Below are 253,253 nucleotides of genomic sequence, written 5' to 3'. Positions count from 1 at the left end.
CACACACACACACACACACACACACACACACACACACACAGATATACACACATCCTTCAGTCTTCAACCTGAAGCCACCCAAACCCACACATTGTTCTACTCTGACTTCCTGAGCAGGAAATTTTGACTTTCCCACTAAACCTTTCCAGTACCTAAGATACTGTTGTGCAAGGGAGAGCCTTAGTGTACCTAGGTGCTTAATAATCTGTTCATTTACTCTTTGCTTGGTACAAAGACACCTTCAAGCCTCTGAAGGGGTGGGGGCAGGAAGCCCCCAGCATATTCCAAAATCCAAAGGTGGTCTTGACTCCTCCTTTCCTCTTGTTCCCTCCTCCCTCAACCCCATCCCACCTAGGTAGTATTGAGTCTTTCAAGTCCTGGCAGCCAGGGGACCCTGGAAGAGCTTTGCAGTTGGATAGCTTTGTGAGGTCATCAAACAACACCCTGAATGGTGGGCAGGTTTTTACAACTCTTCCCAGATTGCTACAAACAGAGGCTGTTTAATTGCTTTTATCAACAAGGCTTACTCAGGGTTAGATTCTGTGAGCTGTTGATCTGGGCAACCCCATTTCTATCTCAGTGAAGACAGGTGGCCTGGGGTATAGGCAGGCGGCCCCTCCACCAACCTCCTCAGGCCCTCCCAAAGGAGTCTCCTGGAATCAGTCCAGACACCCTTCAGGACTTTTGATGTAAAATACTGGCAATGAATTCCATATCCTCTAAGCAGTAAATCTGAGTCTACAGCTGCCAGACAGAGTGAAAAGTCAGACTCCAGTAATTATAGAGCATTGACTAATATTCTGCTGCTTGTTATTAATTAGCAGTGAGTGCAACTCGGACAAACCTCATAGGCTACAATACAGCCACTGGCCAAAGCTAGCAATTGTATCTATTTTACTCCTGGTTATGGTTAACTTACTGTGCCCAGTTAATGTTAAATGTTATCACGCCTGTGTGTCGAGGGGAAAAAACAATGTTTTACAGGCTTTGGTAATACCTATGGAGTTGAATATCTGGTTGGACTTTTAAAAGATCTCTCATGGGTAAGGGGGTGTTATCAGCAAATATTGGCATCCAGTGGGTACCTGCTGGAATTCCCAGATTCTTGTAATGTGGAATAAGAATTGCATAGTGTCTTAGTTACTTTTTTATTGTTATTACAAAAATACCATGATCAAGGAAACTTATAAAAGAAAACATTTAATTTTGGGTTCCAGGGAGCTAGAGTCCAAGGCCACTACGCTGATGAACATGGCAGCAGGCAGGCATGACACTGGAGAAAAAACAGAGCTTACATCTTAAGACACAGCCATAAGGCAGAGAGCAAAGGAACTGCAATGGCATGGGCTTTTGAAACCTCAAAGCCCACCCCCAGTGACATGCCTCTAACAGTAAGACCATACATCTTACCGCTTCCCAAATACTTCTACCAAATGGGGGCAAAGCATTCAGATATATGAGCCTATGGGGGCCATTCTCATTCAAACCACCACAAACAAACAGAGAGAGACGTGAACAGTAGCAGAAGCAGAAACAGGTTATTTATTTATTTATTTATTTTTGGTTTTTCAAGACAGGGTTTCTCTGTGTAGCTTTGCGCCTCTCCTGGAACTCACTTGGTAGCCCAGGCTGGCCTCGAACTCACAGAGATCCGCCTGGCTCTGCCTCCCAAGTGCTAGGATTAAAGGCGTGCGCCACCACCGCCCGGCAGAAACAGGTTATTAAGAGGGAATATACAGGCTGGAAAATGGATCAGTGGTAAGAATGTGATAGCACAAGCAAGATGACTTGAGTTCATATCCTCAGCACTCATGTTAAAACAACAACATCAAAAATAGGTGTGAATATACTTGTAACTCCAGCACAGTGGAACATGGAGGCAGGAGAAGCACTGGGGCATACTGGCTGCCAGCACAGGTCTCTGAGAGACCCCATCTCAAAGGAAGAAGGCCATCAGTGGTATAAGAAGATACTTAACATTCTTTTCTGGCCTATGCACTGCACTCATACATACATGTGTACATGCATCAGATTCACACACAGTAAAAGAAATGAAGGAAAGGAGGAAGGAAAGAACAGAGGGAGGAAGAGAGAAAGGGAGGGTGGAGGGAGAAAGGGAGGATGGGAGGAGACACAGATAAAACTTCCAAGAGAGAAAGTGTGCTGTAGTTGAGAGAAAGGTCAGAAGCTCAATGGCAAATGCTGTACCAAGGACTGAGACTTTTATATCCCAGTGTCTACACATGAACCATTATATGTTGGCCATGGAGGTAGCAGTTCTGTTCCAGTATTCCTCCCCACCAAGAGGTTTCTTATGTACCCTACTTATGACCTAACACTTCATGCTACTCTCCTGCCGTAGAGACAGCCGAGAAGACATAGCTGTGCCTGGGGCATCCAGGCATTATTCCATGTTGTTTCTGCTGTTATAAGGATGGATCTGTGTCCTAAGGCATCTGAAGTACACAGGTTCTCATCTCCCAGAACAAAGAATTAGACCAAGGACACAGAAATAGAGATGGTTTATTAAGAAAGGTAAAAGCACTTCCAGGAACTGGAGTGGACTGGAGATCTGAAGAAAAAGCATGTGCTCAAGAGTTCTGGGCAATGAGGCTCCTGACCCTTTATAGATCATTTGCAAAACACCTGCCTCTTCTACACTGGTATAGCATGAGCTTTGGGGAGCATGCTCTGTGTGTTATATGGAGCCCAGGTAGAGAAACACTTTTAGCCTGGGAGCTTCCAGATGAGTCTCTTTGCCTCCACCCCCTATCTTACCTAGGAGTGTAGGGTTGCAGATTATACCCGAAAAACAAAACAAAACAAAACAAAACAAATATTCCTGCTGGAATTGGGCATGCTAGCAAGGGGAAACTTCACAAGCCATGACTATATGATGTTAATTATACAATATTAAGGGGTCAATAGGAAGAAAAGAGTGGAGAGTCATGGGTACAGGACTGCAGTGGGGAGAGGTGACTTCAATAAAGTAGGGTTGTGGAGAAGCAAGATGTTGTAATCAACTACACTAATTCATCTCATCTTAGTTAAGCTTTGTTGACATACTTAGGTAGACAGGTGTATTTTCTAATCATTTGTGTTTTAATCTTGGAAAAAACTGAGGTTCAGTGAAGTGAGCTGAGGCAGAACCAGGAAGGAATTCAGAGTTTCAGGACCTGCATTCCTGCCAATTTGGGTGAATGAATGTGAAAGGCTGTGACTGTCTTAGTCATTTTCTGAGTCTGTGAATGTCTATTAGTATTGTGGCACCGTGTGTCCATGGGTATGTATGAACATGCAATAGGAAGTATACTATGTGTGTATTTGAGTGTATGAATGTTTGACTGAGACTACATATGTGTGGATATCAGTGTGTGAGAGACTGTGGTGTGTATGCATATGAGTGTGACAGTATTTGTGTGCTTAAGTGAAAGTATGTAGTATACATAAGTTTCTGTCAGCATATCCCTGAGAGTTTATGTCTGTGCATGTGAGTACTGTCCATGTTTGTATTAGTGACTGCATGAATGTTGTTAGAAGTATAGATCTGAGTCTGTGCTGAAGTGTCCAGGTTCTTATGTTCCATGGCAAAGAATTGGGCCCTAGACACGTAATGAGAACTAGCAATAGACACAGTTTATTAAGAAGGGAAAGCACCCCCAGAACACAAGTGGGTTAGGGAGTTAAGGAAAGGGCCCGAAGCACTAGGCCATGACTCTCATGGCCTTCTAAAGGACATTTACGTAGCAACTGTCTCTCCCATGTTTGTATATCCTGGGCTTTTCTTGAGCATGCTCATTTGTTGTATGAAGGCCAGGTAGATTAGGGCTTCCAGTTTTTCTCTGCCAATTGACTTCCTTTATCTGTTGCTTTATCGTATAGCTTTCTTCAGTCTCTATTCTCCCACAGCAGTGTGGGTGTGTATATATAATGAGGTCCTTTCCTTCCCTGGAAATTCCATTTTTCAGTCCTGGTAGAATACCTTCACTTTGCTCAAGTAGGGAGTCAGTCCTTAACCCTCTCCTTCCAGAGCAGGGAGCAGCACAAGGAGCTACTTTTACCTAGATCTCCAAGACCCCAGCCATCTTTGATTTGAGGATGAGCAAGAAAGATAGAAGACTGGTCAGGAACAGTAGTTCTACCTATTGTCTTCAGGAGGCAGGATCAGTTAGCAATTTTAAGACTCCCTGAGCCCCTCCTCATCCCTGCCTGGAGGCTGCCCAGACTGGTCCGACCTCATACTTCTGTGGCTCTGGACTTTCTACTGTGAAGAGACAAACCCTGTGATGTGGCAGGAAGGTGGGGTGGATGGGACTGGCTGTTGGTTGTCCCTGCCCTCCTAGTCTTTCTTCCCATCCTCGTGAGTTTCAGCTGCTTTCATTTATCTGTTCCTGAGATCTGGTCTGCGTTTTTGTCTCTGATGTTTGCTGTTCTCGCCCCCTACCCCACTCCTAAAACACACTCCTTCCCACAGCTGTCAGCTTTCCTCTGTGTCCACAGGGAAATGTGTCCAGGATGCTCTGGGACACCAAAGTCCCAGAATGGCAAAGTCAGTTTTATAAAATGCTGTAGCTTTAGCATAGACTACCCACAGCCTCCCATATATCTTAAATCCTCTCTAGACTACTTATAATGTCTATTGTAATTCATTTGTATCTGTAAGTGATCTGTACATAGTTATTACAACTTTTTGTTTAGGGCCTAATAAGGACAAAAGCCTGTACAGTTTTGATAAAAATACTTCTCTTTTAAAATAGTTCATCCTATAGTTGGTTGAATGCAAAGGGAAGGGGAGGGGTACATGTGAAAAAGTCATAGATAAAGAAAGAAATGTTGCATGCTTTCTCTCATATGCAGATTTTTTAATTTAAATACAAATATGTAAGTGTCTATGCATGAATATGCACTGTTGAGTATACTGTGTATGCAAAAATATGCATAGATAACAGTAGTTCCAGCATATATAGATATACTATATGCATAATATAATATATATTATATGTAAGAGCAAGGACTACTACTGGGGACCACAGGAAGAGGGAGAGTAAAAGAAAGAGAGGACAATGTGGGGTGAATAGGAGCAAAGCACAATAATATACATGTATGCAACAAAAGCATTATTAAGAAAAAAAGCAACAAAAAACACCCCTCAAAGACAAAGATACAAATGATTTCTGAAGGGAAAGTGTATTCTGATTCTAGCTCTCCCTCCTATATCTCTGACCCCCTCCTTATTGAAGATTCTCCTTTCCAAGCTATAAAAAAGAACAGCTCTGTTCTATGATGGCACTATACTAAACGGAGTCAGGATGATGATAACAGACATTGGAGAGGGTGGTTAAGAATGCTTGCTGCTTTTTCAGAGGACTCAAGTTTGGTTCCCAGTATCCACATCAAGCAGTTCAGAATTTCTAGTAACTCAAGCTTGAAAGGGAACCAACACCCTCTTCTGGCCTTATGTGCACATACCCTCACCCTGACATGCACATATACCCATAATTATATATAAAATAAAATCTTTTTTAAAGATGGTGAACAGAAAATATACTCTTCAATCTACACTTCTTGAACATAGCATTTCAAATGCCATAGTATTTGTATGTCACCTATATAAATTTTTCTGATCATTTATTTTCAGCTGCTTATAAAAACTAAATCAATATAAATTGTTGTTAGACTATATTAAACCTTAATAAAAAAAACTTATTACTTCCATTTTGGTGAAAAGGCACAATCTATTATGACAATTACCCCAATGTGGGCAGCTGATGTGTGATATAGCTATACTTTGAATTCAAGCAAAATAGCTCAAAGACTCCCAGAGACAGAGATTCTGACTCAAGACACCTTGTGATGGTCTCCCAGTGATAATATCATACTGGGGATAAGCAAAGAGATGGATTGTAGGAGATGGCTAGCAGAGAATGAACTGTGATAACAAATTCAATAAAGTACAACAGCTTGTGAAGACTGAGACCCTTAGTAAGAAGTGTATTGAATTTTTTGACAAATTTTGCCCATGTGCATAGTACAATTGAAAGCATTTTTAAATTGTGCAAAGACAGGTTATATATACAACCAGTCTCCATGTCCTTGGGCTCTCCCCCATTAGATTCAATCAACAATGCATAGAAAGTTTTAGGGGAAAATGCATCTATTGTAAATGAATATAGAGGCTATTTCTCTTGTCATTACAGCCTAATCAACACAGTATAGCAATTGTTTACATTGCATTTATATTTTAGGTTCTTTAAATAATATAGAAGTAAAATGTACAAAAGAATATCTGTGGATTCTATGCAAAAAACTATAGCATTTTAAAAACTTTATTTCTATTACTTGTGTGTATGTGTGTGTGTGTGTGTGTGTGTGTGTGTGTGTGTATGCACATATAAGTGCAATGCCCACAAAGGCTGGGAAAGTGGGTGAGGTTCCCTGGAACTAGAGTCACAGGAGGTTGTGAGCCATCTAAAGTTGGTGGCAGGAACTGAACTCAGGTCCTTTGCAAGAGCAGTAAGCCTCCCTAACCACTGACCTATCTACTATCTAACCAGCCCCCAACTTCTGCATTCTATACAAAGAACTTGAGGATCTGTGGATGTTAATATCTGTAGGAGACCCTGCAATGTGATATCTTAATGTGTGTACATAGATATGTATACATAATCATGAATCAGGTATTTAGTCAATGTCTCTGTCATCGAACCTATATTTCACTTTAAAGTGGCATGAACATTTAAAATTACCCTCTTATCAATTTTAAAATATACAAGACATTATTAACTATAGTCACTATATTGTACAGTGGTTCTGTTTTTGATTTGTGAGAGAGGATCTTGATATACATTTCTCAATGCCCTGAGAGTCACTCTATAGCCCAGATTGTCTTCAAATTCAGGGAAATCATCCTGCCTTAACTTTCTGAGTGCTGGGATTGTATGTGTGAGTCACTGTCTTACTTACTTTTCTATTGCTTTCATTTGAAACCATGACCAGGCAATGTATAAGAATGTATTCAGAAGGTTAGAATCCATGATGGTGGAATAAAGGCATGGCAGCAGGAAAAGCTGAGAGCTTACATCTTGATCTGCAAGTATTGGGCAGAGAGAGGCACATTGGAAATGGCATAAGTTTTTGGAAACATTAAAGCTAGCCCCAGTGACACACCTCCTCCAATAACAACATAATTCCTAATCCTTCCCAAATAGTTTCACTAATTAGGGACTAAATATTCAAACACAAACCTATCAGTGTCATATTCATTCAAACAATCACATTTCCCTCCATGGCTCTCAGAGACTCATGGGCATATCATAATGTAAATTGCATTTAATCCAACTTCAAAAGTCCCTGTAGTCTTTCACAGTCTCAACACAGTTTAAAATTCCAAAGTTTAAAGTCTCTTCTAAGATTCAAGGCATCTGGGCAGTGTTGGCACATGCCTTTAATCCCAGCACTTGGGAGACAGAGCCAGGCAGAGCTCCGTGAGTTTGAGGCCAGCCTGGGCTACAGAGTGAGTTCCAGGAAAGGCTCAAAGCTACACAGAGAAACCCTGTCTCAAAAAAAAAAAAAAAAAAAAAAAAAAAAAAAAAATTCAAGGCAATCTCTTAATTGTGACCTCCTGTAAAATCAAAAGCAAAATATATACTTCCGATAACAATGGCATAGAGCATACATTACCATGACTAAAAGACTCTGGCTTGTCAAACATTTGGGATCCTACACATAACCCAGGCTTCACTTTCACAGCTTCATGCAATGGTCTCTCAGTAGCTCTCTGCAAGGACTTCCTCACCACAGGCCTCAGCAGCTGTCCTTAACCATAGAAGAAGATTCTATAATCCTGTAACTCATATACCTTCATGACTATAAAGCCAGAGCCATATGGACAGCATAGCCAAATTCAACTGCCTGCTTGGCATGGAGTTTGTCCTCATTAAATCACATTTGCAGAAGAATTCCTTTCTTGCTGCGAAGAGCAGAAAATTCCCCAGGCCTTTCTTTTTTACAATGTGGAAGCCTAGGTGAATGGGGTCTTGTCCTCAGTGCATCCTTCCCTTTATCCCATTTTGGAACAGATCTTTCTTTAATCTTCTCATCTCTTACCGTACAGGCATATACTCCAGCATTCGATTTCCTGGAACTGTTGTTCATTTCAAATTGCACACTCTTTTGGGGGATCCCATTTGTTCTTTTTCATGGTAAGAATGATTACTAATAACGACACAACTGGGTAACTAATTGTGAGGGAGCAGAGCAGAGCAGGGAACAGAGAGAGAGCAGAGAGAGAGCATGGTCTGCATCCACATTTTTAAGGTGTATACGTAGTCGCCAGTGCCTTCTGATGACATAGGATGCAAGATTCAGAGCTGCACATGTATAGGAGTGAAGGCAGAATCCCAACACTATTATGAAGATAAGCAACAAAAAAATCTTTTTATTACTTCAGAGAGTCCTAAAACTAATCTAATCCTTAGCTTCCCTGAGATTTCGAGAGAAATGTCCACATTTCTCACCTCTCCAGTTGCAACTTTCTCTGTAACCTTAACTGCCTATAGATACCAAAGAGGGTGTGGCCTCATGGGCCTCTCATAGCTTCACAGAGGCCCTGGCTATTTCTTTTTCCCAGGCAACGACAGCTGCTGTGAGTTTATGTATGCCAGTTTTGTCATGTCCAGAAGACACTGCTTCACCTTGATCCTTTCCAATCTCTGGTTCTTACATTCTTTCTTTCTCTTCTTTTGCAACATTCCTGGAGTCCTCAAGTGACGGTGTTTCAGGTAGAAGTTCCAATTATGGTTGAGAACTCTACAGAAACTTATTTTCTACAGTTTTACCAGTTTTCAATCTCTATATTAATTATCATCCACTGCACAAAGAAGCTTCCCCATTGAGGACTGAGAGCTGCACTAAATACATATTTGGAAAGAATGATACTATATTTATTTAGCAAATCAATAGTAACAGGTTCTGCCCTAAGAACTATAAGCTTCTGGCTATGGGTTCTTAACTAGATTTAAAGAACTAGGCACGAGTTTCCCTTTGTGGAGTGGGCCACAAATCCAATTTTAAAAAAAGGTTGGTTATTCCCATAACATTTATGCTGCTATGGCATACATTAATTTATCTTGCCAAACCAATTGTTCTTGTAGCCTACAGGTTTCATGGCTGGATAATATTGTTGATAGCTTTTCTCCCCTATCAGCCTACAGAGCTACCAGGGAGAGAACTTCTTTCAGTACCGACATGTTTTCTCCATGTCCTGTGACCAAAGTGTGTGTTTTCTCAGATAGTTTTGGTCTCTTATCACATAGGTATGTATCCATCAACCCTGTTGTTCCTAGAATCTAAGGTGGCATCAGGTTTTGACACCCTTTGGGGATTCAGAATAAAACATAAAATTGACAGTAATATTTCCACAGAGATGGATAGAAAATAAAAGCAAAAAATGTAAGATTTTGGTTTTTAATTAGGTTTGTTCTTTTGACAACTTCATACATGTATAAAGTACATTCTGATTTCTCTTTCTCCCAACCTCTCTTATCCCTCTCCCATCCTTATGAACCTGTCCTTCCCTTTCTCATATTCATGACTTTAGGTTCTGTCATGTAACACACTGAGCTTAGAATTACCCATCGGAGCCTGGTGTGTGTCACCAGTGGACACATAACTGATGGCAATGGCTCTCCTTTTCCCTGAATCTATTTGCAGGAAATAGTTTAGCAATGAGGGGTGGTTTCCCTGGGCCCCTCCTCCTTCTATGCCCAACTGTTGATAGATCCATTCTTGTATACAGCCAGAGAGAATCATGATACATTTTATTCTGCAGTTTATAGTTATATTACCACTCAAAAATGCAAAACTTGCAGAAACAAACCCAAATATTTACTTTGAATATGTCACCATAATTAAAATAAAAATAGCAGTAAGCTTTACATGGTAAAATGCTCTGGAGCTTCCAGTGCCTAGATTCTAATGGTGCTTTATTTGTATTTGAGTGCTTGGCTTACTGCTTCTTGGACATGTGAGGAATGTACGAATTTCAGGAATACATGGAGTGGTACTCTTCCTCATCAATGCAGGTTTAGAGACAGGGACATCATTGACTCATAAACTGTGCAAAAAAATTGCCTTCTTACGATAGGACAGACAGCCCCAGACAAATCACAACAGGACCAGATATAGACAATCATTCCAGAGCCCATCTATAAGTTTCCATTGAGCATAACTTCACATCCAGAACCATAGCCAAATCTCTGCTAATATTTGACTAAGAAAAGAAGGGAGCTTTTATGCTTTATCTTCCTTCCTTCCTTCCTTTCTTTCGTTCTTTCTTGTTTTCTTTCTCTTTCTTTATCTCTCTCTTTTTCGTGAGAGAGTTAACTATATAAAAACTATATAAACACATCCTAGCAAAGTCTAATAAAAATTTCAGGCATTCATGTGCCATACTATGAATTTCTTCTATTGTATGTTCAACCTGTTACAAATTGATAACTTCTTCAAACTGGCTCATTTTTTAAAGTGTATGTACTACTTGAGAATTTCATGCATGTATGTAATATATTTTTATCATATTCATCCTTCACTTCTGCCTCCACCTCCTCCCAGACTTGTCCATCATGTCCCCCTCCCAACTTCATGTCCTTTCCTTCTGTAAATAATGATTTTGTATTACATTTTTATTTATTTATTTATTTATTTATTTATTTATTTATTTATTTATTTATTTATTTATGTGTGTGCGTGTGTGTCCCAATATACATGTGGTAGTCAATGGACAATTTTCAGGAGTCATTTCTTCCATCTACCATGTGGATCCTGGGAATCAAACTCAGTTTGTCAGACATGGCAGCAGGTACTTTTACCTGTTGAGCCATCTCTCCAGTCCCTCTCCTCCTCCTCCTCCTCCTCCTCCTCCTCCTCCTCTTCCTCCTCGTGCTTCTTCTTCGTTTTTGAATAAGAAATTGAGTCTCACTAATGATGGCTATATGTGTAAGGTTGCAGGGCCAACCATCCACTGGAGCACTGGCAGTCTACCAGGAGCCACATCCCTGTAGAAAACTAATTGTCTCTTATCGATCAACTGTCAGTAACTTTTCATCTCCCCCACCCCATGCTGCAATGCTAATTGAGTTAATCTTGTGCAGGTCTTGTATAGACCATTAGAATGAGTTCATGAGAGCAATGGTCCTGTCATGTTCAGAAGACATTTTTTTCTAGATCTGGTTCTTCCAGTCTTTTGACTTCCTTTTCTAAGAGATACTCTGAGCATTATAGAAAGGGAGTATGATTTAGGGCTGAACACTCAATAGTCATTTATTCTCCACATTTTGACCTAACCTGACTTATTTTGTAGTTGCAAGGCTGTAGGTTTTATTTATAAGCTATATTTTTATACAACTTCTCCTAAGAAACAATACAATTTATGTAATGATTATTTTAATACATGTTTATACAGACATAAGAGTACTAAGTGAGAAATGTTTTATCCCAAAACAACATAAATATAGTCCAGGATAAAATTTATCCCACTAGATAAATGTAAAAAGATATGATTAATGCAGCTATCAACCATAGTGTGATTCTAATCACTTTTATAGGTGTGTAAGAACGTATATAAGACCGTTTCTGAGGGTATTATTAGATTACCCTTCTATAGTTATCTATTATTTGTCAAGAGCTTACTGTGTCAAGTAAACCCAAACCAACCTTGCCTTCTCATGTAGCATCAACATTTCAAGAACCACACAGTTCTACTGGATCTGTGGCTTCAGTGCTCACAGCAACACCCGAGACAAGCACAAGGATGTTGGACACAAGCACAGCAACACGGACCACTTCAGCTTTACCCTGGAGAAGCAGCATGCCTTCACTCTTGGCCACTCTAAAAGGCGCAAGAAACTCAAAGGAAGCAGTGACCATCAGGGAAGCTGCCAGCTCTGCTCCCCACATATCTGAATCAGTTTTGTCTAAAACCACACTGTCCACCTTGATCCCCGAAACCACAGAGAAGAGCAATGTTTCTGCTTCAGTGAATACATCGAACTCTGCAAGGACTGACACACGCAATGGGGCTGAATTGAGTAATACCCTTCTGTCAGACACACCCATGACTGTTACTGTGGTAGAAACTAACATGCCTGAGATGAGTTCAACCACAGAGCTTACTGAAGTGTCCTTTACAAATTCTGTCCTTGTATCCAGAACAGAACCTACTAACAGCACCTCCTATTCAAGCCCTCATCAGCCAGTCAAGCCAGAAGAAACCTCCAGTGAAATGTCCACTGGGCCCCCAAACTCTATCACTAGCACAGAGATTACCACTAGTCAGACAGGACATTTTGTGGTGACCCCAAACATGGTCTCCCAAGGCACACTGGAAACTTCCTCAATGGCTAAAATGCTTTCTAATGTCTCTCAGAGTTATCCATTGTTAGTGACATCCACTATTCTCAGCACAAGTTATGTTGCCCCAACCCAGACAAAATCCTCATCACTGGAAGGAATCATCTCTGAACTTCCCTGGGGATCTACAGTCAGAACAAACTCTTCATCACCAGTTAATTCCACATCACAAAGGCATAGTAACTCTCTGCCTATTACCTATAATAGTACTGAGCAAGGTTGGAACACAGCTTGGATACAATCTAGCACACTTGAAAACATGGATTTAACCACAGAGTATGGTCCTAACCATACTGAATTGCCCATAAACATTTCTCTTCTTAAATCCTGGACAAGGGACATGTCTACTGGGAACACATCCCTTACAAAGCTACATGAACCAACATCAGAAGAAACATCCAGAGTAATCACCATCAGAACCCCTGGTTCAAGCATCAATCCAAAATCACAAGGGTTGACAAATAGTCACAATGGACATTCTGTGGTGACATCAAACAGGGTAACTTCTGAAAACATATCAACCTCTGCCTCAATCAAGGACACTAACTCCAGTGGAATACATACATTTCCACATTCAGAAGCCATGGCTCCTACCAATAATATTGCTTCAGAAACATTAACACCTATTTCTTGGGAAGTATCAATGTCTGTAGATTCCATAACAATGCCACATGAGTCACATTCACCTTCTGCTATTTCTTCCACGATAGACAAACACAACAGATTATCTACTAATTCTCTGGATTCTATCATCACAATTTCTAAGGCCCTAATCCCAACAGACTTGTCCACAAGCTCAGGACCTGTGGTTGACTCAATTCTAAGCTTAAGTAGCAGTCCTCAGACAAGTCTCAACACTGCACAAACATCCAGTATCTCACAGATGACCATGGCTTCCTCCGTCACAAAAGGAAACCATGTGGAAGATGGGAGTTCAACACCCCAACTCAAACACACTATTACAACTACACCAGTCTCCTCTGAAAATGAATATTTCACAATAGTTTCAACCAACTCAGGAGGCACCACACTTTCATCTTCACAATCAATCTCATTTGCAACTGCAGAGATGGGAAAACAGACAGCTTCCACCTTGAACATAGCATGGAAAAATAACAGTAAATCTGAAGTAGCACATGCAACAAAAGGAATGAATACTAGACAGACTGATGTGTCCACCATCCCTTCTCTTCAAGTGTCTCAGAAAGCAGCCATGTTTGAGCACAGCACATCCTTCTCAATGCCACATCAGTCAGCATCAGAAGATACTTCCACTGGAATCTCCACCAAGCTCCCTAGATCTACAACCACTCCAGAATCACAAGAAGTCAGCCACAGGGGACATTCTGTGGTGACATCAAACATGGTGACTTCCCAAGACACATCAACCACTGCTTCAAACACAGAGACCCAGCACAGTGGGACACAAACATCTCTACTTTCAGAATCTGTGGGTCATTCTATCAATTCACCATCCTCATCTTGGACTCATTCAACTTGGGAAGGGTCCATGTCTGCAGGTTCAACAAGGCCTACACCTGATACACCCTCACATTCTCCAGTTCCTGCCAATGCAGAGAGATACAGCACCAGCTCTCCCATTTCTGTCACCTCTATCTTCACAGTTGCTCAGGATCCAATCCCTTCCAGACTATTTACAGCCTCAGGATCAGTGACTCATTCAATACCAAGCTCCAGCAGTGCTCAACTGTCCACAATCTCACAGAAAACCTCTGTTTCCTCACTCACACCAGAGAACGGCATGGAAGATGGGACTTACACACCCCATGCCAAACACACAATCACATCTACATCAGCCTCACCAGAAAAGAAATCTTTCACAACCATTATGCCCATCATGGAACATACTAGACCTTCACCTTCACAGCCAGTCTCGTCTGAAAGCACAGAGACTGAGACAGGCACAGCTTCCTCCCTGAGGACAGTATGGGCAGATTTCAGTACATCTGAAGACATAAATTCAACCACAGAATACAGTCCTAGCCAGAGTGGACTGCCCACTAGCCCTTCCCTTTTTGAGTCTAGGACAGGAGCCATGTCGGATGACAGCACATCTCTTCCAACCCCTCATCAGTCAACATCAGAAGATACTTCCACTGTAATCTCCACCAGTCTCCCTACCTCAGCCATCAGTACAGAATCAGAAGAGATGACAAGCAGACCCATGGGACACTCTCTAGTTATGACAGACATTTTTACGTACCCAGACACATCCAACACTACCTCAGTCAAGGACACGCACTCCAGTGGAATGCATACATATCCACATTCAGAATCCACAGTTCCTTTCAACAGTCCTGCTTCAGCATCATGGACACTTACTTCTGGGGAAGGTTCTGTGTCTACAGATTCCACAGCAACATCAGGGTTACTTTCACTGATCCCTGGTGCTTCCTTGCCAGACAGACACAGTAGTCACTCTCCTGATTCTGTGGCCTCTGTTTTCACAGTTACCAAGGATCTATTCCCAACAGATTCACATATAAATTCAGATCCTGTGACTACTTACATTCCAAGCTGGAGCACCATTTCTCAGCAAAGCTCAAACACTGCACATGCTTCCCAAAACTCAAAGATGAGTAAATTTTCCTCAGTCACACCAGGGTCCAACGTAAAAGCCAGCAGTTCTGTACCCCAATTAAAACACACCGTCACACCTACATCAGTGTCATCTGAAAATAAAGCTTTCCCCACTACCCTTCCCATCACCCAAATATCTACTCTTTCACCTACACAGCCAACATCATTTGAACATGAAAAGACTGGGACAGAGACATTTACCCTCCTGACAACATTGACACAAGCTAATATACCTGAGAAGCTGCACTTGAGCACAGATTTCATTAGTAGCCATTCTGAAGTGCCTTACAGTTCCTCTCTTCCTGCATCCAGAACAGTATCCATGTCTCCTGATAACACAATATTTCCAATGCTTCAGCAGTTTACTTCAGAAGATACCAAGTTTACAGCAGAAGATATGTCTAGTGGAGTTATCACCAAGCTTTATGGCTCCAACATCACAGAATCAGAAGAAATATCTACCATCCAGATTGGGGATTCTGAAGTGACATCAAACATGGTCCTCTCCCTGGAAACATCACCTGTGTCTTCAGTGTCCTACAATCTCACTAGTTTCACTCCAATTCCCCTAGTCACAGAAACATCCACTTTTCTAAGCCAAAGTTATGAAGTCCCATCAATTGCAACTTTTCCAACTCTGAAAGAAAGCCAGCCTGCCAATTCTCCAGGATATCTTGATGGCTCTAACTTAACTTCCCCTGGTACTTCCACAGTAGAACACAGCACCCCATCTCCTAGTTCTGTGGTCTCTGTCTTCACCTCTTCTAGGGAGGTAATCACAACTGGGTTGGATATTCATGATTTGTCTACTTCACTTCCAAATTGGAGCAGTAGTACACATTCAAGCCAAGAGACTTCACAGGTCACCAAATTCTCACAGACAGGCTCTGCTTCCTCTCTTAAAGCAGAGACAATAATGGAAGCCAGCAATTCCATACCCCAATCCAAATCTTCTACCACTCCTACATCAGTTTCATCTAAAACTGCATTTTCAACCATGTTTCAGCATCCATTGGTGGATACTACAGTTTCTATTTCACAGGCAACATTTTCTGATGCCTCTGGAATTATGCCTCACACAGCTTCTTCCCTGAGCCAATCACTTCCACAAACTACCATTCTTGAAGAGACCACCATTGGAACAACACACGATACTGTTTTTTCTCAGTTACCCCCTAGCATGTCTACTGGCCTCTCCATTTCAGAGTCCATTACAGCTGGCAGAGTCTCCACAAAAAGCCCTTTTTATTTCTCAGCATCAGAAGACATCACCACTGGAAGCATTCCCAGCCACATTACCTACCCTAGCACAAAAGAACACATAGAGTTAACCTCCATCTTTGAGGCAGGTAATTCTGGGTCTTTATTATATGATACCCTATCCAGGGACACTGCAACCACTGTTTCTATGGCAGAGTTTTCTTCACCTGAGCCTCAAACATCTCCACATTTAGCATTGATATCTCAATCCAAGAGTTCTGAGGAACAGTCACATGTAAGTTCCTTACCCAAGAAAAAACACACTTCTTCAGATTCAGCATCAACTGTGATTGAGAAAACCACACCTTCGCCTGTTATTTCTACATCACAAGTACAAAATGTCTCTTCCCTTGATTTTGTGACGGCACTTGTAACTTCTATTCAAGAGACAACCTCAAATGGAAAAGACAAAAGTGTAGCTTCTGGGAGTACCTCAATCCAAGGCCTGGATACCACAGAGATTTCAACTCTAGGTCCTTCAAATAACATAAGGAACTTGAAGACAAGTCACATTTCCTCTAAAAACCCAACAACTAGAGTAAAAACCAATAGTCCAGGAGTGCATTCCCAAAGCACTGTCCTAGTTAATTCAATTCCATCAAGAATAACAACTGTAATTATGACCTCACAAAGTAATTGGGACACAAAACTTTCTACATTAATGCCCTTATCTAAACCTGCTCATACAGAAACTCAGAAAGATTTCCTGCTAACTTCAGTAGAACAGGAAATGACCATGTCTGAAGATACTAACTTGATGACAAAATCCAATTCTGATCTTTTCATAGTACCCACTAGGACTTCTACAGGGTTTACAAGAACAGAAGCTAACTCAACTGAGAGACTATCTATTGCAAGCTCTGGATCCTTCACAAAGACAACAGACATCTCAGTGGGAAGTACTTCCAGTATCTCTACACTTCCCTTCCCAGATATTGGTATCAGTCAAGTAATTAATGCTGCAGAATCATCCAAAATCACCACTCTTTGGAACACATCAGGTACCAGTACTGATACTGGGGCCCTCTCTGCAGCAACTCAGACATTTCTACACCCAGACTCCGTGACTTATCTCAGCAGTTCTGAGTCACTGTCATGGACAGGTCCCCCATCCCATGAAGCAACTCCCTCTGTGAATTCTGCAGAAATACCTGGGACAACATCATCTTTTCCTGCTACTTCCACATCAGAAGGACAAAGTCTCTCCTCTCCTACTTCTATGCCCCCCACATTCTCTTTTGGGCAAACAACCACAAAGGAATTGGACACAAACTTACCTTCCTTTACAACTTTATTTCCAAGCTGGAGAAACAGTGAGTTAGCCACTTCAAAGGACACCAGAACCTCTCAAACATCTTACTCTTTCACCAGAACTGAAGTATCCAGTGTGGACATAACCACTCCGGGACCCCAGTTCCAAAACACTGTACCATTTGATGCTGCTTCACCAGATGGTTCTGCCTCTTCCTTGTTGACATTACCAACAAAGACATCACCTTCTTCTGCTTTCTCTCTATCATCACATAGTTCAAACCCCACTTCTTTTCCTGAGACTTCATTCTCCACCTCTGAGTCTTTTAAGACAACAGATACATTGAGCAGAAGCTTGGAAACTGGAACAAGTTCACTTCCAAATTTGAGCAGCACCTCACGTGAAATATTGGGCTTATCTGAAGTTACTACTGATACAGAAAATTTTTATTCTTCCTCAAAATTCAAAGTAACCAACATGAAGACCATCAGTACGGGACATGAGCTAAGTTCCTCTGTACCAATACCCCCTGAATCATCCAGGGACGCCTATAAAATGGGTCCTTCTTCCTCCATATGGGTGACTTCTATGTCCACACCATTGCCTGCTTATTTAGAGACTACGAGATCTGATACTGAGCAATTTTCCCATTTGACTTCTGGATTGAGGGACACTAGCATGTCCCTCCAAACAAAGATACCTTCAGCTCCTGTGTCCACTCTCATTTTACCAAGTTCTGAGAGTGCTGTCATCACTTCTGCTATGAACATATCAACTCCACGTCAGACTCCATCTTCACAGTTTACTGAAGCTCCGGTAGAAACGATCACTATCTTAAATCCTTCTTCATCTATTGTAGAGTCTACTGGGGTAACATCCTTCCCAGAATCCAATTTTACTATGCCTTCACCGGAAAGTACTCATGTTCCAAGAACTGATATGTTACCTTCAGATGAGACCACTTTTATTGAAACAACAACCCTTTCTCCAACAGAAGAGATGGCTTCATTTGCCACAACTAGCATTCCAAAAGGCAGCTCAGCTGTGACTTCTAGCAGTCCTCTTTCTATTACAAAATCAAGTCGTGGAGATGTTTTGGTTTCCACCATTGTAGAAAAGCTACCTTCTTCAGCTTCTACACCACTGCCCTTTCCTGCTTCCACTGGCACTGACTTTACAAGCAGCCCAGCCCTCCACAGGATTACTCCTTCAGGTAATTTACAAACAGAAGATAACAGTGTTGTTGGAGTGAGTGGCCGCTCTCAAGATTCCATGATTATATTTAGAACTTTTAAGCCTATAGAACGCATCCCATCAAGACATCTCTATCACCCTTCTTGAAAAACACAATGACTGAAAGTTCTGACTTGGGAAGGGTGATAAATGCTTTTCAGGTTCCTACACATCTAACCAGGTTGATAAGTAAGAACCCACTGTCCCTATACTTCCATTTACAGACGTGGGAGGATCGTAGGCAATATCCCCTTCCTAAGAGGTAGAAAGAAAATTAGGAGTTCATTATTGTATTCATATTTATTTATGATTACTACAGTTAGCATTATTAAATCATACAAATTGTACAAATTAGTGACTTTCATTCTGATATTGTCATACATGCTCAAACAATGCTCTCATCATCCCCACTTCCTACTACGAACTCTTCTCACTTTCTTCTCTACCTTCTAGATTCCTTCCTCTTCCTCTGTAGTCAGTTTTCTGCTCTTAGGGCTTTTGTATGTTTGTTTCCACATGACATAAAATCTATGATATTTATTTATCTGTCTGCCCAATATTGTTTAACATGACCATATCTAGTTCCTACAAATTATGGCTGAGTAAAACTCTATTGTATATACTTTACATTTTTAAATTCATCCAACTGTTTAAAAGCATAAATCCTGTTTTGTGTGTTACTGGACATTGGACCTAGGACCTTGCACATGTGAGTCAAATGCTATACAGATGACCTATACCCTCTAACCCCATTCTATAAGTTTCTTTAGCAAACATTGGTTGAACTAGTAACACCAATCACTTCTAATAACTGAGCTAGCCATGGGCAAAACAGAAAAAAAAAAAAGCAAGTCAATGAGTAATCACAATGTTATAGATGTTCTACTATGATTATTAATGCTAATTAACAGTGTTGATAATGACAATTCAGCTTATACAGTACTTATTTCTATGTCAACACTGTTTCACAAAGGTTTTAATTGTAATATTAAATTGTAATATTATTTTGTGGGTAATGAAGTTGCGATACATAGAAGATGTGAAATAATTTTCTCACTATCATAAAGCTTATAAGTGACAGAACTAAGCTAAGAACTTAGGTGTGCTTGGTGCATGCCTGTCACCCTAGCATGTGGGAAGCTGAGGCCAAAAGAGCCTGTGTTCAAAGAAAACCAAAGTTATACAGTGAGGCCCTGTCTGAAAAACCAACGAGACAGGGGTATAGCTTAGTGCTAGAATACTCCCCCTAGGGTGCATAATGCCATAGGTTTGAACCACAGCATGCCCCCCCCCAAAAAAAAAACAAAAAAATTCAAACTATTCTGGAGTAGGAATTTATGTTCTTAATCATTAATTTAAAAGGGGTAGTTAAAAAGCTAGCAGAAAACACAAGAGATTCTGGCATGGCAGTAGCCATAGGAAGACAAGATTTTAGAGAGAAATTGTAAACTCTGTCAAATACTACAGAAATGCTAAGCTGCCATAAAGTGAGAGGTATTGTGACAACATGGGGATCCTCAGGGGATAGATTAGTGAAGCATAGAGAACTAGACTTCAACCACAGTAACATGTAGATAAAAGGAAGAGATTTTTCTTTGGTTTGTTTTGGAAGGTTATTCCATATGGATTGACACATGTGCTTTATTCTTAAGCAGCAAATGCAGCCCTTGTTTTATGTATATGTGTGGCATATGGAGGCACAAGCTAACCTGAAATTCATTCTGTAAACTCATACTGACCTTGAATTTGAAATAGTCCTGCCCTAGCCGCCCACACAGCAGAGATTATAGACATTATAGTACCACTAGACCTGACTCAAAGAAGAGTTTCTGCCTTGGTGGTGAACATGCTACTAGAATCACAACAGAGTCAAAAGATAAGAAGGAAAAACATATGATCCTGAAAGCTGAAGGAATAAGGTACCTGATGATGTGGGAGGGACCCAGAAGCCAGTAAATACAGGAGAAGACCTTTTAGGGATACTATCACAGTGAGAGAATTAAATTTGACACCAGATTTTATTTGTGACACAAATCCAAAAAATGCCCTGCAACAACATTAATACCTTCATTAGGAAATCTCCAGAGGAAGTATGTTTGAGTCCCTATTCAGATAGTTTGAACACTTCACAAGAAAGGCAGATATTTGAAATCATTGATTCGCTTTCTCTGTACATTGCCTTTATATATCACCAAGCAGGCCTCAAACTTACGATTCTTCTGCCTCAGCATAAGTGTTTGGATTTCAGGTCTATAACACCATACTTTACTTTGATTCTTGTTGTAGTTCGTTCATTCTCTGAAGTGAAACCAAATCAAATAAGAAGATAAGAACACATTTAAGTAAAGAGGGAGAAAAGGAGGACAGACAGAAAGTGAAAGTGGGATGTGATTTATTTGGTAGAGTGCTGCTTAGCATGCTCAAGGTTCTTGGTTCCACCCCAGCATTGCATCATGTAGGTATGGTGGTACTCACCTGTCTTCCAAGTGCTCAAAAGCTTGGGGACAGGAGGAGTTGAAATTCAAGGTAATCCTCAGCTATGTATCAAATTTGAAGCTTGCTTGGGCTGTATGAGACACTGCATTGAAAAAAATAGGAAGAAAGAAAGGAAGGAAATAAGGAAATGAGGATGGGAGGGAAGGAAGGAGGGGGATTGAGAGAGAGAGAGAGAGAGAGAGAGAGAGAGAGAGAGAGAGAGAGAGAGAGAGAGATGAAATAAAAACTGACAGTAGAAAGCAAAGGGGAAAAGAAAGGAAAGGCCATCAGATCTGCACATAGACATATGGGCAAACTGATAAATTTATAGGAAGGTGACGGATATAGGGACTGGTTATTCATCCTGTGTAGCTGTGGCTCAAAGTCACGGTCATGGATTCTAGAAAAGAGTGGCATGTACTCAATGAGGTGATCTATGTAGACAGTACAGTCTTTCTGGGAGAGATACTTACCTGTTTTCTTCCTCACTCACACCTGCAGAAACAGAAGACGACACACAGTCCCACACAGAGATACCTGATGGAGCTGCCCATGGAGACACTGCTGGCCTGGGAAAGGGCCCTCTGGCTTCTACATCACCTACTAGCCCTAAAGGTAAGTCCCACTGTGCTTACTCCCTAGAAAGTAGAAATAATACCCCTTGCTTTATTTCCTGTTCCAGAGCACCAAACCTCTTGATTTCCTTAAAGAGAATACTATATGGTTTTCATGAATGCTTGTCTAAGCTGGATCTTTGTTTAATGGTTACTGTGTAGAAGGCAGTGTATAATAGTATTCTCATAACATGCTGAGCAAGGTTTACTCTAGATCTCAAACTTTAATCTCTCTCTCCCCATTCTTTCTCTTAAAGCCTTTCTATGTAACCCAAGCTAGCCTTAGACTCACAATTGTGCTGTCATAATCTTCTACATGCTAAGATGTCAGATAAGTACCTCCATGTCCACCCTGATATGCTAATTTAATAAAATACATATCTTGGAGACTAAGTTGTAAACTGAGAATGCATAGAAAGACATTCAAGGAACAAAATAATTATAATGCAACTTTGTGCGGGGGAGCATGCTGGTGGTAAGCCATGGCAGCTTTTACATGCTAGGCAAGTACACTATTGCTGAAGCCTGCTCAGCTCCTCATTAGCATACTTTAAGTCAAGAACTCTGCTTCTGAGCCGCATCTGCAGGTTCCTCACTGGAAGATTCTAGGTAGAGGCTCTACCACAGACCATGCCCCTGGCTCCACACTGAGGGATTCTAGGCATGTCTGGTGCTTGTGAAAGTAAAAGGGGGGCATGAGATCCCTGGGACTGGAGTTATGGGTTGTTATATGTCACTAAGTGGATACTTTGTCTTCCAGACAAAAAAGATTATGTAATCAAACAGTGCTAGGAAACCTTGGTTTGAACAAAGTCAAGCAATTTCCTTTACAGCCACATCTCTAGTAAAAAGACAAAATCAGCACAGGACTATAACATTATGGAACCCAAACTTTCAAACAAATGACACATGTCACCTCTTTCAAGTCAAAGGAGGTGCATTCTGATGTACCATTCTTTCATGCCCTCATTTGTTTATTCACTCAAGACTTTGAGTTGAACACCACACCTACCACATGTGAAACAGTCAAACATTAATAGTTGTTAAGAGCCAGGACTGCTGGAGATTAAAATTCAATTCAGACATTGTGGCAAAAAAATATGGAGAAAATTAAATATAATGAATTCTCAGTGAAGGTGGATTTAAGCTTGCCCATGAAAATGATCAGAATTTATGGGGTCTGATGAGGGATAGGTAGGTCAGGAGGAAGGAAGAGCTCAACATTGAGTCATACAGAAAATAGAGAGGAACAAGGATTGAATAAGTGTGGACACAAATTTATCGAGCAGTTACAGCTCAAAAGGATACAAGAGGGTTAAAGTTGTAGCTCAGTTGGTAGAGGGCTTGCCTAGAATTCACAGAGTCCTGAGTTTCTGTCCTTGGCACCATATATACTAAATGTGATGATGCAGATCTATAATCTCAGTACGTAGGAGGCAGTCAGATCAAAAGTTTAAGAAGGCCCTCAGCTGTGTAGTGAGTTTAAGGCTGGCCTAGGAAACAGGAAACCCTGTCTCTCTGCTCTCTGTCTCTCTCTCATACACTCCACACACACATACACACACACACACACACACACACACACACACACGCATACATGCACGCACATGCATACACACACAAGCACATGCACATGTGTGCGTGCACACACACATGTGCACACATACACACACACACACACACACACGCATGCATGCACATGCACACACACAAGCACATGCACATGTGTGCGCGCACACGCACACACACACACACACACACACACACCAGAAAATTTTTAAAAAAAGCATGAGTGGAAAAAACAGATGAGCCATATAGCAAAACTCACCTTTTCCCTGCCCAGATCATGCTACCCACATCCCAGGAAAGCAGCACTTTCATAAGATATTTCTCTCCCTTTCATCATGTAGAGAAAAAAAATTTAATTGCCTATCTAGAAAGTGTAAACATTTTTACAATTTGTGTTGCATGTCTCAACTTACAGAGCTAACCACAAAAGGGACAGTAAAAGTGGAGACCCCTGCCACAGCTCTGAAGGCTACTTCCACTGCCACTTCAACCACCAAAATCCCTACTACAACTTCAAGACCCTTGACTCACCTCAAGACACCAGAGAAAATAGGCAACATAAACACAACAGAGATGATTATCACAGCCTCAGATGCTTCCCATGATGTCCTAGGGATAGCAGCATCATTTCCTACAGGCTCTGAAGAAAACACTAGCATGGTCCTCAGGACAAGACCATCATCTTACAGTAAAGAACCAGAGAGCACAGCCCTATTGATCCCCAGTCTTAGGACAGAGACCAGCCCAGATGTTCATACTTTGAACATCTCCTCTGGTGAGTCTGATACAGTCTCATGGGTCACCCATCCTTTAGAGATAACTTCACCTGTTGCCAAGATAACCATGAATATTTCTCAAGGTGAATCCGATTCCATAGTGTCCACAGCCACCACTCCCAGAGGAGAAGTCAGTTCAACTTTTCCAGCATTAACTGTTTTATCTACTATACCAGATTTGGCAACCTCACTGATTAGCAGACCTGAAGAAAACACTAGTATGTTTATTTCAACTCTTACTGACTCCCTCAGTGAACCAAAGCCAACAGCCTCTGGGGTCACCCATCCTGGGATGGAGGTGGATTATTCTATTGCCAGCACTTTTTCTACTGACACATCAGGAATGGCAACCTCACTGGATATTAATTCTGGAGCAGAGACCAAGCCAGCTCTCCAAAGTCTGACCGTTGTCCCTGGTGAGTCAGATACAACAGCCTCAGCAGTCATGCACCTTTCACAGAGCAGAATCCCTGATTCTGAAAATATTCTTGACATTTCCAATGGTGAAACTGCTACTACCACACTCTCAATGGATACTACCCATGGGACAGAAGTCATGCCAACCCTTCCAACCACTACTACATCACCTACTATAACAGGATTGAGGACCTCACTGGTCATTAGTTCTCAGACCAGACAGAAAAATACTAGTGCATCAACTATGACTCCTGCTGGTGAACAAGAGTCCACTGAAACACTTGCCACTGATCTTGAAGCATGGGAAACTACAGCTATTCCAAATACAACTACTTTGGCTACTGTATCAGGAAAGGTAATGGAGTCAACTACCTCAACTTTGATTGCTTTTCCAGATCAATTGTTTAATACAACCTCTGGGATCACCCAGACTGGGACAGAAGTCACCTCAACCATTTCCACTGTGAGTATTTCCTCTGGTGAGCCAAATACAGCAGTACCGGGGATTACCCATCCTACAGAGACAAGCTTTACTGTTCCTAAGACAGCCCTAACGTTTTCACATGGTGGATCATATTTGACACTGTCAACAACCACAAGTACTGGGGAAGAAGCCAGCTCTGCCCTGCCAACTACAGTGACTGCACCTGGTGTACCAAATACAGTGACCTCACTGCTCACTACTTCTAGAGCAGTGACCAGTACAAGTACTCCATCTTTGACTGTTCCTTTTTCTAAACCAGAAACAACAGCCTCATTTGCTACCCATGCTGGATCCCAGATAAGTTCAGCTATTACAATTCCATCTAATTCTCCTACTTTACCAGGAATGTTGACCTCACTCATAACTAGTTCTGGAACAAAAAGAAGTCTGTCTCCAACTTCGACTGTTTCCACAGGTCAACCAGAGACCACCATCCCGTGGACCATTCATCTTGAGGCAAAGTCCAGTTCAGCTGTCCCAACTTTGTCTGTTTTTCCTGGTGAGCCAGATACAACAATTTCATTAGTCACTCCTCATGAAGTGATCAGCCCTACAGTTCTGAAGACAGCCCCAGGTTTTTCTCACCATGGATTAAATGTTACACCCTCAGTGGCTTCCAGTCTTGGGACAGAAACAAATTTAGCTGGCTCATCTTCTGTTTTTTCACCTGAGGTGTCAGAGGTTCTGACCTCACTGACTACTAGTTTTTCAACAGTAACTAGTGAAAGTACTCCATCTCAGTCTATTTCTGATGATGAGTCAGATACCACAGTATCATTGGTCAGCCACCATAGGCCACAGATGAATTTAACCATTGCTACTCTGACTGTCTCCCCCAATGTTCCAGAGATGATGTCACATGAAACTAGTAGTGAAATAAAAACAAATCTTTTTCCAACTCAGATTTCTTTCCCAAGTCAACCAGAGACCACTGCTTCAGAAGTCGGCCATCCTGGAGATGAAACTAGTTCTGAGGTTCCAACAGGGACTGGAACCCCTAGTGAGCCAGATGAAACAGGGTCTTTAGTCAACTATCATTCAAAGGATATCCCAACTCTTCCCAATATAAGGCCAACTTTTTCTTATATGGATTTAGACACTACACCTCCCATATCCACAATTATTGGTCCAGAAGCCAGTTCAGCTGTTCTAACCACAACTATCTTACCTGTTACTCCAGATATGGTGACTTCACAGGTCTCTAGTTCTGGTACAGATCCAAGAACAGCTAAATCAATTCCAATTCTTTCTTCTGAACCACAGACTATAGTTTCCCTGGCAACCAATGCAGGGGAAGAAACAAGTTCAGCCATTTCTACTTCAGGTGTCGCTCTAGGTGTAACAGAAGTGAAGACATCACTGGTCTCTAGTTCTGGGGCAGAGACACATGCAACCACTCCAGTTCCAGTTTTTTCCCCAAGTGAACCAGACACCATAGCCTCCTGGGTCACTCATTCTGGCAGAGAAGGAACTTCAGATATTTTAACTCTATCTACTTTACCTGATGGGACAGATGAAACAGAATCATGGGATACTCATTCTTCAGAGACTAACCTAACAGTCCTCCTGATAACTCCAGATGTTTCCAATACTGTATCAGATAGTTTACCCTCAATGGCCACCAGTTCTGAGACAGAAGCCAAATCAGATTCTTCAACTTCTACTTTGTCACGTACTGTATCAGAAGTATTGACTTCACTTGTCCCTACTTTTAGGACAGTCACCAGCACCACTATTCCAACTTTGACTCTTTCTTCTGATAAACCAGAGACAGGAGTCTCAATGATCACTCATGCTGGGCAACAGAAAACTTCATCCCTTCCAATTACAACCACTTCCTCTAATTTACTTGGGATAATGACTTCACTAGTTCCTAGTTCTGAGATATACACCAGTACAATTTCCCCAACAATAACAAGTTATTCACAAGAACTGGAGAAAACAACATCACAAGTAACCCTTTCTGCCATATCAGAAGATAGTTCTGTTACAACTCTTACTGCTATACCAGGTGAAGCAGGTACATCAGCCTCATTTGTTCCCAATCCTGAAGAGATCAGCTCCAGAGTTCCAAGGACAAGCACAAGTTTTCCCCATGTTGAATTTCATTCCATACCCCCAACAACTACCACTAATGAACAGAAAACCAGATCATCTGCTCCAACTATAGATATCTCATCTAGCATTCCAGATATGATAACCTCAGAAGGCCACACTTCTGAGGAAGGTTCAAGAACATCCAAACCAATTCTGATGCCTCAACCTTCTGAGCCACATACCAAAATTTCTCTGATCTCTCATTCTGGGGGAAAAACTAGTTCACCCATGTCTACTGTTGCTGTCTCTCCAGGTGCATCTAGCTCTGAGACAGGAATCCATACCAGAAATTGGACTATTTCCCCAGGTCAACCAAAGACCACAAACTCATGGACCATGAATCCTGGAACAGAAGTGAATTCAAGGATGCTAACTACAACAATCTCACCTAGTGTTCTAGACATGGTGACCTCAAAATCTGTGAACCAAACTCCTAAACTACAGACCACAATTTCATTGATAACCGATGCTGGAGAAGATCTCAGTTCAGCCATGTCTACTCTGGCTGTCTCTCCAGGTATAACAGAAGTGACCACATCACTGCTCACTAACTTAAGTACAGAAAGCCATGCAACAACTTCAACTCTAACTTCTTCCCCAAGACTACGAGAGAAAACAACATCTTGGATCAACAACCCTGAAATAGAAGCAGCCATTTCAGGGATTCAAACTACAAACTCAGTATCTAGTGTTCCAGACATGATGACCTCAACCATCCTGAACCACACTCCTGCTGAACCACAGAAGACAGCATCATTGGCCACTCACGCTGGGAAACAACACAGTTCAGCCATGAATAGCATGGCAGTCTCACAGGGTATAACAGAAGTGATATCGTGGGTCAAGAGCTTGGGCACAGAAAGCCACAGAGTGACTTCAAATACAACTTTATCCCCCATACAACCAGAGGTTACAACACCAGGGGTAACTCATCCTGGAAGAGAAGGTACGTCAGGGGTTCTATCTACAACTATCAAATCTAGTGTGCCAGAAATGATGACCTCACCAACTCTTATTCCTCCTGATCCATATACTAGGGTTACATTGGTCACCAACTTTGTGGAACAGTCCAGTTCAGCCATGTCTACAAGGCCTGAACCTCCACATACAACAGAAACGATACCATTACTTGTCACTACCTCAGGCACAGAAAGCCATTCAGTGATTTCAACTTTAGCTGTTTCCCAAGATCAACCAGGGACCAAAGTCCAATGGGTTACACACCCTGGAAAAGAAGATACTTCAGGGGTTCTAAGTACAATGAACTTACCTACGGTTCCAGGCATGATGACCTCAACAATTCTGACCCAGACTCCTTCTGAAGCACAGACAATAACATCATTGGTCACCCATCCCGATGGACACCTCAGTTCATCCATGTCTACTCAGGCTATCTCTTCAGGGATAACAGAAATGATGACATCACAGGACACTACTTCTAAGACAGAGACACATGGAACCAGCACAGTTCTACTTGTTTCCCCAGGACAAACAGAAACCACAGCCTCATGGGCAACTCACACTGAAAGAAAAGGCACTTCAGGTGTTCCAAATAGCACCATTTCAACTGGTGTTCCAGATCTTGTTACTTCCACAACTCCTATTCCTTCTGAACCACATTCCACAGTTTCATTTGTCACCCACATTGGTGAACAGCCCAATTCAGCCATGTCTACTCAGGCTGTCTCTTCAGGGATAACAGAAATGATGACATCACCAACCACTACTTCTTGGACAGAGGCACATGAAACCAGTCAAGCTCTACATATATCCTCAGGACAAACAGAAACCACAGCCTCAAAGGTGACTTCTGCTAAATGGGAAGATACTTCAGGTGTTCTAACTACTACCATTTCACCTAGTGTTCCAGACCTTGTTACTTCCACAACTCTTATTCCTTCTGAACCACATTCCACAATTTCATTTGTCACCCACATTGGTGAACAACCCAATTCAGCCACGTCTACTCTGGCTGTCTCTTCAGGTACAACAGAAATTATACCATCACTGTCCACTAGCTCTGGCACAAAAACCAATTCAACAGCTACAACTCTGGCACTGTCCACAGATCAAACAGGGACCAGAGGTACATGGGTCACCCATTCTGTAAAGGCAGCCACTTCAGATGTTATAACTACAACCCTCTCATCTAGTGCTCCAGAGAACTTAACTTCAACAATTCTGACCCACACTCCTTCTGGAACACAGACCACAATATCAGTGGTTACCCATGCTGAGGCACAACCCAGTTTATCCATGTCTACTGAGGCTGTCTCTTCAGGGATAACAGAAATGATGGCATCACAGGACACTACTTCTGGGACAGAGGCACATGGAACCAGTCCAGCTCTACTTGTTTCCCAGGGTCAAACAGAGTCCACAGCCTCATGGACAACACATGCAGAAAGACAAGACACTTCAGGTGTTCTACCTAACTCCATTCCAACTGGTGTTCCAGATCTTGTTACTTCCACAACTCCTACTCCTTCTGAACCACATTCCACAGTTTCATTTGTCACCCACATTGGTGAACAGCCCAATTCAGCCATGCCTACTATGGCTGTCTCTTCAGGTATAACAGAAATGATACCATCACTGGCCACTAGCTCTGGCACAAAAACCAATTCAACAGCTACAACTCTGGCAGTGTCCACAGATCAAACAGGCACCACAGGTTCATGGGTCACCCATTCTGTAAAGGCAGCCACTTCAGATGTTATAACTACAACCCTCTCACCTAGTGCTCCAGAGAACTTAACCTCAACAATTCTGACCCACACTCCTTCTGAAACACAGACCACAATATCAGTGGTTACCCATGCTGAGGCACAACCCAGTTTATTCATGTCTACTGGCGCTGTCTCTTCAGGTGTAACAGAAAGGATACCATCACTGGCCACTAGCTCAGGCACAAAAATCTATTCAACAGCTACAACTCTGGAAGTTTCCACAGATCAACCAGGGACCACAGCCCTATCGGTCACCCATCCTGGAAAAGAAGGCACTTCAGAGGATCTATCTACAACTGTCTCACCTAGTGTTCCAGACATGATGACCTCAACAACTGTGATCCACACTCCTTCTGAACCACAAACTGTAACATCAGTCACCCATGCTGGAGGACACCCCAGTTTATCTATGTCTACTCAGGCTGTCTCTTCAGGTGTAACAGAAATGCCATCATCACCAGTAACTAGCTTGGGCACAGGAAGCTATGTAATTACTTCAACTCTGGATGTTTCCAAAGGTCAGCATGAGACTACAGCCCCATTGGTCACCCATCCTGAAAGCGAAGCCACATCGGTGGCCCTATCTTCAACCATCTCACCTAGTGTACCAGAAATGATGACATCACCTAGTCTTATTTCTGCTGAACAACACAGCACAGTGTTATTGGTCACCCAATTTGAGGGACAGCCCAGTTCAGCCATGTCTGTAAGCCCTGTCTCTCCAGGTGTAACAGAAAGGATACCATTACTTGTCACTACCTCAAACGTGGAAGGTCATTCAGTGCCTTCAACTCTGTCTGTTTCCCCAGATCAACATACAGCCACAGGTTCATGGGTCACCCAACCTTGGAATGAAGGCACTTCAGAGATTCTAAGTACAACTCTCTCAAATACTGTTCCAGATATAATGACCTCAACAGTTCTGACCCAGACTCCTTCTGAAGCACAGACAATAACATCATTGGTCACCCATCCTGGTGGACACTTCAGTTCATCCATGTCTACTCAGGCTTTCTCTTCAGGTGTAACGGAAATGATGACATCACAGGCCACTACTTCTGGGACAGAGGCACATGGAACCAGTCCAGCTCTACTTGTTTCCCAGGGTCAAACAGAGTCCACAGCCTCATGGACAACACATGCAGAAAGACAAGACACTTCAGGTGTTCTACCTAACTCCATTTCAACTGGTGTTCCAGATCTTGTTACTTCCACAACTCCTATTCCTTCTGAACCACATTCCACAGTTTCATTTGTCACCCACATTGGTGAACAGCCCAATTCAGCCATGCCTACTATGGCTGTCTCTTCAGGTGTAACAGAAATGATACCATCACTGGTCACTAGCTCTGGCATGAAAAACTATTCAACTCTGGCAGTTTCCACAGATCAACCAGGGTCCACAGCCCCATTGATCACCAATCCTGGAAAAGAAGACACTTCAGGAGTTCTAACTTCAACCATCTCACCCAGTGTTCCAGACATGATGACCTCAACAATTCTGACCCACACTCCTTCTGAAGCACAGACAATATCATCGTTGGTCACCCATACTAGTGGACATCCCAATTCATCCATGTCTACTCATGCTGTCTCTTCAGGTGTAACAGAAATGCTACAATCACTAGTCACTAGCTTGGGCACAGAGAGTTATGTAATTACTTCAACTCTGGATGTTTCCATAGGTCAGCCTGATACCACAGCCCAATTGGTCACCCATGCTGAAAGAGAAGCCACATCACAGGTTCCACCTACTACCATTTCAACTGGTGTTTCAGAAATGATGTCCACAACAACTCTTATTTCAGCTGAACCACAGAGTGCAGTGTCATTAGTCATCCATATTGAGGGGCAGTCCAGTTCAACCTTGTCTACAAGTCCTGTCTCTCCAGATATTACAGAAATGATACCATCACCAGTCACTAGCTCAAGCACAGAAAGCCATTCAATGACTCCAAATCTGGTTGTTTCCCCAGATCAACCAGGGTCCACAGCCCCATGGGTCACCAATCCTGGAACAGAAGACTTTTCAGGAAATTTATCTACAACTTTCTCACCTAGTGTTCCAGACATGACCTCAACAACTATGATCCATACTCCTTCTAAACTACAGACCATAACATCATTGGTCACCCATGCTGGAGGATATCCCAGTTCATCCCTGTCAACTCAGGCTGTCTTTTCAGGTGTAACAGAAATGCCACCATCACTAGTCACTAGCTTGGGCACAGGAAGCTATGTAATTACTTCAACTCTGGATGTTTCCAAAGATCAGCCTGAGACCACAGCCCCATTGGTCACCCATCCTGAAAGAGACACAACATCAGGGGTTCTACCTACAACAATTTCAACTAGTGTTCCAGAAATGATGTCCACAACTACTCTTATTCCTTCTGAACCATATAACACCATGTCAATCATCACTCACAATGAAGGACAGCCTAGTTCAATCTTGTCTACAAGTCCTGTCTCTGTGGGTATTACCGATGTGATACCATCACTGGGCATTAGCTTAAGCACAGAGAGCCATTCCATGACTTCAACTCTGGGTGCATCTCCAGATCAACTAGGGACCACAGCCCCATTGGTCATGCATCCTGGAGAAGAAGGCTCCTCAGGGGATCTATCTATAATCATTTCACCTAGTGTTCCAGACATGATGACCTCAATAACTCTGATCCACACTCCTTCTAAACCACAGACAATAACATCATTGGTCAATCATGCTAGTGGACACCTCAGTTCATCCATGTCTACTCAGGCTGTCTCTTCAGGGATAACAGAAATGATGACATCACCAACCACTGCTTCTTGGACAGAGGCACATGAAACCAGTCCAGCTCTACTTGTATCCTCAGGACAAACAGAAACCACAGCCTCAAAGGTGACTTCTGCTAAATGGGAAGATACTTCAGGTGTTCTAACTACTACCATTTCACCTAGAGTTCCAGACCATGTTACTTTCACAACTCTTACTCCTTCTGAACCACATTCCACAATTTCATTTGTCACCCACATTGGTGAACAACCCAATTCAGCCACGTCTACTCTGGCTGTCTCTTCAGGTACAACAGAAATTATACCATCACTGTCCACTAGCTCTGGCACAAAAAACTATTCAACAGCTACAACTCTGGAAGTTTCCACAGATCAACCAGGGACCACAGCCCTATCGGTCACCCATCCTGGAAAAGAAGGCACTTCAGAGGATCTATCTACAACTGTCTCACCTAGTGTTCCAGACATGATGACCTCAACAACTGTGATCCACACTCTTTCTGAACCACAAACCGTAACATCAGTCACCCATGCTGGAGGACACCCCAGTTTATCTATGTCTACTCAGGCTGTCTCTTCAGGTGTAACAGAAATGCCATCATCACCAGTAACTAGCTTGGGCACAGGAAGCTATGTAATTACTTCAACTCTGGATGTTTCCAAAGGTCAGCATGAGACTACAGCCCCATTGGTCACCCATCCTGAAAGCGAAGCCACATCGGTGGCCCTATCTTCAACCATCTCACCTAGTGTACCAGAAATGATGACATCACCTAGTCTTATTTCTGCTGAACAACACAGCACAGTGTTATTGGTCACCCATGTTGAGGGACAGCCCAGTTCAGCCATGTCTGTAAGCCCTGTCTCTCCAGGTGTAACAGAAAGGATACCATTACTTGTCACTACCTCAAACGTGGAAGGTCATTCAGTGCCTTCAACTCTGTCTGTTTCCCAAGATCAACATACAGCCACAGGTTCATGGGTCACCCAACCTTGGAATGAAGGCACTTCAGAGATTCTAAGTACAACTCTCTCAAATACTGTTCCAGATATAATGACCTCAACAATTCTGACCCAGACTCCTTCTGAAGCACAGACAATAACATCATTGGTCACCCATCCTGGTGGACACCTCAGTTCATCCATGTCTACTCAGGCTGTCTCTTCAGGGATAACAAAAATGATGACACCACAGGCCACTACTTCTGGGACAGAGGCACATGGAACCAGTCCAGCTCTACTTGTTTCCCAGGGTCAAACAGAGTCCACAACCTCATGGACAACACATGCAGAAAGACAAGACACTTCAGGTGTTCTACCTAACTCCATTTCAACTGGTGTTCCAGATCTTGTTACTTCCACAACTCCTATTCCTTCTGAACCACATTCCACAGTTTCATTTGTCACCCACATTGGTGAACAGCCCAATTCAGCCATGCCTACTATGGTTGTCTCTTCAGGTATAACAGAAATGATACCATCACTGGCCACTAGCTCTGGCACAAAAACCAATTCAACAGCTACAACTCTGGCAGTGTCCACAGATCAAACAGGGACCACAGGTTCATGGGTCACCCATTCTGTAAAGGCAGACACTTCAGATGTTATAACTACAACCCTCTCATCTAGTGCTCCAGAGAACTTAACCTCAACAATTCTGACCCACACTCCTTCTGAAACACAGACCACAATATCAGTGGTTACCCATGCTGAGGCACAACCCAGTTTATCCATGTCTACTGGCGCTGTCTCTTCAGGGATAACAGAAATGATGACATCACAGGCCACTGCTTCTGGGACAGAGGCACATGGAACCAGTCCAGCTCTACTTGTTTCCCAGGGTCAAACAGAGTCCACAGCCTCATGGACAACACATGCAGAAAGACAAGACACTTCAGGTGTTCTACCTAACTCCATTTCAACTGGTGTTCCAGAACTTGTTACTTCCACAATTCCTACTCCTTCTGAACCACATTCCACAGTTTCATTTGTCACCCACATTGGTGAACAACCCAATTCAGCCATGCCTACTATGACTGTCTCTTCAGGTGTAACAGAAATGATACCATCACTGGCCACTAGCTCAGGCACAAAAATCTATTCAACAGCTACAACTCTGGAAGTTTCCACAGATCAACCAGGGACCACAGCCCTATCGGTCACCCATCCTGGAAAAGAAGGCACTTCAGAGGATCTATCTACAACTGTCTCACCTAGTGTTCCAGACATGATGACCTCAACAACTGTGATCCACACTCCTTCTGAACCACAAACTGTAACATCAGTCACCCATGCTAGAGGACACCCCAGTTTATCTATGTCTACTCAGGCTGTTTCTTCAGGTGTAACAGAAATGCCATCATCACCAGTAACTAGCTTGGGCACAGGAAGCTATGTAATTACTTCAACTCTGGATGTTTCCAAAAATCAGCCTGAGACCACAGCCCCATTGGTCACCCATCCTGAAAGAGACACAACATCAGGGGTTCTACCTACAACAATTTCAACTAGTGTTCCAGAAATGATGTCCACAACTACTCTTATTCCTTCTGAACCATATAACACCATGTCAATCATCACTCACAATGAAGGACAGCCTAGTTCAATCTTGTCTACAAGTCCTGTCTCTGTGGGTATTACCGATGTGATACCATCACTGGGCATTAGCTTAAGCACAGAGAGCCATTCCATGACTTCAACTCTGGGTGCATCTCCAGATCAACTAGGGACCACAGCCCCATTGGTCATGCATCCTGGAGAAGAAGGCTCCTCAGGGGATCTATCTATAATCATTTCACCTAGTGTTCCAGACATGATGACCTCAATAACTCTGATCCACACTCCTTCTAAACCACAGACAATAACATCATTGGTCAATCATGCTAGTGGACACCTCAGTTCATCCATGTCTACTCAGGCTGTCTCTTCAGGGATAACAGAAATGATGACATCACCAACCACTACTTCTTGGACAGAGGCACATGAAACCAGTCCAGCTCTACTTGCATCCTCAGGACAAACAGAAACCACAGCCTCAAAGGTGACTTCTGCTAAATGGGAAGATACTTCAGGTGTTCTAACTACTACCATTTCACCTAGAGTTCCAGACCATGTTACTTTCACAACTCTTACTCCTTCTGAACCACATTCCACAATTTCATTTGTCACCCACATTGGTGAACAACCCAATTCAGCCACGTCTACTCTGGCTGTCTCTTCAGGTACAACAGAAATTATACCATCACTGTCCACTAGCTCTGGCACAAAAAACTATTCAACAGCTACAACTCTGGAAGTTTCCACAGATCAACCAGGGACCACAGCCCTATCGGTCACCCATCCTGGAAAAGAAGGCACTTCAGAGGATCTATCTACAACTGTCTCACCTAGTGTTCCAGACATGATGACCTCAACAACTGCGATCCACACTCCTTCTGAACCACAAACCGTAACATCAGTCACCCATGCTGGAGGACACCCCAGTTTATCTATGTCTACTCAGGCTGTCTCTTCAGGTGTAACAGAAATGCCATCATCACCAGTAACTAGCTTGGGCACAGGAAGCTATGTAATTACTTCAACTCTGGATGTTTCCAAAGGTCAGCATGAGACTACAGCCCCATTGGTCACCCATCCTGAAAGCGAAGCCACATCGGTGGCCCTATCTTCAACCATCTCACCTAGTGTACCAGAAATGATGACATCACCTAGTCTTATTTCTGCTGAACAACACAGCACAGTGTTATTGGTCACCCAATTTGAGGGACAGCCCAGTTCAGCCATGTCTGTAAGCCCTGTCTCTCCAGGTGTAACAGAAAGGATACCATTACTTGTCACTACCTCAAACGTGGAAGGTCATTCAGTGCCTTCAACTCTGTCTGTTTCCCAAGATCAACATACAGCCACAGGTTCATGGGTCACCCAACCTTGGAATGAAGGCACTTCAGAGATTCTAAGTACAACTCTCTCAAATACTGTTCCAGATATAATGACCTCAACAATTCTGACCCAGACTCCTTCTGAAGTACAGACAATAACATCATTGGTCACCCATCCTGGTGGACACCTCAGTTCATCCATGTCTACTCAGGCTGTCTCTTCAGGGATAACAAAAATGATGACACCACAGGCCACTACTTCTGGGACAGAGGCACATGGAACCAGTCCAGCTCTACTTGTTTCCCAGGGTCAAACAGAGTCCACAGCCTCATGGACAACACATGCAGAAAGACAAGACACTTCAGGTGTTCTACCTAACTCCATTTCAACTGGTGTTCCAGATCTTGTTACTTCCACAACTCCTATTCCTTCTGAACCACATTCCACAGTTTCATTTGTCACCCACATTGGTGAACAGCCCAATTCAGCCATGCCTACTATGGTTGTCTCTTCAGGTATAACAGAAATGATACCATCACTGGCCACTAGCTCTGGCACAAAAACCAATTCAACAGCTACATCTCTGGCAGTGTCCACAGATCAAACAGGGACCACAGGTTCATGGGTCACCCATTCTGTAAAGGCAGACACTTCAGATGTTATAACTACAACCCTCTCATCTAGTGCTCCAGAGAATATAACCTCAACAATTCTGACCCACACTCCTTCTGAAACACAGACCACAATATCAGTGGTTACCCATGCTGAAGCACAACCTAGTTTATCCATGTCTACTGAGGCTGTCTCTTCAGGTGTAACAGAAATGATGACATCAGTGGTCCCTAGCTCTGACACAAAAAACCATTTAACAACTACAACTCTTGAAATTTCCACAGATCAACTAGGCACCACAGCCCTATGGGTTACCCATCCTGGAAAGGAAGATACTTTAGAGATTCTATCTACAACTGTCTCACCTAGTGTTCCACACATGATGACCTCAACAACTCTGATCCATGCTCCTTCTGAACCACAGACCGTAACATCATTAGTCACACATCCTAGTGGACACTTCAGTTCATCCATGTCTACTCAGGCTGTCTCTTCAGGTATAACAGAAATGCCACCATCACTAGTCACTAGCTTGGGCACAGAAAGCTATGCAATGACTACAACTCTGGCTGTTTCGCCAGGTCAAACTGAGACCGCAATCAAATGGGTCACCCATCCTGGAAGAGAAGGCACTTCAGAGGTTCTATTTACAACCAGCTCACCTACTGTACCAGAAATGAAGACCTCACCAACTCTTATTCCTTCTGAACCACATACCACAGTTTCATTTGTCACCAACACTGGGGAACAGCCCAATTCAGCCATGTCTACAAGGCCTGTCTCTTCAGGTATAACAGAAAGAATACCGTCACTTGTCACTAGTTCTGGCACAGAAATCCATCCAATGACTTCAACTCTGGCTGTTTCCTCAGGTCAAACAGAGTCCACTGCCCCATGGGTCACCCATCCTGAAAAAGAAGACACTTCAGGAGTTCTAACGTCAACCCTCTCACCAAGTGTTCCAGACACGATGGCCTCAACATCTCTGAACCACATTACTTCTGAACCACAGACCATAACATTGGTCACCCATGCTGGGGGACAGACCAGTTTATCCATGTCTCCTCAGGCTGTCTCTCCCCATGTAACAGAAATGATACCATCACTAGTCACTAGAACTGGCATGCCAGAAATGACCTCACCAAATCATATTTCTTCTGAAGCACATGCCACAATTTCTTTTGTCACCCACGTTGAGGGACAGCCCAGTTCAGCTGTATCTACAAGGCCTGTCTCTTTCCATGTAACAGAAACAATACCATCACTAGTCACTAGCTCTCACATAGAAAGGGATTCAGTGTCTTCCACTCTGACTGCTTCTCCAGGTCAACCAGAGACCACAGCCTCGTGGGTCACCCATTCTGTAACAGAAGCCACTTTGAGTATTCTAAGGACATCCATCTCTCCTAGTGTTCCAGACATGATGTCCTCACCAACTCTTTTTTCTTCTGAGCCACATACCATGATATCCTTGGTCTCCCATGTTGAGGGACAGCCCAGTTCAGCCATGTCTACAAGCCCTGTCTCTCCAGCTATAACAGAAATGATGACATCACCAGTCACTACTTCTGAGACAGAGACACATACAGCTACTCCAACTCTGACTGTTTCCTCAAGTCAAACAGAGACCACAGCCTCCTGGGTCACCCATCCTAGAAAAGAAGCAACTTCAACAATTTCTACTTTGTCTGCTTTACCTAAAGAGCCAAAAAGTACTGAAGCATGGCTCATTCCTTCTGCCAAGCCCAGCACACCACTCTCCACAACACCTCCCACATTTTCTTATAGTGGATCAGACATCACTTCCTCAGCTTCTGGGGCAGAGACCACTCCAGCCATTCCAACAACTCTTTCATCTGGTGTACCATATATGACCACTCGACTGGATACCACTTCTCCAACAGACAATAGTATGACTTTTCTTACATTGAGTACATCAATGCATGAACCAATATCAACAGTCTCCTTAGTTACTCATCCTGCCTCAACCCAACAAGCTTCCAGTTTTTCTGATAGTGGTTTAGACGTAACACCCTCAGTTGGCAAGCATCCTGGAACAGAAACCAGTTCATCTGTGCCAACAGTGACTGTCTTTCCTGGGGCACCAGGTGTAATGACCTCACAATTCACTAATTCCGGGCCATCAACCAGTACATTTCCAACTACAGTTGTGTCTCCTAGTGAACCAAAAAGCACAACTTCATTAACCACCCACCTTGGTGCAGAAACTAATACAACATTTCCTGTCTCAACTGGTTTTCTTCCTTTATTGGAAACCACAGCCTCAGTGCCCATTACACATGGGGTAGATGTTAGTACAACTCTCTTGACTCAGACTGTCTCCCCTGGAGGACCAGAGACGACAAATTTTCCCTTGAACTCCTTTGTGACTGAGGGTAGCAGAAGTGACCTGAGTACAACCTTTTCATCTGGTGCTTCTGAAGGAACAGCCTCTCTCCCAGTCCTCTCTGGGACCGAGACCAGCACCACCATTCTAACTGTAACCCCTGCCCCTGCTTTAGCAGGCACCACAGGCTTAGGGGCTTCCATCTCTTCAGCAGAATCCACTCTGACTATGTCCCCTAGTGTCCCTGGGTTTCCTGGTGCTCCTACAACCAGTAAATCTGGCAATGCAACTTCACAGAGCCTAGAAACCTCAGCATCTGTCACTACAGTTAGACTTCCCAATTTTGTCAGTGGTGTAGTGACCTTGACACCATCAGAGTCCTCAGCAAGCCCACTCACTGACCTGGAAACCACAAGTGAGACTTCTCATTTAGCTATCACAAGTTTAAGACCCACTGGCTCTAAGACCACAACTACACTACATGCAAGTCCTTATGCCCCTCTGACCACATCTAAAATGTCCACATGGTCCTCTGAGAATGTGACTTCAAGACCAGGTAAGCAGAAGTTTTATTATTGTAGTAATATATAATATATGTATATAATATAAATATTTCCTCTTTGTGTGTTTTGGGTATACAGTTCAGTATTGTTAAATGTATAGTGTTATGTAACTATCATTTTTAGTTTCTAGACAGTTTTTAGGTTCCTGTTCATTACTGGCTTTGTGGGGCTTGAATCCAGGACCTCACTTACTTTGCAAATACTGTGCCACTAAGCCATATCCAAAACCCTCCAAACAATTTTAATCACCCAAAACTGAAATTTTGTACCCATTAAGCAACAATTCCTCATTCTACATTCCTCCCAACCATTAGTAACTGTATTCGTTTCCTTGTGTGCTCTATCTGTTATGCAGCTATTGTACACACAGCTGCAGTGGGTTCAAGACTGCAATAGCCATGGCATACCTGGAAGACAGACTTTCATAACACACTACTGCTTCCTTTGACTCTTATATTCTGTCTGTACCCTCTTTCACAATGCTTCCTGAGCCTTAGAATTGATTACTCATTGACTTTTTACTTTATTCATACATTTGTCTTCATTAATAGTATATGTGCATGTGTATGCGTGCATGTGTATGTGTGCATGTGTGTGTTTGGTGTATATACTCAGAGATAAGAAGAGGACATCAGGTACTCTCCTCTGTTACTCTTCACTTTATTCCATTGAGGTAAGATCTTTCACTGAACTTGGAACTAGACTGATAATGAGGAATCCCCAAAGATCCTCCTGTCTCAACTTATATCACAGCTCTGTCTGGTGCTGCAGGTACACACTTGGCCAAGCCCAATTTTTTACATGAGTGCAAGGGATTCGAACTCAGGCTCTCATACTTGCACAGCAAACACTCTCACCCACAGATCCCTCTTCATAGACCCAAGAGCTGGGAGCTTTTTATTAAAATTTTAATTGAGCTTTTTTTCTTCTATTTTTGAGATTATAATATCATTATGTAATTTTCTTTTTTTCTATCCTCCCTCTAAACCCTCCCATAGACCCCTACCTTGCTCTTTTTCAAAGGTATGGATCTTATTTCATTAATTGGTGTCACATGCACACACACACACACACACACACACATATATATTGCTAAATATGATCTACTGAGTCTGTGTAGTATATGTATACTTTCAGGGCTGATCTTTTGGTTTTTACAACCAATAGTGTGCTCTTCCCTGTTTCACTCTCAGTTTTCCTTAGTTACCTGTTGTTCTTTGTGTAGGACTGAGGATTTGTGATCTTTCTCCATCCACTTTAGCATGTCTACCATTGTCCTGGTTCAGCTCATGTTTAGGCAGTGATGTTAGTAAGATATTTTTAGTGTAGCTTCTGACATTACTAACAAACACAGTCTTACAGCCAACTCCCTGATCTTCTGGCTCTTTAAATTCTTCTGCCCCCTCTTCCTCAATGTTCCCAAGCCTTAGGTGCTAGAGTGTTTTGTAGATGTATCCGTTGGAACTGGGCTCCATAACTCTGCATTTTGATTGGTTATTTTTCTTGGAAATTATCTATGTCTGTTGCAAATAGAAGTTTCCTTGATGAGGGGTGAAGACTACACTTATGTGTAGGCATAAGAACAAATGTTTAGATTGTTGTTTAGGATTATGCTGATCTAGTAAATTGGTTGTTGGATGTTTTCCACGGTAGTGGTTTTTTGTATTAGGTTTCCATTACCAAGCATGATTTACCTTTTTGTGCAGGTTCTAAGTCTAAACAGGGAACTGTTGGTTACTACCAAAATATGAATGCCACTACTTGCCCCATCAGGCTATAGTGCAATGTTGGTAGTTGCTGCCATAGGTATTATAGCTGGGTAGGACTGTCTGTTGCATTCCTCCTTTGACATCTTTCCCAGTGCCTTCTGGTACCAAGAAAACTAGTCTTCAATGAGGAGACATTCAAGTCAGTTCAAGCTCAGGATCTTCTGGGCCCTGTGACTGAAGTCCATGGTATCTTCAGCAAATAGGGACATAATTCCACCTCTGGGAGGGAGGGAGTCAACCAAAGAAAATGGCAGTAGTTTGCAATGGAAAATTCTGACCATCAACTCAAAAGGGGGCTTCTATGTATAAAGCTTTTCTTTGATCTATTTAAATTGTTGACCTCTTCTTTATACATAGAATGAATCAAGCAAAAGATAAAATATCAGGATTCAAAAATGAAGACCATCTGAACAAAATAAGCAAGGGGTAGAAAAACAAACAAACAAGGAGTAGAAAAACAAACAAACAAATAAATAATAGAAAAAGGACAGAAAAGGGAATAAGGGATACCATGAAAACACTAAACCTTTGAATTATTGGGGGAAGAATCCCAAGTCAATGTCATAGAACTCTCCAACAAGATCATAGAGGGAAAAAAAAAAAGCTTTTCTTTGAGTTTTCTAATTGAATCATTGGGTTTTTCAACTCCATCTTCATTTCAGTTTGAGTCTTCTTCAATGTTTCTATCTTCTTATTGAATTCTATTTCCATGTACTGGATTGTCTTCTTCATGTCTTGGGCATTAGTCAGGTGTTTAATCTCCTAATTACTTTTTCCTTAATTTAATTAAAATGCTTCTTTGTGTCTTTTTAAAACTCTTTGAATTCTTTGATGAACTTTATGAGTCTTCTTTTGAGTATCCTGGAGTTCTTCTGGGTAATTTTCATTGGCAAACATTTGTACAAGACTATTTTAGGGAGGGAGAGAATATACTGGCTTGTTCTTTTATATTGTTTGTATTTTTGTCATGAGCTCTAGGCATGTGTACTTCTTTTGTTAGTTCTAAGTATTGTATGGATAGAGAAGGCTAGAACAGAAAGGAGGATAAGAAGGTAGGTTAGGCCTAGAAGGTGGAAGTGGCTTTGGTGTAATGAAGTTAGGTGGACAAAGTGGACTGGGCTAATGTCTAGGATGAACCTGGTGGTTTAAGATTTGATTGTGAAGTTAGATCTGGCTGCCAAGAAAGGTTGGATATGGTGTGGGATGATCCTGTGGTTTGGGCGTGGGTAGGTAGAGTTCTAACAGAAGTCTAGAGATTGACCTTGGTTCAGGCAAGGCTGGCCAGACTAGACCAGGGAACTGTATGCAGGTTGCATGCTAGGTCTGGCAGGTTAGGGAGGGTTCATGAATGAGGAAGGTCGTGGAGACTCAGACACTGGAGAAGGATGTGGAAGATCTGGCTGGTTAACATCTTGGTCACTGTTCTGTTGCTGTGAAGAGAGGTCATGACCATGGAAACTCTGATAAAACAGAGCATCTAGTTGGGGCTTGTTTAGAGTTTCAAAGATTTAGTCCCTAATCATTGTGGTGGGGATCATAGAGATCATGTTGATGCAGACAGTCGCTGGAGCAGCAGCGGAAAGCTACATCATAATCTGCAGATAGAGAGACTCTGGGCTTGGCATGGGCTTTTAAAACCTCAAAATTCACCTCCAGTAACATGCTTACTTCAACAATACCATACCTCCTAAACCCTTTTCAAATAGTGTTATTCCCTGTAACTAAGAATTCAAATATATAGCCTGGGAAGATCATTCTTATTGAAACCACCACATTCTACTCCCTGACGCCAATTAGCTTGTAGGAATATCAAAATGCAAAAATTCAGTCCAACTTCAAAAAGTTGGACAACTTCAAGAATCCCCACACTCTATCAGAGTCTCAACATTATTTAAAAGTCCAAAGTTCAAAGTCTCTTCTGATATTCATGTCAATCTCTGAACTGTAACCCCTTGTAAAATCAAAATCAAGAGGTAGATCACTTACTACCAAACTACAGTAGCACAGGATGTATGTTACCATTCCAAAAGGGAGAAAGGGAAAGATAGTGAGGAAATACTAGACTGAATCAAAACCAAAAACCAGCTGGGCAAAGTCTAAACTCTGGAAATCCGTGGCTGATGTCAAAGCACTCTTCAGATGATCAATCCTTTCAGATTTGCTGACTGCATCACACTTCTCTCTCTTGGACTTGTTCCATACCCAGTCTTCAGCTTTCATTGGCATAGTATCCCATGATTGGCATCTCCCACATCTTGGGGTCTCCAACATAACCCAGGCTTCACCTTTACAGCTTCACACAATAGCCTCCCTGAGCTTCCATGAAGGGATACTTCTGACACATGCCTGGCCTTGGTGGCTTTCCTTAGCCCCAGAAGTAGGTTCTATACCCCATTTCCTATATCCTTGACCCTAAAACCAGAACCTTATGGCTGAAAATGCCAAATTCTGCTATTTGCTGGGCCTGGAACGTGGCTCCCTCATTCAATTGCATTTGTATCTGCTTTCTGTTGTTGATGGTTTCCTTCACTTTTTAAGCTTTCCTTTCATTCTTTCTCACAAGTTGTAAACTTACCTGGGCAGGGTCTTGCCTTGAGGTCACCACTCCCTTTATTCCATTTAGCATCAGGCTTCTCTTTAAATATTTATCTTCTTGAACACAGGACTTAGTTCCATTGCATTTTCTGGTGCTCCTTTTCTCCTCAAACTGAATACATTTTGTAGTTTTCCTTGTTCAGTATGCTCCTGTTATTGTAGATCTGCATAAGAGTGACCACTCAATACTAGGTTACCTTGAAATCTCCTCTACCAACACCATTAATCCAAAACTCTTCAATTTAGCCTTAGGCATATGTTTTGGACAAGGGCAGAAAGCAGCCACATTATTCACCAAAATATCACAGGAACAGTCTCTAGGCCACTTACTAATATTCTTCTCCTCTGAAAATTCTTGAGTGGGACACTCACATTCCACATTGCCCTGAGCACCACACTGTCTTCCATGCTTCTACTAGGATGCTTCATTAAGCCCTGCTTAAAGTGTCCAACCAATTTTCTAGTCCAAAGTCCCAAAGTCTTCCATGTCCTATACAAACAGCATTGTCATACCAATCATACTCCACTCTCTGGCACCAACTTCTGTCTTGATCCTTTTCCTTTTCAAGGAGTTCCTTATTTCTTTTCAAGTAGTTCCACTCCCTGGTGAATAAGCATACAAATGTATGATACTATGGGGGTCATTCTTTTTCAAATCACCACAGGTAGAGAGGTTGGATGTGGTGCAAAAGGGACCTATTGTGGAAGTTAGGGTGGGTCCTGGTGGAATCCTAGAGGTAGTTTGCAGTGCAGGCATGGTTGACCAGACTAGGCTGGAGAACTGCGTGAACCTGGGCTAGAGCCTGCAGAAGGTGAGAATAGAGGATGTCAGGGATATTCACTGGACTAAACCGTGAAGAAGACAATGAGAGATCTTGAGCTGTGAGTTCTTGCATCAGTTGGATGTGATGTCTACAAGCCTCAGCCTTTTCCGTTCTGTACATTGCATCCATGTGTCTGGCCATACCAGCCTTATATCCATTTTGCCATAGTCCACATCCTCCTTCCTTCAGGGATACTGCATGTACTGTTCTTGGAATTCTGGGGTTTTGTTTTAGTTTTTGTAATTTTCTTTTTCTCAAAAGTCTGTGATTTTTCATAGACCATAAATTTCTTCCATGAATAAATTTTATATGCAGCCAATCTGTATTCTATTTGCTCATATCTTCCTTTTGCATTTTGATTTTTTTATAAGTTTTTATCATTTCTCTAAGGAAATTTCCTAACCATAGGATTAATTTTTTCTCTCTTGTGTTTTTCTTTCCATCTCTTCATTTTTTCCCCCTTTTTTAACTGATGAGTTTATTATGAGTACAAGTGGGGGCTTATTTATAAGATCATAAACAACTTATAAGTTTTTATAAAGCTGAAGAAAATGTCTCCTCCAGCAAATATTAACTGCCTATTAATCCTCATAGAGGGATGGGGCCTCATGAACTCCCCACATCCAAACAACCATTCCTCAAGTAGAAACAGGGCATTGAGAGAATACACCTGACCTCCTGCAAATCTACCATGGGTCATTGACAGACCTCACCTCTTACAATAATCCCATCTTCTGTGAGCACAAGACTACAAAAGCCTCATCATGTCTTGAATATAGCATTTCTCAATGCTCCATATTCTTTCTAAACCTTCCACAATTTTCAGTGAGTTTTGGAGGGCATAATTCAGATATCCAATTTGGGGCTGAATATTCGATCATCACTTATTCTCATCATTTTGACCAGTTCTGAGTCTTTACTGTTACCACTGTCCATTGAAACCCTTATGTGATATTGCCCAGATCTGAAAATAAAAAGTCTTAGTCCTTTCTCAAGTCAATGAAATGTCAATGACTTATCACCTTTAGACATTCTGGGCTGAAAATTCAGGATCCCTCTTTAAAGGAAATCATACATCCACTGTGAAGTTCCACCCTCTCCCTCTAGTTAGGCAAAAAGATTCTGGGTAAGATATTGTAGACTTTATCTACTGAACACTGTGGCTATGAAACAGTATTAATCTTCCCCTCACATCCAGCAGCTCAGTACTAAAACAGAAATTTGATTTTCTTTATCTCTCTCTCTCATACAACACACACATACACACACACACACACACACACACACACAGAGAGAGAGAGAGAGAGAGAGAGAGAGAGAGAGAGAGAGAGAGAGAGAGAGAGAGAGAGAGAGAGAGACTGACTCATGGTTATATTCACTTTCCCTCTCTCTCCTCTCCAGCTACAAGTACCCATCCAGAATTGGTGCCATTCACTTTCAACTTGACAATCACCAACCTGCCTTATACTACAGAAATGGGGTACCCAGGCTCCATACATGTCAACAAAACAGAGAAGGCCTTGAACTACCTGGTAATGTGAAACATGCATACTATGGCTTTCTTTTTCTTCACCCCAATCTCATGGATCTCTCACTCATCCTTTTGGCTTACCCCCAGCTCCGATCATTGTTCAAGAATACCAGCATTGGTTCTGGCTACTCTGGCTGCAGACTGACCTTGATAAGGTGAGCCTTCCTGCCTTTATATCACAGAGGACTTCTCTGTCATGGTCAAATTCATCTGGGGTTAAGATGGGAATATCACATGCAGAAGGTAAGGAACATAAAGGAATGAAGCCCTCCAGGAATTCAGACATGGGAGACGCTGTCTTTAATTTAGTGCATGAGAGACAGGACTTCCTGAAAGAAGAGGCTTCCATGGAACTTATTTGTATGAAAAAAAATTATGTAGAGCATTGAGGCTCACTGATCAGAAAAAGTGATACTGAATCACTTAGCAATCACAGAATTCTTCATTTCATGCTACACTCTGTGACTTAGCAACCATAACTTTCTTCCTGCAAAAGTTCCACTATATAGAGAGGGCAGTGGTTACACAAACATGAAACCATAAACCAGGGCAAAGAGACCATTAATTCTACACAGAGGCTAAAAAAACCTAGTAATGGAGTTTTAGCTTGACCCTGAGCTGGGTGGAGGCTTTCTACAGATGATGTTGCTTGAGTCATACTTTGACAGTGCATGTACAGTAAGCAGAGGAAGCAGAGGAAAATAAACTATTTCATGGTTGGTTCATCATAAGTAATACAGGGCGTAAGAGTTGGAAATACATTTCTTGGTCCTCTTCTTCCTCCTCCTCATTTTATTTGTTTTCTTTTTCTTCCTCCTTTACATCTGTTCTATCTCTTGTTCCTCCTTCTTTTCTAGCCCCTCCCCTCCATAGAAAAATCTCTATGCTATTAAAGAATAGGGTGTAGCAGAGTGAATGAAGAATGAAGGAATGAAAAAAATGAAGAAAGGAAAAGAGAAGAGGGAAGTATGTTAGAAAGGAGAAGAAAGAGGAAATGATAAAGAATAATAGAGAAAATAGAAAAAAAGAAAGAAAAGAAGTAGAAAGGAAGAGAGGGAAATAAAAGGAAGGAAAAGGGAAGAGAGAAATGTAGATGATGGAAAGAAAGATGTTCCAAGAAGTCTTGGAGTAACTTTTAACATAATAGGAAGTGCTGATAGTTGTCATGATAGATGTGAACCAAATAACTGAAGGAAAAAAATGAGAGCAAGAGAAAAAAATTTGAACCAACTTTTCTAGATCTAACCCACTTTATAAAGTAGGAGACCTAGAGAAAGAGGACTTAAAAAAAATGTGACTGAGAAAGTAGACATAGTCCATTAAAAAGACATGCATAAAGCCAGGAGGGACTCAACTTGAGGAGGATATGCACAATTTTCTCATATCTCTAGATGACCCATTCCCATATGCTCATCACCCTAGGTCAGAAAAGAATGGAGCAGCCACTGGAGTGGATACTATTTGTACCTACTATCATGACCCCATGAGTCCTCCCCTGGACAGGAAGCAGTTGTATCAAGAAGTGGCCCAGCTGACGAATGGTATCTCCAAGCTGGGTCCCTACATCCTGGACAGAGACAGTCTCTATGTCAACGGTGAGTATCTTTGTTAGAATGGGGGTCTCCTTTAGTGTTAGTTTTCATTGCTCTAAAAAAGTAACAGACTCAGTTTAAACAAGAAAAGGGTTTTATGGCCCATAGTTTCAGAAGTTTCAGCCCTGGCTAATTAGTTCCTATATTATTTATTAACTTTCCTCATCAGTGTGACAAAATACCTGATGAATGCAGCTTACTGGAGAAAAGGCATCTGTAGCTCACAGTTCTAGAGTACCATCAATCATGGCAGTGACATCATGTCAGCAGCTTGAAGCTGCTGGTCACATCATATCTGCAGTCAGAAAGCAGAGTGAGATGAATCCTGGCGCTGAGTTCATATCTTCTCTGTTTTTGTTCAGTCTGAGACTCCTGCTCACTAGATGGTGCCATCCACATTCAGTGTGTGTTTTCCCACCTCAAAGTGGGAAATCTTTCTGGAAACGCCTTCATGGACACACATATCTGTTTCCATATGATTCTAAATCTAGTCCAATTAATAAAGATTATTCATTGTAGTTTCATTACTTGTAGGCCTGTGGCAAGGTAGAAATATGGTGGAAGGCATAAAATGGGTAATCTGCTCTTTTATTGGATCCAGGAAGCAAGAGATTTGGGGAATGCAATATACCCTTCCATGCCATGAAACAAGTGACCTAGTTTCTCCAGTGAGCCCCCACCTCTGCTAATAATTCACTCAGTTATTAGCTGATCCATTGATTACTAAGGGCTGTGGAAGTATACAGCAGGTAGCAACTAGTGTTTGACAAGTCGACCCACCAGAAGTATTAACTCCCTAATGGGGATCCCCATCTGGCAAAGCCATGTGGTCACTGGCTGTGGAAACCGGTTGTTTTCTGTCTGTAACTGTCTCAGGTGCCACTGCTATACCTCCCTATAAGAACAGTTGTGGGGTGCTTGCCACTGCTCTTTGGTAGTGTGTTTTACATATCTGGGCACACACTTTGCTGTAGATTTCTGTTTAAGCTTTATAATTCTGATGAACAGAAATCTTACCAGAATATTCTTCTTTACTGACACAGGGAGGTAACAGTGTTCTTAAGTCTCAAAGACAGCCTTTTACACATTTTGCAAAGATGTTAGAACAAGTCCAAAACAGACTAAGGTGCCCCTACAGAGAATACGCAAAGACTAAATCCCAGGTGTTGTTTGCTGAGAAATCAAGGCCAGGCTGTTTACATTGAGACATAGTCCTTGCAGTAGTTCTCTTTCTGCATGTACCCTGACCACTCAAGGTTCAGCCAATTGTTTAACATCTGGGATCCCTCACCAACTTAGAGTTATGTGCATGGGTCAATGTGACATTGCTTGCTTAAGAGAAACTATGTGACTTATCTTGTGTTTTGAGAATGGGTAGAGCCCTGAAAATGTAACTTCTAATTGTCCAGAGTTTGGTTGTGAGGGAGCAGCAGCGGCAGTGTGGAGACAGACAGCTGTGTAGAGCTATGTGAGAGCTGCTCCAGAATGTGAGTGGTGGTGGTGGTGGTGGTGGTGGTGGTGGTGGTGGTGGTGTGTGTGTGTGTGTGTGTGTGTGTGTGTGTGTGAGAGAGAGAGAGAGAGAGAGAGAGAGAGAGCTGTGTGAAGGAGATACTGCTGCATAGAGCGGCTGTGCCTAGGAAGTGTGTAAAGTGCTGTATGGTGAGAGAGCTATGTAAATGAGATGTTTAACTGTGGCTGGGTGGAGATTTGTAACTGTGGAGGCAAGGAAGATGAAACTGTATAGAAAAGAGATGTAGAAGAGAAATGTTCTTAAAAGAAAGATGTGTAGCCATGTGAAAATGTATTTATGTAAAGATACGTACCTGTATGCAGTAGTTTGGAGATATGTAGCTGTGTGGAGACAGAGTCAGAGACCATTCTTAAGATAGTAAAAGAGAAAGTTAACATCAGAAAGCATGTGTGTGCCCTTACTTCACCAGTCATAGATAGATTGAAACTTATTCTTAATTACCCTCAGATAAAAAAGTTTCTTATCCCTCACTACTCTAAGGCATCCCTTTTATTACCCTGAGCTGATCATGGGAGCTGATCTCTCATGGTCCGTGTTATTTGATGAAGTTAGCACTCTTGCAATCCAATCACCTTTCTACAGTTTCACCAATTGGGGACCAAGCCTTCAACACATGAGCTTTCTGGAGGACACTTCAGATCCTAAACATCATTTAGTTAGTGACTTTTTTATGCCAATAGCTCATTAGAGGGGATGATTTTGGAATGTCTATGTCTGGAGACATATCTATGTCACTACTCAAAGGGTGTTAATATTTTTTGTTAGGTATAGGTAAGTGGATGCTGGTAAGTATCCCAAAGGTACAGTATAGTCACCTAATATTTATTAAATTATGTTAATAGTCTCAACCTTGAGAAATTATTGTACATAAACTTTCCATTTTCATCTTTTATTGTTTGAGAATTTGTTGTAACTCTGGTAGAAGCCTAATATTTCTTAGATGGCTCATTTTGTAATGTTTAACCCACCAAAGAAATCCAAGTCCTTTTCTACTTCATCTCTTTGGATTAAATATTTCCTGCTGTTTCTCCTTCTCTTCATCTTCCTCCTGTTCTTCCTTTTTGTACCCCTCCTCCTCTTCCTTTTTCTACTATTCACGTCCTTCTCCTCCTCCTCCTGTTTATTGTCTTCTCTTTCTCCTCTTTCCCATTCTTGCTATCGTCTCCTCCTCCTATACCTCTCCCTTCTCTTCTACCCCTTTCTCCTCTTTTTCCCCTTCTCCTACTCTTTTTGATCCTCTTGTTTCTCCATTGTGTTCTCCCAGTTCATTTCTTTCTCCTGTTCCTCTTCCTTCCCTTATTGCCTTTCTTCCCCCCCACATTCTCCTTCTTTTCTCCTTAATATAAGATCTCAATTAGAGTAGCAGATGATGGGGAAGTTGGGAGTGATGGATGATGCTGTGGTTAAGTGCTTCCTATTTGCCTGACAGTGACTTCATTCTCCTTCCCTTCATCATATGAGCCTAGTTCTCAGGCTCTGTGGAGCATCTCAAGCAACTGCAACTCCCAGAAACATTGCCACCCTTAGTAAAATATATACTGAATCATGACTAGATATCAACAGAAAAATTGTCACAGGAAGGCTCTGTCAAGAACAAAAAATTAATAGCGGCTCATGTTTTTCAAAAGGATCCTGTGTGGTGAGAATTTTGTAATCATATTAATCTTATCAAAACTTTTTGAGTTGTTACCCTCATTTTTTTTTTTACCAAGAACCATTGTACATTCATTTGACTAAGATAATGACTATAAAGCATGCCAGAATGAGGATTTCACCAACATACACTCTTGAAAACCACAGACAAAGCGATGAACCATCCAAACAGAGCAAGCCCCAAACATCTGGACAGGTAGTCTCTAGCCTAATAATCCAGCCTAATTCATGGTTAGTTATTTACTCCCTTATATCCACTTGGAGATTACCTTCATATATAATATGAAATACATATTTCACTGTATTATTTAGAGTAATACTGTATTGTGTCCAGAAGATAGTTTTCTGTTACTGCGACAAAATACCCCGATCCAGAGGCAGTAGACATCTGCAGCAAAACAGTATTTTTCAGATATTACAGGAATGTTGCACATATGAACTCACAGTTATTGTGACTACATGCATAAGATCACAACAGCTGAAATACCATCATGGATGGGGAAGTCAAATTTGTGTTGTCCATGCACATGGGTGTGGGGCCATCAGCTGGGGTTTGGTTGACTTAAAGTTCATGTCCCTAAAGAAAATTGACTCTTTCTTCCTTAACATCAACTGTCAATAGTGTCTCAAGTAGGATTTGGAGCTCATGCCCTTAGAAGGAAGGATTGATTTTGTCTTACACTTCAAGATACAGCCCATCATGGCAGGGAAGTCAATGCACAGAAGTTTGAAGCAACTAGTTGAATCATATCTACAGTCATTAGAGAGAGGAGAGAAAAAAATGGTACTCAGCTAGCTTTTTACTTTCTATATACTTCAGAATATCTGCCCAGGAAATGGAATCACTCACATTTAGAGTGGGTCTTCCCATCTCAATTAATCTAATCAAATAATCCTTTAAGGGCATGCCCATAGGCTAACCTAGGCTACATAAACCCGCACAGGTATGCCACCAGGCTGGCCTCCTATGACAATATATCCTGTCAAGTTGACAGTGTAAAAAATCATAGAAAGTTTACTTCAAAATTTGGGCTAACAAAAAGCATTTTTTCACAGTATGAATACTGTGTAGTATCAGGTTATTTGTGTGTGTGTGTGTGTGTGTGTGTGTGTGTGTGTGTGTGTGTGTGTGTGTGACGACTGACAAGCCAGGGAATCTCTCCAGGCTTTATTGTTTATTTACAAAAATTAGTGAAAATATAGATGTAAGATTACTTTGAAAGTCAAATGAGGTAATACAGGAAAAAACTGGAAATTTTCAGAGCTTTGTGTAGATCTGATCTATGTTTAGATAGAATATCTAACTTTTAGATAGAATATCAGAAATGGAATCAATGATCCAGAAAAGTAGTCATGGGAAGTTCTTTTCTTGGCCTTCTCCTCCTTTTTTCCTCCTGTTCCTCTTCCTTATCCTCCCCCCTCCTTCCCCTCCTTATCTTCTTTATCCTCCAGGGAAATAGTAATGAGAAGCTCTTTTCTTGGCTTTCTCTTTCCCTTCATTTTCTTCCTAGGGTGTAGCTCAGAGGTGGGTCACTTGCCTAGTATGCACAAAGCTCTAGGTTCAATCTTCAATATGCACACACACCAAAAAACCCTTCTCCAGTTTCTGTCAAATCCAATGTTAGCAATTACATTTGAGGCCCCATTTTTTCACCTTTAAAGCATCTTATTCCTTTCATCAAAATTTCCCCAGTTTCTCAAGCCATATCTCTCCTCTCTTTCTCTATCTGCATGTATTTGTGTGTGTGTATTCCACAGTACATGTGTAGAAGTCAGAAGACAACATCAGGTGCTAATCCTGCCTTGTTTGAGACATGATGTCTTTTTTATTCATCACTATATACTTCAGGATAGCTGACCCATGAACTACTTGAGATTCTCCTCTCTCTACTTCCCATATCACTGTAGGATACCAAGTTTAGAGACATTTAGGCTACATGCTGAGCTTTTATGTGGGATCTAAGCATATAATTTTAGGTCATCACACTTGAATGATCTAGTTTCATTTCTGTAATTGTTGAATACCTTAACCAAAAGCAATTTTAGAGAAGAAAGGGTCTGTGTTACAGTTCCACATCATATTCCATCCCTGAGAGAAATCAAGGTAGAAATTGAAGTCAGGCCTCCTCCTTCTATTCTTCCTGTTTCTCTTTCCTTCTCTCATTCCCACTCCTTCTCCTTCCCCACCCTTTCCCCTTCTTATCTCCTTTATCCTCCTTCTCCATAAAAACATTTGCAGAAAGTTTTTTTTTTTTTTTTTTTTTTTTTTTTTTTTTTTTTTTTTTTTGGCCTCCTCCTCCTTTTCCTCCTGGAGTGAAGCTCAGAGGCAGGTAACTTGCATAGTTTGCACAAGGATCTAGGTTTGTCTTTATATCAAGAGATATCCCTGTTTGGAATATTCCTGTGGGTATCCTATCTCTAACCAGAAAGCATACATTATAGCCAATGAAATGAGGTAGAAAATGTGGAGGATGCTTCTTGCTGGCTGGCAGGTAGGCTTCCTCTTAACTAGGTTTCTTACACAGCCCAGGACTACCACTTGCCTAGGAATGGGGCTGCCCACAGTGGGATGCATCTTCCTGCATAAATTAATCAAGACAATCCCCAGGAGACATACCCACAGGTCAATCTGACCTAGGTAATTCCCCAGTTGTTATTCACTTCCTAGATAATTCTAGACTGTATCAAGTTGACAGTGAAAGCCATCCAGGACTTACAGTAACACTTTTACTACTGAGCCATCTTTACAAATCTCCATTTCTCTATTTTTATTCCCACATATCTCTCCCACAATATACCATAATTTTATCAATTCTATGTTATGAGTAATATACATACACTAAGGTAGTATCATAAAATTTTGTTAAGAAAAAAGAAACTAAGTGAGCAAAGATAGATTTAAATTATCTTCCCAGACAGAGAAAAAATAAATATGCTTAGAGCACACACTCATTCATAAATATGTTTTTATCTTTGTAACATATGAAATATTATTGCTGTGATATAGTATCACCCCATCAAAACACAGATAATTGTTATTATTGTATATTTTTTTAATTTTGAAATTATTTTTCATTTTATTTTTATTTGTTTTTTTTTTTGGACAGTTTCAGACATATATGATGTCTTCTGTTTACTTTAACCCTGTACTCTCTCTTACCTCCCTCCACTCTTTTTCTTCCTTCCTCCCCCTTACAGGTCCCTTTCCCACATTCATGTCTTTTTTTGTTTTATTTTGTGATCCACTGATTTTAAACAGGACTATATGTGCAGCCCCACATTTGGGACTCTGCATTGGTGATGGGTGGGCTTACCATCTAGTACATAACTGAAAGCAATGACTATTCTTCTCCCAGACTTTATCAGTTGCCAAAAATTCATTGAGGAGAGAAAGGGCTCCATGAGAGTTTCCTTGATTCATGTTTGATGTTGACAGGCCCGGTGCAGACAGCCACACTGCTGTAAGATTATATTTGAAACAATTATATCATGCCCTAAATTTTTTATTTTCTTTTTTTCTTTAAGAAATGTTTTATTCATTTTACATACCAACCAGATCCCCATCTCATCCCTCCTCCTGCTCCTCCTCCAGATTTACCCCCCAACCCATCCCCCATCCTCTCCTCCAAAAAGGTAAGGCCTCCCGTGGGGAGTCAGCAGAGCCTGGTACATTCAGTTGAGGCAGGTCCAAGCCCCTCCCCACTGCATCATGGCTGTGCAAGGTGTCCTGCCTTAGGTAATGGACTCAAAATAGCCAGCTCACGCACCAGGGATAGATCCTCATCTCACTGCTAGGGGGCCCCTTAAACACACAAAGCTATATAATTGTCTCGCTTGTGCAGAGGGCCTAGTCCAGTCCCATTCCCCTACTCCAGTAATCAGATTGGTGAATACCCTAACTGTCACCATAGATCCTTCATCCAGTAACCAACTGATAGAAGCAGAAGCAGAGATCCACAGCCAAGCACCAGGCTAAGTCCCAGAAATCCAGTCAAAGAGAGGGAAGAGGGATTCTATGACCTAGGGGCATCAAGATCATGATGGGAAAATCTATACAGACAACCAAACCAAGATAGTGGGAACTCATAAACTTTAGACCAACAACTGTGGTGCCCTGAGTATTTAAATAAAAGTTTTATTTATTTATTTGTTTGTTTGTTTGTTTGTGTTTGTGTGGACATGCATGTCCTCATATACATGTTGAAATTAAAGTAATACTGTGGGAGTCAGTTCTCTCCTTCTACCATGTGGGTCCAAAGTATTGAACTCAAAAGGCCAGGCTTGGTGGAAAGTACTTTTAGTCAATGAACCATCTTTCCAGCTATATTATTATGTATTGTTTTAGTAAAATTATTGGTGATGATAGTTATCATGACTATTATCACAGGACAAGGCACATAATAAGGGCCAAGTAAGATGCAGTCATTACTCCTTATATATGTAAGTCTCAGAATGTTTCATAATGACTTTGACTTCCAGGTCTACCCTCTTTTCATCTCTTGTGCTTACATAACAGTCCCTTATCATTAATCTTTCTTTCCTATTTGCAGGTTATAACCATCAGTACTGGACCCCTACCACAAGCAGTGAGTACTCAAAACTGTGATGTCCCAATATCTCTAGGACCCCCTTCCCTAGAATCAACTCCATAAAAGAAAAATGTACAATATCATTCCCATAAGTTCTCCAGAGCAGCTCCATCAACCCTTCCTTTCTGCATCGCCTACTCCAAACTCTACAGCTAAGAACAATGACTCTAGAGTTTTTGATACTGCCACACTGCTTTGTATGGTATCTGCTCTTCACTCAGCCTATTCTGCACAGTCTATGGTTGGGCCACCCCAGACATTAGTTTGTTCTTTTAGTACCCTAACCTTGGTCCAACCACAGTACTTTACACTAGCTACTTATGCAGGCCGACTATCTCTGATTTCTCAATTTCCAAATCTCACCTCAAGGATCTGAAAGACTTTTCCAGACTACCTTCTATTACTAACCCTTTCTTTACATTCACATCTGGCCCTTTTTTTCTTTTCCTCTCATCATGATGACTAATTGTTTGCTTGTTTCTTCTATGGAATTTACTTCTACTTTATTCACTCCTCATGTATTTATCACCTACTTCATACTCACTTTTTATTTATAGATTGAATGATTGAATTCATGAATAATCAATCTGCATATGTTCATGTATGAATTATATTTGAATATTAGAAAACTATTCTGGATCATAGTCATGATTGTGATTATTGTCCTATCTCTTTATTTTTCCCAAACATGGGCATAGGGTCTACTAAGACTCCAGGCATCTGCCACAGAGATAAATTCTGTCAAACTGAAGCCCTTGGGCAGGCTTGGGGCACACAATCCAACCTTATGCTATAGGGGCTACAAAAATATAGTACAGTGACTGTATCACTTTAGCTTCAGAAATAAATATCTTTGTCTGGGGAAATGGATCAGTGGGTAAAAGCACTTACTGTGAAAAGTCAGGTGTGACCCCAGCACTATGGGAGGCAGGAATGGGAAGATCCCTGGGGCTTACTGGTTGCAAGCCTACCTCCAAAATCAGTGAGACCCTGTCACAAAGAAATCAGAAAGACACAGAACAAAACACTGCAGGGCTTTTCTGGCCTCCATGCATGCCTAGGTACGCGCACCTGCACACACACACACCTTGCACATACATCACACACATACAACACACTTGCACACCAGTAAGTAAATAAATGAATAAATAACTCATACCCACATGCATTGTCTGGTCAAAATACATAAATAGCCCAAGTATATGTGAGCATGTTAATTGATAAAAATAAATACAGTATATCTATGCAGTCAGATATTATTAGGCCTAAAAAGAAGGAAATTCTCACATTTAACATAGATAATATTGAGAATATCCTCACAAAAAGAGAAATGCTATATGATTTTTCTCATGAGAGGTATAGAATAGTAAAATTCATATAAACCAAGAGTACCAATAGTGGTTGCTACAGGTTAGAGAAGGACAAATGGGAGCTGTTTAATTACTTAGAGTTTTAGTTTTGTAAGATGAGAAGATTCTGAAGACTGGTTACACAGCAGCTAAGTTCAACCATTCCTTTGACTATAGCCATCTGGGTTACGATGCATATTAAACTTCCCACTTCCTCTTTTCTGCTACAGGTACAACCCCATCTCTGGGACACTTCACCCTCAACTTCACTATAACCAACCTGCGCCATAGAGAGGGCATGGGATCCCAAGGATCTGAAATATTCAACAGCACAGAGAGAATCTTGAATCGATTGGTCAGAACTCTCTCACACTCACCCTGTCCAATCTCAGTCTTGTACCTCTTGGCCCCTTAGATCATCTTCTCTTTTGTCCATAGCTCAAGCCCATGTTCGAGAATACCAGTATCGGGCACCTTTATTCTGGTTGTAGACTGATCTCGCTGAGGTAAGAACTTCATAGTTGTTATGCAGGGCATGTAGAAAATCACCATGAGATAACTCCTAACTCCTTGCTCCTAGTGTTCTAGGAGAAGGTGACCTCCAACTTTTCTCCAGTCCTTTCTCTTTCAGACTGAAAAGTGTAGACTCCATTTCCTTTCACAAGACAATGATGTTTCATTTTATTAAGCACTTCCTGCTATGTTTTGTTATAATTTCATTTATGTTGCTGTGGTAAAATACTCTGACCAAAAAAAAAAAAAGAAATACACATAAGGAAATGTTTACTTGGTTACAGTTCTAGACTACAGTCCATCGAGTGGAGAAGTTATAGTGGAAAGGGCTTGAGACAACTGATCACATCATACCCACAGTCAAGAGTAGAGAAAAATTAATGCACCCATCTGCCTGCTGGCTGTTTGCTAGCCTTCTTCAGTTCTACAGGCTCAAGACTGATGCTACCCATGATGATCTGGGTCTTTCTACATCAAATAACAAACAAGACCATTTCTCACAGGCTTGGTGACAAACTGACCTAATATCATTAATTCTTCATTAAGACTTTTCCCAGGCAGTTCGAGCTTGTGATAGGTTGACATTTAAAATTAACCATCACAGGTCTGAAACTGTTGATTCATTTTACACACAAAAATAAATCATAGAAACAGAGAAGTGGAGAAACATCTGGCATCATTCAGTGGTTGAATAGGAGTTACACCAATTGAAATTGTTTGTTTGTTTGTTTGTTTACCTTATTTGCAAACTTCTTTTCCCACCCCCATTGTCACATTTCTTAGTACGGCATGTTAAGTCATGTTATAGCTATCACGTTAAAGGATAGCACAGATACTGGCATGTTTAGATGCTGTCCTTTTTGCAAGGTCCTTGGCTCTGTTATTGTTTTCTTCTGCCACAAAGGTCATTAATTGTTCATCAGTTGCCCCACTTCTCTTCTCCCTCAGTGAAACTTTTGTGAGCCCCAAAAGTTTCCATCTCCCCATCTCTGTCTCATTTCCTTGCCCAGGCCTGAGAAAGATGGAACAGCCACCGGAGTGGATGCTGTCTGCACTCACCATTCTGATCCCATGGGCCTTACACTGGACAGAGAGAAGCTGTACTGGGAATTTAGTCATAATACCCAAGGTGTCACCAAGCTAGGATCCTTCGCTTTAGAAAAGGACAGTCTGTACATCAATGGTAAGCATCCTCTTAGGAACCATAAGCTGAAGATGAGAATGTTACCCTAAGATAAGTGGGCTCTCTAATTGGTCACAAGACCCTTCCTGTTGCTACCTGCTGCTGACACATAAGCTTTGAGTCTTCAAGTCATTCTCTTTTCTCTGTATTGCTGCATTACAAAGGCATTATTTAAATATGTATCTAACCTACGAAAGCTCTCCTCTATCCACATCTACAACCATCTCTGGTTGAAGCCAATGGCGGTTCAGTAGTGGTTCAAGTCTAGGGTTGTTTGTTGTTTTGTATTACTTTGAGGTAAGTCTTGCTATGTGACTGAGGCTGTCTTAGAACTAACAGCATAACCCAGTCTATCTTCAAACTGATGATTCCCATTTCAGCCTCATCTGAGTGCTGGGGTTAGAGGTATATACCCAATATCTGCCTATATCATATCTATATGGAGCTAAAATGTCTCTATCATGCTTGCTATGCATCAGGCCATATTCTCTGAGCCCTACTTCTATCAGAAGCTTTCATTAGAAACTTCATACTTAACTTGGAGTGATGGCTCATGCCTGTAATCCTTGAGTGTGCCTGGTACGTTCAGGGGTCATGATTTGATCTCTAGTACTATAAGGAAGAAGAGGAGAAGGGGAGGAATAAGGGAGTAAAATGAAGGAGAAGAAGCAGAAGCAGAAACAAGAAGCATTTACCAGGTGAGGCAGCCCCTGTTTGCAATCAAAGTACTTAAAAGGCGAGATGGAAGGTTTTCTGCAAGTTTGTGCTCAGCCTGGGTTACATAGAGAGTTCAAGACCTGCCTGGGCTACAGACTATGATTCTAACTCAAATAAAATAAGGATTCAATCTCAAACAAAACAAAAAGTTGAATCTTTCATCTTCCTCCCTATGTACTTTGAAAAGTAACAGTTTACAAATATATATGGTAGAATTGGGTTGTGTTTAAATTGTAAGTCCACGAGAATAGAGATAGTTCTTTTGATGACACTTTTTTTTGGTGTTTTGGTTTCTTTGGGACAAGGTTTGTCATTTCTCTGTAGCCCTGGATATCTTGGAACTCACTCTATAGACCAAGCTGGCCTGGAACTCAGAGAGATCCTCCTCACTATTTCTCTGCCTCTGCCTCTGTAGTGCTGCGATTAAAGGTATGCGCCACCACTGCTCAGCCAATGACATCTGGGTTCTAAGTGTTCCACTGTATAGACTTGAAGTCTCAGCTAGAGATGGTGATGATGGGTCTCAGCTATACCATAAACATTTCTGTCCATGTATCCCTATTCTTTCCTTTTCTCGTTGCAGATTTTACTCATCGAACCTCTGCTTCCACTCCCAACAGTGAGTACTTAAATGTCTGATGATTGCGTTCACCACACCCTGTGGGAGCAGTAGCTGATTCATACCCTACTGAATCCAAGGTCATGGAGAAGAAAAAAATAGATTAAAAGCTGGACTGTCACAACCACCGCCATATATATTTATGGCCTGATTTGGAGAGCAAAGATACTCTCTTGGACATTCATGCACTACTTCAAATACCATGTTTTTACTCTAATCCATTTCTTCTCAGCGCCTGTGACCTCTTCTCTGTTTTTCACAGGGACCTCCACCGAACACCCTAACCTCTCTACAGGTAGGTGACTTCTCTCTATAACTCCTTCTAGGAAGCCAACTTTCCCAGTTTCATAGATAGGACTTTGGAGATAGTTGAAGGAACCGAGAATGTTCATGGGTACTTCCTGTTCTATGCATTTCTCAAGAGCAGGAGATATGCCACCCTCAAATTTTCATCCATATCAATCTTGGACAACTTGTTTATCTTCTCAGTGCCTCAGTTTCTTCAACTACCAAATGATACATTTATTTAAAACTTCACACTAAGACCTTTTAAGGTCACTTCCTTAATCCCACCACTTGTAGCTCAGTAGTAGAATGCTTGAATAACAGGCCCAATCAGGGTTTGGATTTATTTTAATTTTATTTTTTGTGAATATGTATGTATCTATGTGAGTTTATGCAGGTGGCCACAGAGGCCAGAAGAGAGTGTTAGATCCCCTGTGGTTAGAATTGTAAGAATTTGTGAGCCACCAGATATGGGTGCTGTGAACTAATTCTGAGTCCTCTGACAGAGCAGGAAGTGATCTTAATTGCTGAGCCATTTTTTGCAACCCTACATCCTGGGTTTAATCGGGAAATATTTACTTAGCACCTCTTTTGTATTATATATAGGGGATAAAATGTTGAATAAATCACATATAGTTCATCACAGGTTCAGTGCATTAGGTAAAGAAGTAAGATATGTAATTATAATTAATAATAAAAAAACACTAAGAGAGGCACTAGTGATGTTCCTCAGTTAATAGACTACTCCCCCACCATACATAAAGCCCTATGTTCAATCCACAGCACCCCATAAAATTAGGTGTGGGGTCACACACCTGTTATTCTAGAATTCAAGTGGTAGAGACAAGAAGATCAGAAGATCAAGGACGTCTGTGGCTACATAGAGAGCTTGAGACCAGCACGGGATACATGAGAACCTGTCTACAAAAGATAGACTTTTATGAAGTTTCACCCTTCCCATGTGTCATACCATATGCTGTGTGGTTTTATATTTTTATTTTTTTTGTTTTGAATTAATAATAATACATTCAAGAGCTATTGGAAATTAGTATGAACTTCCTTTATATCATTCACTTATTTTCCATCCATACCTAGACCTTATGGTACCCTGGTATATATAAAAATAAAGGAAACGACACTATCAAAGTCTAAAGACTTCAGTCAGATCTTACTAGTTGTTCTAATTTACTTCTCTTTGATATGATAAAACACTCTGAACAAAAGCAACTTCAGGAAGTGCCTTTACTTCTCATTTTGGCTTATGCTTCCAGGTTACAGTCCATCACTGAGGAAAATAAATGTAGGAACTCATGGCAAGAACTTGGAGACAGGAACCATGGAGGAATTATGCTTGCTGGCTTGTTTTAGCCACAAACCTAGCTAAGTTTCTTAGACAGCCCAGGACCACCTGCTGTGGGAATGGAGCCACCCACAGTGGGATGGGCCCTCCTATATCAACTAATAAGACAACCATCTGTAGACGTACCCACAGGCTAATCTGATCGAGGTAATTCTCAAAGGGGACTTTTCCTCTCAGTTGTTTCTAGGGCAGTAGTTCTCAACCAACATCCCTTTGGCAAATCTCTAGCTGTAAAAATATTTACATCTTTACAATTCATAACAGTTGCAAAATTACAGTTAGGAAGTAGCAATGAAAATCATTTTATGGTTGGGGGATCACCACAATATGAGGAACTCTGGAAAGGGTCTCAGCATTAGAAAGGTTGAGAACCACTGTTCTAGGGTTGCCAAGTTGACAAGTAGCTTATTGGGTGACAGTTACATAAGCACCTGTCCATATATGTGTTTCTATAGCAGTTATCTCATGAACAGATTCCTGAGGCCACTACCACAGTCAAGGTCTAGAACTGCTCAATCCCCACAAAATCTTCCTCCTGTCAATCCAACCACCAGCAATCACTAATGTTTTCCTTCTCTGTAGTAATATTATTTTAAGGGCATTACATAGATGGGAAAATACAAGGTATGACTTTTGGGATCAGCTTTTTTTTCCTACTCATTCCAATGTCCTTGAGGGATTTTAGTCTTTCTCTTTTTTTCTTTTCTTCTTCCTTTTCTCTTTTTCAGTGCTAGGGATCAAACTCAGGGTCATGCTAGGCAAGTATTTTACCACTTATTTGTACACATAGTCCCCCTCCTTTTCTATTTTGATACATGACCTTGCTATGCAGCCCAGACTGGCTTCTAACTTGCAGTGTTTCTATCTTACCTCTTGGTTGCAACCTCCTTTGTGATTTACACCATTATATAGCGTTCATAATTTCCCTACACACTTTGCTTCTCCTTATTTACAGTGGATGGAAGTGAGGGACTACATCCACATGTATCCGATTAGTGATAAGGTCAGGGATGTTTTGAAATGAAATCTAGCTCAACATTGTCCTATAACCATGATAACAAAGCCTCTACAGGGTGCTGTATTCATTAAAGGACAAGTTTTGAGAAAGATGGGGTTGAATTGGTGAGAGAAGGCTCCTCTAAGGGATGTAGTTAGGTTCATGTTCAAAACGTTTGTTAAATGTTGAATAGGCTTGAATTAACATTTTTTTCTCTTCCTTTCCTCCAAACCATAAAACTTTTTTTTAAAAACCTTTGATAGGAGCTTTTAAGGGTTGTACCTCAATTCCTAGCCAGTTGGCCTGGTTTACATACCCACACTAGTACTTTATGTCTGTGGCACGCTTCTGCCATAGTTCAGTAGCTCTGTTCATACATATACATTTGTAAGTTCATTTTAACACTGTGCTTTCACCATCTCAAATCCTTCCTTTACATCAGCGTTTGGCGCTCTTGAGAACTCTGCACCTGAATCTCTACCTATTTGGAAGTGAAAAGGTATCATAGTTGCTAATACATAAACAATGTGTGCACTGTTTCTTCTGAGGCTTTTGGTCTTCCTGTCCTAAGCACCATGATCTGATTTCTTGTTTCAAACTTCCTGTCTTGGTCCTCAGAAGTTGTCTTAGAGGTAAGACCAAGTGTGACATAGACATGACCTTCTTTTTTCCCCTCTGATTGCAGTGGTCACGCCTGTCATTGCCCAGTTCACCCTCAACTTCACCATCACTAACCTGGAGTTCAAGGAATACATGCTGTACCACAGCTCCAGGAAATTCAGCACTCTGGAGCGAGTCCTCCAGCACCTGGTGAGAGGCCTGCCCATTGCATCCAAGCTTCACCTTTCTCTGGTCTTGCTCCTGTTACCCGGGTCACAGCTCCTCCGGGCTTTGCTCAGTGGTTCGTTCTTATTTTCCCTCTCCTTTCTCACAGCTCAAACCCCTGTTCAAGACCAGCAGTCTGGGATCCCTCTATTCAGGCTGTGCACTGGTGGCACTCAGGTGAGTCTATCCCAACACAAACTCAGCCAAACAGGTGGATGGAACTGAGCAATGGGCTCCCCAACTGTTCAACTGTTTGTATTTACAATCACTTAAGTCTGACTATGAAGCACCAACAATACCAGCAGCTAAATGTTATTAAGCACCAAACCCCTGAACTATTTTATAATTAATAGTTCATAGTATTTTATATTTAATAGTTCATTCAGTTCTAGCAAACGCTTCATGAAGCAGGAACAGAAAGCGAAACTGAGGTGCAGATAAATAAATGCTTTATGTCAGGTGTCACAGAATAATTGCAACATTTCAGGTACCAGATCCAAACACACATATATAGTGTACACATGGATAAACTTTTATAAATACCACATGCATTACTATGAACTACATATTACATACTAACTAATCATGGTAATTAATTATATAAGTAAGCTATAAAATACTTATATAAAATATTTATGTAGGGGATAAAGATATAGTTCACTGGTAGAGTGGGTTTTTTTGCATAGCATCCACAAGGCCCTAGAAATCAAGAAATAGTTATATGTAGGGCTAGGCTATGACTCAGTGTTAGAGTGCTTGCCTATATTGTGGAGAGCCTGAGGTTTCTTCTCCATCAGCACATAATAGGCATAATAACATAGCATATAATATAATTATATATTTTATGTTGCAGTAACACTTAAATATCTAATATATTTATATATTGAATTATATGTATTTATATATCTATATTTCATATTTTAAATTTTATGTAATTGTGCTGTATTACATATATCACATTGATAATCACTATGGGAACTGAGCAATATCAACCCATTAGGATTGCTCTGAGGATGAATGATGTATTTGTTATAGAAATAAAATGCCTTCCTAGTGAAAAATCACTCTGCAAAGTTAGAGATTAATAAAGAAAAATGCTCTTTAATAATAGCACATGACTAGTTCCATCTAATGCACAAAAGTGAACCAGCCTCAAACAGAAATTTTACCAATTTATATAGACCTTGGACTTGTATATTCCACATATGACACCATCCTTAAATCTCATTTAGGTCCTGACCTCAGTTTATACTTTGAGCAATTTAAACAGGAACAGGAGACTACAAGCCTGGCTACTTAGGCAGATGGGAGATTTACACAACAAGACATTGTGAGAATTATTTTTTAAGTATACCTGTGTGGTTCTTTTCAAATACTTGTTACCCAGGATCATCTTGCCCATCTGGTAGAACTGTATTTTCCTTATAAGAGTACAAGGGAGTTAGGGGCTGACCAGGACTTAATGGTAGTTATGAGCCTGAGCTGCCCCCTTGAGATGCTATTAGAGGTATATTCTTGGACATGGAGAAGGGCCTAATGGCTAATTATAAGTCAGGGTTGTCTCCTTTTGTCATGGGAATGGAACCTATTTGGAGATCAGTCTAGGTAAGCAAGCAGTGGCATTAGCAGTGACATTTTCTCAGCAACCCTCAATTTCGATTATGGTACAAAATTTTCTTTCCAACAGTTCCTAGAAACTTTGATTAGTATACTATTTATTATCCAGTGATACAGAGGCAGCTTTCATTTAACTAAATTCTATATTATGCGTCAATATTTTCTAAGCAAGTTTATTAGTAAATCTTTTATAACATCAATTTTATTACTTTAAGTTTCTCCTGCATCACAGTTATGAATACAAAGGGCTGGGCCCCTGCCTGGGGAAAGTTGAGTAAATGATTATTACACTTGAAAAAAATTGAAGTCACAGCCATAGGGCATGAGGGCACTTCATCCCATGGCTGGTTAGCTGGATCAATACTCTGCAGCTAATGCTGATGGGGCAGATCTGTCATCTTGCTACCCAAGAGGTTACTTATGAAGCTGCACAGGAAACAGTTTCAGAGATAGCAAGTTCAAGGCCAGCCTAGAAAAATTACTGAAATCTTGTCTCAGAAATAAAATAATTTTTTTTTTAAATTTAAAAAGGGAGTGCTGGAGATGTTGCTCAGCAACAGAATGCCTGCCTAGAATTCACTAGTGAGGGGCTGCAATATACATGAAACATAGAGCACATGCTTGGAATCTGCGAGTGTGAGGTTGAGTTCCTTCTCTAATAGCACGCATGAATGCACGCATCCCCCCCCACACACACACACGATAGTAAGGCCTTCATATGTCAAAATGAATCAGCAATTGTTTCAAAGAGACCCCCAAATAGACATTTCTCAACAATATAAGAGCTGTGATTATTCCTAGAAATTCCAAGACCTAGTGTTCCATAGGACCTGAGGTAACTAACATTACCCTTCTGAATGCAAGCTCTCCGAAGTACAATGTTAAGATCATCTCTTCTGAGACCACTTCTGCCCTTGGCTCTCAGAACCTTATGTCCATCAGAATCAGTGACAAGACTATCCTGGCATCATGTGAATTCCTAGCCCTCTCAATACTACCCTCTCTCTGTCACAGGTTTGAAGAGGCTTCTTCCACAACATACAAAGGTGGCTGTCCTTGTGATCCTAACTATTGGTTATGGTGTTTGTTTCTTCACAAGGCAACTTCTTTGTTAGAATATCTTAGTTTTTTTAGTTAGGGGCTGGCAGAAGAGAGAGGAAAGAAGAAACAGTGGGAGGCAGAGCTACCTCAACTATGTTCTATACTTACCCAGGTCTAAGAAGGACGGAACAGCCACCAGAGTGGATGCCATCTGCACGTATCACCCTGACCCCAAAGGCCACAGATTGGACAGGGAGCAGCTATACTGGGAGCTGAGTAGGTTGACTCATAGTGTCACCAGATTGGATCCCTACACCCTGGACAGGGACAGCCTCTATGTCAATGGTAAGCATCTGGATGTGGCTGAAGTTTCTTCTTAGATTGGCAGCATCTACTCTCTGGCTTTGGTCACACACACACCCCTGCCTGGCTCTTAAGAGACTAGCCATGTGCTCAATAGGTGCTGACTCAAATTGGGATCTCATCTGTTCCTCAGTTTGAACTGAACTGACCCTTGTCTATAGAGAGTCCCTGATAGGCCTGACTTCATGAACCCCAATCCATTATATATCTTTAAGTCTCTCTAGTATTTTTTTTTCGAGAATTTTTTTAAAGATTTATTTATTTATTATGTATACAGTATTCTGCCTACATACCAGAAGAGGGCACCAGATCTCATTACAGATGGTTGTGAGCCACCATGTGGTTGCTGGGAATTGAACTCAGGACCTCAGGAAGAGCGGCCAGTGCTCTTAATCTCTGAGCCATCTCTCCAGCCCCTCTCTAGTATTTCTATCAGTTACTTTTCCCATTATAGATACCCAAGAGAAGCAACTTAAGTAGAGATGTGTTTATTTGTGCTCGTAGCTTTATAAGGGACAATCTACCATGGAGGGAAGATAGTTGAAACAGTTCCTCCCATAGCAGTGCCAGCTCATGACTCTGCTTATTGCAGATCAGAAAGCACAGATTCTAAACTGAACCCAGGGCAGTATGTCTTTAAGAGCCCACCACTGATGGTTTATGACTAGGTCCCATGTCCCTGAGATTTCACAGCCTCCCAAAACTGTGCCATCAGATTGGGAATAATTATTTGAACACTAGGGCCTGTGAATGCCATTTTGCGATCAAACCACAACAGTACATTTCTCTCTCTCAACCCTGACACTATTTTATCCTCTGTTGTTGCTGCAGGTTTCACCCATCAGAGCTCTGCGCTTATCACCAGCACTGAGTATTCAACAGATGTTCCAGTGACTCCCCATCTCACACCAAGTAAAGCAGGAGCTGACCCCTCCTAATGCCTCTCATGTTCTTTAACTGGAGCAAGGGATCTGAGAGGGCAGTTATTTACCTCCTTCTCTGTCTGCACTTCCAAGACAGTCCCAATTCAAGCTTTCTGTGCAAAAAGTTACATTAATCTTTTCTGGTATTTCTGCTGTGAGAGTGCCTTGCTTTTTTACTAATGATGGTTTCTTTTTAGCTCCTAGGACTACCACAGTAAACCTGGGAACCTCTGAGGCTCACTCCTTCCCCGGAACCACAGGTAAGTACCAGTTTGTGGCATCTATTTTAGAAGGAGCATTAAAAGTGTCAATGCCTCTAATATAATGTACTGAAAGATAAGTTGTCATAGTAAATATAGTGATTTCATCAACCAACAACCTTCATTAAGCACCTAATCTGTGCCAGATAGTTGGGAGACACAGCAGGAAACACACAAAAAAAGTATCTGCCCTTAGAATTTATATTTTTATGGGACTTCTAATGGTGTTGATGTTGGTGTTCATAGTGTTAATAGAAATGGTGTTATTCACAGTGTTGATGGAAATAATCATGTTGATAATATTAATAATTATGGTGGTAGTAACGGTGGTGGTAAAAGTTTTATAATTGTGACAGTGATGATAAACTGATTATTATTAAGCTAGTGTTGATAATGATGATGATATCTTTGATGATGCTGATGATAGCTGCAATGGTGATATTGGTGATGCTGATGATAGTGAAGATAGTGTTGGATGACAGTGATATGATGATGTTGGTGGTGGTAGTGTTAATGATGATGGTAATGATCCTATTAATGCTGATGATGTTGATGATGATGATAGTAATGAAGATGATGGTGTTGGTAGTGATAATGTTAATAATGGTGGTGGTAGTGATGCTAAAGACGGTGATATTAAAGACAGAGTTAATGGTGTTGGTAGTAATGGTGTTAATGATAATATTGATGAAGATAGTAATGTTTGGTTATAGTAGGATGACCATGTTTAGTGGTGGTAGAGGTGATGAAAATGATGATAATGGTGATTGTATTGGTGGTATTGATAATAGTGTTAGTGCTGACAGGGTTAAGGGTAATGGTGGTGGTAGTTTTGATGATGGCATTGATTATGGTTATGTTATTGATTATAATAATGGTGTTGATGATGCTATAGCAATGATGACAATGTTGATTATGGTGATGTGTGATGATAATGATGGAAGTGATGTCTGTAAAAACAGTGATGGCAAAAACAATGATGATGAAGATAAGGATGATGCTGACAACAAAGTTGAAAGATAATATCTGACCTAAATACTAAATGCTATTCATTTTTATACTATGAACCTCACTAGTTGTATCTTATATCCCCTTTAAACAAGCTTTACAGGCAAGAGAGGTATAGAAACACTTTCATCACTCATTTTCTAAAGTTGGCATATATTAGTTATATAAGATATTTGGTTTCATTACGACATTTTCATACATATATATATAATGTACTTTTCTCATACTCACCTTTCATTACTTCTCTTGTCCTCTGCTATCTTCTCCATGGTCTCCTTACTCTCCCAAAATAGTCTTTCCAATTTTACAAATTTTAAACTTTATTTTTAAATCTAGATTCTGCATATAAGATAAAATGCATGACATTTGTCTTTTTGAACGGCTTGCTTTACTTAACATGATGCTCTACAGTTCCACCCATTTTTTGCAAATGTCTATTTCATTCTTCTTTATAGTAGATAACATTCCATTGTGTCTATATACCAGATTTTCTTTTTCCATTCATCTGTTGAAGGGTACAGGGGCTAATTCTTTTTCCTGGATTTTATGAATAGTTCTGGAATAAACAAAGACATGTAGGTATCTCTGTTGTATGTGACTTAGCTTCACTCAGGCAAATCAAGCAGTATTCACTTTTAATTTCTGGGTTGACTTTGAGAAATAAATCTAGCATAAACTCATATTTTCTCTACTTTTGAATAATATCTTTACTACAGTTAACTCTGATATCGAGCAAATCTGTTTTGCTTTTGGTAACACAATGCCTTATGCATGATATGCTACAAGAAATGTACTCATTCCTTCAAGAAAAGAAGGAATGAAGTATGTTTCTAGAAAAGTAAGGAAACATCCCTTCCTTTTACTGATTCAAATCTGCAGTAATTCTCAGATTTCCTCTGTACAGCTATGTAGCACCTACACCAACCCTTCTTCCACAGTAAATGTCACCAGTTGACAATGGCATTCATTTGCATCCGAAACAAGTCCTCTTCCATGATAGACATCACCAGTTGATAGTAGCAGCCATTCCACCTGTAACAAGCCCTCTTTTGTGGTAGATATCACCAGCTGGTAATATTATCCCTTTCTACCTGTAATAAGCCCTCTTCCTGGTAGAAAATACTAATTGATAATAGTATCCACTTATTCTATATTTAAAGTAGCCCCAGAATCCTCACCACCCAAATACGTCAGGAAGTTACTTCTAATCCATTTTGATTGTAAGATAGTCTAGGATTCTCTGACATGTAAGGAATTTTGTAATTTTTCTGTGAGATATCTGTGATATTCAAGGCTTAGCATAAGCTCATCTGGGTCATGAGATGTGATTTCAGCCAGTTCCCTGCTTTCTCTGGCCAACAGCCAAAGAACAACATACATTATTTCTACTCAATGCCTTTGTAATTCTGTACTACAGTGACCTATAGATCAAAATGTCACAACCTTGGTCTTGGATCCTATAAGAACCTATCCTCAATATATATAAAGGAAAAGCTCAGGGGTATTGAAATTAATAGTGCAATCTCTACATTTATCTGGCTTATGAGTTGAGTTCACCGAACTAGGCCCTCTGAATGTGGGTGAAAGTTGCATGACTTGATGTGTTTGTGGGTCCCTTGGCAATGGGAACAGGACTTACCCCGGATACACGAACTGGCTTTTTAGAGCTCATTCCCTATGGTGCAATGCCTTACTCAGCCTTGATGCTGGGGGGAGTGGCTAGGTCCAGCCTCAACTTGGTATGCCAGCCTGTGTTGTACCACACACAGTAGGCTGGGCCCTCCTACATCAAGCATTAATCAAGAAAATGTCCCACAGACATGGCCACAGGCTAAGCAGATGGAAGCTGTGGTAGCTTGAATGTAATTGGCCTCCATAAGCTCATAGGAAGTGCCATTATTAGGAGGTGTGGCTTTTTTGGAGTAGGTATGGCCTTGTTGAAGGAAGTGTGTCACTGTGGAGGAGGGCTTTGAGGTCACATATATGTTCAAGCCATGCCCAGTGTCTTAGTTCACTTCCTGTTGCCTGCCTATGAAGATGTAGAACTCTCAGCACAAGCCCCATGCCTGCCTGCATGCTGCCAGGTCCTACCATGATGATAATGGACAGAACCTCTGAACTGTAAGCCACTCCATTAAATGATTTCCTTTATAAGAGTTGCCATGGTCATAGTGTCCCTTCACAGCAATAGAAACCCTAAGACAGAGGCAATTTCTCAACTGAGATTTCCTCTTCCAAAGTGGCACTATTTTTGTTAAGTTGACAAAAACTAGACAGTACAGTATTCTTTATGAGGATGTAAAACTGCTTATAGGACCACTTCAATGGTGATATTTTTATTATTAAGAAAGGAATGATTATAGATACAAAAGAGATGGAAATTGATATAATAGACACTTGTCGTACAGAAGGCCATTTGATGGCTTTGTTGAGTACCAGGCAATAACTTGAGGGATAGCAGTGAGGAAAACAGTGAAAGTCATTGTCATAGAGTTGGTGGGATTACAATCTAAGAAAAGGAATTAATTACTAAAATAAGACATCTTAAGAGCATCCTGGCCTCTTTCCTTCTGTCACTCCACTTTCCACCCATCAGAACGCTTGGTCTAGAACATATCAATTTGGGTCCATTGCTTTCTTCACCCTCACTCCACCTGTCATCCAGGCCACTAATACCTCTTACTCAGATACCAGATATGGTTTTCCTGGGGTTTCTCTGCTTCTATTTTTCCCTCTGTAATCTGTTTACCACATACCAACCACAGGAAGATTTTTAAATGTGTATCAGATACCTGGGTATAGTGTCCCACACCTGAAATCCCAGCACTTGGAAGGCTGAGACAGGAGGATCTGAGTTCAAGGCCACTATGGACTATATAATAAGATTCTGGCTCAAGAAAGTTCATTAATTTAAAACATAATGTCAGAGTATATTACTTTTCTAGATGAAATATTTCTGTAATTTCTCGTTATTATTGCAAGATTCACATTTGGGGCTGGGGAGATGGCTCAGCATTTAAGAGCACTAAGGGCTCTTGCAGAGCGGGTTCAGTTCCCATCACCCACATGCCAGCTTCCCACCATCTGTAACTCCAGTCCCAGGGCTTCTGGTGCCCTCTTCTGACCTCTACAGGCACTACATGCATGTGGTCCACAGACCTACACAGGCAAAACATCCATACATACAAAATTAAAATAAATGTGATAAAACAAAACACATTACTCACTACACATACCTCTCAATGACCATTCCTTTCTTTTTTCTTCCCTCTCTCTCCCTCTTTCTCCATTCCTTCTTCCTAACCTCACTCGTTCTCCCTCCCTCCCTTTCCTTTTGCTTCCTTCCTCTCTCCTCCTTTCCTTTTCCTTTTCTACCCTCTTTCTTTTCCCCTCCCATACTTCATTTTTCTTTCTTCCTCCATTCTTCCCTTCCTGACTTCATCCTTTTCCTTCTTCCTTTCTTTCTTTCTTTCTTTCTTTCTTTCTTTCTTTCTTTCTTTCTCCCTTTCCTTTCTTTCCTCCCTTCCTTATTCATAGCTTCCGATTAGTTTCACCAAGAGAAGGCATTGGTAGAACAGTGGTGGAGAGGTCAGCAAGGGTCTCTCTCACCAGCTCTCTCTCTCTCTCTCCTTCACGCATTGTGGACAGTGAGGGCTGTGTTTCCTCCATGGGTTGCTGATACTCTCTGACATGACAATGCTTTGCCCCTTTGTCTTCCAGATATTTGGGATTGATTTCCTAATATTTGCATCCCTCCTTCAGGGGGTTGGTTTTATTGTTATTGTTGGGATTCTTTCATAATTAAATATCTGACATTTATTCTATTTTACTAACCAGAAATATTTGCTATGTTATTCCTTGTAGGGAATACATATTTACTGAAGAAAGGAAGAAAATAAAATTGCAATCAGTGGGGCTAGAGAGATAGGTCATTGATGAAATGCTTTTGCTTGCTTTGCAAATATGAGGATCCAAGTTCTATTCCCAGAACCCATGTGCTCACTTGTAATCTCCATGCTTCAGAGATAGGATAGGTAGGTTCCTGGTGCTATCTAGCTAGATAGACCAGTCGATGTGGTGAGATCTAGGCTAAAGAGACTTATCTCAAAAGAATAGTAGAAGGGGATAGACAGTGTTCAAGGAATGACATCCAAGGATGTCCTCCCCCCCCCCCCCCCCGCCACACACACACAGACATACACACACACTCACATACACACACACACACGTACACACACACACACACATACACACACCATACATATGTATATACACAGGCACATACATTCCCATGTATATGAACATAGACACAATAAAGAGCAGTCACATATAAGTTAATTTATGGTCCATGTCTGCTCTGGTTCAAGAACCAATCGAGCAGTTGGTAAAGGTTGTAGGACCCCTCCTCTCTCTCTTGCAAACACACACACACACACACACACACACACACACACACACACACACAGAGAGAGAGAGAGAGAGAGAGAGAGAGAGAGAGAGAGAGAGAGAGAGAGAGAGGAAGTATACATTTCTCCATTTCTATCTGCATTGGCTCAAGGACCAATTGAGTGGAGTCCTCTGACAGAGAGAATAAGAGCCTCCATTCAGGAGGACTGGTGCAGGCTGTACGCAGGGCAAGACAAGGATCTCATACAAGCTGAAGACAGATGTTCTCTTCTCTGCCTTTCTGCTTTGCAGCCTTGACCCATTCCCTGGTGCCTTTTACCCTCAACTTCACCATTACAAATCTACAATACACACCAGTTATGAAACACCCAGGATCCTTAAAGTTCAACAAAACCGAGACAGTCCTGCAGCACCTGGTAAGAGCCCTTATATAATGACCTCCCACTTCTCCCTCTTAATCACCCCCAAATCTCTTACTCTTTTCTCTCTCCTTCCTCTCCAGCTTGCTGCTGTGTTCAAGAATACCACCATTGGTCCATTGTACTCTGGGTGCCAGCTGACCTTGCTCACGTAAGATGTCTAGGAATGTGTGCTTCCCACATTCCTGACTCTCCCTGTTCCCCACTTGCCCATCAAAGCCATACTGAGTACTGGGGATACTCTCTCTACTGAATCTTCTCCCCAGTTTTCATCCTCTGAACTATACTATACACCTAACTAAGGTGTATAATATAACCCCAGGAATAATTTCTCAGCAATGTTCAAAATTATTCTCCATTCAAGAAAATGTATAAATCCAAACAGAATAGTTTCTGTGGCATGCTCACCTCTCTTTTTTAAAGATTTATTTTTATTTGACTGTGTGTGTGTGTGTGTGTGTGTGTGTGTGTGTGTGTGTGTGTGTGCAGAGTCATGTGTGTCTGCCCATGTGCATGCGTGTGTGTGCAGCAGTGAGATGACAACTTATTAACTTATTGGGAGTCATTGCCCACCTTCCACCTTGTTTATGAGTCAGTCTCTCTTGTTGTTGCTTCCTCTGGGCTGCAAAAGCAAACTTTCAGCTGATTCTCCCGTCTCTGCCTCCCACATCTCCATGTCAGTGCTCATGCTGGAATTACAGCTACAAACAATTATATCCAGTGTTTAAAGCTTATGTTGTTAAGGTTATACTATATGCAGTCTTCTCCAATGAGTTATCTGATTGCTTGACATGTTCATTTCATAAGCCCCATTGGAAGTACTCAAGGGGGCTGAAGAGTTTTGTGCACACACATGCACACAGCTAAGACAAAAAGGAAGTGCTAAGAAATGAAACAACTGCGTTATTTCCAAGGTCATTGAGCTAAATCACCTATTTGTTTCTTAAGCTTATCCTGAGATGATTGACTAAATATCGTAGGAGGCTGGTACAAGTTAAACATTTCTAAATCTAAATTGCTTACAGCTCCAGAATTCTCTCTCTCTCTCTCTCTCTCTCTCTCTCTCTCTCTCTCTCTCTCTCTCTCTCTCTCTCTTCTCTCTCTCTCGTATGAGAGAGTGTGTGCAGGTATATCACTTGTCTGGGTGTCTTTAGCCCAAGGTTAACATGTCTGTCCTTCATTGTTTCCCCACCTTATATTTTTGAGACAGTCTCTCAGTAATCCTGAAGCTCACCATTTCATCCACACTGGCTGGCCAATGAGATACAGGGGTAACTCCCTCAGCTCTGGGATTAGACATATGCACTGCCATGCCCAGATGTGGTTGTGGCTGTTGGGATATGAACTTGGGTCTTCATGCTTATGGAGCAAGTGCTCTTGCTCACTGAGCCATGTGCTTAGCCCTAGAATTTCCAGTGTCAAGTTGACATTCAAAATTTTTTGGAAATTAGAGAAATTTAAATTTCATGTTAAAGATGCAAAATTGGTAAAATTCTGTGCAAATATTCCAAAGTCTTAAAAGCTCTGATAGCTGGAAAAAAAAAACTGTAGTCCTAAGCATTTCAGATAAGAGATGCTCAACTTGAATGTACATGATAAATAAGCATCCTGCCTCCTCTAGTCCAAGTTTGCCTTCTTTGTCCAATGACTGTTTACAAATTCTAGATTACTTTACCTTGCACAAATGCTAACTTTATCTCTGTGGTGTGTGTGTGTGTGTGTGTGTGTGTGTGTGTGTGTGTGTGCGCGCGCGCGCGCGCGATGGTTGTACACGCATCTATGTGCACATGCCTATGGAGGCCGGAGGTCAACCTCAGTTATTGTCCCTCGGGTCTCACCACCTTGTTTTTGTTGTTTCTGGTTGGTTGGTTTGTTTCATTTTGGTTTTGCAGTCTCTCATTGCCTTGGAACTTTTCAGTATGGCTAGGTTGACAGTGAGCCTTTGAGATCTATCTGTTTCACATCGCTAGCATGGGGCTTACAAATGCATACCACCACACTCAGCTTTTTAACATGGGGTCTCGGATTGAGCTCAGCTGCTAATGCTTGCAAAGCATAGTTACTGACAGAGCCATCTGCCTTGCACTCTTGTGGTATTTTCTGACATGATTCTTCTTTTTTTTTTTTTCAAAAAAGGATTTTATTTTTGCTTATATTTATATTCATATGTAAGTGTATGTCTATATGTGAGCATGCATACCTGCATGTAGGTGCTCCTGGAAGATAGAAGATGTCAGATACCCTGGAGCTGCAGGCACAGGGATTGTGAGCTGTCCAATACAGATACGCTGGTAACCAAATTCAGGTTCTCTGCAAGAGCAGCAAGCATCATTAGCTTATTGAGCCGTATCTCCAGCCCTCAGACATACTCTTTCAAGCCATCCTCATCATCTGTTTTGAATTTATTCTCATCCCTATATCTCCCTGCACTCAGGCCTGAGAAGGATGGATCAGCCACTGGAGTGAACATGATCTGTACCCATCGATCTGAGCCCACAGGCATGGGGCTAGACCCAAAGCAGCTGTACTGGGAGCTGAGTCATGAGACCCATGGCATCACCCAGCTGGACTTTATGACTCTGGACAAGAACAGCCTTTATGTCAATGGTGAGTGGGTGAGCAGCTACAAACTGCCTTCCCCAGGGAGTTCATTGTACAGTCTATACTCTGGACCACACACGTACACACACACGTACACACACACACACACACACACACACACACACACACACACACAGAGACAGAGACAGAGACAGAGACAGACAGACAGACAGACAGACAGACACAGACAGACAGACAGAAAGGGGAGACAGAGAGGGGGAGGAGGAGAGGAAGGAGAGGAGGAGGGGAAAGAAAGGGGGAGAGAAAGGCAATAGCTTTTGTTGAAATATAGGAGAGACTAGATACAGATAGCAAGGAATGGACATGGTACTGCAGACAACCTGATAAAGAATTTCTTCTTTATGGTCTAATTATATTTTCTGGATTTTGTCTACAGAGTCTCTATTCACGTGTGTGTGTGTGTGTGTGTGTGTGTGTGTGTGTGTGTGTGTTTTGTTGGGGTTCAAACCCAAAGCTTTATGTATGCTAGGCAAGTATTCTATTATTGACCTCTGATTTTTACATCCAGTCCCTAGAATCTGCATTTTGACAACATTGGGTAAATAAGACTTAAAAATAAATCCAAGTTAGGCCAGGCAACACTTACCTGCACCCTAGCTACTTGTTGCTGGAGAATTTCTCTCCAGCTCCCGCCACCAAGTCCCGCCAGTCTCAGAGCCCACTTATAAAATAAACACACAGACTCTTACATTATTTAAACTGCTTGGCCATTAGCTCAGGCCTGTTATTGTCTAGCTCTTACTCTTATATTTAGCCCATTTCTATTAATCTTTACTTTGCCACATGGCTCATGGCTTACTGGTACCTTACATCTTCCTTGTCCTGATGGCGACTCCAGGCAGTCTCTCTCTCAGCCTTCCACTTCCCAGAATTCTTCTCCTTGTCCCGCCTATACTTCCTGCCTAGCCAATGGCCAATCAGTGATTTATTTACTGACCAATCAGCAACACACTTGACATACAGACCATCCCACAGCACTTCCCCTTTTCTTTTCTTAAAAAGGAAGGTTTTAATCTTTACATATCTCCAAAGTCAGCTTGGTATATTTGGGAATTTGGGCGTAGTTTCTCTTACTACTTCCTGCTGAAGGGGGGCGCTGTATCTTATGGGGATACAAAGAAAATTTTAGAATTATGGAATAGTCCATGAGGGTATGTCGTCTGAGCCAGTTGCCTTGAAACCATTCTGGATGTTGGATCATCAGGGCCATGGTGTCATCGGAGACCTTTCAGGGGGTCTTGGCTGGTCAAACCTGATGTATCTTAATCTGGAAAAAATCCATAGTCTCTGGCTTTCTGTGGAAACAAAAGCAGAGACTCTTTTCCAAAGCAACATATCCTTATATCCAAATTTTGAAGTCAAGGTACCTTTAAAATATACATTTTGGCATAACTCAACAGCTTTTACAATCAAATGTTTTTCTGTAGTTACGAATATCAAAGAGAACATAATCCAGATTCTCTGTGTGGTAGTCATCTTTACGTGGCTTATTTTTTTATATTAGCTTGAGCCTATTCCTTTAAAAAGCAGCCTTCTAATCCTGAAACGGTGCAGTGGCTGCTGGCTCCGCCCACTTCAGTTTCCCAACATGGCGGTGGTCTGCTTTCCGCCAGCTCTGGGAGCCGTAACTCTCAGAAATAGTGGGTCTACACTTTTACCAAAGTAGCGTGTAGCCCAGAAACCTCTTTTTTTGTTTTGTACTAGCAAAGGCTAAATCCACCACACAGTTTAATGTGCTACTTGCAGAGGCCTCATTCCCACCATACTGTAGGTCGAGAGCGCACGCTAGGAACCCGCCAGTAGCTCAAACCGGCAGCTGCCGCTTATTTGAGAGAGACAATTAGGAAGCTGTTTTTAGCTCCGTTTTAGAATCTTTTTTCTAAGTTTTTAGGTGGAAACTCTTGCCACCACGTTGGACGCCATTTGTTGCTGGAGAATTTCTCTCCAGCTCCCGCCACCAAGTCCCGCCAGTCTCAGAGCCCACTTATAAAATAAACACACAGACTCTTACATTATTTAAACTGCTTGGCCATTAGCTCAGGCCTGTTATTGTCTAGCTCTTACTCTTATATTTAGCCCATTTCTATTAATCTTTACTTTGCCACATGGCTCATGGCTTACTGGTACCTTACATCTTCCTTGTCCTGATGGCGACTCCAGGCAGTCTCTCTCTCAGCCTTCCACTTCCCAGAATTCTTCTCCTTGTCCCGCCTATACTTCCTGCCTAGCCAATGGCCAATCAGTGATTTATTTACTGACCAATCAGCAACACACTTGACATACAGACCATCCCACAGCAGCTACTTGTATATGATGATACACACCTGTAATCTCAGCCACTTAAGAGAACTGTAAGTGGAAACATCGTGAGTTCGAGGTCTTTCTGGGCTATAATGTGGTACTCTGACTTAATCAAGTAGAGGTGATCTAGGGATCTAGATAAGTGGCAGAACAATTCCCTAGCATGTACAAGGCCTTAGATGCTTGCTCATTGATTCTAGGCTCTTGCAACTTTTTTTCATTCCTTGTTCCTTGACTATTAACTTTTGGTCTTTTTTTTAATACAGGTTATAACCATTGGTTCCTGACCTCAACCACTAGCAGTGAGTATCATTTCACCTTTTTTTTTTTTACCCCCTACCCCACATCCCTAGAAAGGGAAGAAGCCAAAATAGCCTAAGTTTTCCTCATCTGTATCTTTATTTCCTGACTTAGAAGAGATACTCCCAGAACAGATTCAGGCAGTGAAAAATGATTTTAAGATCTTATGATGAGCAGCCCATGCCTAGGGAAGCCGCCTTTCTCTGATTCATTATAATTTTCATCTAATTGCTATGACTTTATACTAGTATCCCGCAATAAGTACAACTCATGTCTTGGGGTCTTCAGGTATGAGCTTCCACTTTAGGTACCTTTCTACAGGTCTGGTAAAAAGGCTCAGTTGATGAAGTGCTTGCTATACAGGCACGAGGACCTGAATTCAATTCCCACCATGCACATAAAAGCTGGGCATGGTGGTACGTATTGTAATCTTAGCACTGGGGAGGCATAGGAAAGTGTGATACCTACTACAAACTTCTAATGTCCTGTGACAGTGGTACATCAGGAAAGCCCTGAGGCTTCATTCATTCATTTATTTATTTGTTCATTCAACAAGTTTTTATTAAGCACTTACTGTATAAAATGCCCTGATGATGTGACATAAACAAAATAGTATGGGCTCTAGACTGTGGAGAACAGACAGCAGAGCAGACAGAGAAAGAAAGTAGGACTATACAGGTAAGTGCTCAATTAAAATAGATGACTGTCACGGCGCTGGTGTGTGAGTTCACGTGGGTCCATAGAATAAAGACTCAGAGGCACCTGAAGAATGAATCTAGCCTTTTCCAGCTACAGGAGGATCCAGCCTCTAAGGACTGAAGTGCTTTCCTTTCACCCGGGGCATTTTTATTTTTCTCCATATTAACACTTTAGCAAGTTGATTTCGATATGCTCAAAATAAATTGAAAGAAGCTTCTAAAAATACAATGCCAAGTGCAAATTTCTGGATTCATCCAGTACCACAGTTTTCCAGGTTTCCCCAAACCAAGTTTCTCACAGGTTTTGTGTCCTTGGGAAACTCTCAGACAAGATTCACAAAGGGGGGGCGACAGAAACAAAGGATACTTCTAAACAAAAGATGGATTAGGGCTAGGTGCTGCTTTGGAGCCAGGCCAGGGGTAGCCCAGCGGGAATGCTGCCACAGATGACCCTAGTGTGGGACCCACAGGTACATGGATGAGCTTCTCTCCCCTTACTTTTCTAATGACCTGAGTCATCAGGGATAAGGGTCTTGAACAGTAAAGTGTTGAATTAGAGAACCAGAAATGAGAAATAAAGAAGACAAGAAATAAGATGAAAAGACAAAGGAAATTTTGCATAACCTGATGACTTATGCCAAGCAAGTTTATTAAGAAGTCAGTATTATATATATACTGTTTCCAAGGGGGTAAATGGCCCAGCTCAGCAGAGAGCTAAGTCAAGATAATGTTGGCAAAGAGAGAACAGGATATTTCACAGATACAGCTGCCTTAGGACTGATTACTACATCCCAGAAAAAAAAGTCAGGTCCCTAAAAACCACAACCTCAACTCCTCCAAGGCACTGACTCCAGCATCAGACTGGCCTTGCAAGTCCATTCCTGGACAAGGACACAGAACTAAAGTTTCTTCTGTCCTTTCATCAAGGACTCTGAGAAAGACCTAGATCAGTCTGGTGACTCCCCACATTCTTTGTGTGTGTGTGTGTGTGTGTGTGTGTGTGTGTGTGTGTGTGTGTGTGTGTGTTGTATAAATGTTTGTGCATGCATGCATATATATGCATGTGGATGCCAAAGATCAATGATGGGTGTTTTCCCATAGTCTCTCCACCTTAATTTTTGAGATAGTGTCTCCAACTGACCTGTAGCTCACCAATTCATCTGGCCAAGGAGCTCCAGAGATCCTTCTGTCTCTGCCTTCCAAGTGCTGGGATTACAGGTGTGTAGTGTAGCTCCACACCCAGCTTTTTGCGTAGGTACTGAAGATCTGAAATCAGGCCCTCATGATTGTGAGACAAGCACTGGACTGACTAAGCCATCTCCACAGCCCCTTAGTTTTCAGCTGAGGAAAAATGAGAACAACATACTGTATGCATAGACCTGAGAACTACAACATCATCTAGCATGGGCTGGCTCTACTTCAGCTGAGGTTCAGCATCCTATACACAGCCTTCTCATAGCTTGAGGGGCTCTGCTGAAGGTTCTGAAAGAACAGACACCACTCTTAGCTTATTCTATTCTCTTGTTTTCCATCACTGAAAGTGCTAGGTCTTGAGGTTCAAGGAGAACACTGAGGCAGACTGATTTGGGATAAGAGATACATTAGAAGAGTAATTAGTCCCATGGACAGGCAGAACAGTGGTGTGTCTGAGGTGATATCAAGCCCATGAAGCACCGTGATGATCCTTTCTTATAGATCTCAGAGGAAGAAAGTAGTTTCATGTAGTCAGGCTGCCCCTGATTGCTGGATGGGCAGCATGGGGAGGGAAGAGAGGGATCTTACATTTCCAGGAAGGAATATGTGACTCTTAGGTATGGAGGAAGTTAAGAAGAGGGGCACATTTAGTTTCAGGTGTACCAAGAATAGTAGTGCTCTGAATGTGCCTGAGTGTGGCACCCTAAGATCTGTGAACTTCGTGGGGGTGGCGTGGGGTGGAGTGGGTATGGGGTGGGAATGGGGTGGGGTAGGCGTGGGATGGGATTTGGGTGGAGTGGGGTTGGGATAGGGTGGGGTAGGGGGACAGTGTCTGTTATTCTCTTAGAATCCAGGAACCTGAAGAGTCTGTTAGGGATTAGGGATTCACAGACAGGATTTCAGTAGGGTGCTTTCATTTCCGGTACAACGAAAATAAAGAAGCTGTTGCTGGTGGGCGTGGCCAGAACAGCAAACACCTACTGCTTCCGGGGTACACTGATCCCTGACCACTTGAGAAAATTGAGGATTCGCTATCATCTGGAGCTGCCGATGGACCTTGATAAGGGTTTGAGAAGAACAAGACTAACGCCACAAAGGCTGGCTTGACCCAGGCCATGTAATTTGGAGACTGTATAAGTATTTAATTTCCCCTTGGCTCAAATTTTACATCTTTAAAACAAGCTTCCCAATATCATCTTCCACCAAATCAATGGCTCTGATTTAAGAAAAGCATGTAAAATGTAGTATAACCCCAATATAACACATACATTTCTTCAAATAATTTTTCTCCTGTGTGCATGTGCATACTCATATGGGCATAGGTTGGCTTGCATGTGTGTGCACATGCCTATGGATGCTGAAAGCCATCCTTAGGTATTGTTCCACAGGTGCCTTCCACAGTTTGTTTTCTGAGACAAGACATCTCAATGCGCTGGAACTCACCAAGTATGAGAAGCTGGCTGGCTAATGAACCCCAGAAATTCACCTGTTCCTACCTCCCCAACACTGGGATTATAAGTGTATACCACCACGCCTGGCTTTTTGTAGATGGGTTCCAGAATCGAGTCCTGATCCTCATTCCTGACTTTAGTGACTAAGCCATCTCCCTAGTCCACTCTCTGCCTTTAAGAATATTTTTTAAATTAATTTTCACTTGTTGTGTGTGCACACAGACATGTGTGTGCATAAAAGATAGCATGGGTGTTGAGATCAGAGGAAAACCTATGGAAACTGGCTTTTTATTTCTACTGTGTGGGTCTTGGGTATCAAACCCAGGTCATCAAGCAAGTGTTTTGGCTGAGTCATCTCACAGACTCTTAAACCCTCTACTTTTATAGAAGGAGAGAAAGAGAGAGAGAGACAGAGACGACAGAGACAGAGACAGAGACAGAAACAGACAGAGAATATATACATGAGTTGCAGAAAAACAAATTGGGTTAAATGAAAACTCAGAAAATAAAGATGCATGTTAGAATTTTGTCAACGCAGGATCTGGTGTGTTTAGTGTATGCACCATGGTGTACTAAACCCCACAGAGAAATTCTGCTCATGCTTGATACATGACAGGAGATGCTGGACACACTCTCTTCCCTTGGGAAGCTGGGATCCAGCCTCTAGTGCTGGAAGATACCCACGTTAACAGAGGAAGCAGCAGCTCAGTATGTCTTTCTCCCACCCCCCCCACTGTAGTGCCGGTCTCTCCTCTGGTGCCTTTCACCATCAACTTCACCATCACTAACCTCAAGTATGAGGACGGCATGCGTCACCCTGGGTCCTGGAAGTTCAATGCCACTGAGAGAATCCTACAGAGACTGGTAAGAGCTCTGTTCAGTACATGTGGAATTTCCCACATATGTAAGCCATGCCTATGAATTAGACCACACTCTGCAAGAAGGCCACACCAACCTCAACCTTGTTCCACAGATTCTAGCTTTGCTCACAGATACTAGCTCCATACATCTCAGAAAACAGTTTGTATTCTCTTAGTTCTTGTATTCACAGCCTTCTCCCCTTTCTCCACAGCTCTGGCCTCTGTTCAATAAGACGAGTATTAGCCTCCTGTATTCTGGCTGCAGACTGATATCGCTCAGGTGAGTCCTAACAAAAAGAAGCTAGAGATCCTGGATGTGTCCCAGACCCAAAGTGTGCTGGGCTTCCTTCCTTTTCTCCTGTCTGTACATTACCGTGTGGAATTTAGGATGCACTGGATCCAACATCCAAGGCGTCCCCTCACCCAACAACTGCCACTTCAGTCCCTCCCCCCCACAGCCTGCAGACCATCCGCAGGTTGATGGCCTTTTCCTGTTCATCCATTCTGAATTCCCACCTCTATCCCCTCATTGAGGAACAAAAGGAACTTTAAATTCTACTCCCAGAATTTCTCTTGAGATACTGTTGTAGTTTCGTTTCTGTCACTGTGATAAAACACCTCAACCAAAAACAACTTAGAGGAGAAATGGTTTATTTTAGCTGAAACTTTGAAGGGATAGTCCATAATTACTTTCAGGGAAGTCCCAGCAGCTGATGACTGAGACAGTCATACCACACCCACAATCAAGAATAGAGAGAACTAAAAAGAGGAATGCTCTCTTGCCTACACTCAGCTTGACTTCTCCACTCTTACACAGTTCAGGATCTGCTGCCTAGGGTATGGTGCTGAGCACAAAGGACTAGGTATTCCCACCTTAATTAGCTTCATTAAAACCAGCTCCCACAGACGTGACCACAGGTCAACCCAGTGGAGATAACCCTTCCCCCCCCCCCCCATTTAAACTCTCTTCCCCGGTGATTCAGGTTGACAGTTAAAGCTAACCAGCACAGATGTTAATGTCTTTTCCCTTTGCTTTAATTCCCAAATCCTTATCGGTCTTAAATATGAACTCTCTATTCTTCACACCATCAGAATAGATTAGTGTCTCACATTTAATAAAAAATCTTTCCTCCATGTCTACTCAGGCTCACAGGCTCCCGGAAGTCAATATACTCAGAGGCTCTAAGCCTGATGCGTCACCTCTATATCAGTCATCCTATCTCCTCCTGGCTCCTTCCTCTCTTGCCCCCATCATCTTAAGAAGCTTTCAGGGCAACCTCTTTATCATCATTCTGCTTATCTACCCTTCTCAGGCCTGAGAAAGACAAAGCAGCTACAGGAGTAGATGCTATCTGTACTCACCATCCAGACCCCACTGGATCTGAGCTGGACAATGAGCAGGTGTACTGGGAATTGAGTGAGCTGACCAATGGTATCAGCCAGCTGGGCCCTTACACCTTAGACCACAACAGCCTTTACATCAATGGTGAGCAGTGGCCATACGTGCTCTATTACACAGCATATATCCTCCCCTCTCAGCCTCTACTTCCTCACCCTACTCCATTCTCACTCTTTTATTATCTCTTTAGGTTATACATACCAGATCCTGTCCACCACATCCATGAGTGAGTATTGCGAGGCTCTGTAAGTATCTCCTATGCTGTAAGTCACAACCCCACGAAATAAAAACAAAAGCCCTACATTTCATTCCTAAAGCCCTCTCCATCTACAGATGCACAGAAACTTATGCTCATTTCCTAAGTCAGGCTAGGCATACAGCTCAGTAAAGTGCTTACATCGGGCCTGGAGTTTGATCTCCCATGTGAAAAGCTGAGTATAGTGGTACACATTTGTAATCCTAGCTCTAGGAGGAGTAACCAGGAGGATCCTTGGAGTTTACTGGTCAGCCAGCCTTATTGAATTGAGGATTCACAAGTCTTACAACCTGGCCTGGACAATGAGCAATGTAATGGGAGCTGAGCAAGCTGACCAATGATATCACCCAGCTAGGCCCTTACACCTTGAGCTTAAAACACTAAGTAGAGGGTGCTTAAGGAAGAACCATACCTGAGGGGCTGGAGAGATGACTCAGCAAATAACAGTGCTAGCTGCTCTTCCAAAGGACCTGGGTTCTATTCTGGATACCCAAAGGATGGCTCACACCCATCTATAACTCCAGTTCTACAGAGTCAGATGCCCTTTTCCAGCCTCCCTGAGCACCAGGCATGCACATGGTGCATAGACATGATGCAGGCAAAACATCCCTACACATAAAATAAAGTAATTTATAAAAAAGAATGACACCAGATGTTGTCCCCTGGCCTCCATATACACCTGCACATCTGCACATTATTTATAGGAAGAAGTCTCAGGCATGTGCCCTCCCCTCTGGTATCTTGAAAATGAAAGGATTTTCACTCTAAACACCAGGTATTTTTTAATCCTCAGCTTCTATGGTGACCACCATTTCTGGCAGAATGACAACCCCTGTCTCCAGTCCCACAGGTAGGAATTTTCTCTCTGAAGATACTCCTATAATTGCAGCAGGCAAAAGGAGGGATGGAGCATGTAGCACATCTCAATTCCCTGAGAATTCCTTAAATATTAGACCCAATAGGCCAAGACATTTTCTAAAATATATTTGTGAAACCTGTAGGCAGTCTGTAGTCTTAAATCCTTTCCTAGCCCTTTGAAGAGGTCAAACCAGCAGGGCTACTAGGTGAGAACTGAAGTTGTTCTGTGTCAAAAACCTCTGTGTCAAAAACCAACTCAGGGGCACAGGAGTAGCTCAGTAAAGCATTTGATTTGCAACCAGAACCTGAATTAGATTCCTCAAACCCATGTAAAATTGCCAGATGTGGTAGGAAGCACTTGAAGTTTCAGTACATGGTGGCAGAGATAGGCAGATCCCTGGGCCTCACTGGACAGCTGGTAAGCTCCAGGCCAATGAGGTCTCTATCCCAAAGGAAGTAGATGTTCCTGAGGGTGGTACCCAAGGTCATTCCTCTGGCCTTCACACATGCACACAAATATGAACATGCACTGTCATATATATACACATTCACATTAAGAAAAAAATCAGATCTAATTGAATAGCACAGCCTCACATAGGCTGAGTGCATAGGAGTCATAGACTGCAATATATGTCCTATATTAACATTCGGTCCTACCACTTACAGACTGTGGCTTGGAAGCAAGCCCTTCATAATTTGCTGGGGGTTTTCCATTTGTATTCCATTCCATGCTACTTGCATTGCATTATAATACTTTGTTCAGTGCAAGCAATCAGTCTAGTATAAGCAAAGAACTTCAAACTTGATCTGCTACACATGGACAGTGGGTAAGATGACTTAGGGAGCAAAGGCATTTGCTGCCAGATGGACTGATTTTTATTCCTGGGACCTACACGGTGAAAGGAGAGAACCAGTTCCTGAGAGTTTTCCTCTGGTCTTCACATCCATGCTTTGGCATGCACACACACAGTCATCGCTAAACAAGCAAAAAAAAAAAAAATTCTGGCACAGTCTCTATTGAAGAATTGTTTTAAATTAATAAGTATGTAAACTTCAGAAAAGACTTGGCCTTAAAAAGGAACTTCAGGAAAGGAAGCAACCTATAGAGATTTTGCCGACTGGAGAGACAGATATATTTTCTTTCTGCTTCACAGTGAAGTCACCCACACACATCAATCCTTTGTAATTTAGTTGAAGTTGGGGTGAGGTCTCGTTTCCAAGGAAACTGTGTTTCCTAGAGGAAGATTCTCCTCAGTGCAAGACTATGCACACAGCTGATTCCCCAAGCTCAAGTTCAGAGAAAAATAATAGCTTAGTGTCTGTCTTTCTCCTGCCCCCTCTGCAGCAGCAGGCCCTGTCCTGGTACATTTTACTATCAACTTCACCATAATTAACTTGGCATTTGAGGAGGACATGAGTCGCCCTGGATCCAGAAAGTTCAATATCACTGAGAGAACCCTGCAGAGCCTGGTGAGAATTCTGTTCACTACGCCTAGCACCGCGCACAGGTATAAGCCATGCCTACCTGTCACACAAGCCCCTGGAAGAAGAATCTACCCCTGACCCCAAAGATAAATCTTCCAAGAAGACCTGGCCTATCTCAGCCTGACCCCAAGGATGAAATGTCTCAATACCTTGCCAGCCTGACTGCTGCCTCACTTCTACCTGCTCATCTCTCCTCACTCCTCTTTCTTCCACAGCTGAGGCCCTTGTTCCAAAAATCCAGTGTTGGTTCCCTGTATTCTGGCTGCATACTGACCTCACTCAGGTGGGTTTGGGGGATATGGAAATGGGGTGGCAGACCTAAAAGTGTACTGAGTTTCCTTCTGTTGTCCTTCTGGGTAGCTTCTGCTCAGGTGAAGTGAGGAAGACCTAACACAAGGTATCTTCCAATCCTACCACCTCCCCGCCACTATCTCCACATCTAGTAGACTATTGTTACAATTTTAACTATTCCTGATTATCCTGTTAGAATTCTCAATGCTGTTTTCTGCCTTTGGAATAAAAGGATGTGGCCTTACACATTCCAATTCTGTACTCTGACTGTTGTGAAAACAAAAATTGCCCTTTTTCACTTGCTGTCATTTCTAAATCCAGTTCTCATTTGTCTTAGATATGTGAGCGCCTCAGATACCGGAACATGAGAGTGGACATTTGAGTCTTGTGTTTGATAAAAATTCATGGCTCCATGACTTCTCATTGTCTCAGTCTAGTAGAAATCAATACGCTAAGAATCTGACTCTGGCTTCTGGTCTTTTCCAATCTTCTTTTTTTCCTTTTTAAACATTGTTTATTTGTTTGAAATGCATGTATAAGCATGTGTGTGCATTTGTGCATGTGTACGTGTGTGTGTGTGTGTGTGTGTGTGTGTGTGTGTGTGTGTGTGTGTGTATGAACACACAGTACTATGGTGTTCATGTGGGAATCAGAGTATAATTTATTGGCACCACCATGTGGGCCCCAGGGATGGAATCCAAGTTGTCAGGACTGGTGGCAAATTCTTCCACCTGTTGATCCATCACTCTGGGCCTCTATCAACCTTTTCATTTACTCTGGCTACTCCTTACCCTACCCTAGCATTTCAGGATACCTTCTTAGGGAATCTATTTATTGTGCATTGTCTCTCCTGTCCTTCCCAGATCTGAAAATGATGGTGCAGGCACAGGAGTGGATGCTGTCTGCACTTACCATCCTGACCCCACTGGCCTGGCACTGAACAGAAAGACAATGTATTGGGAGCTCAGCAGGCTGACCTATGGTGTCAGCAGACTGGGTCCTTACACTCTGGACAAGAGCAGTCTCTATGTCGATGGTGAGCAGTGGCCACCTTCACTTTGCTTTAATGAAGAGCCCACATTCTCCTCTCTTTTACTTCCACATCACCATTTCCCTTCATTTTCACTCTTTCTTTCATTTTCTTTGCAGGTTACACACATCAAATCCTGTTTACCACCACCAGGAGTGAGTATTCTCAGTTTTTATAAATTTCTACTACACCTGTGACTCTCAGGTCTTTGGAATGAAAGCAGTCAAAAGTCCAATCTCCATTTCTCAAACTGAAGTGAGACTTCCTGGAGAGACATGACACACAAACATTTACTCATCCCAGAGAGGGAACTGATTGTAAACCAAAGTAGCAATTACACTACCATTCAACTTGGGTAACCAGTGAGTTTATTAGGGTTACTCACAAGAGCAAGGGATGACTCAAAGGCAGCTTCGTTGTCAGTCACCCCCCTAGCACTGGTGAAAACTCACAGAAGCTGCATTTGTGAAGCTCTCTACTTGGCTTGCAGACAGTTCACCGGGTCAGAGAGTCTCTTCCAGGCACCTCAGATGGTCAGAGGCTTCTCCCTTAAACATTTTCCCTCTTCTATAACCTTGGGCTCAAAGAATCTCCTAGCTTTAGCTTACCAGACTTGTGAGGTTTGTTTATTTTTCTGTCTCGTGAGCCTCCCCTCTACTTTTTGGAATGCATATTTCAATTCAAAGGAAATCACTAAATGACACACGTTTCCCTCATCTCTAGCCTGGAATGGACAGAGACTTAAACACAAAGTTAACCCCAACATCTGCGTTCTCTCCCTGATGTCTCCAAGCTAAAGGGTTTCTACTTTAATCATCTGAGAATTTACCTCCACAGCTTCTATGATGACCACTGCTTCTATGGAAATGACTGCCAACTCTCCCAGCCCTACAGGTAAGAATTCTCCTCTCTGAAGATGTTTTCAGTGGTTCTAGAATCTTTAGAGTCTGGAGAAGGAGTGGAGGAAATGACATGTTCCAGAGGATCCTAAGGTTGACTCTTGATGACTCTCACAGGTTCTTCCCAGGCCACAAAGAATCTTTTTAATCCTATCTATTCTCTGATACTCAGAATCTCTTGTAATTGTTTCTCATGCTTATTGGTGGCCATGGACTTCTAAATCCTTCCCCATCCCTTAGAAGGATACATAGGAGCAGGACTGTTGGCTGAGACTAGATATCTAGTGTACAGTCACTAGTGTGCTATCAAGTATCTCAACAAAGTTATTATTCTGGATAATTCATCATGAATATATATATATATGTGTGTGTATATGTATATATATGTATATATGTATATATGTGTGTGTGTATATGTATATATGTATATATATATATATATATATATATATATATATCCCTTAATATAAATGTGTATCAGGTCCTTTACAATGTGTAAAAGCTATAGTCATATACTTATAAAGAAAATTTGATTTGTCCAAAATTGATGAACCATGGCAAATTATTCCTCTACTTTCAGGATTATGCTTTCCATTTATTTCCAACTCATCTGTAATGTTTTTATTGTGAGAACTACAAAAAGTATCAAGCCTGTAATAGTTCAGTGGGTAAAGACTGCAAATACGAGTTCAATCCCTAAGACCTACATGGTAGAAGGAGAAAACCAATTTCCCAGGTTGCCCTTTGACCTCCATATGCACATGCTCATAAAGATGTGCATACATCCTCCCTAACACAGAATTTTTAAAACCTAAAAAGTTAAAGTTGGAAAAAATATCAAAAATATCTCAAAACAGGGCAAGGAAAACCCATCTGTCACCCTTTGGAATTTAATCTCTGTTAGCAGCTTCTCCTAATTTAATCTAGTATGCAGAGAGCTATATCATATGGTGACGTAAGTACTCCCCGAAATTTCACTGCTATGCTAAATTATCATGATTCAAAATCAAAAGGCTTGGCTACAGATACAGCTTAACTGGTAAAGTGCTGGCCTAACATTCATGAAACCCTAGGTGTGACCCCCCAGCATCACTTAAACTGTGCTGGTTGATGCCTGTAATTACAGTACTTAGAAGATGGGGCCAGGATGGTGTTTGTCATTCTTTACTACATAGCTAGCTAGAGACTGGCATAGGCAATATGAGAACTTGTCAGAAAGAATTATAAGATTTATATTAAAAATTGGTGTTGAGGGCTGGAGAGATGGCTCAGCGGTTAAGAGCACTGGCTGTTCATCCAAAGGTCCTGAGTTCAATTCCCAGCAACCACATGGTGGCTCACAACCATCTATAATGAGATCTGATGCCCTCTTCTAGCCTGCAGGCAAAACATGCAGGCAGAATACTGTATGCGTAATAAATAAATAAATTTTGAAAAAAATTGGTGTTGAAGTGTAGTGCTTGAAAAATGTTAATTATATAAAGGTAATCAGAATCTAACACAATAACATAAGCTCACATGTTAAATGAATAAGCAATATATGAACACTACAGTAATATGTCCTATATTCAAGTTGGATTCTGTGATCTGGGCAATTTACTTAATTTCTCATTGGCTCAGAATTTTTTATTCACATTGACTGGTTGCTTGTTTAGTGTGTGTGTATGTGTGTGTGTGTGTGTGTGTGTGTGTGTGTGTGTGTGTGAGTGTGTGTGTGTGTGTGACTGTGCACAAGTGGAAGTCAGAAAACAACTGGAGTCTGTTCAGTCCTTCCACCACATGGGTTTCAGGGATATAACTTCAGTCATCAGGCGTGGCAGAGCAGCTTAGCCCACTGAGCCATTTTTGCCAGTCCTCATTGCCTCAGTGTTTGAATTTGTGAAATGAACATCATAATAGCCACTTGGTTCACAGTAGCAACTCCATTGTGTGTAAGCTCATTAAACAGGACCTCTCACACAAATGACCAACATATGTTTCTTAAGAATAAGAATCAAAATAATAATAAGGGCTGGTGTGATATGTGAGTTCTAAAGTGCTTTTTTTTTTTTTTTGCAAGCTTGAGGATCAGAATTCAATTCCCCAGAACCCATGTATGCTAGAGAGAGAGAAGAGGAAGAAAAGAGAGACAGAGAAAGAGGAAGAGAGAGGGGGGAAGGGAAGGAAGAAAAGGGAAGAAAAACGGAAGTGACGTGGTGTCGTGTACTTATAATCCTAGCTTGTGGGAGATAGAGCCTTGTGGATCACTGGAACTCTGGACAGCCAGTCAAGCTTACCTGATGAGTACCTGGCCAATGAGAGACCTTGTCTCAAAAAGAGCAAGATGGACAGTCCTTGAAGGAAAACAATCTATGCTGTACTCTGTCATCTATACATGTGCACTCCCGCATGCACAGGCTGCCAAACACATGTATACAAGCACACACATGTGCACATATACTCAATTACAGATACATCTAAACATACACACACGTAATCAATAAATAAGTAGATGTCAAGAACACATTTTGTTTAAACAAAAATTCCAAAAGGAGAGTATTTATGTGACTTTCATTCTCCTGAGAGTCAGATATAATTCCTTTCTGGTTAATAGCATATTTACCAGTCTAGAGTAATCCTATTCATCCTTAGTAACTATGAGGTGAAGCTGATATTTGAGTCTTCTCTATGAGGAAACTGTCCACTTTTGAAGAAACCCCTTCTGAGTGATAGAAGATGCACATTGGTGATGTCCCAACTCAAGTTCGGAGAAAGAAAATAAGATAATGTTCAGACACTGTGTTTCTCACATCTCTTCTCTCCTCCTGCAGTAGTAAATCCCCTTCCAGTGCCTTTTACCATCAACTTCACTGTCATTAATCTGGAGTATGTGGAGGACATGGGTCACTCAGGATCCAGGAAGTTCAATGCCACTGAGAGAATCCTGCAGAGACTGGTGAGCTACCCACTCCAGTATATAAAGGTCAACCCACAGATGAAAGCTGCACTCACCAAACTATGTCATGATCAGGAAGAAGTCCCTAACCCCTAAATCATCAGCATAGTTCTCATGCCTCTCTCCTCTCTCCACAGCTCAGGGCACTGTTCGGTAAAACCAGTGTTGGCCCACTGTACTCTGGATGCAGACTGACATTGCTCAGGTGAGACCTTATAACAACAGGCTAGGAGAGATAGTTCAGTCAATAAAGTGCTTCCTGACCAAGCATGGGGACCTAAGTTTGATCCCCAACACCCACCTAAAAAGCTAGTCATGATAGCATGTGCTTATAAACCCAGCACTGGAGAAGTAGATACTGGAGGGTCCCTGGGATTAGTTGGCCAGTCAACCTAGCCAAATCAGTGAGACCTAGGTCTGAGAGAGAGAGAGACAGAGACAGAGACAGAGAGATAACAATCTAAAAAACACAAGATGGATGGCTCCCAAGGAAGAGTAAACACACAAGTTATTCTCTAACCTCCATGTGCATACATAAGCATGAACACACACACATATACACCATCATGCTCCCCCAACAACAGATTTTATAAACACACACACACACACACACACACACACACACACACACACACACACACACCACATACACACCACAAGGATGGTGGACCAGTCATACTTCAGGTATTTCTAAGCCAGTTTATTCAGCTTTCCTCCTGTCTTTATGTTCTCAACTTTGGGGAATTTAGGACACATAACCTCAAGTGCCACATTACTTCCTGTTCCTAACATTTGTCCTCAGCTATCCCCATAGCCTGCAAACCCCACCACCACCACAGGATCCTAATATTCAGCTATTCTTAATTCTTTCCTTTATCTCTGACTTTGGAATAAAGGAGGCGTTTTTAAGTTCAGTGCATAGGACTTCTCTTAGGATAATTGTCTGCTCCCAATTCCAGTTTTCATCTACTGTAAATATGAGCCCCTCTAGGCACTGTGACATGAGGATGTAGTTTGAGTCTTGCATTACATTTAACAGTTTCACTCCATGTCTGCTCATGGCCATAAAAAGTCAGTATATTCAGAGAGTGTAAGCCTGTTTTTTCAGCAATATACCAGGTGATTCATTTCTTCTGGCCCTTTCCAGTCTTATACCAGACACTTCTGGATCCCTCCCTAGGAAATCCATTTAATGTCAATCCCCTTGCCTGCCCTTCCCAGGTCTGAGAACAATGGAACAGCCACGGGAGTAGATGCCATCTGCACCTACCACCCCCAAACCTCTAATCAATGGCTGGATAGAGAGCATCTGTACTGGGAGCTGAAAAGATTGAATGATGGCATCATGCAGCTAGGACCCTACACCCTGGACCAGAACAGTCTCTCTGTCAATGGTGAGCTATATTTCCGAGTCGTACTCCTCTACTTACTCCCACATCACTGCTTTCTCAATTCCTCCTCATTTTCACTCATTTTTCATTATCTATGTAGGTTATACACAGCACATTCTGGCCACCACCCACAAAAGTAAGTATCTTGAGTCTCCATTATTCTTTAGTAAGCCCATGAGTGTGAATCCCTCCCCCATGCTTGTAATTCACCTTCATTTAGCTATGAATGGGGAAAGTGTCACTTCCTTGTATCTCCTAATGCATGGGGTCTCCAGTCAAAACACTTGAATTATTTTTACTTTTCAGCATCAGTAATGGCCACTGTTTCTGAAGAAATGCCAAACATTCCCTCCACTCCCACAGGTATGAATTCCCCTCTGTTTAGATTCTCCCAGTCATTTAAAAGATCAGCAGAGGTCTGGGGCAGATGAAAAACCCCAGAGGACCCCAAATGGATCCCACAGCATCTTCCCAGGTCACCGAGGAATCTGCCATACACTTCTCTAGCACCCTTCATCCTAAAACATCCCCATAGTACCTGCTTCTGAATCTTACTGGCCCTTAAATTCTGTATCACCCAACCTCCCTGACAACAGTACATCCCATCAGGGCTATTTGCTGAGGGTATTTATTTAGTCTATAATAACTGACGTGTGGAGAACCAGCACATTAAACAATCAAATCTCTAGTTTAACAACTAATCAGTGAGTTTGTTTCAATAACTACTTTTGGCACTAAAGACATAGCTTAGGTGCCAAAATGCTTGTCTAGCATGCACAAAATTCTGAGCTCCAACCAGCATCACACAAACTGAGCACTGAAGTTCTTGCTTGTAACTTGGGAGGCGGAGGCTTAAGGACCTGAAGTTTAAGGTCATCGTTGGCCACATAGAGAGTTTGAGGTTAGCTTGGGCTACACAAGAGCTAGGGGAAAAAAGAAGAAAAAAAACTTCTCTTGTTGAATAGACTAAATAGATAAGAGGTTATTCTTCTTGCTAAATTTATCAGTATCCCCCAGTGTAACTGTGTATCAACTTCCTGACTACAAAAGTATAATCATATCTTATTAGCAGAATTTTAAATGTTTGATTTGTCTAAAATCTATGAACCAGTCATTTCTGGATTTCCTGAATTTCTTCCCCAACTATTCTACAATATTTTCTTTGTGAAAATACCAAAGATACCAGAAACACCTTTACATAGAACAAGACAATCCATCTGCTCACCACTGGGATTTGGTGCTTATAAACCACTATGCTTTGATTCTAGCAGTGTGAACTGTACAATCGGGTGACACAAACGTTTGTATAAGTTACTTTCCTCATTGCTGTGACAAAATACTCAACAAGAAACTTCTTTAAGGAGGACGGGTTTGTTCTGGTTTTCCGTTGAAAGGGCATAATCTGCCGTAGCAGAGAAGGCAGAGAAGTGGAAGTAGGAGACTGACTGACCTCATTGCATCCAAAGTCAGGGATTAGAAAGGAAGTAGAGCTGAGCTCACTTCTTTCAGCAAGGCTCCACCTCCTAAAAGTTGCACAACCTTCCCAACCAGTGCCTCCAGCTGTGCACCAAGAATTCCAACACATGAGACTGTAGGAGACATTTTTCCTTCAAACCACAGCAAGACTCCTAAAAACTAGACTGCTATGATACATTGTCATGTATTCAAACTGAGGGTTTGTATTGAAAATGCCATTGAGAATCAACACTCAAAACGTTGTCAAAGCTCCCCTAACAACTACCACCATGCAGGCCCCGCTTACCTGGTGACCAGCCGTGCCGATTGGCCTGCAGGCTGGTATCCCGTGCTCTGATTGGCCTGCCACTTCCCTGAGCGAACCTTTAAAACCCTGTTACATTGTAGCAAAATGGCGACTGTCATTCACAACCCCCTGAAAGCTCTTGGGGACCAGTTCTACAAGGCAGCCATTGAGCACTGCCAGAGCCAAAACTCACGACTGTGTGCAGAGCGGAGCGTGTGTCTGCCATTCCTGGACTCGCAGACTTGGGTAGCCCAGAACAACTGCTACATCTGGATGGAAAAGAGGCACCGAGGCCCAGGCCTTGGTCCAGGCCAGCTGTACACGTACCCCTGCCGGCTGCTGGCGCAAGAAGCGACGATTGCATCCACCAGAGGACCCAAAGCTTCGACTCCTGCAAATAAAACCTGAAGTAGAGCTGTCCCTGAAGAAAGATGGCTTTAAGCGAACGGAAACACATGAAATATGAACCAATGGCTGAGGGGTCACCAACTGGATCAGGCCCTCTGAGTGGGTGAGACAGTTGATTGGCTTGATCTGTTTGGGAGGCATCCAGGCAGTGGGACCGGGTCCTGTGCTTATTGCATGGGTTGGCTGTTTGAAACCTGGGGCTTATACAGGGTCGCTTGGCTCAGCCTGGGAGGAGGGGACTGGACCTACCTGGACTGAGTCTACCAGGTTGATCTCAGTCTGTGGGGAAGGCTTTGCCCTGGAGGAGGTGCGAATGGGGGGCGGGCTGGGGGGAAGGTGAGGGGGGCGGGAGGGGGGAGAACAAGGGAATCTGTGGCTGATATGTAGAACTAAACTGTATTGCAAAATAAAAATTTAAAAAAAAAAAAAGAAGTGAACACACACACACACACACACACACACACACACACACACACACACAAAGATGGCTTTACCTCTGAGAGCACCACATTGGAAGCCTTGCTTCGTGGTGAGGGTGTGGAGAAGAAGGTGGATGCCAGAGAGGAGGAAAGCATCCAGGAAATACAGAGGGTTTTGGAAAACGATGAAAATGTAGAAGAAGGGAATGAAGAGGAGGATTTGGAAGAGGACATTCCCAAGCGCAAGAACAGGACCAGAGGACGGTCTCATGGCTTTGCAGGTGGCAGGAGAAGACATGATGCTGCTTCTCAGGAAGACCATGATAAACCCTACATCTGTGACATCTGTGGCAAAACACTACAAGAATCGACCGGGACTCAGCTACCACTATGCTCACACTCATCTGGCCAGCGAGGACGGGGATGAAGCCCAAGACCAGGACACTTGGTCACCGCCCACCCACAGAAATGACAACCACAGACCCCAGAAAGTACCAGATGGGACAGTCATTCCCAATAACTACTGTGACTTCTGCTTGGGGGGCTCCAACATGAACAAGAAGAGTGGGGGGCCTGAAGAGCTGGTGTCCTGTGTAGACTGTGGACGCTCTGCTCATTTGGGAGGAGAAGGCAGGAAGGAGAAGGAGAAGGAGAAGGAAGGCAGCACGTACCACAGAGGACTTACTCGGTTACACATCAGAAAGTGACACCTCAACTTTCTACGGCTTTGATGAGGATGATTTGGAAGAGCCTCGCTCCTGTCGAGGACACTGCAGTGACCGGGGTTCACCCACAGCAGATAAAAAGGGGCAGCTGCTGAGCCCATGGGACAGACTCTCTGGCCAACTAGCCACCCCCTCTGATTCTGGTCAGAAGATGACTTGGGCTTTTCTCATTATCCTTGCTTTTTTCTCCTACCTTCCACGGGTCCCTTCCCCTCCTAGCATCCTTCTATTCTGGGTACAACAGAAGCACAAACTACTGAAAACAAATCAGCAGAAGAGCAGAATAAGAGTCCTCCAGGGAGAGATGGCACCATGGTGGGCTATTTATTTTCCCTAGAAATAGGAAGTTAGGTGGATTTTTTTTCTGCTGGGGGAGGGCATCTTTTTGATGTGAGCAGAGTTGATTTCCCCAGTTTTCAAGAGAAGAGGAACATGAGGTTTGGAAACAAAGAACAAATAACATTGATAATTATTATTTATATATGCTAGCCATTATTAGATTCAGATGAAGGGAGAGAGAGAGAGAGAGAGAGAGAGAGAGAGAGAGAGAGAGAGAGAGAGAGAATGGATGAATCAAAGAAATGGAAGAAATATCCTGTTCAGAGGCAAGCCATGGGGTGTGTGTGTGTGGAGAATTTCCTCAATGCGAGTTGGTGGCTCTGCAGAGCAGACCTCTCCATGACCTTTACATCTTTCTCTCTGCTTGTGAGAAAATGGCAGCCATCCCAGAGAAGCCTGGGGCCACTTACATTTGGCCTCCCTCCAGCTCTGGCCCTGAACAGCAGTGGCCGCTTCCCTTGGCTCCTCTCTCCTTTCCTTGTTGCTGGGTTTCCCTCACCTTCATTTTGGCAAAGATGAGCGTTCATCTGAACACAGGAATGGAATGTCAGCAAGTCACAGGCTCGGCCCTGGCAGAGCCACTGAGGTGATGCTCCTGGAAGGAAGAGCGATACTACACAACATATCTCCCTCCCTTCGCCCCTGCATAAAAACATGTAGCCACCCACTGGATATGATGCCTTCCGTATTTCTTCTACTTTTTATAGTGCCTGCTAGGCACTTCGTTTTATCTTTCCAATAGCATTTCCTGTAATAAACCAAAGCAACACTTAGTCCGAGGCCTCAGGGATAAGGAAGACTGTCCACCTCATTGGCAGTCCCTGTTAACAGCTGGGAGGCCCTGCTCAAACAGGACTGCTCAAACAGTGACCCAGGAACTGTGCATCCTTCAAGCAAGCCATTCCTGAAGAAGATGAAGAGAATCCAGATGACTTTCCTCCCCTGCCTCTCCTTCTCTCATCCAGCCCTTCCTGAGCATGAATTTCAGCTAATGCCAGAACCTGCTGGGATTGGATGGAAAAGCCTCCAGCATCTTTCAGCTCAGCTCAGCCAAGTTTCAGAAACGGCTCAAGTTTGTGCAATAAGATTTTCATTTTTTCCTTTTAAAATTCTTCGTTGCCTCTGCTTGAAATTTCTGTGAGAAAATACCCAGCTCAGAGTGGAATTTGCTCGCAATAGAAACAACAACATAAACTGACAAAAGACCAAAAGAAAAGTGAACTATTTTATTTATTTCAATATTTAAAAGAAAAAAAGTGCTGACACTGCACAGAATTTTTGTTGAAAGTACCTTCTACTCCAAAAGTTTAGAAAAAACAATTTTGTGAAGACCTGAAATCAAAAGAGTACTTACTGTAAAATAAAGGCATTGATTTGACTCTAAGGAAAAGTACCCCACATTTTAAATAAGGTAATAAAGATCAACTCTGCTCTCTCAGGCTTTTAAGAAAGCTACGTGTATGTGCTTTAGGTTTTTTCTGTTGTTGTTGTTATTGTTAATTTCTGCTAGTTGGATGTGGTAAATGAGGAGTAGTCAGTTTGTCCAAACTCCACCGGAAAGTATTGTTGATATTAAGAAATTATGTGTTAGGCTTTGACTAAAATAAATTAGCCCCAAGCCAGCAGGTGTTCGTTCTCTACCCTCCCTCACCTCAGATGAGCCCCACTGATCTGAATGTAAAGCTACAGCCTGTCCATCTTGTCTCATGAGGCCTGCTCTAGGAAGGGATTCTACCCGCTGATTGAATGTATTGCTGCAAAGTTTAGCAGATCTAAACTGAAATGATTTTGTTTAGAACAGTTCAATGAAGAGAAACAGAAGAGCCAATAGTTAGCAGAGGATGAGGTGACATTAGCTCAGTCCACTGACAGTTCCTCAAAGGAGTTGGCCAGGGAAGCCCTACTGAGTGGACTGGGGGGGGGGGGGGGGGGACTGAGAGCCTAGAGTGCCTCTGAAGACCAGGGAGTTGGCTGGAGGATAGGAACCTGAAACTCAGTCATTTGTGGGGAGAAGTAGGAAGGCGAGTGTTCCATGTGTGTCCTTTATGACTGTTACGGCCAATGAAATGAAATTCGACATTGTATGTTTGACCTAGCCCAGGAAGTCAGCTGACTGTCTGCACCCCTGGGTTCTACCTCTTGGCTTCCACCCAGCTTGTCTTTTACATGTCCAGAGCAGAGTCATGGATGACACTCATGCAATTTAAGGCTGGACATTCTTGTAAGCAAAGGTACTTGAGCCACAGTATTACTGAAAAGTCCCCAGCCTGAGAATAAAGCTCACCTGCCATTGAAAGGGAAGGATAGGCAGGCAGACTTTCCCTTAGACACTTCAGGCTTCCCACTCAAGAGAAGGGAGATGTCATCAAGAGTGTGTTTCTATCATTTTCTGATAGAAAATGTCCCGTGTCAAAAACGTTAATTATAGTAATGATCTGTTCTCCAACCCACACTCACAAATTATGATACATGTAGAATTTTGACAAAGCTTTGCATAATGTAGGTTTTTGTGAAGTCTGTGTAAGTTTCTCTTAAATGAAAGACTGTTTCCAATGATCAAAAATAAATAAATAAATAAATAAATAAATAAATAAATAAATAAATAAATAAAAGAAATGTTGTCAAAATATAGAAAAATGGAGCAGGAGGGATGACTCAGCAGTTCAGAGGACTGCTTTTCCAGAGGACCCACATTTGTGTTTAATGCCAGTTGCAGATGATCAGTTGCCCTCTCTGGCCTCAACAGGCACCTGTACATATATGGCACACATTCAGATACACACATAAATACATAGAAATAATAAAACGTTATTTAAAAACTCTCACATATTATGTGAATAATAAATTAATGCTAGAATAAATAACATGACTATTATTTATGTTCAGATCTGCATCTTAGTAGTTATATGAACTGAGACAAATTATTCAGCTTCCCATTGGCTCAGTCTTTACATCTGTGAAAAGGGAATCAATCACATTAGCATCTCCTAATCCTATTAAGTAAATTGAGACACTCTCCAAAGGACAAATGTCATATTTTTCTATTATTTGTATTTGCTAGACTTCATGTAGTCACATAAAATTGTGAATATATATATATTTATAATGTATATATAATATATTGTATATATAATATTTTTAAAATTTCATTTAAACAAATAACATGTTCATCCAAAGTGATAAGCCCTTTTAAGTCACAAAAATCCAGAATGTGTGTTTCCTCAAAGAATTTCCTTATTTGTATATGTGTGTGTTTGCACATGTACACATGTATGTATGTATGTATGGCATGGCATGTGTGGAGATTAGAGCACAACTTTAGGGAGTTGATTTTTCTTTTTTTTTCTTTTTTTATTTTATAATTTAATTTAATTTTACATATCAGCCATGGATTCCCTTGTTAACCCCCCTCCCGCCCCCCCTTCACCTTCCCCCCAGCCCACCCCCCATTCCCATCTCCGCCAGGGCAAAGACTCCCCTGGGGATTCAGCTCAACCTGGTAGATTCAGTCCAGGCAAGTCCAGTCCCCTCCTCCCAGGCTGAGCCAAGTGTCCCTGTATAAGCCCAAGGTTCCAAACAGCCAGCTCATGCACTGAGGACAGGTCCAGGTCCCACTGCCTGGGGGCCTCCCAAACAGATCAAGCTAATCAACTGCCTCACTTATCCAGAGGGCCTGATCCTCAGCTATTGGTTCATAGTTCATGTGTTTCCATTAGTTTGGCTATTTGTCTGTATGCTTTTTCCAATCTTGGTCTCAACAATTTTCGCTCATACAAACCCTCCTCTTTCTCGCCAATTGGACTTCTGGAGCTCTACTTGGGGCCTGGTCATGGATCTCTGCATCCGGTTCCATCAGTCATTGGATGAGGTTTCTAGCACGACAATTAGGGTGTTTGGCCATCCTATCACCAGAGTAGGTCAGTTCAGGCTTTCTCTTGACCATTGCCAGTAGTCTGTTGTGGAGGTATCTTTGTGGATTTCTGTGGACCTCTCTAGCACTTTGCTTCTTCCTATTCTCATGTGGTCTTCATTTATCATGGTCTCTTATTCCTTGTTCTCCCTCTCTGTTGTTGATCCAGCTGGGATCTCCCGCTCCCCCAAGCTCTCTTTCCCTTGATCCTTGCCCTTCATTACCCCCACTCATGTCCAGGCTGTTCATGTAGATCTCATCCATTTCTCTGTCATTGGGTGATCCCTGTGTCTTCCTTGGGGTCTTGTTTTCTAGGTAGTGTCCCTGGAGTTGTGAGTAGCAATCTAGTCATCTTTGTTTTACATCTAGTATCCTCCTATGAGTGAGTACATACCATGTTTGTCTTTCTGAGTCTGGGTTACCTCACTCAGGATGATTTTTTCTAAATCCATCCATTTGTCTGCAAACCTCATGATGTCATTGTTTTTCTCTGCTGAGTAGTATTCCATTGTGTATATGTACCACATTTTCTTTATCCATTCTTCAGTTGTAGGGCATCTAGGTTGTTTCCAGATTCTGGCTATTAAAAACAATGCTGCTATGAACATAGCTGAGCAAGTGCCCTTGTGGTATGATTGAGCATTCCTTGGGTATATGCCCAAGAGTTGTATAGCTGAGTCTTGGGGGAGATTGATTTCCAATTTTCTAAGAAAGCGGCATATTGATTTCCAAAGTGGTTGTACAAGCTTGCATTCCCACCACCAGTGGAGGAATGTTCCCCTTGCTTCACATTCTCTCCAGCATAAGCTGTCCTTCAGTATTTTTGATCGTAGCCATACTGACAGGTGTAAGGTGGTATCTGAGAGTTGTTTTGATTTGCATTTCCCTGATGATTAGGGATGTTTAGCAATTCCTTAAATGTCTTTCAGCCATTTGACTTTCCTCTGTTGTGAATTCCAGGGATCAAACTCAGGTCGTCAGACTTGGGAGTAAGTACCTTTATGCAGCACGAATTGTTACAAGGTCTTATTAATAAAATCAAACCCGGAGCCAGGTATTGGGGTTAAAGTTGGAAGATCAGAGAAGCAGAACACGCCACAGCTAGCCTCACCTTGCCAATTCCTCAGCTGATCCTGTTTCCTCAGACTAGAAGTCTCTGAGTCCTTATCCAAATGGATCTCAGCTGAACTGCTGCTCAAAAGCCTAAAAGCCTAAAAGCTTAACCAGGCCCTAGATCCTGGTCCTCATGCCTTACATACCTTTCTGCTTCCTACCATCACTTCCTGGGATTAAAGGCATGAGTCACCATGCCTGGCTGTTTCCAGTGTGGCTTTGAACTCACAGAGATCCAGACAGATCTCTGCCTTTGGAATGCTAGGATTAAATGTATGTATGTCACCATTTTCTGGCCTCTATATCTAGTGGCTGTTCTGTTCTCTGACCCCAGATAAGTTTATTAGGTTGCACAATATATTAGGGAACATAATATCACCACACTTTTACCCACTGAACATCTCACTGTATGTGTGGCTATTCGTGTGTGTGCAGGTGCACGTGCAGGTTATGAGTGCGTGCATCAATCATGGGTGTCTCTCTGGATGGCTCTCTACCTTATTTCTATGTGTATGGTGTTTTATTGCATGCAGTAACCTGAGAGAACAGAAGAGGGCATCAGATACCCTAGAATTAGAGTTAGAGATGGTTGTAAGCTGCAATGTGGGTTCTGGGAATAGAACTTGGGAGCTCTGAAAGAACCACCAATACTCTTAACTACTGAGCCATCTCTCCAGCTCTTTCAAAGATTTTAAGATAAGTTCTCACACCATATATAAAGTTCACAATTCAATTCGGCTGGCTAGCCTTTGGGCTCCAGGGATCCACCTGTCTCTGCCCCTTTAAAATGTGGTTATAGACCCACACAACAGTACTTGCCTTTTTTTTTTTCTTCTTCTTTAACATGGGTACTAGAAATCTGAACTTAAACTTTCATGCTTTTGCAGCAGTTACGTTACTGATTGAACTCTCATTTATAAATTTCTTCTTAGTCCTCTCAGAGGTAGAAACTAGTGGACTTATTAGCTAAGAATTGGTTTATATGAGCCGGGCAGTGGTGGTGCACGCCTTTAATCCCAGCACTCAGGAGGCAGAGCCAGGTGGATCTTTGTGAATTTGAGGCCAGCCTGGTCTACAGAGCGAGATCCAGGAAAGGCACAAAGCTACACAGAGAAACCCTGTCTCAAAAAAAGCCAAAAAAAAGAAGAAGAAGAAGAAGAAGAAGAAGAAGAAGAAGAAGAAGAAGAAGAAGAAGAAGAAGAAGAAGAAGAATAATTCAGTTAAGAACAGCTACAGCTACTTAATTTCCACAACTAACCAACTGGCCAGAAGGTTGTGTTAAATAGTTTTCTTCAGTTGATTGAAGAGATGAAACTGGAGGTCACTTGCAAATACACGTATGTCTCTCTACTTGATCATCAATAAGGAAAGCATACATTCCTCTCTGTAGAATTTATGGGAATGAATGTTCAATTGCCAAGATCTAGAAACCACGGGTCATTTTATCCTGCATGATGATTCTGTGTGATCCTGTCCACTCACTCTCTACTTTTTATTATGACAACTGTCAGCATGAACTGAATTGGATCTGTTTGCAACTAAGTTGCAATGAACATTGGCATTTTATTTTTAATTTATTTTTTATTAAGAAATTTTTTATTCATTTTACATACCAACAACAGATCCTCCTCTCCTCCTGCTCTTCCAGCTTTCCCTCCCCAACCCACCCCCATTCCTTCCTCAGACAAGGTAAAGTCTCCCATGGGGAGTCAGCAGAGCCTGGTACATTCAGTTGAGGCAGGTCCAAGCCCATCCACCTGCAACAAGGCTGTGCAAGGTGTCACACCTTAGGCACTAGGCTCCAAAAAGCCTGTTCATGCACCAGGGATGGATCCTGATTCTACTGCCTGGGGGCCCCTTTAGCAGATCAAGCTACACAACTGTCTTGCTTATGCAAAGAGCCTAATTCAGTCCCATGGAGGCTCTACAGCTATTCATCTAAAGTTCATGAGTTCCCACTAGTTTGGTTTGGTTGTCTCTGTAGGTTTCCCCATCATGATCTTGATGTCCCTTACTCATAGAATCCCTCTTTCCTCTCTTCAATTGGACTCCTGGAGCTCAGCCTGGGGCTTGGCTGTGGATCTCTGCATCTGCTTCCATTGGCATTTTATTTTTTTGTTTTTTTATTTGACTCACACACCTTGTGGCTGGGCCATCAAGGTATAAGAACTCCTAAAAAATGTCTTGCTGTGAAAAAAAAAATCACATTGGGACTGGAATGATAGGTCAGTCGTTAAAGTGCATGAGCATCCAAGTTCAGCTCTGTAGTACCCATTTATTGCAGCACCGTGCTAGCAAAGCCAGGAAAATGTTCAAGGCCTGCTGGACAGTTAGTCTAGGCAAATCAGTGAGCTCCATGCTCAGTGAGGGACCTTTTCTCAGAAAGAAAAAAAAGTGATGGAAGAAGACACTAGGCATGCTCTCTGGTCCCCAAATATACATGTACACAAACATATGTAGCCTACATGAACACATACATACAAAAAAAGAAAAATTATCCTATACTGACTATTGTAGGATTATATAATTAAACCTTGAAGTGTCAGTGAGATAAAATAATTAGATTCTAATAGAAGAACTCAGGAGCACAGGTATTAAATGACTGGAAATTATAGAATTGCTACAGTTATGTGGCCTGGGTTCTGCCAGTTAAAGATTGTGTGGCTGGAGACACATTGTCTAATGTCTCAGTTCTTAAATTAAAAGTAAGTGTTTGCATCTGAAAGAAAGGATGTAGATTATTTTTCAGAAGCCTTCATCCTATTCTCCCCCATGGCTGGAGTAACACAACTTCCCACTGACAGTGTACAAGCAGTCCACATCCTCACGCCATTTTCTGTTTGTTTTCTTGGTGACCAACATTCTGAGAAGGATGAAATGGAACCTTGATGGAACCTTTTCACATTTTTCTGGCTGTTTTTATTGGTGCTGATATATGACCCTGTGTACCCTCAAGACCCCAGGTCAATATAACACAGAGAAACATGCATGTCGGTGTTTATTTCAGCATTTTTTTTGTTTTGTTTTGTTTTTCGAGACAGAGTTTCTTTGTATAGCTTTAGAGCCTGTCCTGGAACTCGCTCTGTAGACCAGGCTGGTCTTGAACTCACAGAGATCCACCTGCCTCTGCCTCTCGAGTGCTGGGATTAAAGGCGTGCACCACCACCACTGCCCAATTGCAGCACTTTTTATAAGAAAAAGTTTTGGAACCAGCCTTGATGTCTACCTACAAGGGAATGGTGAAGAAAACGTGCTGCATATGCACACAGGAACATTTTAGCAATAAAGACCAGATTATTTCAATTATAGGAAAATGGATGTAACTGGCCATACATTGTGAATTGTTAGTCTCAGAAAAACAAGCATCATGTTTTCTCTCATTTGTGGTTCTTAGATTACATACATGTTTATATATAATTGTGCATGACTAGATGACAAGAAAGTGCAAGTGTTACTGTCTTAGGGAACGGATGTAATGGGAGAGGGAGGAGCAGAAGAGAAGGAAGTGACCTGTGTGAGGAAAGGATATGCTTCAAGCACATAGGCTTGCACGAAAATGACCTTATAAAACCCAGCATAGTAAAAGAAAAAAGAAAAGGAAAAAGTAGATTTACATTATAAAAACTCAGAAGCCAAGGGTGACTACAGGCTTGCTAGCTACCTGCAGGGAGAGATGTACTTGCATTCTGCTTCATGGTCAAGTTACCTCTGTATAGCAATCCTGCTTATCCTCCCCCCAGTGGTTAAACATGCACATAGCTGTTGCCCCATGCTGAAGTCTAGAGAGAAACAAATAGCCTGAGCACGTGTCTTTCTTCCATTCCCTCTGCAGCAGCAGGCCCTGTCCAGTTGCTTTTCAGCATCAACTTCACCATCATTAACCTGGAGTTTGAGGAGGACATGAGTCACCCTGGATCCAGGAAGTTCAATATCACTGAGAGAACCCTGCAGAGCCTGGTGAGGATCCTGCTCACTGAATCCAGCGCCCCCTACTGGCCATGCCATGCCATGCCATACCCCTGGAAGAAGCCACTGCCCACCTCATCCTGACTACACATATCCAAATCCAACATCCGATGCATTTGTGCATCTCACTCCTGTCCTGTCTCTATCCCTCATTCCTCATCATCATCCCTCTCCTCTTTCTCCACAGCTCAGGCCCTTGTTCAAAAAAATCAGTGTTGGTCCATTATATTCTGGCTGCAGACTGACCTTGCTCAGGTGAGTCCTTAGAATAGCAAGCTAGAGTTGCTTAAAGTGCTCTCAGTCCAAAGATTGTGTTCAGATTTCTCCCTGCATTTCTTCTGAATGTCTTATGCACAGGTGAATTCAGGAGGTACCATATCTAGTACCAAAATCTCTCCTGATCCTACTACTTCTCCCACAATCCTTAAACAAATCGGAACCTCCTTCTGCTCATCCATTTTGAATTTTCTCCTGCCCCCCCCCATTTAGGAATAAATGAACATTTCATATGAAGTTTAAAGTTGGTCCACATGATTTCTCTTAAGACAAATATGCCCTTTCTGCTCACTAATTTTGAACTTTGGTGACTCAATTATTATTCTTCAAATGTCTCATTTATGACCTCTCCTTTTCCCATAACACACACTTGCTTATTTGATTGTTACAATTGATAAAAATTCTGGACTCACTGTCTGCTCAGAGTTACATGTTACTGGAGGTCAACATGATAGAAAATCTACAACTGACTTTGTAAGTCTCTATTAGATAGAGACCCTTCATGTGCTGTTCCAGGTATCCTAGGATCCCTCCTTAGGCAATTAATTTATCATCATCCTCTTCACCTATCCTTCCCAGGTCTGAGAACAATGGAGCAGCAACAGGGGTGGATGCCACCTGTACCTACCACCTAGACTCTGCTGACCACAGGCTGGAAAATGAGCAGATATACGGGGAGCTCAGCAGTCTGACCAAGGGTGTCACCGAACTGGGCCCATACATCCTGGACCAGCACAGTCTCTATGTCAATGGTGAGCAGCAGCCACCTGTGTTTGCTACATTGCAGAGCCCATACCCTCCCTTCCTAGGCCTTCTTTCCCTCAATTCTACTACATTTTAAAACTCCTGTTATCTATGTAGGTTACACCCACCAGATCCTGACTACCACCCCTGGAAGTGAGTATTCTAAGTTTCCTTAATTTTCTACCACATCTATCACTATACCCAGCCCTTTGAAATGAAAGAAAGCAATAGTTTGTTGTCTTCATTTCACTTTTCACCCAACCACCAGCCTGTGATGTGTGTCACTTAAAACCCTAGCAGAACTCAGACTGGGATACCCATCCTGGTGTCTCTATATAGATTATGTCTCTACTCCAAATGGATGTCATTTTCCCCACAGTGTCCATGGTGAACATTGTTTCTTCAAGTATGCCAGCTCCCATCTCCAACCTCACAGGTAAAATTATCTCCGAAAATGCTTCCAGTCAATTCTGTAGTCAGGATAAAGGGTGGAGTAGTATGTCTAAGAGGATCCTAAGGTTGACCCTTGATGAATGACAGAGGGTCCTCAAAGGTCTGAGAATTCTCAGAATACTATTTCCCATCCTATCATCCAGCCTCCAAAGCTGTTCTCTGATGTTTGTTTCTTAATGTAGGTGTCTACTGACTTCTAAATCTTTGTCAAGCTCTTAAAAGAATATTAGCCAGCAGAACAGTTAGTCAAGAACAAATTTGTGCAGGAAGCAATGTATAAAAACACCAACTCATGATTTTATTAGCCCCCTAATTTGACCCACTTGACCAAATGACCAAGAAGTCTATGTGAGTGTGTGTGTGTGTGTGTGTGTGTGTGTGTGTGTGTGTGTGCATGCATACATGCTTGTGTGTGCTTACACTTGTGGATGCCAGAGGTGAATCTCTGCTTTTTTCTTCAGGTGTCATCTTGGAAATATAGAGCTGAAGGGTGGTTCAATAAGTAAAATATTTCTCACTTAAGCATGAGGACCAGAGTTTGGGTTCCCAGAACCCACATGAAATCTGGGTGAGCATAGCAGCTTGCCTGTAATCCCAAATTATAATAGGCAAAGACAGGGAATCTCTGAATAAACTGGATAGCCAGACTAGCAGAAAGGACAAGCTCTGGGTTCTCTCTGAAAGATCTTGCCTCAATATATAATATACACTATGATTGGAGAAGACATCTGACATCAACCTTGGCTCTCATACATGTGTACATGTACCTGCACACACATGCCTCACATGTATGCAAATGCACATACAGATATGCACACCACACACACATATGTATGCCAAAACAGATAAATTTTATGGCTCTATAAGCCTTTTCTTCTTATCGGAGCTCTCTGACTGAAGGCCTTACTCTGGGCTGACAATTGATCCTGCTTGGAGAAATTAACCCTGTCCCCTAGTCATCCAAGGTCTCATTCTCTAATGCACATGCCCCAATGAGCAAACGTGGTAGTGGTGCATGGATAAAGCTATGTACAGCTCCTATGTTGTGGCATGAAGGGAATCAACAGAAAAAGAAGATAATTAATCCAAAGCAATGATAGAGGCATATATGATCTACCAGTAGCCACACAACTGAAGAGCATGCCTTTACCACCACCCCCAGAAACCATTACCTGCTAAAAGCTCCTCAGAAATGAATGGACTAGATGAGCCCCTCCTTCATCCGTGTTAGAACTTCACTAGGCCCACTCTTGAATAGGTAAGAGCAGCTGTGAGTTAGGTGCAGCAGCCATGTGCTGTCCTGAAGACAGTATCCCACTGGGCTCTTCCCCATTCTTCTCTTACCTTCTTCCCCCCTCCCCTTCTATGATACTACCTGAGCTTTGCAGGGGGTGATATAGATGTTCTCTTTGTATCCAAGCACTGAACAGTTAGTTATTCTCAGCACTTTGACTACTTCAGAGTCCTTGCAGTAACTGCTGTCTGTTGCAAAATATGGTATCTTACCAAGGCTAAAAGCACATTGCTATTGATATTTTAATTGCCATCAATGTTTAATTACTAGTGTTCCTGTCATTCAAAAGAAGTTTTTGTTTTTTTTTTTTTTTCATTCTGGTAGAGACATCTTGAATTAGGTGGGAATACATGGGTCCAAGTGATATGAATATAGATTATGTCCTAAATCTAGTTCTGGTATGACTCAGGACTTAACTTCTCTCCTAATCTAATTGCAGCTTCAAGCTCTGCTCTGCTGCTGTATACTCTTAACTTCACTATCACCAATCTACCCTACACGAAGGACATGTGGGGCCCAGGATATGCCAAGTTCAAACAAGTGGAGAAAGTCTTGCAGTTTCTGGTAAGACTCCTACCCACCTCCCTTGCCTCAGCCACTCCATCACCTTTAGTCTTGCTTGCTCACTCCAGCCATCCCTGCCACCTGTTTGTCCCACTCACTTACTAAAGTCTCATCCACTTCTCTTTCTTGTATTAATTACCATCAGCCATATACATCCCTTGTGTTACACTCATTGGTGCTCTGTCTACCTTTTACCTCACCTACTTAAGGCTCACCTACTCCCTCCAGTCACACCCTTCTTCCTTGCCTGGCTCACTGGTACCCCCAAATCACCCACTTCAGTCCTGCCTTCTTGCCCCACTCACTGATGACTCTTTTACCTCTTCCAGCATAACCCTCCTGTCTCTAGTTCCAGCCACTGATGATTGATTGGTCCACACACTCCATCCATATCCATGTCCCTCTGTTACTGCAGTGGGCAGCAAGAATATATTATAGACATTCAGCTGTATGTAATAAGCTATACCTTGATCAACCAAGAAGTCAATCAAGAGGAAGCCATTTATCAAAGAATATTTTGTGTTATTTAGATGTTAATATGTATCATCTATCTTCTGCTATGAAATGCTTGTGTGCCCATACATTACTAGGCCATATGTCAAACAATTTAGCTTCTCAGATCTACTGCTGATCCACTAGGTAACACTCCTGCAGGGCCTAGGAGACAGGTGGATATGTAGATGCATAGCTTTGTTTTTTGTGCAAATGAAGCTCAGACCATCCCTTGCCTTCAGGCCTATTAGTATTGCAGAGCTCTTGCCTCAGGACAATAGGGTTTTTTGCATAACCAGGTGCAGTAAAGACTGGAGCAGGATTCCTGGTCCAGGCTGAGCCTTGTGGTCTGAAAGAAGGCAGAGTTTCTGTAGCTGGTAAGGCAGAATGGCTCAGGCTGAGGAGAGAGGAGCAAGGAAGAGGTTATCAGGTAAATCAGGTCAGGAGAGGAGAAGAAGAAGGAAAGATAGAGGATGAAGGAACAGGGGGCAAAGATGAGATCAAAAGCATAAGGTCTTAGTTATTACTAGGGCTATGAGGGGACCGAAAAAGTAGGTACAGAGAGGAGCTGAATGTGAGGACAGAACTGAAGCTGTATAGACAGAAGAAATAAAGTAAACAGACAAAAGAGCAAGGCGTATATAGATTTCTTTCCACCGGATAGCCCCATGCCAGATGTAGCGTTGTTCCCCAGGACCCTGGGAGGGATTTTCTCAGGTTAGGCCCCTGGGAAAATTCCATTATGTTACTTCACCAACTAATGTTCCCTCAGATTACTTTTATACTACTCATTGATTCTCTACCCACATTTCCTAGCCTTATTAACATCTTCTTGACCTGCCTACAGATTATCCCCATGTACTACTCACTTGTCCAGCCCATTCACTAAAGCCCCACCCACCTCTCTATCTTGCCCTGCCATTTGTTTCCACCCATATTTCTCCTGTGACTCTCCATGGTGCCCTGCCCACCCCTTTCAGCCTAACCTGCTTCTCTTGACTTTTCCTCTGGTGACCTGCCTACTTCCCTTATCCTATCCACTGTTGCCCCATCTACCCAATCCTACCATACTACCTTCTGTTTTCCTTACCCACTCACTAAGTTCCTACCCACAAGCCCCTCTTGCCCCACCTATTGATATTCACTTGTTCTGGTGCCCACCCATCCCTCTCCTACCACACCCACTTCTTGTTTGCTCATGAATTCAAGACTTGCTCATTTCCCTTTCCCCACCCTTCACTAAAGCCCCACTAAGACCCCCATCTTGCCATACTTACTGGTACCTACCACATCTGTCTTACTACACTTTGCCTGACCCACATTTTTCAGCTTTGATTACCTCTTGTTTCACCAACTTATAGCCCACCCACTCTATCCCTGCCTACCTTCCTTGCCTTTATCATTGGTGACACAACCACATCCCTTGCACTACCCACAGTTGTTCTACCCACTTGCTCCAGCTGTACCAATGTCTTGCTTCCCAATCCATTCACTAAAGCCCCTCCCCCCATGTAACACTGCCTACTTCCCCCTCTTGTCCTTCGTTCTGGTGTCTGCCCACATCTCTCATATCACATCAGTACAGGGCCCACCTATCCCAAACCTTCCTACTTTTTTCTTGCTACACCCACTAGTATCCTTTCCACCTCTCTTATCCCCACTCATTCCCTTCTTGTGACAGTCACTGAGGGCCTACCAACTCACTCTAGTCCTGTCTACCTTCGACTTGCCCAACCTTCCCACTAAACTCTGCTTACTTCCCCTTACTGCCCTGCCACTGGTATACACACACACACACACACACACACACACACACACACACACACACACACATTTTCCACACTCATGAGTACCCTTGCTACAGATTCTAACTGGTTTCCATCCCCACTGCCTCTCTCACCCATCCAGTCTCAGCCACATCCTCACTTGCCACACCCACTGATTTCCCAACCCACTCCTTCAAGCTTCACACTTCTCTCTTGACCTCTTTCCTGTTTCCCTACTCAGACTGTATATTTAACTGAACCTTTTCTCTTCTTCACAGCTCAGACCTTTGTTCCAAAACACCAGTGTTGGCCTACTGTATTCTGGTTGCAGACTGACCTCACTCAGGTGAGACCTGTAGAGAAGACCACCCAGGAAGACATGGTGGAGTTTCTATACATACTTCTCTATAGCTAGGTCTTCTTTTTGATCTCAGCCTTTTTGCAGCCCCTGGGTTAGGCTAGATTCTATACTTTCTCATTCTTCTTAACTTCAATATTCCATGTAGTATGTATTAGTTTCTGTCACAGAAACAAAAAACAAAACCCAAACTAAACAAAACAAAAAAAATCTCTGAAATAATCAACTTACAAAGAGAAATTGCTTTTTGTTTGTTTGTTTTTTTGTTGTTGTTGTCTTTTAAACAGCCAGACTTGCAAAAATTCAGTATGTATCTGAGCATGAAATTGAACTTATGATTTTCTTGTCTTCACCTCAAGTGCTGGGATTACTGGTGTATACTACCAGGACCAGTGTATATGGTGATAGAATAATGGTATTCAGAGTCTCATGAACACTACATCAGCACTCTACCAACTGAGCTATATCACAAACTTAAGAGACAAGTTTAATTTTGATCAAGGTTTTAGAGGCGCATCTATCCACAATCAGATGGATCATTGCTTTTGGTTTGTAGAGGGGCAGTAGGGCTAAATTGACCGTGTCCAGACAAAAAGAAAAATTGAGGAAGAGGAACAAGGGGAATTCTACAGTTTCCTTGAGTACACACCCCACAGTGATTTAAAAACCTCTCACTCAGTGTCAACAATCCCCCACTTCCCAATAGCTCCACCCTAGGGATCATGCCTGTTTGGGGGGGTATGTGGATAACTTTTTTAGAAGTTTTTCTTTTGTAACATTAGAGCTGGTTTTGTACGTTGATACTACTTAAATGTGGTTTAATCATGGAATGCTTTCCTTTCTCCATCTATTGTCATTGGGTTTAGTAGTTTGGACTCTAACCACCATCAATTACCAATAGTGCTCCCACTAATAATGGCCCCTTATGAGCTCCTCTCCATCCATACTAAAGTTGTGACTAGCTTGATCTTATGCAGATTAAAAAATTTTGATAACATCACTATGCCCATTTTGTAGATGGGAAACTGAAACCAAGAGAAAATATTGAAGAATTGGGAGATTAGGGAAGTATAGGAATTAAGAAGGAAATGAGAGATTGCATCTCATGCCTCAAGACAGGTATATGATGGCCAGGAAATCTAAAGAAAAAGAAAAGCAGGTAGAGAAAGCCTAGAAAAGGGTAGAGTACATGCAGGGAAGAAGTACTCAGCTGCAAGTGAAAGGTAGAGAGGTAAGCCAAAACTGAACAGGTTATAGACAGATTAAGGATCATGTGGAGATACAGGAGTCTTCCTTCATAGGCTTGTAGGTATCCATGGAAGGATCCCAGCAGACATCTAACAAGATTTCCCTTTAGGAGGAGAATTGGTTTGCCATGATAATAATGGATCATAAGATTCAGGGCACCACTGAATCTTGGGTTCAGGAAGTGAAAGTAGAGCCATTTTCACCATAGAATTAAGGCAGCATGGTGGGTCCTGTTCACAAGCACCTCAAGCATTCTAAAGTTTTCTACAGTTTTCTCATATTGCTGTCAGAGAACCTCACTCAATGCTCCCCATTATCTCCATTCCTGGATCCTTCCATCCAGTAGCTAAAAAAGATGGAATAGCCACCAAATATGTATATAGTTTCTACCTTTCTATCAGTATTCTCATTTCCACAAGCCGTTTCCTGTCATGTTCCCAGAATCACAGCATTCCTCATTAGTCAATCCACTTATTGCTGTCTTCTCTATCTGATCTTTCCAGGCCAAAGAAGAATGGAGAGGCTACCAAAGTAGACATGGTTTGCACTTACCACCAATATTCCACAGGCACTGATCTGGACAGAGAGCAACTATACTCAGAACTAGAAGAGCTCACCCACAGCATCACTCAACTGGGTCACTATACCCTGGACCAGAATAGTCTCTATGTCAATGGTAAGCTGTGGTCGTCTTAACTTTGTTGTAGCAAAGCCCATATTGTCCCCCTCTAAGAACATCCTTTATTCATTTTCTATGTACCAATCCTTATGCTCTTTCCTTTAATTTCACTCTGTAGGTTACACACACCAGATTGCAGTAACCAGCACCAGCAGTGAGTATTTAAAATCCTCCCACATTACAGTTGGAAGAAGCATGAGGTCCTGACCATATATCTAGTTAAAGAGAAAAGGATGTGGTCAAGTACACAGGCTAGGAAGTCCTTGAAATCATGTCAAGAAGTTGAGTGCATCCTTTCATATTTTTTTGACAACAGAGAAACATTACTAAATTATAGTTGGATAAATGTGTGGAAGAAATTAGTGAACAATTTATAGAAATACAATGAGAATCTTGGATGAAGAGATCCCTTTTACACTTTGCAACTTCTCATTCTTTCTTTGGGGGGGTATAAAGCTGTATGTGTATGCAATGTGTCTGTATTGACGCACTTCCACATATTTACATGCATATATAGGTCAATGATTGACCTGACATGTCTTCCTCTATCATTCTTCACCATATGTTTTTGTGGCAGGTCTTTCATTGAACCAGGAGTTCACATACTCACCTAGGTTATCCAGCTATCAAACTCCAGGAATTCAAAATGTCTTCATCTCTCCAGTACTAAGATTACAAGTATAAGCCACCATGCCCCCCTTTTTCTATGTGTACTTGGATATAGAGCTCGTGGCCTCATGCTTGCAGAATGAGCAGTCTTGCCCACTGAGCCATCTCCCACATTCTTTCCCTTGGCCTGAAGCACAGGATGGTCTAGCCTTGCCCAAAATTAGTGAGCCAAGGATATTCACTCACCACTGTAGTCTCCAGTGAGATATTGCCAGAGTCAGGACTGTGTCCTCAGGCTCTGCCTTCCTTGTGTTGATTACCAAAAAGCTTCTCTTCTCATTCTCCACCAACAGCTATACAATCACCCTTGGTATTATTTACCCTCAACTTCACCATCACCAACCTATTTTACGAGGAGGACATGCAGCCCCCAGATTCCAAGAAGTTTAACACCACAGAGAGGATCCTGCAGAGCCTAGTAAGTCCCATGAATTTTCTCCAGCCCTATTCACTTCATTCCAGCCCTGCATCCTCTTTATTCCCATCGACCTTTCTCTAGCACCCTTCCACAGTCTGCCTACCAAACTCCATCCCCTCACACCTCTCTCTAGACCTATCTTCTTTCTGGCCCCACCTATCTTTCTCCAACCTCCTTCTGCATCCTTCCCACCAAACTCCAGCTCCAAATACCTCTGATAAGTCTATGTCATTTCAGCCTCACCTTCTCTATGATCCCACATATCCGTCTTCAGCTCTGTCTACCTCATTCTAGTCTCGCCCCAGTTCTCCAGCTCTAGCACTCCTCTTTGGTCACTTCCACTGTGCTCAGCCATGTCTGCCATACTCCAGGCCTCTCTACCTATCTCTATATCCACACTCTCTCCAGCCCCACAACTCTCACCCATGCCCACTTAACTTCAGTCCTTCTCATCCCACTAGTCATCTCATGTGGGTCCTACTTATGTCTACCAACACTCTGGATCACCAATGGATGATCACTTCACCAAAGAATAAGCCCTATCCTTTGGTCCCCCATCCCATTGCCTTACCTTCTACTTTATTTTTACAGCTTGAGTCCTTGTTCAGAAACACCAGCATAGGCCCTTTGTATGCTGGCTGCAGACTGACTTTGCTCAGGTAAGTTCTTAGAATGTCACCCCAGAGTTGTCACTGTGCTCTCAGGCCCACCAATGTGACCTACATCCCTCCTGCCTCTCTCTCTCAATAGCCCAGTACACTTGGGTATTCAGAAGGGGGCCCCAGTAAAATGTTTCTCTTGATATCACCATTTTCCCTTGCAACTGTTCCAAGCCCCTACAGAGTCTACCAGTAAAATAAGACACCAACTTTGAGTACACTTTCCAGATTCTCTCCTTTTTCTCTCTTTCACAAGAAGACCCATTATCCCATACTTTCAATTCTATTTCTATGGTTTCCCTAAAAAAAATGCATCTCTAACTTGCACATTCGTGTTTATTGCTGTTCTATTCATTATAGCAAGAAAAGGGAACTAGCCCATATGTCCAACAACAGATGGATGGATAATGCAATGGTCACACACACACACACAAATAAGTAAATAAAAATAAATCTGTAGTCAGGCAGTGGTGGTGCATGCCTTTAATTCCAGCACTCGGAAGGCAGAGCCAGGTGGACCTCTGTAAGTTCAAGGTCAGCCTGGTCTACAGAGTGAGTTCCAGAACAGCCAGGTCTACACAGAGAAATCCTGTCTCAAAATAAAGTAAAATACCTTTAATATTTTAGTTAAAAGTTAAAATAATAACAATAAATACAACAAAATATTAAAACAACAAATACAAATGTACATCACCGTTGCTTCATTTTCCTATCCAGACACCACCTATATTCAAAAATGAGCTAGGCCTCCTGACTACATAGTATGAGGATGCAAGTTTCAGTCTCAAAATTTGCTGACATTTGTCCTTCTCACCAACTTGTCTCAAAGAAGTAGTTAGGCCAGAAGACAGTGTACTCCAGAACTCATCTGATTTCTAATCTCCCTACAAAGCTTCCTATTTTACCGGAGTCTTTTTATCCTGCCCCCAGAGAGTCTTAGAATTTCATGAGCCAGATATATTTTTAATTAAAAAAGATTTCTATTAATTTTAATTATGTATATGTATATATGTCTGTTTATGGGGATGTGCATGTGAGTGTCAGGTGCCTGTAGAGGCCAAAAGAAGGTGATAGATTCTCTGGAACTGGAGTTACAGGGAGTAGATACGTGTGCTAGGAACTCAACTCAAGCAAGTCCTTAGCAAGCTCAGCAACCACTGAGGTGTAACTTCAGCCTCCCAATAAAAAGAAAATGGCTGAGTGGTGGTGGTGCATGCCTCTAATTCCTGCCAGGTCAGCCTGGTCTACTGAGTGAGTTCTAGGACAACCAGGGATACACAGAGAAACCCTGGCTCAAAATAAAAAATTAATTAGCTTACAAGGTAGCAGGCTTTCTTACAGCATTTTTATTCATACTTAGTTTTGATTGACACTTCTCCTTTCTTCTCCCCCATCTCCCTTCCCTTCTTGCTTAAACACTTCCACAGCCACTTTTCCCCCTGCACTTTCATATCACATGTAGCCTATGACCCTCCTCATGCCATTCACTTAAAGCCACTTTCTCCACCTTCTCATGGTTTCCTGGCTTCTACACAAATTCACTCTTACATAAATATGCATATATAAAAATTAGATGCTAGGATCAGAAATTTGAGACAGAACATATGCTTGTATTTCTGAGCTTATGTCATATTACTTAAGGTAATATTTTCCAATCTCATGTATTTGCATTCAAATTTTATTTTTCTTTATGGATGGATAAACTTTCATTGAAAATAGTTACCACACTTTCATTATTTATTCATTTGTTTGTGGACATCTAGGTTAGTCCATTTCCTTGCTGTTGTAAATAGAGAAGTAATAAACATGAATGAGCATCTCTATGGCAGGATAGAGTATCATTTAGCTATATATTCAGGAGTTGTGATGCTTGGTCATGTGGAAGTTTTATTTTAATTTTTTGAGAACCCTTTTATACTGATTTCTATAGTGGTTATACGTAGCAGACATTGTTGTGGGCCACCAACAAGCTCCCAAATCATGACACGAAAACTTATTATTAGTTATGAGTGTTTGGCCTTACCTTATGCTTGTCACAGCTGGCTCTTATAATTCATTTTAACCTGTTTCTCTTTATCTACATTTTGCCATGGGGATTTTTACCTTTCTTTCATTCTGTATTTCCTACTCTGTGTCCGGCTGCCTGGTGGCTGCCTAGCTGCCTGGTCCCTCTGTCTTCCTTGTTCTCTCCTCCCCTCAAGCCTAGACTCTCCCTCTGACATAGTCTCTCTGCCTGCCATCCCTGCCTATCCTTTTACTGCCTAGCTGTTTGCCATTCAACTTTTTATTAGATCAATCAGGTGCCTTAGGCAGGCAAGGAGAAAGAGCAGCACATCTTTACACAATTAAACAAATGCAGCATAAACAAAACCAACACACCTTTACATCATTAAACAAATGCAGCATAAATAAATGTAACACATCTTAACATAGTTAAAGTAATATTCCATAACAGTTATACACTACTTTTTCTTCATTCTCCTTGCTTGCCTTCCCTAGGCTCAAGGGGAAGTATTTCTATTGGATGTTAAAATATTTTTGCAAGTTAGAAAGAAAGATGTCTTCTGTACTAGGTTGAGTCCCCGATCCCAGTTCTTCATCTGCCTCAATCATGTGCTCTACTGTACCCCTGCCATGAGCATTAGAGTTTGAGCCTTACCATTTCATAAATATTCTTCACTCTTCTCACAGTCCCAAACTATGATGTCAGTGTGTAAAAAGGATCAAGGTCTGGATTTTTTGAAATAAATAATTTTTATTTATTCTTTCTTCTTGGGGAAGTACATGTACATGATGAAATATACAGAGAGAGATTATTTATATGTAATATCATATTATACATGACAAACTATCATATCTACCTCCCATTTACCCCATTCAAGTCCTCCTTACTTCCCCTAACACATATCCCTGACAACTCCACCTCTTCTTTATTTGGATAACTATTAAGTCCTATTAGTGTTGTTCATATGTGCATGGGTGAAAGGTCATCCACTGGAGCATTGGAAACCTACCAGTGCAAATTCCCTCCCAAAAAAAAAAAAAAAAAAAAGCTTCTCAGCAATGTGTAACCAGTTACTCTCTGGTTGGATTTAAGGCCATCTCTGCTGGAGGAAACATATGCATGGTACTGTAAATCTGATCAAGCGCCCATGGCTGGTAGTTCATATACCCCAAGGTAACTTGCAACTATTATTTTGATGGATACACATGGAATCCAACTGTCCTCTAAGTCCATATCTTTATATCCATGGATGAATTCAACCCTCAGATCTCACCAGAGAAGTTTCATTATGCAATAGATGGCTGTTTATGCAGAAACTCACAATTGGCCAAAGCACTGAGAATAAGTGTCTGTGGAGTGCTCAGCCACAAATTGGCCATCTGTGTCACACTCCCTTCTCCCAAGGCTCAATGACCATTGTGGAAGAAGGGGCAGAAAAATTGTCAAAGCCAGATATTGGGCTTATAGATATGACCAGAGTGTGGCACTCACAAACTCACAGTAGCTGTTATTACAAACATTAATATTCTTGCATGGAGTGGTAAGGGGTTAATGAGCCCCCTGACCCTAGTTGAGAAGCTATTGACCATCAGTGGATTCTAGTGTAAGTCAGTTTTCTTCCATTACAGTGGATGACCCAACATCCATGACTATATGAGCAGCATATATTGACCTCAGTGGGGTATAGAAAAAAGAGGATATGAAATTGGGAGAAGGCAGAGGGAGGGGTAGATCTGGAAGAACTTGAGGGAAGAGTGGAAGATGTGATCAAAACACATTGTATGCATGTATGAAATTCTCCAAGAAATGATAAAATAGTATGTATATAAAAAGTATTCTCTCTTACCCAGCAGCTATCAACTGCTAATAGTTCCAGAGAAATGGGGTAAGACCCTCATATATGCTAGTTTTGTTGACTTGATTCTTCTCTTGTGCAAGTAAACAGCTACTGTGAGTTCATGAGTATAGTAGCCATGTCATGTCCAGAAGATAGACTCATCCTCAACTTCTTTGTTGAGGGTGTTGTTACTTTCTTTCTGCCTCTACTTGTTCAGTGTTGTCTAGGCCTTGATTGTAAAAAGGGGGTACTAAAAGTGTCTGGTTTAGGGGTGAATATTCATAATCTCTTAGTCTCTGCTAAGCCTGGATACCTGCCTCTGTACCAGACCTCTTATTCCTAATGGCCTCTTCCTATGTTCAACTCCAATAATTCTCAAGACCATTTATGATTATCACTTTTACTCTCTCTCCCCAGTCCCAGGAAGGATGGAGAAGCCACTGGAGTGGACACAGTTTGCACCTATCACCCTGACCACATAGGTCAGGGCCTGGCCAGAGAGCAACTGTACTTGGAGTTGAGCAAGCTGACCTATGGTGTCACTCAGCTGGGCCCCTACACTCTGGATCAGGACAGTCTCTATGTTAATGGTGAGAGATGAGTATTCGCCATTTTTCTTCTGCTGAGACAGCACACCTAACAAACACAACTTAAGGAAAGGAAGGTAAATTTTGGCTCAGGGTTTGACAAAAGATATAGTTCTTCCTGGCACAGAAGACATGGGCAGAGAGACAGGAATGCTGGCGCTCACTTTACTTTCTCCTTTTTATTCACTTCAGGGCCTAAAGCCGTGGAATGGTACTACCTACATTCAGTAGGCATCTTCCCTGTTCAATTAAACTCCTCTGGAAATGCTGTCTCAAACACACCCATGTGTAATCTCATAGGTTATTCCAAATCCCATCAGCCTGACAGCCAAGACTAAGCATTACAGGCTGCTCACCTTTATTGCTGTTCAGCAAGCCACATGTACTTCTTATCTCCTTTCTGTCTGACCCCTAGACCTTTACTCCTCCATTTGTACAGCTTATACCCACTAGAGCTTAGTTACTACCCCAGCAGTGAGTATGATGAGGTTTCAGATGTCTGTAAAGCTTGAAATTTTCTACCATATACAACCCAGACATTAGAAATGGAGGAATCCAAGAACCTACTGTCTACACCTCAGCCTCACCCTCTGTCTAGTCTTGAGTGAGCAGAGATCTATTCCCTGCTGTTGTCCCAGATATAGGCACTTCGTCTCTGCAAAATACAGAAGAGTGGAGTTCACAGCCAGCCCCTTAGGGTGCTTTCTCCATAGCTTTTACACTGGGAGCTCCCACTTTAACATAAAAGGTCATGTTTGAATGTGGATTTCTTCTTCCTTCCTGGGTGAGCTACATGGCTAAATGTATGCTACAAACACAGTTTGAAGTAAAATGGGAAATAACATCTTTCTTAAGACAGACTTAGAAACTCCAGTAATTTAAAATGCTCTGTGGCAGAGAGCTTAGTTCATGCCCAAAGTTGCTTTTTTGTTGACAATCTTTCTCTTTCCTCATCACTTTTTTTCATGTCTCTACAGGTTACACCCATCCAGCCTCAGATACCATCCCTAACAGTGAGTATTTCAGACCTCTACATGTCCCTAGCCACCTGCCTTCTACACAAATATGACATGCTGGATGAGCCAACATTTCTTCTATTATCCACTTTAAATGAGCAGGAGTTCAAAAGGCTCATAGAAATGTGGGCTAAGATAGAAAGAATAAGATTCACCCACCCTTCCCCAAAGCACACAACCCAAGGGTGATGCAAATTTCAAACAATAGATGTCATAAAACAAAACATAGATTCTTGGATATAGTCATCCAGGCTGCTGCCATTCCTTAAAGATATGTCACAATTTGTATTTCATTCCTCATCTTAGGTTTTTTGTTTTTGTTTTGTCTCAACACCTATGACTACCACATCCTTCCCAGCTTCCTCTCTTGCTCCATCCCCTACAACCAATTCCACAGGTAGGGAGGGATACATGCTCTTATTGGTACCAATAAGGCAAGCAAATCATTTTATCTCTCAATGCCCATCTACTTTTGCATTGAAGATTTTGTTTTCTGTTATTCAATCTAGTTACTCAGGATCCAAATTCTGATCCCATTCAGTACCACAAAGGAGTTCCAGAGCATTGGACTACACACTTCCTAGATATCATTCAGGTCTCTTTGACCATCAACTTACTTACTTTTTTTTTCTGTTACTGTGATAAAGTATTCTGATCAAAGCATCTCAAGGAAGGAAGAAAGGAAGGAAGAAAGGAAGGAAGGAAGGAAGGAAGGAAGGGAGGGAGGAAGGGCCTTATTTTTATCTGTTTAAGATATAGTTCATCATACAGTTAAAGTGGTAGGAGCGTGAAATAGTTGGTCACATCACATTCACAATTGGAAAACAGAATCATGAATACATGATAGTGCTCCAGTGCCCTTTCTCCATTTTATACATGACAGGGTGCCTCACCCATGGAAAGATCCTGTTCAGAGCTATAATGTGTTTTCACATATCAATTTATATAATCAAGACAATCTCCTACAAGTATGCGAAGCATATCTCCCAGGTGACACTAGTGTCTATCAAGCTGACCATCAACAGGAACCACCACAGTCACTCATCCTGAAGATACAATTGTCCTCCAAGTGTTCTTCTCATAATTACCAAGGGCAGAGGCAGAGGGCCAACCTTCACCCCTCCTCTTGTTCACTTCCCACATCCAACTGTCATGGAATCTCATCTCTTGTCCCTTTGGGAGCACTCCCAAGCCTCTTCTTTCTCTGTAGCTACACCATTTAGACTTTATTGAAACCAGCGTTATTTTTCCTAGAAAGACTATAGCAGCCTCTATTCTGGCTTCCTAATGTCTTCCACATAGCAGCTATGGCATTCTTTATGATGTGTTTGTATCTATAGAATTCCTTTCTTATAAGTAATATTTGAGTGATTCTATTTGTTCTTAGTCACACCCAAAGCTTTGTGCTACTTAACCATTGCCTCTCTGGAATAAGCTCAGAGGGTCCAGCAAATCTCACACCTGTACTTCCCTCTGGCCATAGTAAAGTAATTTTAAGTTCCTTTAATTCACCAGGCTCTCTTCTCCTGCATGCCTTTACCCAGGATGCCTGGAGTGTTTTCCTTATTGGTTAGATTCTAGCAACTCTTAGCTGTGCTTTTTGTCACATATGAAATAATGCTTTGTCTAAAGAGTTTTTGTTAGTCATTGGTTTTTCCTACCTGCCCTTCTGCTAGCTTCTGTAACATGAATCTTAAAAGTTATTATTAATAAAAAAACAAACCTGGAGCTGGGTATTGGGGTGAACATTGAAAGATCAGAGAAGCAGAACAAGCCACAGCTTCCTCACCTTACCAATTCCTCAGCTGACCCTGTTTCCTCAGACTGGAAGCCTCTGAGTCCTCATCCAAATTGATCTTAGCTGAACTGCTGCTAACAACCTAAAAGCTTAACCAGCTCTAGTTCCTGGTTTTCATGCCTTATATACCTTTCTGCTTTCCCATCACTTCCTGGGATTAAAGGCATGAGTCACCATGCCTGGCTGTTTCCACTGTGGCTTTGAACTCACAGAGATCTGGATGGATCTCTGCCTCCCAAGTGATAGGATTAAAGGCCTGTGTGCCACCATTTTCTGGCCTCTATGTCTATCTAGTGGCTGTTCCGTCTTCTGACCCCAGATAAGTTTATTAGATGGACAATATATTGGGGGACACAATATATCACCACAAGCTTCTCCTGAAGTATAATAGTTTGGTAACTTCCTGGTTTATACATTAGATGATGATTCCCTGTTCATCTTTGGACCTAAAGAGTTTATCACACAGCCTTTCACACACAAATTATTCCTGGATGCATGAAGAAAGGTTCCAATTCTAATGTTTAAGCAGGTCTGGAATGTGCCCTGCTTCAAAATCTATTAGACCAATAATGTTACATAGAAAGAGAAGCACCCTTGGTCATTACCAGTTCTAAATCTGGATGTCTCTATTTTCCCCACTGCTACAGGCAATGGTACTGTCATGGTACCCATAACTCTCAACTTCACCATCACCAACTTACACTATACAGAGGAGATGGGAAATCCCGGTTCCTTGAAGTTCAACTCCACTAAGTGGGTCTTACATTATTGGGTGAGTCCTTCAAAGAAACCCACTAACTACCTTACAAATCCCTAGCAAAGCCTCATCTATATTTTTTGCTAACTCTTTTTATTTATTTATTTTTCCGTCAGCTTGAGACCTTACTCAATAAGACCAGCATTGCCCCACACTATTCTGGATGCAGATTGTCTTCACTCAGGTAAGACCCCCAGATGGAGTGGACTGTTGTGAAACAGCCAGCAGAGATCATGTACTTCTAACATCCCATTTTACCATCCACCCTGATGTTCTAACACTTTCTTCTTTCCCAGATAGTGTGTAGATTGAGTTACAACTTACTAATAGGAGTTGTTTAATGTAGAAAATTCAAGTGTTATTCTACTTAAAATGAGAGTCTCTTAGAAGAACTTTCCTGTACACAGTATAAACAAAATATTTTATGAAGTTCTAGAGAGATGGGTCATTTGGTACAATGCTTCCCATAGAAGCATGAAAAAGTGAACTCAACCCCTAGAGTCCACATGAAAAGATAGGTGTGGTGGCAAACATTTGTAATCCCAGCTCTGGCAAAAAAGAGAAACTCTGATTCAACAATAGGAGAGAACTCACTCCTGGAAGAAACAGGCAGATGAAATAAGTCAGTCAGCTTAACCTAACTGGAAACCCTAAGGTACCAATGAATGAACAATAACAACTAAAATGAAAAATAGTACAGGATGCTGGGCTAGCAAGATGGCTTAGTGGGTAAAAGCATTTGCAAGGCAAGCTTGATGATGAGTTTAATTCCCAGAATCAACATAAAATGCCAGATTTGGTGGCATGCATTAGTAATCCTAATACTCATACAATGAGGTGGGAGACAGAGAGAGAGGAATGTCTGAGCCAGTTGGCTTGGAGTATGCAGTTCAGCAGAAAACAGAGAGACCCTGATTCACCAATGTGAGAAAGCAGAATCCTCGAAGCTGCCCATATACTCAGTGTTGCTTTCTTGAGTCTAATCACACACACACACACACACACACACACACACACACACACACACACACACACACATTTCTGATCCTCCATGTCCAAAGACTCAGAGGAGACACTAGAGACCCACTTTATAACTTTATTACCACCCTCTTCATAATCTTCAGCCTTCTTCCTTCTGCCCCCTGCTTTCAATGTCCCAAGTGCTCAAGAACCGACCTCAGTGTTTCAATCTCTCATGTCTTTCTTCTAGGTCTGACAACTATGGAGCCACAGGAGTGGACATAATCTGCACCTTCCATTTCGACACCATGAGACCTGGGTTAGACCAAGATCAGCTATTTTGGGAGTTGAGTCACGAGACCCATGGCATCACCCGTCTGGGTCCCTACACCCTGGACCAGAACAGTCTCTACATCAACGGTAAGATCCCACATTTAAGCCACAATCTCTCTCTCTCTCTCTCTCTCTCTCTCTCTCTCTCTCTCTCTCTCTCTCTCACACACACACACACACACACACACACACACACACACACATGCGCGCGCGCGCGCACACACACACACAGACACTTAGATTCTTAGGTTTTGCTGAAGTACTGAGCAATTCAGCCCTCTTTCTAGAATGATTTTCCTTCGTTTTGTGTCTGTGCTCTCTCTTTATTATGATGACTCAAAAACACCACGGGGAACTGGGTAGAATGCTTGCTTTGAATGAACAGGGATCTTGGTCCCATCAGCATCCCAGTTTCTCTTTTCAGAATCACATCTCAGTTGTTTGGCTAAGAGCAAGGGTAAAGCCTTTGCCTCTGCTTTTACCCCCCAAAGACTCCACATTCTCCTTTTGCCTTAATCCTTGATATTCATCCACAAGTCCCTCACATTTTCTTTCTGTGCAGGTTACCATTTTGGAGCTGCAGCCCCAGCTACCACCAGTGAGTATTTCTGGCTGTCATTGCTTAGGTTCTGCCTCCAATTTCAGGGATCCTGAAAATGGTGCTTTTTCCAAAGAGCTTTTTAAATCATTGGTTGGATTTTATAGTCATCTCCTACTAGCATTCACTTCCCTGGCCAAAAGATTGAAAGACTATTGTCTGTTAATCTTTGAACCTATAGAGGCTATTGAAGAACCTTGCATACATACACAATAAATGTTACTTGGAAGAATGAAGAAGAAAGGTCTTAATAACTTAAGAGTAGTTATAGAATATCCTCTGTTTCAGATACTGTTAGTCTCACAGTATCCCATGGTTATGTCTGGGAAGAGCTTCGTTCACTGCTTTGTTCCAGGCTGGGAGCTTCTCTCTTCATCTGCTCCTTAGTCAGTGGTTCAATGGTGGCACTCATCACTCTCAACTTCACCATCACCAGCATCCCCCAACACCTCAGTGAGAGAAACAACACCCTCCTCACCTGGCTCCTTGAGTGAGGAAGACTTAGACCCATACACCATCTCCTATCACACTGACACTTGCGTGGGTTCCATTTTAGTTCTCTCACAAACCTGATGTTGTTATCCTTAAGAAATAAAGTAAGGCACAATAACATTTTTTCTTTTAAAGAATTTATTTGAGCAAGTAATAATTTGTGAAGTGAGAAAAACCAAATCAAAGGTGGTTCAGGTCTTCTAAAGAAAGACAATGGGGAAGCAATTACAGACAAATTCTGAACAAAGCTAGGAAAGTACTTGGTTATTTGTAACTATGCATTATATTGTTCTTCTTTGGTCCTAAAGCTCTTGTTGAATAAGTTATTGGGTGACTTCTGGTTGATTGAGATGGTTTAATTTTGTTTTTCTTTTTCACATTTCTCTCTCTCGCCATCTTTTATACTAGTACTGATAGTAGGATAAAGGTAGAAAAGAAGGAGGAGACAGAGAGGTTGGGGAGGCACAGGGAGAAATGGAGAAGGGCTGAAGGATGGGAGACAGGGAAAAGGAAGAGGGAAAAAGAGGGAGGAGGTGAAACAGAGGGAAGGGAGGAGAAGATGGAGAAATGGGAGGGAAGGGGGCAGAGAGAAAGTATAGGAAAGAAAGAAGTGAGTTTAGATTTCCTATGAAAATAAACTGCACAAGAAAATAAAATTTGTGGATTGCTATTCTTGTAGGAGTAAACTGACCCTCTCTGTCTCCCTGTCTTTCCCCGTCTGTCTCTGTCTCTGTCTCCATTTCGGTCTGCCTCCCCAAACTCACCTGTGTGTGTGTGTGTGTGTGTGTGTGTGTGTGTGTGTGTGTGTGCGCGCGCGCGCGCGCGCGTGTGTGCACAAACCTACATGTACATTTGAGACTGCATTCCCAACAAAATTTGCCAGTATCAGTTGCTCTTAAGAATCCAGGAGATCCAGATGGGACCTCCCACTCCCCTAAGCTCACTTCCCCCTGACCCTTGCCCTTCATTAACCCCCTCACTCCAACTTGGCTCATGTAGATCTCATCCATTTCTCTGTTGTTGGGCAATCCCTGTGTCTTTCTTAGGGTCCTCTTTACTAGGTAGCCTCTCTGGAGTTGTGAGTTGTAGTCTAGTCATCCTTTGTTTTACATCTAGTATCCACATATGAGTGAGTACATACCATGTTTGTCTTTCTGAGTCTGTGTTACCTCACTCAGGATGATATTTTCTAGTTCCATCTATTTGCCTGCAAACCTCATGATGTCATTGTTTTTCTCTGCTGAGTAGTACTCCATTGTGTATATGTACCACATTTTATTTATCTATTCTTCAGTTGAAGGGCATCTAGGTTGTTTCCAGGTTCTGGCTATTACAAATAATGCTACTATGAACATAGCTGAGCATATGTCCTTCTGTTATGATTGAGCATTCCTTGGGTATATGCCCAAGAGTTGTATAGCTGGGTCTTGAGGGAGGTTGATTCCCAATTTTCTAAGAAAGTGGCATATTGATTTCCAAAGTGGCTGTACAAGTTTGCATTCCCACCAACAGTGGAGGAGTGTTTCCCTTGCTTCACAACCTCTCTGGCATCTTAGTCTTCAGTGTTTTTGATCTTAGCCATTCTGACGGGTGTAAGATGGTATCTCAGAGTCATTTTGATTTGCATTTACCTGATGATTAGGGATGTTTAGCAATTCCTTAAATGTCTTTCAGTTATTTGAGCTTCTTCTGTTGAGAATTCTCTGTTTAGCTCTATAGCCCATTTTTTTAATTGGACTGTTGAGTATTTTGATGTCTAATTTCTTGAGTTCTTTATATATTCTGGATATCGGCCCTCTGTCAGATGTGGGGCTGGTGAAGATCTATTCCCATTCTGTAGGCTGTCATTTTGTCTTATTGACCGTGTCCTTTGCCCTACAAAAGCTTCTCAGTTTCAAGAGGTCCCATTTATTAATTGTTTCTCTCAGTGTCTGTGCTACTGGTATTATATTTAGGAAGTGATCTCTGGTGCCAATGCATTCAAGACTACTTCCTACTTTCTCTTCTATCAGGTTTAGAGTAACTGGATTTATGTTGAGGAACAGAGTGGGAGAACAAGAAAAGAGACACCATGATAAATGAAGACCCCATGGGAATAGGAAGAAGCAGAGTGCTAGAGAGGTCCCCAGAAATCCACAAAGATACCTCCACTGTAGACTACTGGCAATGGTCAAGAGAGTGCCTGAGCTGACCTACTCTGGTGATCGGATGGTGTTCACCCTAACTATCATGATAGAATTCTCATCCAGTGACTGGTGGAAGCAGATGCAGAGATCCATGGCCAAACCCCAGATGGAGCTCCAGGAGTCCAACTGGCGAGAGAGAGGAGGAATTATATGAGCAAGAGATGTTGAGACCATGATTGGAAAAAGCACAGGGACAAATAGCCAAACTAGAGGAAAAACATGAACTGTGAACCAATAGCTGAGGAGCCCCCATGGAACTGGACAAGGCCCTCAGGATAAGTGAGACAACTGATGAGCTTGAACTGTTTAGGAGGCCCCCAGGCAGTGGGACTGGAATGTGTCCTTGGTGCATGAGCTAGCTTTTTGGAACCTAGGGCCTATGCTGAGACACTTTGCTCAGCCTTAGTGTAGGGAGGAGGAGACTGGACCTGCCTCAACTGAATCTACCAGGCTGGACTGAATCCCCAGGGGAGAGAGACATTGCCTAGGAGGAGGTGGGAATGGGGGTGAATGTGGGGGAAGGCTGTGGGTGGGAGGAGGGAGGACAGGAGAATCCGTGGCTGATATGTAAAATTAAATTAATTATAAAATAAAAATATTTATTTAAAAAAATCCAGGAGATCTGTCAGAAAGAAGTAACAACTTCTCTTAAAGAACCACAACTCAATTTTTTCACTTAGTATATCTGGTTTGGGTTGATTCGAAGATGTCTCCAGCACAGCATTAACAACACTGTAATTTTCTGGGGTTGGCCAGGTCTGTAGCTGGGAGACTCAAAGTCTTCTTAAATTACCCTATCAGCTTTTGAACATTCATTAGACTTAACCCATTTAGGCACCAGTGACTTTAATAATCAGTATGTAGAAACAAAAAAAGTAAAAATTTTCCCATCTTCAAAACATATTAAACAAAGTAAACAAATGAAACATGTTTAAAAGACATTAGAATGAGAAGGCTGTGATTTAAAAAAATATATTAAAATTCATGTTTCATGAAGCCGATATAAACTTAAAGAACTCATGAAAGGGGATATTTTAGCTGTGAACACTGTCATTATACTGAATAAAGATTATATACCTTGTAAAGGAATAAATTACACTCAATTATCATTGAAATAATGATAATTTACCTACAACTCAAGGCATTTGTTACTATAATTCCTAGCAAATTTCCAAAATATAAGAAATAGACAAAAGTGAGAGCTCCCATCCGGACCAGAGGTGAGCAACTGGGTTCATACCCAGGGAGGCCTGCCCCTAGGTCCCATCACTGGGCCCCAGCCATTCCCGGGGAAGACCCGCCCAACTTGGCCCCAGTTGCCAGCCAGTGGGCAGGGCTCCCGTGGGAAGGTTCCCCTTCTCTAAGACCCCCCAGCAGACCCTGCAATCTATGCGCCCTGCCCCCACACCCATCCGCCCGAGACCCCCGCCACTTCCTGAGACTTGGAGACCAGCCTCCAGCTCTCATCCGGGCCAGAGCTCCCATCTGGCCCACAGAGCTCCCATCTGGCCCAGAGAGCTCTCATTCAGCCCAGAGAGCTCCATCCAGCCCAGGGAAAGAGAAAGTTCTCATTGGACAAAGAGTTGTCATTGGACCAAGAGTAAACTCATGAGACAGGGAATCTGCCAGCCCTGATTAGACCAAGAGTGGCTTTCTGAGAAGTAGAGTCTGCCACCTCTCATTGTACCAAGAGAGGCTTCCTGATACGCCAAATCTGTCAGCTCTGACTGGACCAAGAGCCCTGATAAGACCAAGAACAAATCCGTGAGTCACAGAATCAACTAGCTTGGGTTGACCCAAGAGCAGCTCGCTGAGACACAGAAGCTCCCTGCTCTAATCAGACCAAGAGCTAAGATTAGACCCAGAAGGGCCCCCTGAGACACAGACACAACAAACACAGAGTGGACCAACAGCAACTCGCTCAGACACAGGCACCTTTTATACCTATTAGATGAGGAGATTGTCAGACATCAAGGCAGAAGCACATACAACAACATAAAGAGCCATACAGCATCACCAGAATCTAGCCCTCCTCCAACAGCAAGACCTAAACATCACAAGGTAGAAGAAGCAGAAGAAAGCAAACTTGACAACAGCATCATGAAGATGCTAGAGGCCTTTCAAGAAGAAAAATCAAAAATAAAATTGAGGAAAAGATAAACAAAAAAGTAGAGGAAATCAATAAAGAAAATGAGAAAAAGTCAAACAAAAAATGGGAAATCTATAAAGAACTAGAGGAAAAGACAAATAAAAAAGCAGAAGAAAACAATCTCTTAAAGAAAACGATGAAAAACCAATGAAACAGGTGAGGGAAACAGTTCAAGACCTGAGAAGGGAAATGGAAACAATGATGAAGACACAAAAAGAGGGAATGCTGGAAATAGAAAATCTGAGTAAACGAACAGTAAACACAGATGCAAGCATAACCAACAAAATACAAGAGATGGAAGAGAGGATCTCTGGTGTAGAGGATACAATAGAGAAAATGGATTCATCAGTCAAAGAAAATACCAATGCCAAAAAAATCATAACACAAAATGTCCAAGAAATCTGGGACACCATGAAAAGACCAAACCTAAGAATAACAGGGATAGAGGAAGGAGAAGAATACCAACTCAAAGGCACAGAAAATATATTCAACAAGATCATAGAAGAAAACTTTCCCAACTTAAAGAAGGAAATGCCTATGAAAATACAAGAAGCCTATAGAACACCAAACAGACAAGACCCCCCAAAAAAGTCCCCTTGCCACATAATAATTAAACAACTAAACATACAGAACAAAGAAAGAATATTAAGAGCAGCAAAGGAAAAAGGCCAAGTGACTTATAAAGGCAAACCCATCAGAATAACACCCAATTTCTCAATGGAGACTTTGAGACCCAGAAGGACCTGGACAGATGTAGCACACACACTAAGAGACCATAGATGCCAGCCTAGACTAATATACCCAGCAAAACTTTCAATCATCATAGACGGAGTGAACAAGACATTCTAAGACAAAACCAGATTTAAACAATACTTTCCACAGACCCAGCCCTACAGAAAGCACTAGAAGGAAAACTCCAACCTAAGGAAGTCAGATATACCCACGAAAACACAGGCAATAGATAACACCACAGCAGTAAAATCCACACACTACCACCAAAAGATAACAGGAATGAACAATCACTGGTCATTAATATCCTGTAATATCAATGGACTTAATTCACCTATAAAAAAACACAGGCTAAGAGAATGGATACGAAAGCAGGACCCATCTTTCTGCTGCATACAAGAAACACACCTCAAATTCAAAGACAGACACTACCTAAGAATAAAAGGCTGGGAAAAGTCTTTCCAATCAAATGGTCTTAAGAAGCAAGCAGGTGTAGCCATCTTAATATCCAGCAAAATAGACTTCAAACTAAAATCAATCAAAGGAGATCAAGAAGAGCATTAATACTAATCACAGGAAAGATCCACCAAGATGAAGTTTCAATTCTGAACATTTATGCCCCAAACACAAGGGCACCCACATATGTAAAAGAAACATTACTACAGCTTAAATCACATATAAAACCCCACACATTAATAGTGGGAGATGGGTTGGGGATTTAGCTCAGTGGTAGAGCACTTGCCTAGCAAGTGCAAGGCCCTGGGTTCAGTCCTCGGCTCTAAAAAAAAATAGTAGGAGACTTCAACACCCCACTCTCACTACTGGACAGATCTGCCAACTTAAGAAGCAAGCAGGTGTAGCCATCTTAATATCCAGCAAAATAGACTTCAAACTAAAATCAATCAAAAGAGATCAAGAAGAGCATTAATACTAATCACAGGAAAGATCCACCAAGATGAAGTTTCAATTCTGAACATTTATGCCCCAAACACAAGGGGCATAAATAAAGGACTTAATTGATGTTATAACTCAAATGGACTTAATCGATACCTACAGATCATGCCATCCTAACAAAAAAGAATATACCTTCTTCTCAGCACCCCATGGAACCTTCTCTAAAATTGACCACATACTTGGCCACAAAGCAAATCTAAACAGATACAAAACAATTGGAATAACCTCCTGTGTTCTATCAGACCACCACGGATTAAAGTTAGATTTCAATAACAACAAAAACTACAGAAAGCCTACAATCTCATGGAAACTGAATAATGCTCAACTGAATCAACAATGGGTTAAGAAAGAAATAAAGACAGACATTAAAGACTTCCTAGAGATCAATGAAAATGAATATACCACATACCCAAACTTATGGGACACTATGAAAGCAGTGCTAAGAGGGAAATTCATAGCACTAAATGCCCACATAAAGAAATTGGAGAAATCTCACACTAGTGACTTAACAGCACACCTGAAAGCTCTAGAAAAAAAGGAAGCAAAGTCACCCAGGAGGAATAGGAGCCAGGAAATAATCAAATTGAGAGCTGAAATCAATAAAATAAAAACAAAGAGAATAATACAAATAATTAATGAAATGAAGAGTTGGTTCTTTGAGAAAATCAACAAGATAGACAAGCTCTTATCCAAACTAACCAAAAGACAGAGAGAGAGCATCCAAATTAGCAAAATCAGAAATGAAAAGGGGGACATAACAACTAACACTGAGGAAATCCAGAGAATCATCAGGTCATACTTCAAAAACCTCTACTCCACAAAACTAGAAAATCTAAAAGAAATGGATAATTTTCTGGATAGGTACCACATACCTAAGTTAAATCAAGACCAGATAGACTATTTAAATAGTCCAGTAACCCCTAAAGAAATAGAATCAATCATTAAAAGTCTCCCAACCAAAAAAAGCCCAGGACCAGATGGTTTCAGTGCAGAATTCTACCAGATCTTCAAATAAGAGAATACCAACACTCTTTTTTTTCCTGATAACACTATTTTTATTGTAATAAAGTCTTACAGCATGAGAGAAAACCAGCATGATAATGTTATTGCTACCCATGCAGTCATTACTTAATAGAGATTAAAATTAATAATCTCAGTATTACTCCATGCCTGGCCTTACCCAGATTTGAATATTTACTAGCTGTATCCTGCTGTTTCCTACTTCTTTTTTTTTCTTTCATTTTACTTTATTAAGAAATTTTCTACTCACACAACATACTATCCAGAGATTCCCCCCTCCTCCCTCCTCCCTCCTCCCATCCCCCAGCCCTCTTTCCCAAGCCACCCCACATCCCCACATCCCCCAAATCGAGGTCTCCCATGGGGAGTCAGCAGAGCCCAGCACACTGAGCCTAGGCAGGTCCAAGCCCCTTCCCACTGCACCAAGGCTGTGCAAGGTGTCACACCACAGGCACTGGGTTCCAGAACCCTGCCCATAGACCAGGGACAGATCCCGATCCCCCTGTCTGGGTGCCCCCAAAACAGTTTGAGCCAAACAACTGTCTTCTGTGTCCAGAGAGCCTAGTCCAGTCCCATGGGGGCTCCACAGCCACCAGTCCACAGTTCATGGTCTTCCACTAGTGTGGCCGGTCATCTCTGCACATCCTCCCATCATGATCTCCATGTCCCTCACCTGCAGTATCTCTCCTCTCTCTCATCAATTGGATTCCCAGAACTCAGCCTGGTGCCTGGCCATGGATCTCTGTATCTGCCTCCATCTGTCACTGGACAAAGGCTCTATGATGACAGCTAGGTTATTTGCTAGGCTGGTTGCCCAAGTAGACCGGTCCAGGCACCCTCTGGACCACTGCCAGCAGACCAAGGTGGGGACAACCTTGTAGATTCCTGAGAGCCTCCCCAGCACCCTGCATCTTCCTATTCCCATAATGTCCTCATCTATCATGATATCTTCCTCCCTGACCCCCCCCCACTCTATCCCTGTTCCAGTTTGACCCTCCCATTTCCCTATGTTCTCATCCCCCACTCCTCGCCCTATGCCACCTCCCCACACCCAGTCCACTCATGTAGATCTCATCCACTTCTCCTTCACAGGGTCATCCATGTGTCCTTCCTAGGGTCTTTCCCTGTTAGCTAGCCTCTCTGGAGTTGTGGGTTGCAGTCTGACCATCTCTTTCCTCACATTTAGTATCCACTTAGGAGTGAGTACATACTATGTTTTTCCTTCTGAGTCTAAAACCATTACTCTTTAAATTGTTCCACACAATAGAAACAGAAGGAACATTACCAAACTCCTTCTATGAGGCTACAATTACCCTGATTCCCAAGCCAAACAAAGATGCAACAAAGAATGAGAACTACAGACCAATCTCCCTCATAAACATTGATGCAAAAATACTCAATAAAATACTGGCAAACAGACTCCAAGAAAACATCAAAACAATTATCCACCATGATCAAGTAGGCTTCATCCCAGGAATGCAAGGGTGGTTCAACATACAAAAGTCTGTCAATTAATACACCATATAAACAAACTGAAAGAAAAAACCACATGATCATCTCACTAGATGCAGAAAAGGCATTTGACAAAATCCAACACCCCTTCATGATAAAGTCTTGGAGAGATCAGGAATACAGGAAACATACCTAAACATAATAAAGGCAATTTACAGCAAGCCAACAGCCAACATCAAAGTAAATGGAGAGAAACTCAAAGCGATTCCACTAAAATCAAGAATAAGACAAGGCTGTTCACGCTCCTCATACTTATTCAATATAGTACTTGAAGTTCTAGACAGAGCAATAAGACAACAAAAGGAGATCAAGTGGATTCAAATTGGAAAGGAAGAAGTCAAGCTTTTGCTATTTGCAGATGATATGATAGTATACATAAGGGACCCCAAAAATTCGACCAAGGAACTCATACAGCTTATAAACACCTTCAGCAATGTAGCAGGATACAAGATTAACTCAAAAAAATCAGTAGCCCTCCTCTATACAATTAACAAACAGACTGAGAAGAAAATCAGAGATACATCACCCTTTACGATAGTCACAAATGATATAAAATACCTTGGGGCAACTCTAACTAAGCAAGTGAAGGATCTGTATGATAAGAACTTTAAGTCCCTGAAAAAGAAATTGAAAAAGATGTCAGAAAATGGAAAGATCTCTCATGCTCATGGATAGGCAGGATTAACATAGTAAAAATGGCAATCTTACCAAAAGCAATCTACAGATTCAATGCAATCCCCATCAAAATACCAACACAATTCTTCACAGACCTGGAAAGAACAATACTCAACTTCATATGGAAAAACAAAAAAACCCAGGATAGCCAAAAGAATCCTGTACAATAAAACAACCTCTGGAGGCATCACAATCCCTGACTTCAAGCTCTACTATAGAGCTACAGTAATAAAAACAGCTTGATACTAGCATAAAAACTGACATGTGGACAAGGAAATTGAATTAAAGACCCTGACATTAATCCACACACCTATGAACATATAATTTTTTATAAAGAAGCCAAAACTGTACCATGGAAAAAAGAAAGCATCTTCAACAAATGGTGCTGGCATAACTGGATGTCAACATGTAGAAGGCTGCAAATAGATCCATATCTATCACCGTGCACAAAATGTAAGTCCAAGTGAATCAAAGACCTCAACATAAATCCAGTTACTCTGAACCTGATAGAAGAGAAAGTAGGAAATAGTCTTCAATGCATTTGGCACCAGAGATCACATCCTAAATATAACACCAGTAGCACAGACTCTGAGAGAAACAATTCATCAATGGGACCTCTTGCAACTGAGAAGCTTTTGTAGAGCAAAGGACACGGTCAACAAGACAAAGCGACAGCCTACAGAATGGGAATAGATCTTCACTAGCCCCACATCTGACAGAGGGCTGATATTCAGAATATATGAAGAACTCAAGAAATTAGACATCAAAATACCCAACAGTCCAATTTAAAAATGGGCTACAGAGCTAAACAGAGAATTCTCAACAGAGGAAGCTCAAATGGCTGAAAGACATTTAAGGAATTGCTCAACATCCCCAATCATCAGGTAAATGCGAATCAAAATGACTCTGAGATACCACTTTATCCCTGTCAGAATGGCTCAGATCAAAAACACTGAAGACAGCTTATGCTGGAGAGGATGTGGAGCTAGGGGAACTCTCCTCCACTGTTGGTGGGAATGCGAACTTGTACAGTCACTTTGGAAATCAATATGCCACTTTCTTAGAAAATTGGAAATCAATCTCCCCCAAGACCCAGCTATACCGCTCTTGGGCATATACCCAAGGAATGCTCAATCATACCACAAGGACACATGCTCAACTATGTTCATATCAGCATTGTTTGTAATAGCCAGAACCTGGAAACAACCTAGATGCCCTACAACTGAAGAATGGATAAAGAAAATGTGGTACATATACACAATGGAGTACTACTCAGCAGAGAAAAACAATGACATCATGAGGTTTGCAGGCAAATGGATGGATTTAGAAAATATCATCCTGAGTGAGGTAACCCAGACTTGGGGAAAGACAAATGTGGTATGTACTCACTCATAGGAGGATACTAGACTGCTACTCAAACTCCAGGGAGGCTACCTAGAAAACAGGACCCTAAGAAAGACACAGGGATCACCCAACAACAGAGCAATGGATGAGATCTACATGAGCAAACTGGACGTGACAGGGGGTAATGAAGGGCAAGTGTCAGGGGAAAGAGAGCTTAGGGGAGCATAATTCCCAGCTGGATCAAGAACAGAGAAGGAGAAAAAGGAAAGAGAGACCATGATAAATGAAGATCCCATGGGAATAGGAAGAAGCAGAGTGCTAGAGAGGTCCCCAGAAATCCACAAGATACCTCCACAATAGCCTACTGGCAATGGTAGAGAGAAAGCTGGAACTGACCTACTCTAGTGATTGGATGGCCAAACACCCTAACTGTAATGATAGAACTCTCATCCTATGACAGATGGAAGCAGATGCAGAGATCCATGGCCAGGCCCCAAATGGAGCTCCAGGAGTCCAACTGGCAAGAGAGAGGAGGGATTGTATGAGCAAGAGATGTTGAGACCATGATTGGAAAAAGCACAGGGACAAATAGCCAAACTAGTGGAAACACATGAAAAATGAACCAATAGCTGAGGAGCCCCCATGGAACTGGATCAGGCCCTCTGGATAAATTAGGAGGCCCCCAGGCAGTGGGACTGGAACCTGTCCTTAGTGCATGAGCTGGCTTTGGAACCTAGGGCCTATGCTGAGACACTTTGCTCAGCCTGGGTGAAGGGAGGAGGGGACTGCCCTGCCTGGACTGAATCTACCAGGCTGAACTGAATCCCCAGGGGAGTCCTTGCTCTGGAGGAGGTTGGGGGGAGGGGGGTGGGAGGAGGGAGGAAGAGACAAGAAGAAAGAAAAAAAAACTTAAAAATAAAATACAGATATTCTTTTAAAAAAAGGAAATAGACAAAAGTAAAATTTTGGAAACTTGGTTAATTCACCATTTCTGCATTAATGGTGACAGGTTTTCTTAAACTGTAAAAATGGGTGGGGTGGGATTTTTTGATTTTTCAGTTGATTTTTAAAATGAAGTCTGTTTTGAAGTATAGAGTTTTCTCATGGGGATCTTGTAACTGTGTTCTCATGAATTGGACTTGAAACAGTTATGGTTAGACCTTTCTTTGAAAAACTTAATTTTGTAAATATTATAAATAAAACGTTTAAGCTACATGTTTTCTCATTCCAAAGCTTATAATAGTATGTTTTCTAGAAAAATAAGTAAAATCATGTATCATTGTAGGTTGTAAGATTATTAGTGATCTTAACTTTATACATTTATCAATTAAAGCACCTTTTCAATAAAAGAAATAAGTGATGGAGAAAGGGACAAATAGAGAGGACAAGAGAAGAGGGAAATGAGAGAAAAGGAGGGGAAGTGGGACAGAGAAAAAAGGAGGAGCGGAACAAGAAGAGAAAGAGAAGAGAAGGCGAGGAAGAGAAAAACAGGTAGATGGTGAAGAGAGTACGAGGAGGAGACGGAAGGGAAAAGAGATGAAGAGGAAAGGTGTGGGGCATTTACCCAACCACCCCCACAGTTCCCCAGAGTTTTCTTGAGTGCGAGCAGCAGGAAATATTAGATAGAAGGATTTATTGCGGAGAATATCGCGGAGATAAACAGATAGAAAATAAAAGATAGCCTCGAGAGGGCCTGGAACCTATTCCAACGGGCCCTGACTGTCTCTGCCCCAGGGTTTTTATAGAGACGCCAAGGGGTGGAGCAAAAGACCTCCTCCCCCAGCACAGCCAAGTGCAGACCATCTCAGACACCTGCACTTAGGCCCGTGGTCTAATCATCCTCTATGAGGACCTGCTGGGTAAAGCCACGAGGAACCCGAGAACGGGCTCCCACAGGTCCCCCTTTCTTAATATATAAAAAAAATAACTAATAATGGCTTACAGCAATCTCCATAGCTGTTACACCTCCCAGTATGGGAGTAGAGGATGATATAGATGGCATTTCTCTTTTGAATTAGGTCCAAGGTGACTACAGCAGTCTTAGCTGCCTCAAGCCCTTTCTAAGCCAAAAACTCTTAAGGCAACTACAAACTTAAAGAATCCCTTAGCTTCATCATTACCATTAACAGGTTAACATAAACATTGCTATACATAGCCACAATTCTCTGTCTTACAACTCAAAGCAAACTCTTAACAGAACCATTTGAATTAGCATATATGGTGCTATATATAGTTAACAATTTTCTCTGTCTTACAACTTTAACTCAATCATTTGAATTTTCTTGTTAACAGAACATAAGAAAAACTTCGATGTATTCACATCAAACTTAAATATTCCTTAACTCCACAAAACCAGGGTGCATTAATATCAATAGGGTAAATATAATTTCTGCAAACATAATTCAACCTCATAACTCCTCCTTTTCTTTATAATTTTTTAAACAAAATCTAAAACCTAGTTAGAAGAACCCAAACTCATACAATTCCTACAAACCCATATTGAAAAGCAATCTTCTCAATCTAACCATTAACACTTTGAAAACTTAGCAAAACATCCAAAAGCAGTTTAATAAAACTCTTTATACTTTAAAAGTAGTCTCTTAATATACCCCATTTGCATTTCTTACTAACAATAACATGACATTAATCCACTCAAACAACTTTTGAAATTAGACTAAGGAATATTAACTCTTCCCCCTTTCTTTATAATTTAAGCAAAATCTCAAGCCTAGTTAGAAAACCCAAACTTTTCAATTTAAACAGTTCCATTTGTAACACAAAACCAGTTCTGTAAGTAATTTCATTTTTACATAAACAGTTCCACAAAAAAATTCATGAATCACCAATTAATAAAGCATATATGCATACACAAAACTGCATCTTGATTCTAGGTAGAAATAATAAATTTCTTCATTTAAACAGTTCCATTTTTTTATGAATAAACTCAAAATTGTCCCATTGCAATGAAATCTCTATTGTTCATTTCATTTCTTAAGTCCCAAAATTCAAATGATAAATTCTGGTACGAGCCTTCCAAATATGAAGAAATCCATAACCAAAGTCTTTTTGTAATTTTATCTCATTTTAAGTTCAAAAAGTTCAAACAAGAAATAAATTCTGGTATCAGGCTTTCACTTCCAAATATGAAGAGACTTTTTACAACCAAAACTTCTTGCAGTTAACAATTTTAGTTCAAACAAGCGTCTCTAAACTTATTCTTTTTTAGGTACAGTAGTATTCTAAACCGCACCGTTTTTGATGTTAGCTCAGGTTTTTCTGTGTTGCGTCGATTTTCCACGGATCTCAGCTGCAGATGCCTTGTGCTGGTTCTGGCGTCCGCCATTCTTAGCTTCTTAGCGGCTTCTGGAGCTTTTGAAAAACCTCTCAGACTGCCTACTTTACAGTCTACTGAGACACTACCTTCTGTGTCTCAGGTTCTTTCACCATATACATTAGGAATAGATTCATGTTTAACATTTACACTTTTTTACAAATTCACATATAACATTAACATCTACTTATTTATACTCTTTAAGGGAACTATAGAACTACTTTAGCAAATATATTTCTTATTACTTCTTATATGCTTATCATATTTCTTATTTAAACTTACATTTACAACTAGCATCTTTACTTCTTACAAGCTTATTACTACATGTCTTAAGACTACCTTAGATATTTCTTGCAAGCTTATATTCTTAAAATGAACTCTATAGATCTATTTTACAAACTTATATAGGGCTACTATTAGCATATATTTAACTTAGCAAACACCCAAAGATTTCTTAACACAGATCTAACAAGACAGAATTTTTACAAACTCACATATCTTATTTTCACCTTTTTCTATTTCTTACTCTTAATTATTATTACTATCTTTATTAGAAAGATTTTCTTAACTATACAGGAAGTACGTACATCATTGTTAAAGTTTAGAGTTTATAGTCAGCTTTGCTATAAAGCACTGGGATTTAGTGAGTGTTGTTGTTATAGAATTGTGATAGTTGTTGCTAGGGGACTGTAACCTTCCCAGGATGACGTCACACTCCAAAGTTGCCAGTTCTCTCAGCCGTTCCGGACCGGCAGAGATGCACTGTCAGCGGTAGACGGATTTTAACTAGAGGCTGTCCCTTCACCCAAATTCATAATAGTTCCCCTAAGTGCTTCAATTCAGACAAACGTTTCTATTACAGCAGTACTTTTGGTTTGTTCTACGGAAAAACTTCACTTCACACTGAGGGTGAAATTACCGTATTTAGCTGCTGTATGGTCTTTGCCAAATACCGCACATCTATTAGGTGATATAAAGTATTTTTCTAAAGGAGCTAGTAAAGCCAAAAGCGGCACAGCTCCGAACTCTGTTCCCTCACTGTTAGCATTAACCAGTGACAAAACCTCAGAAACATTGATCGAGCCACTTTCATTCTGGTTTCTTTATAGAAACGTCATTGGAGCTGACCTTTCTTAGTTCCACGCTCCTTACCAAACGCTCCGGTAACCACCGAGCTTCATTCTCCTCTTGTGAAAAAACACAAACATGTCCTCGACCCCATATTAACACAGGATCAGGACCCTTCCATAATCCGGAGCAGGGATCTTTCCATTTCACTTGAGCAAAAGTCGCTTGGGTGCCACTGTGCCAAAATCTATCTGCAGCAGACTGTTCATAGACATCCATATTCAAAAAGTTCAGAACAAAAAGAGCATGATTTAATGCATTATGTGGCGATAGAGGGTAAATTTCTTCCTTTTTTATATTTATTTTTTGAAGTTGTATTTTAAGACTGCTATGAGCCCTTTCCACAATACCTTGTCCCTGAGGATTATAAGGAATACCTGTTTTATGTACGATTTCCCATTGGGTACAAAATTGTTGAAATGCCTTACTACTATATCCACAACCATTATCAGTTTTAATAATTTTTGGTAAACCCATATATGAAAAACACTTCAAGCAGTGCATAATTACATGTTTTGTAGCTTCTCCAGGTTGTGCACTAGCCATTAGAAATCCTGAATAAGTATCAATGGTCACATGTACATATCTTAATTTGCCAAATTCTGCAATATGCGTAACATCCATTTGCCATAGATGATTGGGAAGAAGACCTCGAGGGTTTACCCCTAAGTGAGGGACAGGAAAATATTTTGGACATACCCCACATCGTTTAACTATTTGACGAGCTGCTTCTTTGGTAAGATTGAATTGCTTTCTTAAGCTTTTGCTATTTTGATGATGAAGAGCATGTGACTGTTGAGCCATTTCCACTTGGGATAATGCTACTATCTTTGTTAACTTATCAGCCATCGCATTACCCTCAGCTAAAGGACCAGGAAGATTGGAGTGAGCTCTAATATGGCCCACAAAGCATGGCAGCTTTCTTTTGTAGATAGCATAAGTTTCCTTCATATCTAAGACAACGTTCAGTGTATAAACTGCTCTCTCTTGCTTTAAGGATTTTAAAGTGGCTTGTTTGATCTTATAGGTAGCTTTCTGTCATCCAACTACCGTTAAAACTTTGCACAGCTATTAGGGTAAATAAGTCATTTTACCAACCCCCAAACCGCGAAGTACCTAGTTCCATTTCCTTTCAATGTTTCATTGGAACTGACACTTAAAACTCTTAGATGATTTTCCTCCTTATTCTTTTAAAAGCTGTATTTTAAAGTTTACCATGAACGTATTTTCGAGCTGACAAAAGTGTTTCAGGGCAATGTCGCCATCTTTAGCAGAAAAACTACCTTTCCCAGAATGCATTTCCCTTATATCAGTCCATAATAGTATCAGTCCCTTAAATCAGTCCTTTATATCATTTCCCTTATATCAGTCATTTCCCATAGTTCTTTTTGGGTCTGAGAGTCAACTGGTTCTCTTTTACCAGACTTGCTTACAAATTCTTGCCCGGGAGGTTTGAACAAAGTTTTTTGCTTTTGCAGCAGGAGATTTGAACAAGCATTTTACATTTTCAGCTTTGGCACGTTGGGAGATTACTATTCTCTCAACTGGCTTTAACAGGTGTATCTCCTTCATTTGACACTGGCCCCCAAATCAGAACTGCACCTGCCTCGTTAGCGCGCATTGAGGTGGACAATCTCTGATAGCAACTTTCCTTGGGGCTTGTGTTTGCCTTAGCCAGTCAGTGATCATTTACAACAGCTTTTCCATAGCTCATTCAGAAGAGATTTTCTCCCATGGATCTATCTCATTTTGTTTGTTCCTTCCCCAGATGCAGAGCTTCAGGTATCTGTCTGTGGCTCTGTTCCTCTGCTAGCTGCTTTTGGAGGTAGGGGCTTTTTTCTCCCCCCAAATCTGCCTCAAATTCTAGCAGCTTTTTCAGGTCATATTTTTCTGGGGAGGATTATGTCCCTTTTCTGTTTCTTCAGAGTCTTTTGCCCAGACAGTTCCCAGTTTGGTCTCAGTTTATCCCCTCTACCCCAGAAACAGTTTCCGACACTACAGTGGCGGCTTTCCCTGCTACTGAAGGTAGGGTTTTTTTTGTCCGTTTCTTTCAGGGTCTGTGTGGTTTGCGTACAGACTGAAAGTCTAACAAGGGAGGTTTTTGCCATTTCTAAACCCCCATTAGGACAGGTGTTTTGCCTCATCAGGCCTTCACCTGACCCAGTCCCCCAGTGGGTTGCATTTGCTTGTCTGGGTGCTCAAGGACAGAGCTTATGCCAGAGGCAATCACCCCTCAGGGCTACACTCCCTCATCTCATGGGAGTCAGTTGAAACAAAGCTTTTCTCTAAGAGGTGCTTTCTGACAGAAAAGAAAGCTTTACTCCTGGATAGTTCTGTTCTGCCCTGGCTGGGCTCTTTCCCCAGACAGCGTTCTGACTCAGCAGCACAACTGCTTCAGACACAGTTCAGCTTTACTGTTTTCTCAGAAAGGTCCTTACTCTGATAGGAAAGCTTTTTCTCAGATTTTTGCAGCTGTGGACCTATCAACCCGGGACTTGTAGGAAAGTGGACAACTGTGCCGTTCCCACTGGCTTTAGTTTTGTTCATTGGCAATCTTCCCCTGGGTCCTGCACCTTCCTGCCTCAGCTCTGTGCTCCAGGAAGTTTACCACTGCAGGAACCCTAGTATCCCCGAAATGCACCCCAACTCAGAGACGCTGGCCAGTCACCTCTGGGTTTTTGCTCAGAAGAGGATACAATGCTAGCAGTTTGCATGCTTCAGGGGATCTTTGCATTAGGAGAATTAGGAGCGCCTTTTCATTCTGAAATGCTCACTCAGAAACAAAACCCTTGATGCCTCAGCTCGGCTGTAACTGAAAAGCTTGGCTTTTTTGCTTTTCTCAGGTAAAGTTTCCAGCCCTTTTGGGCTCTCCGTAGCTCTTTACCCACACTCTCTCAAGCATTTCCCTCAGGGTACTCTGACCCACTGTCTTTTACTAGCTTGAAGAGACAGAGCTTAGAAGAGGTTTTTAGGAACTTGTCCCTGCCTCCTGCATTGCAGGGACAATTTTTAAGGCTTGAAAAACAGAACTTAGAGGTTTTGCTGTCTAAGAGGTTTGTTATTTTTCCCTTAGAGCTAATCACAGGTGGTCCCCATACTAATATCTTCAGGTGATTCTAATTTTTGTCCTTCTGAGAGAAAGTTAAAGGCTTTAGTTTTTAAGTTTGGAGAGCTTTTGAGAAAGATGAAGGCTTTTTAGAGTTTTTTCCCCCAAATTTTCCAAGAAAAGCTTTAAGAGAAAGGTTTTTTTCCCCCAAGAGAAAGAGCAACTTTTCCCAAAACTTCCCAACTTTAAACTTTTTGGCTTTTTTTTACATCCCCATTTTTGCCTCAGGGAGAAATCACTTTCTCCTGCCGCTTGGACTTAGCATTTCAGCTGCCCCAGGTCAAAAGCTTCCATAGGAAACTTATTCTTCCCCATAAGCTCGAAGAAGAGCTTTTTTACTACCCAAATAGCCCAAAGAAAGATTTTTTCCCCAGTTTGCATTCAGAGCCCCCAAGTTAGAAAATTGAAGAGTTTTCCTGTCTAGTTGCCTTACTTATTTTTTCCTACACAATCTTACACTTCTAAGTTTTTCCTACACTATTTTACTACCCTATGCCTTATACTTATTTTTCACAGATAGAAATTGAGAAAGGGATAGAAGATAGAAAATTTTGACAGAAGAGAATTTCGCTGCAGCATCGGACATCCTTCCAGTCCGCTTTCCTTTTTTCTCGAGGATAAAACCCCTGCCTCTCAATAATATATATAAAAAATATATATTTTTCCATAACACCGGCATGCCTCATCCACTGGCAGGGCTGAACTCAGCACTTTTGCCAAAAACTCTGTAATAAAACTATTATTTTCCTTTATCTTTAGTCCCTATTACTTTGTCTTTAGTCCCTGTTCATTTGTCTTTAGTCCCCCCTTCTTTTTTAGTCCCCCCCTTTTTTTCTTTAGTCCCTTTTTTCTTTTTTCTTTAGTCCCTGTTCATGGCGCCATTCTGTGGGGCGTTTACCCAACCACCCCCACAGTTCCCCAGAGTTTTCTTGAGTGCGAGCAGCAGGAAATATTAGATAGAAGGATTTATTGCGGAGAATATCGCGGAGATAAACAGATAGAAAATAAAAGATAGCCTCGAGAGGGCCTGGAACCTATTCCAACGGGCCCTGACTGTCTCTGCCCCAGGGTTTTTATAGAGACGCCAAGGGGTGGAGCAAAAGACCTCCTCCCCCAGCACAGCCAAGTGCAGACCATCTCAGACACCTGCACTTAGGCCCGTGGTCTAATCATCCTCTATGAGGACCTGCTGGGTAAAGCCACGAGGAACCCGAGAACGGGCTCCCACAGAAAGGGAGAGAAAAAGAGAGGGACAGACAGACTTTAGGAGTCACCAGTCCTGCCTGAGCAGGCAATATGGGCCTTTCCCCTCACAAAGAAGCAAAGATCCATGTTTATATAGAACCCACATGTATGGAAGGTGGGAGGGTAGAAATGATCTATCAGAATTCCTCACATCAAGGGTACCCTTAACTGACATCTATAGTTGCCTCCATTAACAAGTCATCCTTAGATTTACTGAGAGGCATACAGGGAACCCTTGGAAGACCCACTACAAAGCACATTGATGCCCCCATCCCCACCTACCTCCTGTCATATCAGCTTTAGCTGTATCTCTTTCTACCTGCGCAGCTGGGGAAGTCAGTGAGGAGATGTTCACAGTGAACTTCACCATCAACAACCTGCGCTACTCAGCCGACATGGGCCAGGTTGGCTCCCCCAAGTTCAACATCACGGATACACTCATGCAGCACCTGGTGAGCTACCTGCTTCCCCTCAGGCCCTTCCTTCCCCTCCTAGTGTAGATGCCTGCCTCTACCCAACTCTGACTCACTTCTTTCTCTGCAGCTTGGCCCTTTGTTTCAGAGGAGCAGCCTTGGCCCCCTATACACAGGCTGTAGAGTAGCCACTCTGAGGTGAGACACATTCTCCACTTACACCCCCCTCTCCTACCCTACCAACCCACTATCCTACTTGAAAAGGCTTGGAGTTGTGATGATGGGAACACTTAGGATTGACATGTCTTTTTTGTTTGTATTTTAATGATTTTATGACAATTTTTATTTTGTAGCAATAGGGTACTTGCCAATAATCCCTCAGTAGTGGGGTGGTGGAGTGGCTAAGCAGGAGAGTCCCTGCCTAGAATCTACCAGTTATGGACATGGGCATGGCTTGGCTGTAGATCATTTATTAAGAACGTACAAGACCCTAGTTTTGATAACAGCATAATAAAAATATTAAATTGTAAAAACAAACAAAAAAACCTTAAGGCTTGGTGTAATAACACAAACCTTTAATCCTATAACTTGGGAGGCAGAATCAGGCAGGCAGATCTCTGTGAGTTCAAGGCCAGCCTGGTCTATATAGTGAGTTCTGGGATAGCCTGTGCTACATAGTGAGACCCTTTCTCAAAAACAAAAAGTTTTAAAAGGCTGGCTGACTGACGAGTGAGCTCCTGGATATCCCCTGTCCCAGTGCTTGGGTTACAAGCACATGTAGTCATACTGGGCTTTTTTTTTTTTTTAAACTTTTTTTTTTTTTTTTGGTTTTTCGAGACAGGGTTTCTCTGTGTAGCTTTGCGCCTTTCCTGGAACTCACTTGGTAGCCCAGGCTGGCCTCGAACTCACAGAGATCCACCTGGCTCTGCCTCCCGAGTGCTGGGATTAAAGGCGTGCGCCACCACCGCCCGGCTTTTTTTTTTTTTTTTTTTTTTTACATGGGTTATTAAGAATTAGAAATCAGGTCCTCCTTTTCTTCCTATTGGGTTGCCTCATCCAGCCTTGATATGAGGGTAGTGCCTGGTCTTATTGCATCTTGTAATGCCATGTTTGGGGGATATCCCTGGGAGGATTTTTCCTGAAGGAAAATGGAAGAGCAGTAAATCTGTGGGAGAAGGAAAGTGGGAATGGGGAGGAGTGGAAGGAGGGGAGACTGTGGTCAGGATGTAATTGTATGATAGAAGAATAAATAAAAAGACAAAAAGAACTCCGGTCCTCTGGCTTGCAGAGCAAGCATTATTATCCACGAAGTCCTTTCCCCTCCTTGATTCCTTTTTAATTGTAGTAAAATACATATAACACAAAATTTACCGTCTTTATTAGTAAACTTCAGATTACTTTAATGAACGATCTGATACAATTAACTTGTGAAGAGAAAGAGGATAACAACTCATAAAAGCTTTGATACTGGAGCTCTCTGTACAACTTGAAAGTGTCTCAGCAGGTTGGACATTCTCCTCTCTTCAACACTCCTTATTGACTGAATAACCCCAGGGAGGGAGGAGCCTTATGACTCTAGTACATTTAAGAGGCTTTCTGATACAGCTGCATTCTTTATTTTCTGGTTTTACTGAGTCTCTCTTTAAAACTTTGAGTCTATAATGAGCCTCTAACCAGAATAGAATGTGTTGATGCCAAAGAAATTACTTCAAAATAAGGAAAAGGAAGAATAGGATGAAAAAGAGGACAAGAAGACTGTGAAGAGGAGGAGGACAAGGAAGAGCAAGAGAAAAGGAGGGAGAAGAAGGTGAAAGAGTGGGGAAAGAAGAGCAGGGAAGGAGAATGAAGAGGAGAAGGGAATGAGGGAAGAAAACAGAAGAGAAAGAGGAGGAAGAAGGAAGAGGAGGAAGAGGATAATAGAGAGGAGGAAGGTGAGGAAGAAGGGGAGAGTAAAGAAGGAGAAAAGAACAGGAAGGAGGGGAAGAAGAGGTGGTGAAACCAAAATTGGGATAACTGTAAGTAATCCGAGGAACAATGCAAAGAGAGACGCTTTCAGACACGTGTACCCACAGGTGTGGAATCCTAATTTGTGAAAGTAAGTGAGCAAGCAAGGCAGCAAACATCATCAACAAAATCAAAGTGTAAGCTATGCATTGTATAGAGTGACCACAGAGGGAGAGGCAGCAAGCGATCAAAATCTCCTCAATGTACACCTCTTCCTCCCAAACTCAGGTCAGTGAAGAATGGTGCCCAGACCCAGGTAGATGTCCTTTGCACCTACCACCAGGTTCCCACTGGTCTGGGACTGCCTGCCAAATCAGTTTTCTATGACCTAAGCTGGCAGACTCGTGGAATCACCCGGCTGGGTCCTTACTCCCTGGATAAAGACACCCTTTACATCAATGGTGAGCATTTTCCATCTCCATCTCCTGGCCCTCATGCATGCTACAAAACTTCACAGTTCCTAGTTCTTTAGGGAAATATTAGGATTCAAATGCAAGCTTCCACCCCAAAACCCCACCTACACCCCAAAAGACTACTCCTTAACAAGTCCCAACTTGAGAGTTTTGAATCCAAACATGAGTGCTGTTGTTATTGCCAATGTGATACTCCAGGTAATTACTTCATAAAACAGTCTTTCTTGGAGAAATAAAGAGGATACATTTGTCTCAAAGCCTGCTTTCTTCTCACTCTTGATACTAGATTAACTTCTCTCCTGGACCGTTTTCTCACACAGGAGATGTAAGAAAAGGCATCAGTGTATCGAATGACCTAAGCTTCAGACACTACATATCAGCATAAAACCATGAAAGGACAGCTTCTAAGCTATATGTCCTGTATGGCATGTTCAAATGCAAGACATATTCCTAGAAAAACTGGTCAAAATAGTTTCCTCCTTTCTTTTCCTTATTTCTCTCCCATCTTCTTTCTTTCCTTTCCACTTTCCCTTTCCTGCCAGTTCTCCTCTTCCTTTTCCTTTCATTCCCTACCTTCCCTTCCACCTCCCTTCTCCTCTGCTCCCCCTCCCTCCACAACATGTCCTCTCCTGTCCTTCCTAACCTGGAAATCATTCTCAGGAACTTACATTTGTGTATCACCATTGCCTCATGAAGTAGCTATATGTTTAATTGCTATAAGCAAATACCTGACATCAACTTATCAGAAGGTTTATTTTAGTTTCCAGTGTAAGGAAATCACTCTCATCATGGCAAGGAAGGTGAGGTACCTGATCACATAGCACCAATAGTCAGGAAGAAAAAACAAGATAAACACAAGTCCTCTTATATCTCCTACATATTTAGTCACAGCCCATTATATGGAGCTGCCCACAGTTAAGGCAGATCTTTTAATCACAACCTAATCTAGAAGTTCTCTGAGAGACATGCCCAGAAGTTTGTCTCCTAGGTGATTCTAAGACCAGTAAAACTGATCATCGGCATTAACTATTACACACACTTACGGAAGAGAGGAGACAATGTGGACCCCCATTTCTCTTATTTTAGCAAGAAGAAAAACTGAGGTAAAGGGAATGAGAGGAACAGGCTCCCACTTTGATATTCTGGTTTACATCCATCCCTTCAATTCTGTCACAGAAGAAACTTAGTTAGGATCCACCTTCATAAACTGTGCTATTTAAGTACATCACTTTGTTGTCTAGTCAACATTTACCAAAATCTACTATAAATCAAATCTTAGCCGTGACACCAGGAACAAATAATTTTCATGTGTACCTTGTCTCATTGTAAATTTCAGTGCAGTAAAGATTGGTTTGTTCATTATTATATGCTTCATTTGAAAATAGAGTACCACAGAGAGTAAGTGCTCAGTAAACAACAGTAGATAATAGAGGTACATTAAAAGGGAAGACAATGGTGTGGATAACTGCATACATAGGAGTATATAAGCATAGATCTCTTGTTGTTCTCTTGCTATTGAGTAGTAAGGAAGAGTTAGATCTAATTGAAATAACAAGAAATTGTTCATGATGACATTTAAGTTAGATATGGGCACATGAGTAGATTCTCAGTATACAAAAAAATGTATCATAATGGGGCCCCCATGTACCATGGCATGGTGTATGGGACCGCTATGACCCTTTCACTTATGCATGACTTTTGTTTCCTAGGTTACAATGAACCTGGTCCAGATGTACCTCCTACAAGTATGTGCCTGTATTTTGGCCTATGTATGTCTTCTCATTCAGAAAGAAAGCATACCTAAGAACAAACCAGCCTCCCAAGAGAGGCTAAGGTCTTAGTAGATGAATAATGTTGAGTCCTTAGCCTCTTTTTTGGACCTTCATTCCTCACATTGGATTTCTGAACTTTTCATACTCCTCTGAGTTAAAGGAAGAAGTTTGAACAAGAGTTATAGAAAGGCAGAAGTCATATGGTGACTCTAGTTTATTTTTTCCATGAACAAAAGCTACTGGGGCCCCAGTAAGGACTTCATTCTCAGATTCTAAATTGTAACAGTTACTTAAGAGGCTTGGGGTAAAAAAATGCCTCCTGGGGGATGTCTTTCTGTATGCTGTGAATATGTGTTGTTCCAATTGGTTAATAATGGACTGCTTTGGCCTATGGCAAGGCAGCTTATAGGCAGGTGGGAAATCCAGGACAGAGACAGGAAAAGGGAAGACACGAGAGAGGAGAGAAGCCATCGTGCTGTCCAGGGAGCAGCATGTAATGGCACACAAGTAAGGTCACGAAACACGTGGCAACATATAGATTAATAGAAATGGGCTGAGTTTAGTTAGAAGAGCTAGCTAGCAAGAAGCTGGAGCCATAGGCCATGGCCATACAGTTTGTAAATAATATTAAGCCTTTGGGTGATTATTTTATAAGAAGCTTCAGGATGCAGGTGGGAGAGATTCGTCCTGACCTGACCGCAGAGTCAGGCAGGACCAGAAAAACCTTCAGGCTACAAATGCCTTTTAAAAATCAGTAACCGGTTCACCTATCTTTTCAGCTATCCATTATTTCATTTTCCCTAATCATCCCTCTTCTTTGACACCACATTTCTATTCACTCATCTATCTACACATTTTACTGCTCACCTTTTTACAACCTTCTTATGCCTTCTGGTTTTTTCTTTCTATATTCATTCACCTACTTATCCATCCTTTACTTCTGTCCTTTGTTGTTTGTCCTTCATTTCTTTTATCTATTTGCCCATCCATCCATACATCTTCACATCCATCTATATACTACAGATGCATAAATACTTACAGATATATTCATCTATCCATGAACCATCTATCCATGAATCATCTATCCATGAGTCAATCTATCCACCTACCCATGCGTTTGTTAATCTATTCTCCCATATATCCACACATTTTCTTTTGACCAAATGTCTGTGACACTCACTTTCTCTGTCTTGTTTTCACTATGCATCGATATGCCTCTCCAGCCACCCTGTGAACAAGTTAACGACCCATCCATCCATCTTCCTATTTGTCCATTCATCCATCTACCTTCCTATCACACATTCACACTCTGCATTGCCTACTTATCTGCCTATGCTCATGCTCATTCATTTACTTGTGCTTCCTTCCTTCTGCTTTGCTTCTACCTCCTCAAACACTGTTTTCATTCTTTTTTAATTCTGCTTTGACCTATCATTTTTATGTTCTTTACAATCACCTCTTCTATTTTATGTATTCATATCCACCTATGCTGTTTGCTCGGCCTCTCATACCACTCTCACTATCTTACTAATTCCATTCACAGGTTTTTCTCATTCCTCTACTCATGTGATTGCTCTTTCCCTTATTCTTGTGGGTGATTGTCTGACTTGGACCAATGCTAAAAGGGCTTCTCTATCAGGGCACTCTGTCCATGCCTGATGACAGGTTTTTCCACAGCTCCAGAACCAGCCACCACCATCTTGCCCTCCCCATCGACATCTCTACAGCCAGAGTCCAATACAGGTATCTGGGGACCCTTTTATTTCACTTGACAAGAACACCTTGCCCCACACCTCTAATAGTTGGCACATGAGAGTTAGGAAGCATCAGATGTGGAGAGCCCAGTGCCAGGTTCATCATCACAAGCACAAAATCAGACTAGCAGTTAAGTTAGATGCCTGCCCTCATGCAAACACCATGTTCATGAAATAAACAGATGATTACAGTACAATGAGAAGTCAGAGGGAGACACAACCAGCATCACAGAGAGGAAGGCTTTATATAGAAAATGCATATGTAAGTGTTGGATAGTCATGACAGACCATATGGTAGAGAACATGATCTGATCAGAGCAGTATTCCAGCCTTGTCACAAGTAAACACTCAGTTGTAGGTATTTACCTTTCTGTCTTCCTCCAGCTATGTGGCACCACCTGGAAACCTTCACAATCAACTTTACCATCTCCAGTCTTCCATATTCAGCAGACATGATCAGTGGCTCAGCCATGTTCAACTCCACTGAGAATGTCCTACAACACCTGGTAAGACCCTCTTTCCTAAACCCCCCGCTGCCGAAATTCTCTTCATCTGCATCCTCCACCCAACTGTTTACTCTCTTTTTTCCTTTCTCATCCACAGCTTGGGCCCTTGTTCCAGAATAGCTCCTTTAACTCAAGTTGCAGACTGACCTCCCTCAGGTGATTCTACTTCCATACAATTGCCTGAGAATAACTATTCCTTCTTTTGATCTTCTGCTGTTTCCCCTTCCTTGGGGCTTCTATCTACATTAGGACTTCCCTTGAATATCTACACCTTTCTCTTTAAGCCCTAAGAAGAATGGGACATTCACAAGTGTGGTTACCACCTGTACCTACCAGCATGACCCTGCACATCCTGGAATGGATACACAGGGTCTATACTCAGAACTGAGCCATCTGAGCCATGGAGTCACCCAACTGGGAAACTACACACTGGAGAAGCATAGCCTCTATGTGAATGGTGAGCGTGGTCTGTGGTTTGCTATGTGGTCTCCTCGGGCATCCTTTATTTTATCTGTACTCTGAAATGTTCCTAATGGTCTTTGTGTAGACCAGCTGTTTCTATACTCTTCATTTCTGTCCAAATAATCAAATAAGCACACAAAAAAGCATAGAAGGGTAAGGTAGACTATCACATCATGGACAATGTCAAGGAGGTGAGACATATAAATGCTGGTCTTCAGCTCACTATCATTTTATCCATCCAGGAATCTAGGCCATAGGGCTGTGCTGTCCAGAGTTAATGTATATCATCCCTCCTGGGTTGACCCAATCTATGAACTCCCTCAACATCATGCTCAGAGTTTGTCTCCTTGTTGATAGTAAATAGTCAGATTGACCATTTATAGCAACCATTATATTCCATGGGGTATGAAAGATGTTATCTTAGACCTTCACACTTCCCTTTTAACACAGAACAAATTAAGGCACTGGGAATGAAAGGGGCCAGCATTTACTTATAAGAAGTGAAGTTTGTAGCTGGTCTGAGTCTTAGTGTCCTGAGTTTATATTTCATCCTTTGGCCATTGAAGACCTATGCATGGTTTCCCTCTCAAAAAAATGCACAATTTATATGCCTAAGTTTGTTGCTAAGTCAGCATTTACCAAGAATCTACTGAAAACCAGACCTTGTTCCTGACACCAGAGATCAATAAGTTTCATGTTCACCTCATCTGAATGTAATCCATAATGAGGCATATAGTGAGGCACAGCCTCACTATAATATTACTCAGCACAATATTCTTCAACTTTAAGTGGAATAAGATGCATAGCAAATGACCAATATTATATATTATATATGGGAAAATAGGTGGGTAGATAATGGAATAGATGAGAATATATCTTTAGGTTTTGAGGTATGAACATAAATCATATGAAAGACTCATTCTGGGAGCATACTAGAGAGCTGGTAAGGAAGAGTTGGGTATAAATGAAGTATCATGAAGTTTTTCCTCATGATAATATTTAAGTAAGATCCTAGCACATTAGTAGACACTTAATAAGTACTCACAAGAACAAGTATCCATTTCCCACATAGATAACAGCATGATGTATGAGACCATTCTGCATCTTGCACTTATACTTGACTTTTGTTTTCTAGGTTATAATGAACTTGGCTCAGACATACTTACTACAAGTAAGTATCAAACCATGCCAACTTGGTCTTGGTCAAGGCTTTGCTCCTCATTTACAAAGGAAGCTTGCCCCAAACACAAGCCAGTCTCCTGTGTGGCGCCAAGGCCTTAGTGGCAGAAAAATGAGCCCCTGGCCTGTTTTTTGCCCTTCAGCCCAAGCATTGGATTTTTGAATTCCCTATACTCCTTCAGCTTAGAGGAAACAATATGAATAAGTGATCATTACTTATAAAAAGGATCACGTCAGATAGTAATTTTTTAATTTCTTCTTTTATTTTTGAGATTATAATATGCTTACAACATCTTCCCCTTCGCTTTCTTCCCTCCAAAACCACCTATAAACCTCCTTTCTCTTTTCAAATCCATGGCCTTTTTCTTTTCATTATTTGCTGTTACTTGCATAGATGTATATTTATATACAAATATATTCCTAAACATAACCTGCACAGTCTGTATAATGTTACTTGTACCTATGTTTTCAGGACTGACTGTTAGATGTTGGATAATCAGTTGGTGTGCTCTTTCCTAGGGAAGACTATTTTTCCCACTCTCATCATTCCTTGGCTGCCTGTAGTTCTTTGGGTAGGGTTGAGACCTCATGGGCTTTTTCCTCATTCACTTTGGCATGTCTATTGTTGTGGTCCTTGTTCAGCTTATGTTTATGCAGTCATGCTGGTGAGACTTTATGAGGGTAGCTTCTGGCATTACTGGAATATATAGTTTCATACCAAACTCCCTAATACTCTGGCTCTTACAAACTTTCCCCTGACTCTCCTGCAATGTTTCTAGAGCCTTGGCTGCAAGAGTTGTTTTATAGATGTATCCAATGCCATTGGCACTCAGCTTCACCAATCTGCATTTTGATTGGTTGGGGGTTACTCTAATGGTCTCTGTGTGCTGCAAAGAGAAGTTTTCTTGGTGAGGGGTAAGGACTACATTTTAAATAGTAATTCTTTAATTTATGTCTACTATAACCCAAACTATTATAGTCCTAAACAGGGGCTTCATTGTCAAGTTATGCACTGTGATTGCTGCAGTTGTTGTTGTTTTTACCTTTAGGTTCTTTTGCTCTTTTGGGTGCCTGCCAGCAAGCTCCCAAATACATACATGGACAGAGGCTTATTCTTACTTATAAATGCCCAGCCTTAGCTTGGCTTATTTCTGGCTAACATTTCTTAAATTAGCCCATGTATCTTTTGTCTCTGGGTTTTACCTCTCTCTGTTTCCATATATTTCTATGTCTTTTCTGTCCTTCTTACTCCATGTCTGGCTGTGTTGCTGGGTGGCTGGTCCCTTCTTTTCTCAATCCTTCCTCCTTGATCCTCCCCTCCCAGATTTCTCCTTCTATTTGTTTTCTTTGCCTGCAGCCCCACATATCCTTTCTCCTGCTGCTCAACTATTTATTAGACCATAAGATGTTTTAGACAGGCAAAGTAACATAGCTTCACAGAGCTAAACAAATGCAACATAAAAGAATGCAAGACATTTTTGCATCATTAAACAAATGTTCCACAGCATAAACAAATGTAACACATCTTAAAATAATATTCTACAACAGATTGCTACTTAAGTTGTTTTGGCTAACATACTACAGTTTCATTTTATGTCCCAATCACCTATCTTTTATTGCAACTGTTCTCCCATTTTTTATAATTAGTCCTAGGACACCTCATTTACATCCAATCAATCTACTAATTTTCCTGATAATTTTGTTACTTACTTTTCATGTTCATTCTTCCTCTTTCCTGCCTTTGTTCATACTTCCATTCATTCTCAGTTATCAACCATGCATGCAATTGTAATAATGTCCTTTCCTTGTTCGTTCTTCATTTCCTCCATCCATCCATTTATCCATCAACCCACCAACTTATCCATACATCTAACAACATATACATGTATACATCCACTCACCTACCTACTTATCAATCTATCAATGAATTTAACCAATTAAATTCTCATCCACTCATCACTGTGTGATATACGTATGTATACATACATCCACCTATTTAATTTTAGTTTATTTACTTGAATTTTCTCCTTTGTTCTTTCCCCTATGTATCATCCACACATCCATGTATTCATCCCTACATCCACCCACACACATATCCATTCATTCCTCCCCATGTACCTACTCACTTACCTCATGCTTAACCCAGTCTGTCCATCCATCCATGCATGCACCAACTCACCCATCCAAGCACAAATTCACCCACCTGTTCACTCATCCAATTACGATATTCATTCAATTATTTGTTCTGGTCTCCATAGCTCCCATTTCTCATGTTTTTATTCCTCTTGAAATATGTTTTGAGCCATTTATCACTTTCTTATCTGGCTTCAAATTGATGAACTACTCTTGATTTTCATTGTCTTGAATACATTTCATTCAGAAACTTAGTTCCCCCTCCACTCAAACAGTCACTCTTGTTTATGGTCCATTTGTGAATGGTTGGTCTAGCTTGAACCACTTCTGTAAGAGCTTCCTTGACTGTATGTGGGCTCTGTTCATCACTGCTAACAGCCTTTTCCACAGCTCCTGAGCCAAGCACCACCATCCTGCCTTTTATACTGACATCTGTGCAGCCAGAATCCTCCACAGGTATTTGGAGAAGCCTTTTCCTACATTTGATGAACATCCCTGTCCCACACTTCCACCTCCTGACTGACATGAGACCTGGGAAGCCATGATGTGAGGATCTAGTGCCAGTAGCATTATTACAGTAATAGAGATTAGACCAGCATTTCAGTCAGATGCCTGCCCTCATGCAGCTACCAGGCTTCTGAGATGAATAGACTAGGACAGTACAACGAGGGATTCTTGTGAAGTGAGAGGCACCTGACACAATATAAGTGTGGGGGGGTCTTCTAGAGAAAGCTCCACCTGAACTGAATCTCCCAGGATGAGTAAAAATAATAGATAAATTGTCATGATTTTTTGCTGTGAAGGAAGATAGACTCAGTGGCTATCAAGAGCAAGTTAGTGGAGAGACTAGAAGAATTTGGTTTTCCTGAAGCACGAAGCTCAGCTTCCAGTGATGGCTCTCCATGTCCACCTCAGGACCCAAAAGGCCATAGTGTTAGGCACAGAATTGATAAGTAACTGAATTTGGGAATCATAAGAAACCACATTAAAGGAATCTTGAGTATCAAACCAAGAAACATGAACTTGACACTGAAACTCCAAAGGGAGCCATAGGTGGTAAGAGCACTGGGGGGTATCCTCGTGAGTTTTTCCTTTCAGCTATACCTTTCTTGTGTTCATCATAGAAAAATCCACTTATATGGAACACACAGTGAATCTTGTAGGGTAATAGTCTGGATATGAGAAGATAAGGTCTGATCTGTTATGGTAAAGGAGAGAGCACATATGAAGAACATTCTGAATAGGGGATTGGTATGACATGGAGACAAGATGTTCATCTCTGACTTGGATGTGTACAATGACAGATGGTGGCAAACTGGGAGATAAAACCTGATAAGTATAGGAATCTAGTGTAGTATCAGGCAAACTCTCAGTTATATATATCTCTTTCTGTCTTCCTACAGCTGTGGAGCATCATCTGAAGACTTTCACAATCAATTTTACCATCTCTAATCTTCCATATTCAGAAGATATGATCTATAGTTCAGCCATGTTCAATTCCACTGAGAGTGTTCTACAGCACTTGGTGAGACCCTCATCCTGGAACCTTCTTGTAGGACAAACTTCCTGTATATCCTGCGTCCAACTCTTTTCTCTTTTTCATTTTTCCTTCCTCTGTAGCTTAGACCCTTGTTACAGAATATATTCTTCAACTCAAGCTGCAGACTGACCTCCCTCAGGTGAGTCTACTTCCTTGTCATTTTCCAGAAATGACTTACCTATTTTGACCCTTCTGCTGTTTCCTCCTTCCCTGGGACTCTCACCCACATTAAGATATCTCTAGAGTGATATCTTATTCTTTTCAGACCTGAGAAGAATCAAAACTCCACTAGTGTAAATGTCGTTTGCTCCTACCAACATGATTCTGCACATCCTGGGCTGCACACACAGGAGATGTATTCAGAGCTGAGCCATCTGACCCATGGAGTCACTCAGCTGGGCAATTATACATTGGACAAAGACAGTCTCTATGTGAATGGTGAGCATGGTCTGTGTTTTCCTATGGGATGTCTTCAGCCACTCTTAATTTTCCTAGCCTTTTCAAAGTCAGTGATCTCTTTCTAGACCAGTTGCTTCTATGTTCTTAGATTCTTCTTCAAAGAAGTTGAGAAGCACCCATAAATAGCATTTCAGGAAAGTAGATATACCTGGCCATACTATGTCCCAAGTCAGGAAGAAGATGGGTATAAATGCTGGCCTTCATCTCTCTTTCTATTTCTTTTATGGTTCAGGAGCTTTGTCCATATGATAGAGCTACCAAGAATTAGGGTAGAGCTATGTACTTCATTTAAACTAATCCCAAACCCTCCTCACAGAATGCCGAGAGCTTTGTCTTCTTGGTGATTCTATGTCTTGTCAGTTCACAATCAGTATTTACCACTGTGTAGCATGATGTTTACCCAAGTTACTCTCATTTTAACACAGAGACTAACTAAAGCACATGTAGGTAAATGGACCTTCCAACTGTAACATAAATTTGTCTGGATATGAATTCTAATGTTTCATGTTTAAATCTGGTCCTTTAACTTGGCCATTGCAAGGACTCATGCAGGATTTTTCTATCTAATAACTTATATAATTTAAATTCATCATTGTATTGTTCACTCAGCATTTTTCAAATATTCATTATAATGCAGACATTATGGTTGACACTAAGAACAAGTAAGTTAAGTTATATGCAGACTTTGTCTCAGTATAAATTGTAGTGGAGCATGGAGTGTTTAGTTCAATTCTACATTCTTCAAGTAGAAATGCCACACCAAACATGACAACTTCCCAATAAATATGTGTCACATGAATATAGAGAGAGTGTAGAGAGTGGAAAGGATGATGGTATAAGTGGATGTATATAAATATGGGAGTGATACATGAAAATAAAGCATATAGACACACTTTGGGGAGCATAATTGAGATTGAGTAGGGAACAGTTAAATGAGTTGAAACGCCAGAACATTCTTCAGTCAGATCATAGAACATCAATAGATGCTCAGTCCGTGTATAAAGTGATACACATCTACACTTACTTATGTTTTTTTTTTGCTTTTCTAGGTTATAGTGGAACTGGTACAGAAGAATCAACCATAAGTAAGTATCAGTTTAACCTGACTTGGGTCTTGATCCATGCTTTTCTCCTCATTTCTAAAGGAAGCTTGTCCTAAACAAGTCAGTCTCTGGAGAGTGGTCAAAGTCTCAGGGGAAAGAAGATGCAGAGCTGGTGGCTTCTTTTTGGGACTGAAGCCCTAGTGTTGGATTTCTGAATTTTCCTCAATCCTCTGAATCAGAAGAAGAAATTTGAACAATTGTGTCATATGGTGTTATTAAGCTAAATTAATTCAGAGACTGGTTTATGTTACCTAAAACAAATGCTATTGAGGATGTAGTAGGGGCTTCATTGTTAAGTAGCAAATTTTGATGTCTACTAAAGTGTTTGGATAAAATAGCCCACTCATTCAGTATCCCACTCATCTATCTTTCCAGCTGTCTGTTCTTTCATTTGCTAGTTACTGTTCCTCCAGAACCATATTTTTAGTCATCCATCCATCCATCCATTATCCTTTCCATTATACTGTATTTCTTCATTTCTTCTATCAGTCCTTCTCTAGTCATCTGTCTAGCCATTCATCCATCCACTGTTTATCCCCCCACTCATACTTTTCTCCATTTGCTAGCTTGTCCTTTATTTCTTTGATATTTACCTCTTTTACACACACATGCACACGCGCACACCCACACGCACGCACGCGCACGCACACACACACGCACGCACGCGCGCGCACACACACACACACACACACACACACACATCTACCCATCCATTATCCCCCTACATACCTATCCGTTCATATACCCACCCACCATGCAACCACCCACCCATGTATTCAGTATCTAGACATATGTCAATTCATTCAACTATCTACCTATCTACATTCTCTTATCTATTGGTCTGCTTATCAATTCCTTTTTCTTTCATTGTGCATCTATCTAGCCATATGTACCTGTATCCATCCATTCATCACCTATTCATTCATCCATCCATTCAGTCATCAACTCATCCATCCACCCATTTACCACCCGACCCATCCACCAATATATCTATCCACCCACCTATTCATTCACTTACTTACACCAACAAAAATCTATCTATTCATGTACTTCCCCACCATCCATCATGTTCATTTACTTACATGTTATTTGTTCCCTCTTTCCTTCCTTCCATTTCTCCAGATACTTATTATTCTTCAATTTTGGGTTGACCCTTCATCTATCCATTCTTCTTTCTACTTATCTACTTACCAATTCAATTACTGTCTTCCAATTAATTTATCCTCCCTTCTCAGTCTTTCTCCAGCCAACCACTCTCACTATCTGAGTTAATTTTATTCACAGGCTTTTCCAACATTACTGCCCATTCACTCTTTTGTGTATTATCTACCTATGAATGGTTTGGTCTGCTGTGGACTACTGCTGCATGGGCTTCTCTAACTACCTGGGAATTTTCTCAACCCTGATGACATTCCTTTCCACAGATCCTGAATTGGCCACTACCATACTGCCTTCTCCATCAATATCTGTGCAAACAGAATCCACCACAGGTATCAAAGGACCTGTTTCTATCATTATAAGATAGCCTGTCCCACAGTTCTGATTTCTATATGGGATCTAGACACAAGAATATGAAGAACCTAGTTCCATAGCCATCATTACAGACACAAAGATTATAGTAGCAATTCAATCAGTAGCCAAGCTTCATACAACCACCAGTATTGCAAGATGAACAGACCATTGCAGTGCAGAGAGAAATTTGGTACGTGCAGCAGCTCACATAATACATAGATAAAGGGGTTTTCTAGAGACAGTTCAATGTGATCTGAATCTCTCATGCTGAGTAGGAGTGGTCCAAATAAATAGGACATAAAGTGTTGCTGGAAATGATATCAACAACAAGGGCTCATTGACTTAGAAAACATAGTATAATGGGATAAATGAGAGGAATTTGGCATCCATGGAGCATAATAAAGTTCATCGCCTAATATAGCCTTTGCATTTTTAGTCCAAAGCCCATAAAGACAGTATGGTAGGTCCAGATTGATGAATAACCAAAGCTAAAATGACATGAGAAACTAGATTGGAAAGGGCCCTGAATTACAAATCGAAACACTCAAACTTAACCCTGAAACTACACAATGATCTATGAGTTGTAGGAGCAAGAGAGCAGTCCCAGTTAGACTTTCTTTTCAGAACACTCTTCTAAAGTTCAGTGTAGAAAAAGTCCCTTAGACAGTATATCCTATGAGTCTGGTAGGGTTATAGTGTGGATAAGAGAAGATATGATTATGATAGGAAATTACACATGAATTATGTTAGGAACATTCAGAAAGGTGAATTAATGTGGCACAGAGATGAGATATTAAGGTTATGGGTATGGTGAGTATGATGATAAGATACAAGGAGATATTACTTGATGAGTATAGGATTCTAGTCTAGCCCCAGACAAGTTCTTAGTCATATCTCTTCCCAATTCGTTCAGCTGTGGGGCACCATATGAAGACTGTCACAGTGAGTTTCATCATTTCCAACCTTCCATATTCAGCAAGTATGAACAATGGCTCAGCTGTGTTCAATTCCACTGAGACTCTCCTGAAGAACCTGGTAAGACCCCCATTCCAGTAGCTTCCATTTGGATAAATCATATCATCTACTCTATCCAAATTTTATTTCCATTATTTTCCTTGATTTTCTCCCCAGTTGGAACCCTTGCTCCATAATGTTTTTTTCAACTCAAGTTGTAGACTAGATTCCCTCAGGTGAGTCCACTTTCTGCCCATTTGCCAAATATCTATTATTGTTGCCCCCCACTTGCTCCTTCCTCTTTCTGTTTCCTATCTGCATTATACCTTTTCTAAAATCTCTATACTCCTTGCCTTCTAGGGCTGAGAAGAATGGAACAGCCACTGGTGTGGATGCTATCTGCATCTACCACCAAGATCCTTCACTTCCTGAGATGGATACCCAGGGACTGTACTCAAAACTGAGCAACATGACACATGGAATAACCCAGCTGAGCAACTACACACTGGACAAAGAGAGTCTATATGTCAATGGTGAGCATAAACTGTGGTTTGTTGTGGAGGAAGTTGAGGCATCCTTTATTTTTTTTCTACCTCTATCAATAGTATTGATAGTATTGTCTAGACCAGTTTGGTCTATCTTCTTAGCATTTTGTTTCAAAAATTCAAGAAGCACACATGAATAGCCTGGCAAGGAGGTATAGATGTATGGTCATATAGTATACAAAATTGGTAAGTAGAAGGGTATGAATACATTTGCTGAGCTTCCTTTCTAACTCTTCTTAGATCCAAGAATGTATCCCAAAGATTATGGAACCCATATTTATTTATGCTTACTCTTTCCATCCTAACTAACAAGATATAGAAAATTGATTGCAGATGTGTCCAGAGAATTTAAGTTCAATGACTCTATGTCTTGTCAATTGCCAAGCTACTTTAACTATAAAACCCTATGAAGTGGACAAGAAGGTATAATGTATCTACATTACTCTGAATTTAAAAAAAGAAAGCAAACAAACTACAGAGCTACAAAGGGACTTGCCCTTCCTACACTGAGTTTTGTCCAATCAAAATGCTGACATGCAACTTTTTATACCCAGTCTGTTACATCAAGCCATTGCAAAGATTTGTGTACAATTTCCAGCCTCTTTCCATTTTCTATTCTGCATTTACTATAAACCATACCATATGCCTGATACAAAAAACCAGTAACTTTCATCTGTACCTTTTCCTAATGTGAACTGCAGTGGGGGCACACACTGTGTTTTGTTTTTTATTTGTGTCTGTTTGTACTATATACTTCCATTGGAAATGGAATACTACCCATAGTAAATACTCAATAAGAATATAAGATAGTTCTCTGTTAGAAATATAAGTTAGGATAAAAAGTGAATCAGGTACATTTTGGACTTACCAAAATAGGATAGACAATGGAGTATTTTCTCTGAGTTTGTCAAATGCAAATGGATTAGACATTGTTGAGGTATTAATTGATTGTATATATTGTATATAGTTATTTTACTTATTGAATATAGTTTTTCTTATATTAGTTATAACTTTTTTCTTTTTATTAGAATAAAAAGGGTGAAATGTGGTGATATTTTATTTGGGATGAAATGTGATATTTTATTTGTATGTTAATAAATAAAATTGCCTGGAGATCAGAGATCAAATATCCATTAAGCAAAAGTTTGGCAGTGGTAGCACATGCTCGTAATCCAATCACATGGCAGGCCGAGTCTCTATGTGGTCAAGGACATAGCCAAGCGTGGTGACACGAGCCTTTAATCCCAGTACCAACCATAGAAACCCGGAGGTCTGTATAGACAGACATTGACGACGAAGTTGTGTGGCTGGGCTTAGAGCCGATGAGAAGCGAGAACAGACAGGCAATAAAAACACAAGTCAGGCAGGAAGAAATCTCTCTCTCTGGGGAAGCTACTACTGGTGGTAAGCTAAAGCTAGTCGTGACTATTGCTCTGATATCTTTGGCTATTTCCTCTGTAAAAAAAAAGAATATATATTCTAAATGGATATATAGTGGTAGAATAGAAGGAAAGATAATGGTGTGTATTGATGCATACATAATATGGTGGAAGTGAGGTGTGAAAATATGTTTTGTAAGAACCAATTGGGAACATGATAGAGGTATGGGAAGAAATTGGTTTAGTTAAAATACCAGGAAATTCTTTTCCAGGATGATTTGTCAGATCTTATAACATGAATTGATGTTCACTAATGTTTTTAAGGGCAATGTTGTGTCATATGGACGAAAGCATGCTGAATCCTTTCCTGTGCTCTTCCTTCCTCTTACCTGTTTTCTATTTTCTAGGTTATAGTAAACCTGCTCCAGAAGAACATCCTACAAGTAAGTACCAATTCAGCCCAACCTAGGTCTTGGTCCATACTTTTCTCCTCATTTCCAAAGTAAAATTGACCCAAATGCAAGCTAGTGTCTTCAGAGAGGCCAAGTTCTCAACGGAAGGAAGACGCAGAGCCATTGGTCTCTTCTTGAAACTGTAGCTCTCATGTTGGTTCTGAATTTTCCATTTTCTTCTTGGTTGGAGAATTATATTTGTAAAAGTGTAACCTATAGAATTATAGGACTTAGTTTAGATGGTTACTGTGTGATTTATGTTTCCTAGAAAGAAGAGTCCCCATCAGGGGCTTTATTATCAAGCTTCAAATTCTGATGACTATTTTAGTGTTTTAACTGAAATTGCTTTCTCTCTTGTATTTGTTCTAGTTTTAATTAGTTCTTTTATTAGTTTAGTTTTTTCTAATTTTTATTAGTTATTTTAAATTTTTATGAAATATATTTTGATCATGTTTTCCTCTCCCATCATTGCTCTCACGTCCTCCCCACTTCCCTACTCACCCAAATTCCTTTTCTTCCTCTCTCTTTCAGTTTCTCTCTCTCCCTCAATGTACTTAAAATACAAAAATGAAAATCCAAGCAAATAAGCAAACAAACAAAAAAGCAATATTAAATAAGTTCAGTAACTAGAAATTGAAACAAAAATCTCATACCAAATTAAAAAATTAAAAAAATGGTGTCTGTTTTATGTTCTCTAACTATTTCTGAGCATGAGCCCATCTCTGAGTGTGTTTGATATAACCAGTGACACTCCACTGAAGAAAACTGATTTTCCCTTTCTTAGCAGGTATAAATTGCAAGTAGCTTCTTCTTCTTCTTCTTCTTCTTCTTCTTCTTCTTCTTCTTCTTCTTCTTCTTCTTCTTCTTCTTCTTCTTTGGTTTTTCAAGAAAGAGTTTCTCTGTGTAACTCTGGCTGTCCTGGAACTCGCTCTGTAGACCAGGCTAGCTTCAAACTCACAGAGATCCGCCTGCCTGAGCCTCCCAAGTGCTGGGAATAAAGGCGTGTGCCACCACCACCCAGCACAAATAGCTTCTTGACTGGGGGTGGAAATTTGTGTCCTCTTCACATCCTCAGTGCTGTAATTTTGTCTGTTTTAAACTTATACAGTTCAAACATTCAACAATGACAATCCTTTCCACAGCTCCTGAGACATCCACCACTATCCTACCATCTACATCTACATCTCTGCAGCCAGAACCTGACACAGGTATATTGGGATCCCATTAACTGCCTTTGGTTAGATCCCTGTCCCACACCTCCACTATCTGTCTTCCAGATAGAGCTAGGACACCTATATATGAAGATCCTAGTGTCAGGGTCATTTTCATATGCACAAGGATCAGACTAATAATCCAACCAGGTACTTGCTCACATTCAGCCAAAAGGCATGTGAAACAAATAGACCACTGCAATACTTTAGATATTTGTGGGGTTGGAAGTATGGCAGTAACAGGCATATAACATAATGTAGAAAGGAGAAGGCGTTCTGAGGAAAATTTCTCCTGAACTGAATCTCTCAGGATGAGTAGGAGTCATCCAGAATAATGAAGCTTGAAATGTTCCAGGAAGTAAGGATTTCAATAAGAGGGCTCAATGACCAGTAATACTATAGTGGATACGTAGAATTGAGAGGATTTCGGTTTCTATGAATCATATTGCTCAACTCCCAGTGCAGCCACTCTGTGTCCTCTGTAGCACCTACTAGGTCAATCGGGAGGCTCAAGATAGATGAATAAATGAGAATGGAAGTCAGTGAAAGCTGTTGTAGGATGCCGTCTGTTGCTGTGATAAATGTGATAGTCTAAAGGAACTTGGGGAAGTATGAGTTTATTTCAACGTATAGTTCCATGTTACAGTCTGTACTTAAGGGAAGCCAAGTAAGAACTCAAGGAAGAAAGCTAGAGAGAGGACTTAAAGCAGATCATTGGGGAACTTTGTGTACTGGCTTGCTTTCAGGCTCATATCAAATAGCTTTCTTATACTTCCCAAGCCTACCTGCCTGGTGGTGGTGCTGCTCATAGTTGACTGGGTCTCCTACATCAAGTAGAAATCAAGGTGATGCCCCATAGACAAGCCCACAGGTCAATATGACGGGTAAAATTCTTCAATATTTCTTCCCAAGTGTGATGACTTGAAAACAAATATTAGTCACCACAAGTGTCAAATTTTCAAGCTTGTACTTGCCCCTGAAAGCACACATAGAACGATGGGTAGTAATGGACTCTGAATCATCCTAGCAAGAGTTTTCATTTCAGAAAGACACTGCTAGTGCTCAGGATAGAGAACATCTTTAGATAGAGCATCCATTGAGTCTGAAGGAAAAACATTCTAGTCGTAAGAACTAAGCTAGAATGAACAGATAATTAATGTGAGGAACATTCAGAAAAGGCCATTTGTGTGATGTGAAGTTAATAGGATGTGTAGATTCTGACCTGAATGGATACTTTGGGATATGGTTAAAGACTTGAAGTGAAGACAAACTGATGAGAACAGGATTTAACTCTGGTATCAAGCAATTCTCAGTGGCATCTCTTCTCTTCATGCAGCTATGGGGCACCATCTGGAGATCCTAACAATCAACTTCACCATAACCAACCTTCCATATTCATCAAATATGAGCAATGGCTCAGCTGTGTTCAGCTCAACTGAGAGTGTCCTGCAGTACCTGGTGAGAACCTTATCCAAGCAGTCTGGGGGAGATAAATCCCATATGACCCCCTTTCCAATGCCTGTTTTCATTTCCCTCCTCCTTCACCATCCACAGCTTGGACACTTGTTCCAAAATGGCTCCTTCAACTCAACCTGCAGTTTGGATTCCCTCAGGTGAGGCTACTTTCTGACCATTGACAAGGAATGACCATTGCTTATTGTTATTGTTCTCATTCCTAGTTCTTCCCTCTGGTTCTGATCTTCATTATGACTTTTCTAAAATCTCCACACTCCTCTCTCTCTAGGCCTAAGAATAATGGAACAGCCACTGGTGTGGATGCCATCTGCACCTACCACCATGACCCTTCACATCCTGGGATGGACATCCAAGGACTGTACTCAGAGCTGAAAAATCTAACCCAGGGAATCACCCAGCTGGGCAACTACTCACTGGACAAGGACAGTTTATATGTCAATGGTAAATTTCTTTGTGGTTTGCTGTGAATGTCCCCCAGACATCCTTTATTTTTTCTCTCTTTTTGGCAATAGTATTGATAGTACTGTCTAGTCCAGGTTATTGCATGTTCTTATCACCTTTTTTCAAAAATTCAAGAAGCACACATAAATAGCCTGGCAAGAAGGTTTGTCCTATGTTCATTATTGTGTGGAAAGTCATCAAGCAGAGGGATAGAAATACATTTTCTAAGCTTCATTTCTACTTATTCTTGAATCCAGGAATGTATCTCAATGTTTTTGACCCCTACATTAATTTACACTGGGTGTTTCCATCCTAACTAACCAGATAAAGAAACTTGCTTGCTAGTATGTTCAGAGAATTATCAGTTCAATGTCTCTATGTCTTGTCAAAGCCACTTTAACCATAACACCCCTTGAAGTTGGCAAGAAGATATAACGTATCTATATTACTCTAAATTTTAAAAAAGATAGCAAACAAAGCCCAGAGCTGCAAAGGGATTTGCCTTTCCTACACCGAATTTTGACCAATCGAAATTTTGACATGCAGGATTTTGTATCCAATGTCTTTCACTAAGCCATTGCAAGTATTTGTGTACAATATTCAGCCTCTTTTCATTTTCTGTTCAGCATTTACTATAAACCATACCTTGTAAAAGAACAACAACTTTCATCTGTACCTTTTCCTAATGTGAACTGCAGTGGAGGGAGACATACCCTTTGTTTTATTTATTTATTTTTGTCCCTTCATACTATATACTTCAATTAAAAATGGAATACTATGCACAGTAACTGCTCAATGAGGATCTTCTTGATGAATATATAATTGTAGAGTAGAAAGAAAGAGAATGGTGTATATTGATGCTTAATATTGTGGAAGTGAGGTGTGAGAATATATTTTGTAAAAACCTATTCCAACATGCTAGAGGTGTGGGAAGAGATGGGTACAGTTGAAATACCAGGTAATTTTTCTCCAGTATGATTTGTCAGATCTTAAAACATGAATTGATGTTCACTAATGTTTTTAAGGGCAGTGTTGTGTCATATGGACGAAAGCATGCTGAATCCTTTCCTGTGCTCTTCCTTCCTCTTACCTGTTTTCTATTTTCTAGGTTATAGTAAACCTGCTCCAGAAGAACATCCTACAAGTAAGTACCAATTCAGCCCAACCTAGGTCTTGGTCCATACTTTTCTCCTCATTTCCAAAGTAAAATTGACCCAAATGCAAGCTAGTGTCTTCAGAGAGGCCAAGTTCTCAACGGAAGGAAGACGCAGAGCCATTGGTCTCTTCTTGAAACTGTAGCTCTCATGTTGGTTCTGAATTTTCCATTTTCTTCTTGGTTGGAGAATTATATTTGTAAAAGTGTAACCTATAGAATTATAGGACTTAGTTTAGATGGTTACTGTGTAATTTACATCTCCTAAAAAGAAGTGTCCCCATTAATGTTATGGTCCAAGCCCCAGGCTGGGTTCTGGTCCTGAGACAGGCAAAGGGCGTCTGTGCAAAGAAATGAATTGTCCAACCACCAGATGAATTTCACACAAGTGGCTCATCCTGAATATCTCCAGTCATTTTCATTTATATATCAAAAACAATCTTTTTTGATACTAACAAGCATGTTATTTCCCATCCTACAAGGTTAACCTCCAGCAAAAACAAATATGTCAAATATGTTTTCTCCCAACTTTTACATCAAAACATCTTTAAACCAAAAATAACACTTAATCATTTTGCTAGTTTGGCCAAACACCGAGCCAGGTACATTCTCTTTCTAAAAAACTAAAAGGTGATTAACATAAGCACACATTTGCAAGACCAACAATGTCATTCAAAACATATTTACAGAAATAGGAGTGATCTGCCTCTGATCCTATCAGCACTGAATTAGAACAGCTCCAGGGGTCTGAAGTGACAGGTGGCATCCCCAGAAAAGAAACCTGAGAAGCAGCAGCTTCCAAGAAATTCAGGGAAAGGTATTTGAGAAAACATAGGGTTTCCATCCCAAGCATGATTGACAAAATGACACTAAAACAACCAAGAGAATCATCAGTCTATATAAGAGAGAAGAGAGCCCCGACAGTGTTCTGCACTGTCCACTACTCCTTGCTAAGTGAGACTGTCTAGCCTTCTCTGGAGACCCATTGGACAAGCACTCATACACCGATCTGCAACTATGCAGCCCAGCTCCCAACACATCAGGGTCTTCGTTATCAAGCTGAAAATTCTGGTAACTGTTTCAATGATTTAACTAAAATTGCCTTTTCTCGTTTATTGTGTGTAATTTTTTATTGGTTCTTTGAGAGTTTTATACAATGAATTTGTGTTGCTATTGCATCAGTGGACATGTTACCATGCCAGTCATTACTGTGGCTCAAAGCATTAACAGTTGAGTAAGATTGGTGATTCCTTTCCTCCTCCAGTAGCATACATAGGACCTTCCAGCACTCTGAAAACTAACCAGAAGGGATGAAGCTTCAAGCTGAGTAAAAGATTTACCTCCCCGTGTGCTATGGCCCAAGTTTGTGGCATCTTCAGCAATTTGGGTCTCACCAAGAAGTTCTGGAGGGTTACCAAAAGCATTGGCAATAGCTAGTAATGTTTGGGAGTCTACAGTACATCACTTGCCAACAACTCCAAAAGGAATCATCCATTTTGAGACCAGACTCGCCTCTTCCAACTCGAGTTCAATATCCAAAAGGAATAATCCATTCCTGGTGCTAAGCCTTTATTTGTCATCCTATGGTGTCAAGTGTGTAGCTAGAGTTTTCCTGCCTGGCCCACAGTCAGGGCAAATCTCTCTCACCTGCCAGCCCCACAGCTGCTCTGACCTGACCAAGTAAACACAGGGACTTATATTGGTTACAAACTGTATGGCCGTGGCAGGCTTCTTACTAACTGTTCTTACAGCTTAAATTAATCCATTTCTATAAATCTATACCTTGCCATGTGGCTCGTGGCTTACCGGCATCTTCACATGCTGTTTTTCATCGTGGCAGCTGTCAGTGTCTCTCTGACTCAGCCTTCTACTTCCCAGCTTTATTCTCCTCCTTGTCTCCTCCTGTCTAGCCAATGGCCTATCAGTGTTTTATTTATTGACCAATCAGCAACACATTTGCCATACAGAATATCCCACTGCACAAGTGGGGCCCCATTATCAGGCAACTCCACCTAGACTTTTTATATGTGTGTATGCATATACTTTAGGAAGCTTCTATAGTATTAGCTTCTGTTTGGCTTTTTAGAATGCCCTTAGTGTTAATTATCCATCCCTTTATTATCCCTCTACCTGATCATTTGACTAGGTAACTCCTATCAATTTGACAATTCCAGTTTCATTATTCCCTTTCAACCCTTAATATCACCACATTCTAACAAATGAAACACCCAAATCTAAAGATTCAAAGCTAAAAGCCACAAACCATAAAAAACATATGACTTTGTTGCTCTGAATTGAGGTTATTTCACCTAACATGATTGTTTCCAGTGCCAAACAATTACCTGAGCATTTCAAAAAGATGCGTTTTTTTATTTAAAATTTTATGCAATTTTGATCATGTTTCCCTTCCCGGTTTTGCTCTCAGGTTCTCCCCACTGACCTACTCACTCAAATTCATTTTCTTCCTCTCTATTTCCTCTTTTTGTTTCTCTCTCTCCTGCAAAGGACCCAAAAGACAAAAATGAAAATCCAAACCAAAAAAAAAAAACCAAATCAATAAGACAAATAAATTCAAAACAAAAGAAAAAAATGAAACAAAAAAACTCATACCATATTTAAGAATGAAAAAAATGGTGTCCAATTTTGATTCTCCAACTATTTCTGGGCATGATTCCATCTTTGGGTGTATTTGATATACCCAGTGACACTCCACTGCAGAAAACTGATTTTCCCTTTCTTAGCAGGTATAAATTACAAGTAGTTTCTCAGCTAGGGGTGGAACTTCATGTCCACTTCACTTTCTCAATGCTGTAATTTGGTTTGGTTTAAAATAATACAGGTCAAAGGATTGTAGATGACTCCAGTGAAATAGAATCTTCCAGACACAACAGGACTGATACACATATGAACTCAAGGCAACTATGGCAATTGTATTATTCTCACCAGCTTAAAAATATTGAGAGAATCTATCATTTTTATTATGTCTCTGTCTGTTGATGGACATCTGGATTGTTACACTTTCCTAGATATTTTGAATAAAGCAGAAATAAACATGGATATTCATGTTTCTTGATAGTAGTATTTAAACTCCTTTGAGTGTATGCCCAAGAGTGATAACACTGGATCTCAGTGTATCTATTACTGCCATTTTAGGAACCTCCACACGTGTTTCTGTAGTGGTTACATCCCCAATAGTGAATAACTGCTCCTGTTACCCACATCCATGCCAGCGTTTGTTGTCATTTCATTTTTATGTATTTGTTTGTTTGTTTTGTTTTGTTTTTGGATCTTAGCCATTCTGATAGGGGTAAGATGAAATCTTAAAGAAGTTTTAATTTTCTTTTCCCTGATAAAAAGGGATGTTGAACATTTTTTAAAAAAAGGTTTCTCCACAATTTATCTTTCATTTCGTGAGAATTATCTGAGCCATGCTACACTTTCAGTTGGGTTGTTTTCTTGATTGTTAATTTTTTTATTTATATGTATATTCTAGACACAAACTCTATCAGATTTGTAGCTGATAAAGATTTTTGCCATTCTGTAGGAAGCTGCTTTATTCAAATAATGCTATCTTTTTCTGTAGATAAGATTTTTAGATTCAGTGGACCTGTTTATTAATTATTAGTCTTTAAGACAATGCTATCCAGGTTCTGTCCCCAAAACCCTTTCCTGTGCCAGCAAGTTTAAGTTTATTCCACATTTTCTCCTAAATTATATCAGGGTACCAGGACTTATGTAAAGGCAGTTTAATCATTTGGAGTTAATTTGGGGTGTTCATTGGACTGTTCATCATTTATCTTTCCAGATGTTTATACTTCCATTTTTCTAAATATTCCTGAACACATGCTACATTCCATCAATCCATCTATCATTTACCCATCTGAGGTCCATTCATTATTGGCCAGTCCATCCATCTATCCATCCATCCATCCATCCATCCATCCACCCATCCATTCTCTTGCCCATTCTTTTATATTTCCTTTGTTTCTATTCTCTCATCCCTTTATTTATGATTTAATTCATTCACTCACCACTTTCACTGATAAACCAATACTATTATTCATTTTAAGCTCATACTTTATTTCTTCTTTTTCCCTTTGTCCATTCATACATACGTCCACCTGACTTTTCATCAACTACATACCTGCCTATATATCCACATATTCAAGACCTGCATGACCACCAACTCTTCTGTCAGCTACTTCCTATGTATCTTTCAGTATATTCAAATTTTTACACACCTATTTCTTCTCTTTGCTTGGCTTCTTGGTATCCACTCTCCTTCTTTCTCATGTGAATACACATATCAGTCCATTCATGTATCCATGAATGCAGTACCATCCATCCTACTCATCCATCCACCTACACATCTACTTAAAGCTCATCAATATATTTATATAACTATGCAATAATCTGCCCATTGAGTCATACAAACACAGACACAGACAAACACACACACACACACACACACACACACACACACACGTACATACTTGTTTACCCATCATCAAATTCATTCACTTAGTTGACCTTTTTCTCTCATTTCTTCTACCTCTCCATATTGTCTTTGATTTGATTCTTCTTGAATTCCATTTTGACCCTCCTTTTACATAACTTTCGGTCCATTAATCCATTTATCCTTTCTATTTTATATCATCCTTATCCATCTATGTTCTTTGCTCATCCTTTATGCTAATCACTAATCTCAATATCTTGGGTTAAATCCATTCATAGGCTTAATCACTTTTTCACTCACACAATCACTCTTCAGTATAGTTCACGGTTCAACTGTGAATGGTTGTACCTCTCTCTGACCATAGCTAGAAAAAACTCTCTCACTATAGACAGTCTTTATTGTATGTAGAAAAGGGAAGAATTTCTGAGAAAAATTCCTCCTGAACTGAATCTATAAAAATGAGTAAGAGCAATCCAGAAAAAAAAATGAAACATGAAATGTTCTTGGAAATGTGGATTTCAACTATGATAATCCTTTCCACAGCTCCTGAGACATCCACCTCTATCCTGCCTTCTACATCTATATCTCTGCAGCCAGAACCTGACACAGGTATGGTGAGGTCCCATTGCCTATCTTTGATTAGATCCCCTGTCCCACACCTCCACCACCTGTCTTCCAGATAGAGCTAGGACACCAATATATGGAGATCCTAGTGTCAGGGTCATCTTCATATGCACTAGGATCACACTAACAATCAAACTAGATACTTCCCCACATGTAACCAAAAGGCATGTGAGACAAAGAGACTACTAAAAATATTTCTAGTGTGTAATGGGGGGGGGGCAGTAGGAAGGTAACAGGCATGTAACATAATGCGGAAAGGAGAAAACTTTCTGAGGAAAATTCTTCCTGAACTGAATCTGTCAGGACGAGTAGGAGTCATCCAGATAAACTAAGAATGAAATATTCCAGGAAATGAGGATTTCAATATTAGGGCTCAGTGACCAGTAATACTATAGTGGATACGTAGAATTGAGAGGATGTTTATTTCCATGAATCATGCTCCCAGTGCAGCCTCTCTATGTCCTTCCTAGCACCTACTGGGTCAATTGGGAGGCTCAGGGTAGATGAATAAATGAGAATGGAAGTCAATAAAAGATGACTTGAAAGCTGTTGTAGGATGCCTTCTGTTGCTGTGATAAATGTTATAGTCTAAAGGAACTTGGTATTTCAACTTACAGTTCCATGTCACAGTCTATATTTAAGGGAAGCCAAATAAGAACTCAAGGCAGAAAGCTAGAGAAAAGTCCTAAAGCAAACCATTGGGATATGCTACATACTGGCTTGCTTTCAGGTTCATATCAGCTAGTTTTCTTGTATATTGCAAGCCACCTGCCTGGTGGTGGTACTTCTCATATTTGATTGGATCTCCTATATCAAATAGCAATCAAGAAAATGCCCCAAAGATATGCCCAAAGGTCAATCTGATAGCAGGAATTCTTTAATCCTTCTTCCTAAGTGTGATTACTTGCCAATCAACATTAGCCACCACAAAGTGTCAAATTTACAAATTTGTATTTCGCCATAAATACCCAGGGAATCGTGGGTAATAATGGATGATCGACATTCCTAGTGAGAGTTTTAATATCAGAAAGACATTCTTGTTACTCCGCATAGAGAAAATCTTTAGACAGAGCATCCATTGAGTCTGAAGGAAAAAATTCTGGTCATAAGAACTATGCTAGAATGAAGTGAGAATTAATGTGAAGAACATTCAGAAAAGGTGATTTGTGCGATGTGGAGTTAAGATGTTGTGTAGGTTCTAACCAAATGGATTCTTTGGGATATAGTTGGAGACTTGAAGTGAAGACAAACTGATGAGAACAGGATTCTACTCTGGTATCAGCAAGTTCTCTGTTGTATCTCTTCTCTTCCTGCAGTTATGTGGCACCATCTGGAGTTTCTAACAATCAACTTCACCATAACCAATCTTCCATATTCATCAAATATGAGCAATGGCTCAGCTGTGTTCAGCTCAACTGAGAGTGTCCTGCAGTACCTGGTGAGAACCTTATCCAAGCAGTCTGGGGGAGATAAATCCCATATGACCCCCTTTCCAATGCCTGTTTTCATTTCCCTCCTCCTTCACCATCCACAGCTTGGACACTTGTTCCAAAATGGCTCCTTCAACTCAACCTGCAGATTGGATTCCCTCAGGTGAGGTTACCTTCTGACCATTGGCAAGGAATGACCATTGCTTATTGTTACCATTCTCATTCCTGGTTCTTCCCTCTGATTCTGATCTTCATTATGACTTTTCTAAAATCTCCACACTCCTCTCTCTCTCTAGGCCTAAAAGAAATGGAACAGCCACTGTTGTGGGTGCCATCTGCACCTACCACCATGACCCTTCACATCCTGGGATGGACATCCAAGGACTGTACTCAGAGCTGAAAAATCTAGCCCAGGGAATCACCCAGCTGGGCAACTACTCACTGGACAAGGACAGTTTATATGTCAATGGTAAATTTCTTTGTGGTTTGCTGTGGAATATCCCCTAGGCATCCTTTATTTTTTCTATTTCTATCAATAATATTGATAATACTGCCAAGACCAGTTTATTGCATGTTCTTATCACCTTTTTTCAAAAACTCAAGAAGCACATACAAATAGCCTGGCAAGAAGGTTTGTCCTATGTTCATATTGTGTGGAAAGTCAGCAAGCAGAGGGATAGAAATACATTTCCTGAGCTTCATTTCTACTTCTTTTTGAATCCAGGAATGTATCCCAATGTTTTGGGTACCCATATTTATTTACACTTTCTCTTTCTATCTAACTAACCAGATAGAGAAACTTTCTTGCACATGTGTCAAGAGAATTGTCAGTTTGATGTCTCCATGTCTTGTCAATTGCCAAGCCACTTAACCACAATACCCCATGAACTTGGCAACAAGATACAGTGTATCTACATTACTTTGAATTTAAACAAAGAAAGGAAACAAAGCACAGAGCTAAAAAGGGACTTGCCTTTCCTACATTGAGTTTTGACCAATAGAAATTTCACCGTGCAATTTCATATATCCAGTGTTTCATTAAGCCATTGCAAGGACTTGTGTATAATTTCCAGCCTCTTCTCATTTTCTATTCAGCATTTACTATAAACCACACCTTATGCCTGATTGAAAGAACCAATAACTTTCATCTGTACCTTTTTTCAAATGTGAAGTGCAGTTTGGTGGGGAGGGGCACAACCTGTGTTTTATTTTTTATTTTGTCTCTTCATAATATATGCTTCAAATGAAAATGGAATACTACCCATAGTAAATGTTCACTAAGGCTCATCTGGATGGATATATAGTGATAGAGTAGAAAGAAAGATAATGGTGAGTATTGATGCACAATATTGTGGAAGTGAGGTATGAAAATAGGTTTTGTAAGAACCTATTGGGAACATTCTAGAGATATGGAAAGAGATGGATAGTTGAAATACCAGGAAATTCTTCTCCAGGATGATTTACTAGATCTCATAATGTGAGCATATGTTCACTAGTGTATATAAGGGTGGTGTTGTGCCATATGCACAAAAGCATGCTGAATCCTTTCCTGTGCTCTCCCTTCCCCTTACATGTCTTCTATATTCTAGGTTATAATAAACCTGCTCCAGAAGAACCTCTTACAAGTAAGTACCAATTTTTGCCATCTAGGTCTTGGTTAATACTTTTCTCCGCATTTCCAAAGGAAATTTGATGCAAATATAAGCCATTATCTTCAGAGAGGTCAAGTTCTCAATGGAAGGAAGATGCAGAGTCATTGGTCTCTTCTTGAAACTGCAGCTCTCATGTTGGGTTTCTGAATTATCCATATTCTTCTTGGTTGTAAAAATGTATTTCTAAAAGTGTAACCTAGAGCATTATGGGGTTTATTTTACATGTTTACTGTGTGATTTATGTTTCCTAAAAAGAAAAGTCACCATCATGGTCTTTATTATCAAACTGCGTACTCTGATGACTATTTTAGTATTTTAACTAAAATTACTTTCTCTCTATTATTTTTTCTAATTTTTATTAGTTCTTTGAGAGTTCTATACAATGTTTTATGTTGCTATTGCACCGGTGAGCATGTGTTACCAGTTCAGTCATTACTGTAGCTCTAAGTGTTAACAGTTGAATAAGATTGGTGATTCCTTTCCTCCTCCAGTAGCATGCACAGCACCTTCCAGCACTCTGAAAGCTAGCCAGAAGGGATGAAACTTCAAGCTGAGTACCAGATTTATCTCTCCATTTGCTGTGTCTCAAATGTGTGGTATCTTCAGCAATTTGGGGCTAACCAAGAAATTCTGAAAGGTTATCAAAAGCATTGGCAATAGCTAGTAATGTTTGGGAGTCTATAGTACAGCACTTGTCAACAACCACAAAAGGAATAATCCATTCCTGCTGCTGGACTTGTTTTGTCATCCTCAGTGTCTAGTGGGGCATTGTTGCCTATTGTGTAGCAACTCCATTTAGACTCTTTATATGCGAGTTCGCATATACTTTAGGAAGCTTCTATAGTATTAGAGTTCTGTCTGACTTTTTGGAATGCCCTTAGTGTTAATTATTCATCCCTTTATTACTGATCTTCCTGGTCATTCGACTAGGCAACTCCTTCCTCATTTGGCCTTCCCATTCCATTATTCTCTTTCTACACTTAATATCACCATATCCTATAATGAAACACTCAAATCTAAAGATTCAGAGCTAACAGTCACAAACCATAAAAATATAACATTTTGTTTCTCTGAATCCAGGTTACTTCACTTAGAATGGTTGTTTCCAGTTACAAAACAATTACCTAAAATTTCTTAAAAGACACATTTTTATTTAAGTTTTTATGCAATTTATTTTGATCATGTTTTCCTCTCCTGTTATTGCTCTCAGATTCTACCTGCTTTCCTACTCACTAAAATACATTTTCTTCCTCTCTGTTTCCTCTTTTGTTTCTCTCTCTTCCCAGTGTACCCCAAGACAAAAGTGAAAATCCAAACAAAAAAGACAAACAAAAAAATAAACCATCAAAAAAGGAATATTAAATAATCTCAATACCATAGAAAATGAAACAACAATCTCATGGGAAATTGAAAAAGGAAAACAAATGGTGTCCATTTGTGGTTCTCCAACTATTTCTGACCATGAGTCCATCTCTGGGTGTGTTTGATATACCCAGTGAAACTTTATTATAGAAAATTGACTTTCCATTTCTTCCCAGGTATAAATTCCAAATATATTCCTGGCTAGGGGTGGACATTGTGTCCACTTTCCTTTCTCAGTGCTGCAATTTTTCTGCTTTAAACTTGTACAGTTCCAAGGATAGTGGATGGCTCCAAGGAAATAGTATCTTCCACATACAACAGGACTGATACACATATGATTCCACAGAGACTATGGCAATTGTACTATTCTTACCAGCTGAAAATATTGTGTAAATTTTTGAGTTTTTACTCTGAATCCATCAGTTGATGGACATCTACACTGTTACAATTTCCTAGATATTGTAAATAAAGCAGCAATAAACATGGACATGCATGTTTCTAGATAGCAGCATTTAGACTATTTGAGGGTTAGCTCAAGAGTGATAACACTGGATCTCATAATAGATCTATTACTGGTATTTTTAGGAACCTTCACACTTATTTCTGTAGTGGTTAAACCCCCAATAGAAGTGAATGATTGCTCCTGTTCCCCACATCCATGCCAGCATTTGTTGTCATTTATTTGTTTGTTTGTTTTGTTTTGGATCTTAGCTATTCTGATAGAGGAAAGATGAAATCTTAAAGAAGTTTTAATTTTCTTCTCCCTAATACCAAGGGATGCTGAATATTTTTTAAAAAATGTTTCTCCACAATTTGTATTTCTTTTTATGTGAATTATCTGACCAATGCCACAAATTTTGAATTGGGTTGTTTTCCTGGTGGTTAATTTTTTAATTTCTTTGTATATTCTAGACACAAACACTCTGTCAGATATGTAACTAATAGAGATTTTTGCCATTCTGTAGGAAGCTGCTTTGTTTAAAACAATGCTATCTTTTTCTATAGAGAAGCATTTTAGATTCATGGAAACTGTTTATTAATTATTAGTCTTTAAGACTATGCTAGCCAGGTTCTGTCCCCAAAAACCTTTCCTGTGCCAGTAAGTTTAAGTGTATTCTCTATTTTCTCCTAAATTACATCAGGTTACCAGGACTTATGTAAAGGTTGTTTAATCATTTGGAGTTGAGTTTTGGGTATTCAGCAGCCTATTCATCATTTATCTTTCCAGCTGATCATTCTTCCACTTTTCTAGATATTCCTGAACTCATATCACATTTCCATAAATCCATCCTTCCATTGATCCATCTATCCATCCATCCATCCATCCATCCATCCATTATCCTGCCCATTCTTTTGTATTTCCTTTGTTTCTTTTCCTCTTCCATCCTTTATTCATGATTGCATTCATTCACTCATCCACTTTCATTGATAAACCCATACTACAGTCCATTTTCCAGTTCATATTTAATTTCTTTTTTCCTTTATCCATTCATACATACATCCACCTGACCTTTCATCAATCACATACATGCCTATATATCCATATATTATAGGCTGGTATGAACACCCACTCTTCTGTCAGCTCCTACCTATGTATCTTTCAGTTCACTCGTCTGTTTCTACACTGATTTCTTCTGTTTGCTTGGCTGCTTAGCAATCACATTCTATCTTTCTTTCTTCTGTGAATTCACATACCAATCCATTCATGCATCTATGAATGTAGTACCTATCTACTAATCCATCCACCTACCCATCTATTTAATGTTCATCAACACATCTATATAACTACACTATAATCTGCCCATTGAGTCAAACACACACACACACACACACACACACACACACACACACACACACACTCACTTGTTTACCCATCATCAAGTTCATTCACTTAGTTGTCCATTCTTCTATCCTTCCAAATTGTCTTTGATTTTATTTTTCTTGAATTCTTTTTATGCTCTCCTTTTTTTATCCCTCCTTATATCCATAATTTTATTCTCTGTATTTTCTATCTTCCTAATCCATCTGTGCTCTTTTCACATCCATTATGCTGATCAGTAAGCTCACTATCTTGATTTGATTCCATTGATAGTCTTGTTCACTTTTTCACTCACACAATCACTCTTCGATGTAGTTCATGGTTCAGCTGTGAATGGTGGTTGTGCATCTAGAAAAGCTTCTCCAGCTATGGACAGTCTTTGTTGTATGTAGAAAGTGGAGGGTTTCTGAGAAAAAAATTCCTACGGAACTGAATCAGGATGAGCAAAAGTGATCCAGAAAAATGAAACATGAAATGTTCTTGGAAATGAGGATTTCATCAATGACTACTCTCTCTACAGCTCCTGAGCCAGCCAGCACTACCCTACCTTCTTCATCTACATCTCTGCATCCAGAACCTGCCACAGGTATCTCGTGATACCATTGCCTATCTTTGATTAGATCTCCTGTCCAATACTTCCACCATATGTCTTCCAGATACTTGCCCACATGTATCCATAAGGCCTGTGACACAAAGAGATTACTATAATAATATGCATGTTTGTGTGTTTGTGTATGTGCATCAGTGTGAGAGTAAAAGGCATATGTAATGTAGAAAGGAGAAGGCTTTCTGAGTAAAATTCCTTCTGAACTGAATCATCCAGATAAAGTAAGAATGAAATGTTCCAGGAAATAGGATTTCAATATGAGGGCTCAGTGACCAGAAACAATGTAATAGGTGTGTAGAATTGAGAGGATTTTGATTTCCATGAATCATATTGCTCAACTCCCAGTGCAGCCTCTCTGTGTCCTGCTTAGCACCTACTAAGTGTGGGTGCTCGGGTCAGGAAAATGAGTAAATGAGAATGGAAGTCAATGGAAGATAACATGAATGCTGTTGTAGGTTGGGTTCTTTTGCTGTGATAAACGTTATAGTCTAAAGGAACTTGGGGAAGTATGAGTTTATTTCAACTTACAGTTCCATGTCACAGTCTATACTTAAGGGAAGCCAAGTAAGAACTCAAGGCTTAAAGCTAGAGAGAAGTCCTAAAGATGACCATGGGAGGACTGGCTTGCATTCAGGCTCATATCAGCTATCTTTCTTATAAATTTCAAGCCCAAGTGCCTGGTGGTAGTACTGGTCAGAGTTGACTGGGTCTCCTACATCAAACAGCAATCAAGAAAATGCCCCATAGATATGCCCACAGGTCAATCTGATAGCAGGAATTCTTTAATCCTTCTTCCTAAGTGTGATTACTTGCCAATCAACATTAGCCACCACAAAGTGTCAAATTTACAAATTTGTATTTCGCCATAAATACCCAGGGAATCGTGGGTAATAATGGATGATCGACATTCCTAGTGAGAGTTTTAATATCAGAAAGACATTCTTGTTACTCCGCATAGAGAAAATCTTTAGACAGAGCATCCATTGAGTCTGAAGGAAAAAATTCTGGTCATAAGAACTATGCTAGAATGAAGTGAGAATTAATGTGAAGAACATTCAGAAAAGGTGATTTGTGCGATGTGGAGTTAAGATGTTGTGTAGGTTCTAACCAAATGGATTCTTTGGGATATAGTTGGAGACTTGAAGTGAAGACAAACTGATGAGAACAGGATTCTACTCTGGTATCAGCAAGTTCTCTGTTGTATCTCTTCTCTTCCTGCAGTTATGTGGCACCATCTGGAGTTTCTAACAATCAACTTCACCATAACCAATCTTCCATATTCATCAAATATGAGCAATGGCTCAGCTGTGTTCAGCTCAACTGAGAGTGTCCTGCAGTACCTGGTGAGAACCTTATCCAAGCAGTCTGGGGGAGATAAATCCCATATGACCCCCTTTCCAATGCCTGTTTTCATTTCCCTCCTCCTTCACCATCCACAGCTTGGACACTTGTTCCAAAATGGCTCCTTCAACTCAACCTGCAGATTGGATTCCCTCAGGTGAGGTTACCTTCTGACCATTGGCAAGGAATGACCATTGCTTATTGTTACCATTCTCATTCCTGGTTCTTCCCTCTGATTCTGATCTTCATTATGACTTTTCTAAAATCTCCACACTCCTCTCTCTCTCTAGGCCTAAAAGAAATGGAACAGCCACTGTTGTGGGTGCCATCTGCACCTACCACCATGACCCTTCACATCCTGGGATGGACATCCAAGGACTGTACTCAGAGCTGAAAAATCTAGCCCAGGGAATCACCCAGCTGGGCAACTACTCACTGGACAAGGACAGTTTATATGTCAATGGTAAATTTCTTTGTGGTTTGCTGTGGAATATCCCCTAGGCATCCTTTATTTTTTCTATTTCTATCAATAATATTGATAATACTGCCAAGACCAGTTTATTGCATGTTCTTATCACCTTTTTTCAAAAACTCAAGAAGCACATACAAATAGCCTGGCAAGAAGGTTTGTCCTATGTTCATATTGTGTGGAAAGTCAGCAAGCAGAGGGATAGAAATACATTTCCTGAGCTTCATTTCTACTTCTTTTTGAATCCAGGAATGTATCCCAATGTTTTGGGTACCCATATTTATTTACACTTTCTCTTTCTATCTAACTAACCAGATAGAGAAACTTTCTTGCACATGTGTCAAGAGAATTGTCAGTTTGATGTCTCCATGTCTTGTCAATTGCCAAGCCACTTAACCACAATACCCCATGAACTTGGCAACAAGATACAGTGTATCTACATTACTTTGAATTTAAACAAAGAAAGGAAACAAAGCACAGAGCTAAAAAGGGACTTGCCTTTCCTACATTGAGTTTTGACCAATAGAAATTTCACCGTGCAATTTAATATATCCAGTGTTTCATTAAGCCATTGCAAGGACTTGTGTATAATTTCCAGCCTCTTCTCATTTTCTATTCAGCATTTACTATAAACCACACCTTATGCCTGATTGAAAGAACCAGTAACTTTCATCTGTACCTTTTTTCAAATGTGAAGTGCAGTTTGGTGGGGAAGGGCAATTTGTCTGTTCATAATATATGCTTCAAATGAAAATGGAATACTACCCATACTAATGTTCAGTAAAGCTCATCTGGATGGATATATAGTGATAGAGCAGAAAGAAAGATAATGGTGAGTATTGATGCACAATATTATGGAAGTGAGGTATGAAAATAGGGTTTGTAAGAACCTATTGGGAACATTCTAGAGGTATGGAAAGAGATGGATAGTTGAAATACCAGGAAATTCTTCTCCAGGATGATTTACTAGATCTCATAATGTGAGCATATGTTCACTAATGTATATAAGGGTGGTGTTGTGCCATATGCACAAAAGCATGCTGAATCCTTTCCTGTGCTCTCCCTTCCCCTTACATGTCTTCTATATTCTAGGTTATAATAAACCTGCTCCAGAAGAACCTCTTACAAGTAAGTACCAATTTATCCCATCCAGATCTTACTTAATACTTTTCTCCACATTTCCAAAGGAAAATTGATGCTAATACAAGCCATTGTCTTCAGAGAGGTCAAGTTCTCAATGGAAGGAAGATGCAGAGTCATTGGTCTCTTCTTGAAACTGCAGCTCTCATGTTGGGTTTCTGAATTATCCATATTCTTCTTGGTTGTAAAAATGTATTTCTAAAAGTGTAACCTAGAGCATTATGGGGTTTATTTTACATGTTTACTGTGTGATTTATGTTTCCTAAAAAGAAAAGTCACCATCATGGTCTTTATTATCAAACTACATACACTGATGACTATTTTAGTATTTTAACTAAAATGGGCTTCTCTATTTCATTTTTTTCTGATTTTTATTAGTTCTTTGAGAGTTTTATAAAATGAATTTGTGTTGCTATTGTATCATTGGACACATGTTACCAGTTCAGTCATTACTGTAGCTCAAAGCGTTAACAGTTGAGTAAGATTGGTGATTCCTTTCCTCCTTCAGTAGCATGCACAGCACCTTCCAGCACTCTGAAAGCTAGCCAGAAGGGATGAAACTTCCAGATTTATTTCTCCATATGCTGTGTTTCAAATTTGTGGTATCTTCAGCAATTTGGATCTCACCTGAAGTTCTGCAGGGTTACCAAAGCTCTGGCAATAGCCAGTATAGGAGTCGATAGCACATCCCTTGCCAACAACTCCAAAAGGAATAATCCACTCCTTCTGCTGAGCTTTTTTTGTCGTCCTGTGTTGTCTAGTGGGGCATTGTTGCCTATTATATAGCAACTCTATTTAGACTCTTTATAAGTGTGTATGCATATTCTTTAGGAAGCTTCTATAGTATTAGAGTTCTGTCTTACTTTTTGGAATGCCCTTAGTATCAATTATCAATCCTTGTATTTTCCTTCTACCTGGTCATTTGATTAGGTAACTCCTATCAGTTTGTCCCTTTCCATTCCATTATTCACAATCAACCTTAATATCACCATATCATATCAAATGAAACACACAAATCTAAAGATACAAAGTTAACAGGCACAAACCATAAAAAACATATGACTTTGTTTCTCTGTATCCAGGTTATATCACTTAGAATTATTGTTTCCAGTCACAAACAATATCCTGAACATTTCTTAAAAGATACATTTTTATTTAAATTTTATGCAATTTATTTTGATCATATTTTCCTTCCCGGATTTGCTCTGAGGTTCTCCCCACTGACCTACTCACTCAAACTCATTTTCATTCTCTCTCTTTCTTCTTTTGTTTCTCTCTCTCCCCCAAAGTACCCAAAAGACAAAAGTGAAATTCCAAACAAACAAACAAAAGTAATATTAAATAATTTCAATACAATAGAATATGAAACAAAAATCTCATACCAAATTTAAAAAAATGCTGTCCATTTTCTGTTTTCCAACTATTTATAGGAATGAGTTCATCTCTGGGTGTGCTTGATATACTTTCCGACACTCCACTGTGGATAATTTATTTTCCCTTCCTTAGCAGGTATAAATTGCAAATAGCTTCTTGGCTAGGGATAGAACTTTGTGTCCACTTCCCTTTCTCAATTCTGCATAGCTTTCTGCTTTAAGCTAATACAGGTCAAAGAATTGTAGATGACTCCAAGGAAATAGTATCTTCCACATACAACAGGACTAATACAATATGGATCCACAGAGATGATGACAATTGTACTATTCTTACTATGGAAAAATATAGTGTTATTTTCCAATTGTTCTATGTATCCATCAGTTGATGGACATCTACACTGTTACAATTTCCTAGATATTGTAAATAGAGCAGCAATAAACATGGACATGCATGTTTCTAGATAGCAGTATTTAGACTCCTTTGAGTGTACACCCAAGAGTGATAACACTGGATCTCATAATAGATCTATTACTGGTATTTTTAGGAACCTTCACACTTATTTCTGTAGTGGTTAAACCCCCACATCCATGCCAGCATTTGTTGTCATTTATTTTGTTTGTTTGTTTTGTTTTGGATCTTAGCTATTCTGATAGAGGAAAGATGAAATCTTAAAGAAGTTTTAATTTTCTTCTCCCTAATACCAAGGGATGTTGAATTTTTTAAAAAAATGTTTCTCCACAATTTGTATTTCTTTTTGTGTGAATTATCTGACCAATGCCACAAATTTTGAATTGGGTTGTTTTCCTGGTGGTTAATTTTTTAATTTCTTTGTATATTCTAGACACAAACACTCTGTCAGATATGTAGCTAATAGAGATTTTTGCCATTCTGTAGGAAGCTGCTTTGTTTAAAACAATGCTATCTTTTTCTATAGAGAAGCATTTTAGATTCATGGAAACTGTTTATTAATTATTAGTCTTTAAGACTATGCTATCCAGGTTCTATCCCCCAAATCCTTTCCTGTGCCAGTAAGTTTAAGTGTATTCTCTGTTTTCTCCTAAATTACATCAGGTTACCAGGACTTATGTAAAGGTTGTTTAATCATTTGGAGTTGAGTTTTGGGTATTTAGTAGCCTATTCATCATTTATCTTTCCAGCTGATCATTCTTCCACTTTTCTAGGTATTCCTGAACTCATATCACATTTCCATAAATCCATCCATCCATTGATCCATCTATCCATCCATCTATCCATCCATCCATCCATCCATCCATTATCCCACCCATTGTTTTGTATTTCCTTTGTTTCTTTTCCTCTTCCATCCTTTATTCATGATTGCATTCATTCACTCATCCACTTTCATTGATAAACCCATACTACAGTCCATTTTCCAGTTCATATTTAATTTCTTTTTTCCTTTATCCATTCATACATACATCCACCTGACCTTTCATCAATCACATACATGCCTATATATCCATATATTATAGGCTGGTATGAACACCCACTCTTCTGTCAGCTCCTACCTATGTATCTTTCAGTTCACTCATCTGTTTCTACACTGATTTCTTCTGTTTGCTTGGCTGCTTAGCAATCACATTCTATCTTTCTTTCTTCTGTGAATTCACATACCAATCCATTCATGCATCTATGAATGTAGTACCTATCTACTAATCCATCCACCTACCCATCTATTTAATGTTCATCAACACATCTATATAACTACACTATAATCTGCCCATTGAGTCAAACACACACACACACACACACACACACACACACACACACACACACTCACTCACTTGTTTACCCATCATCAAGTTCATTCACTTAGTTGTCCATTCTTCTATCCTTCCAAATTGTCTTTGATTTTATTTTTCTTGAATTCTTTTTATGCTCTCCTTTTTTTATCCCTCCTTATATCCATAATTTTATTCTCTGTATTTTCTATCTTCCTAATCCATCTGTGCTCTTTTCACATCCTTTATGCTGATCAGTAAGCTCACTATCTTGATTTGATTCCATTGATAGTCTTGTTCACTTTTTCACTCACACAATCACTCTTCGATGTAGTTCATGGTTCAGCTGTGAATGGTGGTTGTGCATCTAGAAAAGCTTCTCTAGCTATGGACAGTCTTTGTTGTATGTAGAAAGTGGAGGGTTTCTGAGAAAAAAATTCCTACGGAACTGAATCAGGATGAGCAAAAGTGATCCAGAAAAATGAAACATGAAATGTTCTTGGAAATGAGGATTTCATCAATGACTACTCTCTCTACAGCTCCTGAGCCAGCCAGCACTACCCTACCTTCTTCATCTACATCTCTGCATCCAGAACCTGCCACAGGTATCTCGTGATACCATTGCCTATTTTTTATTAGTTCCCTTTTCCCACACCTCCACCATATGTCTTCCAGATAGAGCTAGGAAACCAGCATATGAAGGTCTAGTGTCAGGGTCATCTTAAAATGCACAAGGATTAGACTAATAATCTAACCGGGTACTTGTCCACATTCAGCCAAAAGGCATGTGAGACAAATAGACTACTGCAATACTTTTGTTAGTTGTGGGGTTGGGATTTTGATGGAAATAGGCATATCACATAATGTAGAAAGGAGAAGGCTTGCTGAGGAATATTCCTCCTGAACTGAATCTCTCAGGATAAGTAGGAGTCATCCAGATAAAGTAAGAATGAAATGTTTCAGGAAATGAGGATTTCAATATGAGGGCTCAGTGACCAGGAACAATGTGATAGATGTGTAGAATTGAGAGGATTTTGATTTCCATGAATCATATTGCTCAACTCCCAGTGCAGCCTCTCTGTGTCCTGCTTAGCACCTACTGAGTCATAGTGCTCGGGTCAGGATAGATGAGTAAATGAGAACGGAAGTTAGTGGAAGATGACTTGAAATGTAGCTGAAGTTTTCCTGGTCCCGCCTGGCCCACAGTCAGGACAAAACTCTCTTACCTGCCAGTCCCACAGCTGGCTCAGACCCATGTAACCACACAGAAGCTTATATTAATTATGAACTGTATGGCCATTAACTCAGGCTTATTATTGACTACCTCCTACACTTAAATTAACCCATGATTCTTATCTGTGTTTATCCATGTGTCTTGGTACCTTTTCTTTTTCAGCTCTGCCTTCACATCTTGCTTTCTTTGTGTCTGACTGGTGACTCCTGACTCAGCCTTCCTCTTCCCAGAATTCTCCTTGTCTGCTTATCCCACCTATACTTCCTGCCTTGCTACTGACCAATCAGCATTTTATTAAACCAGTGTACAAAAGCATTATCCCACAGCATTGAAAGCTGCTGTGGGATGCCTTCTGTTGCTGTGATAAATGTGATAGTCTAAAGGAACATGGGAAAGTATGAGTTTATTTCAACTTACAGTTCCATGTCACAGTCTATACTTAAATGAAGCCAAGTAAGACCTCAAGGCATAAAGCTAGAGAGGACCTAAAGAAGACCATGGGGGAACACTGCATACTGGCTTATTTTCAGGTTCATATCTCTTAGCTTTCTTGTACATCCCAAGCCCACCTGACTGGTGGTGGTGCTGCTCATAGTTGAATGGGTCTCCTACATCAAATAGCAATCAAGGTAATACCAGATAGGTATGCCCAAAGGTCTGTCTGATGGATGCAATTCTGTAATCCTTCTTCCCAAGTGTGACTACTTGCCAAACAATATTAGCCACCACAAGTGTCAATTTTTCAAGCTTGTACTTGACCCTGAAAGTACACATGGAACCATGGGTAGTATTGGACTATGAACCGTCCTAGTGAGAATTTTAATTTCAGAAAGGCACTCCTAGTGCTCACAATAGAGAACATCTTTAGACAGAGCATCCATTGAGTCTGAAGGAAAAAATTCTGGTTGTGAGTAGATAAGACTTAAGCTAGAACAAATACAGAATTAATGTAAGGAATGTTCAGAAAAGGTGATTTGTATGATGTAGAGCTAAGAAGTTGTGTAGTTTCTGACCTGAATGGTTATTTTGTTATATGTTAAGAGGGTGGAAGTGAAGATAAGCTGATGAGAACAGGATTCTACTCTGGTATCAGCTAATTTTCAGTTGTATCTCTTCTCTTCATGCAGCTATGGGGCACCATCTGGAGATCCTAACAATCAACTTTACCATAACCAATCTTCCATATTCATCAAATATGAGCAATGGCTCAGCTGTGTTCAGCTCAACTGAGAGTGTCCTGAAGTACCTGGTGAGAACCTTATTCAAGCAGTCTGGGGGAGATAAATCCCATATGACCCCCTTTCCAATGCCTGTTTTCATTTCCCTCCTCCTTCACCATCCACAGCTTGGACACTTGTTCCAAAATGGCTCCTTCAACTCAACTTGCAGTTTGGATTCCCTCAGGTGAGGTTACCTTCTGACCATTGGCAAGGAATGACCATTGCTTATTGATACCGTTCTCATTCCTGGTTCTTCCCTCTGATTCTGATCTTCATTATGACTTTTCTAAAATCTCCACACTCCTCTCTCTCTAGGCCTAAGAATAATGGAACAGCCACTGTTGTGGATGCCATCTGCACCTACCACCATGACTCTTCACATCCTGGGATGGACATCCAAGGACTGTACTCAGAGCTGAAAAATCTAACCCAGGGAATCACCCAGCTGGGCAACTACTCACTGGACAAGAACAATCTATATGTCAATGGTGAGTATGCTCTCTGATTTGCTATGCGATATTCTCAAGCATTTTTATGTTCACACGCTTCTGAGTATATGAAAATTTCTCTGAGCTTCTTAGGAGATATTATAAATAATTCTTTATACCTGAGCACTCAACAGTCATTCTCAATACCTTAAGTCTGCAATTTTTTCTCCACACTCTGCTTGTTTGATCAAGCCTGAAATGTCAGTGCCTATTGTTGCACAAATCCTAAATGGTCTTATAATAAAATCCAGAACCAGATATTGGGATAAATGCTGAAAAATCAGAGAGACAAAGGAACAAGTCACAGCCACTTCTCACCTAGCCAACTCCATGAATCCTCTGAGTACTCAGCCAAAAAGGCCTAATTTCTGTCTCCTCCTGCCTTATATTTCTTTCTCTGCCCAGCCATATCACTTCCTGTCTCAACCTTTCTAGTACTGGGATTAAAGTCATGTGACTCCCAAGTACTGGAATTAAAGGTGTGTGCCACCACTGCCTGGCTGTTTCTCTTTTAGACTGGATTAATCTTATCTAGCCCAGTGTTGCCTTGAACTCACAGAAATCCAGACAGATCTCTGCCTCCGCCTCCTGAGTGCTAGGTTTAAAGGTGTGTTCCACTACTACTTGACCTCTATTGCTAATTCTGTGGCTAGCTCTGTCCTCTTATCTTCAAGGCAAGCTTTATTTCTTAGATTACAAGTATATCACCACAGCCGATAGTTATGAATATAAATATTTGCAAAGCATTTTGTTGCCATGTCTATTTGGAACAACAAAGTAATTTTTCCATGTAGGGATAATTATCTTCTCAGTCAAAGGTTTTTAGAAGGTTTATGGTACCAGGAATAAATTACTTCCATTGAACTAATTCCAGTATCCATTCTGAAGTCAGTTGGTTACCCATAATAGTCATGCCACAATTGCACTATTGAGCACATCTTTGCTGCCCATTTGTTATTGTAACACACAAGGTCCACAGCTAGGTAAAAACATTAATTAATTTTCTCTCAGCAACCTGCATTTCACCTTCTGCTACAAGGTACACCAGTCAGCAATAAATGAGCTTGCAGTTCAGTTCAAGATTAATTGCTTCCTGCATTCAAAAGTGTTGGTGTCTTGTCTTTCTATTACCCTCATTTTAACAATAAGGAATGAAGGGAAAGGGGAATTCATACTCCTACAACAGGTTTATTGCTAATCAGAATTTTGATGATCTGAGTTTTCATCTGGTCACTATAATTCAGAAGTTGCACGACACAAATAGGGTTTTAGCCTTCATAAAGTAGGTTAGTCATATGCTTCAATATGTTGTCTACTCAATAGTACGAAGAATCTTAGCCAAACATTAAGCTTAGCACCAGAGACAAATAAGTTACATATGAAGTAAACTACAGTGAGGCATGGATATTTTTCAACACTATATTCTTCAAATGGGAGTGGGGAATATAGAAAGTACTCAATAAATATCAACTGGATGAATAGATAGAGGGAGAGTACAAGGGAAGATGATAGTGTAAGTGGGTACATATAAATGGGGATTAAGGTATGACAGTAGTTCTTATGAGACGCTCTTGTTAGGAACATCCTCTAGAAGTGGTAAGGAAGTATTGGATCTGGCAGAAATGGCAATAAATTCTTGTTCATGTTGATATTTATGTTAGCTCTTAGAACAGAAGTAGTTTCTAAATAATTATGTACAAAGACATGCATCCATATTTGCCCCACATGTACCAAGACACGGTGTGTGGGACCTTATTGCTACTTTTCCTTATGTGTGCATTTTGTGTTATAGGTTATAATGAACATGGTGCAGAAGGACTTTCTACAAGTATGTATCAATTTGGTCTATCTAGGTCTTGGTCCACACATTTCTCTTCATTTATAAAGAAAACTTGCCATAAGCACAAGGCAATCTCTGGAAAGGAACTAAGGCCTTAGTGGAAAAAGGTTGCTGTCTCTGGCCTCTTCTTGGAATTTCAGTTCAAGTGTTAGATTTTTCTTCACTCCTCTTAGTTAGAGAAAGATGTTTATACAAGTGTTGCCTGCAGAATTACAGGGCTGAGTTCAGATGAAGACTGGAGTTTACATCTTTTAAAACAAATAAAATGTTCCCTAGTAGGAGCTTCATTATTAAGTTGAAAATTCTGATGGCTACTTAAGTGATCCTGGAAAAATTTTTATATTCTCTTGTTCAGTGATCCATTTCTCTGTCTTTGTAGCTATCCTTTTTTCATTTTTCTACTCATTCATCCTCAAATACTACATTTCCATCTATCCATCCATCTACATATCTACTCATACATCTATTTGCATATCTACTTATCTATCTTCCCATCCACTTTCTTGCCCATTCTCATGTATTACCTTTATTCCTTCTGTTTTTCCTTCTACAGTTGATTTGCTAATCAATTTCCCCCCTGCATCCATCCATCCATCAATATTTCCACCCATTGCCCTGCTTATCCTTCATTAATTGATTCTTTGCTTTCTCTATCTACCAACACATACATATATTTACAGAGCCAGCTAGCCAGCTAGACAACCACCTACCTACCTAAACATCCATCCATATATCTACCTACTTCTGTATCTATCAATTTGTCCATCCATCTACAGACCACCTCCTTCTGTCCATTTGCCTGCTTGAAATTACTTCTTTCTGTCTTTTCTCCATTGGTATATGTATCTACCTATCCATCCATTCACCTACTCTCTTATCCATTCATCTATGTACCTACTCATATATGCACCCACTGACTCATGTGTCTAACCATTTATCTATGTTTGTCAATCTATCTACTCATCTACCAATATTCTCTATCCAGTTATCTTCTTGGCATTTGTTCCCTCCAGCCTGTTCTTACTCTCTATATCCATCCATCCATCCATCCATCCATCCATCCATCCATCCATCCATCCAAATATCCACACACACCATATATCCCATATATTCATCTACCACCCACATGTCCATCTATCATCTATACCATGTACATATATTTATCTACTCTTTCTTAAATGTTATCTTCTTTCCATCATTCCACCTTCTCTTTATTTTTACACTTTGATTTTGTTTTGACTATCAATTTATCTATCATCCTTCTACTCATGCATTCATATCCTCTACATTTTTTGTCTTCCAATTCATCTGGCCTATTTGCTTACCCTCTCCTGCTATCCACTTTCACTATCTTGAATTGATTACATTCACAGACTTGTCCCCTTTCATTTAGGCAATCTCTTTTTCCTTTACTCTTGTTTATGATCCATCTGGGAATGATTTTCATGGCTTGGACCACTGATGGAAAGTTCTCTCATTATGTGAAGCCACTGTCTATTCTGATGACAATCTTTTCCCTAGCTCCTGGGTCACCTACCACCATCCTGGCTTCTCCATCAAAATCTGTGCAGCCAGAACCCACAACAGGTATGTTGCAGTTCTTTTTCCTATCCTAGATGAGTTTCCCATTCCACACCTCACTACCTAACTTCCATATGACAACTAGAAAACTAGGATGTGAATGTCCTAGTGTCAAGGCCATCAGTATAATAATAAAGATATGTCTAGCAATTCAATCAGATGCCTCCATTCATGCAACCACCAGACTCTGAATTAATACAGTGAGGGACTTTTGTGGGAGAGGAGTCACATACCATAATATAAAGAGGGAGTGACTTTCTGGAGAATGTTGCTCCTGAACTGAATCTCTCAAGATGAGTAGAAGTGACCCAGATAAATAAGTTGTGGAGTTTTACTGGGAGTATTCCCTCAGTGACGACTCCATGGCTCACAGCAACATAATGTGATGGGAGAATAGAGAAGTTGGTTTATCTGAACCAAAAAAGCTCCCAGTATAGCTTCTGGATGTCTAGTTCTGGACTCACAGGACCATACTGGTAGTTGAGGAATGAATAAGTAACTAAATGATAAAAGATAACAAATCAAAGGACCTTGAATGCCTAATCAAGAAGATTCACCTTGGGATTTGGGAGATTTCTCAATGGTTAAAGTGCTTGTTAAACAAACATGTGGACTACAGTTAAAATCCCAACATGGTAGCCTATCGGTAATCCCAGCACTTGGAAAGATAAGAAAGAGGATCCTCATCAAAACTGACCAGCTAGTCTAGTCTGAGTTTTAATAAGAGACCCTTCCTCAATATATAATGTTGGTAGGGATTAAGGAAGATACTTGGTATCAATCCCTGGCCCCTACATTTGCACGTGTGGGTATACACACACACACACACACACACACACACACACACACACACACACACACGCACACACGCACACACGCGCGCGCGCGCATGAAACAAAACCAAAGTAAAATAAACTTGAATTTGATATTGAAAATTCAAAAGAGTAATGAGTAATCCTAGAGTTGGGGCAGTCTTAGTGAGATTTTCATTGTATAAAGATTCTTCGGCTGGGTTGCATAGATAACATCCTTTAGACAAGTCATCCAATGGGTATTCTAGGATTTTACCATGGATAGAAGAGGATAAGACCTAGCTGTAACGCTGAAGCAGAGAGAATGCAGGTGAAGAACATTCAGAAAAGATAGTTGGTGTGACATGGAGATGAAGAGCTATTCAGGTTCTTTCATAGATGGGTACATTGTTGGTAATCATACAATGAGAAAGATGACCTGATAAGTGCAGGAGTTCAGACTTATCCCACATAAACTGTAATTTGTGGTTATTTCTCTTCCTCTCTTCCTGTAGCCATGGGGCATTTGAAGACTTTCACACTCAATTTCACTATCTCCAACCTCCCATACTCAGCAGACATGAGCTCAGCCATGTATAATTCCACTGAGAAGATCCTGCAGCACCTGGTGAGATGCTCATTCTGATACCTTCCAGTTTGATAAGGCCTATTCTCTCCTCCATTACCTCTTCCCTTGCTTTTCCTTTTCAGCTTGGACCCTTGGTCCAGAATGAATCCCTCTATTCAGATTGCAGACTGGTTTCCCTCAGGTAATTCTCCTTTTTTATCCATTCCACAGGAATGGTCATCCCTTATTGTGTCTCTTGCTTGGTCCTCCTTCTTTGGGACTTATATCCATATTAGGATCTTTCCAATGTCTCTATATTCCTTTCTCTTTAGGCCCAAGAAGAATGGAACAGCCACTGGTGTGAGTGCTATCTGCTCCTACCACCATAACCCAGCATATCCTGAGCTTGACACTCAGGAGCTATATACAAAGCTGAGTCAGCTGACCCATGGCATCACCCATCTGGGTAGCTACATGCTGGACCAGAATAGTCTCTATGTCAATGGTGAGTGTGGTCTATGGTTTGCTGTGGAGTGTTTCCAGGCATCCTTTAATTTTTTTCTATACCTGCCAGTTACTCGTGGTGTCTGTCTGATCTTAGTGTTTCTAGATTTTCAGTATTTCTTCAAAGAATTGAAAAGGCACACACAAGCCGGGTGGTGGTGGCACACGCCTTTAATCCCAGCACTCGGGAGGCAGAGCCAGGCGGATCTCTGTGAGTTCGAGGCCAGTCTGGGCTACCAAGTGAGTTCCAGGAAAGGCACAAAGCTACACAGAGAAACCCTGTCTCGAAAAACCAAAAAAAAAAAAAAAGAAAGAAAGAAAAGAAAAGGCACACACAAATAATTAAGTAGCAAGAACTTTATTTCAAAAGCAAAGCAAAATATACAGACCAGATAAACTATAAGGAAGCAGTAAGCTGAAGCTCGATTTGCTCAAGAGCCTTTGGTCACCTTCTCAAGGCTCCTTTCTGTGGGTCCTAGAGGAGGTTGAATTGTTTACTGGGGTTGGGTTACAGCTGGCTTTCTGTTTTGATTGTTATGTGTAGGTCATATAAATCTTTGTTCATTGCGGCTGTACTTTCTAATGATACATTTTATTTTAATCATATTCATGTCTACTCATGCACTCATATGATGCTAAATAGAGAATTTTCCCTGAAACTGCACTCATGCATCTAAAACTAGTTCAGGCTGCATTGGTACACCACCTCTCGTTCATGGATATGTTTGCCCACAAAGGGACTAACAGGTGGTGGGTAGTAGGCTAGTAAGAAGTTGTGATGGTAGAGTGACCTATTGCTCTGACTAGAAAGGAATGTGTTAATAGCTTGACACAGATAGGGTCCCAGGTTGCTAAGCTATTTTCACAAATACCTCACCAATACCTCTTTTCCCTGTCTTCCAGGTTACACTCACCAGATTACAAGAACTACACCTAGTGGTAAGTGACCCACTACCAAACCTCCCTCCATTATACTCAAGGGGAAAACAATAGTCCCTGCCCATACCTTCAACCATCCCAGAGAGAAGGAGCTAGAAACAAGCTAGAGTATCACTGCAATAAAGCAAGTTGTGAATCAGTTCCATTTTCTTGGCAGGAATCAAAAATGATCATTAAATATTAATTGTGTAGCCAGGGATTATGGTATGTACTTTTAGTCCTCACTACTTGGAAAGATGAGACAGGAAGATTCTTTAAACCATGGGTTTATAGCCATCTTGAGGAGCATCAAGATGTGATCTTGAAAATGAGTTGTTTCAGTGGGTGGATAGAAGGTAAGTATACAATTCAAATGCCTTATGTAAGAATGTCAGGCCTCCATCTCATGGACTAGGAAAGCCATTGTCAACAGTGATTGGTTGTCCTGAGCCTGCACTTACATGACCTCATTCTATTTCCTTCTCTATGAAACCAAGTTAGCCCTTATGTTGGTTGTAGAGTAATACCCTTCCCTAAACTTTCACAAGGAAGACAGATAAATGACAAGAAATTTGTTGACCAAACTAATATCATACATTTAAAAGCCTCCTGCTTTGTTGAGATTTAAGTGATAGATAAAACTGTATATAGCTGAGCTGGAGAAATGGCTCAGAGGTTAAGAGCACTGACTGCTCTTCCAGAGGTCCTGAGTTCAAGTTCCAGCAACCACATGGTGGCTCACAACCATCTGTAATGAGATCTGGTGCCCTCTTCTAGCCTGCAGGCTGAACACTGCATACATAATAAATAAATAAAATTTAAAAAAAAACTGTATGTAGCTAAAATAATCACAGTGACAGTTTGGTATAAGCATAGCTTATGAAATGATTTACTACAATCAAAGTAGTTAACACACATATCCCTGTAAATAGCTAGTGAAAGGGAGAGACAGAGAGACAGAAATAACAGGAAGAACATTTAAAATCCTTTCTCAGAACTGGGCCCAGTGACTAACACTTATAATCCCAGTACACAGAAGGCTGAAGCAGGGGGATTGTCATTAGTACAAGACCAGCTTGGGTCACATAGTAAGTTCCCAGCCCATTGGGGCAGTGTAAAACTTTGTCTCAATAATACAAAACCAAACCAAACATCCTCTATCAAAACTTTAAGCATGATGGGAAAGGGAAAGAGAAAACCAGGAGAGGGAAGGAGATAAAGTACTGGGCTTTGCTGACTCCCCATGGGAGGCTTTACCTTTTTGGAGGAGGGGATGGGTGAGTTGTAGAGGGAAGGCTGTAGGGGAGCAGAAGGAGGGATGAGAGGGGGATCTGTGGATGATATATAAAATAAATAAATAAATTTCTTCATAAAAAAGTTTCCATTAAAAAAGAAACTAAGAATGATCATACATATTTATGCATGTGTAGAAATGCCTGACTGAAACCACTTTCTTTGTATAATTTACATCTGAAAATATCAATTATACATACATATTAACTAGTCACCATATTTTACAATAATCTTCAGAACTTTACCTTCTTAAAACCTTCGTATATTTAAAGTTTCTTTTCTTTTTTTAACAGTACTTTTAAGTGACCCTCAAATACATAATATGTTGCTAACATGTTCCAGGGCGAACATGTTGCCATTAATTTTTTGCATTAGGTAATGTTTAAATCATGTTAGACATATCTAACTCCCTGTTTATCATTTCTTTATAGTAAAAAGAAAAAATTCTTTAAAATCCTTTCCCCTTTCTGAAGTTTGCAGTTCATTGCCATCATCTGTAGTTATGCTCTGTGTAGCAGCACCAGAGTTTTTACATCGATATAGCTGGAACTGAAGGCTGATCGATCAACCTTTCTCCATCCTCTTCCTGTGCCTGAGCCTCCAGCCATCGCCACTCAATTCTCAACTCCCATTAAGTCACCTCTAGGTTGCAAATATTTGCCAGAAGTGTCCTTAAGTTGGTACAAGTGAGAATTCATTCTCGATCTGTGCCATTATCCATTCATCAGTTGATGTACACTTCAGCTGAGAACCCATGCCTTTTGATTAACAGATCCTCATCTTACACACACATACAACACACACACACACACACACACACACACATACACACACACACTGATAGCACTATTATATTCATTATCTCTGTAAGTTTGATCTTTTTCCTACTCAGAATTGTTTTGGAAATTGTATATAATAATTTTACAAAATATTCCACTTATAAGTGAGATCATATTGTGTATTTTTCTACAATTTATTTCATATGATATAATAGCCTCTGGGCTGATTTGTGATAAACATTAATTCAAGATCCAAGTGTCTGACCCATGTGTTCCTTGGGAAAAGGGTTGTAGATTCTTCCATATGGGATTCCTGTATGTTAACAAGTCTCACATGAGCAGCGGTGTGTTGTAGGAGCTCAGAGGAATGGTGAGACTAGGAGGGATTCCTGAAATGGAGTCTGACATGACAGAAGTATGACAAGACAGAGAACAAGATAGGTGTATATACTTTCCCCAAATCCATTATGTTGAACTCCTGAAGCATAAATGGGAATTTTCTGGGTGAAGAAAGTGAAAGAACATTCCAGAAAATAGAACCCAAGTAAGCAAAAAAAAAAAAAAATCTGAGTAATATGAACATCTATAAAAGTTCCATTTCCCCGTGCTTTGGAGTAACTTCCCATTTGTGAGTCCTCTATATCCCTAGCATGCATGCCTTCTTTAGGTTCATTCTCATAGCAGAGGTTTTCTATGTAACTCCAGTCCTGTGCAAAGAGCTAAAAGTCTTTACTGTAATCAGATTGGTGACTACCCTGATTGTTATCATAGATACTCTATCTAGTAACTGATGGAAGCAGATGCAGAGATCCACAGCCAAGCATTGGGTTGAGCTCTGAGAGTCTTGCAAAGGAAAGGAGAAGGGATTGTATGAGTTGGGAGGGTCATGACAGGGGAACCCATAGAGATAGCTGACCTGAGCTCAAGGGAGCTCATGGACTCTGGACCAACAGTTAGAGAACCTCCATGGAATGGACCTAGGCCCTCTGCCTGTGTGTGACAGTTGTTTAGCTTGATCTCTTTCTATGACTCCTAGCTGTGAGATCAGGACCTTTCCCAGGCACTTAGCTGGTTTGGGGGAACCTGTTCCCCATGCTGGATTATCTTGCCTAGCCTTGACACAAGAGGAGGAGCTTTTGGTCCTCCCTCAACTTGATGTGTAATGCTTTGCTCAAGCCCATGGGAGGCCTGCCCCTTTCTTAATTGAGAAGGAGGAGGAGTGGATGCAGAGGAGGGTAGATAGAAGTGGGAGAGGGAAGGACTTAGAGGAGATGAGGGAGGGGAAACTGCGGTTGATATGTAAAATAAATGAAAAAAAATGTTATTTAAATTTTAAAAAATGGTCTTTTCTTCCTCTGTTACTGTAGGCTATGTGCTTCAGAATGTAACCATAAAGGGCAAGTACCAGATAAACTTTCGAATCATCAACTGGAACCTTAGCAACACAGACCCAACATCTTCAGAGTATGTCACTCTAGAGAGGGACATCGAAGATAAGGTGAGGTCACTTTCAAATCGCCCATCTCTTCCTTCCCTGAGTACTCCTATCATTACTCCATCGGACTTATATCTACCAAGTAATTATTTCAACTTTGCTGATGTGTTTCCACTTCTCTAGTGCTTACAAAGGTGCCAGTGTAGCTTGGTTGTCTATTTCCCAGGCACAGAAACTGAAGCTCATAGAGGAGCACTGTGAGGGCTGAAGAGATGGCTCAGAGCGTAAAACCCTTGCTGGCCAAACCTAATGACCTGAGTTTGATTCCTAGATCAAACACCCCAAGTCACTCCACATCTAAGGGTGGAAGGAAAGAATTCCATAACGTTGTGCTATGACCTCCAGATATGTGCCATGGCATGAGTGAACCCCACATCATACACACAAAATAATAATAATAAATAAAAAATTTAGCTTTCTGTTGCTATAAAAAAAAATACCTAAAATAAACAGCTTTCCAAAGAAAGGTTTCTTTTGGACTGATTGTGTCAGAGGTACCAGTCTGTGCTCAGCCATCTCTGTTACTTTGGGTCTAAAGTGAGGCAGATCATAACCATTTCCGGAATGTGTGGATGATAGAACTACTCCCACATGACAGCCAGAAAGTAAAGTAAAGAGAGGAAGAATCAGAGACAAGATCTCATCTTTGAACAGCACACTCCCAATTTCCTCCAATTAGACCTCTTCCCTTACAGTTTCCACTGCTTCCTAAGACTTCACTTAATTATGAACTCCTAGATGGGTCAGTCCATCAAGAGGTCAAAGCTTGGCTGGGCTGTGGGGATGCATGCCTTTAATCCTAGCACTTGGGAGGCAAAGGCAGGTGGACTCTGAGTTCGAGGCCAGTCTGCTCTACAAAGCTAGTTCTAGCACAGCCAGAACTACACAGAAAAAGCCTATCTTGAGGGGAAAAAAAAGTCAAAGCTTTTATCATCTAATCATTTCTTGTAAGCTCCATATAGGTACAGTAGAAAATGGGCCTTAAAGACATGAGCCTCCCCCAAGGGACATTTCAGACTTAAACCATACCAGTTATGGGGTGCCTGGAGGTATACAGTAAGTCAGAGCAGAGCTAGTGTTTGAATTGAGGTCTCCTTTGTCCCAAACCCATGTTCTTTGCTTTGTTTCTAGTGATCTTTCCACCCCTGTGGGAATTCTCTCTAACCAATCTTCCCTACTCCTACTTCTAGGTCACCACACTCTACACAGGCAGCCAGCTACAAGAAATATTCCAGTCTTGTCTGGTCACCAACTTGACGTAAGTTCTGAAGGTTGGAAACTGCTCAGCTTCCATAGATTTAGCAATAATGGGATGGATATGGTAGAACAGTTTTTTGACATAGAATTTAAAGTATAAACATGATAATTTTATATCCCAGACTAGCCTCTCTATTGAACAGTTTCACACATGATCATTTTATTTAATCCTCTCATAGGTCTCTATGAGGTAGTTACAGTGGTCATATATGAGAATCTGAGCCTCGGATAAATGATTTTTCTAAAACTATCAACATGAGATTTAAAAGCTGGTCTTAGGGGGACGACAAAGATGACTGTGCTTGAAAGCATTGGGCCACCAAACATAGGGCTTGCAATACTTGCAAAGTTCAGTACCTTTGGTGTTCATTTATTTGTATATATGTGGTATATGTGAGTGCTACATTCATGTGTGTGGGGGGGTGGTGAACAAGCACAGGATATCAGATGTCCTGCTATGTCACTCTCCACCTTATTCCCTTGAGACAGGGCATCTCCCTGAACCTGGAGTTAGGTTTGCAGTAAACAAGACCAGCAACTCTCCTGTCTGGCCCTGATAATGCTAGGGTTATAGGACTGTGCACAGGCCGACATGCCCTGATTTTTTTTTAGAAAGGTACTGTTGTCTGAACTCAGGTTTTTATACTTATATTGTAAGTGTTGTCCACCTCTGAAATTTAACATGGGGATAATTATAGTAACATCTTCCACCAGAGTGATAGAAGCCACATTTTAAGGATAGTAATACATATCAAGTATTTAATATATGTTTTTGTTGCTACTGTAATAGTTTCAGCTTATTTCCTAGAAAACCAGAAACTAGGGATCCTGAGGAATCTGGATAACCCCAATTCGTACTCATAGATCTATGAGAATTTAAAAGTAGCAGCTTGAAACACTGTTAGTATTCATTGCTATCTGAATTCTTACGGTCTCTCTTCCTAGGTCGGGCTCCGTGATGGTCACTATCAAGGCATTGTTCTCCTCTTATCTTGACCCCAACCTTGTGAAGCAAGTCTTTTTAAATAAGACATTGAATGCCTCCTCCCACTGGCTGGGTGCCACCTACCAGCTGACAGATCTGCATGTGATAGGTACATACGGTGGTGCTGGTTTCATAAGTGGAAGCAATAAAGTCAATTAAGTGAAAGAAAAAGGTTTCTGAGTAGTAGTGAAATAAAGGTATAAAAGAGGATTTCTGGAGGCCCATGTTAATGGTTCCTGTCTATGATTCATCCAAAAGAAGCAAGAAGAGGAATATGAAGCAAATACACCTAGGGATTTATTTTATTTTGTAAACTTTGTGAGTGTAGTGTACATGGTGTGGATGGAGAAGTTGATACCAGGTGTCTTTCTGTATTTCACTCCACTTTATTATTTGAGACTCTACCTGGATCTCACCATCCAAACATACTAGATCACCAGTAAGACCTAACAATCCTGCAGTCTCCTTCTCCCAAGTGCTAGGGTTACAGGTACATGCTACACCCAGCTTTTTTTTCTTTTTCTTTCATTTTCTCTTTATTAAGAAATTTTTTATTCATTTTACATACCAACCACAGATCCCTCTCTCTTTCCTCCTCCCACCCCCAGCCTCCCCCTTATCCCCCATTCCCTCCTCCGAAAAAGTAAGACTTCCCATGGGGAGTCAGTAAAGCCTACACCCAGCTTTTTAAATATAATATTTGTATTAATGTTTTGAGAACTTCATTCATGCATACAATGCGTTTTGATCCCCTTAACTCCTTACATATCCACCCTCATCTTCTACCCCCCCCCAACTTAATATTCTCTTGTTTCTCATAACCCACCAAGTCCAGTTTGTGATGCCCGTATATTCATGGATCTACTGTGGAGTCACACACTGGATGTGGTGGACCTACTAGGGCCACACTCTTACAAAAAAAAAAAAAAATAGACTCTTTATCCATCAGAAGCGTTCAACTGCTAGGCTCCTCAGCTAGGGATGGAGGCTTGTGAAGTCCTCTCTTCTTGCTGGAATATTTACTGGATTTATCTTGTACATACCTTGTGATGACAACCACAGCTGCTGTCAGGTCATAAATATGGCTGTACTATTATGTCTACAAAGTGCTGATTTGCTCCAGTCCTTGCTGACCACTGGCACTTCTGACAATCTTTCCACATCCTATTCCATAACGGTCCCTAAACCTTATGGGGCAGTGTATGTGATATAGATGTCCCATTTGTGGCTGAGCACTTCAGAGAAATTTATTCTCTCTACTTTGATCATTTATGAATTTCTTTATTAACAATTGTCATTATCTACTAGGCAAAGGAACTTCTCTGGTGAGGTGTGAAAGTAGCATTAATCTATAGGTAGAGAGATAAGAATTCATAAGGTAGTTTATACTATGTAAATTTAGCAGAATAATAGTAGTAGGTCATTTCTCCCAGTTTTTTATGTGTGTGCTAGGGATTCAAATTCAGGTCTTCATGCTGGTGCAGTGAGCACACACTGACTGAGCCATCTCCTTAGCATCCTACATGTAAACTAAGATGAGCTGCCTCCTTGGGTGCCCAAAATGAATAATCAATAGCTGATTGGTTGTTGACAAATAGTTAATATGGAAGTTTTATCTCTCTCTCTCTCTCTCTCTCTCTCTCTCTCTCTCTCTCTCTCTCTCTCTCTCTCTCAGACATGAAGCCACCCATTCTTCTGCCAACAGAAGTCCCAACAACCAGTTCCAGCTCTCAGCATTTCAACCTGAACTTCACCATCACCAATCTACCCTATTCCCAAGACATAGCCCAGCCAGGCACCAGCAAACACCAGCAAAACAAAAGAAGTATTGAATATGCGGTGAGAATCATGTTGCTTCTCCACTTCACTCCCAGGCAGAATCTGACTGTGAACACTGGGTCAGTGGGTAGTTTTCTAAGAATAAGAGTTCTTGAAAACACATTCTTATTCCCATTTATAAATTATGAAGAACACAAAGAGACTCAATAGCTAGGAAAGGGTGCTACAGCTACGTCATGCCCTGGAACAAGACATCCTGTGCTTGGGCTTGCATTTGTCAATAAAAACATAGATTGGGAAGTATACTTAGTGGCTAATGGAACCTGAGGTTCTGACATAGGGAACATGGCCCTGTCTTTCAGCTCAACCAGCTTTTCAGAAACAGCAGCATCAAGAGTTACTTTTCTGACTGTCAAGTTTTAGCCTTCAGGTAAGTGCCAATTCAGGGCCTATGGACCCTGAGGACATCTTGACCTCAAACTCACTATGTAACTGAATATGACCTTGAATTTCTGGTCCCACTACCTCCACCTCTGGTGTAGAGTGCTAGGATTACAGCCCTGCACTATGAAATCTAGGAAATTACTAATGTGGAGTCTCTACATTATAACAGTGCAGCCATGGGGAACAGTCCCGGGACAGCACTCCCCTCTAGTGGCCTTGTCAAGGGTAGCAGCCACAATGTAAGTAAAATAATTACCTTGCATGGAGACTTGAGTTTGGATCCCTAGCACCCATATAAAAACCTGGCGTGGCCTCATGCACCTGTTACCCAGAGCTGGGCAGGGGGAGAGAAACTTAAAATGATTCTCTTTTCATCATTTCTTGGTTCCTATTTTAGGGAAGACAACTCAAGGGATATAAAATTGTTGCCTAAAAGCTAGCATTTTCATACAATAGGGAGTCCAACTATCTTAGAAACTTAGCTGAGTTTATGAAGCCTACCAGATATAATAGTGATTGGTAGGAAGGGTCATGCAATCCAGAGTACAGAACTACAGCAAATATACATCTGCATAAAAAATGGCAACATTCAAACAAGCTAACTTTTATTTGAGTAATTTGGATTTCAACATAAAATACTTGATTTGTGGATGAGAGTAAGAATCATCAAGAACTACCACATAGAGCCAAGCATGGAGACATATCTGTAACCCCAGTACTCTTTTTCCTAGAGAATTGAGGTTCCAATTTATGAATTTAGACTTACTGACAAAACAACTTTTAAAAGAACTAAAAAGGAAACTTGATTACTCTTTTATTAGACTGAGGGAAAAAGAACAGAATAGTCAAGGTGTAAATTCTAGGACCTTCCAGGAAGAGGAGAGAGAAGAAAAAAAGAAAACTCTATGCTTTTTGAGTCAAGTTAAGCCTTAGGGGTCTTCAAACAGTATATGAAGTGTTTGTGCCAGAAGGGGTGAAGGAAGTCTTCAGAGAAAGAGTAAGGATGCTTAGATTGCCAGGGAAAGCATGCTTAGGACATTGGCTGGCACATAAAAAATAGATAGAAAGGGGAAAGGCAATGATTTTTTAATTGTACTCGGAAAAGCAGACAGTGAGGAACTGTAAGCAAGTGCATCAAAGAATGTGCTTCTGGTGAGTATGAATACATAACTTTTTAGGAGGCTAATTGTTCCTATATCCTTAGCATTTCCTAACCTGGTTAGATTAACTCTTAAAGAAGGAGATAGTGTTATATAATGTTCTTAACTTTGAGGCAGAACAGACAATCATGGCTCTACCCATGGATAGAGGTAGAACTCAGAATACATTCTTTTGACCAGAAAGAAGTAACTTTGCCTTAAAGGACTTCGACAAAACTATAATATTGCCACCTTTTCATATGAATTTGAAATTTTAAGAAACACACATGTAATGCTTTTCTAGTGTTAACAAGGAATCAGGCTGTGGAATCCAAAGCTGATTATGAGGGAGGAGTCCATCTTCAATGGCCTGATACCTACTAATGTCTGTCTAAGTATTGAAGACCAAGGCAGGAGGATCAGGGGTTCAAGAGCAACTGAGACTATATAGTATTACCTTATCTCAAATAAGCCATCATTGTCTCAGTAAATCAAGTGCCTTCATGATCTGAGAATCTCTCAGTCGATAAGATGTCTGAGTAGATAAAAACACACTTGCTGCCAAGAATGATAAGTTTAAGCCCCAAAATGCTCATGATAGAGAGAACTGACTCCTAAAAGTTGTCCTCTGACCTCCATATGAGCAATGCAACACATGTGAACACACACACACACACACACACACACACACACACACACACACACAAATAAGCACAGTAAAAATATTTTTCAATGCCAGGCGGTGGTGGCGCACGCCTTTAATCCCAGCACTCGGGAGGCAGAGCCAGGCGGATCTCTGTGAGTTCGAGGCCAGCCTGGGCTTCCAAGTGAGTCCCAGGAAAGGCGCAAAGCTACACAGAGAAACCCTGTCTCGAAAGAAAAAAAAAAAATTTCAAAAAGATAGCAGAATCTCACCTGAGGAGAGATCTAGGAGGCCATGGTACTGTAGACTCCATGTGATTATGATTCCTGGTTGACTGTCTCTGCCAACTGTGTCCATTTATCAAATAATAGTAATGGGTTCACTCTTGAAGGCTATGAGCTCCACAACTGTGGGTTCTTGGCCAGATTTAGTGTCAGGCATATTTCCTCCCGTAGAGCAAGCAGGTCTTAAATCCAGTTGGAGAGCAATTTGTTACCCCTATAACATTTGTGCCATTACTGAACCCATGGCAAAGTCTTGATGGACTGGTTGTAATTGTAGTTCCCAGGATTCACAGGTGAATAAGACTGCTAGTGCTCACCCCCCAAGCCCAGAATCCTGAATAGCACCTCCTAGCACTGTGAAAGCTGGCCACTGGGGAGCAATCTTCCTGGTCAGTTCCAGCGTGATTTCTCCATGTCTTAGGAAAAAAGTGTGTGGTACCTTCAGCAACAAGGTCTTAGCCTGGCTTTAGCTTATGTAAGCTATTTGTAGGCAACCACAGCAGTTGTGAGCTCATAAATGCAGTGGTACAGTTTTATCTAGAAAACACTGTTTCACAGCCTTCCTTCATGACCTCTGGCTCATATAATCTTTCTGCCCCATTACACAATGATCACAGAACCTTCGGAGGATGAGTATAATACAGAATACTCATTTAGGCCTAGCCACATTTCTAGTATAAAGTATCAACAATTAACACCTGTATCAGAAAGTGCAGGTGTAGAATGTTGCATTGTTGGACAAAATTCTCCAAAAAAGAGAATAGCAACAGAGAATGTACAACAAATGTAGAATAACAGACATCCTTGTTCATCCTCTGTGCTCTCTCAGGTCTGTCTCCGACAGCAACCACACAGGAGTTGATTCCCTGTGTAACTTCTCACCATTGGCTCGGCGAGTGGACCGAGTTGCTATTTATGAGGAATTCCTGCGGATGACACAAAATGGCACCCAGTTGCTGAACTTCACCCTGGACAGGAAGAGTGTCCTTGTCGATGGTAAGGCTCCCTGGTCAGTGAAGACAAGATGACATTCCCAGCCATGGGTTCTTAGATAGATTTCTTCTTTTTTTCAGGGTAAAATTTGTGATGTCTAATTGATTTTAAAATCTGAATGAAAATGCTAAATGAAACAAGGGTAGGAAGTGACAATCATTTGTAAATACTATTTTAATTGAACAAAATTAAATACTTAAATTTAAGCAGTGGATTATAACTCTATTCTGTATTTTTGTAAAGTTTTATTTAAATGAATAGCCAGGCATGATGATGACTGTCTTAGTCTAAGTTTTGTCAAGGCAGAGGCAGGTAGATCTTTACGAGTTCAAGGACAGCCTGGAATAAATAGTGAGTTCCAAAAGGGCTATATAATGAGATCCTGCCTCAAAGGAACAAAAATTTTAAAAAAAAATGAATAAAGCATGCCTGAGGGTATATCTCAGTGGTACGGAACTCTCCTCCCATGTCTAAGACCTTGGATTTTATACCTACCCCCAAATAAGAGGAAAAACTGGCCTGATGTCGTAGCATATACCTTTAATCCTAGCAGTCGGGAGGCAGAGGCAGGTAAATCTGAGGTTGAGGCCAGCCTGGTCTACAGAGTGAGTTCCAGGACAGCCAGGGCTACACAGAGAAACCCTGTATTGAAAAACTCAAAATAAGTAAATAAGACATTCTCATATGCAATTTATGTTTCATTTATTCCCAGGATATTCTTCAAACAGGGAGGATGATGTGATAAAGAATTCTGGTAAGTTTCAGAGTAGTCCATGCCTAGGGTATCATAGCAGCACCTTCTCTGTAACCTTGTTATCAAGTGCTGTATGCAAAGGGTCATAAATGAAAGAGGGTCCAACCATGGCAAAGACTGATGAGTTAGAGTGGACAGACATTAGGGTTTTCTTCCTATTGGAAGCCTATACAGAAAGAAGTGGGGTGTGGAGTCACATGAAATTGAGCCACTAAGCTCTCTCCACAAGCTTCATACCCATCCTCAGGCCACACAGGGCTGGGGAAGGATTGCCATGGTGGCAATGAGGGATTTATTCTAGTATTTATCTCCCCAGGTCTTCCCTTCTGGGCCATCATTCTCATCTGCTTGGCGGTACTACTGGTACTCATCACATGCCTGATGTGCTGTTTCCTGGTGAGCAAGGAAGTTCGGGGGAGGGTCCTGTATTCTCAATACTGAATTGTTAAGAACTTTTAAACAGGCAAGCCCAAACAGCACTTCCTTGGTCTAGGATGGTCCTAGGATGTGACATTTGTGTCACATAAATGAGAATGTTCTCCAAAAATGATGCTGCCTAGTGTCATTGTAGCCATCTAAGCTTGTTTAAAGAATGTCTATAATGTTTTTATAATGACATTGCATTTTTAAAATAAGGCCCTAATGTTATGCAGAACATGAATGTCTATTATACATACACAAGTCCTTCACTGGTGATATGATTTGTGAATATTTTCCTCTAGATTGTATGTGGCTGACCTTTTAAATCTACTTTTTCTAATTTTACTGCAATCAATATTTTATTTATTTATTTATTTATTTATTTATTTATTTATTTATTTATTTATTTATGTGCTTTTAGCCTAGGCTGGCTTCAAAATCACTAGGTAGCCAAGGAGGATCATCAGTTCAAGACCTCCCTCCCTTAGTTTCTGCCTCCCAAGCAATGGGATGACAATTGTGTTCCACCATACTTAGTATCTATTTTATTTTTATTTGACAAATAATGTGTATTTGTATAAGTTGTAAGGTATGCATTAAAAATGACTAAACCAAGTAAATATCATTTTGTATGGTATGAATCCTACCCTTAGCATTTATGAAATATGTATTATAGTAACTGTAGTCAGTGTGTTCTACAATGGAATTTAAAATTCTAACATTAGTCATTAGTGAAATTCACACAGTAATATAGCACAGTGATTAAAACAATAACTAGAAAGTTGATACTAGTAAGTGCTGGCAAAGATATAAAGTAACAGAAACTCTTACTGAGAACGAGTGGAATGTAGGTTGGTCATTTCTTTGAGAGTTACATATACTTGCCACAGGACATAACCATTCTAATCCTATTAATTTTTGCATGAAAAATGAACATACCTATCTATAAGACCTGTGCAAGTTCAAGCCAGACAAAATTCCAGCACTGAAAAGGGGAGGTAGATACAAAGTCCCATTCCTAACCAAGAAGCTCTTTGTAACTGACTGACACTTGCTGGCAAAGGGAAAAATCATTTCCCCCCAATGGAGTGTCACTAGATATATCAACCACACTCCAGAGCAGGCACTATGGCCAGGAGTAGTTGACGAACACAAAATGAACTTCATTGGGATTTTTTGTGGGAGTGGGGCTTTTTTTTGGCATTTTTTTTTGTCTTATTGAGTTTTTGTTTTGATTTTTTTCTTTTTTTAAGAGAAGGTGTAAGAGCATGAAGTTGAGTTGGGTTAGGGAGGTGAAGAATATCTTGGAGGAGTTGAGGGATTGAAAATAATCAAAATATATCATATGAAAAAAAGTTCTTTTAAAGACTATAAAAAAGAGAGAACATCTATCCAAAGATTTGTAAAAAAAAAAAAAAAAGTGAATAACTACCTTTTTAGTCATAGCCAAATTTAAAAAAAGAAATGAGGGAAAGAAAGGAAGGAAGGAAGGAAGGAAGAAAGAAAGAAAGAAAGAAAGAAAGAAAGAAAAGATTGAAAGACAGACAAAAGTGAACACAACCTGAAAACAAAACAAAAAGTTTCCATCAAGAAGTATATCTCAACAATTGAATGCTATTCAGTAATAAAAAATAATGAATGGTTGATCTGTAGAGACAGAAATTATCCCTGAGATTTCTTGAAACATATTATGTTTGCAAATGTCAGGAAAGAAAGAATTATGGTGAAGCATAACATAGAGATGATAAATGGGTGTTTTTCATCCCCTTTCTACATGATAGTTTAAAGGGTTATAATAAAAACTTTAAATGAATTATTTCTTTTTGAAACAGAATTTCACTATATAGCCCAGGTTAGTATTAAATTAACAACTTCCTAATTGCTGTGAGTAGATATACTACTGTGCTTCCCTAAATCATTCACTTTAAATGTGTTGACTTTACTGCATGTCAGTTATTTGTCCTTTAAGCTAGAAAAATGACAGTGGGGAGGAAGCACAGAAATTGGGATGAGAATGAGACAAGAATATTAGGGAAAAAATTATAAATAAGTAGATAAGTGCTTGATAGTTAGAAATATAGAGAGAGATATATGATGGATAGATGGTTGACAGAACCCAATTGACAGAAGGATATGCAGATGGTTGATAGTAGCTATATAGATAACAGACAATACATTATTAATACATGATAGATAGATGATAGAATCATAAATGATTGCAAGATGATACATAATTCAGAGGCAACTGATGACACAAGCAGAGACTAGATTATTGATGTTTGACCGAGAAGTTTATACATGATTGAGAGCTAAATGTTTAATTAATATTAATAAATTAATTCAGAAATAGAAATAATAGATATATGGGTGAAGTAATAGTTGAGACTAGAGAGAGAGAGAAAGCATTTTAAGGGAGAAACCCAAACAGAAAAAGGAAGAAGAGAGATATAAGAAAGATCAGGTCTCTAGCTTTGCCCATGTTTTCATTCCTGATATCTCCCCTACCTGGATGGATGGCTAATTCATTTTTATGGTTTCTCCTGACCCTCACAGGTAACTGTCTGCAGAAGAAAAAAGGAGGGAGACTACCAGGTTCAACGTCACCGCCTAGGTTATTACCTGCCTCACCTAGACCTGAGGAAGTTCCCATGACTCCACCTACCTTTTCCCTAGCAGGATCCAAAGAATAAATAAACCACATTGATCAGACTCAGCACCTGTGACTTTCTTGACTTTGTCACTGAGGAGGTCCCTGGGAACTAAGTGAGAAATATTCCTCTTTTGTTAAGACTTCATGGAGATTGTTAGTTATGGTTTATGGCCTCATAGTATGTCTTTCTTCAGGCACAGCAGAATTTGTGAAACTACTTGTATTAATTACTTTTCTTGCTGCTAAAACAAAATATCTGACAACAGCAATGTAAAGAAGGGTTTAGTTTGGCTTACAGTTCCAGAGGGACACAGTCCATTATAGTGGGGAAAGCATGGTGACTGGTACAGGCACTAAGCTGGTCATATTACACAAGCAGTTAAGAAACAGAAAACAGGAAGTGGGGCCAGGCTATAACATCTCAAAGCCCAGCACCCTATGGACCTCTTCTTCCAGCAATGCTCCATTTCATAGCTTTCCCACAACCATCCAAGTGTCAACACCTAGAGAGACCGAGTGATTAAATATGTGAGACTATAAGGAACAATCTACATTCAAACCACATCAGTATAGAAATTCTCATGGTGTAAAATGAATATACCTCTTCAGTGTGGTGTGTACTCTCCTTGTCACTCACTGCATGTCAGCCATTGCACTAATATGTGTTTCTCCAATTCCTCTACCTCATGAAGTCCTAGCCATCTCAAGGTTCTCTTCAACTTAGATTCTCTGTGCTCATCTTCTGCAGAACTTCCACCCAGATTCTCTTGGGTCATTACCCTCTCCCCTTATGGATCATCCAAGATAAGAATTAGGTGAAGGAATGAGTGAGCGGGTCAGAAATGACTCCAGAATTAGACTCAGAACTTGGGGCCCTAAGGCATATAGAAGTCTGATTCCATGAATAATGTAACGATTTTCTGAAAGTAATGTTTTAAATGTAAAAATCAATAAAACATGGAGAAAGACAATAGGAAAAGTAAAGCCATTTACATTTTCTTCCATCTTCTTGTGGTCTGAACACAAGTAAACAGTGTAGACTAGCCTCACAGCTGTCTTGCTTTGAATTTCCTGGAATACATTGCATGATCTCTACATACTTTTTAAAAGCTACATTATGTGTGTGTGTGTGTGTGTGTGTGTGTGTGTGTGTGTGTGTGTTTGTGTGTAATTTGTGTATATATCTGTTTGTCTGTGTATGTTATGCCACTTATATGCAGGTGCCTACTGAGGCCAGAAAAGTGTGTTGGATTCCCCAGAAGTGAGTTACAATGCGTTGTGTGCCACCAGATATGGATGCTAGAGATTGAATTTGGGTCATCAGGAAGAGTAGTATGCACCCTTAACCTGACCTCCACACATTTTGAAAATCATAAGCGATGATAACCAATGGCTACGAATCAAAATGATGGCATTGTAAAGTTCCTTTGATGTGTCTTGTACCCTCAATCTACTTAAGCAGTCGTTCTTTGAGAATACACTCAAGAATATGATAGTTAAAATTCTTATTGATAACTGCTATAATATACTTATTACAGTTATGTACTAATTAATAACTTCCCAAACAAGCATAATTTAATCTTATTGGAGCATGGTTATAGATGTGATTTTTTTTTCTTTTTTTTTTCCGGTTTTTTGAGACAGGGTTTCTCTGTGTAGCTTTGCGCCTTTCCTGGAACTCACTTGGTAGCCCAGGCTGGCCTTGAACTCACAGAGATCCGCCTGGCTCTGCCTCCCTAGTGCTGGGATTAAAGGGGTGCGCCACCACCACCCGGCTTAGATGTGATTTTTTTATTGTGAAAATAACATCACAGTGGGTGACAAGATTTAACACATTAAGTACAACAGATGACAAACTCAGTATGTTATCTTTATTATATAACTGCTGTGGTCTAAGTGTGCCCTCCAAAATCTGTATGTTAGAAATGCAATCCTCAAGTGTTTTGTAGTTAGTTTCTCTAACTTAAACATTACCTTTAGGTTGAGGGAGCTTCCTAATCCTTAAAGTGCTGGATTGAGCCTGTATGATGAGTATTCAGAGACGGATAATGCCTAAGGGCACTCACCAACCTAAAACAGAGCACCAGTGTGGCCTGGGCAGGTGTCTCCATGACGGGTAAGGTGACCTGCTGACATCCCACGCAACCTAAGTCAGAAGCTCATTTTTTAATAAAAGGGGGGACCTGTAGAGCCCTGGCCCCCGTTTTGGGTAGCTGTTGCATTGCTTGCTGGCCTTGACCTTGATATCCTCCCTATGCTAATTCCCTGCCGGGTTCCACCCTCACAAATGCTTAAGGGAAGTTTCTTATCTGTATATCCTGCATATTGGGCATTAACAGCTTAGATGCAAGATTGTAAAACATTGGTAGTGAACTTCTGCCCTCTGGGGTTCTCCCATTGTGCTGTAAGCCTATATTTAAGACCTCCTCCCTCCTTCAATAAACGGCATTCAGCATTCGGCATTCAAAAAAAATAAAAAATAAATAAAATAAAATGGAAGACCTAGCCAAAAGAAAAAAAAAGTGCTGGAAAGATGGCCCAGCAGTTAAGATCATATACTGCTCTTTTGTTCTCTTTCCAGTATCCATAGAAGGCAGCTCACAACCACCTATAATTCCAGTCACTCTCTTCTGACTTTTGAAAGCACCTGCTTGCACATACATATGCACACATACAAACACATACACACACACACACACACACACACACACACACACATAAATAAATAAAAATAAATATTTTGAAAAAGGAAGTTGATGACTGAGATAGAAAGTTAAAAGACTCACGGGGCCCATCTCCAAGGATAAAACACAGTAAACAATTGCTGGCCACAGAAGAATACCCAGTGCAGCTGCCTTCAGATTCTGAAAGGAGCTTCAAGGCTACAGCTGTCTTAAATAGTCCCCCATCCTAGAGTAGGCATTTCTGTGATGCAGCTGCCTTTACCTGTAAGCAACTCCCGTGGTTCACCAACTAGACTTAGATGGTTTTGTTTCTTTGGTCTCTCAGGGATGAGTGTTTGTTCAGGTTTTGCCAGAAAAACTCACAGAGCACCAAGGCAACAATTTTAAAAGTTGAGGATGATAAGTGTTCTGGTCATGTGGGCTCTCCCTGTCTCACGAATGGAATCAAGCTGATATTGACAAAGGTCTTGTGGGCATGGGTTCTTCTGCCTCCTTTGATTCCAAAAAGGGGCTTAGCATTTTCCCTCTTTTGTTCCTGCACCTTCTGCCAGAGGAGGATGAAGCAAGAAACTACACTTCAGATACCACCACCTGGATCTTAGAATTCCCAAACTTCAAAATCATGAGACAATAAATTATCAACTGAGTGGTCTGTGGCTTTGTGTTATAGCAACATCCCATGGACATGGACATGGACAAAGACACCATCCTTGAGGGTTTTATTTACATGTTATAGCTGAAGGGATAGAGACTCAAAGACATAAGCTATCTAGAGCAGGAAGGAAAATAATTACTTAAACTCAAGTTATTGATCTAGACAAACTATATAGAGAGAAATAGAGGCAGCCTAGAATAGTAGCACACACCTATAATCCCACCAAGCAGGACACTGAGGCAGGAGGCGTGTGTGCTCTAGGGCAGCCTGGCTACACAATAAGACCCTCCAGAGAAGGAAAGAGGAAAGGAGAGGGAAAGAAAAGGGAGAGAAAAATGAATCTTGGTACACAGACCAATTCTAAGCTAATCTTCCATAAGTCTTAACTGAGAGAATATATACCAAGAAGAAAAAGTAATGAAAAAACAGAAAACCACTGGAATGAAAAAAATCAGTACTGAGAAATGTATTAATCTAAATTAATATTAATTAATTAATATTAATCTAAATTAACATTCAAATACATGCTAACTACAATTCCATATGAATACCAAATTGTAAATACAATTCACAGAAGAGGAAGTTTTAAAATGCTTTATTTCTAGGACAGATATAAACAGTATGTCCTGTTACTTTTTTAAAGGCATCAACAAGCCAGGCTGTTGCCAAGACTGCAGGTTGCCCTCCACAAACTGATGGCAAGGGCACAGTGGTGTCTTGCCTGCAAGACAACTACTGCAATGGTGGCACAAAGCTTGTGGAAGTCACCAACCAATGTCTGAGTTGACTAAAGTCCACTCCACAAGACAGAACCTATACCTGACACTGCTTGGGTGACCAAGAACCTGAGACTAGATAATTCAGGGACTTAGGGTTAAACCAAATACTGTTTACGGTGGTTTGAATAGGAATGGCCCCATAGGCTCATATATTTGCATGTTTGGTCATTTGGGAGTGGTGTTCTTTGAGACGGATTAGGAGGTGTGACCTTTTAGGAGTAGGTGTGGTTCTCTCTCTTCCTGCTGCCTACAGATTACAAATGTTGAACTCTCAACTACAATGTCTACTTGCATACCACCATGCTCCCTGCTGTAAAGGTAACGGACTAAATCTCTGAAACTGTAAGCAAGTCCCAGTTAAAGGCTTTCTTCTATAAGAGTTGCCATGGTCATAGGGTCTCTTCACAGCAATAGAACACTGACTAGGACACTATTGTTCTATATAAAAAAATAGCATTAAATTCAGCTATACTCATAGGCTAGTGCCTTGCTCAGCTTTCATCAGAGAAACATCCTCCCACAGCAGCTGGGAACAAATACACTGACCCATAGCCAGACATTATGCAGAGAGCAAGGATACCTCCCAACACTCATCCCTAAAAAAGATATCTCCATCAAATCCCTCCCCTCAGGGCTCAGGGAGCTCCACAGAAGAAGATGTGGAAAGCGTGTAAGAGCCTGGGAAGATGGAGGACACCAAGAAAAGAAGGCCCTTCAAATCAACATAGTCAACATACGTGCAAACTCACAGAACCTGAAGCAGCATGCACAGGGCCTGAACAGGTCTGTACCAGATAAGGTCCTAGAGCTGAAAGGAGAAATGGTTACATATCCCCATCCTTAACTTAAAAGCAATCTCTAGGTGATAACCACTCGCAAATGAAAATTTAGTTTTCTCCATGGGAGTCTCACTGGGAAAACAAACTACTTTTAAGGGTAGGTTGTATGCCCAGGAGTAGATAGCCAACAGAAAATGAAATCAACAGCATCTTTGTGGGGTAGGCGTGTATGCGGGGGCCAGAGTTGCAAGCACAGACTACACAGGAGTGCCACAGAATTATGTAGTGCCTTGTCCTTACAGATATTATGGTTATTCTTGTTTGTCAACTTGATTACATATGGAATTAACTAAAACCCAAATGGCGGGGCACATCTGTGAGGGAAGTCATTTGAAGTGGGAAAACCCACTTCTATACTGTATCTTTGAGGTGGGAAGATAAACCTTTAATCCAGATCTTTTGAACTGGTAAAATCAACCTTTAATGTGGGCCACACCTTCTTCTGGCAGCCTATGGAAAGGATTTGGTAGAAGGAAGCTTGCTCTCACTTTGCTTGATCTTGCTTTTACTATCAGTCCATTCCTTCACTGGCATTAGGGTTTATTTCTTCAGGATTCTGGCATATACTGAAGACCAGCTGAGACATCCAGCCTTGTGGATTGAACAAGTACTGGATTCAGACTTTCCATTGGTAGACAGCCATTGTTGTGCTAACTGGACCTCAACCTGTAATCCATCCTAAGGAATCCCCTTTCTCTACCTTCCATATGTATGTATGTATGTATGCATATAGATATAGATATGGACTATATATAGATATAATAAAGAGATAACAGGCTAAGGTTGCCTAGTCAGAATGTATTGGATTTATTGGATTTACGCAATGTTTCAGTATATATCTAAGTAACATTTTAAGTTTTATGTCTGTTTTCTAGTTAATTTTCATTACATTTATTTGTGTGTGTGCATGCACATGCATGTGGTGCCAAGCACCCATGTGGTGGTCAGAGAATTGCTTGGGGGAATTATTAACTCTTTCAGCCATGTGAATCCAGGAATCAACTCACGATTTCAAGCTTGGCAGCACGAGCTTTTACCTGCTGACCCGGCATGCCCACCCCGGTAGCATGAATCATTCGCGGGTCTTATTAATAAAAAACATGGAGGCAGATATTGGGGTGTAATCTGAAAGATCAGAGAAGCAGAACAAGCTATAGTCAACCTTACCTTGACAACTCTTAATCCGATCCTGTTTCCACAAATCCTCAGACTGAAAGCTTCTGAGTCCTCACCTGAATGGATCTCAGCTGAACTGCTGCTGAAAACCTAAAAGCTTAAAAGCCTCTAGTTCCTGGTTTTCATGCCTTATATACTTTTCTGCTTCCTGCCATCACTTCCTGGGATTAAAGGCATGTGTCTTTCCCAAGCAAGACATGAGATCTCAAGTGCTGAGATTAAAGGCGTGAGTCACCATGCCTGGCTCTGTTTCCAGTGTGGCTTTGAACTCAGAGATCAGGATGGATCTCTGCCTCCAGAATGCTAGGATTAAAGGCGTGTGCTACCACTGCCTGACCTCTATGTTTATTATAGTGGCTGTTCTGTTCTCTGACCCCAGATAAGTTTATTAGGGTGTACAATATATCAACCACAAAAGCCTATGTCAACAGGTCTGGCTAATTGCACAACATAGGCAACTCCTATTGATTTTAAGCAAAGTAAGTTTGACATAAAAAGAAGTATGCAAGCTGGGGCACAGCCTAGTGGGTAAATGCTTGCTGGTGTCTGCTGGACAGACACAGAGTTTGAATTCCATAATCTGGACACAGTAGCATGTATATGAAATCCCAGCACTCCTGTGAGGCAATAGGACAGGGACAAGAGAATCCATGGAAGTTCATGAGCTTGAGATACTGTGAGAGGTGAGGATCAACACCAGAGTTTGTCCTCTAACATGTTCTGTGGCACATATTTCACACACACACACACACACATACACACACACACACAAACACACACACACACACACACACACACAGAGTGGGGTGGTTGACTTCATGGTACAGAGTCTTTAGAAAGACAAATATATGAAAATAGGTAAGAGAATGATTGTGACTATGGGTGGACAGGAGTGAGCATGGACAGATGGAGATTAGAGAGCACAAAACTGAAGTTAGGTAGAAAAACCATGTCCAGAGCTCTAGTGTGCAGTGTAGAATTCCCGTCAGTAAAACCATGCTATATAATGGAAACTGAGTAAGCCAGATTTCAGGTTTTGTACTACCCATAAGATTGTAACTATATGAAATAGCGTGAGGTATTCATCAGCATTGTCAACTGGACTGGTTCTAGAGTTACCTAGAAGACACAGTTCTGGGTATGTCTGTGAGGGTATTTTCAGAGTTTAATGAGGAAAGAAGATCCACCCTAAACATGAGTGGAACCAAACTCATAGGTGTAGCAGGAATCTTAAAAGCTCTTATTAATTAAATCAAACCTGAGCCAGGTATTGGGTTGAACTGGAAGATCAGAGAACCAGAACAAGTCACAGCTAACCTCACCTGGCCAACTTCTCAGGTGATCTTGTTTTCCTCACACTGGATGCCTCTGAGTCCTCATCCAGAATGAATCTCAGCTGAACTTTGCTGCTCGAAAGCCTGAAAGCTTAACCAGCCAATGCTTAACCAGCCAAATGCTTCTAGTTTCTGGTCCTCATGTCTCATATACCTTTCTGCTTTCTACCACCACTCCCTGGGATTAAAGGTGTGAGCCACCATGTCTGGCTGTTTCCAATGCGGCCTTGAACTCACAGAGATCCCAGATGGGTTTCTGCCTCTGGAATGCTAGGATTAAAGGTGTGAGTGCCACCATTTTCTAGCCTCTGTATTTAGTGGTTGTCTGTTCTTTGACCCCAGATAAATTTATTAGGGTGTACAATATTTTGAGGAATACAATACCACCACACATAGGAACCCATGAGCTTTAGACCGACAACTGTGGAACTTGCATGGGACCATAGTAGACCCTCTGCATACAGGAGACAGTTGTATAGCTGGGTCTCTATTTGATGGGCCCTGGCAGGGTGATCAGGATCTATCTCTGGTGCATGAGCTGGTTTTCTAGATCCTAATACCTATGGTCAGACACCTTGCTCACCCTTGATGCAGGGGGAAGGGGCTTGGTGCTGCCTCAACTGAATGTACCATGCTTTGCTGTACCCCCATGGGAGAACTTATCTTTTTGGAGGAGGGGATGAGGGGTGTGGGAGGGGATTAGGTGGCAGTGGGGGGAGTGGGAGGAGGGATGAGAGGGGGATCTGTGATTGGTATGTAAAATTATGGTGATATTTTATTTGTGCCGAAATGTGACTTTATTTGTATGTTAATAAAGTTGCCTGGGGGTCAGAGCTAATAGCAAGCCATTTAGCAGAAGTCTGGCAGTGGTAGCACATGCTCTTAATCTGATTACATGGCAGGCAAAGTCTCTGAGTGTTCAAGGACACAGCCAGCATGGAGACACATGCCTTTAATCCCAGTACCAACCACAAAGACCTGGAGGTCTATATAGGCAGGCAGTGACAAGGAAGTCATGTGGTTGGGTTTAGAACCAATGAGAAGGCAGAACAGAAAGGCAATTAAAGACGGGTCACACAGGAGAAGGTCTCTCTCTCTCTCTCTCTCTCTCTCTCTCTCTCTCTCTCTCTCTCTCTCTCTCTCTCTCTCGGGAAGGACAGCAGCGGCTGGTAAGCTAAAGGCTATTCGCTAGTGCTCTTACCTCTTGGGCTTTTAACTCTTTATTTGGCTCTGTGTTTCTTATTTAATAAGACCATTTAGAATTACATCTACATAAAATGAATAAAAAAGTTTTTTAAATAAAATTAAAAAAACATAAGTGGTACCATCCAATGGCCTCATCAATGAGGTCTCAGACTGAATAAGAAGAAACAAATGGAGGGGGGGAGGAGTGAGTAGAACTTCAACACTGTCTTGCTGTTTTCTAACTGCAGATATGTGAGCAGTTGCCTCATATTCCTGCTGCCAAGTCTTCTGACTGCCCCCTCAACTGTGAAGCAAAAGAAACTCTTTCCCTAGGTTGCTTTTGACAAATATTTCACTAGTGATTAGAAAAGTTACACGATAGCTGTTAATCTGTAAAAATCATTTTATTATATATGCATATCCAAACACTGTATTATATATCTTTACACAGGTAAGTATCATCCTCACCTGCATCAAGGAAACTTCTTTTTACAACAGTCAGACACCATTACAGAAAACCACAACCAATCAAGACAGAGAGTTGTGTCTTGATTTATCCAGTCCCAAGGGATACATATACAACACAACTCCTGAAATTAAGTTTAGGGATCATTGCTAAGAAGGGGCAGAAAGATTATAAAGCCAAAACAAACAAACAAACAAAACAAAATGAAAAACAGGGAGTTTGCTGTGAGATTGTGCCTTCTAAGACTATCATAAGCCACAATAGTTTTTAAAACACTGTAGGTAAAATACAAGAGGTAAATTCAGGACAGGCATCAAAATGACACAGAGAAACCCTGTTCGAAAAACCAAAAAAAAAAAAAAAAAAAAAGTGAGGTAACTAGAAAATGATGGGTTGGAAGTTAAGAAGTACTTGGTGCTCTTCCAGAGGACCTGGGTTTGGTTCCCAAAACCTGAATGACAACTCCCAACTGTCTATAACTCCAGTTCCAGGAGATCTAATACCCTCTTTGGCTTCCACGGCCACCAACCTCACACACTGTTCATAGACATACATGCAGGTAAAACACTCATATACATAAACAAAATAAAATAGTGAATGAATATAGGACTATAAAGAGCAAAAGAAAAAAATCTTTTCTCACCTCAAACTCAATTTCTCATCTCTAAAATAATTTACTGGGGCTAAAGGATGGTTCAATACTTGAGAGCACTCTCCCAGAGGGTCCAAGTTTGGTTCCTAATACCAGTGTATGATGGCTCCCAACTGCCTATAACTACAGCTCCAGGGAATACAATGCCCTCTTACAGCCTCTTCATGCACCTGTTCTCAAGTGCACATAGCAATACACAGACACACATAATTAAAAGTAATTTGTTATGTTTATGCCTCCATGTACGTCTATGTATCATGTGTGTGTACCTAGTGTCTTTGGAGACCAGAAGACAGCATTCGATCCCCTTGTTGTAAACTGCTATGTAGATACTGGGAATTAAACTTGGGTCCTCTGGAAAGCAGCAAGTGCTCCTAATCACAGAGTCATCTCTCCAGCCCCTAAAATAATTTTAAAAAATAAAAATTACTGGCTGGATGATATGGTTCTATGGTAGAGCATTTGCCTGGTATGAGTGGGAAGTTCAGTGTGATCTTCAACATAGAGAAAGAGGTGGGTAGAGTAAGAGAAAGAAAGAAATTATCATTTGTATTTATTTTTTTTGCATTGCATGAAGAATTTTAATAAAGATTGTCAAGTTTAAAGTTTCAAGGTCTCAAAAAAACAACAAAAGACACCACAAAGAAGTGTTAAAACAATTCTGCATTTCATCTGCAGTATCTTCTCCCCAGCTTCCCCTCCGTTTATAAGTTTGCCCTCCTTGACCCCCTCACTTTCTCTGCCTCATTTGCTAGCCTGTGTTCAATCAATGCAACTGTCAGTCTTTCTCTTGCTATTTTCACTTTCTTTTCCTGCTTGCTAATATCTTCTTCGGTGACGAGAATTTGATTGCAAAGGATCTGTGGGATACTTGCTTCTGGAATCATCTCTGCCAAATGTGAAGATGACTCATGGGTGGTCATGGGCCTAGAGCCAATGCTGTTGGCTTGAGTCTCTGAAACAGATGCATCTGTGCCTCGGGGTGTAAGGTCTTGCAAAGCTTTGGCTAGATCTGAAGTGGTCAAAAGTTCTCCTGCACTGCTGTAGGCCTGGAGTCCTTGCAGTCTCTTCTGCCAGCAGGCTTGCTGGGGCTTGTCCAGGCTCTCCTCCCAATGATGATATCTTACCTCATTGCCAGGATGGGATGTGATTCTAGTGACTGGCCTCTTGAATGTATAACTAGACATTCTCAAGGGGATTGAGGTGTTTAAACAAGGCTTTGGCTTTGATAGGTTCTCACAGTCACATTGCTTCCTCTGTGAAGTCTTGCCCATCTGACTCCTTTCTTAATCCTATTAGCATAAACGATAAAATTGGAATAATGTGATGAAGGCTGCCTTCTTGTATTATCCATGTAATACTTATCAATTAGCAATGCTGCTTTTACTTTCTACCTTCCCTCTATCCCTCTGGTGATAGATTTGACCTGTATTCAGGGACATCATTAAGCAGATCTAAGCTGAGCGCAGAAAGCTCCAAGTCAAAATTCTCCAACCATTTGGCAAAATTCTGTCCCTGCTTGAGTGTATTTTTATTCTCTCTGGATCCACTGCCAAGAGCTTGAGACCTCAGATCCCCTGTCATGATACACAGTCCTGTCTTCCTCCAAGTCTCTAATTTTGCCATTCTTCTATGTTATTTGACAATGAATATATTATGAACCACTTGATTTTCATAGCTCCTTTAACATTTAAATCAACAGTGAAATTAGATTGTAAGAGTCAGAGGTTGGGAAAGAGTGTTACAGAAACAGCATTTTCTGAACACAACAGGGCCACTGCAATCAGGAACTCACAATAACTCTAATTACTCGCACAAAACCTGTACAAGATCAGGTCAGCAAACATTCCAGCACAGATGTGGGAGAAGCTCATGGCAGTTGATGGCTGCTGAGGGAGGAACAGTAAGTTTTCTTCAGGGATGTGGCCTCTGATGGGTTGCTTCAGTGGATGGCCCTACATCCATGCACATACTGGAAGCACTAATAACTTTCAGTAGATTTAAAAAGAAGGGCATGGAGTTGGAAGAGAGAAGTGGTGAGGGTATTTGGGTGAAGCTGGGGGGTGAAATGAAAGATGATATGATCAATACATTTCATACATGTATGAAACTTTCAAAGAATAAATATGTATTTTAAAAAATTAATAGCAAAACTACCAACAATATCATTCTTGAAAAATCACCACAAGACCTTGAGACATATTAATCAACCCAAAAGGTCATGTTCAAAATAGTTTAGAAAACCTATTCACAGCAGAGCAGAAAGAAACGAAAGAGGGATGGAAGGAAGGAAAGAAGGAAGAGAGGAAAGAAGGAAAAGAGGAAAGAAGGAAGGAAGGGAAGGAGAGGGATGGAGGGAGGGAGGGAATGAGAAAGAAAGGAAGGGAGGGAGGGATGGAGGGAGGGAGGGAAGCAAGCAAGGACGGAGGGAGGAAGGGAAGGAGGAAGAAAGAAAGGAAGGAAGGAAAGAAGGGAGGGAAGGAAGGAGGGAGGGAAGGAGGAAGGAAGGAAGGAAGGAAAGAAGGGAGGGAAGGAAGGAGGGAGGGAAGGAGGAAGGAAGGAAGGAAGGAAGGAAGGAAGGAAGGAAGGAAGGAAGGAAGAAAATGTAGTCACTCACCACCAGATTTTGATTTCTAGTGTTTCTTGCTAGATTTTATGTAACAGTACATGGCACATAAATATTTCTCAAGAACAAAAGTTTACTCCAGAATACTTGCCTCCCTTTTTCATTTACTTATGTTTATTAATATGTATTACACAAAGGGGCTTCACCGTGACATTTCCACATTCACAAATAGGTACTTTGATCACAGTCACCACTGCTATTGTTCTTTATTATGCCTCCTCTCCCTCCTCCTTTCCCCATTTCCCTTCCACATCTCTCATGTTTTCCTTTTTCATGTTATATTCTTTTTTATTTAAAACACACTTCCCATGTTGAAGTGGCTCTGAAGGTAAGGGCCCTTGCTGCTGAACCTGATAATCTGAGCATCGCCTCCCACAAGCTGTCCTCTGACCTCCACATGCTTGTCATGGCAAACATATCTATACACCCCCTACACTCAAAAAAAAAAAACAAAACCCACAAACGTTAAAACTGCTTTAAATATAGAGTTTCCACACAAGAGGAAATATGGTATTTGTCTTTTCTTTTGGGTGTGTATGTGCAGAATATGCATGTGCTTATGTCTTTGCATATGTGTGCACATATGCATATGTGCCTGTGGAGGCCTGAAGTTGATGCCAGAGACCATCTTCAATAGACTTCTACTTTATTCATTGAGGCAGGGTCTCTCATTGAACCTAGAGTTCACCAATTCTGGGTAGTCTAGATAGCCAGCTTGCCCCTGAGATCCATTATTTCTGCCTCCTTGGTACTGGGATTACATGTGGCCACCACACTTGCTTGTTTGTTTGTTTTGTATTTGTTTTTCAATGTATTTTATTTTTGAGATTATATTACACTATTTCTCTCTTCCTTTTCCTCCCACTAAGCCCCCTTTTGCCCCTCCTTTCGCTCTTTTAAATTCATGATTGTTGCACAAATCCTAATTGGTCTTATAATAAAAACCCAGTGCCAGATACTGGGGTAAATGCTGAAAGATCAGAGGAACAAAGTAACAAGCCACTAGAGAAACTTCTCATCATCACCAAATCCTGGGGCCGAAAGGGAGGCGAGAGCCTATCTCCACAAATCCTCAGACTGAATGCCAAACTCCTGTCTCCTCTTGCCTTATATTCCTTTCTCTGCCCAGCCATATCACTTCCTGTCTCAACCTTCCTAATACTAGGATTAAAGGCATGTGACTCCCAAGTACTAGGATTAAAGGTGTGTGCCACCATCGCCTGGTCCTGTTTCTCTTTTGAACTTACAGAGATACAGATGGATCTCTGCCTTCTGAGTGCTAGGATTAAAGGTGTGTGCCACCACTGCCTGGACTCTATGTTTAATCTAGTGGCTGGCTTTGTCTTCTGACCTTCAGGCAAATTTTATTTTTTATTGTTTATTATTAATGAATACAAACAAAATATTATCAGACATGACCCCTTTTTTTTCATTAATTGTTGTTACGTGCTACCCATATATACATATATTTCTAAATATTGGCTGGCTTTAATGTAGGTTCTTGGGATTCAAACTCCAATCTTCATAGTTGCATAGAAGTGTTTGATCCACTGAGCCATCTCCCCATTCTGGTATTTATCTTTCCAAGTCTGACTTCTTTCACTCAATATGATGGTCTCTAGTTCTATCCACTGTCCCAAAAATGGCAGAATTTCATTCTACTGTATGGCTCAGTAACAGTCCACTGACTGACTCTAGAGCTCAGTTGACAGAATGCTTGCCTAGCATGCACAAGACCCGATGTCTGATCTCCATAAAACTGAGTGTGGTGATGCAGGTTGGTAATGATCGCACATGGGATATGGAGGAAGGAAGATTAAAAAATTTAAAGGCATCCTCAGCTACAAAATGAGTTTGAGACCAGCCTGGGCTACATAAAACCCTGTCTCAAAAATGAAAATTTCTTTTGTCTATATATGCTACATTTTCTTCATCCATTCATAAGATGATGGGCATCTGGGCAGATTCTACAATTTGACTTCTGTGGAAATTGTTCTTCTTTTAGGTTAACATACAAGTACAAGCATTTACAGAAGAGTATGATCATGTGATACATATATATGCACACTGTATTATGATTAAATCAAGATAATTAGCATTTTAACCATCTAAGCATTTACCATTTCCTTGTGTTGGGAAGCTTCAAATTTATCTTTCCTAATTCTTTATAATATGTATGAAATATTGTGAACTACAGTCACATGCTGTTATAGAATATAAGAACTGATTCTTTCAGTGTAACTTTGGTACCCATTATCCAAGCTCCTTCCTCCTGATCCCACATTAGTACTCAATTCCACAGTCTATGAGCTCAATAATTCCATTGGTATTACTGAAAAATTCTTTTCCATTTACCTTACCTACCTTGTAAAACTTCAAGTTTGGAAGACTGCCAGCCTTATGATACCTGTGGGAAGAAAAAACACGACATACTATTTTGGTGCAACTATAAATACAAAATATTTAATACTAACATGGAGAAAGTCCTAAAGCCTGGGCATTGATCTCTCCTTTTATGTGTTAGTCTATCAGTCACTGAATCTTAAACCTGATACTTTATTTTTATTTTTTGTCATTTCCAATTTTAGTTCCACTTTTTGTTGCTGTGATAAAATACTCTGGCAAAAGCAATGAATGGCTTATAATTCCATTATATTATAGTCCATCACTGCAAGGAAGTCAAGGCAGATATTTACATCCACAGCCAAAAGCAGAGGAATAAAACACTCATACACTGACACACTCATGTTTCCTTAAAATTTTCCCAGTACTTCATGGGGAAACTGTAAACTAGCCTGAAGTTTTAGGGGTCTAGTTGACATACTTAGACATATCTTAGACTCTTTGTAAATTTCTTCCAATTATGTTGATATTTCCTTTATCTCCCAATCTGAGATTTTCCCCATCTTCCTATTTTGTAACCTCATGCCCACTAAGAAGTTCCTCAATCTTCAACAACTCTTTTTCTAGGGAATCCTTCCTTCGGCATAAAGCCATGTTTACGTTTCTCTGAACTACATAGAAACTCCTTGCCTAACCTTTTCTGCCCCTTCCTCTTAGCACAAACTGCTCAAAAAGGGACACCTGTATGTGTTTTTCTGGAGCATCTTACCTCCAAGCAGCTCCTCAGACTATTTGGAACCTTCGTATGTTGTCATCATTCTGTGGCTCCTTCCCTTGAAAAAGTCACAATGACCCTTTGTTATTAGATCCAAAAGGAACTTTTCACACAATCTCTAGGTGGGGAGCATTTTTTTTTTTTTTGAGGCAGGTTTTGGCTCCACATAATCCTTGTTAGCCTTCAAATTGCTGTATAGCCCAGGCTGGACTCAAACTCACAATCCTCCTGTCTCAGCCTCAGCCTCTCAAATGAATTTTCACATGTAGCATAATTATAAATATCATGAATACACAGCATGTACATCTGATACAATTCATACATTGATATGTGCTACTAAAAATTTCTAGAATGTATTTTTTAAAAAATGTAAATAACCATAAAAACAATAATGGCTATGAATAAAAAATTTGATAGGTTTTTATATTTTCAGGATAAACAAATAATGTCTTTAAGATTAGACCAGATTCCAACATTTTACAATGCACACACATATCAAAACATCAAGGGTCACATGGTTCCTGCTATGGCTTGAATCTGAAATGTCCCCCACAGGCTTATGTTTTGAATTCTCAGTCCCCAGCTTATGGCAATATTTTGAAGGCATAGAGCCTTTAGCAAGAGGGTCCTTGCTAGCAGAAGGAAATCACTAGGAATAGGCAATGTGAACATTGTAACCACCTGTGGTTCCAGATCACCTGTCTCTGCTTCCTAGTCTGCCCACATGCATACAACTGCTGTCTCCCAATCCCAAAGCCAAGAATCCTACCAGGATAGACGGTAACATTGTGAAACTGTAGCTAAGTAAACTTTCCCTGCCTTAAATCATTTCTATGATATTTTAATCCTAGTTATGCAAATATAACTAATAAATTATTCTATAAATAATATAAAACTTGTTATATTAGCTAAAAACAAATTTAACTTACATAAAAATATTAATTTGGGGGCACAATATATAATAACTTTTGTGTCTATATAATGCTTCAGGTTGTTGATAAATTTTATCATTTTATGTCTTTTTAAATTTTTGAGAATTAAATATATTTGTGAAGTGGAATGTGATGTCTTGATGTATTCTCTGTCATGAAATCCTAGTCCTTGCCTTAATTCCTACAGCTTATATGGCCCACCAGCTTTGAAGATAATTCTCTCTCTGGTGACACAAAGGATACAGGGTATAGAAAAAAGGACAGAAACTGGGATTTTCTAACAGGAAGGAAATAATTTGGCAGTATAATTGGGGGGGGGGGTGAGATAGAAAACAGATGAGAGAAACAAATGCCAAGGGAAGAAAGAGAGACAAAAAGAGAATAGACAATCATTGAGAAATAAATAACAGAGGAAGACATGAAAACCGAAATGTAAATGGAAAGGGAGGAAGGAAGGTGGAGACTAAGGAGGAAGAGGAGCAGGTAAAGAAGGAAGAGGTAGAGGAAGAGGAAGGACATTCAGATGAACAGAGAAAGAAAACAATCTCAGGGTAGCTACAGATCATAATCTTTTGCTTTAAAAAGTATCATATAGAAAACATAAAATAGACCTTCTGACCCATTCTTCAGTGCCTGGCCCAGTGGTATTAATCACCTTCATATTGTTGTGCAGCCAACACCACCATTCATCTCAAGAACTGTCACTTCGGAAACAGAAACTCTTTTCCTACTACACACTAACTCTTTATCCCTCTTCCCAGGCCAGGGCATCCACTGTTCTATTTTCTACTTCTATAAATTTGACTACACTAGGGATAGCTGTATGTAGAAACAGATAGCATTTATCTGTTATGACTGGCATACCTTGATCAACAAATATTTTCAATCATGTTGTACTATATGACAGAATTCCTTTGCTTTTTAAGGCTGGTTCCTATTCCAGCCACACATAATTTTACACTGTAAAGGCTGAGAGTGCTGGCAACTCATTGCCCACTCTGGTCCCTGCATAGTGTCCACTGAAAGCTGCTGATCACTTGCAGAACATCCCACAGCACACAGATGATTGCAGCAGACATGGAACCAGGAACAGAACTCCATCTGTGCCTGGGAACTGAAGTTGACATCCTGGCTCCAGTCAGCCCTGCTGCTCACACTCAGCATTGTGGTCCTTGTTTTCATTCCTGAGAACAGATTAAATTCAAGATAAATCCACTTCAGCCAAGGGAACACAGAATGTCAAACATCTGTATATAACAAGGTTAAGGCAATGACTCCCAACACAGCCTAGGATTTGTCTGTCTTGCATAAAAAGCCTATATTATCAAATTAGCATATATTGGGCCTGAAAGATAGCTCAGTGGGTCAGGGTGCTTGATTCCAAGCCTGACAACATAAATTCTATGCTTAGGACCCATATGGTAGAAGGAGAGAACTGACTCCTGAGGAATGTCCTCTGACGTCTGCATGCAGACACACACAATAAATAAAATGTTCTTTTAAATTAACATGTTAATTGCACAAAGGAATGGGTTTATGATATTCCCTACTGTATTTTCCCCTAGATTCCATGTATGACAGAAAACATGCAATATTTTTCTTTGGAGACTAGTTTATTTCATTTCATTCACTATGATTATTTAGTATAGTGACCCTTGTCCATTCTTTTCTGCAAATGACATATTATTTATGGCTGGATAGAGTCCCACTGTATCTATTTACCAGATTTTATCCATTCCTCTGCTAATAGGTACACAGGCTGGTTGTACCATAGCTGCTGTGAAGAATGAGGTAACAAACATGAGTATGTAGGTATGTAATATGTAGCAAGCTTGTGTAGTTTTTGTCAAATTGGCACAAGCTAGAGCCATCTGTGAAGATAAAACCTCAACTGAGAAAATGTCTCCATCAGATTGGCATGGAGACAAGGCTGTGGGACACTTTAATAATTGTGATTGATATGGGAGAACCCATACCACTGTGGGCAGTGCCACCCTGGACAGGAACTCTTAGGTTGTGTGAAAGTGTGAGCTACCTAAGGGACAAAGACAGTGTTCCTCCATATCTCCTATTTTATTCCTGCCCAGACTTCTCTCAGTGATGGACTGAGATCAGGATGTGTAAGCTAAATAAATCCTTTCTTCCTCAAGTGGCTTTCTTGTCAGAATGTTCTATCACAGCAGTTGAAAGCAAACTAGAACACTGACTGATTCTTTATAGTAAATACCCAATAGTATAGCAGGAGTTTTTATCTTGATCAGTTAGTATGTCTTTCATCAAGAAAAGAAAAAAAATACATGTTGTTAAGGATACAGAGTAAAGAAAATTTTATATACTGTTTCTGAGAATGGAAAATAGTGTAGTCACCATGGGATTTCTTCAAAACATTAGAACTACAACAATCACTCGTTCTAAATACAATAACCCTTCTCCTTCATCCCAGAAAGCCCCAGCAATTAGAGTCATAAGGTGAATAATTTTTGTTATCCCTACCCAGTGTTCATGCTGAAGTTTTCTGCTCATACCTGCAATTATTTTACCACAATTCATTATATAGATATGTGGTAAAATTGTCAAAAAATTAAATAATGTTGGCCTTCAAGAAGCAAACTGCAGAGAAATGTGTACAATGTACTTCTAGTAGGCTGTATAATCATGGAGAATAGACTGAAGAAAGGTTACTGTTGAGTGATCTGTTACCACTCTTGGTGGCCGTATGAGCCTGGGAGGATGGAGCCTAAAAATGAGGCAGACTGAAGTCTCATGCAATAGCCAACTTTATTCAGGGCATCAAACAATTTATAGTCGGAGGGTATTCTGAGGGTTAAGCAGGGTCATATGAGCAAAGTTCATATGAATTCAAGCTTTATACAGTCACAAGGGCAAAGCATGTTCACATGCATTTAGGCTGTATACCAGTAGTTCTCAACCTCCCTAATGCAATCCTTTAATACAGTTCCTCACGTTGTAGTGACCCCCAATCATAAAATCATTTTCCTTGCTACTTCATGTAATTTCGCTACTGTTATGAATCGTACTGTAAATATCTGTGTCTTCCAGTGGTTTTAGACAATCCATGTGAAAGGGTCCTTCAACCCCCTACCCCCACTCCCGTTAAGAACCACTGCTGCATACAGTCATGAGGACAACCCGAGCTTGGAAACATCATCTGAATAGTAAAATAATCTGAAGTAAACCCACTCCTATTTATTAAATCTGGGAGGGGCATGAAAGCACATTTCGAGAACAATTTTGTACTTGGAGGGCTGAGGTCACAGGACTCTTGTCCTGTTCTCTTGGAGTTTTTTCACAAGCAATCAGAATTCTCCTTACACAGCTTCATTCACGGATCGTGTTGTTACATGGTCCAAGGCGGGTCACCTGCAGTAGCACCCCTGGGGATGATCTTACATTCCCTAGGACCATAGGACTCACACACCCCACACTACTAATGCCCGTCCATATTCCCATCCCTGCAATTCCAATCCCTGTTCCTTGGGACACAGCAAGCCTATCTCACACCCTACACTACCATTGGCCACCCCTAAAACTAATTTCCACCCCCAGTCAACTCAGTTCACTCCCTCCAGGCTTTGTCTGTGCCTATCATCATCCTGCCCCCGGAACTAATCCCCACCGCAGCCACTCCCTCCGACTATCCCCCCACCCCACCCCGTTATCATCTAACCCGGCCGGCCAAGCTTAGCTCTTCCCGTGCCCAGGTTCTGTTCCTCCAACAGTCCCCCGCCGCCGGAACCGCCCCTGGTCTCCTTGGCTGGTCTATCCCGAAGTCCAATTGTGTACAGAGTCAATAAGCAAACTGGGAAGAACAGTTACAATCTACAAGGGTCCACGGATGCCAAATCCGCCTCCTAACCCCGCCCTGAAACCCCCGACTAACTTTTGGGCGGAAGTGAACTGAGAAGGGCCGGAAGTGGAAGCGCAGGGCGGAACTGAAGGAGGAAGCGGGCTCCAGGGAGCTGGTGTAGTTTTTCCTCCCGGTGGGCGCCTTGGGCCGCTGGGAGGGGCGATGTAGTGTGTGCACAATGGGCTTCGGTCGTATGGAGAAGGAGCTCTGACCGCCAGCGTCCTCGGCAGGGAGTCCCCGGACTCCTGCTTCCTCCCGGAGGCCTCAGGCCCCTTCCGTCGCCCAGAGATAAATCCCGAGCTCTTGCACTTCACAGCTCTGGAGATGCTTTTTGTTCTCCCAGAGGGAGGCGGAGCGGACAGAGCTAATGTTAGCGGGCGGGTGGAGGCCCAGGACGCTATTTTGGGTCCTGTCCTGCAAGGCGCAAGCAGTGCATATTAGCAGTAGTGCTGGGGGTGGAAATCCTTCAGCTCTGTGAAGTTCAGTCCTGTCACTTTTAGGCCCTCTAAGCGACAAGGCATGTTTACCGTCCATGGAGTCACTGGAAGATCGCTCTCCAGTCAAATAAGTTGCGCAATTAAATAGACACATCATTTCATCTTCTGCCTGCCCTTTTGAGCTTGTGCCTGCATAGAGATCAGGTAATTCCATCTTCCCTGCCATAGGCTGGGCTCCTATTACATGTTAAATTCGTAAACACAGGTGGAGGGCGGGTATAGAGTTTTTTTGTTTTTTTGTTTTTTTTTTTTTTCCTATCATACATAACTCGTGCTTTCTGTAAAAGGCCTCAGCAACGATTTTTATGCCTTTTTTCTTTTTTTCAGTTAAAAAAAAATCATTCAAACAGATTTGTGTTGAAACCTCAGTGTGAGGTTGAAAACGCCTCAGTGAACACCTGCCTTCATTAATCAATGAATTTCATGTAACCAGATGTATGTGATGTGGAATGTGAAGCAATGGAGTTCCAGCCGACCCTGCAGTATGGAACTTCAATAGGGCTTTTCTTTTGCTTGTAACAGGTTGTAACTCTAAGGATGCAACCACTTAAGAGTGAGGGTTGTCTGAAGAAGCTGTATCAGTGTTTGATGGGTTTATATTCAAGGGATGCATACTAAGGTGTGTAATAAGTAAATGTAGTTACGTGCAAATTATATGAAATAAGCATAATTAACCATGAATATGAATAAGCACATAAATGTAGAATTTTCTTGTGTACCACAGCACTGAAATTTTCAGGATTTTTTATTAAGCACAAATATATGAGATATTTATGTGTCTTTTTAGCACTTACAAGTCTTTCCTGTAAATGCTAGAACTACTCAGTGGCATTCTTCAGAAGTCATTCCATATGACTTCTAAACACCTGTACATCCTCATGAAGTTTCAGAGTAAAAGGGCATTATGAAACAGAAGTTCTGCGATTCTTTATGTTAGTAATATAAATCTAAAATTGAATAGACTAGCTACTAAATGTTGATAAGAATTGAAAACATTTGGAAGAATATCAGAGAACAACTTTCAGATTAAAGAGTAAGGTACAAGGCTGTCCTTCCTTCCTACCTTGCCTCCTAATAGGAATTTAACATTTCTGAAACAACAGTATGATCTTTTATAATATGGAAGATATTTATTAGCTATATGTGTTTGATTTCTTTTGTCCAGGGCTGGGGTTCAAACACTTGTCTTGGACAAGTTAGGCAAGTGTTCTACCACTGAGCCACATCCCTACTCCTGCCAATTTTTATTTTAGCATTCCTATAATCATATTAAGGGAATATTTGGTTATTGTGTAATTGATACTCATTATTGCACAAGTTAGGATGATCAAGACCTTCATTTTATTCAAGGCTGAAGAGTTTTCTAAGACAGAGGACCCCGAAGACTCAGAACAGTCCTAGACAATCTAGAACAGTTGGTCACTTTGATGAGCTGGGCCTTGGGCCTGACGCATGAGGCCCAAAACAGACTTTGTCCTATCTCTATGGGATGTACCTGCTAACAGAAAAGACGGTAAAGATGAGAATGTTGAGGACTGAGTCTAAGGAGACAGCAGAGCCATTTGGAAAGGAGTAGTAATTGGGTTGCAAGCTAATGGTGCCTGGTATCTCAAATTACTGTAAACAGTGGCTTCAGATGGCACAGAGACATCATTTTCTTGATGTCTAAGTGCCTCAGGCAGCTTTCCTATAAGCTTTTTAAAAAGCCTTTTCCATGTTACACAAACTTTCCACATTCCTGGTCTTGTGGTTCTTTCCTCCATCCTCCTTTGTTCTCCCCACCCCACCCCCAGGTTTTATTCTATAGAGCCCTGGATGGCCTCGAACTCACAGATCCTCTTGCCTTTGCCTCCTGAATGCTTAAAGGCATGCACCACTATACCTGGCAATCTTCCTCCACTTTCAAAACCAAGGAGGCATCCTCAGCTTTCTTTGGCTCTGGGTTTGTCTGCCTTTCATCCTGTCTCTATCTGTCACTTCCTCTCTCTTTCTCTGTCCCCTCCTGTCTCTTGCTGTTCGTATCTCCCTTCCTACCTCACTTCCCTCCATTCACTCCTATGCTTTACATTGTCAAATCTCAGATTCTGACTCCTCTGTCCTGACGCTAATACAATCCAATTGTACATCCAGGGTATCTCCTGATTCAGTGTTTCCACCTTACTTACAGCATCAGAATTCTTTCTGCAAAGTAGGTGCTGTAAATTAGAACTGAGGCACACTGGGAATGAGAAGAGTTATAAATCTGTCTTCCAAAGAGCCCTAGGAGCCAAAGAATCCCTGTAAATCCACTTTGTCACATTGTCCAAACTCCTTAAGTGTTTTTACTCTATCCCTGTCCCATATACTCTACACTGCTTTCCTTGAGATGCATTAGTAATCAACTAAACCCCAAGAAGCTTCTTTATGGTGTGAATTTCAGAGAAAGGAGACCTCCCCTTCCTCTAAAAAAGAAACATCATGTATACACATACCACCTTCTTGATATCTTGATTTATTTTTAACACTTAAATTGAAGATCATTTTTATCAGTACCTACAGATGTTTTCAGGTTTGTTTTTATATTTTTTCTCGCTTTGTGTTATTATGTAGGTTGCCTACAGTTTTATTTAACCCTTCCTATTTGATGATCATTTGTATTTATTTCTTTTTAATTTTTATTAACCTTTTATTTATTTTTACATGTGCTACTGTGGAAGTAAGAGGACAACTTGCAAAAGTTGGGTCTCTCCTTCTACTATGTGGGCTGTGTTTATCTTATTACATTTATTTTTTTGTGTGCGGATATTATATGCCATAGAGTATGGTAAGAGGACAGCTTGCACTGGGCGGTTGTGCGCACGCCTTTAATCCCAGCACTCGGGAGGCAGAGCCAGGCGGATCTCTGTGAGTTCGAGGCCAGCGTGGTCTACAAAACGAGTTCCAGGAAAGGCACAAAGCTACACAGAGAAACCCTGTCTCGAAAAACCAAAAACAAAAAAGAGGACAGCTTGCTAGTTCTCATCTTCCACCATGTGGGTCCCTTGGATCAGGAAGAATTGTGAGGCTTGACAGCAAGTGCCTTTACCTGCTAAGCTATCTCCCCAGGACCGTTTGTGATTCTCTTAATTATTTGCTATTATAAGTACAGTCAGTGATCTTACCCTAGTCTTTTGGTATTTGAATATCATTGAGCTAATTCTTAGAAATGGGATTGAAAGGATAAATACTGGAAGTTTATGCTTCTTCGTCTAATGTTGACCAGATTAATTTCATAAGAGCTATGCCAACTGTGTGTGAAAAAGCTTTTCCTTGTTTCCTCAGCAGTTCCACAGGTCAGAGAATATCTCATCCAGGCAGCTTAGCCGGTCTGACCCTCTTCAGGTAGCTAGGCTGGTCTCTGTCTCCTCAGCAGTCCTTACTGCTTATATTACTTTGAGGAGACAGGGGCCTTGTGAATCCGATCAGTTTTATGGATCGGGGTCTCCTGAGTTGTTTACTTTTCATGTTTTAAGGAGCCTCCTTTTAGAATTTCCAGAATCTTAATAAGCCTCCTTAGAAATTTGTGAGTTTTAACAAGCTAAGACAGAAATGGCTGCACTCCACCAATAAAGAAATTGTTCCCCAAGTTGTGTGGACCTATTAAGCAAATTAATCAAACCTAAGAAAGGGATCATGGGAGCCCCAGTTTTCAGCCACTAGGTGAAGAACATAGGGAAGCCCACTTAGGGCTGTCAGCTGGCGTCTACATTTGGGGTATAGGGGCACTCTGGGAACTGATCCTGCAGCCTGTGAATATTCAAGCCTGATAGTGTATTCAAGCAGATTGTGCCAGAAGTAGATTGAATTAGTAGATGTCCAGCTGGTGAAGACTTCAGAATTTCTGTGGTGCTTGAAGTGGGGAGAATTCTTATTGCTGGTGATGTGAAAGCAGAGGGAAAACAGACCTTTTTTCTTCCCTGGACAGACAACCTGCCATGCAGGATAAAGGTCCAGTGTGGGATGTGCGTGTTGAAAGACGGCTAAGATGAACAAGTTGAAAAGGGCTCGTCTTCAACCCCCCTGGGAAGGAGAGTGGCTGTGGAGACTGCCTATCTTCTGTTGATGCCAGAGTGCTGCCCTTGGTGTCTGTGGGAGGCAGAAGTGTATCTGACCCGTCTACTGCATTGTGCTCAGGAACTCTAGTGTTGGAGTCGGGATGGCAGCAGCTGCCATTCCTCTGATACATGGTAGGTCATTGGGTCCTAGCAGCCTTTAGAGTAAGATTCAAAGGTCCCCGTGTTCAGAAAGTGGTAGAGGATGGGTAGCCATTGAGGAGGCTCAGGCCTAGCAGGAAAGGAGTGAAGCCCAGTAGTCCTTAGATATGATAGATAGCTCTTAGAATACGATGTAACTGCTAGGTGTTGGAACTGTCGTCTTCATGATGATTATATGGTCTCTTTTGAATTATACCTTTAATTGTTCCTGGAATAAACATTCTCTTCCTCATAGGCAGTCAGACCCAGGTACTCTGAATCTTAGCTAAGTTGAGACAAGGTTATGCCGTGTTTATGAAAGCTGTGACTAAGTATCTGTGCAGGGGTAGAAGAAGGTGCTATGTGTGTGCATATTCATGCATGCTGTAAGTGTGGGTGGTGGTATATTGTCAGTCTCAGGTGGATAAGTAAACCTCAGAGCATCCTAGGATATCCTAGATTCTCTTGATTTATTTCTTCTTCCCCAGTTCAGTCTTCTCTGTACCCACTCTCTCCCGAGAAAGGACACACAGGGAAAGAAGGGCTGGCCAATGAGTTCTTGACAAACTTGATACAGGTGAGTTGGGTCTTCATTTTTTCCAAGTCATTCCTTGCATAAAACTTGTTACTTTAAAGACTTATACACTCCAAGCAGGATTCCCAGGCATCTGGAAAGGGCTCAGAGACATCCCAGAAAATGTCTGTTGCATCAATATTCACTGTATTCTCAAAGCTCCTTCCAGAGGCTCTAAGGATGCCATACACTTCCTAAGAGCTTGTAGTGAGGTCAACTAAAAGTTTGACTGTCTTTTTTTCACAGTTTATCACAGCATGGGGAAATTAATCATTCATGTAACAGTTATCTCTCCCCTTTGTGGATTGTGCCAGGCTTGTGCTTAGTCCCAGGAGATGAGATTACAGGAGTTCAAGTCTGAGTGGAAAAAGAAAGGGACTTTGGGAGGTAGGGCAGTAGACCTGAGAAGAGCCAGGATACAAAGCCTAAAAGCCAAGGCAGATAGAATTCAATGTGCCTAACATCTTTTGCTCTGGATTTTCGTCTATGGGTCTACCATCTTGGGCTCTCTTATTGTCTTTGATGGGGTCCTTGGCTAAGCTGTGATGTATGAATGATTTAGGAGCTGGTGTCCTTCGAAGATGTGACTGTGCAGTTCACAGAGGAGGAGCGGGCTTTGCTGGATCCTTTACAAAGAACTCTGTACAGGAAGGTAATGCTGGAAAACTGGAAGAACCTGGTTTCACTTGGTAAGCCACCATCAGCCCTGTGCTGCATTTATTTAATGACTCAAGCAAGATTTTCAGTCCAGTTTATTTATTGGTATAAAACAAAACAATGTTTAAATCATTTTAAAATATACAATTGAGTATATTTTAAAATATAATATAATATATATATATATATATATATATATATATATATATATATATATATATAAAATCAGCTTGCAAGCCAATGGATTCCAAAAGGCTTGTCTTGGTTACTGTTCTATCACTATGAAGAGGCATTGTGACCAAGGCAACTTATAAAAGAAAACATTTAAGAAACTGTAGGAGATTGCCTACAGTTTCAGAGTGTTATTCCATGGCCATCATGGTGGATAGCATGGTGGCAGATAGGCAGGTAGGCAGTCATGGCCCTGGAGTAGTAGCTGAGAACTTACATCGTCTATAAGATGGAGGCCAAGAATGAGAGACAGGGCCTGTCCCACCCCTAGTGACAGAGCTCCTCCAACAAGGCCACACCTCTCAGTCTTCCAAACAGTCCACCAACTGGGAACCAAGCATTCAAGTGTATGAGTCTTATGAGGTCATTCTCATTCAAACCACCGCAAGGCTTCTTCATAGGTCCTAGCTTTGGCTAATCCACTCCTGCCCACCATCTCCTTTCCCCAGTCACTCTATCTCCACTTAATTAAACTTTAACCCCAAGTGTATCTCCCATGTCCTTTTCTGTCACCTGTGTTCAACTGTTCCCCCAATTGCAGTTGTTTTTTTTTTTTTTTCCTTCCTCCTTGGATTAGAAGATTATAGGTTTCCACACAACTTTTAGAGGGGTTGTTTTTTGTTGGGGGGGGGTTGTTTTGTTTTGGGTTTTTGTTTTATTTTGAGACAGGGTTTCTCTGTGTAGCCCGGCCATCCTGGAACTCACTCTGTAGACCAGGCTAGCCTTGAACTCAGATATTCACCATCCTCTTCTTCCCAAGTGCTGTGATTAAAGGTGTGTGCCACCACCTCCCCACTCCATAAAGGTTTTTCATGTACCCTTCATTTAGTTAAGCCTCCTGCTAATACCTCATTTCCCCATTCTCTACCCAGCTCTAATCTTGAACTTTTCTGTCCCCATATTCCATTTTCTATTTTCATTTTACTTGTGTTTTACTATTTCCCCATCCACCTATGTCCTGAAGGCATCCTTCACCAGTGGAACATATTTAGTTTCCTACCTTCCATATGTACTCTGGTTTAAAGATACAAAACAGAAAAACTTGAGGCTAGGAACCATGTATGAGAGAAAACATGCAGAATTTGCTAAGGTGACTCTCAAACCCCATCCATTGCCCCTGGTTACCATTAATCTGCTTTCAAATACTATATTTTAAAGGTTTAGCTATGTACTAGGGTTTCATTCATTGTAATGAATAACTAGTATTATGGACATACCAAATTTTGCTTATCTATTAATTGATTGTTAAGAATTTGGTTACTTTTTTATTTTTTGGCTACGGGTATTTTTAATAATATTGTTAGGAGTATTTACACATTAGTTTAAACATTGGCTTTTATTTCTTGTGATATTTCTGGGGTTGTTTTGTTTTGTTATGAACACTCAAAGTCTTCCATGACATATGCCCAGTTATACAGTCACACTAATGCATCTGGAATATTTTCTTTTGATCATAGTCATTCTAATGGATGTTAAATGATACCCATTGTTTTTGATTTGCATTTTCTTAATGAATAATGATATTAAGCACCTTTGCTTGTACTTGTTAACTATTTAACTGTGAAAAAACGTCCATTTAAGTCCTTTGTCCATTTGGGTTATTAGTATTTCTGTTAGAGCATGAAAATTTGCTAGGTATTTTGGATACCAGAGACCTTTTCAAATTTCAGTTTTCTCTTAATTCCTCTATTATGCATCTTTTCATTTTCTCAATGCTGTCTGTTGTCTTAGTTAGAGTTTTCATTGCTCTGATAAAACTGTGACCAAAAGCAAGTTGGGAAGGAAAGAGTTTTTCATCTTGTAGATCTATCACTGAGGAAAGCCAGGACAAGAACTCAGGGCAGAACCTGGAGAAAGGAACAGGAACAGAAGCCATGGAGGAATGCTGTTTACTAAGCTCCTCATGGTCAGTGAACTGGGCCCTCCTGTATCAATCATCAGTCAAGAAAAAGTACCACAGGCCAGTCTGGTAGGGGCATTTTCTCAGTTCAGATCCTCTCTACAAAGGGACTCTAGCTTGAGTCCAGTTGACATTGTGTCAAGTTGACCCCTTGTCAGCTCGACGCATAAGCCCATCACTATAACTTTTACTTTCTTGTTCATCTTAAAGACCTCATTTTTTGTTGTTGTTGTTTTTGAGACAGAGTTTCTCCGTGTAGTTTTGGTGCCTGTCCTGAATCTCACTCTGTAGACCAGAATGGCCTCAAACTCACAGAGATCCTCCTCCCAAGTGCTGGGATTAAAGGTGTGCGCCACCACCGCCCAGCAAGATCTCATTTTAATATTAAAATAATAATATAAAACCTTCTAACTTTTAAAAGTCCCACAGTCTTTAAAAGTTCAATCACTTTCTAAGCCTAGTCTTTTTAAAATATCCAGTCTTTTTCAAAGTTCAGAGTTTGTCTAAAATATTCGAAGTATCTCTAAAATATCCAGAGTCTCTCTAAAACTACAAAATTATTTTTTAGAAGTTCAGTATCTCTCAACTGTGGGCTCCTGTAAAGTAAAAAAAAAAAAAAAAAAAAAAAGACACAGTTTCTTAACTCCATGTGGGAAAAACCAGGGCACAGTTATAGTCAAAGCAAAAGAAAACCAAAGTTCAACAGTACAAAGCTAGGCCCTTGATGTCTTCTGATCCATTCACAGTCCTCTGTGCTTCTCGGAAGGGATTGAATCGTTATCTTGAGCTCCACCCTCCACAGCACACAGAGCTTGTCTCCTAGGCTTAGGCCAGCTCCACTCTACAGCTTCTGATGTCTTTAGTCATCATGCCACTCTACTGGCACTCCAACATAGTGCTCTGGTCTCCACTGCAACTGAGCTGGCTGTACCTTCAACTAATAGCATCCAGGGTTCTCAGCTTCTCTGTATGACCCCTTCAATCCTGGGCCTTCTACTGCAACTGAGGTTTTGTCATCACCAGGGGCCTCTCCCAGCTTCTCTTCAGGGATTCCTTCATGCTTTCAAAAACAGTACCACTTCAAGGTTTCTCTGTGTAGCTTTGGAGGCTTTCCTGGAACTCACTCTGTAGCCCGGGCTGGCCTCAAACTCACAGAGATCCGCCTGCCTCTGCCTCCTGAGTGCTGGGATTAAAGGTGTGCACCACCACCGCCCGGCCGACTTGGAGATTCTTAACAGTACTCAGTTTAGCTGTTAGCATGAGGTACAGTCTTGACACCCTCAGGACTACAGCAGCTTCTGTGTGCTGATCCTGAGGAAACACTTCCCAGAAAATTCTTCCTCAGTTATGCTATTCTCTTATTCACAGCTGATTCTGCAGTCCCAGCATCCATTGTCCCCACAAAGCAAAGATTTTACTACAGTGGTCTTGATCTCTTGTTAATCACAAGAGACTCAGCTATAGCTGAGCAGACACCACAGCTTCTTCACCCCTCTAGCTTTTCTTTCTTACTTTTTTCTTTTTCTTTTTCCATTTTGTTTTTTGCCTATGATTTTGATATATTCAAGAAGACATTACTAAATGCACCTTTTTAAAAAACTCAGGCAGTGGTAATGCACGCCTTTAATCCCAATACTTGGGAGGAAGAGGCAGGTGCATCTCTTAATACTAGGTGGGCCTGGTCTACAGAGTGAGTTCCAGGACAGTTGTGGGTACACAGAGAAACCCTGTCTCAAAAAAAACAAAAACAAAAACAAAAAAAGCCCTTCTGTATTTTCTTCCAATAATTTATAGGTTTTAATTCTTACCTTAGGTATTTGATCATTTTGAGTTAGTTTGACAGATGATGCAGAGGAAGTTGAACTTCATTCTTTCTTTTACATTTGCCTACAGTTATCTAGTGCCTTTGTAAAATGGTCTTGGATGGTGTATCAAAGATTGATTGATTTACTTTGCATGTATAAGTGTACTTGAATGCTTTTAATTCTATTCCAGTAGTCCATGTGTCCGAGTTATATAATATTGTTTTGATAACTTGCTTTGTAGGGAATACAGGCCATTGTATTTTTTTAATCTATGTACATATGGAGTGTGTGTGTTTGTATGTGTTTATGATATGTGTGCACCAATGTGGGAGAGTGGGTACATTGAGGTTAACATTGGATGTCGTCCTTGATTGCTCTCCACCTTATACATTGAGGCATGGTCTCTTACACAACCTGCAGCTGGCTGTTTTGGCTAGTCTTGTGAGCTAGCTTTACATGTGTTCTGGTGATCCAGACTTTCACTCACATTGCTGAAGTAAATACTTTGCCCACTAAACAAACTCCCTACAAACTCCTTTGACCTTTTTGTTCTTTTTTAACAGTTTATTTTCTGTTTAGGATTCCTAGAAATTTTACAGATTTTAAAATGAGGTCATTCATTTTTCTAAAGTAGAAAGGTAGTGACAGTTTTGATCATTATTGAATTATCTCTGTAGATCACTGGCTAGTGTTATCACCCTAACACTAGTAAGGTTTACAATGTATATTCTTCTGTTCCTCATTTGAAATTTTATTCCATTATTGTTAGAGGAGATAACAGCATGAGCCATTGATTTTTGTTACAGGATGGTGGTAGTGGTTTTATTTTTACTTATGGAATTGAGTCTCTCTTTCCCAGGCTGTTCTTGAACTCTTTTTTATTATTATTATTATTATTATTATTATTATTATTATTATTATTTTGGTTTTTTGAAACAGAATTTCTCTGTGTAGCCCTGGCTGTCCTGGAACTCGATCTGTAGACCAGGCTGGCCTTGAATTTAGAGATCACCTGTCTCTGCCTCCTGAGTGCTGGGATTAAAGGTATAAGCCACCACTGCCTTGCTTGTTTTTGAACTCTTATGTTCAAGTAATTTCTGTGTCAGCTTTCTAAGTAGCTGAGAGTATAGTCTCACAGAGCCACACCTGGTACTTCATTTTTTAATATAGTAATACTGCTTTTGTTACCTAATTTAGTCAGTGCTGGACATTGTTGCATGTGCATTTGAGTTGAATATGTTTTCTCTTGTTGGTGCATGTACTTTACATGTCCTTAGAGCCATTTAGTTTATTCTTTATGTCCATTGTTTCTTTACTGACATTAGGTGGTCAGTTCTCTGTAGCACGAATCCCAATTGGTCTTAATAATAAAAACCCAGAGCCAGATATTGGGGTAAATGCTGAAAGATCAGTAAAGGAGCCAGCCACTAGAGAGACTTCTTACCTCCACTGAATCCTCAGCCTGAAAGGGCCGAGCTCCTCTCTCCACCCTGTCTTATCACTTCCTCTCTCGGCCCAGACATATCACTTCCTGTTTCCTCCTCCCAAGTGCTGTGATTAAAGCTGTATGCCATCACTGGCTGGCCTCTAATGGCTAACTCTGTACTCTGATCTCCAGGCAAGCTTTATTTGTGAGAGCACAAACAAAATATCACCACAGTTCTCATTTAAAGGAATTAATATGTTATTGAAACTAAAGTGTTGAAATCTCAATTATTATAGAACTCTATCCCCTTCTAAAATCATGGTTTCTGTCTTTCTCTATTTGTCTGTCTTCTCTGTGTGTCTCTGTCTATCTCATATTATGAGACAGTCTCCCTATGTAATAAGGCTAGACCAGGTTGGCTTCAAACTTACAATGATCTTCTTGACTTTTAAAAAATTATTAGCAATATCCTAGTAAAAGCCCATGGCTGGGAAAGTCATCGGCCCTAGAATGGAACCTTTTATTGTTATTTTGCTAAATGACCATGCTATCAAAGTATCTTGTAAATATTTGTGCTTATACCCATAGACCTTGGCTACTTTCAACCTTGGTTAAAAAATCAGCTTCTTGCAGTGGTGAGGAATCAATGGAAGAGATGCATAATTGGTCAAAGTCCTGAGAATAAGAGACTCAGTACCCATTTCCCATTTCTAAGTGGGAAAGCTATATTACCACTACCCTCCTAAGACTTAAGGAATGTCACAGAAGAGGAGATAGGAAGAACATAAAATATGGAAGATGGAGAAGAATACTATGAAGTATGGCTTTCTAGGCATGACGTGGCTGGCACACTCATGAATTCACAGCAGCTGTGGTTATTTGAACAAAACATGCATAAGATCAAGCCAGCCAAATTCCTTCATAGTTAGGATAGATGATATCTAGATCCTACCCGCCTCCTGGGGAGCTGGTGGCAATTGATAGAAACTAAGAGATATGAAATTGAGAGAGGGACCTATTGAGGAGGATATAAATGTGATCATGTTTCATTGTATTTATGTATGTAATTCTCAATAATAAAAGTTTAAAAACCAGGTTTGGATTTTAGAGTGTTTTGGATTTGCATTAGGTTAATCAATCTGTGCAGCAAATCTGGAGTCTGATTTTTCTCTATCTGTGGGGTTATCATGTTATTCATTGAATGTAGCGTTACTGATGTTTCGAAACTAATTTTCCAATATCTAGATTTATCAGATGCAGACGCAGGTAATTTGTCAGATATTTCTTTCAAGTACTAGAACCAAAAACTTAAATCTCTTAATCTCTTCAAATGAACTTTGTGCTTGCATGAGGGTATATAAATACTAAGCGAGATGGTTGCTAACACTACCTTGACCTTCTGTTTCGTGCAAAGCCAGAGATTAACCAAGAATGTGAGCCTAGTGCCTTGTAAGGTCTTCCCTGGGTGTATGCTTTTACCTTGGATTTATCTGTAACAATCTTGATTCTGGAGAACATTATGTTTACAATAACCTTCTAAGCAAACTTCTTTTAGTATACTTTTCGGTTTAGTGCTTATTTGTATCTTCTGTTTTCTCTTATACATTGACCTTTAAATGTGTTTATCACATGTGTGTCTAAGTTTGGAGTTAAACAAATAAAGGAACACCTTTTAAGCCAATCTTGCAGGAAGTCCCTGGAGGCCAAAAGAAAACAGACTAAGCTCTGTTCTGCTCCCTCTGGGATAAACAATGCTTGTTGCCCTCTTTGGTACACAACCAGAACAGAGAAAGGATAGGTATGAGTCAGTTACAAATGGCCTGAAGCCCTATTACTCAGATTTAGTCAGGGGTGGGTTATTTGAATTTTGTTTCCATAACTAAACATTCTACTAACAGATTTGATTTTTTTGAAGTTTGTAGTTCCAGAAAGGTAATTTATTTGTGTAAGTTTGTTTACTGTTTTTTTTGGGGGGGGGGGTGTTGAATTTCCCTTTTCATCATTTTCATTGTCAATTTTATAAGTCTTTCTTAAGCACTTTTATCTCCTTAAATGTGAATAGGCATTTCGAAGCACAGTAGTGAAAACAGGTTTGGCCCATATTTTCATGGAACTTTCTGTCTAATGTTTTCCTTGAGAAATGATTCTCTCTCTCTCTCTCTCTCTCACCCTCACCCTCTCTCTTGTCCTGACTTTATATTCTCTATAGTTCAAACTTTAAGGGCCTTTTAAATGTATATTTGAACTTAGGCATGCACATCTGGGATTACTAATAACTCATTACTTTGAAATTGAGGTAGAGGTACTTATATTTTTGTTCCTTATGAAAGTTACTACGTTCTTTGGAATTTAGACAAAATTATTCCACTGCAGCTAAAGTCACATTTTTTAATCTTCAAAAGTTTGGCTTCAGGTTTATGGAGTTGCATAGCGCTTGAATAATCTTTCTAACATTACATGTATTTTCTCCATAAATAGGGCATCACCTTGATAAACCAAATCTGATATCCCAGTTGGAGCAAGAAGACAAGGCTATAATAGAGGAGAGAGGAAGTATTCCTGGCATCTGTCCAGGTGAATAGAAGTGGGTCTGGGCTCTTCTGGGAAGTGACTATTGAAAGGATAACAGCGCTGGTGGCTGGCGCTGGTTACTGCATGGAAAGGTCACAGTCACGACAGAACCCAGTGGTACCTTTTAGAGCTTTTAATGGAGGGAAGGGGGAGGGGAGGAGCCAGCCCTGGCAGAGAGGAAACAGAAAGAGAGGCGCAGAGAGAGAGACCGGAGGGGGGGGGGGCATGGCGCCACCTTATAAAGGCCAGGATGCATCTGTGCACATAGGCCCACGTGCAGAGATCACACGGTCACATCTGCGTGACTACATGACCGTGTAACCATGGGGCCTGGGTCACACAGGACCCGGAAATAACTAGGCAGAGATGACTAAGTGTCCCGCTGGGCATGCACTACCATGGGGCGTGGTTGGAATTCCTAACATCCCGGACTCTTATCTTTTATAAAAGATGGCAGATGAGTGGGTGTGGGGCATCATTTCTCCCAAAAACTGCTTCCAGCTGACTTGGTGGGCATCAGTTGGTTCTTGGGGGGAATAGGGAGGGGAGTTTCCGAGGTAGACAGGAATTGTGGGATGATGTTCTGTCTGTCGTCCATTGCTCTGGAACCATGCATCCATCTTGGCTTGGTACACTGGCTGCTTTTGTATCTGACAGGATGCTGGTGAGACAGGAAAAGCCTGAAGTAGATCTGACCTGTCCAGATGGATTTAAGCTGGTTTCTGGAGCTTGGGAAAAATTTTGAACATGTTAAGGAGCAGCCATGAGAAAATTAGTGACCATTTGTGGTGTTTAGTACTCCGCTTGTATTGGTCAGTGTTAATAGGAGAGACAGAGATTGGAACATGTTAAGCTTTATCAGAGACAAATTATTTTAAGGCACCTGTTTCCTTTACTAGTTTGGCATCCAGGAGACAGGTGATCAATTGTTGGAGCATTTAACAGTAATAGATGGTTATATTAAAGTCTGTTTTTATAGAGCCCAGACACTTTTGGGTCTGGGGGTATAAATACCTTTTAGCTGTTACAGTTTCTTACTTGATGATCTCTGGACTCCAGTTCTGTGGTGGTCCTATAACATTAGCTAAGCAATGAGTTAGAAGAGGGAACTGGGAAGAGAAAAGCTTGTGGTGCATGAGAACTTACTTCTTTGGAATTAGGGACAAGGCAAAGATCAGGGCCCTGTCTGTGTGCACCTGAGAAACACAGGCAGTAGATCTGGAGTGAGGCACGTGGAAGCTCCTATCTTAGCTGGAAATCTTTTCCCATTAAGTAACCCTGAAAGTGCAATTAAGTCTGGTGAGGTGGGTAAGGCTGTCCTCCCTACCCCGACAATAGGGAAACAAGGAGAGATGACATCCCCAAACTCCCAGGACCGGGTCAGTGGCTCTGGTGTCCAGAAGGAAAGAAATGGATCACTTCCATGCTGCGTTCTGGGTTCCCTGTGAGCCTGTGGCCAAGCCTAGGCCTGCTGGAGGTCTTTGTCTATCCCCTTGCCTCTTGGTGTCTGGGGGCAGTCAGCTGACTGGTTGTCTTTCTAGGCAGCACTTTTAAGAAGGCTGTTGATGGCCTGGCAGGGCACTCGCTAGCCCATGGCCTTTTTCCTCACTTAAAACAGGGACCCAACAGCTTTCAGGAGTCAGCGAGTGCCAGCACTTGGCAATTTTGTTCTCGGGCTTCTTATCTCTTCCCTGGCACACCTTGAATGCCACAGATGACACTTTTGCCTGTGGTGTCAGGAGCCTTGCTCTCCAGATACTTAAGTTTTAGTCGGGGAGGTCTGGGGAATAAAAGATGGATTTTACTCCATGTCCTGAATTTTTTTTTTCCTTGATGTTTGCTGGCTTGAGGACAGCTTTTGGAAGATCTGCCAGGAGGCCGACTATAAACTGATTTCTGGCTTCAGAGCCATCCTGACTATTGTAAACTTATTTGCATGGATCTTAGCCAGCTTCCAGACCCATCTGTGCCTCTCATGGCAGCTTGAAAATGAGTGGGAGGAGTTAAGGTGAGTTAAACTGAGCCCGCCCACAGAACAGTAGAGAGCCCTCCCACTGCCAGAGAGCGGAAAGCAGAAGTCAGCTAGACAGAAATGGTTGTACGTGGCAGAGAAAACATGAGGAGGGAGAAGGGTTGAAAGCTTTAGCAGAAAGCTTGGGGATAAAGTAACTGTTTTATGAGGCCAGATTTACTGGTATCCGCCAAATTTCTGCCCCTTTGTCCCATGGCTGCAGCCGAGAAAAAAATAAAAAATTAAAATAACAAATCAGGATCAGATTCGAATCCCAGGTGTCCTTGAGGCAAGGAGAAAGATCTATGAGTCAGCACAGGTTATCCAAAACGCCATCGAGTTATGAATAAGGGCTGGGGTGTATTTACCCAGAGGACCCCCCAGGGGCCAGACAGCATCCTATACTTCGTCAAGATAGAGTGTGTCATGGTACGCAGCCAAGGACCAGCTCCAGGGGCTCCGTTGTGAAGAATATAGGTCAGGCTCAGCTGTGGAAACAGCGGAGGACTCACGTGTGGGCATCCATGGTGGGCAGTCGAGGCCCTCAGTACAGGGGTTCCCTGCAACACTCAGCCCCAGAAGCTGGGTGTGAAGAGAACTTCCTATCCGAGATCCGAGTCCACAGCACCAATGAAAGGATAACGGTGCTGGTTGTTCAGCGGAAGAGTCAAGAGCCATGGTTACCAGAGTTAGAATGGGCTTTACTAGAGAGAAGAGGGGATAGGACAGGAGAAGCCAGGCCTGGCAGAAAGAGGGGCAGAGAGAGGCGGAGAGGGAGAGAGAGACAGACGGAGAGACAGAGACCCGGGGAACATAGCGCTGCTTTATAAAGGCCAGGACACATCTGCACAGCAGGCCCATGCTCAGAGATCACATCCACGTGACTACGTGACCACAAACATGGGGCCTGGGTCACGCAGGACAGGACGTTTGATCCAAAAATGACTAGGTAGAGATGACTAAGTGTTTCACTGGGCATGCAGGACCATGGGGCGGGGTTGGAATCCTATCAACTATGGCCTGGGAAGCAGGAGTGAAAAGTAAGGTATTCTTTTCCTCTGAAAAAGGTAGATAGGAACTACCACTGTTTTTACTTTTCTCTCAACTCTGCCTTTGTCATCTCATGCCTTGGCCTGTGAAGGAAAAACAAAGATGCAGTTCTTTGCATTACAGATTTTAAGTCATAGGCTGGAGACATGGCTCCAAGGTTAAGAGTACGTACTGCTCTTGCAGAGAACCAGAGTTCAGTTACCAGCAACCACATAGGAAAACTCCTACCTGCCTATAATTCTAGCTCCAGGAGAACCCAACCCCTCTCTTTACCATAGATATCAGTATATACAAGCACATATAAACAATTAAAAATAAAAAAGAAATTGTAAATTTTAAGTCACAGTTTCCATTCCTGATCATTTATTTTGTCCATTTCTTATCCATCTCAATATATGTCTAGAATACATTTTCTTTAACTCCTAAAATTTCCAGATCCAACTCCTCCTTCTCTCCAGTCTTTACCAAGTATTCTGATCTCTCAGAGTCTTTCTTAAATCATGTGTACACCTCACCACTTTTTTTCATCTGTTGACTTATTTTTCTTTTTAATTTGTTTCAGATTTGGAGACTGTACTTAAAGCCAAATGGCTAACTCCTAAGGAGCATGTCTTTAGCAAAGAAGATGCTAATGGTGGGAAAACAGTCAAATTGGAGGTAATGAGTTCTGGTTTTCCCAGGTTAGAAAAGATAGGAAACCCAGAGAGTCATCATGAACAGTATCATCTAAACTTGAGGAAGTGATGTATCTAGGAAGGTACTATGAAACGATATTTTGATAGAGAAAAACATTAAGCCAACTTCAGACATATTTTTTCCCTGAGAATTTCCACAAGTTCCCATTTCATTAAGCGTGAATCAGGTGTTGAGTGCTTGAAACATAAGTGGTCCTAAATTATCAGGAAACGTTTTTGAATATAAGGATATATAGCCAAATGGCTGTGCCTTTGAACAAGCTCAAACTAAGCAGAAGTTATATATAAGCACTAAAGAGCCAAACTGTTTTATAATGTCATAGATTTTTCTGGGAGAAGGAATCTTATTTTAGCATGTTATAGTATTAATATTATAAATTATAGTTAAAATTTATGTCATAATTAACAGGAAAGAGATCATCATGGAATGAAAATCAATGAATGCAATCAATGTTTTAAAGTCTTCAGCACGAAATCTAACCTTACTCAGCACAAGAGAATTCATACTGGAGAAAAACCCTATGACTGTAGTCAGTGTGGAAAATCCTTCCGCAGTAAATCTTATCTTACTGTTCACAAAAGAATCCATAATGGGGAGAAACCATTTGAATGCAATCACTGTGGAAAAGCGTTTAGTGATCCCTCATCCCTCAGACTTCACGTAAGAATTCACACTGGGGAAAAGCCCTATGAATGTAACCAGTGTTTTCATGTCTTTCGTACCAGCTGTAACCTCAAAAGCCACAAGAGAATTCACACAGGGGGTGAGAATCACCATGAATGTACTCAGTGTGGAAAGGCCTTCAGTACAAGATCCTCTCTCACTGGACATAATAGCATTCATACTGGAGAAAAACCCTTTGAGTGCCAGGATTGTGGGAAAACCTTCAGGAAGAGCTCATATCTAACCCAGCACTTAAGAACTCACACTGGAGAGAAGCCCTATGAATGTAGTGAGTGTGGGAAATGCTTCAGCAGTAGCTTTTCTCTAACTGTGCACAAGAGAATACATACCGGAGAAAAACCATATGAATGCAATCACTGTGGGAAAGCTTTTAATAATCTCTCAGCTGTGAAGAAGCACTTAATGACTCATACTGGGCAAAAACCCTATGGATGTAACCATTGTGGAAAATCTTTCACCAGTAACTCCTACCTCTCTGTGCACAAAAGAGTACATAACAGGTGGATATGAATTGTGATGAGAAATTACTGAGAGAAAGCTTTGTTGATCTAAGATAACTCGAGAGAGTTTACATCAGGTGTACATGTTATCTATTGGTGTATAAACTCACCCAAATTTTGTGGCTTTAAACAAATACCTCACACTTTATAGGTCAGGAATATGAGGACACCTTAGTTGTGTAGTTCTTCCTCAGGACTTCTCATGAGCTTGCATTCAAGACATCAAACAGAGCTGCGTCTTCTAAAGTTGTCATTGAAGGAACCACTTCTAGGATGGCTCCCTCTCACATGCCTAGGAATTGACTGCTGGTACACTGACTCACCGTGTAGGCCTCTCTGCGTGATTACATATCTTTATAATATGGCAAAAGAACAATCCCTCCCCCAAGGGAAGGGTGATTCCTTCCAAGAGAAGCCAATTAAAAAATGAAATATGACCTGGCCTCCAAAAGGTGTATTTTCACTTCTTCCCTACTGCATTCGTCAAACACAGACCGACCTTGACACAGTGTGGGAGAAAACTACAGATTATCTGAGGGTCAGGAGACAGCTCTCTGAGAACCATCTGAGAAACTTGCCAGGAAAGTAATGAAGTTTTCAATAGACCTTAATCCTTTTAATCAATGTGAAATGACATTTGGTAAATTGTTAAATCTTTCTGCAAAGACACCTGTGTGATAAAGCTTTTTAGTTCACTTATAATATGTCCCCAAGATTATGTATTAGAAAAAAACTGGTAAGTAGAATGCTGGTCATGTGGTAATGGTCTTCAGTGATGTCAGTCCTTACAGTCTTTCTTGTGGGAAATCACACCACTGAAAAACAAAAGAAATTCAGAAAACTGTATAGCAAAGTGTTCACATTACTCACCACAGATAATGAGGTGCTCTGCTGTGATAATGGGAAATCTTCGACTCTTTTCCTTCCTTAAAGAGGTATGAAAATGCTTTCTGATAAGCCCCCTTGAGTATCATAGGCATTGGCAAGTGTTTGAGGATTCCTGTGATGCAGGAAAAAATTGGCAATAATTCTTCTAAGCACATAAATTAGAGGGACACCTTAGGAAAGTGAAGTAATACATGTCAGGATGCTCCAGCATCAGCTGTCTGCTGAGTAACTGTAATAATTTATACAGAAAATGAAATGGATGAGTGTGGGGATGCCTCTACCAGTAGGTAGTATCTGTAGGTTCAGTTACCAGTTTATTAATTTTCAATCTTTGTTTTATAAACATGTATGTTTATATGTATAACCCCACCCCAAAAAACAGCCCTTCACTTTTCCAGAAATTCAGTGTAGTGTATTTATAGCTTGTCTTCTGAAGGGCTGGGTGTGGTGGCACACACTAGTAATCCTAGCGCTCAGGAGGCTGACAAGGTAGATTGTGAATTTGATGCAAGCTAGAACTGGCTAACATAGTATTTTTGTCAAGAGTATAGGACTTTTTGATATTGATCTTTTTTCTTCTTTCTGTCCTGCAAGTACCTAGTGTCCATTTTGTGCTGCTTAAGGCCAACAAGATGGCTCACTGGGTGAAGGTGCTTGCCACTAGACCTGATCACCTGAGTTCAGTCCCCAGAACCCAGACAGTGAAAGTAGACAACAGACTCTGACATCCACACATGTCAGCCCAACAACAAAATCAATATTTTTTTAAATCTGCAAGTGTATTAAAATAATATGCCAGGATTTCTTAAAGCCTCAAGACTGGCACCATGAAATTTGGAGGCCGAAGGAAAAGCCTGACTTCTCATTTATTTTCTATTCCTCTCATACTTTCTCTTGGCAAGTGGCTGTATGATCTGGAGTGCGAATTGTTTTCTCTTGTTTTGATCATGATGATGTAAGCAGTGGAACAGTAACAATGATTTAGTTTCCTCAAAAACCTCTGACTGCCGGGCGGTGGTGGCGCACGCCTTTAATCCTAGCACTTGGGAGGCAGAGCCAGGCAGATCCCTGTGAGTTTGAGGCCAGCCTGAGCTACCAAGTGAGTCCCAGGAAAGGCGCAAAGCTACACAGAGAAACCCTGTCTCGAAGAAGAAAAAAAAAAAAACCTCTGACTGAGTACATTAGTTCTAGATTCTTTTTTTTTTTTTTAAATTCATGCTTTGATTAAAAGTAACCCCTTTCTGGTTGAAGCCAACATGATTTGCTGTTTGTTTTTGAAGCAATGTTAAGTTCCATCTTAATGCATGTCTAACTGGTAAACCTGTTTGTCAAATAATATCCATAGTTTTTTGAAAGTAATATATTCTCTTACATGTTGATATAGGGTGTATGCACATTAACACATTCAATGTTAACGGTATGTACAAATTGTTTTCTTTTAAAATAATTTTGTAGTAGAGCCATGATAGTCTTCCACTATGATTATGGATTAACATTCTTAGAACTTTGTCATTTTTTTTTCTATTTATTCTTCAGTTCTATAACTAGGTGCATACAAGATTGGGTGCTTTTTTCTGTGAGGTGTTCCTTTTTATAGGGACTACATTTTTTCATAACAGGACTATAATGCATTGATAATAAATGGTCAAACACTATGTAGTGCTTCTCATAGACAAGCAGAAATGCCTTATAAGTAACTATTGAGTACTCTAAATAAACATCAGTGTGTTCTTTTATTATTCCCAGTTTACCAATGAAGAAGTTAATATGGCACACATCAGTCACTTGCCTGAGTTCTCCGGCTAATAATAGTATAGTCCTGATTTGAACATAAGTCTGTCTATTATCTTAATACTAGCCCATCTATTGAGTATGTTCTGGGAACTGTTGTGTAGGTATTTGCTGAATTGAAATATTCTCTCCTAGAGGATACAAGGATGCCCTGAATGACATTGGGAGAGGAAGCTAATGAAACAGGAAACTTGTCAAACCTTCAGGACTCAAAATGCTCAGGGGTCATCCCCCAGATTATGAATAGTAAACAATTGCTGCTACATAGAAAACATATGTATGGAACTGCTAATAAATTAGAAAGGGAGCCCAAGGATGTAGCTTCTTGTTATCTCCCATGCTTGGATAGGGTTTTTGTTGTTATAGCAGCCTCAGAGTCATCCATACTCCTATAAGTAACCTTCAGTAATTCATTGGTTTGCCAAGCCAGGCTTGATGGACTTGTTTCCTTGATCT

The 253,253-nt window shown here is 40.9% G+C and overlaps 3 protein-coding genes and 1 pseudogene across 7 annotated transcripts; 3 read left to right on the top strand and 1 right to left on the bottom strand.

Moving 5' to 3' along the window:
* Nucleotides 1–10,983: 10,983 nt before the first annotated feature.
* Nucleotides 10,984–211,054, top strand: Muc16 (mucin 16, cell surface associated). The gene is made up of 89 exons (XM_059267231.1): nucleotides 10,984–11,092; nucleotides 11,730–15,959; nucleotides 16,203–18,734; nucleotides 21,731–21,844; nucleotides 23,828–24,376; nucleotides 27,224–28,132; nucleotides 28,424–39,020; nucleotides 39,600–40,087; nucleotides 57,758–57,882; nucleotides 57,966–58,033; nucleotides 59,051–59,223; nucleotides 60,524–60,559; nucleotides 60,792–60,854; nucleotides 63,887–64,011; nucleotides 64,136–64,203; nucleotides 66,857–67,029; nucleotides 67,879–67,911; nucleotides 73,937–74,061; nucleotides 74,148–74,215; nucleotides 76,499–76,671; nucleotides 79,254–79,289; nucleotides 83,370–83,494; nucleotides 83,703–83,770; nucleotides 84,804–84,976; nucleotides 85,080–85,115; nucleotides 87,349–87,473; nucleotides 87,704–87,771; nucleotides 88,643–88,815; nucleotides 88,929–88,964; nucleotides 89,647–89,703; nucleotides 92,522–92,643; nucleotides 92,781–92,848; nucleotides 93,865–94,037; nucleotides 94,135–94,170; nucleotides 94,341–94,397; nucleotides 106,543–106,667; nucleotides 106,864–106,931; nucleotides 107,532–107,704; nucleotides 107,814–107,849; nucleotides 109,883–110,007; nucleotides 112,544–112,611; nucleotides 114,375–114,547; nucleotides 114,669–114,704; nucleotides 115,513–115,637; nucleotides 116,229–116,296; nucleotides 120,556–120,728; nucleotides 121,703–121,738; nucleotides 124,187–124,311; nucleotides 124,413–124,480; nucleotides 125,507–125,676; nucleotides 126,152–126,187; nucleotides 146,386–146,510; nucleotides 146,602–146,669; nucleotides 148,704–148,876; nucleotides 150,598–150,633; nucleotides 152,338–152,403; nucleotides 152,799–152,920; nucleotides 153,018–153,076; nucleotides 153,205–153,377; nucleotides 154,518–154,553; nucleotides 157,085–157,150; nucleotides 158,098–158,219; nucleotides 158,315–158,373; nucleotides 158,500–158,672; nucleotides 159,743–159,778; nucleotides 161,221–161,286; nucleotides 162,222–162,343; nucleotides 162,440–162,498; nucleotides 167,594–167,766; nucleotides 177,019–177,054; nucleotides 180,783–180,848; nucleotides 189,294–189,415; nucleotides 189,512–189,570; nucleotides 189,702–189,874; nucleotides 191,667–191,702; nucleotides 193,236–193,301; nucleotides 194,602–194,714; nucleotides 194,798–194,856; nucleotides 194,987–195,159; nucleotides 196,062–196,097; nucleotides 199,516–199,646; nucleotides 200,834–200,901; nucleotides 201,846–201,994; nucleotides 203,561–203,724; nucleotides 204,027–204,094; nucleotides 207,004–207,170; nucleotides 207,880–207,921; nucleotides 208,238–208,317; nucleotides 210,895–211,054. Exons 1-89 carry the CDS (start codon nucleotides 10,984–10,986, stop codon nucleotides 210,991–210,993), a joined length of 27,357 nt encoding a protein of 9,118 aa, XP_059123214.1. The 3' UTR covers nucleotides 210,994–211,054.
* On the top strand, nucleotides 95,902–97,330 carry LOC131914583 (zinc finger protein DPF3-like; annotated as a pseudogene).
* A 10,351-nt stretch (nucleotides 211,055–221,405) lies between the features above and the next one.
* Mbd3l1 (methyl-CpG binding domain protein 3 like 1) lies at nucleotides 221,406–226,580 on the bottom strand. Of its 3 annotated transcripts, none has more exons than XM_059267369.1 (3): nucleotides 226,500–226,580; nucleotides 225,752–225,794; nucleotides 221,406–222,053 (listed from the first exon to the last, which is right to left on the bottom strand). In XM_059267369.1, exon 3 carries the CDS (start codon nucleotides 222,033–222,035, stop codon nucleotides 221,466–221,468), a length of 570 nt encoding a protein of 189 aa, XP_059123352.1. In that variant the 5' UTR covers nucleotides 222,036–222,053; nucleotides 225,752–225,794; nucleotides 226,500–226,580; the 3' UTR covers nucleotides 221,406–221,465. The 3 variants fall into 3 exon arrangements, with proteins under 3 accessions (XP_059123352.1, XP_059123353.1, XP_059123354.1); XM_059267370.1 differs by having other exon boundaries at nucleotides 226,472–226,531; XM_059267371.1 differs by lacking the exon at nucleotides 226,500–226,580 and adding an exon at nucleotides 226,426–226,487.
* Nucleotides 226,581–231,724: 5,144 nt separating this feature from the next.
* Znf558 (zinc finger protein 558) lies at nucleotides 231,725–252,082 on the top strand. 3 transcript variants are annotated; one of them, XM_059267367.1, is made up of 7 exons: nucleotides 231,725–231,946; nucleotides 235,746–236,007; nucleotides 236,502–236,590; nucleotides 237,150–237,276; nucleotides 245,085–245,180; nucleotides 248,801–248,895; nucleotides 249,343–252,082. In XM_059267367.1, the coding sequence occupies exons 2-7, from the start codon at nucleotides 235,977–235,979 to the stop codon at nucleotides 250,126–250,128; spliced, it is 1,224 nt and encodes a 407-aa protein (XP_059123350.1). In that variant the 5' UTR covers nucleotides 231,725–231,946; nucleotides 235,746–235,976; the 3' UTR covers nucleotides 250,129–252,082. The 3 variants fall into 3 exon arrangements, with proteins under 3 accessions (XP_059123350.1, XP_059123351.1, XP_059123349.1); XM_059267366.1 differs by lacking the exon at nucleotides 231,725–231,946 and adding an exon at nucleotides 232,151–232,421; XM_059267368.1 differs by lacking the exon at nucleotides 235,746–236,007.
* The last annotated feature ends 1,171 nt before the right edge of the window (nucleotides 252,083–253,253 follow it).

Source organism: Peromyscus eremicus, chromosome 7, assembly GCF_949786415.1.
Source record: "Peromyscus eremicus chromosome 7, PerEre_H2_v1, whole genome shotgun sequence".
NCBI classification, from domain to species: domain Eukaryota; kingdom Metazoa; phylum Chordata; class Mammalia; order Rodentia; family Cricetidae; genus Peromyscus; species Peromyscus eremicus.
Note: the sequence above shows the minus strand (reverse complement) of the source record. Positions and strands in the feature narration are given on the sequence as shown.

Coding starts and splice junctions, on each gene's coding strand:
- Muc16 (XM_059267231.1), top strand. CDS start 10,984: ATGGCTATATGTGTAAGGTTGCAGGGCCAACCATCCACTGGAGCACTG. Junction 124,312..124,412: donor AGTGGGTCTTACATTATTGG/GTGAGTCCTTCA, acceptor TTTTTCCGTCAG/CTTGAGACCTTACTCAATAA. Junction 207,922..208,237: donor TGATGTGATAAAGAATTCTG/GTAAGTTTCAGA, acceptor TTATCTCCCCAG/GTCTTCCCTTCTGGGCCATC.
- Znf558 (XM_059267367.1), top strand. CDS start 235,977: ATGGCAGCAGCTGCCATTCCTCTGATACATG. Junction 236,591..237,149: donor TCTTGACAAACTTGATACAG/GTGAGTTGGGTC, acceptor TGAATGATTTAG/GAGCTGGTGTCCTTCGAAGA. Junction 245,181..248,800: donor TATTCCTGGCATCTGTCCAG/GTGAATAGAAGT, acceptor AATTTGTTTCAG/ATTTGGAGACTGTACTTAAA.
- Mbd3l1 (XM_059267369.1), bottom strand. CDS start 222,035: ATGGGCAAGACTTCACAGAGGAAGCAATGTGACTGTGAGAACCTATCA.